Source organism: Onychomys torridus, chromosome 4 (genome assembly GCF_903995425.1).
Source record: "Onychomys torridus chromosome 4, mOncTor1.1, whole genome shotgun sequence".
Taxonomy (NCBI): Eukaryota; Metazoa; Chordata; class Mammalia; order Rodentia; family Cricetidae; genus Onychomys; species Onychomys torridus.
Window position 1 is genome coordinate 101,701,609 of NC_050446.1, and position 229,438 is coordinate 101,931,046.

Consider the following 229,438-nt stretch of genomic DNA (forward strand, 5'->3'; position numbering starts at 1 on the left):
CCCTGATTACAGGCTGTTGGTGGCTCCTTGCTGCCCACATGATGAAGCCCAGACACTCACTACCCTTGCAGTCTCTGCCCAGGCCTCCTGCGTAGGCAGGCAGTAGCTGGGGTCCTGGCATGGTTGGGGTCCTTCCCTGAGTTGCCTTCGTCCAGGGATGAGTCAGTGGTAAAGATGGACTGGTGAGATGCATGCCACTTCCAAGTGACAGATGAAAGGCTCTCATACATGGTCCTCTTCAGTTTCCTTAGCACTGGGTCCTTAAAGGCCACAGGCTAAAAATGAGAGCACCAGAGGAGAAACGGATCTGGTTCCTGGGCAACTGTTTGGATGCAGCCGGGACTGTGGGAGAGTATGGAATCACTTGACTTGGTTGCAGAGGTTTGGGGACTCTGTTACAGTTACTAGGGTACCCCAACTTATGGGAATCTTGGGTACCCAGAAGTGACTAATGGTAAAGAGCCTCAGTTTTCTCAAAGTGAAGTGAGATGGTAGCCCTTGTAGAATTATAGGAAAGATGGAACAAGGAGGGGCACTGGGCACCTGGCACTTAGCCAGCTGTTCTGCAGCTGGAAGCAAAGCAGCTGGACAAGGCTTTGAGGAGATGTGGCTGTTTCCATTTCCTCATGGAGGGTCCTGAGACTCCAGTTGCCACTGGATGAGGTAAAAATAGTGGACTGGGATGGGGCTTCTCGGCGGTATAGCTGTGACTCACCCACAATCCTGTAAGTAACGCCAGTAAACACATCAGTTCACCCAGCTGCACTTGGGCAGAATTCTTTCTTTGGACTATTGGTGCCCTTTCTAAGTCAGATGAACAGATAGATGTCTTTCTAAACCTATCCAGGAAGTCACAGGACAGCAGCCCTCTGCACTAAAGCTACTTGGTGTCAGCCCTAGGCTTTTGTGACAGCCATCCTTCCACACCCCCTCCCCCTCTCCCTTCCCCTCTGTTCCTAGACTCCTTTGCTTCTGTTTTGAGACAGGGTCTTGCTATGTAGCCTCAGACTTGCCATCCACCTGCCCCAGTCTTCTGAGTGTTGGGGATTACTGGCAAATGCCACTAGACCTGGGATGTGCCTGGATTTTGTGTGTGTATGTCTGCCCTATCCATTCGGGGCCCATCCTGGGCTCATCTGAAGCTGAGGTCTTTGCTGAATCTCTAGCCCTTGGGATCCTTCTCCTAGGATCTGTGGCCCAAGACCACATTCTGCATGGACTTCCATTGCTGTGTCTTTCTCAGCATTCTGCCTGTCTGTCCTTCTGCCTCTTCTATACCAGATACCATCAGCAGTCAGCATAGAGCCTTATTCAAAACAAGATCTACAAACAGTTCTTTTATCTGTAGATGAGACATGTCATGTTTGCTTTAGGCTGGGCCTTGCAGCCTGGGATGGGCCAAGGCTCTGAAGGTAGGAAAGACCCTGAGGGGACCCTGGCCCACTTCAGGAGACTCATACTTTTATCACTGCCTACGACACTCCTCCTCTCTCTCTCTCTCTCTCTCTCTCTCTCTCTCTCTCTCCCTCTCTCTCTCTCCCTCTCTCTCTGTCTCTCTGTCTCTCTCTCTTCTCTGAGGCCAAAGGACTGTAGCTAAGGCAAATTGCCAGTGAGTGAAACTCAGGTGAAGTCTGGTGGAGTCCGGATACCTTAGCTACACCCGGAGTCATTCTTAGCTGTTGTCTAAGGATTCTCTCGTCTTAGTTCCCTACTCCAGAACCCACCAGCTGTTTGTCAGCTGGGCGTAATGACAGGAAGCCACTAGACAGCTTGGGGTTCCTATGCCAGAACCCAGATGTAAGCCAGCCCTCCTATGGCCCCTTCCTTCTCTGCCCTCCCTGCCATAGCCTTCTCTAGAGAGTCTTCTTCCTGTGCATGGGCTAAGAGTGTGGCCTTTCCCCTTGTTGGCCTCTGTGAAGAAATGGATGCAGATGAGGGAGTAGAAGCCTCATAGGGAAACAGCCCTACCTATCACCGGGAGGCCTAGGTGGAGAGGTGGGGGAAGGTAGGAACTCAGCCAAGGTGATGAAGGGACACATTACCTGAGGTACCTGATCAGCTGAGGTTTGGAGTTTGCTAAAACGCAGAAGAGTTGAGCCAAGTTGGGCCAGGTCTGACATAGCCAGAGAAAAGGATCCTGCTGGCCCCTTGAGGCCACTGCTCTAGCTCCAGTGTGGAAAGAAGAGTCCAGCTAGACCATGAGGTGACCTCCCCCACTTCTGCTTCCTTCACCAATTTTCTGCCTCACAGGAGGGCTGGAGAGCAGGACAGAATGGGGGTCTGTGTATGGGTCAGTGGTTCATAGGGAGCCGCTGTTTCTCTAGGATGCAAAGAATCAGGTCAACCCCTCTCAAGCTAGCTGAGGATCCTCTGCAGTGTGGACGTGCAGGGATACACACCCCCACCTCACTTTGGTTCCTGGAAGCTACCCCAGGGGAACTCTGCCTCCTGGGGACCGCACCTTAAAGGCAGTCTGGAGAATTACCTTAGCCCTGTGGCTTCCTGTCTTCAATTTCTCCTGACCCACGGGATAGCTGCAGCCTGCAGGTAACCTGTGCCCATAGACCACACGCTGAGGCACCTTTCTAACCTGTGTGTATATACAGATACTGTTACGCTGCCGTGATGGTGACACACAGATGGCTTTCTGAATGATAGAGGGGGACACGCTTTCAGCCTTGACATTTCTCCAGTCCCACTGGCATCAAACACCCCAGCTCCCCACTGGCCATATGTTTATGATCATAGCCCCCTGTCCCGCTCAGCTCCAGGTGCTACCTTCCGGCCAACACACCATCAGTGTCTCCCTGTGTTGCTCATGTTTACAGGCCCCCGGGAGCAGACCCAGCTGCAGTCATAATTCAGAGAGCTCTCAGGTCCCTGGAAACTCAGCTGGCTTCTGTTTCCCACCATGACAGAAAAGGCTGAACCTCTGCTGAGCCTAGAACTTTCCCTGCCAGGGTCATCTCTTCCACTGAGATGGTTCCTAGGATAGATTCTCAGGACCAGGGATGCGGCTCAAACGCCTGAACCCTGTGAACTGCATAGAAGAGGCAGCGACAGCCTAGAAAACTACCTGCTCTCTACTTCCTATAGGTAAGGAGACTGACGTCACTGATGATCCATGGGAATGAAGACCAGCAGGTCAGCAACCTCTGTGGCCGCTTATGTACACATGATGCACACATATACACCCAGGCACACACACATAAACATATACTAAAATAAATAAATATTTTTAAAAAATTGTGTGCCAGATGTGATAGCACATGCCTATAATCCTAGCACTTGAGAGGTAGAGGCAAGAAGATCGGAAGTTCAAGGCTAGCTTTGGCTACATTGGAAGTTTAAGACTAGCCTGGGCTACATGAAACCATGTCTCAAAAATCAAAACAAAACAAAACAAATATATTGTGGTATAGAACACCTGCCATATAAACTACACATTGCAAGCTGCGGCTGTGACTCAATGGTAGAGCCTTTGTCTGAAATGCATGAGGCCCTGGCTGGGTTCAGTCCCCAGTCCTGCCAAACAACAAAAACAAAGACAAAAACGAAACACTGCAAACTTCAGTGACTTTCAAAATATCCAGAGTAACATTATCAGCACATGTGAAAGTCAGATATCCTCACCATCTCCCCTAAGAGCACTAGATGCCCTACTCCACTGTGACCTCACTTCAGTTGACCAACTGTGTGTGTGAAGATCCCGTTACTGGACAGTCAGGCTCCAGGGGGGCGTGACTCTGGGGACAGGCCTTCAACCCATCACAAACAGTAAATTTGTTAAAGAAGAGACTGCTCAAGCCCCTTAGGGCCAGGAGAGCGAGAGCAAGTGAGGCCCAGACGTTGCACACTGCGTTTATTCACACCGATCGACTTGGTTTGCCTTGATTGCAACTGCGTCCCCATCTCCCCTCTTGGAATAAGAAGTGTGCAACTTGTTTTTAATTTATACAAGCCCACAGTTGCGAGACTTAGGAGTTTTCAAGATGCTGGATAGTTTAAAGAGACTGAATTTTTTTTTTTTGATTTTTTTACTCATCTATTTATTTTACATCCCAGCCACAGCCTCCCCTCCATCCCCCTTCCCAGTCCCTTCCCCCATTCCCCCTTCTACCCCCTCATCCTCTTCTTTTCCAGAAGAGACTGAATTTTTAAAGTGTCTGAATGTTTTAAAGACTGTGGGATTTTTAAAGTTGGACTATGTTTCATATTATGATATTTACTTGAGATCTTGGGGATGAACAAAAAAAGAGAAATGTTTTGGTTTAATAATGATGTATTTGTATGTCAGGTTGCAAGGGGTTAATTGTGATGGAAATTAGAAAATGCCTCCATCAGATTGGCCTGTAGGCAAGTCTGTAGGGCATTCCTTGATTAATGGTTGATCCTAGCTCACAGTGGGTGGTGCAACCTCTGGGCAGGTAGTCTTGTGTTGTGTAAGAAAGTAAGATGAGCAAGCCATGGAGTGAGTAGCATTCCTCCATGGCCTCTGTTTCAGTTCCTGCCTTGAGTTCCTGTCCTGACTTCCCTTCATGACAGACTGTAACTATAATCACAGTTGATGCTTCAGCCCCGGCTGAAGAGAACTGCAGACTTTGTCAGAAACCACTGGCCTTGGTTTCTGTCAAGTTGGCAGTATCAATCATCACACATTCTTTTGATTGGTTGGTATCCCTGCCACTCTGGTCATTATGTATTTTGAAAATCTCATGATTACTTTTCTAGGATTGCCAGAACAAAGCACCATGAACCAAGTGGCTCACACTTGGGATGTTTCTTTCTCACAATTCTGGAAGTGGGAAGAGTGAGACTGTGTGTGGGGGGGGGGGAGGGGGGCATGTGGGTGGGGTTGGCTTCATGTGTAACCCCTTCTCTCTATCCACAGTTTCTCAAGGTCCATCCTTTGCCTGTATCTGTGTTCTTGTCTTTGCTCAGCAGGTTTCAGGGCCACCCAAACGATCTCACTGGAACTCAACTCAATCATTGTTTAACTTTTAATTGTGTGTGTGTGTGTGTGTGTGTGTGTGTGTGTGTGTGAGACTGTATGCATGCATGCATGCATGCCATGTGTGTATAGGTGTCAGATCCCCTGAACCTGGAGTTTCAGGCAGTTATAAGCTACCCAACAGGGGTGCTGGAGAGTGAACTGCAGTCCTCTGCAAGAGCAGCAAGCCTTCTTAACTGCTGAGCCATGGCTCTAGCTGAGTGGTTCTCAACCTGTGGGTCACGACCCTTTTGGCAAAACTCTATGGCCAAAAAATATTTACATCATGATTCATAAAAGTAGCAAAATTACAGTTGCGAAGTAGCCATGAAATAATTCTATGGTTGTGGGGGTGGGGAGAGTCGCCACAACATAAAGGGTCGCAAGCATTAGGAAGGTTGAGAACTACACTAGTCTAGCTCCTCAACTATCATTTACAAAACTTCACTCACATACATCCCTGCCACCAATAAGCTGATGAGAGGATACTCTGGTTCCCTTGCAATCAGAGAGAAGCACCGAATTCTACCCTTTCAGGTCGCATGAGTGAGAAGGAGGGAGAAAAGCGTGAGCTGGCTGGGGCTGCAGCTGTGGAGGCTATCAGTTGCCGCTGGGTGCTCCATTGGTCACCCCTGGAGCTGAGTGACGGCCCCTGTCACGTTAAAGATGTCTGACTCTGTGACCCACCACGTCACTGCTGGGTGTTCCCTTCAAGAAACCTTCCTACATCGGTCTCTCAGGAGAGCCTGCTGACGCTGTTCCTTGCGGTGTTACTGGAGGTGGAAAAGAGCTGACGTTCATCGAGGGGTCTGACCTCAGGGGGATGGAGAGGCATGAGCTATACAAGTGGGAGAAGCCATGAGCACAGTGACAGATGGGGACCTTAAAACAACAGTGCTGATAGACAGGGTCCTACGACACATCCACTGAGTAAACACGGGCACACATCTGCTGTATCTAAGGATGCATGTATCTTCAGGGGGGCGGGCAGAGGAAAAGCTAAATCACACTAGTGGCACGCTGTAAGGTCTGCAGTGTGGGTGGGTAGCAAACAGAGAGGCATCTGCCTTGCTCTAGCACAAGGAAGGCCACAGACATGTCCAGCGCCCCAAGGAGCAGTGAGGTGGGCAGCGGCTCAGCAGTCAGCATTCCAGTGGAACAGAGCATGCGTAGGCCCTGACTGTGCACTCCTGAGGCAGGGCTGGGCCTGGGAGGGCTTGGAAGATTCAGCTTTCTGCGTGCCTGTCTGCTGAAGTCTGGCTCCAGGCTGGGCCAGCCAGAGCTCTTGAGTCAATCAGCTCTGAAGTTCTGTCCCCAGTGAAGGGTAGGGGCCTTGGCCCCTGGAAGCAGGTCAAGGTTTGTGGAGGCTCAGAAATGTGTAGACGTGAGTGACTTCTTGGTCCATGGCCTTTGGCTGTCCAGCTCTGGCAGCAGTCCTGACATCTCCTCCTCCCTACACAGTCCTGTTGGAGGCCAGTGGCTGACCAGACTCTACAAAAGGCTGAGCTGGGGCAGGGAGGCAAGGGGACTGCTCCAGTGCCTTGGCAGCTTCCATCTGCTCTGCCTCCTAATTAGAGGGACATTGTGCAGTGCTGGCCAGAAGACTGGGTGTTGACCCAGGGTGTGCTGGCCTCCTGAGGGCTTCTAAACCAACCATGGCAGCTCCAGAGCTGTGTGAGGGGCTTTGGGCTCTAGGAGCCCCTTCTACATCGTGTGGCCTTGGGCAAGCTGCTGTCTTTCTCTTTACCAAAGCAGTGAGGTCAGGTTGGGCCTTGCTGGGGCATGGGTGTGGCCTTTGTAAATTTCAAAGCACACTGGCATGGGACATGGCAAGGACAGCCTACAGAAACGAGGTAATTGAAGTCACTTCATGCTAATGGAAAACAGAAGGTTCCACTTGGCCCTTTGCTTGGGACACAATGACTCAGGAAATCTGGGCTTCAAAATCATTTCACGGTGGCACATGCCTGTAATCCCAGCTCTGGAGAAGCAGAGGACCACATGTTTACATAGCAGACCCATTCTCAGCACCACAGAAATCAAAATGCACACATTTGGGGCCAGCCCATTGCATCTCTCTCTGTTCAGGACCTCCCTTAGTCCCCTAGAGTTACAGCATGACCTCTGAACTCAACTCCCTTGTTCAGCATTCAAGGCCTTCCAAGATCTGTCCTGAAACACTTGGCTTGACTTCTCAGATGCTACTGGAATGTACTTACCAAATTCTCTCCCCTTTCCCCACACTTCAGCCTTCTGCTGTCCTCATGGGACTTCATAAACTCACAACTGTTCCAGGTTACCCCATACCTAGGGGACAGATAGTTCTCTCAAGCTGACTCAGAAGAGTACCTCCCTCTTGTATCTAGAGATCAACAATCCCAGCCACATTGCTGTCATTTTTCCTGCTGTGTCCTTATGGAAGTCCCCAGCAATGGCCTAGGGGCTGCTGGTTGGGCAACCTAGGACTCCAGGTCACACCATCTTTGCTGCCAGAGACAGTAAGGGTGTGCAATGGTCTTAATAGGGCCACTGAGCTCAGGATGAAGGCTTGGAGATCTGTAGTCAGAGCCAGCCGGTGAGGGGACAGCTCACTAAACAGCTCCACTAAGACTGCTGCTCGTCCTTGGGAACTGCTTCCAGAAATCTTCTTAGTTCTAGGGCCATTCTCTTAGCTGGACTAGGATGATCCCCCGCCCCTCTGCTGCCCCACGCCATGCTGGCCAGTACACAGGCTGGGAGCCTGCAAAGACTCTGTTGCTTTTGAATGACCTCGTGAGAAGGCTGTCACTGTCTGATAACCTTAGGAAGCAAAGCAGCCATGAGTGGGGTAGCCTCTCTACAGACAACAGGCACAGTAGGAGGGCAGCATCACTGCGACTGGGCAGCCTTCTCTCGGCAAGGGCCAGCACTCAGTGCCCTTGCTTGGAAACACTCGAAGACACAGGCCAAGGCCCCTTGCCCAGGGTCATAAGGCTGGTCAGTAACAACCCTGGCCGGAATTCAAGATCTCAGGGCCCTGGGCAGATTCTGGAGGCTGGGGTTTTCCACTCTGTGGCCCTCTCAGAAAACATGCTTGGTGGGAACCCTGGCTATCTGTAGCCCTCCCAGGTAGCACAGGAGAAAGCTGAGTCCCAACCAGGCATGCTTCCTACCAGTATCTGGTGGGACGCAGGTTCTTGGGTCAGCACCATCCAGCTCTCCTTGTTCTGGGGCTCCATCCATGACACTACCACCACTCAGTGAGCACCCAGGAGACAGCCACTCCCATCCTTCCGGAATGGGAGCCCACTGCCATCCTTTATGTTTCCAGGTAGAGAAGGGGGAGGCTGAAAGGCGGTGATGTCTTCCAGTACTGGCTCTTAGTGGGACCCACAGAGGTAACCAGAGTTCATGTGTGCTCCATTGCTGTGGGCAGCCCTTTGGCCAGACCTTGTTTCCAGTTCTGATGAGAAGCCAGCAGCACTCCCCCACACACCAGTGACAAAGTCCTCATGTTCTCAGACTGCCTCCAGAATGTCACAGAGTGGCCTTGTCCAGCCTCAGAAACGGCTGAAGAAAACCACTCTACTTCCCTATCCTCAGGCATCCCTGCCCCAGCCTTCTCACTTCCCAGACCTCAGACCATTCTGGTTCCCCAGGGTGGGACTAGTCGCTGTTGGTCACAGTATGTAGTACCTCTTGCAGCCAAATGATAGGGCACTCATGAGCATCTGCGAACACGCCACAGCCCCAGGACATCTGGGCAAGCATAGGTATTTGTGCAGAAGTATTGCCAGCCTTTTAGGCTTCTTTAGAAGGTGGCTACCATATGTGCTTTGCAAATCTTTTTTCTTCTCTCTTTCCCTTCCTTCCTTCCTTCCTTCCTTTCTTTCTTTCTTTCTTTCTTTCTTTCTTTCTTTCTTTCTTTCTTTCTTTCTTTCTTTCAACAGGGTCTTTCTACATATGTAGCCCAGGTTGGTTTTGAACTCATGGTGATCTTCTTGCTTTAGCCTGAGTAGTTTAGTTCCCTCCCTGGCTCCTTCTGCTTTGGAGTAGGAGGTTCTAAATAAAAGTATCATTGTCACCTTGGATCCCAAAATAAAGATGACATCTATCAAGGTTGTAGCCAAACCTTCACCATGGGAACATGAAGCAGGAGAGAGAAGCCAGTGATATTGGGGGATCTTTTGTTATTGAAGCAAAACTTAGTTTATCCTGACTGATGCATTCTCACTTGCTGGTGTCTCTTCTGGAAAGGATATGAGGAAAGTGGGGAAGGAAGTCCTGCCCTTGTGTTCTGGAACTTTCTATTCAGTCAGCATCCCTTAGAGCAGGAACTTGCCCCTCTCAAGAACATCTGCCAGAGAGACCCACAGCCAAACATTGGGCAGAACTTGGAGAATCCTATAGAAGGGGGGGGATTGTAGGAGCCAGTGGGGTCAGGGCACCACAGGAAAGCCCACAGAACCCACTAACCAGGGCTTGTGGGGGCTCACAGAGACTGAACCGGCAATCAGAGAACCTGCATGGGACTGATCTAGGCCCTCTGCATACATGTTGCAGTTGTGTGACTTGGTCTTCTTGTGGGACTACTGGCAGTGGGGGCAGGAGCTGTCTTCCGACTCTGTTGTCTGCTTTTGGGACCCATTCCTCCCGCTGGATTGCCTCGCTCAGCCTTAATGGAAGAGGGGTGCAAAGTCTCGCTGCAGCTTGAGGTGCCAGGGCTGGCTGATAGCCATGGGACACCCACCCTTATCTGAAGAGAAACGGAGGAGGGGGAAGGGATGGGAGGAGGAGAGGAAACTTTGGCTGGGATGTAAAAACAAAAAACTAAGTAGGCAAAACCAAAAACCAAACAAACAAAAAGCAACTGCCCGCACCCCCTTCTCATTCCCTCTGTAGACAAAGACGCATCTCTGCCTGGGGCGGGGAGGGGGGCACCTCCCTTCAGTAGCAGTTCAGTGTTGCCTGTTCACCCCAACCCCTCCCTCCAGCTCAGACACTTTCCTAGAACATTTCCAAGCACATGGAGGTTGAGAGAAGGCTGAGGGGAGGGTACTGGTAGAGCCCTGGGCAGGCGAGAAGACCCCAAATTCCATCCCAGCACCACCAAACAGCGTGTTCAGCAGCAAATGTGGCTGGAGTTGGAGTTAATTACTAAAGTATTCCAAATCCACAATCCTGATAATGTGAAATGTGAGTGAGGACTGGGAGCCACAGGAACTTCCGGGCATGGCTGGCAGGGAGTGAGGAACCTGGATGGCCACTTTGAAAGTGGTTTGGCACATTCTCGAAAGCTAAGGATGTCCTTGCGTCCAGCCGTGGTTCTCTGGTATTGACCTGAAGGAGCAGAACGCTAGTGTCTGGGGACAAACCTGCCTGTGGACATTCAGAGCCGATGTCTCCGTGAATGACAGAACTTGGGTGCAAGCGGACGTCTTTAGCGGTGAGTGAACGTGGTGCACACAGACAGTGGGTAGTAGTCAGTACCGTCATGGCTCACCTCCACTGTCAGCTTGACTCAAGACTCGTCTAGGTGCGCCTGTGAGGGTGTTTGCAGAGAGGCTTGGCTGAAGAGGGAAGACCCTCCCTGAAGATGGGCGGCCCCATCCTGCGGCCTTGGGTCCCAGACTGAATAGAAAGGGAAGGACTGAGGAAGCATGTTGAGACCCAGTATTCATTTCTCTCTGCTCCCTAACTGGGTGCCATGTGACCGGCTACCTCACCCTCTCTCTGTACGTCTGTGTATGTGTGTCTGTCTGTGCACCTGTGTCTGTGTTGTTTGTATATATGTCTCTGTCTGTCTGTCTCTCTGAGTGTGTGTGTGTGGGGGGGTGTGCGAACACGCCACAGCCCCAGGACATCTGGGCAAGCTCTCTACTCTGTGCCACACCCCCAGCCAGTCATACAGGGAACTGAAGTGCATTTGACTAAATAAAAGAACCCAGTCTAGAAAGGCTGTACAGCCTAGGAGTCTAGCTCCAATATTCTGGAAAGAGCAGAACTATGGAGATGGTAGAAAGGTCAATGGCTTTGGGGCATTAGGCACAGGGAAGAGACAAGGGTATTTTAGGGCCATGAGATTACCTGCTGATGCTGTGGCAGTGGGTGTATGCCACTGTGTATTTGTCAAAATCCATAACACCAAGAGTGATGTGACACACTCTGGACTTGACTTGATGGTGACATGAATGTGGCTGTTGTGTTCCAGGGAAGCCTCACTCTGGTGGGATGCTTCCTGGAGAGGAAGATTGTCAGGGTAACAGGGGACACGTAGGAGCTCCTGCATCCTGCTCAGCTTTGCTTCAAACCTAAAACTGTCAGAGAATTAATGGTGCCGAGGAGATGTCTTAGGGGTAAAGTGTTTGCTGTACAGCTGGGGCTCCTGACCTTGTGTTTCCAGAACTCATGGAGACTGGGATGTGGCAGCAAGAATCTGTAATTGTAGCATTCCTATAATTACAGGGGGGGGTGGTGGAGCCAAGAGACCCTCCAGAGCCTTGTGGGCCAGCAACCTCAAGTACATGGTAGCCAACAGTGGCTGCAGGTGAGGCCCGACACCCAAAGTTGTGCTCTGACCTGGATCCAGCAATACACCACAGCATGTGTGAGCCCATGCTCACACACACGAACTAATAAACTAACTACATAAACTAGAAGATGCCTATCAAAAATAAGCAGAGGCAAATTCTGGAACTGCAATAAAATACTGGAGTGGAGTATCCCTTCAACAGGCTCAAGAGCAGCTCAGAGGCAGGCATGGTGGCTCACGCCTGGAGCTCTGGCACCCGGAAGGTGGAGGCAAGAGGGTCCGGAGTTTAAAACCAGCCTATGCAGCCTGGGGACATCCTACTTCAAACAACAACAGCAGCAGCAGCAGCAGCAGCAGCAACAACAACAACAACCCAAACAAATCAAAACTTTAATGGAAATTCTTCAAGTCAGACAGAAAGCCAGCCCCAGAAGCAAATGGACTGCACCAGAGATTTTAAGGGTGTGGACAGTTGGGAGACTTTTTTTTTAACTTAAAAAACCTTCACATTTTTGATTGTTAAATCAAGGCTATTAGAAATGTAGATGTAAGTATATGGTGGCACATGTACAAAGAGCAGAGGGGGCCGACACAGTTAGACTGTACTTACACACTCACAGGTCAGAGGGGGCTGACACAGACTGTACTTACACACTCACAGGTCAGAGGGGACCAACACAGACTGGAATTACACACTCATAGGTCGGGGGTACTGACACAGACTGTGCTTACACACTCACAGGTCAGAGGGGACCAACACAGACTGTATTTACACACTCACAGGTCAGAGGGGCCAACACAGACTGGACTTACACACTCACAGGTCAGAGGGCACCAACGCTGTAAAAGGCACCTCCACACTTGTGGCAGCAGCTGGCGCAGCTACTGGTTTTCTGTTGGTAATCGCACAACACAATGGGCTGGGTGGGTCATGAAGAGGGAAGGATTGCATGGTTCACTGTCCTGATGTTGAAGGCTAAGGGGCCACATCTAGTGATGGCTCCTGCTGGCAGTCCCCAAAGTGGCAGAGGACATCAGGTGGTGTGTGTGTGTGTGTGTGTGTGTGTGTGTGTGTGTGTGTGTGTGTGAGAGAGAGAGAGAGAGAGAGAGAGAGAGAGAGAGAGAGAGAGAGAGAGAGAGTTGGTCCCTGTCCTTGAAAAGCCAGCAGGATTCTGGGCCGTGGCTCTCAGTTGGTAGAGAGCTTGCCTGGCAGGCTTGAAGCCCCAACTTTAATCTCCACCCCTGCACAAGTCAGATGTGGTGCACACCTGCCATCCTAGCACTTGGAAGGTGGAGGCAGGAAGATCAGAAGTTCAAGGTCAACCTTGGCTACAGATTAAATTGGAGACTAGCCTGGACTACAGGAAACCCTATCTCAAGACCGACAGTCAGGCAAGAGGGGATTTCTGGTTTTGCCGCCCCTGGCACCAGGAGCTCGGAGTGAGCACACCATCGACACTAGACTTGAAACCGGGCCTTCTGTGTGTGCAACAGTCGCCTTGGATCTTCCTCGTTTCTGCTCGTCCTCTTGGAACAAAGCTAGAGGGTTCACAATTATCCCATCTACCTCTTCTGGAAAACTCTCCTGTCAATGCCCTTGCCTTGTTAGCTTGGAGAAAACATCCATAAGGTTAATGTATACTAATGTGCGAGCAACATTAACCCATAAACCTCTAAGAAACCACTCTGATGGAGGAAGAGAAACATCTGGAACGGGGTCGGGAGACAAGCAGGCAGGGTTCCACTCCCTGTACACATCACCCAACCTTCCTGGCCCCATTGCCTCTGTATAGCAAAGGCTGATGCTTGACTAGCCGGTGTCCTTCTGTCAGGCCTTGCCATCCCTCACACATCCTTCTAGTATATTCTAGCACACATTCTTGGGGCTGAGAAGTTACAGAGGCAGAAGAATGTGGATTCAGAGACTAGCTGGTCAACAAAGTGTGGTGGTAGAAGTGAGATGGGGTGATTTCCCTAGCCCTTCTGGGGCTCACCATAAAAAAAGACAAGCTGTTCTTTGGCCTGCAGCCACGAATCTGCCACTATGACTATCCCCTACCACAGGGGAAGGTCTCTAGGTTCCTTACTAGGTTCCCTGGGGTGGGGAGCACCGGTCTAGAATGTTGGGGTGCTTTGGGTTCTATCCCTGGGGGGTGGGAGGAGAGAAGGAGGGAGAGAGGGAGGGAGAGATAACGGCCCTACACTGCCAAGCCATGCTGAGGGTTCCAGGCCAGCCCTTGACAATTGTTGCTGGGCCCAAAGAAGACCTGAGTGCAGTGTGGTGGACACTTCCTATAGCTCACCATTACACGGGGCACAATCCCCCACCCCGGCTGCAGAAGCTCTGGGCTGTTTGTGCTCAGCGACAAACAGGAGCCTGGAGACAGAGAAAAGAGAGCTGCAACCCAGAGGCATCTCCAGCAAGCCAGATACCCTTCCACCTCCTCTCTCTGGGAAATTCAGCCAGTTTTCTTTCTAAAATGAAAGGAACAAAGGCCCCCCAACTCCGACGTCGCAGTACTTGTGCTAATAAAAGGAGGTTTAATGGCCGTTGCGGGGAGGTGGTTCTGGGAAAGAGACAGTTCTGACAGCTATGCTGACTGCCACGGGGGGGAGGGGACTGTAGGGATGGCCCAGGAGGCCTGCCTTCTTCCTGCCCTAGGATGCAGCCTGGCAGGGAAGAAGGCAGGAGTGCCTCAGAGGCTACCAGACCCTCACTGGTCTTACGGGCTTGGGGATGGGGGAGGGGTTGTACTAGTGGGTGGCGGTGAACACACATCAGACAGGGACCTGAGAGCCACAGGCCACATTCTCAGGGACCCTCAAGGACACAGCAGGCTCTTCTTACCCCAGAGCTCTGAGCCAAGAGCTTGGCCCTGCATTCCCGAAAGAGCCCATGTCCCTCTTCCCTGGTCTCTGGGCAGGTGCAGTCCTGAGACCAGCGGACCTGCAAAAGAGCTCCAGTCAGCTTTGGGTAGTCTCATACCCTGGTGAGGCCATATCTACTTTCTCAGCAGCCAATGAGTCCTAGACAGATGCTGGCACAGTTGGGAGCTGGCAGGTGGCTACCAGTCTCCCCTGGCCCTGCCAGCCAGAGCCCTTTCCAGCTCTAGAAAAACTCAAGGCCACACCTCTTTTGTCTCCCCAGTCTTTCCCTGGTGTGTCTTTCTGGACGGGTGAGCCCAAGCTAGTGAAGACCTGTTCCCAGACAGGGTAAGCCAAGTGTGAACAAAGATCAACCCCTGGTGGCTAGCATGTCACACAGGCGCAATAGACCTGTGAGGGAAGTGGGGGACTAAGGGGTGCGGTAGATCCAGAGATGGATGGGGCTTGCATTTATTGCTAATTCCACTCTTGAGGGAGGATGGACAGGAAGAGAAGAAAATGAGATGGAAAAGAAGACACAGCATAATTGAGAGACCCCACAGTCTGTGGCACTGGGCCTCAGCATCCAGGGGCCAGGGCAGGGTTCCCACAGTCTGTGGCACTGGGCCTCAGCATCCAGGGGCCAGGGCAGGGTTCCCACAGTCTGTGGCACTGGGCCTCAGCATCCAGGGGCCAGGGCAGGGTTCCCACAGTCTGTGGCACGGGTCCTTAGGGTCCAGGGAATGTCTGCATCGCAATTACAGTTCACAGTAGCAGCATAATGGACTGAGGGTGCTGACTGAATAGCGGGCAGCCTCCTGAGGTTCAAGGCCAGCCTTTGCAGCTGCCGTATTTTGTGCAGCAATGGCTAACCTTCACAATGGAACACTTACTGCATGCCAGCCCAGGGTACAGCCAAGGTGTCTTGAAAGCCTGACTCCTACATTCATTCCAATGTTCTCTCCTCTCCTTGGGGACCACTCAGCTGCATCCCCATTCCACGACCTGCCCTTTCCCGGTGTTCCTCACCTACCTTGACACTGCATGGAACAGAAGGAAGATGGAGGAGGTGTGGTAGAGTTCAGGATAAAAACTGCCTGGTGATGGGATTGGGCACCACACACGCACTTTTCCTTCTCTCTTGTTTGGGTGGAATGGCATTTCTAGAGGTTTCCTGAGTGAAGCAGAGCTGGAGGGAGGGAGGGAGGGTGCCCTGGTGCTTGAGAACCGGGGCCAGTTACCCACTGTGGTCTCAAGGAGCAGATCATTGACCTTTGGGAAGACCTGACCTCCTGCTGGCTGACCTCTCAGCTTCCAGCTGCTGGGCAGCTCCTCTGACCTGTGAACATGTCCCTCCTCTGACCTCCACAGTAACGCCCTGTCACTCAGAAGCCCCGGCAAAGCAGGCACAGGACACACTAACAAGCAAAGCAGCCACTGTTAACTGAAGCAAAGCACATGGAGGTCAGTTACTAGGAAGGCACTCAATTATTACCTATTTATTATTTATTTTGCTGCAAGGGAATCTAGTCCAGTGCCTGGCATAGGCTAAGCAAGCATTGTGCCGCCGACCCGTACTTCCAGAATTCACATTAAGTACACGGAGAGCAGGGGGAAGGGGGAGCCTCTCCTTGCTTGTGATGAACCTGGTTGCTGCGGCCACTGCCTCCCGCTTGGGAAGATTTTTATCCCAAAAACTATTACATTTCGAATGATTCCTAGATTTTGGATGCAGGGATGTCTCTAAACTGCAGGAGGGGACAGTGGGGGGCGCTACAAAGCTGCCTGGGGGCTTCTCTGGCTAAGTGCCACTGCTGGGCCGTGCTGGCCAGAGGCTCTGGGTCTCTGACATGGTGTAATGATCAGGGGACATTGGAGCCCATGAAGAAATGAAAAGGCCATGGGTCTAACTCCTGCTCCAGGGGAAGAAACGGAAGCTAAGTCCCCGCAGAGGCTGCTGACGTCTTCCCGAGTAGTGACATATGCTCTGAGTGTCCCCCTGGCTGCCTGGGACGCACAGCCAAGACCCCAGGCATCACCCTAGGACTGGGATGACACACCCCACAGGCACTCTGGCAGCTTCTCTGTCCACAAAAGGAGAACTGCTTCTGGAGGCTCTGTCACAGCGTGACCCATTTGGAAAGGATAGCCATAGGTACAAGCCTAAAGGACAAAGTCCTCTGCCTGCGGCGTGACAGATCTGAGGAAGAGTTGACAAACCCTTCCATGATGACTTGGGGGAGGGAAATGTCATCTCAGACAAGACATTGAACGGGGGGGGGGGGGGGAGGGAGGGAGGGAGAGAGAGAGAGAGAGAGAGAGAGAGAGAGAGAGAGAGAGCGCCTATTATCTTTATTTTAAAACACCAGTTGAAGAAGTTTCCTTTGGGGACAGGATTTTGTCTGGGGGAGGGAAGAGTGGTGAAGAGACACATTAATTCTGTCTGGAATACTTTAAGCCTTTAAAAAAAAATTAACAAAGACATGTTCTTGAGCAATTTAAAAAAACACCCTCTAAAACCTACTTTAAAAGATCTCCCTTGAGTCTAGCTGCAGCTTCAGCCCCCCCCTCTCCATGGCCACCCTGTCCAGAGGGTCAGGGCCCCAGAAGACGACCCTGGTGTGCAGTTGGAGGGGCCATTTCCAGGCCTAGGCCCAAAGGACAATTGCTTCCCCTGGGACTGGCTTGAAAGGTTTTCTTCTTCCCGCCCAGGAGCAGGGACATTGGGTCTGAGAACAGGAGAGGTGGAAGCCGGGCTTTCAATAATTCGAAAGTTACCAGGTGTGATGCTGGGGGATCGAGATGAAGTCTCCTTCACTACAGAGCTTACAGTGCAGAGGGATGGTGGACCAAAAGGGGACAGAAAATCGTGTGGGAACCTCCACCATGCAGACATTTGAAGTAATGAAATTAGGCCTTTGGTCTCTATGGGGGAGCTCACCCCAACCTGAGTGCTGGGTGTTGAAGGCAGGCTTTGAAGGATGGCTAGGGGTTTAACCAGAGGGACTAGTAAAGAGAAAACAATAACAAAACCAAAGGCATTTCCTGGAGCTGGATCAGAAAATGAGGCTGGGAAAGCAGATGGGTTCCCATTAATGTTCAGCCTTTGTGTCAGGCTATCAGTAAACAAACTGTCCAAGCCAAATGTGTAAACAGAAAATGTCTTATCATGCCATATAACAAACAGAGCCAGCATGCTTCTCGGGACGGTTAACTCACCAGCTCAATGGGAGGCCTGTCAAGAATGATTTCTTCCTTAAGCTTGTCTCCTCATGGTCACAAAATGGCTGCCCTATCACTCAACAACATGCCTTCACATATCCGAAGTCAGTAAAGGGGCATTTTCCTCAGGAAGTTCAGCAGACTTCCTCTGAGATGCCATTCTTTGGGGCTAGGTCACAGGACAATGCCTTAGCCTTGAAGGGCACTAGGGAAGCAAGCCGTTGGCATCTTCTCCGCTAGAAAGCAATAGGGTCAGCACTGTGATTTGGGTATGAAATGTCCTCTAGTAATTTCAGTGTGGAGGGCTGTGCCCCAGCCAGCAGAGCTGTTTGGAGGTGACTGGGTCATGGAGTTGCTAACCTTATCAACAGAAGAACCTATTGATGATTTCACAGCATAGTGCAAGGTTAGGAGGGAGGGCCTAGCTGGAGAAGGTGAGTCTCTAAGAGTATGCCTGTGAAGGACAATCTTTTTTCTTCTCTCTGTCTTTTGAGACAGGGTCTCATTGTGTACCCCTGACTGTCCTGGAATTTGCTATGCAAATGAGGCTGGCCTTGAACTCACAGAGATCCACCTGCCTCTGCCTCTGAGTGCTGGGATTACTGGTGTAGATTTTCATACCTGGCCTGGAGGGTAAATCCTGATTATTTACCTCATCCCCTGGCTGTCTCTTTCTGCTTGCTGGCCACCACACACTAAGTGGCTTTGCTGGGCCATGCCCTTCCACCACAGAATCATAGAGCTGCCTGACCACGCTGCCAGCCCTCAGAAACCAGGAGCCCAAACTGCCTTTTCTTCCTTTGAGTCTTTGGCTCAGGCGTCTTGTTACATGAGGAGAACTGACTGGAGCATCATGGTTACTCTTCTGTTGCTGTGACCAAATACCAGACAAGACGCAAGTAAAGAGAGGAAGGGTTCATTCCTACAGGGGAGGCATGGCTGTGGGAGAATGAGGCAGTGGACCACATTGCCTCCATAGTACGGGAAACAGAGAACAGACAGGAAGTGAGGTCATATAATAAGATCCCAAGACCTACCACCAGTAAGTCACTTCTTCCAGCAGGCTCCACTTCCTAAAGGCCCCACAACCTTCCAAAACAACGTCACATCAAGTGTTGAAACTTGTGAGCCTGTGGGGGACAGTTCACATTAAAACCACAGTATGCAGCCAGCAAACAGGAGAACACCCCATCTTGTTCAGGCACCGTGAGCTGGATCAGAGAGGAAACCCAAGCGCCCTGCCCTTTGGAGTTTTCAGGCTGGTCACATAGAGTTACTGTGTCATCTCCCACAGGGCCCACCAATGCCGGCTGGACTCTGAGTGTTTCCATTTGTAGGGAAGAAGATTGAGGCCCAGGATAGTGAGGTGGCTGTCCAGGGCTCAGGCTCCTGGTGGCTTCAGCCACAGGCTGAGCCATGGGCTTTTGTAAACTGCAGCTCCTCAGACATGTCAGACCAGAATTCCGAGTGACAAGCCCCAGAGAATGCTTCCAGCAACACAGTGTTTATGAAGGACAGAGCTGGGCTGGAACGGAGAGGGGCTGTGGATGCCTAAGGCTACACAGCTGGCAGAGGCAGGCAGGTGGAGTAAGAGCTCACTGGACCTGGCAGAAAGAAGTGGATGTTGGGTTCTAGGTTCCCCAGAAGCCTATGGCCAGAGACTGATTTGGACAGTGCAGAATCTGACCAACCTGGGTAGGTGTGACACTAACCGAGCCCTTGACTCTCCTGTGAGACAAGCTAGGTCAATCATTCACCTTGTTGCCTAAAGGTAGCCAGTCCCAGCTCAGGATAATTTCAGCAGTGTCCACTTGGCACAGGATAATTGTTTCTTCTGGTCCCTGCTCTGCCCCCAGCTCTCTGTTCCTACTTCTGTCCAGGATTCAGGCTGCTATGAGTTTCCAGGACAGGCAGCTCTCCACAGTCAGTGGGGAGAACATCCATATAGAGCAGTAGTTCTCAACCTATGGGTCGAGATCAATCTGTACATATCAGATATTTGCATTATGATTCACAATGGTAGCAAAATTACAGTTATGAAGTAGCAACAAAATAATTTTATGGTTGGAGGTTACCACAAGAGGAGCTATGTTAAAGGGTTGTAGCATTAGGAAGATTGAGAACCACTGATTTAGAAGGATCTCTAGGCAGAAGACCTGGCCCTGCTCCTACCCTGCTTTGTGACCTTGGGGTAAGTCACATCCTTCCCTGGACTGGAGCCTCTGTCTCTGTAAGTTCTGCTACCACCCTGCAGGTGAGGAGTCTGGCTATTTATTCATCTGAGAGTCAAATCTGCATCGAACACTAACTCTGTGCCAGCTTCTGGGCACCAGGGCCACCACAAAGGACAAACCCTGCAGCCATCCTGCTCTTGTTAGGAGACCCTGCCAAGAATGACATCATCAAGCATTCTGAGAGTCTTCTGGGTACATGGATGATAGGTAGATAGATCAATTTGAGAGATGGATACAAAGATGGATGGGTGATTGGCTTGATGGGTGAAAAGAAAGATGGGTAGAGGGATGTATGTATGTATGTATGTATGTATGTATGTATGGACAGATGGGTAGAAGGACACAGAGATGGGTGAGTGTATGTATGTATGTATGTACGTATGTGTAGAATGATATATGCATGTATGTATATATGGATGGATGGGTAGAGGGATGTATGTATGTATGGACAGATAGGTAGAGGGATACAGAGATGGATGAGAAGATGGATGGATGGATGGATGGATGGATAGATGGGTAAAGGGATGTATGTATGTATGTATGTATATATATACATACATACATACACACATACACATATATATGGATGGATAGAGGGATGTATGGATGGGTGGATGGGCAGATGGGTAGAGGGATACAGAGATGGGTGAGTGGATGGATGTATATTAGGTACTTTTGTTGTGGTGACAAAAAAACATAAGGATTTTTTTTCTAGGCTCACAGCTTATCTGGGATTCTTCACCACAGCAGGGAAGGCATGATAGCAGGAGTGGCTGGCAGCCATGATGGTTGGAGTATAAGACAGCTTATTCTTCTTTGAGGCTATTGAGGAAGCAGCAGGGAACTCAGACTGGCCCTGGGGCTAGTCTATAAACCAGAGACCCACTTCCTTCAGAGGCCTCACATCCTAATGGTGAGGTTGTAGGAACCAGCTGGGGACCATGTATTCAAACACATGAGCCTATGGGGACATTTTACATGTATACCAGTGAAGAGATGGATGAGAAGATGAATAGACAGGCTGGGATGCACAAATGGATGAAAGGAAAAAAGGTCGGGTGGATGGATGGATGGACACAGTGGGGAGGAACCTTTTTCCCATCACCTGTGTGGCTAAATCTCCCTCACAAAACAGAAAAAACCAATTAGTCACCTTGAAGGAGGGTGCAAAGGACAGTCCTGGGCTAGGGACCAGTGGTGTGCTGGAGGAGGCTTGGTGATGAGAGGGTCGGACACCAGGAAGGCTCCTCAATCTATTGATACTCAGTCTGTGTTAACACATCAGGTCCTGGTGCTGTGGAACCCTGAGGGTTCAGGGGATTGATATGGAGGGCCAGGTGCAGAGGCCAGCACAGAACAGAAGGAGGTACTCGGTAACAAGAGCGTCAGAGGAGTGAGGAACTTCTTGTTTGTGCAGGCCATCTCAAAGGCTCACCTCTGACAATCCTCCAGCCTGCTAGGATCTATGCCATTTGCAGTGGCAGGATGGGCCATTCAGCTTTGTGGGTTGGGGTCTCTGGTTCCATCCACAGACCTGGAAGTGAGGCTCCGTGGACAGCAGCAGTCTGCTGAAGGTTGGAACAACCAGCTGCAGTTGGCTCGTTCACCACACAGCTGCTAAGGGGCTAAGGACAAAGGCTGCCCCAGGAGTGGCAAGATCAAGGTACATAGCAGGCCTGCAACAGGCACGGGGCTGGGTGCAGACACCAATGGCTTCAAGCGGCAGGTTCTATTCCCAGGTATCCCTGAGTCACCGGCCTCCATCTTCCCCACTGTACTGGTGAGGAGAGCTTCCTTTCCCTCATTGTCCCACAAATCACCGCCCACCTTCCAGGTGCCTCCCACACTGTGTGATCATTACCTCTGCCTCCCTGGTGCACGCCACCACGTGTGCACAGGCTGATGCCAATGAGGCAGGCAGGAGCTGGTGGCAGTGCACCGGTGGACAGCTCCTCTCTCCTCCCAGACCGTCTACCAAGCCTTCTCCCAGGGTTCAGGGTACTCTCCTCCGTCTGGAGGGGAGACGTATTTTGTGGAGATGTCACAAAGCAGTGACAGGCTTGCAGAAGGTGGGGTTCCAAGTACCACAGAAGGCTCCAGGCTCCCAGCAAGGCCTCAGATGTTGTATGAGGTGTTAGAAGGCTCAGCTTGCTTTGCACCTGATCAGGCTCCTTCCCATTAACTATGTACCCACACCCTAATGAAACAGTCCCAAACCTACATCCCATTCTCCAGGTCCTGCTGGGTCTTGCACACACACACCCCTCCAGTATGAGGAGCCCTGGGAGCTGCAGGGGTTCCTTTTAGGGTACGAGCCTAAGTTTATTCCTAGACAGTACCACTCCCCTCGCCCCAGAGAGCACGGACCCATATCTGCAGAGGCCTGGGGTGCTGTCTTTAGCCACTCTATGGCCATAGATGACTCACTTCTCATTCCTGGGCCTATGCAGGTTGGATGCCCTTTGAGATTTTCGCTAATCCCAACACTGGAGAATGATACTTCCTTCTGTTTACAGTTGGGTGCTTTTGGTCAAGCTCTGGCCCTTCCTGAGCCTCAGTTACATTTTGTGTGAATGAACAGTGGCAGTTCATGAAGACACAAATCAATCAATTTTTCTTTCTTTTTTTTTTTAAATGGTACAGGAATCAAATCCAGGATCTCATATATACTAGGCGCTGCTGTACCTCTAGATTACAACCTCAGCTGCAGGACTGTTTCTTTTATGTATATGAATGAGTGTGTGTGTGTGTGTGTGTGTGTGTGTGTGTGTGTGTGTGTGTGTGTGCGTGCGCACACGCACACATGCACGCATATGTACCCATAGAAGCCAGAAGAGGGCCTTCAGTCTCTGGAGCTAGAGCTGCAGGCAGTGTGAGCCACCTCACAGGGGTGCTGGGAACTGAACTCTAATCCTCTGATAGAACAGTAAGTTGTTTCAACTGCCGAACCTTCTCTCCAGCTCCAGGGATTTGCTTTTGATGGATCCTAATGGTGTTAATCGTATCATTTGTAAGGTGTATCCACACTAGATTTCTCCTCAGAACCCTCCCAAGAGTCTTGCAAGCTGCTGTCACTTACACTCCTAGCTTATAGTTTGAGAACCAAAGGCCGGGGGTGGGTGCAGAGGCAGGCCTCACCTCCAGGTCCCTCACTAAAGGGCCTGATTCCCGGGGCTGGTGGGGGACAGAGCATGTGGCCTTCTTTCCCAGAGCGGGTGTATCAGGGAGGGCAGAGGAGTAGTGGCCCCTATTCAAGTGCTGACACTGGGAGCTGGGAATGCTCCTGACAGCTGTGTGGGTAATCAGCAGTCTCCATTACTGCTAATCGCATGTTTAGCTTGCTGACTGCTCTGTTTGCCTGGAGCCTCCCACGGGCCTAGAGCTGGAAGAGGCTTAGCTGCACAGGGCAAAGCCTCTGCAGCAGAGAGGCCTCCCTGCTTCCTCGGATGGCAAGCCAGAGGCTCTCCTCAGGACTCACGGCCTGGATGTGGGGCTAGGGTGAGGTACGTGTGTGTGGGGGGGGTGCTGCAATTCCTTGCTTCATCTCCCTGACCCCAGGGAGCTCCCCCTAGGCTCTGGGACTGGGGAAAGGGCCTCCCAACCAAGAGGATGTCACGGCTCAGGTAGCTTCCCCTTCCAGTATGGGCCTTGGAGAGCTGGCAGGCAGGGGGCCAACCCTCTTTTAGGGTTTTCTTCCACCTCAGCCTCCAGGCTACCATACCATGTCTCCTGCTTGAAAGGGTAGATCCCCAGTCCCTCCGTCATAGTCATTCCTGAGACTCCGCTTGCCAGGTTAGAAGAAAGGACAGCCCCCACTTTGGGGGGGGGGAGAGGTTTCTTCACTGGGTCACATGCACACCCTGCAGGCTCAAGGAGCTTCCTAAAAATGGCCTGCCAAGAGCCCTGTTCCGGAGAGAAGACCCTTGCGTCTGCATGAGCTCTGCCCTCGGTCAGAGCAGGTCTCATTGCACCACAGGGCCCCCAGCTGCATTCCTGTGCTCTGATGCTGCCTCAGGAGCCCATGGTCTCCTGGGTCACCCTGGCAGTGACTGCCAGCCTCCAGCAGGCAATAGGGTAACTGGGGCATGGGATGATGGTCTGCTCTAGGGAGGGACTAACCTGTGATTTCATTACCTGCCACATGAGGCTCACCTCCGGAATGTCCCCTCCTCTAGGACACAATAGTCTCTAATGGCCCCGAGGTGGGTGCTGCTACCATCCTGTGGCCCAAGATGCTGTCTTTAGAATGTGTTCGCCTGGCTTCTCATGACCGTGTGAACCGTGCGGTTTTTTCACTGTTCTTGGATGTGTTTGTCTTAATGACAAGCCCCTGCACTTGCAGAAGGCTTTGGCTGGCCCCAACTCTTCACCGTTCTAAGGAACGCTGCTATAAATGGCACTGCACGTATAGCCCGTTCCCCTCTGCAGTTCTGTCTCTGGGAGGAATTCCAAACAGTGCGATTATTAGGTTAAAGAGCACGGCATATTTATGGCCCTATATAGGATGGGGCAGCCTCCTCCTTAGCCCCTAGGCAGGGTCTGTGTCCCCGAGGTCTGTCTCTGGGTGAATTCCCACACAGATCTCTTGCATATAGTGTCTAAACCCAGCACCCTATTGGCTTTTTGAACAGGACCAGGGCAGGGCGAGGTGGGGGTGGGTGGGAGTGGATGAGCTTCGGGAACGGGCCAGGAGCCCGCCTGTCATCAGAGCTCTGTTTCCCTATGATATGTCTCAGGTCCTATGGCCACAGCCATTTCTGCAGTCTCAGAGAAGGGAGCAATGTTTCCCCTGTGTGTCCCAGGCCTCAATCTATCTTCCATGTCCTTCATCTAGACCCCCGGGGAAGGGCCCCGTCTGGGCTGTCACTCCCGCCCCTGTCCCTTGCCTTTGCCCCTTATGTCCTCACTTTCCTGAACGTCCTCTCCTCACCAGTGTGGAAAGGGGAGGGGTCCCCCATGGTCAACCTGTCCTGGGAAGACTTATTTTAGGTTATGCCCTACCTGCATTTTTCTGGGGACTTTACCTAAATGACCAATGAGTCGGGCACCATGGTAGGTAACTGCTGTGGCAGGAGGGACTTGGCCATCTGAGCCCTAACCCCAGTAAGTGTCAGGTAGCAGAAGTAGGAGCCCCCTTCCCTGGGTGTGGGTGCCCCCTTCCCTGGCCCCTTTGCCCTCTATGCCTCTAGTGGCAAGAAGTTCTGAGAATCCCAGGCAATTTAAAATTTAAAATCACAGAAGGAATTAGTCTGTCTAAAATCTCAGAGATGAGTTCGGCAAAGCTGCTAGATGACCGTGGCTGTGACATGACTGAGAAGATGGGAGACTTCGGGGGGCGTTCTTTAGGGGGGTGCCAGGACCTGTCCCAGTGAAGTCTCAGGAAGGCCACTGCCTTGCTAAAGCAAGCTTTGCGTTGGCAGACATGGTAGAATGGGTATGCTTTGCCAGATGCACGCCCGGCTCCCACGCTAGCCCTATCTGGAGCCCAGGCGGGGAGGGGCTCAGAAGGAGCCTGTGACTTCTGCCCTTGGCCTGCTGCGAGGACCTTTCAGGGCTGGGGAGGTGGGTGGCCTGTCTTCAGCTGCCTCCTCTCCTTCTGTAGAGTCTGTCTTCGCTACTTGGCTGATGAGGGAAACAATGGCTGTGGAGCATGTGGGTGCACATGAGGGGATCATGTGGGCTGTGTGACTGTCCTGGACAGGCAGGACTAAGAGAGAGGCAGACACAACCATTCTGTCTAAAACCTCAGAGATGAGTTCTTCTGAAAAGCTGCCAGGGTGGCTGTGGCATCTGTCACTGGAGTGTCAGGAGACTTGGGGGGCGTTCTTTGGGGGTGTCAGGACCAGTCCCAGTGAAGGCATCAGGAAGGCCTTGCTGAGGTGAGCTTTGTGCTAGCCCAGGTGTTGTCTATCACAGAGAACCACACAGCCAGACACACAAGAATTCAGTGCAGCGGGCAGGCAGATATTGCAACCAGTGCAGCAAACAGATGGAGAACCCAAACTCTGAGATGTCAGCTGACCTGCTTGGGTCATAGTCACATAGTGTTATAGCTCTTCATGGCATCAGTTCCTCCATGCCCACATGGGGGTCACATTGCTGTAGATGAAGCTGGGCAGGGCTATCAAAGCAAATGGGCTGGGGTCTATGTTGAGAATCAGCCAAGTCCCATCTCCCTCCTCCCTCCCTCCTAGGCATGGGAAGTTTCTGTCGGGCTGGAGAGATGGCTCAGAGGTTAAGAACACCAACTGCTCTTCCAAAGGTCCTGAATTCGATTCCCAGCACCCACATGGTGGCTCACAACCATCTGTAATGAGATCTGACACCCTCTTCTGTGTACATAATAAATAAATCTTTAAAAAAAGTCTCTATCAAACTAGATCAAGGAATGACTGGGTATAAAGAACCCTTCTGTGGACTCATAGTGCATGTGTTGTGAAAGAAATTAATACTCTTATTGTAAGCCACCAAGATTCAGGAGATGTTTGTTACCATGGCTTAGCTTAGTCTATACTGATGGATGCACTCCCAAGGCTGGCCAATAACCTAAACCTAAAACTTCAGAATAAGGAGTTCTCTGGCAGCTGGACTGTGATTGTAGGAGTACAGACACAGGCAAGTCATATTTCAGCAGAGAATTCCTGAACATTCATTCTATTTCCACTGAAAGATTGAATGGCTGAAAGCTCTTGCATGATTCTGTGAGCCATTGCCTCTTTCCTCATCCAAGATGGGGCCAGTGGGGGCTGTTTTCACCTCTGTTCTGCTACAGGGTGAAGGGGATAATATCTCATGTCACAGGTGAGGTGTGGGTCATGGATCATTGTGCTGACTAGTATTACGTCAGCTTGACACAAGCTAGAGTCACTGGAGAGGAGGGACCCTTCATAACATTGGACTGTAGGCAAGCCTGTAGAGCATTTTCTTAATAAGTGATTGATGGGGGAGGGCCCAGCCCATGGTGGGTGGTGTCATCCCTAGGCTGGTGGTCCTGGGTTCTATAAGAAAACAGGCTGAGCAAGCCATGATGAGCAAGCCAGCAAGCAGCACCCCTCCATGGCCTCTGCATCAGCTCCTGCCTCCAGGTTCCTGCCCTGTTTCCTGTCCTGACTTCCATCAATGATGAACAGTGATGTGGAAGCATAGGGCAGATAAACCCTTTCCTTCCCAAGTTGCTTTGCTCCTGGTGTCTCCTCACAGCAACAGTAACCCTAACAGCCATCAAAGGACAAGTGCTCACTTGCTCCCTGTGCTGGTAAGATGTAGCGCTTTTCTTCCCTCCCAATTACATCTTCCCATAGTAACTGTTCTCGTCACAAAGTGGCTGCTATGTTCCAAAGGTCTGCGTACCCCCAGAAGTCCCATGATACAGTCCAGCTCCTTGGGTGATAGTGTTAAGAGGTGGGACCAGGGTCTGCAGAAGTAACTCAGTGGTCGTAGTACTTGTCTGGCATGTGTGAGGCCTTGGGCTCAGTCTCTGCACTATGAGACCAAACAAGAAGCACCCCAAGAACCGTCTGTGAGTATGTGGTGTTCACGTACTGCTGTGCTCTTAGAAGAATGACATCACGCTGTACCCACTTCCCCTAACGTGTCTCTATTCACACAGTGCTTTATTTGTTTTAGACAGGGGCTTATACAGCTCAGACTCACTGGCTTCAAACTCACTATGTAGGCAAGGATGACTTTGAACTGCTGATCCTCTTGTCTCCTCCTTCTGGATGCTATGATGAGAGGTATGCACCACCACGCCTGATTTACACTGTGCTAGTGAATGAACCGGCAGCCTTGTGCATGTTAGGCAAGAACTCTACCAGCTGTCAATCATCAGTTTTTTGTTTTGTTTTGGTTTGTTTTTTTTTTTGAGACAGCCCTGGCTGGCACAGCACTTGTTACATAGCCCAGCCTGGCATAGGATTTACAGAGATACACCTGCTTTTGTCTCCTGAGTGCTAGGATTATGATGATGTACGTTGGCACACCTGGCCTAATTCTGTTTGTACCCAGCCTTGGGGAGAAGAGGTGAGGGAGGCAGGGGCCACGCAGAGCCCTTATGTTCCCAGACTCAGAGTTAAGACCGAAGTCCAGCGGGCATGATTGGGTCTCGCACTCAGGGAAGAAACTTCCAGCACACTATGAAACATCTAGCAGCCCTTCCAAGCAGCCGGTCCTAAGACCCCGTCTTAGATTTTTTTCTCGTTGCTGTGATAAAAATACCTGACAAAAGCACTTTAAGGAAGAAAGGGTTTATTTGGTTTATAATTTCAGGTCACAGTTCACAATGGCGGGAAGTCAAGGCAGGAACTTACAGCCGCTAGCTGGATTGCATCCACATTCAAGAACACAGAGAGGGCAATGCATTGATGATTGCATGCCAGTGCTTAGCGGGTTCTCTCCTTAGTAATTCCAGGGCCCAAACCATTCACTAGTACTGCCCACATTCAAATCGGGTCTTCCCACTTCAATTACCCAGTTAAGAAAATCCCTCACAGACCAAGCCAATCCAGGCAATTCCTCACTGAGACTGCTTTCCCAGGTGATTCTACACTGTTCCAAGTCAAAAGCAACCTTCACAGGAACCTAGGAGATAGCTCCAAGTGTCAGGGTGCTTGCCACCAAGCTTGAGGATATGATTTTGATCCACATGATAGAAGGGAGAACTGAGTCTTACAAAGTTGTTCTCTGTCCTCTCCCTCTGACACAAAAATAAAGGAATAAAAGTGTAATTACAAAGTAATAATAATAAAAAAATCAGATCCCCTTCTTAGCTGGGCTAAGGCAACTGTGTTTTTGGCTTCTGCAGACCTTGGGTGGAGTCTTCCCACAGGCTCTGGGAGAATAGCATGGACTGCATTCCTGCTTTCCACAGCAGAGCAGACCAGAGTGGAGTCCCCTGCAAGCTGTGTGTGGGGGGCAAAGAATGAGACCCAGACTCTTAGGATCCTCACCCAGGCTGCAGCAGCCCTAACAGGCATCTCTGCAGAAGGTGCAGCAAATGTTACCCAACAGAGAGAAATCAGTGACCCTAAGACGGAGAACCCAGGGCTGGGGAAGGCAGCTGGAGCAGGGACTGAGTTTTCAATTAACAGCCTCCAGGGCTAGAAGCAGCTGATTAATGGATCATCCGCGCGGGTGGCGTGACTGCCACCCCCCAGGGCTGGGATCTGGGGATACACAAGTTCTGGATTCCACTGGGATAAGGAATCTTCTGGCTTCTGAACCTGAGGGAACTGGAGAGCCCAGGAGTCGGCAGGAACATGGTGTGCAGGATGGAGGATAGGGGCAGGGTGAGCCAACTGTGCCCTTTTGGCAGAGCTCTCTGCTGGGGATGAGCTGGGGAGATGCTGGGACATCGCGTAGACAGTGATTTGTGTATCACTTACAACTTGCACCTAGTTCCCTGGTTGAAAATGGAAGGACAGAGGTGAGAGCAGGGACTTCGTGGGGACTTCAAAATTCAAATCTGCATCTCACTCCCACCTCCGTTTCTTCCTCTGCCAGGGAATGGAGAAAGGGACTGTCCTAGACAGCACGTTTGCCCAGCTATTCCCAAGCCACTCCAGGGGACAGAATGTGTGCAGGTAGTCACTGATGAAGGTATGGATTGAGAGCTCTCATTTGCTATCTGAGGCTCTCCCCCAGCCTCAGTTTCTATATCCATAAAATGGGTAGGAATGATGGCTCTGGGTTGGATGATATATAAGTTGTCTGAAGGGTATTATGGGGGGAGGAGGAAGAGGAGGAAGACAAAGGAAGAGGGGAAAATAAGAAATGAGGAAGAAAAGAAATGAGGAAGGAAAGATGGGGCATAGAAGGAGCCACCACCACCATCACACCTGTAGTCCCGGCACTAAGGAGCCGAGGCAAAAGGGCTGCCGTGAGTTAGAGACCAGGCTGGGCTGCATGGTGAGAATTTTAGACCAGCCTGGACTGTAGATGAGATGGTCTTAAAAAATGAAAAGAACAACAAGAAAAGAATGTTGCCCTGGGCGGAGGTCAAGAGCCACATCATTTGATACACCCCCATGAGCTGGCAGAGCTCTTGGAATGCTGAGTAAAGGTTCTGGGTTGTGCCCCTTGCCTTGGCAGATGGGCAAGGTCCACGGGCTGCTGGAGGTCTGTGCCTCTCCAGGCAGAGTGAGCTGGGCCCGCGAGGGTTTCTTGGGGTTTGCTGGGCTTCCAAAAGCCTTCTCCTGGCTCTCTGCAGCTTCAGGGGTCTATCCGTGCACAGACTTCCCCTCTGTGGCCATCTTGCAGCAGCCTGACAGAGTGATTTCTGCTGCCACTGTGGAATACCACAGGTGGAGTCATTTATAAAGACTAAAGGATTCTGGGGCTCACAGTTCTCGAGACTGGAGAATTCAAGACCAGTGGCCATCTCTGGTGAGGGCCTTCTCGCTGGTGCGGATTCTGCCATGTCCTAGCATCTCATCACAGGGTGAGGCAGAAATCCTGGTTCAGGTTCCTTTGCAAAGCCCCAGTCCCACTGGATAAAACCCCAGCCTTGAAGTCTCCTTAAGACTTAATTTTGTCCCAAATGCCCCACCTGAAATATCACATTTGGGCTGCTTTTCCACCTTGTTGATGTCTGTCAAGGGTTCCACTGCAAACCGAAGTGGTTTATTTTGTATGTGTTGGGCAGGGTGTTCACTGCTCTGCCCCCTTCCTGTTTCCTCACCCCCACCAGTCCAGCCATAAACTGTCAGCCTGCTACCTAAGAGGTCTGCTGTCTCCAAGTCCCATGGCACAAGAGTCCCCTGGGGCACAGCTGCACAAGCGGCTGTCTGTTCTCACCTCTTTTGTTAGTCTGTCCCCTGCAGCTCCTGCTAGCTCTGCAGATCAAACCTTTTCTTCCCCCCAGGTGATCTCATTTCTCCTGGAGTCTCAATGCTCTGGTCCAAAGCTCAAACCACTATTTCCTGCTCATTTTCCAAAGACACAGCCCTCTCACCCATTTTCTGTAGTCGGCACCCTGCTCTGCGTCCATCTGAGTCTTTAGAGGCCAAATGTTCCAGAAACAGCCTTTTAAATTCCCTTCTTGGTCTGTGCGTATTCCATGGGGGCTCTTCCCCCCTCAACCAAGCAAGATCCCACCTTTTCCCTAAAACCAACACTCCCAGACCTTCTTGCCCACTGTGGCTAAGCTCTGGGCTTCGTTGGGAGTGGCCTTGTGCCCACAGAGGAGTCTGATTAGAACTCAATTCTCAGGATCAGCAGGAGTCACAGATGCACCCGCTGCTACCCCACAGCCAGAGGTTCAGACACTGTGCTACTGGCCACTGGGATACTCAGTAACTCTACAGGGTCATAAGAACAGGAGACATCCTGAGTGTAAAATGAGCAGCCTCTGCCTCCCAAGTCCAAGGCCAAGCTAACAGGACATAGTTTGACTCTATTGCAAAAAACAAAAGCAATGATTGCAAATGATTCACTGGTGTCTTCCTGTCGTCGCCTGGTCAGTGCGGGAGTCCACAGGCTGCCTGTCTCTCTTCACAGTCAAAAGAGCCTTGGGATGGCTCCGGTCCCCCTGGTTGATCCAGGATAACCTACCTCTGGGTCTGCACTGTGCAGGTGTGAAGTTGCCATGCTGCTCCCACACTAGAGCATCCCCCACATCTGTTTTGTTGTCCTGTTCATACTGGTGGGATCTTGGAGGTGACTGGTTTGGAGACATTGTTCTCCCTTCCCTTGCCCTCTGGCATCCTGGAATTCGTATGAGGGTCATGTTAGCGGGAATGGGACGGAGGCCTGATGGAAAGGGGTGCACTCAAGACCTCACCAAGCCGGTCCAGAACCTGCCCTCAAGGTCCCACACTGCAGAAAGTGATTTTTCCCCTTGAGGGATCGGGTGACAAACACAGCCAATCAGAACAAGCAGAAGCTTGGGACCTCACAGGCATCTTGGAATGAGAGGGCTCCTTGTCGGGTGCATGTTGAAGGCTGTAGAAACAGTGGTGGCTACTTTTGCCACCCAGGGACAACCATCCTGAAATAGCTGACTTGCAGAGGAGTGGAGACGAAAACAAGCCTGACTTGCTGAGAACATCCTGCAGAGAAACAGTGCCAGCTCCCTCTGCAGTTCTGGTGTCTGGGTAGGCCTACCAGTTCCAGTTCCCTTTATGGGCCAACCCATTTGAACTGGACTTTTTGCTACTTAGAAAATCGAGATCTGAGAGGTCCCAGGGTGAATTTACAATAGTATTTGATCAGAGCGCGGAACACTCAACATCCGTTTCAGCTGGACACCCCTTGCCTCCAGTTCCGAGGAGCAGGCGCACAAAGGCCAACACCATCCTGATTCCAATGAAGCCTCCTGCCTCAGCCCTCACAGCGAGGAGCGGATATCCAGGCCGGCATCAGTCCCAGCTAACCCTTGTACCTAAGGTCTAATTGACTATCTAAGACAGTACTAGAACACATACCTCTCTTAGGAATCTGGAAAGCACTTTGCCTCCAGAGGGAAGGATGCTCAGGTGTGGAGAGGATAGAAGCCTGGGGAGCCAGAGGGAGCATACATCTCCCAGGCCTGGGGTGGAGGCCTCCTGAGGGACCGCTTTCTTCTTGCCCAGTGGAACTGAAACAAAGAAATCCATCCACAGTCTTTGTTTCCCTAGAGATAACTTGGTGATGTGTCGTAGAATATTATTTTAAGATGTGTTACATTTGTTTATGCTGTGGAACATTTGTTTGATGACGCAAAGCTGTTCTGCATCTGATTTAACTCTGTGAAGCTGTGTTACTGTCTGAAACATCTGATGGTCTAATAAAGAGCTGAATGGCCAATAGTGAGGCAGGAGAAAGGATAGGCGGGGCTGGCAGGCAGAGAGAATAAATAGAAGGAGAGATCTGGGAGGAAAGAAGAGCAAGAGAACAAGGAGAGGAGGGTGCTGGGGGCCAGCCACCCAGCCACCCAGCCACCCAGCCACCCAGCCACCCAGCCACCCAGCCACCCAGCCACCCAGCCACCCAGCCACCCAGCCAGCCTCCCAGCCACGGAGTAAGAGTGAAAGTAAGATACACAGAAGTAAGAAAAGGAAAAAGCCCAGAGGCAAAAGGTGGAAAGGATAAGTTAACAAAAGCTGGTTAGAAACAAGCCAAGCTAAGGCTGGGCATTTATAATTAAGAATAAGCCTCTGTCTGTGCTTTATTTGGAAGCTGGGTGGTGGACCCCCAAAAGAGCAAGAACAACCAACAACAGTGATGTCCTACCACCTGAGATCAAAGGAGGCTGAAATAAATCCCAAATCCCACAATACCACAGAGCACACTGCCTCTAATGGACTTTGCACATCTCATGTCACCAAAGCTTTGATCCTCAGGGCAGTACCATTGAGATGCAGAGGGACATTAAGAAGCAGGGTCTGGCCTCTTTGGGTCACTGAGGATGTGTCCTTGAAAGGAGGTGGGATTCTGGTTTCTCTCCTTTTCTCTTTTCCTCCCCCTGCCCGTGAAGGGGGGGGTGGCTTGGTGCTCCTACCTTGCAGACTTGGCTCCAGAGTCTCAAAGATGGAAAGTTTGTCCCATTAGCAACTGGGACCTTGAAAACCAAGGTCAAAGACCTTCTCCCTCCTCTAAGCTACCTCAGGGGTTTGTTATGACACAGAGAGAGGCCACATCGTCACCTGGCATTCCTGGGACCCTCATGCAAGGGTTCTATTCTCATCCTGGCCCCAGTGAGACATGGCAGAAAAGAAGTATCCAGAAGGAGGTAGTGTCTGCTAGCTGATGACTCAACCTGAGGCAGCCATCCTATAATCAAGAGGGAAATTGGTTTGAGCTGGTCCACTCGGGAGGGCAACATGGACCCCCTGCTGATGTCACTGCATCACTGAACCAGCCCTGGGCAGTCCTACCTCTGGACTGCCTGACACAGGAGACACATCTCCTTTCATGTTTAAACACCTTTGAGTTCGGCTTTCCTGCAGCAGGAAGCATTGTATCCAATCCCCCTGTTCTGCTCTGCTAAGCCCCTGCTCCAGTACACCAGCATGGACCAGCACCCCAACTCTGGGGAAAAGCAACACTCCAGCTCCCTTCACAAGCCCTCAGGAGCTCAGCCTCGTGTGTGGCTGGCTGTTCGTTACATAACCACTGCAGCCCTAGAGAAGCTGAAGGCTGTGTTCAAAACCCCAGGTTCCAGGGGCCTGGGGAAGCTGTTATGAAAACTGCCTAGACCAGTGGTTCTCAACTTTCCTAATGCCATGACCCTTTAATACAGTCCTTGTGTGGACCCCTAGCCCATAAAATTAGTTTTGTGGCTACTGTAATTTTGCTACTGTTATGAATCGTAATGTAAACATCTGTGTTTTCTGGTGGTCTTAGAAGACCCCTGTGAAAAATTCATTGTGACCCATAGGTTGAGAACTGCTGGTCTAGAGGAGGGTCATTCCCACACCCTCAGAGCCAGTACCCCCTCCTTGCCAATGCCCAGCCCAGCTTGCCTAGTGTTCTAACAATGTAGGCAAGGGAGGATGGAGGCAGGGCCTGGGCTGGGCCAGAAGGCCCTCATGAAGGGAGTAGGCTGTTCTGTGCTACTGTTCACATGCCCATTGTGGGGTAAGAGCAACATCTGATTATAGATATTTGCTTCTGAGCAAGTGCTCTCTTGTAATGCTCCAGGGCCCCAGGAGGGCCCTCTCCAGAGTTACTGTGTTTAAAACACATTGCTTTGATCCTGGGTGTTACTAAGGACAAAACCCAATCCAAAAGAACTCCCAGGACCCAAACAATCGAACCCACCCACTCTGCAAGCTTGTTGCTTTCTGGGAAAGGACTGGGGGTCAGAAGAAGGGCCTGGAAGGGAACACTAGGGGCCTGTGTCACTGGACTCCAAGGCCACCTTCCACAGTGCTAAGTGGAGGGTCCTGAGAGTCCCTAGGACTGTCTTTCCTGAGCTAAGCAGACAAGGAATGTCCTTTGTGTCTGTCCCACTTCCTCACCCAGAGCTCTTAACTCTCAGTGTCTCTCCCAGTGTTGAGTCCTCTGCCTGTGATCCATGTAGAACCCTGGACATGGTGACATGTGCTCATAATCCCAGTGAAGAAAAGCAGAGATCAGTGGGTAAGCTCCAGGCTAGAGCTCCTGTCTCAAAATACAAGGAGGGCCTCTCTAGAGGAGCAACACATGAGGTGGATGTTAGGATTCTGCTGTGCTCCAGCTGCATGACCTCACATGAGCATTTCAGGAGTTAAGCAAAGGGTCTTGTGTCTTATGTCATCAGTGTGTGCCGGTGACTCCTGTGCACGGTGTGGTCATGCAATCAGTGCATGCGTGGTGTAGCTACATAAGCCTGCCTGTGCATGTTCACCAGGAAGCCTTAAAAGGTCAGACGCATACCCCACCTTCTCTCTGTTCTGCTCTCTCTCTCCCCACCCCACCACTCTCTGCTCTCCGAATGTGCTCCTTCCCAGGCCTGGTTCTCTTGTACCCCCCTCCACCCCTATACCTCCTAATAAAGCTCTGAAACTGATGCTGGCTTCTGTCATGACCGTGACCTTTCTTCATAGTAACCAGCACCGTTTATCATTCATTTCAGTGGACTGCTAGCTTCCACACACACTGATACACATCCACACTTGCACTCACATATGCAGCTACATGAACATGCACAGAAAACACACACACACACACACACACACACACACACACACACACACACACCCTTTCCTTTCCTGCCCCAGCTTCTAAAGAACGAAGTGTGACCCGGAGAAAGTGGCCGGGGTGGTAGACACTATGAGCGTCTCTCGGCATTAATTCTCCCACCCTTTCCCACCAACACCCAAACTGCTGAACCTTTCATTCTCAGCTGTGGATTGCCACAGTGTTTAACAAGACCATCTGGAAGGTTCTGGAATGAAGGAAGGTGTCTACATCATAGAGGCCAAGCCCAAGCCCAAGCAATGGCTACCCCATCAGGGTGGCTGTCCTCAGAGCTCCTGGCATAGGAGCAGAGGAATAGGTCTCATTGTTAGTGAGGTGAAGGTAGGTATACTGATTCAAGACCAGACGGCTAATAAATCCACCCTCCCTCTGCCTCGTCTCAACCCTTGGTGGATCGGGTGGTCTGTGTACATGGGTGAGAGTAACTGTTCTTCTATCTGCTCACCTCTTCTAGAAACACCCAGAAGTCAGATGTGAATGTGTGCCCCTGGCGTCAGGACCTTTGGGGCAGTTCCTATGTCCAGAGAGGGGTTTCCTAAGTTCATTCATGGTTGGGTGACTCCTGTCAGGCCATCAGTCTGCACAGCACTTGGCCTGCAGGTCTCACCACACTGGTGTAGCTCTGGATCTGCTACAGACCGCTGACAGGAGCTTCAGCACCAAACCCTGGTTCATGTCTACAGTGTATGCATCTTTCTATGCCCAAATTAGAGCGCACAGCCATAGCCTCCATGGCCACCCAACCTATTCATTCCTTCTAAAGCAGCAGTGCAGCTGAGGCCAGAACAAGGACAGAATTCTGCTAGATACAGCCCTGGACCCTCTGCTGTTTCTGCCCGAGGAACTTTCCAGTCTGGAGCAGCTGCCTTGGGCTCCTCCTCCTCCTCCTCCTCAGCATGAGCTCTCTCTAAGAGGGTGAGGGGATACCAGCAAACAACCATAAAACTCACCTTTCTGTCTGGATGGTGACTCTGGTAGCCATCCAGATCTGCGCCTGGGGCAACTTTCTCCTTCTAAATAAAGGGGTTCCCTTTGCTTGCTTTTTTCTCATTGTTTTAGAGTCTTGGAGTCTTCTTGCTGTGGCTTGCACACTTTGATACAAAACAACAGTTAACATGGGAGCCAGGTACAACAACTCAATGGTAATCCTAGCACTGAGGAGGCAGAGACAGAGCCTTGAGGACAGCCTGAAAAAAAAAAAGGCACAAATGTACTAGAAGAACATCCATAACCTGGTAGAAGTGAGTGGACACGGACTTAGGCCTTGGAAAACACAAAGTGGCACACAGGAGGAGGCACAGTGGCTATGTCCTCAAGGACAGATGGCGGACAGACAGAGAAGCAGGAATGAGAGCCAGCTCTCGGGACCCAGCTGGGCTTCTATGTGGCTTTGCTTCTGTGGCATCCCAGGTTCTGAAACTGGAACCCAGTGAGCTGTCATGTGGGCTGGGGGTGGGGTGGGGCAGGGAACACCTTCCCCCCATTTATTCAATATTGTACCACCTTTTAAAGTTATTTTAAAATTATGTGTATGTGTGTGTGGGTAGGTGCCTGTGAGTACAGTCACCTGAGAAGACCAGAAGAGAGTGTTGGATCCCGTGGCGTTGGAGTTATGGGCAGCTGTGAGCCACCCGAGGTGGGTGCTGAGCACTGAACCCTGGTTCTCTGGAATTACTGAGTCACCTTTCCAGTCCTGTGTAGACCTTCCAGCTGCTGGTCTCTTTCTGGGCTGCTGGCGACGATGAAATGATGAAGGAACCCATATGGTTTTTGTTCCTTGAGTGCTCAGAGTTGACACAAAAGCCGGGAATTACCCAAATGGCCTCATGATGAAGACAGTGATCACAGCTGTGGTCTTTATATACTTTGCCTGTTGCTGCATCAAACACCTGACAGAAAGCAACTTAAGACTTAACAACCTAAGGTTTGTTTTGGCTCACATTTGGAGGGTACTGGGAAGGCATGGCACCAGGAGCATGAGGCAGCTGGCCACACCACACCCAGGAAACAGAGAATGGTGTTGGTGCTCGGCTCGGTTTCTCCTTTAAAAACGTTACCTCTGTTTATTTTGTGTGTGTATGTGGAGGTCAGAGGACAAGTGTGGGGAGCCGGATCTTGCCTTTCATGATGGGTCTGGCATTTGGTTCCCAGCACCCATGAGGGGCCACTGGGGGCTGTAACTCTGGCTCCAGGGGACACGATGCTCTCTCCCGGCATGCACATTATATATATAAAATTCGAAACAGGCTGACCTTGAACTCAAAAAGATCCACCTGCCTCTGCCTTCTGAGCACTGGGATGAGAGGTGTGTGCCACCTCGCCCCTCCCCATTTTTTTTAAGACTCCCCGTCCAGCCATGGGGTCCTCTGCACCCTACGCTTCCAGACTGGGAGGTCAAGACGGAGCCTAAGCACCTCCAGAACGTCCTCTTCCCCAGATGCTCTTAAACACTGGCATGGGCAGCTGGGATCACGTGGTACAGGCAGTGAGGCAAGCTGCGCGTGCCAGCCGTCGAGGGGATGGGGCTTCCGGCCCAGAGTGCCATGATTGGCAGTCCAGGCAGCTGCTGAGGCGCATGCGCGCGTCGGCCAGCCGGCTCTTCCGGCTTAGCTGGCCCAGGCACGCGGCTGTTTTGGCGGGAGTTGGCGGCCGCTGTGAGGTGAGCTTCGTGGGGCCTGTGTGCTGGGTTGGGTCAAGCCGGGCTGGGTGTGCGGGGCTCTGGGTCAGGCAGGGACTAACATCCCGCGTGGGGAGCTCGGGCGGGCGGGCGGGTGGTCCCGTTGCAGGGCCTGTCACACAGACCAAGCCTCACGGGCACGCGGCCTGGCTGGTGGCTCCCGGGAGGCCCATGTTGCCCTTTGCCTGGCTTCCGGCCCCTGAGACCAGCGGCAAGGATGGACTTCCGGTGCTGCCTCTGAAACAGGCCTTGGCCTCCATCTTGGGTTTGGAGGGGCTTCCTTGCAGGCTCCGTAGGGGTGATTTGCCCTTGGAGTTAAGTTCTGTGATGCTTAGTAGGGCAGGAATAGTCCACGATGTGGGGGCGGGTTTGCATTTTAGCCTTGGGTCAAGAGCGAGCCAGGCGCCAGGCGTCACCTGTGCAGGGCGGGTAGCAGGACGCAGCGAGTGAGGGGACAGTGGCCTCTGGGCTCCCTGCAGCGGAGGCCCTGTGGGGTATTTGCTCCGAGATGCCACATCTCAAGGTTATTTTTACAGCAGCAGCTGGAAACCCCCGCTCTTTATATAACGAGCTCTCTGCTTTTAAATGTTGGCCTTAACGCTTAACGTTTCAGCACGTCTTATAGCCGCCAGTGGGAAGGAATATGTGAACTGTGTTTGGTCCCGGTGAGGGGTGCTCATCTATGCAGACTGCCAGGCCCGCACTTAGGGAAGCTGGGTGCCAGACACATCTGTATCCTGGTGCTGGGGAAACTGAAGAGGGGGATGGAGAATTAGCCAGGCTGGGCAACCTAGCCATTAATGAAAGTGAGACGTGTCCCCAAACTGACGTGGATTGTGCGAGCTAAGTAGTTGGCTCGTGAGAACTGCTCCTTGCCTTGGGTTTTACTCTGTTCTTTAGGGCTAGCATCGGGGGCAGAATCTGAGGTTAGGAGTGGTCTGAGGCAGAGGAGTATCAGACAACTTCCTTGCAAACAAGGCAGGACCCATTACATTGCAGCCTTGATTTGGGGCCTCCCTGTGCTTAGGGTCTGAATGGGGCTGTGAGAACATTTTTCAAAATAGGGAATGTGTTTGAAGTGAGGTCTCCAGAGCCTGTGTGCACATGAATCAGGATCCGTTTACTTCTTGGCTCCCTGGTGCTAAAGAGCACCAAGGGGAGAGAAGGCGAACCCGAGGAATTCCTGGGAAGTACTAAGTCATAGGCATCTGGTTCTCCAGGTCCTCTCCATGCCCCTGAATTGCTGGGTCTACACATGAATATTTTGCAGCTCTTGCCCTCAGGACAACTTTCAGATGATACAGAGGAAGTGAAATGGGAACCCTGGAGGCCTTCATGAGGCTGCTTTTCTGGCAGCCTTGGGCCCTGGAACTCGCAGAAAAAAGTAATCTAGATGCATCATGACTTACAGCCCCAGCAGACTTCCTGGTCTCAAGAATCAATTAAGAAGGCACTTTCGGGCTGGCATGCAGCTAGTGTGATTGAGTGGAAAAAAGAATGTAAATAATTAGGCCAGTCTGCTCATCATGGACATGGTGGGAGATCAGGGTAGGGGGACCTTGGGCAGGAGTCCCTCTTCCATAGATGGATCATGATCTGGTCTTCTGTAAGAGAGCAGCTCAGCAGGACCCGGTGGGTGTGTGGAGAGAGTGTTGTTTCTTGTTGCTCCTCTTGCTGGTATAACCCAGTCCAACCAGGCTTTTCCTTCTGCACCGAGAGTCTTAAATTGCCATTACAGCCCCGGTTGGTGTTAGGAGACATTTGGATGTGTGGATGGAAGATAGTTACACTCCTTCAGGTCAGCCTCAGGGAGCCCCTGGTGTCGCTGCTGGTGTTGGGGACAGGGACTTGATGGGATTGAGCCTCCGTTTCCTATCAGTTGTCCTCATTGCTGCTGGCCTGGCTGTTGTCTGTCTTGGGGTGACTGTGGGTCACTTCACAAGCCCTTGGATTATGGATCAGATTCCATGTAGTTCCACCTTTTACTCTCTTTTAGGTCAGGTTTATGTGGAGAGAGGCAGAGTGCTTAGTTCACAGATCTCACAGGCTTCATGGATACCATGTTGAAATCCAACCCCCAAACCCAGCAGAGGAGTAACCACAATGATCAGGAGGTAGTGTGAGAATTCTCACACCCTTTGTCCTCCTACTTGCCCTCTTGGGACCTCCACTCCTGGTGTACCCCTCCCTCTGTCAATGACCCTGTGTCCCTCACCTCTCCTGTGGCCCTTTTCCAGACCAGCCTTTGGTCCTCAGGCTTTGGGATGAAGTTGGAGGCCATCACCCCATTCCTGGGGAAGTATCGCCCCTTTATGGGCCGCTGCTGCCAGACATGTACTCCTAAGAGCTGGGTAAGTGATGGTAGGGATGGGCTCTCCCTTGCAAAGCTTAGGCTAGCTTAGTTCTGGGAGTGAGGATACTGGGGAGCTGCCTCCTTCATGGCTTTCCAGGTTTGATCTTTCAACTGCACCATGCCTTTGCCCTTCAGAGGAATGGATGCACAGGGGTCTGTTGTTGGGATGTGGCTTAGGAGAATTGAGTAGGAAGCCTCAGGAGAGATAGGCTGGAATAAACCTGGGGCTGTACTAGTTCTGTTCAGTTTGGGGACACTGTCCACTCAGCCTTCATAGCACTCAGCATCTCTTACATGTCCATATTATGTGCTGCTGCCAAGAGGGCTCAGCATTCTAATGGGGATTCAGGTTACAGATTCTCTGCTCTTGACAAGTTAGAACCCCTACTCAGAGGGTTTTAGTGTGTTTATCTCTAATGGGCAACTCCAAACGGGGGGCAGTGGTTTCGTTTTAAGCATGAAGCTTTTTTCTTTCTGAGCCAACATTGCGATCTGGGGTCAGACATCTGGGAGATGTACTCTATACTTTCCTTCTGGTAGACTCAAAGGGCCATCAGGCAGAGGCTAGATGGGCAGGGTACAGACTTGGCTTGCGAAGGCCCCCGAGGACATGCTATCCCTTCCCTCTTGGGTAGGAGTCCCTCTTCCACAGAAGCATAATGGACCTGGGCTTCTGCAATGTGATCCTTGTGAAGGAAGAGAACACCAGGTAGCCAGAGCTAGGGGTGCAGGGTGGTGGGTTGCAAGGGCCCTTTGTGGTATCATTTTCTTTCTGCAATGGAAAAAAGAAGGGCCCCTGTCCTCTCCTGCAAAACCACAGCAAACTGAGGCAAGCTTTACTCTCCTCAAGTTTCCCCCCATGAGCATGTACGGGTTGCCCACTGGCTGTCAAACCACTGTGCCCCCTCAGTGGGGAGGAGGGGTGGGACTAGGGTCCAGATAAGCAAGTGGTCCTTTTTTTTTTTTTTTTCTCTGTGGTGGAGCATGGTCCTGGGGCATGAGCTGGGTGCAAACTCTTCCTGATGAATAGACCTCTGTAGACCCTGAGGAGGCCTCTCTGAACTGTCTTCCCCCAGGTTTCGGGGCTGGCTGGTTCGCAGGCTCTGCTATTTCCTGTGGTCCCTGGAGCAGCATATACCCACCAGCTCTGATGCATCCCAGAAGATCATGGAAAACACTGGGTGAGGAGGCAGGATCAGAGTCTGGCACTTGTAGGATACTTAAAAGGGTGACACAGGCTCTGGGTCCTGATGGCCAAGGCTGGCTGAGGCAAGGCTTCTGGAATGTTATCTATGCTTGGGCCCATATTGGACTCTTGGCTATGCACTGGGGAAGTGACTGGAGAGAGACCACTGGCATCTAGTCAAACACTGTTCTCCTAACCCCAACAGGGTGCAGAACCTCCTCGCAGGGAGGGTTCCAGGAGGGTCTGGAGAGGGCCAGGCACCTGACCTAGTGATGAAAGAGGTGCAGCGCATCCTGGGCCACATTCAGGCCACACTGTGCCCCTTCCTGCTCAGGTAACCACGGTGAGGGGCGTGTCCTCAGGTGGAGGCCTCTGCCCCTCTGGAGAGTGGATGTTAGCTGGGCTTGGAAAAGAACCAAATATTATTCTATAGTAGCTGGATGGTAGCCTACTATAGCCCCTCCCTGGGTTCATGCAGTACAGGTCTGCACATTTAGATGCCGGGGATTAAAGAGGTGGACAGTGATACAGCTGCTCAAAGAAAGGAACAAGGGTTGAGCCAGAATACCCAAGAAGAGGGTGAGTATTACAGTTAGAGCCAGAAGTGAAGAAAGCCAGCCCTGGAGGAGTAAAAGTGGAACACAGTTTCTTTAGAGGGGGGCCTGAGTCAGGGTCCTGAGCAGGAGGGGCCAGTGCACAGAAAATAGTGACATAGTTGGAAGCTGATGGGTGAAGCAGAGAGCAGCTTGAGAAGGATCTGAGGTAGAAGGAACCAGATCAGAGCCATCGAAGTAGTTCAGGCTGCTCTCAGGGCAGTAAAGCCAGTAGTAAAGTTTCAAGTGTGAAGCGGCAGCACGGTGAGCTGTGATCAAGAGCAGAGATGGCATCTGCAGAGCTGTTAGTGCCATTAGAGATGATTGACAGGCACTGAGAAGAGATTGAGAGCTTGAGGTGGTAATATTGGGACTCGTGAATAGATTGGGTGTTGGGAGGAAAAGAGAAAAATACAGGAAATCCCTGTTTCTGGCCTGGTATCTGGGGATGTATACAGAGAGGGACAGGCTTGGTCAGAAGGGAATTGGCTCTGGAAAGATGTTTGGATTGAGAGTTCCAGTAACTGACTTGAGGACTTGGTTGTCTGTAAGTCTGGGAGCTCAGAAGAAGGGACATAGATTTGCAGAGCTGTAGTATATATACAGTTTATGTTTAAAGCTAGGGGATGAGTTAGCTGCTGAAGGGGGCTTAGGGTTGTGTCAGGCTCAGCTGCTGGTGATCTTGACTAGTCCTCCATTGTGACAGTTCTTGACTCTGCTGAGGCTTTCAGGTCCTTGTCCTCATGGTGCCCTTGTGTTGGAGTCCCAAGCACAAGTCTAGCAGGTTGCCTGCTTCCTCTACGCACCTAAGTAGTTAGGTGGCCTTAGAGTACAGCGTTTATAGGTGTATGGTCTTCTCCAGTGTGCCCACATATTGCTGCTTCTTAGAATTGCCCCCATTTAACGCTTCCATTGGATGTGGATTTGCTGCTTGTCTACACGTTTTCCTCTACCTACTTTGGTAGCAAGATGGTCCCCTATTGGGCATCTGAGCAAATGTAGTGAGCTCTGCTCTCCTTGTATCATCTCCCTTTTCAATTTTTCCTGGTAGTTGGTAAATAGAAGCTGACTGGTTCTGTCTGGAAAGGGTCTGAGTCCTTTGGCCTCCCTTTAGATGAATAGAGGCAGACTGTCGGATGCGAGCCAGCTGCATCACGAGGCTGTGGCCGAGTCAGTGTCTCACAGGTGTAGGCTGTGGCATCAGGACCTTTGCAGCTGCAGCACCTTTAGCATTCATTGTGTGCTGTTAAGCAGGCTGTGACCTCTCCTGATCAGTGTGGGCAGTAATGTTGCTTGCCTTAGGGTAGTTCTGGGCAACCTTCTGGGGTACTGTAGGGCTGCACCTACCTCAAGCTGGCACTGCTTCTAAGGTTGTTCAGCTGGGCACTGCTGTGGTTCCTGAACCGCCTCTTCCTGAATGTGCAGCTTCACAAGGGGCAGATGAAGATGGTCCATAAAGCTGTCCAGGAGGTAAGTCAGACCATACTGGATAGGTTTGGATGGCCTGAGCAGAGGCAAACCCAGGCCCTATCAGCTGTTAGAAAAATCCACAGCTCTTAGCCTTGCTGCCATGCCTCATAGTCCTGCTCCTACAGGGTTTCCTGCCTTTCCCTCAGTTTCAACAACTGTTATGCCTTGCATTACCTTAAAAGTCGTGGGAAGGGCTGGGCTGTGGTGGTGCATGCCTTATTCCCAGCACTTGGGAGGCAGAGATGGGCGGATCTCAGTGAGTTTGAGGCCAGCCTGGTCTACAAATCGAATTCCAGGACAGCCAGGACTGTTACACAGAGAAACTCTGTCTTGAAAAACAAAAAATTTTAGGCAGGCTACTCTACCTTTGGGAAATGTGCAGGGGAACCCACTCCCCTCAGTGCTGCCCTGGGACTTGGAGGTGCTGGAGTTTGGCTGAGTTTTTATGGTGGGTACTTCCTTCTGGCTGTCTCTGGAGCAGGGCTCGCCGCTTGTTTTCCTTTCTACACACAAGTCACTCTTGGATGGGTTCCTGCTGCCTTTTGTACTGTTCTCCCAGGGCCTGGGTGTGGTCCGTGTGGCTTTGGACCCCCGCACCTGCTCTCCTGCTCTCAGGTATGACAGGAGGAAATCCCAGGCTGGAGCAGGGGGATGGAAGTTATTTTGCCTTTTTAGTCTGTTTTCAGCCATATGACAGGCCACACTTGTAGACTCGGATGGTTGGCTATGGGTCCCTGGGCCATGGCTGCTTCAAGTGTCTAGACAGACAGGCTTGGGAGAGGCAAGGCTCTTGCCAGGCCTCTGGGCCCAGTCTCTCCTCCAGAGCCCCTTCTCACTATGTTCTGTCCTGTACTCACAGAGCTCTACTGAGGAAACTTGGGGGACTTTTCCTGCCGCCCGAGGCCAACCTCTCCTTGGACAGCTCAGATGGCATCCTTGCGAGGGCTGTGGTCCGTGCAGTGAGTATTCCCAGTGGTTATGTATGGGTTGGGCCAAGTGTATAGGGGTCTGCCTCTGATCTAGCCACCCTTCCTCTCCCCTTCTAGGCTGTGGAGCAGCTGCTTGCCAGTGGGCAGCCTCTGCTCATCTTCCTTGAAGAGCCCCCTGGGTACCCAGGGCCCAGGCTTTCGGCCCTGGGCCAGGCTTGGTTAGGACTGGTGGTCCAAGTGGTCCAGGAGGGCATCATCCCAGATGCCACACTGGTACCAGTTGCCATTGCCTATGACCTGGTTCCAGATGCACCCTGTGACATAAACCACGTGAGACCCTCTTGTTCCTGGGGACCCCAAGTGGACACCACTTCTGGGTGGCACAATATGTTCTATGACTGGGCTCCTTTAGGACTGAAGTCAAATTGGGATATGAAGTGTGTGTAAAGGAACTGTCCCTACAGTCACCATCCTGCAGTATCACCCAAGGCCTTTGCCATCACCAGACCCTACAAGGGAGGTCATGGGTGAAAAGACAGCTTAGAGAAGACCAGTGAGCAGTGTGAAGGGCAAAATGGGTAGCAGCCCTGAGACTTGGCCAAGAATACATGTGTGTCCTCTCCTTTCCTGCAGGACTTGGCTCCCCTGGGGCTATGGACAGGAGCCTTGGCTGTCTTTCGGAAACTGTGTGACTGCTGGGGCTGCAGCCGTAGAGCCTGTGTCCGGGTGCACCTTGCCCAGCCATTTTCCCTCCAGGTATAAAAGCAGTTGGGAAAGGCTGGGAGAGTCTTTGTGGTGGTTTGTTTGGCCTTCAAAGCCATTGTAGGGATAGTATTTCCTGTCTTAGATGGTCTGTGTGCAGCTTTCCTGGGGGGCAAGAGCAGACCACACGTCTTTATCCTGGGCAGGAATACGCCATCAATGCTAGAAGCTGCTGGGGTAGCAGGCAGACCCTGGAACACTTGTTACAGCCCATCGTGCTAGGTGAATGGTAAGGAGCACACATGTTTGGGTCTCAGAAGGGAGGCAGGCGGCTCTTCAACTAGTGGCCCACAACATCAGCCCAGACACTCACTTCCCTACAGTCTAAACGCAGGGTGGCACATAGGCCTGGAAGGGGAGAGGGCTCCGAGTTCTCCCAGGACTTGGGGAAACAGCTATAGCTCTGGAAAGCTTTAGACTGACGTTTTAGTCTGGTTTCATTCTTTGATGTGTCTCTATCCCAGTAATGTTGTTCCAGACACTGAGAAGGAGCAGGAGTGGACCCCATCAACTGGCCTCCTCTTGACCCTCAAAGAGGAGGACCAGCTCCTGGTCAGAAGACTGAGCCGGCATGTCCTGAGTGGTGAGGGTGTGGTTTGAACAGTACTTCAAGTGGATTATATAGGGCCAGTTACCAGGACCCCATGGTTTTCAGCACCTGACCTCCCAACCTCCTTTGTGGCACACTTGGGACACCAGAAGAGTGGGGTATCCAGGGACATGGGGAGCAGATGAACTCAGTGTCTGAGCCAAAGGCAGCTGTGCAGGAGATCCTGTCAGGTCCAACCCAGCCCCGCTCAGATGCTCCTCAACCGGTGTCCTTAGCTGTAAGTGGGATGTGACTGTGGATAGCAGCATGTGCCTGCAGAGGCCCTCGCTTACGTGTCTGTTAATGCCTTCTCAAATGTCACTCTGTAGCACATGTTCACAGCACATGTAATAACTACTTCCCAGAACCTGCTCTCTCCTGCTGGGGTGGAGCTGGGGCTGTGTTGGCTGGGAGATCTGTCAAATGGCAGAGAAAGATTAGGCCTCTCTAGGCCCTGACAGCACCCTGCATCTCCACCTTCCCCTGCCCCCAGCCAGCGTGGCCAGCTCAGCAGTGATGAGCACAGCCATCATGGCAACACTCCTACTGTGGAAGCACCAAAAGGTGGGTGCTGTGTGTGTGGGGGGGGGGGGGCAGGGCAGGGCGGCGCTTGGCCCTCTGCTCAGGCCTGTTTTGCCGCAGGGTGTGGTCCTGTCACAGCTCCTGGGGGAGTTTTCCTGGCTGACGGAGGAGACTCTGCTGCGTGGCTTTGATGTGGGCTTCTCTGGGCAGCTGCGGTGCCTAGCCCAACATACACTGAGCCTGCTGAGGGCACACGTGGCTCTGCTGCGTGTCCACCAGGGGGACTTGGTGGTGGTGCCACGGCCTGGCCCAGGCCTCACTTATCTAGCACGTCTGAGTATGGAACTGCTGCCCACTTTCCTGAGTGAAGCTGTGGGTGGTGAGTCAGTGGGCTCTGCAGGGTTGGGATGAATGTGCAGGGGAGAAGGGAATGGTTCCCTCCTTAAGTAGGCCTCCTTCTCTGTCAGCCTGTGCAGTGCGGGGGTTGCTGGCCGGCAGAGTACCACTTGAGGGGCCCTGGGAGCTACAGGGCATAGAGCTGCTGAGTCAGAATGAACTGTACCGCCAGATTCTACTGTTGCTGCACCTGCTACCCCAAGACCTACTGCTGCCCCAGGTCAGACTCCCCAGTTCAGCAGGGCCCTGGGCCTTGTCATCATGACCTCCTGTGGCAGTGATCCTGGCCTCCAACTGCCTCTGGTCAGGAATCTGCAGCCTCCCCGGACCCCCACGGGGGCATGTTCTCTGAAGGGCACTGGTGCTTCTCTCTCTACAGCCCTGCCAGTCTTCCTACTGCTACTGCCAGGAAGTGCTGGACCGGCTCATCCAGTGTGGGCTCCTGGTTGCTGAGGAGGTATGCTCGCACCCTAAGTGCCAATGCCCTGGGCTGCTCTGGAAGCCTGTCTCCACTACCTTGGGCTTATGTGTGTCATGCCAGTTTGCATGTGTAGCTTTAAGGGTCTCTTCACACCTCCTGCCTCCACATTTCTTAGTGAGCTTGGGTACTTGACCCAGGTAGCTCTGGGCATCCTGTTGGGCTTCCTAGACCTACTTTTACCTGCTAGAGCCAGGACCAGGTTTGGGGGCTGTAGAGCTGATTCCTGCCCAGCCTTACCAAGGACCAATAACTCTCCCAACTCCTAGACCCCAGGCTCCCGGCCTGCCTGTGACACGGGAAGACAGCATCTGAGTGCAAAGCTGCTGTGGAAACCAAGTGGGGACTTCACTGACAGTGAGAGTGATGACTTTGAGGAGCCAGGGGGCCGGTGCTTCAGGGTGTGTTGGGAGAAGCTACCTTGGGAGGCAGTGGAGGTGGTAAGGTACCGGGAGCCTACCTTCCTCACTCTGGTCTCTCTCTCCAGCTTAGCCAGCAGTCTCGCTGCCCTGACTTCTTCCTCTTCCTCTGCCGCCTGCTCAGTCCGATACTCAAAGCCTTCGCACAGGCTGCCGCCTTCCTCCACTTGGGGCAGCTACCAGATTCAGGTGAGCCTTACCCTTTCCCCCTTGGCAGTAAGGAAGTACCCCCTTCAGGGTAAGGCTCAGCCCCACAGAGCTGGGGTCTAGCTCTAATCTCTCCTGCAGAGGTGGGCTACACAGAGCAGTTGTTCGAGTTTTTACAGGCCTGCGCCCAAGAAGAAGGGATCTTTGGTGAGTTCCAAGCCCCATCCCAGGCTCCCTGGAGGGGTAGGTTTGCTGGTGACTGCTGCCCCCTGCTGGGCAGAGGCTACATGACACCAGGGAAGAGAGCTAGCATACAGGGAGCTTCAGTTACATGCAAGCAAGCCCTAGTTGGTTCTCCTTTAAGAGGAAGAAAGCCCTGCCCAGTGGCTCCCTGGCTGGCCTCAGAGCTTTCACTGTCTTTCTCTTCCAGAGTGTGCAGACCTAAACCTTGCTATCAGTGCTATCTGGACGTTCAAAGACCTGGGGGTAAGAGAGGCATTATCACCAGCCTGTCCCTGACCTCACCTCCAGCCCCAAGGGCTGCTAGAACTTTACACTCAGGTGCTGAGGCATCAGCACTACATTTTGGGGGTGGGGGTGAGGCTTGCCTTTGGGGCAGTGTCCCCTCAGCAAGGGTGCTTACAGTCTGTCTTATGGTTCAGGTACTGCAGCAGGTGCCCAGCCCTGCAGGACCCCAGCTCTACCTGTCCCCTACATTTGCCAGCCAGGACAACCAGGACAAGCTGGAACAATTTATCCGACAGTTCATCTGCAGTTAGAACCAGAAAGTGTAACCTGGTGGGACTTGTCAGCCTAGAACTTAAGTGTGCCTCCTGATCAGGACACAGCTAACCTGGACTTAGAAAAGCCATGTTTACTCATCATTTGGTGTGATAAATAAAGACACTAGGTTAGTTTCCTCCCTAAGCCTGGAGTCTGTGTCCAATATCTACTCCCTCTTTACTCAGCCCTGTGAAAATGGCGCACCTTCGGGGGTGAGGAAGAGTGGGGGGTGGGGCTGAAAGACAGAAGCTGAGCTGCAACTCAGAGAAAATTTATTTCCAAGGCCTACCTAAGAGCACCTCAAGTGGGCAGGGCCAGCAGTGAGCTTTATGGGAGTGAAAGTCCCACCTTGTCTCAAGTCCAGTGCTTACAGGAATGCAATCACACCACCTTGTTGACGATGACACCAATTTCTTCAATCTCACACTGGACTTCATCACCCTTCTGTAACACAGCAGGCCACCAGGATGTCAGCGTTTGGCTCCTGAACAGTCTCCCTATTTCACTCCTGAAGGCTGCTCCAAACTTGCCAGGCCTCCCTCTCATTCTACCATTTCCTCTTTTAAATTACCTTACCTTGAGAAAGACAGGAGGCTTCCTGAACACACCAACACCTGGAGGAGTCCCAGTCAGGATGATGTCCCCCGGGTAAAGAGTGACAAACCTAGGGAAGCAGAGGGTCAGGTCAGACCATGGGCTGAGGGGCTCAGTGGCTCATTTTCCAGGTGTGCCTGTGCTGGGCTAGCTGGGTTAGGGTCCACCCACTTACCGGGAAACCCAGGCTATCAGGTCTTCAGTCTTGAACACCATCTGGTTGGTGTTGCTGCTCTGGACTTCCTCTCCATTCACTCGACAGCAGATCTTTAAATTGTGTGGATCTGGAATTCAAGATAATACTGTAGAGTTACCCACCCCTACACCCAGCCACAGAGGAAAGAGGAAACTGCAGGAACATGTCTGCCCACCTTGGCTTAGCACTTTACACTGGACTTCCTGTGAGGAGGGACATTCTAGACTCTGAACAGGGAGAAAAACAGCTGAGGAATTTGCCTTTAAAAAATGGGCACGCAGGTCAGGCAAGATGGCTCAGCAGGTAGAGGCACTTACTGCCAAGCCTGGGGGCCTGAGTTTGATCCCTGGGACCCACACGGTAGAAGAGAACCAACTCCCGAAAATCTGACCTCTATCCAAGTACCATGGCATGCACATATACATACACAAAAATAAATGTAATAAAGTGTTTTAAAAATAGTGCAGTCACGGTTATCAATTATACTATCTAATCTACATATTTAAAATATCTCACTTTTTTTTTTTTTTTTTTTTTTTTTGGGCCAGGGCTGAGGACCGAACCCAGGGCCTTGTGCTTGCTAGGCAAGCGCTCTACCACTGAGCTAAATCCCCAACCCAACAATAAAATAAAATAGAAAAAAAACAGGGGGCTGGAGAGATGGCTCAGAGGTTAAGAGCACTGGCTGTTCTTCCAGAACTCCTGAGTTCAGTTCCCAGCAACCACATGGTGGCTCACAACCATCTGTAATGAGATCTGATGTCCTCTTCTGGGGGGCAGGGGTACAAATAGACAACACTATACATAATCTTAAAAAAATAAAATAGCCAGGCCGTGGTGGTGCATGCCTATAATCCCAGCACTCGGGAGGCAGAGGCAGGTAGATCTCTGTGAGTTGGAGGCTAGCCTGGTCTACAGAGTTAGTCCAGGACAGGTTCCAAAGCTGTCTAGAAAAACCAAAAGAATAAATAAATAAAATAGAAAAAAAGGGCATCAATCCCCAGCAGAGGCTGGTAACTAGATCTAAAATGACTTAACATCTCCAAAGCAACAGGGATATCAGAGCAGCAGATAATGAGTCTACCCAAACTATCTTACACCCCCCTCAGAGCTGGAATACAGCTTCTGAGGCACTGCTGTGCTGAGGGGCTCACCAACACAGCCATGCCATCCCACATGGATGAGTGCACAGTGGGTGGGCAGGGTCCTATTGGTGCTCTCCCGTCTCCCTTAGAAAAAAACGAACAGGCTTCATCACAGTCATTCTCCACCACGTTCAAGAGCCAGCCTTGCTTCCTTCCAGATAGGGAAGCTGGAGAAAGCCCCCCACCAAGCACAGCGCTCTCTGCAGTTCATTTTGTGGATGTAATTTCACAGCAGCTGCAGCTGTGTTCCCTCTAAGGGGCTCTGGAAGAAGTTCCACATGTACTTTTAACTATAGTCCTTGCTGGAGCACTATGTCTCCTGACACTCGGGTATCACATGGGAGGGTACAAGTGGCAAAGACTAGCACCCTACCTGCTATGCTGTCCCTGGTAACCAAGGCAGGGCCTAGGGGGCAGAAAGTATCGAAGGTTTTTCCCAGTAACCACTGCTTTCCATTGCGTCTCATCTGCCAGTCCCGAGCACTCACATCATGAGCCACAGTGAAACCAGCCACATGAGCCATGGCATCTGTGGCCTGTTGGGGCAGGAAATTTGGCCAGACACGTTACATCACAGGTGACAATCCCTAGAACGAAGACTCTCAAAGCCATTATCATACACTAGCACCAGCGCTAGCCAAAGGCCGGGGAGTCAAAGTGCCAAACAGGTCCCGGGTTAAGACGGCTGGCGCCACTGGAGAGTGGTCAGTACCAGCAAGGGCAGGGTCGGGGCTGTCGCTCCCCCCTGGCCAGGAACTCCCTTCCACCTCACCTTGATGTGCTTGCCTTTCTTGCCAATGATCACGGCCAGTTCCACCTCCCAGTCCACCTCCTGCAAAGTGGGAGAGGACAGGGAGCTGCAGTGTTGTAAGGCAGGCCCCAGCTCGGGGACCGGGGTGAAGTGAATGCCATGTGGGTGTGAGCTGCTGACCCACAAGCTCTGGGCAGTGACAAGCAGCACCACTGGAGGTGACTAGGAGATCAACACATGTCTGGGGTTTAAAAGTCACCCTTGACACTTGCACTGAAGATGATGCCAAGTAGTAACAGCAACGTGTAACTCTACTGTGTGCCTGACACTATGTATGTGCTGTATGTGTTAACTTAATAAGCTGGAGATCCCAGAATAAATTATTCAAGGGGCTTAAATAAGCAATTCACAAGGAAGAAAGGCAAGTGGCTACAAAATGTGAACTAACGCCTCTCCCCAGTGAGCAAAATGCAACTGGAAAGAACTAGAATTTAGTCTTTCCAGCTGGTTTTAATGGTAATGGCAAGAAATGGCAGCAGTTAGCCTGAACCAGGTGCTAGTCTGAGCTACCGACGCACTAAAGAAGCAGGCTCCTAGGGAACAGCTGACCAGTGCAGGAGACAGCACAAAAGAGCCTCCAGTGAAGGCCACAGCGTAAGGACGTGCTAAGAGGGGGCGTGGAAAGCACCAGGACAGTCCGCTGGCCGAAGTGGGTTCATCCAAACTGAGTAAGAAGAAAAATGAATTCAAGGAAAACCAAAAGCACAAGGCGGGGCAGGGAGATGGCTCAGCAGGTTAGGGTGCTAGCCACGTGCGCCTGAAACCCAAGTTCAATCCCTGGGACACGAGTGAGAAGCTGGATGCAGCAGCACACATTTGTAATCCCAGCACTCCTACAGTGAGACAGGAGGCAGGGAGGAGAATCATCCAGAAGCTTAGGAGCCAGCTAGCCTGGTATGCAGCCTAGAAACAAGAGGGGAGAGCCAACAGTGTGAGCGGGAGCGGGCACGACAGTGAAGGAGAGGGAGAGAGAGGAGGGGAGGGGAGGGGAGAGAGAGAGGAAGAAGAGAGAAGGGGAGGGAGGGAGGGAGGGAGGGAGGGAGAGATCTACTGACTAGAGGCTGGACAGACTGCTCAGTTCTTTCAGGACCCAGCTTTGGATCCAGCACCCACATCAGGTGCACACAACTCTGTAACTCCAATTCCAGGGATTGCTACCTCCTCTTCTGGTCTCCACAGGCCAGCTATGGCTGAGAGAATAAATGCCCATCACAAAGAATGAGGCAAAACTGAGCACAGGCACCCTATGAGGAAACAGTTCTTCAGAAAGTGTCAGGAAAGGAAACGATGTGGCACCCTCAAATGTGTCAGGGAGAAGACTGGGATGAACAGATGTTCTTGGTGGAGTCCCGGACAAGGTGCATGTGTGGCAGAAATACAGCGGAAAGGTAACTGTGGGAAAGTGTGCGGCCAATCAGGAATACCAAAGCACAGGCAGCAGTGTACTGGTGGCTTTACCTAGATTATTAATATACTTTCACTGTAGAAAATGACTTTTGGAATTGGGAAAAGATGTAAGTTAATTCCTCCTATCACCCACACTGGGCTGTGTTAGTACAGTACAGTCCTCTCTAGCTTCTGTGTAGTGCACTATTGACTAACGCTGCGACCCTTTAATATAGTTTCTCATGTTATGATGACCCTCAACCATAAAATTACCACGTTGCTACTTCATAACTGCAATTTTGCTACTGTTACAAATCGTAACGTGGATATCTGATATGTGATCCCTGTGAAAGAGTCATTTGACCCCAGAAGGGTCACAACCCACAGGTTGAGAACCATCGCTCTAGGGGCCTGGCCCTTATGCTAGACCACAGACACCTGGGTGGTGGGAAGCACTGACCTCGCTCTCTGGTGGGAGGATGATCTCATCATAAGGCCCGACAATAGAACTGGAGAACTTGCTGAAGATGATGGGCTCCTTGGGCACCCGCACATTCTGTTCTTTGCAGTGGTCTGCATAATTCATGCCCACACATACCACCTTGTCTGGCCGGGTGACAGGGGCCAGGAAGGTCACCTGCGACCGAGGGAGGATTGGCAGCTGGGCAGCCAGGGCTCTGTGGAGACCAAGCAGGAGAAGGGCTAGCAGGGAACAGATTGGGAATCCCAGGGCAGCTGGGAAGGGACCACAGCAGTTATGACTTGCTTTTTGCAATTTCTTGATGGTGGCACTCATCAAGTGTTTATTTCCTGAGTAATTCTTGTTCATTTAGCAGTATATGAAAGGTACAAGTAGGGTTAAGTGGAAAGGTCTCTCTCACCCCTTCTGGTCACTCATGTCCCTCTCTGGAGACAACGCTTGTGTGTCCTGGATAGCTTGTACCAGCTGCAGTGGAACACCCTTCTCATTTCATCATTTTGTGTATGAACGATAGAGTTCAATATGCATTTTAACAATTCACCATGTATCTGGTGTTCCCCTAGAACAGGGTTCCTCCTCTTATGGCTGCTCTCCTACACTGCTGACACACGCTTGGTTCCTAATTTTTAAGAAAAGGAAGGAAGCGGTTTCTCATTTTTAAGAAAATGACCATTTGGGACCACAGTGACCCCGACACTGGGCTGTCAAACATTTCTATTTCTGCCACTCTACTGGGTAAAAACACCTTCTTAAAGTACTTTTAATCTACTGTTCTTGGAGTTGGGCAGTGGTGGCACACACCTTTAATCCCAGCACTCGGGAGGCAGAGCCAGGAGGATCTCTGTGAGTTTGAGGCCATTCCAGTAAAGGCTCCAAAACTAGAGAAACCCTGTCTTGAAAAACCAAAACAAAAAACAAAACAACAACAACAAAAATTACTGTTCTTTGACTCTTAGACCAATTCCATAGCTGGTTTCAGGGCCACTCCCAGTTAATCTAGCACAGACTTGGAATCTCTGTCCTCGGAGGGTCTGAATCACACCCGAATCTTCCCAAGAAGCCTTTCTTGGGACCTTGTTGGCAGGCCCCTCCAGTGGGAGGAACATGGGCTCTCAGGAAGGCAGATAATGAGGTAAGGTCCTAGCTCCACAACCAAATGAATTCATCATCCTCCCTGAGCCTCAGTTTCCCTCTCTGTAAATTGAGGGTGTTGTTATACAAGACTTTTAAGGCTTCTGCTGGGTATGGTCATATAAACCTGTAATTCAGTCCTAGCATTCAAGAGGCTGAGGCAGGAGGTTCTCTTGTTCAAAGCCTGCCCAGGCAACATAGCAAGACCCTGTTAGCTTTTGACTAAAAGAACAAGTTAAAAAGAAAACAGTGGGTTTTCTCTGCTCCTTTGCAAAGGAGGCACCTGCCGAATCTGACTCTCAGGGCAGGAGAGAGATGGGAGGAGGGAGAGGGACCAGGTCAAGACGGCCTGCTGACTTACCTTCTTGCCACTGAGAGGGTAGTCTCTCCCTGCTCCAAGAACTGCATCATTGTCTTGGGGAGTGTGGGGTCAAAAGTGTTTAGGTCTACAACTCCCCCACCAATCCCTGACTCCAGGCCCAGGTGGGGCTCCTCCAGGTGGGGTGTGTGGAACTGTATCAGTCTCATGTCTCTAGAGGGTTGACAAGGCCTCTTCTGAACTTGTAGCAGAGCTGAGAACAACCTCCTCCTACCAGAGCTCAGCATCAAAGCCTGAAAGGAAAGAGCCAGCCCCAGGAGACAGATCTTTAGCCCCAGCATGAAGATCCCTAGTTCTTTTGCCCATCAACCATTCCCAGCTTGCCACTTGGGAGGTGCTCACATAGGTCATCTTATACTGTTACTTCAAAAAGTCAGACTACAGATGACCCTGCCAGGCTTTAAGCTAGCCCCAGGGATCCCAGCCTCTCCTCAACCAGTGTTTCCTGAGAGGTCCTACTGCTGGCAAGTGGGGGACACAGCAGGCCAACTCGGGCCTGCCATCTTGCATGCTGGGGAGACAGATATCCACGACTGATGTATGCAAGCCTGATATTGAGATAATGCTGTGAAGATGGCCAGGCCGCCCCCTATACCTAGCTTTGAGAGGAAGCCCTCCAACTGAGGGCTAAAATGCACAGGACTAGGAATCAGCCCCAAACTGGGCAAATAGCTACTCCTAGAAATGGCTTCACAGCTGTTTCATGCAACTTTTAAAAGTACTAACTCGATCCTGTTGCCCCCTGACTTAAACACTTTCCACTGCTCATGTGCTCAAGCTAGAACCCCTGCCAGTTTGCTCTAGCCTAGGAGCCCTCCACCTCCTCCAATAGGCACCCATTTTCTACTGCTGGAGCATAGGGAGACTTGGAGTTACCTAGAGGCTGGAGACCTGGTCTTTCCACATTGTTCAGCTATCTCCCTGGGTTCAACAGCTATGTCTGTTTCTTTCACTACTGGGCCTAAGTGCTGCTGCTGCTGCTGCTGCTGCTGTATGTGGAGCACAAGCTTGCACTGATCTGTTCAATGAAGATGCAGGGGGCTTGACTTTTCACTTCCTGGAAGAACCTAGTGATCATCAACTTTGGGAAGTGGCTGGCCATGCCTTCCTTCCTCAGATCAGATCTCTTGGAAAATATCAAGGTTCAGAGTTTATTTTGAGTTCTAAGCTCAACCTAAAGATAAGTCTCATTCTTTTGTTTCTATGATAGGGGCGCTGGGCCAGAAGGGCATATGCTAAATTGACCTCTACCTCAGCTAAACCACACTCCATCCCCACCCATTCTTACTTTTGTCTTAATCTAGGTCTGGTCTTCATTCCTCATCACACAGCCCTTCCCCTTCAGGGTATCCTGCTTTTAAAACCAGCATGGGGCTAGGAAGCCACCCTGGCTGGTAAGTGCTTCCCTTGAACGCATGAGTTACATCTCCAGAATCCATGTGAAAAAGTTTGTAGACAGTGGTCCATGCTTGTAATTCCAGTACTGGGGAGGTGGAGACAGGTAGATTCCTGGGCTCGATAGCCAGCCAGTCTAGCCTCACTGTTGAGTTCTAGGCCAATGCAAAATCCTGTCTCAAAAACTAAGGTGATGGCACCTGAGGAACACTCAAGGCCTAGGTGTGCACGCCCTGTCCTTATGTGAACAAATGTAGTAGCCACTCTTGAAATCCTGGGCTCATGGTCCTCACCTGGTCAAGTCAACCTACCCTGCTTGGGATCACCACAATGCCAGCTGGCAAGTCTGGCCAGAAAACCAAAGGCTTTCCATTTTATCCTCTGTTGTCTTATACAAGCACCACCATGCCACAATCCAAGGCTGTCCCAGCACATGTGGTCAGTCACATGACACACTAAAATGACAGTAACTGTCCTGAGGAAAGGAAAGCCAAGTGTTCCACCTGTGATGTCTGATTTAACTCTCTTGACTGTGGCTGACAGGTACTGCCAGGCAATTTTACAGATGAACAAGCCAAGACTTAGATAGGGTAAAGGGTTTGCCTATGGTCCAAGGGTCATATAACTAAAAGAAAGCGCGAGTGTTTGACTCGATTTCTAGATGCTATTGAAGCAAGGTACTTCCCAAGCAAGACAATCAGGTTTCAATCTTTGCCTAGTTCCCTCAGGCCCTAACTGCTACCAGCCTATGGTTATCATTCATGCCTCTGGGCGGACAGTGACTGTGACCTTAGAGATAAGGCTGGGCGGCTGCTCTCTGATAACCCCAAACTTCACTGACTGCGCTAGTCCCTGGTGACAGCGCGCTCAGGTTCATTCCATCTTTGTAACAATCCCCAGAAGGCAGCACTAAGGTAGTCACCCAGGTGGCGCTGGTGTTTTTGTAATAATCACTATGCCTCACAGCACAAGGGTCCCTTAGCAAACAGCACAGGAATGGACAGCTTGAAGAAGCACAGGGCCCCTGTGTGCGACCCTGTCAATCTCCACTCTCCAGGAACCGAGGTCAGCTGCTTGGTTTCCCAACGCCCGGTCCACCTCCCTCCCGCGCTGGTCTAGCCTCAGCTTACCTGGCTGCTGCAGCCGGACCCGCCCGGCGCCTTACGCTGTCAGCTGACACCTGCGAGGCCGCAGGTAGAGAAACCACAGACAGTCACAGTCGCAAGTACCCAGAGGTTCTTCTCCAGGGGAAACAGAGACCGCGGTCGCAGCACGATGACGTCACGGAGCCACCGCCAATAGGAGGACTCCAGCTTCCCCCGGAAGATCCCAGCTCCGGCGGCTAGGTACTTCTTGTAGCCACCGGGCACCAGGCGGGCGTCTAGTGTATGCGTTTCAGGAGATCCTCGCTGGCTCCGGGGTGACCCTGGGCTTAGCCAGACCCGGAGAGAGCGCATCCTAGCTTTGAGCTTCTGCCTGCAGTCCAGGCCCTGCTTCTGGGCCAGGCACCTCAGAGTTGTACAAAAAGCACCCTGGTGAACGGTAACCAGTATCTGCCGTTGACATCAAGGAGAAGGACGGCTGTATTTGTTGTATTCGTGAGAAAAGCCTGAAGGCTAGGAGTGGTTTTGCCCATGATGACCCTCGTGCCGTTGCAGCAGTCCAACCACTTCACTGTCCTGGCAGATGTGAAGATACTCTGTAGAAAGACACGTGTCCTCTTCAGCTATTGGGCTCTTCCCCAGGAATCTTGGGCTGGGGGAAGGAAAAGGCTGAAGCCCGTGCCAGCCAGAGGAGGAGTCTGTCTCCCAGGAAGAGATCACACAGTTCTATCAGTCTGGCAGCTGGTCAGTCAGACTACCCTGTAGTAGAGACTGGGACTGAGGTAAAGGTGGATTAAAGGCAGTGGTGGGCAGGACCATACCCTGACCAGGACTGCCTAGGTACGCATACCACTTGCCTTCTGTTCAAGAACCTAAACCTCACAGGGAGTCACTGGACCTTTTATTTGTTCTCCCTCCCAGTGTGGCCACTTTGGAGGAGCCTAACTCTGCATTTCACTGTTACTTGTTTCTTGCTTTTTCTTTTTTCTTTTTTTCGAGACAGGGTTTCTCTGTGTAGTTTTGCGCCTTTCCTGGAACTCACTTGGTAGCCCAGGCTGGCCTCGAACTCACAGAGATCCACCTGGCTCTGCCTCCTGAGTGCTGGGATTAAAGGCTTTTTTTTTCTTTTTAGATTTATTTATTTATACATCCAGTGTTCTGTCTGCATGTGTCCTTGCAGGCCAGAAGAGGGCACCAGATCTTATTACAGATGGTTGTGAGCCACCATGTGGTTGCTGGGATTTGAACTCAGGACCTCTGGAAGAGCAGTCTGTGCTCTTAACCACTGAGCCATCTCTCCAGCCCCTCCCCCCTTTTAAAAAATAATTTATTTTACATGTATTGGTGTTTTGCCCACATGTATGTCTGTGGTGAGGGTGCCAGATCCCCTGGAACTGGAGTTATAACTGTGAGCTTCCATGTGGGTGCTGGGGATTGAACCCGGGTCTGGAAGAGCAGCCGGTACTCTTGATGCTGAGCCATCTCTTCAGCTCCACTTGTTTCTTTAATTGACACAGACAGGGCAGATGGTGGACAGCTCTAGCTTGTTAGGCATGCCAGGGCTCAGGCTCCGGCCTTACCAACTCCGGCACCAAGTTCACCTACTCTCGGCAGCACCTCTATCTTCCCATGCCCTGTTTTAGGAAAAAGAAGAGGGTGGGGTAGGCACGATGTGCGAGTGAGGCATAATCTCAAGTCCCTTGAGCAGGCATTTAGATGGAAATGTTCTCACAACCACACCCCAAGTCCTCTGGCATATGAAGACATAAAGAGGCCCTGGAAAGAGGTTCCTCAATTAATTAAGGTCCAAATAGATCATCAGAGGCTTTAGTTGTCCCAGGAAGAAGTACTATGGGCCTTGTTTCAGTTACGTATCTTTAAAACACTTTTTCCACTGAGGCATTTTATTTATATGAAAGTTGTACACCCAAAGAATAGAGCCTGAGGGTTTTCCCTCCCGTGCGATTTCTTGTCTTGCTTCTCCACAGTCCATGGCGCTGGCTGAGGTTGTCAGTGCAACGGAGCCAAACTGACAGGATGCGAGCAGGTTCTTCTGCCATGTTCTAGGTCTTTGAGCTGCGCATCAAGTCTGGGACTGACTACTCCATGTTTGTTTAGCTTGCTTGTGAGGCTGATAACATTCTTCCTGGCTCTGTGATCATCAACAATTCCAAATTCTCGGGTATAACCAGGCTCCATCCTCACAGTTAGAAACGGGACAATAACGGGAGCATGCTGACAAGGGACCGGCATTGGTTTCTCTCTTCAGCTTGTTGGTCCTCTTTGTTATGCCCAGATCACAGGGCCCCCCAAAAGACCACCATGGAGACCAAATCCCAAATGTAAAAGCGAAGAGCCTTTATTTCAAGCTCAGAGCTTTGTCTCTCTGTCTGTCTAACAAAGCTGTGAGAGCAGAGAGCCCCAAGCCCGGGCAAGGTAGGTTTTTTTTTGGGGGGGTGTTAATCATAGCAGAGGTTGGGGTGAGGGGATTTCCAGGGTTCAGGACCCTGATTGGTTGACATTTATCTAGGGGTATAGGGATATACTGGGAATGTTTGGAATGACAGGTATTTCCCCTTAGATTCAGGCCCTCCCTGGATGAGGTCAGCTTATGGCGTTTCCTGGTGTTGCCTGCCAGTAAGCCTATCATAGAAGCTGTGTCTGGGCTTCTAAGTGTGTCATGGCAGCTGTGTGGTCAAGCTGTTCCCTCCCCCCCCACATCTCCCTCTTGAATGTATCATCCAGGACACTCATGTGTACTGTTGTGGTGGTATGGAAGAATGACAGAAAGGGAAGAGGAGGAGGTGGGCAGAGAGATGGTTTACTGGTTAAGAGCAACTCTGCTCTTTCAGCAGACCTGGGTTTGAGTTCCCACACCCACATGGGATCTCACAGCCACCTGTAACTCTGGTTCTTGGAAATATGATGCCTTCTCTGGCCTCTCCAGGTACCAAGCGTGCATGTAGTATATAGACATACAGGCAGACAAAACACCTATAATAGGTTTTCAGCAACGAGATAATAGGTTTTTCCGCTGACACAGTGAGCAGATAAAGCCAAATTGAAAAAGTAAAAGAACAGGTTTATTTGATCAAAGCAAATCCCGGGTGAGTCCTCCAGTCCCAGAGATACGGGCCCTGAGAAGTCACATGCCTGAACTAAAGCAGGGAGCTTATATACGCTGTAGGCGAGGGGGTGATGACGTGTCCTCCACAAGCTGGGTTTGTGCCCAAGTATGGTCAAAAGCTTCAGGGGAAGAGCTGCCACAGCCATCAAGAATGAGGGACTGGGCTTTCTGGTGCCTTTGTTGGAGATTCTCTGAGAGGGTGGGGTTTGGAGAGAGAGGAATGGGGCCTTCTGGATCAAGCAGGAGTGAGCTGGAGGAACAACCTACACATGTAAAATAAAATAAAAAATTGCAAAGAGAGACTGGGAGGGACTAGGTCATCGAATTTCCTAGCTACTTTCCTTGCTGCTCCAACAAATGAGCTGACATAACTCAAGGCAGGAGGGGACATTTTAGATCACCATCTGCGGACACCCCTCATCGTGGCAGGGACAGTGTGCTGGCAGAAACTTGGGAAAGCTGGTCACACTGTGCCAGCAATCAAGCAGAGAGATGAAGGCTGTCCTCACCTTGCTTCCTCCTTTGTTATGTAGTCCAGGGCCTTAGGCCTTGACGTGGCATCACCCACAGTTAGAGTGGGTCTAATCACCCTGATTAACTAACTTGATCTTGATAATCAGACACACAAGCCAGAAGTTTGTCTTTTTAGTGACCCTAGAGCCTGTCAAATTGACTATCAAGATTTACCACCCAGGCCTTATCTAAACACACACGGAGCCATTGGAAGGAACTCAGCTGAGGTGTCTCAGGCAGGCTTGCATTTGAGAAATCTGAATCAAGGAAGGTTGTCTGGGCAAGAGTAAAGCAGGTAAGAGAAATGGGGCCATGCTGTGTGGTGGGGACAGCAAGTGTCCAGGAATGTCCAGGAGGAAGAGCTGGCAGTCCTCAATGACAAGAAGTCGGCCTGAGAGGGAAGACATTGTCATTCAGATCCCTGGGTTTTAGCTGCTGGAGCCTCTGCCATCTGTGGAGACGCAGCTTCTGTGGGGGATGGGGTTGGGGAGAGGATGATGAGCCCAATTTTAGATAGGCTGTACATCATATACCTGAGGGACACTCAAAGACACTTCAGGATTGTGGTCCAAGACAGGAATCTAGAACGAGGCATTTCAGCCTGGCTTAAAGAAGCTAAGCCTAGTTATAAACAGAACCTGTGGAGGTGGTTGAGATTGCCTGTGTGAACAGAACCGCATACAAACCTCATACAAAGTCTTGGCCCAAAAGACTCTGAAAATACAAACTGTGGAATAGAAGGAAACATTTGCAAATCAAATATCAGACAAAAGGCTTATCTCCTGACTATACAAAGACCTCTGAAAGGTCTGTGAGTGAGAAAAGTCCAATTGAACAGATTATTGGACGAAAGACTTCTACAGATAACTTCACAAAAGAGGACACACAGAAAATTATGACAGAAAAGATATCGAAACACGCTGACCATCATGAAAATGTGAAGTACAGTCACAGTATGACACCATGCACCTACTAAAATGACCCAAACTCCTTTTCAAGTGTCCACAGGATTTGGAAGGACTGGGACCTTCATGCACTGCTGATGACATTATAAACGCATACAAGGACTCTGTTTGTCTGTCTGAGATAAGCTCTCGCCATGTAATCCTGGCTGTCCTCGAGCTCACAGAGACTCGATTCCCTGAGACCCCCAGTGCTGGCATTAAAGGCATGCACCAGCACACCTTGCTCCATAGAAAGACTCTTGAAAAACATACGCCACCCCACCACATGATCTTGTCGTTTCTCTCCTGCGTACTGATAATATGGGATTTCACCTTTGCTCTGTGCTTCTAGAAACAGGAACACTAACCCAGGGCTGGAGAAATAGCTCAGCAATGAAGAACTCTCTGATCTTGCAAGATTAGAGTTCAGGTTTCAACACCTGCATGGGCTGGTTCACCACTGCCTGCAACCCTAGCTCCAGGATATCTAATGCCTTCTGCTGGCCTCCATAGGCACCAGCACATAAGTGCACATATACATACAAAAAGCCCTCTCCATTTTCTGTATTCCATAAAGCAGCTTACTAGAAAGAGTCATCATGTGGGAGCCTGTCCCTACCTTTTTTCCCCAGGGTACTCTTGAGTGAAGGATACGAGACTTAGAAATATAGAGGGGAGAGAGAGACAGAAACACAGGACAGCCCCAGGAGGGCCTGGATCCTAATCCATGGGCCCTTCTGTCTCTTCTAAAGGCTTTCTAAAGGAATGCCAAGGGGTGGAGCAAAAGACCTCCCCTAGCACAGCCAAGTGCAGACCCTTCCAAACACCTAATAACCACGCACGTGGTCAATCCATCTCCTTATGCAGCCCTGCTGGGTAAAGCAAACTCAGATCTCACTAGGAAACCTCTGTGGGCTCCCACACCATCATACTTGAATAAGATTCCCCATGCTCTTGTTTACCTGGGACAAGGGTAGACACAGGCCTTCCAAATTCCCATTGCTGCCTCATGGGTCCCTACTGTCTGTCAGAGCGAAATGCCTGGTAAGCCTTGGGCTAGGGCCTCTTCTTCCCCAAACCGGCACACAGTCCTCAGAAGGGAGGCCCTGTGCTCCCCCTTCTGTTCCTAGCCCTGTACACCATTTGTGTCCTTACAGTAAGTCAGTACTGTGCTTCCCTCAACTCTGTGAGCTACTCAAGCAAACTGATCAAATCTGAGGAGAAAATCCTTTGGTCCTTTGGTCAGATGTGTAAGTAAAATCAGCTTGGGCTCATGATTAGCATGCAAAGTTAAGAAGGACTTCTTGAGAACTGAGACCCCCCAACCTCTAGGGTCTGGTGCAATCTTCAGATTGTGTCCGGTGTGTGAGAAGATCCTCAACAGACCAGAAGTGATCTGTGTTGTGTAGCAGGAGAAACTGAATCAGAGTTTCTTTTCTCATGATAACATCAGTCCCCAGAATAGGTTGTTGCCAAAAATATTTCATGAGGTCATAACAGCTTGTGTATAAAATCAATGTGGGAAGGAGAGAAGTAAACAGCATCACATCCAAATAAAACATAAACTGCAAACAATCCAGCCTCTACCTTCCAGCTGCTGGGATCATAGGTGTACATCACCACACCTGGTTTATGTTGTGCTGGGGGTTGAACTCAGGCCTTTGTGCACATTAGGCAAGCACTCTACCAACTGAGCTACATCTCAAGCCCAGAGATACTATTTTCTTTTAATACATGAATGAAGCAATGCGCCAGCAAGGGACCTGGAGTAATGAACTCTGCAGTGGAGATGCCTCCTGCTCAACCAACATCTTGATGCTTTCCCACATATACAGGGAGAAAACCCGCCTCCCCCAGAGAGGCTCAAGACCACTCCCCACAGGGTACTTAAACTGCCCCCTTAGAAAACAGACACATGCTTTTTTGGTCTCTCTTCCCTGTCTCCTCTCTGGGGGTCTGGAAGAATCATCCGAGAGTGTTTTACCCGTTAAATCTGGGCTTTTCTTAATTCGGTTTTATTTGGTCTGATCTTGATTGCTGCATTGGTGGAGAGGCTTATGGGGTGCAGAAACTTTTCAAGACCAGCCCCCTTCCCTCTGAACCACATTTGCTTGACTCAGGAGAAACTTCTCAGGGCTGGGAAAGTTTGTCAACAAAGCAGGGTACTCCAGGGCTTCAAAACTCAGTTGGCTGTCAGGAACTAAATGATGATCTGCTCTTCAGGGGCCTTATTTTTAGTTTCTGGATGTTTTACTGTATTTGGTGATTTTTCAAAACTGGGAAAAAGTGGTGCCTCATGAGTGAGCTGTGTACTGGAGAGGAAGAGCAGGGAGGAGGGCCGGACTGGGCTTCCAGGGGAGGGTGCTGAGGCAGCTAAACCCAGCTGTAGAAGCAGCCCACCAGTGGGCTTTCAGACTTGATTCTGCACAACTTCATAGCTAGTCCTATGACCTGAAAACTTCCGGGCCGGAGCAGCTGAGCCTCACCCTGGAACTCTGCCCGGGGCTCCCTGGGCCCGGTGCACAGTGCCCACCCCCCCCCCCCGCCCCAGTCCCACCTCCAAGCTTCAGGGGTGCAGCATTCACACCTCGGGGGTGTGTCCAGGCCACGCTGGCAGTCCTAGGCCCCTCCTACTTGTAAGGCATCCCATCAGCAGAATAGCTGGTCTGATCCTCCCCCTCTTGAGTTGGGCTGCAGGAGTCTGGAAAGCACATTGACCTTGACATTAGCAGTTGAAAATTTTCCAGCTAAGAGCTGAACGTCCAGTTCCAAGAGGCTGTGTCGCAGGGTGGGTATTGGGAATACTTTCAGGGGCTTTAATAAGTGGGAAGTGCAGACACTGAGAACAAGCACTTAAGGTACAGTTTGAACTTCACCTCAAAGGGTTCGGCGCCCCCTTTCCTTCCTTTCCTCCGCTCCCCCGGGTTCAGTACCTCTTCCGTCATTGGATCCGTTCCCACTGGTGGGAGGATCGGACGGCGACCCGCTCCGGCAACAGCTTCCTTTCCCAGCATTCCAGCTAAGGGTTACCTGGGTCTCAGCTGCGGTAACCGCTTCAAGAGCTCATCCCTCAACTAATCACAATGACCCAGGAAAGAATGCGCTGATTGGCGAAGGCCTGACCCCATTCTCCCCTGGAATGTGTCCTACAGCAGAAGGGATTCCCCTGTGCGCTAAGCTTGTGTGTGTGTGTGTGTGTGTGTGTGTGTGTGTGTGTGTGTGTGTGTGTGTGTAACTCACTGTGTGTGTGTGTGTGTGTGTGTGTGTGTGTGTGTGTGTGTGTAACTCACTCTGTAGCCCAGGCTGGCCTTGAACTCACAGAGATCCGCCTGCCGAAGGCCTGACCCCATTCTCCCCTGGAATGTGTCCTACAGCAGAAGGGATTCCCCTGTGCGCTAAGCTTGTGTGTGTGTGTGTGTGTGTGTGTGTGTGTGTGTGTGTAACTCACTCTGTAGCCCAGGCTGGCCTTGAACTCACAGAGATCCGCCTGCCGAAGGCCTGACCCCATTCTCCCCTGGAATGTGTCCTACAGCAGAAGGGATTCCCCTGTGCGCTAAGCTTGTGTGTGTGTGTGTGTGTGTGTGTGTGTGTAACTCACTCTGTAGCCCAGGCTGGCCTTGAACTCACAGAGATCCGCCTGCCTCTGCCTCCTGAGTGCTGGGATTAGAGGCGTTCACCCGACAAGTTTTTTAATTTTAATTTTTATTTTTTCATGTACAGGAAACTGGATCTGTCAAACAAGTCAGTGTTCAGGTCCCAGAAACTGGAAAAGTGAAGTGAGAACCCAGGGCTTTCAGCTCTCAAGGTTCACATGCCTTACTCCTGCCCCATTGCACACAGCTGCTGTGACTGTAATTAAATAAATCTTCATTCAGACCAACGCTCTGACTGAGGCAAGTTATACAGTTTTAGAAACCTAAGTTCTGAGCTTCACAAGCATGTGAAAAATTTAAATTCCTTTTTTCTTACAGTATTGCTTCAGTGAAACTCCCGGATTACCTGAGAGAGCATGACCTGGTGCTTGTCACAGAGATGCTCTGCCTGAGGGGAGGGGACAGTCAGAACTTGGTGCTGTTCCTTTTCCCTTTTCCTAGGACTTAGTTGGCCCATCAGGAAACACACATTTCCTATTATTTCTGACTTTTAGAGCTGGGTATGCTCAACAGTGGACTTATAAAACTGTAACAAGTCTCCGTTACAAGATGCTCGTTCTTGGTGGAAGACAAGGACCATTAACAGTAGACAGACTGTGGATAGTGTGTTCAGTGTCATTTAGATGTGTTCCCCCGCCCCCTTTTTTTAAGCTGAGGATCGAACCCAGGGCCTTGTATTGGCTAGGCAAGCGCTCTACCTCTGAGCTAAATCCCCAACCCAGATGTGTCCTTTTTTTAAACATGAAGGTGTTTGTTTTATAAATGTCCCAAGCATGAAGTTCTGGCAGAATTGTCACTAGAGAGTGTGCTCTGATGGTAGAGAGGCGTACGAATTAGAAACAGATAGGACATGAAGTTCCTGGGACATTGCAGCTGAGCAGAGTGATGTCTAAGACCTGTGAGGAGGAGGTGGCTTTTTTTTTTTTTTTTTTTTTTTTTTTTTTTGCCAGAGCTGAGGATTGAACCCAGGGCCTTGCGCTTGCTAGGCAAGCACTCTACCACTGAGCTAAATCCCCAACCCCAGCAGTAGCTATTATGACTATGGAATTGTCAAGTCAATGTTTATAAGTTAGTTTTGAATATCTAGTTTTGTTGGAAATTAGGAAGAGAGAGAATCAAGCACAATCTCTAGGTGACTTGATTAAATGTCACACTGACTGCAAGTGTTTCCCAAGAATGACAGAATACCTGAGGACAACTTTGGAGATCTACTTCATTTTTTGAGACAGAGTCTCGCACTGAACCTGGATCTCACTGATTGGCCAGTGAGCTCTTACTATCCTCCTGCACTGGGGTCACATGTGTGTGCACCATGACACTTTTTATGTAGGTGTTGGGATCCAAACCCAGGTCTTCATGTTTCCACAGCAAGCTCTTTACCTCTGGAACCATCTTCCTGGTGCCTGCTCTAGTTTAGACGCGGCTTTTCAGGAAGGCAGGACTCCTTGGATCCTCCCTCACACTCGTGATCCCCCAACCTGTGGCCCAGGTACCATCCCCATCACCAGAACCAGCCTTGCACTTCTTTCCTGCCTTCTGGTGTCTCTGTGAGCCCTGAGTTTCCTGGTGGCAGAGAGTGCAGTGCATTCACCCTGGTTTCCTCAGGCTGTGGCCTCGTGTGTGGATGGGGTCGGGAAACTAGCTCAGTGTCTCCCTTAATTTAGGTTTGGGAACGGCAGCTTGACAGGGCAGGGAAGGAGGAACCGGGTAGGAAGGAAGTAGAAGCCAGGCAGAGCAGACCAGCAGTGGTGAGACTCTCACAAAGAGCAAGTGGCCCTGCTGCTGCGTAGCCTCTGAGGGTGGCCAGGGCGACCTAAGTTTGAAGGACAAAGGCTGGTGCTGATATCTCTGAAGTTTCCAGGTCACCGAACAAAGATCAGACTCAAGAGTCCTGAGATCGCACAAAGGGGGAGGGTACGGATGTTCTGAAGTTCAGTCCCATGAGAAACTGCCTTTCAGCTCCTCCACACCCCTTCCCAGGGTCCCTGCAGACCTGCCTCCTGAAGCTCACAGGGGCCCAGCTGTCAGCCATGAGGGAGGTTCTTGAGATTTTTGTCCCCCAAGGTAAGAAAAAGCCAAGTGGTTATGTGTGGGTGGGGTTCTCTGTGTCCTGGTTAATAAAATAGGATACAGCTACGCGTCCCCTTCCCCCACACCCAGATTGGTTTACTCTGGGTGCATTTATGGAATTATTTCTTGATACACTCCATGAGTGGCGCTTTTTATTTTTTAGGCCCCAAGAAGGATGAAGTAGAAATAGGAAAATGTCTTTGGTCCTTTGAAGGAAATGACAATTTTCCTTCCAAGTCTTCCCCTGGGACCTTGAGTCAGAGCCGATGGTGCCGACTCCCCCTGGTGGTCAGTAGGGGACACAACACTAGGAAGTGCAACCAGATAGCAGGGTGTGTGAACAATTGCAAGGAGAAGCCTCTAAAAGGCTGACTGGCCATTTCTTTTGGAAGCTGTGTGGCTGAGTGCCATGAGGGCGGGATGAGGTGGGACCTCACTAACCCAACAGTGTGTTATTAAGGTCATGAGAGGTCTAGAGGTGACAGGCCAGGTCCCTGACGACCAGAGTTTGCTCTGGGTCCTCTTTCTGTTGGGGTCAGATGGTGAGGTGGGTGGTACAAGGGACGGGACATGTGGATATTAGATCACTGGCTATGGCCTTACTGGTGTAGACTTTCCCACCTTAGCAGGCTGGTCCCCAAAGCTGGGGTGACCAGAGAAACTGGAGACCATCAAAATGTCCTTTATCTGATGACTTATCAGTGTGAGTTGTGCTATTGAGCAGGAAGGATTTTGTCTTCCTGTCTGAGACAGGTCTCATTGAATAGCCCAGGCTGACCTGGAAGTCAGTGTAGCCCAGGCTGTCCACAAACTTGTGGATTAATCCTCTTGCCTCAGCATCCCAGGGGCTGAGATTACATGTACTAACTAGCACACCCAGAAGGAGGTGCTTAGAGCAATTGGTTCCTCTGGGGAGTGTGTCCTTCAGAGACAAAAAAGATCCCATGGGAGCAGGAGGACACTGCTCATGACAGAGGGCAGAGGCAGAGAGGAACCACGTCTCATGGAAGCAGCCTTTGGAGCCCCTGTATTCCAGTTTACAGAGAGGCTGTAACCTACTGTCAGATTGAACATCCTTGTGCTCATGTAAGCCTGAATCTGCAGGGCAGCACAGTCTCTGTCTCTGTGTGTCTCTGTGTCTGTCTCTAATTCTCTGTCTCTATGTCTCTGTGTCTCTCTGTCTCTGTCTCTCTCTCTCTCTTCCTGTGCCTGTTTCACAAGGGAGGAAAGGGAAGCCCTAAGATTGTGTGACTTGTCTGGGTCGTACAGTTGACTCACTCTATAGCCATTGTTCCCAATGAATGTCATGGGCTGCTACTGGCTGCCTTGTGTGGTTAAGGATGGCTCAGGACCCTCCGGGATTATCTTACAGTCCTCATCTTGTTCTGTCCCCATTCACCAGTCTGCTGTCCAGTGGGGCCACTTGCAAGGTACTATACCCCCCCCCCCCCATCACCTCCCTGCTCCAAGCATCTGTCTGTTCAGCCACAATCAACCACCTGGTCACCATCATCCTCCAAACACTCCCGGGCAGGAGTGAGTCCTCTCTCTGCTGTGCTACACACAAATATACAAAGTCTCATGTAGCCCAGGCTGGGCTCAAACTGACCATGCAGCTGACCCTTGATCCTTCTGCCTCTACCTCCTGAGGGCTGGGATTACAAGCACGTGATACCAAGCCCAATTTACGTGGTGTTAGGGATCAAATTCAGGGCTCTATGAATGCCAGGTAAGTGCGCTACAGTCCAAGCTACACCGCCATCTCTTTCCTGCTTCTTATCCACAGGACCTGCCTTCCCTTGCCAAAGGACACCCAGAAGTAACTTTCTGGAGTTGGGAAGAAAAATGATCTGGAGATGAAATATAAATGACATTGCAGAAAGCCGCTGTGTCCCACAGTCTTGTGTGTTCCTGGCTCCAGCGCTGGAGCAGATATCCATCAGAGGTCCCCAGGGCCCTCGGTGTATGCCTTTTCCCTCTCATGATGTCACACTGGGAGTCTGAGGGTTTCTGGATATTTCCTCCTCAAAGCCATCTGTCAGCGTTCACCATCAAGCTACTGGGCAGGAACTGTAGTTATCATCAGCAGGGAGGGACTGACTGACTGACAGTTCAGATAAACCCAAAGAGAGTTCCTCTCCTTTATCAAGTTTATTTTATTAAAATATATAGAACTGGATATTGGTGGGCGCTGAGACATGAACCACTCTCCCAGGCTGCACCCAAGGGAGACACTTCTGCCATGCAGACATGCGGCCAGTCTATGTCCCTGCCAGGAGGGCAGACCCCTCCTAGTTGGGCGTGCAGCCAGAGGTTAGGGGGTGGGGTCAGAGTGGTAACCTTCTCCTGTGGCCTTGGCTTCTCACAAGCACAGGAACCCCATTGGGAAGGGCCAGGCTGGGGTAGGGGAGGTCCCTGAGCCAGGGAAAGCTGATGGTCTCTAGATGGGGTAATGGGAGCCCCCAGTCAGGATGGAGATGGGGTCAGTGCAGCCCTGAGATGGGGGTCCACCTGTGTATGGGGACCACTGTCACCTTGCCTTTCCTCTAAGGACCTCCCTTATCCTGGGGCTGGCCTTCTGGGGGAACACCCATGGACTCTCAGAGCTGGGCCTGAGCAGGGACTGGGCTACAGCTGATGGAATGTATTTTGTGGGAATGTTCCATTGGGGAACATGGTCCCTTTATGGGGGAGGCCTGGGCAGGCAGGAACAGCTCTCTCTCCTCCTGAGGGTCTGTTGACCTGCTTCCTGGTCACAGGTCCCCATCCCTTATGGCTAGCTTCAGCTTAGAGCTGATGGGGGCTCCCATTCCCGGGGTGCAGCCCAGGCAAGCACGGTCCTCAGGTTTGTGCTTTAGAATGTTGGCGAGCTGGGCTGGGAAAGAGTTGTGAGGCCCCAAGGCTCTGAGGCAGAGGATTGATTCTGAGCATCTTTCTCAGGCCACGGAGTCAGGGCTGCGGGGACCCAGGCCTTCCCCAACCTGCTTCCCCTTGTGGGCATGGCCTGAGCTGCTAGGTGTTTGTGCTTTTTGTGTGGGTTGGGATGAGCCTGTTCAAGGGCCACCACAGAGCTGTGGCCGGTCCACTGTGCCAAGGAACCGGGTGGCAAGTGGACAGGGAAGAGGAGGGGGTGCCCCCTACCAGGCCTTTCCCATTACAGTCCAGCTCCCCAGTTATCAGTCCCTGAGACAGCTGACCTCCCCCTAGAACCAAAGAGGACCTTGGAGAGGCCTGCCTGGTGCTGGGAGTTGGGAGACCTCTGCTCACCACATTCCCATTGGCCAGTTGATGGTCAGGTCCATCACCCAGTAGTGTGGACAAATTGTTCCCCCAGCTTCTCCAAAAAAAATCTTGATCCTGCCGTGCTCTTAAAGGACATAGCCCAGTGGTCCCTCACGATCTATGCTCACCCCACAATAGGTGGCCTGGCACTGCGGTTCTGGGACCCCAGACAAGCATAGCATGAAGCTGCAGGCTCAGCTTCTGTCATTATTTCTACCCTACTCAGACTTCTTCCCTCCTGGCCCCTGTAGGGTTTCTGGGAACTTCTTAGGGACATGGGTCCATGGGCAGTGAGTAGCCTGGTCTCCCAAGTGGTAGGAAGAACACAAAGGACTTTTGCTTTGTAGACCAGGCACTCTTGGGCTCTGAGCTCCTTCTGGGTAACATCCAGGGCTGGCCACCCAGGAGGCAGCCTCATCTATTGACCTGGGAATAGCTGAGGGAGCCTTCTGGCTACCACCTCCTCTGCCAAGCCAGAGGAGCCGTGTGTGTGTGTGTGTGTGTGTGTGTGTGTGTGTGTGTGTGTGTGTGATGGAGAGAGAAACTGTGTCTGTGTGTCTGTCTTGGGAGTAAACTGCTCAGTTTTTGCAAATATATTAGAAACATGTTTCTCATAGAGGCTGCTCATATGAGGCAGGATTGAGGCTTCTCCAGGCTGAGAAGCAATGACCACCCAGGGTCCCCTCCCGTATGTCCTAGATGACGTTTTCAAACAGCTGCATGGAGCTCATGATGTTCTCATCCTGTGTGAAGAAAGGAGAGGCTGGTCAGGATCTGGGGCAGGGCAGTGGTATTCCCTAATCCTGGCTGACTGCAGATTCCTGACGGGGACTATGTTTCACTGGGTAGATGGAGAACTGAGGAGCAGAGAAGTGGGGAGCAGCTGGTCCCAGAGTCCAAGTGGCAAGGTGTAGCCTGTCATCCCTAAGGATGGATAGTAGGGTCTGGTCATCACTGATGCACAAAACCCTCCTGGCTCCAAATCAGATCAGGGACCAGGAGCGATCAAGGGGCAGGAGGCAGTGGTATGTGCTTCCTGTCCCCAAGGACTCAGAGGAGGGTCAGCAGAGCCAAGAAAGCCCTAGGTACCTTTCCCTTAGTGTGATTCTGTCTGGGGGACGGGCACTGGGCTAACCACCCTCCTGCTGACCCCACATTTGCTCTGATTGCAGATACCATGAGAAGAGCTGAGAGAGGGTCTGGGGGCCAGGACTGGGTAAAGGAGGGGACAGCGAGGAGATGGACTCAGGAAGGATGGAAGTTTCCCAGTAAGTGGGGCCTGAGGACAGCTAATGGCATCCTCCATGCATCCTGGCAGGAACAGAATCCTATGTGTGAGAATGGAGGGAGGGGAAGAGAGAGAAACACACACACACACACACACACACACACACACAGAGAGAGAGAGAGAGAGAGAGAGAGAGAGAGAGAGAGAGAGAGACAGAGACAGAGAGGGACAGAGACAGAGAGACAGAGACAGAGAGACAGAGACAGAGAGAGAGACAGACAGACACAGACACAGAAGAGACACAGACAGGACGGCCACAGAAGACTCCAAGCCTAGCATCTGATGCCACCTACCTTCTGACAGGTCTCCAGAAACTCATCAATGGTCACCACTCCATCCTGGTTTCTGTCCATTTTCTGCAAACCAAGCCATGTCCAAGGTGAGCCTATCTACCTTAGGACCTTCCCCTAGTCCAGCCTGAGCATACTGCGGGGATGGGGTGAAGGCCTTCCTCCAATTCTACTGGCCCCTCTAGTTCCCACCCTTTCCGGCCAACCTTACTCTTGGTGACTCCTCAGGTGGCTTGCTTAGCTCACCTTAGCTTAGCTTCCCAGCATTCCCTCTGTGCCTATCTAATCCCTCAACTTTGGAACAGAAACCAGCACTTCAGAGGCACTGGATGACCCCAATCAAATGGAAACCATTGGTTCCTTCAGCCCGTTCAGAATGGAGGCAACTTCAGTAGGGTGGGAGGAGAGGAGCTTGCTCCAAATATGTCCCAAAAGGCACTGAAACACTGGACCCCATGGGTACCAGCTGCCTCTGCACCTAGGAGCTCAGAGTACCTCATTTTCCAGAGGAAGTTCACTGGAGGAAGGCCTGGGCTTCATTCACTCCCCAAGGGACCCTGACCATCATCAGCCCAGCCCCATCTCTTCACTGGCTTTGGTTGAAGGCTCAACCAGGGTAAGAGGCTCACTAGGGTCCACCCCGCCCCATCAAAGGTCAGGGCTCACACACCTGGAAGAACCTCTCCACATGCTCCAGGGGTGCGTCTTCCCGAAGGATGGGGTAGGTGTGGCGGCCCATCATGTCGTAGATTGATTTCATGATGGCCAGCATCTCCTGGAGGACAGAGGGCTGCATGAGCTACTTCTGCTGCAGGGATGCCTGGGGGTCTTGAGGGTTACCTCCAAGGGCCAAGCTACCACCAGGGCAGTGGAGAGTGCATTTGAGGTGCCTGGGAGCTACAGAGAGTGGGCTGGTTCCTCCTATCCAGAGATTCCCAGGAGAAACTGGAGATAGATTTTTTTTTATGCACCTGTCTCCAAAACTGTTTGGGCCAAACCAGACTGTGGGACTGGGTGGCAAGGTGGCAAGGCAGGGCTGAGAATTACCAGGCTAGTGGTGTCAGGGGAGGAGATCGGGACAGGCAGATCTGCCCACCCAGTACCTCTTTGGTGATGTAACCATCCTTGTTAATGTCATAGAGGTTGAAGGCCCATTTGAGCTTCTCATGGACTGTCCCTCGGAGCAGGATGGAGAGCCCGACCACAAAGTCCTGTAGAGGAGAGGGAGGGTGAGGAGCAGCAGCCACGGCTGGGGTTCCCTTTCCAGCTCACCCTGTGGCTCCCACTGAAAGTCGCCTTCCTTCAAATGAGGGGCTTCCACAGTCGAGTGGCAGATGTGTCCCTTCAGGTGGTCAGCATGTGAGTGTGTGTGTGCACATGTGTGAGGCTGTGTGTGAGCATATGCATAACTGTGTGAGTCTGTGCGCACACTTGCATGGTAGTCAATATTGAGTCAAGCAGAGATTCAGCTGTTGGTTTGGTGGCTTGTGCTCATTTCATGTATTTCTGCTGTCTGGGATGCTCCTTCAACACAGGGGAGTGTTCTCCTTTAGTCCTCCAACACTTTTAGCTTAACAAGCTGAGAGCACAGTGTTCAGAGTCACTCTGGTTGGCTACTGTCACCTGTGGGATATGACAGATAACATGACAAGACGCGACTGTTCACAAAGTTGCTGGATTCCAGCTGGAAGGCCTGAGAAGCAAGCCCTCTTCCCCTCCCCACCATGGGGTCCTCTTTGGCTGTTCTGAAAGGAAGGGGATGTCCTGGGGAACTGCCAATGAAGGCTGCAGAGGGACAGGGTGGAGCCTCAAAGGACTCGGCCCCTACTCCCAGGTTAGACTCTGGCCACAAAGAAGCCCGTACGATAAGGAGAGACCAAGGGAAACAGAATAGCCATTTGTAAGAAACAGAACATTCCAGAAGGAATACAAAAAATAAGGAAAACAAGGAGATGCAGAGGTTAGAAACCTGGCATGCCTTACAATAAAAATAGAACACTGTTTATAAAAGAAGACAGAGGAATAATCCAAGACCAGAAAGAGCTTGCTGGTTGATAGGGATCAAAAACGGGTTAAGTGGGGAGCAAGCACACACACACACACACACACACACACACGCACGCACACACACACACACACACACACACACACAGAGAGAGAGAGAGAGAGAGAGAGAGAGAGAGAGAGAGAGAGAGATCGATCCCAGGGGATAGTGAGTACCAGGACAGAAACTCCAAGCAGAACCAGAGAAAATGCAGCAAAGTGAGTCAGAGAAATCGGGAAAGATTTCCCAGAAGGCAAAACTAAGTTCCCAGGCCCCACCCCCACCCTGCGACTGGCACAGTGGGAGACCAGCTATAGCTGAACCCAGGGCACAGGAGTTCCTGGGGAGGCTTAGCAAAACTGGCTGCCAAGAGAGGCTTTCCAAAGAGAAACACAAAGCCAACTGAGAGAAACCAATCAATATCAATCATCCATCCATCCATCCATCATCCATCCCTGTCAATAAGGTCCCACACACCTGATCAGAGTCTTCTGGTGGCTTGTTGAACAGTAGCCCTGGGGGAATGATGCCTGAGAAACCCTCTCCCTGGAGTCTATCCGTGCAGCAGGCGAAAGAGAGGAAGGGAAAAAGGTATTTCCGGGGAATACCCAGTGGCTATAAAGCCCCTTCCCGCACTCTCTTTCCAAGGAGCTGCTGGGAGATGCACCCTTGAAAGGAGAGCAAAGCCTGGGAGAAGTTAAGGGAGTCTGCAGTCCAGGGGACTTGACCTGGGGAGGGGACAGAGGAAGCAGGTCCAAGGCAGGTCTGATGGAGCTGGCGAGCTCTCATGGAGTCAGATGACAACCTTAATCCTGCAGTCAGTTGTCAAGAAGGAGAGGGAAAAGTGTGTGCTCAGGGAGGCTTAAGACACCAAATCTAAACAGGACAGACCTGAGGAGTCATGGAAACATGTTAAAAGGACTTGGGGCCTAAAGCTTTGGTGTAGGGGTCACCCTGTTTTCCCGAAGTCTGCACTATCAGTCTACTGGTCTTGTAAATCATGGGGGAAAGACTCACAGGAGAAACAAGGTGGTATTTCTTACACTCTTACACTCTTGGGAAAGTGTCGGTGTGGTTTACCCAAGCAAGGAAGATTCAAAGTCATCCCTGAAGCCTTGACAATCCACCCCCACATTGCCCACTCCACAGGCTTCCCTCTAGGAGGCTGAGGGGTGTGGGGTCTAGCTTGGGTGCGATCGTTCTCAAGTAAACCACGAGGGGGCGCAAGCACCCTCCTATCTTCTAGAAACCTTGCATTTAGCCACACAGCCCGCAGCTAACAGGACTGACCGACTGTCCCTGCAAGGCCACCGGAGGGTCTCATTTGTCAAGCAGCATAATTTCACATGTGAACACCACCGGTCTTAACTCCAGGCTCCAAGGTGTAAGCTCCAAAGAGGCATGCAGGATATTCAGGTTTCCAAGTCAAGATCCCAAAGATGACATAAAGAAGTTGCTAAGAAACCTGAGATGACAGTTCACACCATATTAGGGAGGCCAACTTGGTCAGTAACATGGAAGCCATGATAGGGTGGGGGGTACAGTACAAAGAAGTGGCCACACCTCCGGACATGCGATGGCTCCACTTTCCAACCGAGTCGCTTGTCCAATGCCGTTTCCAAGCTGGGTACCCGGGAGGCACCCACAGTTACTGAAGTGTTTGGAAAGCTCTGTACTTCTCTGGTAAGATAAACCAGCTGAATTAGAAAGGGCCTTCGTGGCATGGACTGGTCAGGCACACCCACGTTCAGCACTGTCCACAGCAGGTGGAAGGCGGGAGGGACCTGGGACCACATCCGTGTGGCTCTGCTGGGGCTTGCTAGTTTTATTGCCTTAGTTGCTCTCCTTCATTGTGTCAAGGGGTGAGAAGTTGTAATTTCTTTTTTCTTTTTTGGCAGAAGGAAGGTTCTGAGATGTTGAGTTGGGCTAGGTATCTTCCAGAGCACCGTCCACCTGAACTGATCATTCTAGACTCCTGGGATCCTGGCCCGGGGCACACCGAGGATGGAGCAGGGGAAGTATGTGCCCCCCTTCCTGTAGAAAGCTTCCCAGAGCAGAATGCCACAACCAGGAAGTTCCTCAGGGGACTGAAACCAAAGGGATTCATTTCACACACAGAGAAGCGTGTGGAAGACTCTGGAAGGAATCAGTGCTGAATGACCTGAGAAGGTGCCAGAGGTCCCATCTCAGCCACTGGCACGCCCTGCTTCCCAGACACATCACTTGCCCCGAGATCCCTCTCTATATCATTTAGGAAGGGTCCACAGGGAGAGGAAGTGATGGTCACAGGAGGGGGTAGGCACCATGACCTTCCTGGTCCATGGACACACAAAGGGGTCCTGAAGCTGACTGAAGGGCTTGTTGACGGATAGGTAAAGCTCTCCCACATGGTCGTGGCTGGGTACCTCTCATTGGATTCCTTTCCATGCTTCTCCAAGAGGCTCTGTGGTCTCAAGGAGGAACCCCAGGAACTGGCCACAGGGGAAGCCTGGGGAGGCCACACAGTTCCCGGCTAGCTCCCTGTTCTCATTGTATTTTCTTTGCGCAATGACTTTGGTGTCTCAGGTGTTAATGAAAATAAGTGGTAACTATACCGTGTGTATACAGAGGGAATGGCCCTGCTGGTGGGGGTGGGGGCTGAGCCCAGGCTCCCAGACCCATCCAGTGTATCACTGTGGCTGGTGCTGTGTAAAAATAACCCAGTGGCATTATTGACGAGTTATTATTACCCCAGCCTGGCTGTCCATGGCCTTTCGGAACTGTGTACTTGGTAGACCGCTTTCCTGCTGGCCGTCCTTGGCCTTGGAAGCCAAGCTGAGGCACTTATCGATCAGGCTAGCTCTCAGTGAGGTCCTCTCTGAAGAGGTTTCAGCTTTTCTCCTGCAGCTATTTTTAGGGACCTGGGCTCCACAGATGGGCCCTGTCTCAAATGACTGCATGTGGCTAGCCCTGGGAGGAACCCTGCTGTGGGCCACAGGAATATATCATAAGAACTCAGCTGGTTATGGCAAAGTCACTACCTGGAGGGATCAGGGAATTCCTCCAGAGGAAGCCAAATTCCAAGGAGCTTTCAGTGTTACTTGGCTTGTTATATATCAGCTGTCTTCTGTTATGAAAATCATGTGTGCCTTCATAGTTTTCCCAATTGACTTTTCCCTAAGAAGGACTAACAGTGTGGACTGATCACTCTCTGGACATATGCATTCCAGGTATTTGGAGAACAGCCTCAGAAAAGGCTTTCTCTGGAATCAGATATCTCCCTTAGCCACTTTCAAGGACTAGCAGTAATAATAGTCCACATGCTAGTCTCCTGATTTAAGGTAAATTCCACAAGGAGACACCGCCTAGGTCAGGTGGACGTTAAGTAATAGCTTTACACAATTTAGCTCGGACCCTCCTTTCTTACAGCCTTACTAACTTTATAGACCTCTAACTCCTTACCTAACCACTTCTAGGAATATTTAGATAACTTTCTGTGCTGACAGCTATGCTCAGTCAGAACCCCAGTTCAAACCTGCCTATAATTATCATCATTTGCAGCATCCGGCCAGGTCCATCCCCAGATGGAGGAAAGTTCCTTATCAGAGGGATATCTGTACTCTCTAAGAACAGACTTAAGCATTCAGACTCCCTGTTTGAGAAGGCCTGGTGGATGTGCCAATTAAGCTTAACTTCCTCCTTTCCCAAACCTTACCTCTAGTTCCAGATTTCCCTTTAACTATCACCAGAGGCATCTAGCTGTACACAGGTTGCCTAGCAACCGAGCACACTTTCCCCCACCCTGCAGAAAAATGGCAGATAGCTTGGACAGATAGGAGCCACAGGAAAAAGTTGACCTAGCAACTTACAGAGTCTTAACATTTTCTACCAATCATGTTTAAGATTATAGTTGTGCACATAAGATCCCTTCTCTTAGATATACCCGAATTTAGCCTTTAGTTAATTCATTTCCCCATTGGTCACTTCCCTTTGGGGTTGCAAAAGATAATTAACGGTTATATGTGATTCTTATCACCCCTCCATTTGACCCTGGAAGCCTGGCTTTGCACTGTCAAGGGTTTACTGCTTGTAAGTGTATATATACCAGGACTCCCAGGGCAAGGCAGGACAGAGAAGAGAAAAGAGAATGGAAGAACTAGATGGGTAAGAACTGGAGAGGAACAAACTGAGATGGGGAAGAACTAGATTGAAGGGCTAGAAGAGAGTACTAGAGGAACGAGATGGAAGATGAGGAAGAGCCAGCTGGGGAAGTACTAGCTGGGTAAGAACAAGCTGAAAAGGAGCTAGATGAGGCAGAATTAAGACGAGAGAATTAAGATAGAACTTAGAGGGAGAGGTAGATAAACAGAGAGAAACCAGGCAAGAAAGGAGCTAGGCAAAAACAAGAATAGAACTGAAGCTGTGTATATAGGATGTTATGCCAGAGGAATTAAAGCAAGTGGACTATAGAGCTCCGTGTGCTGAGATTCTATTTCCCGAAAACAGTCCTTGCCATTAGTAGTTCTCTCTCCTGAGCCCCTGGGATGTAGAATATTAAGGCTGGTCCTGCTAATATTATACAAAAGAGCCCATGATACCCCTGCTCATGGGGAGCCCAGGCTGTCTGGAGCGATGTGGGTGGGGGGTTCTGCCTTCTCCTTCCCCACTCTGAGCAACACTGGCCATCACTCATGGTGACTTGCTGGGATGACAACCTGGAGGCCTCAGGCCCACCCAACATGTTCTGAGTGTTTCTGACCTGCTTGCTTAGTAATAAGGTCAGGGAACAATGACTTGAAACCCCACTATTCAACTTTGAGCCATTTGAGACCCAGGCTGTGTTCCCGGCACTCTGGAGGCTAAGGCAGGAGGATTATGAGTTTGAGGCCAGCCTGGATTATACAGTGAGACCTGGTTTCAGAGAAGCAAAAACAAGGGCTGGTGAGCTGTTAAAGGCACTTGCCACCAAGCCTGACAACCTGAGTTCGATCCCCAGGACCCAAACGGTGGACAAAAATTGACTCTTGTGAGTTGCCTATGACCTCCACACACTTGCTGTGGTGTGTGCCCCTCCCAAATACATGATAAATAAGTTTTTAAAAATCCCTGACCTCTTTTAAAAGTGTAGATTTGCGTTTGGTCACTGCTAGCTGAGGGTGTACTGGCAGCTTCCCTGGCTGGCTAACTAAGTTGGATGCAAACTCCCAGAATGGAAGAGAAAGCTAGCCAACTGTCATTGGTCTACTTGTGTCCTGAGTGACATGTGGAAGGCTCTGCCCAGGATCGAGTCTGACTCATTCAACAGCCCTAAGAAGTTGGTACTGGGGCTAGGGGACCACTCTGAAGACCACGAGGGCAGGACGCAGGGTCAGCGGGGACCTACCTCAAAGTGGATGGCCCCGTTCCCATCCGCATCGAAGGCGTTGAAGAGGAAGTGTGCGTAGGTGGTGGCGTCTGAGGGGAGAAAGGGCAAGACTAGAGTTGGGTTATCTGGAAGTCTGTTCCAGACTCACACAGTCCTGCCTGGAGCTCATGCCCAGTGGGGTTTCCTCTCTGATAGATCAGAAGCAGCATCAGGCCCTCCAAAGACGAAGGGTTGGCTAAGAAGGTGGGAATGGTCCTAAGGCCCCCTCCCCAGAAAGGGGGCATAGTCAGGGCTTGGAAGCAGCCGGGGAGGCCTGGCCTTGGACTTACCTCCCTGCGGGAAGAACTGGGAATAAATGAGTTTGAAGGTGTCTTCATCCACCAGACCTGTGGGACATTCCTGCAGGGAGAAGTCACATCTCTCAGTGGCCTTGGCCACTTCTGGCTCCATGCCTGACTCCACAGGGCTGACCTCTCTCCACCCTCTGGAAGGATGAGGTGCCCACTACCTGAGGCACAGTTGTGCCCCTTTGAGCCCTGGGCTAGCAAAGCCTTTTTGTAGGGCAGGCAGAAGGCAGGGTAGACGGGGTTGCGGAGGCTGCTCCCTTCATGCCAGTGCTGTCCCGACTGGTACAGAACAGCATGGTGGTTTTCACAATATCCATGCTGAACCCCCGCCCCCCAGATAGCTCTTCCATTACATACGAGCCCTGCAAAGACTCCATTTCCTGAGTAGGAAACAGGAAGGTGGGGCAGGATCTCTCTAGAGGCTCTAATAGGGACAGGGGACACGGGGCACTCACGTTCTTGAAGCCTCGGTAAAGGGACTGCAGCTCCTTCTTGGTGAACTTGGTTAGGGCCTGCAGCTGGTCCAAGCCCTCTGGCTGGTGGCGCACTGTGGACAACTCCAGTTCACTGTCACTGCTGTCTGGAGGAGGACATAGACCCAGCAGGGAGAGAGACATGTGGTGTGGGCAGGAACCAGGACACAGGCAGAAAGAGAGGGTGGGGGACTCCTTGTGTGACTCCCCCGTACCGCCATGCTGGCTGTGCATGGCACAGATGGAGGGTTATGACGGAAGGGGACCTTAGGAGATGTGCCTTTTGGCTGTTCTAAGTCTCTATCCCTCCATGGTGTAGGTCCTTCTCTATCCCTGAGCATACCCACTCCTCAGCCACATGGGGAAGGGGAGTGGGAGGGAGACTATCTCTTCCATGTAGCCCTCCTTGATCTCACCAGAAATGGAGTCTTGGTCCACCCCAGCCTGATGAGCTTGCTGGGTAAGGGCAGGGTCATTATTTCCATTTCTATTATTCCCATTTCTGTTCAAACAAACGAACAAAGCAACACACCAGAATGTGTGCCAGGGCTGCCTTGAGGGTAGAATGAGACCTCTGGTGACATTTCCTAATGATCAGACCCTCCCCCATACATTTTCTTGGGAGTGGCATGCGTCTTGCTCACAATACACAGTAAAAGCTCTGGACAAGAGCCCACCCCTTGTGGTAACAAGTTCTCAAAATGCTTGTCTTCCACCGACACAGGTGTAGAAGATCCTTTGTACTACAATCGTGTCTCTACCAACAAGGTAGGTCAGAAACTGTACATACAGCCTGCCTGGAGGGCCTTGGGGCGGCCTGCACACATGGGGTGGCCTGCACACTCAGGGCAGCCTGAACACTCCAGCCTGCACACATGGGGCAGCCTGCACACTCAGGGCGGCCTGCACACATGGGGTAGCCTGGCCTCAGAAGCACCTGCTGTTTCCCTGGCCAGCCACCTACCCTGGTCCTAGGTGAAGACATTACCTCTTCCTTCTCTTACGTTTCTGTGCTTCTGCTTCATCGAGAGCCATGCTTCTCAACCTTCCTAACGCTTTGACCCTTTAACACAGCTCCTCATGAGGTGCTGACCCCCAACCACATGATTTTGTTGCTACTTTATAACTGTAATTTTGCTACTATTATGAATCATAATGTACACAAAAAAACATGCTCAACTATGTTCATAGCAGCATTATTTGTAATATCCAGAACCTGGAAACAACCTAGATGCCCATCAACTGAAGAATGGATTAAGAAAATGTGGTACATATACACAATGGAGTACTACTTAGCAGAGAAAAACAACGACAGCATGAAATTTGCAGACAAATGGATGGAACTAGAAAAAATCATCCTGAGCGAGGTAACCCAAACCCAGAAGGACAAACATGGTATGCACTCAGTCATAAGTGGATTCTAGATAGAAAGCAAAGAACAATCAGACTGCAACCCACAGAACCATGGAGGCTATATATATGGCATGGGGGACCTTAGGATGACTGTTGCTTATAATAAGAGTTGGTTTTACTCAATTACTGAGCAACCCTCAATGAAACATTTCACTATTAAGATGAATCATAATGTAAATATCTGTTTTTGGATGGTCTAAGGTGACCCCTGTGAAAGGGTTGTTCCATCCCCCCCAAAGGGGCCATGATCCACGGGTTGAGAACCACTGATTTAGAGGCTACATCCAAAGGCAAATTCCCCAAAGTGCTTCCCAGCCCATCTACCTGCCTGCTTCCCTGTTGTAGAGTATTATTTGAAGGTGTGTTACTTTTGTTTATGTTGCATTTGTTTAACTCTGTGAAGCTGTGTGACTGTGCCTGTCTAACACACCTGATGATCTAATAAAGAGCTGAACGGCCAATTGTGAGGCAGGAGAAAGGACAGGTGGGGCTGGCAGGCAGACGGCATAAATAGAAGGAGAGATCCGGGAAGAGGGATTGAGAAGGAGGAGCCAGAGAGGGAGGAGGATTCCAGGGGCCAGCCACCCAGCTACACAGCCAGCAATGGCGTGAGAGTAAGATTTAGAGAAGTGAGAGAACAGGGTAAGCCCAGAGGCAAAAGACAGATGGGGTAAGTTAAGTTAAGGGAAGCTGGCTAGAAACAAGGCAAGCTAAGGCTGGGCAGTGTTCATAAGTAAGAATTCATCTCCGTGAGATTTTTTATGAAAGCTGGTGGCAGGCCCCCCAAATGAGTAACAACAACAACAACAACAACAACAACAACACTTCCCATCCTGCTCCATGATGTGGCACCCCATCCCTAGTTAAGGTGACCCCTTCCACGTGGGCAGTGGGTCCCAGTCCTCAAGCCCAGGCATTCCTTCTAGGTGTCTTCTCCATGTCTTTCCCCTTCTCTCTGGTCATTCCCATCTTCATATGGATCTATTGGGCTTTTAAAATTTTTGTGATACTGAACTTGAATGCAGCATGAACATTGAATGGGTGAGCATTCTACCACTAATCTGTACTCAAGCCCTGGACACCTGGTAAATCTGGCTACCTGTCAAATGAAGCCCTGACAAGCCACATGTGAGCCTGCAATGCCACTTCCGTTGGTGTCCCAAGAGGATTTGTCACCAGATAGGGCCACTTGTACAAGGATGCTCACAGCAACAGTGAGCTTTTTGTTTGTTTTACTTTTTAAAAATCAGGTGGGGAGCTAGAGACATCTTTGTCTCTCATAGCAGGATGGGCAGACAGATGTGGAGGACACACCCCAGGGAGGAGCCTTCAGTGTGAGTTGCCCAGAGCAGCATGGATGCCGGAAGGAAGGGCTCGCCTTCATGAGGAAGGAGACTTTTTAGACTAGATTATAAAAATGCCCAGGAACATGCTTTCTACAGAAACGATATCCTGAGTGCAGAGGCACAGGCCGGGGCTAGAATAGAATAGGGGAGAATGGCTAAGGAACTCAGAAATTCCGTGAGGAGAAGATTATTTCATCCCAAAGACAGAACAACACAGACTATATTAAATCACTTAAACATAGCTGTTAAATATCTGAAGCAAAGTAAATAAGTAAATAAAAAAAATCAGAACCACAGGAAGGAACAGATACAGCACAACCATAACTGAAGATATAAACATTCTTTTTCAGCAACTGGCGCAAGTAGATATAAAAGATTCAGAAGCCACTATCAACCAATTTCATCTAATTAATATTTATAAAACACTATATAGAGATTGTAAAACATACATCCTTTAGAAAAGCCTACCCTGTGGTTGCCAGGATATACCAGATGCTGGTACATAAAATGAATCTGACCATAGCAGTAATAAGTTAAAATCCAGATAAATGTTTAGAAAAACCTTAAGTGTTTGAAAATGAAACAATACACTTGTAATGAGCCCACAGGTTGGAGAAGGTAAAGTTTGAACTGAGTGATAGTGAAGACATGGGCTGTCAAGATCTTCTGAGTGTGGATTAAGTTGTGTCCAGAGAGAATATCATAGCCTTTAAATTCTTCTCTCAGGCCAGGCATGGTGGCACACGCCTTTAATCCCAGTACTTGGGAGGCAGAGGCAGGCAGATCTCTGTGAGGTCGAGGCCAGCCTCGTCTACAAAGTGAGTTTGAGGACAGCCAGGACTATACAGAGAAACCCTGTCTTGAAAAATCAAGAAGAAAGGAGGAGGAGGAGGAGGAGAAAGAAGGAGGAGGAGGAAGATAGGTACTCAGGCACAGTGGCTCATGACTGTAATCCCAGCATTCATGAGACTGAGGCAGGAGGATTGCTATGAGAGTTCCAGGCCATTCTAGGTTACAGAGTAAAACTATCTCAGAAAAAGGAGGAAGAGTGGGGGGAGGGGGAGGAGGAGAAGAAGAAAAAGAAGAAGAAGGAGAAGAAAGGAGTTCAAGGCTATCTTGGTCTACAAAGTTATTTCCAGGACAGCCAAGACTACACAGAAAATCCTGCCTAAACAAATAACTAAACAAACAAACAAACAAACAAAACAATCAATCAAACAACAACCAAAAGAAGGAGGAGGAGAAGAAGAAGAGGAGGAGGAGGAGAAGGAGAAAGAGAGGAAAAGGAGGAGAAGGAGAGGAGAAGGACAAGGAGGGAGGAGAGAAGAGGGAGAAGGACAGAAGGAGGAGGAAGAGGAAAGAGAAGAGGAGAGGAGGGAGGAGGGGAGAGGAGGAGGAAGGAGGAGGAGAAGGAGAGGAAAGGAGGCAGAGGAGGCAGAAGGAGAGGAGAAGAGGAGAGGAAGGGATGGAGGAGAGGGCGAGGAGGTAAAAGAAGGAAGCAGGAGGAGAAGGAGGAGGAAGGGAGGAGAAGGAGAGAGAAGGAAGGAGGAGGAGGAGGAGAGGAAGAAGAGGAGGAGAGGAGGGGAGAGGAGGAGGAGAGAGAGAGGAGGAGAGGAGGAGGAGGAGGATGGAGGAGGAGGAGGAGGGAGGAGGAGAAGGAGAAGGAGGAGAGGAGAGGAAGAGAGGAGGAGAAGGAGGGAGGAGGAAGGCAGGAAGAAGAGGAGGAGAGAGGAGGAGGCAAAAAGGGGAAAAAAACAGGGGGGAGAGGAACGGAGGAAGAGGAGAGGAGGAGAGGAGGAGGAGGAGAAGGAGGAGGAGGAAGGAGGAGGGGAGGAGAGGAGGAGGAGGAGAAGGAGGAGGAGGAGAAGGAGGAGGAGGAGGAGAGGAGGAGGAGAGAGAGGAGGAGGAGGAGAAAGGGGAGAAGAAGGAGGAGGAGGAGAAAGGAGGAGAGGAGGAGGAGGAGGGAGAGGAGGAGGGAGAGGAGGAGAGGAAGGAGGAGAAGGAGGAGAGGAGGAGGGGAGGAGGAGAGAGAGGAGGAGGAGAGGAGGAGGAGAGGAGGAGGAGGAGAGGAAGGAGGAAGGAGAGGGAAGAGGAGAAGGAGGAGGAGGAGGGAGAAGGAGGACAGGAGGGAGAGGAGGAGGAGGAGGAGAGGAGGAGGAGGAGAGAGAGGAGAGGAGGAGAAGGAGGAGAGGAGGAGAAGGAGGAGAGGGAGGAGGAGGAGGAGAGGAGGAGGAGGAGGAGAGTTGGATGAAAAGCAGTGATGCAGACTCTTACACCAAAGCCCTTTAGGAGCTCAGTTGGTAAACATGCTGTGAAAGCATGAGGACCCGAGCTCCTTCTCAAGGTAAAAACAGATGTGTGGGGGGTCCCTGGGTACAGGCACTTGCAATACAAACCTGACGACCTAAATTTGGCTCCTGGGAACCCACATATAAAGTCAGATGTGGTATAACGATCTTCTGTAATTTAGCGCTCCTATGGTGAGGGGGGTGGAGACAGAACTGCCCGGAATCCACGACCCTGTGTACTGTCCTGAAGTACACAGAGCACAGGAAAACAGAGTGGAAGGTGAGAACTGACTCCCACCGATTGTCCTCTGACTTCTCTACATGCACCATGGCATGGGTACCCACAAGAACACACACACACACACACACACACACACACACACACACACACACCCCAAAATAATTTAGAAATTCAAGGTAAACAGAAGAAAGGCCATTAACAAAAGTACAGTAGCACTTGAGCTGAGCCAGGCCTGGTGACTCACAGCCTGTAATCCTAGCACACTCAGGAGCCTGTTGCAGGGGGATAGTAGTCCCCAGTTCAAAGCCAGACTAGGCTACAGTTCCAGACCCCATTTCAAAACAAACAATAACAACAAAAACAGCAACAAGTGATAATGATAGAGAAAACTGAGAGCAGAGCTCTAGAAACAATGAAACAAATGAATACGGAGAAAAACCAATAAAGCCATTAAGAAATCCATTAGGAAATTATAGGCTGGGCAAACATATTTCTAGTGCAGATACTGATGAGGGCTCATCTCCAGAACATGTAACGAACTTCTGTAAGCCAACAATAATATAACTAATAACTCCACCTTCCCTGAAAGATCTATAAATGGTCAGTACAGGAAGAGCTACCCTCAACACCAACCCGTCAGTCAAAGAAATGCAATGATCCAAAGTCAATGGCGATTCGTCCAGTCATCTGTCATGCCCAGGAGATGGATGCAGTGAATGTTGTGAGGGTGTGAATCTCCTGGGAGCTTGGGTACTGTTATGGCAAGTATATAAAATGGTATACGCAATGGGCCACTGCTTGGCAGTTTCTTAGGAAACACTTATAAAACTTATAGCCATAATCACATGGGGTAAATGGGCATTCACAAAGTCTACAGGAAGACTTGTGCAAGGCTATTCAAAGAAGCCTTATTCTTATTAATGTTTTCAGCAACAAAACTGAAAGCCACCCAGTCAATAAAAGCATGGATATGTGGCCCATTCATTATAAAAGAACAATATTCTTTATTAAAAACAAACAGGGATCCATTCGTCCATAGCAACACAAAGCCATCTCAAATGTTAAACTGAGGCAGCCTTTTCTCAACTCCACATTTAGTAACATGACCCAGTATGGGCTGTGAGCTCCAGTTTAAGACAATTTACTCTAGACCAGTGGTTCTCAACCTGTGGGTCAGATATCCTGTATTCAGATATTCATATTACAATTCATAACGGTAATAAAATTATAAAGTAGCTACAAAACAATTTTATGGTGGGAGGGGGTCACCACAATATGAGGAACTGTGTTAAAGGGTCGCAGCATCAGGAAGGTTGAGAACCATTGTTTTAGGACTAAGGAAGAGTAAACACACATGTTCGTGGGCAAAGCCTAAAACTAAGTCTGTGAAGACCAAACAGGTCTGGGACTATCTGCCATGTGCCTGTGCGTGTGTGTACCCACAGAGGCCAGAAAAGGGCCCAGATGTCCTGGGGCTGAAGTCACAGGTAGCCGTGAGAGGCAGGGACAGGGAGGAGAGAGAGAAGAGGTTGAAAGGGAGCACTTTTTTAAAATGACAAAGCCAGGCATGGTGATGTGTGGGAGAGTGTGCAGACTGAGGCTGAAGGGTTGTGAAGGCCAACCAGGGAGACAAAGAGAGTCTGGGGCTAGCTCGGGCTACTCGGTGAGACTGTGTCTAGAGAAACCAGCAGCAGGGGACAAAGTGTCCCTGATCCTGTAGGGGACAAAGTGTCCCTGACCCTGCCACTTTAAAAGCCAAGCAAACAGTTAGTTCTCAAAGGACCACCAGTGGTCCTCACACCACCCATCAACACGGTACTCTCGGTCTCCAAACTTTGTAAGAGTGACATTAAGAGGGAAGTCAGCTGCCATTTCACTCTGGAAGACAGATGCAGGATCATGATCCAAATGTTAGCCAGCTGTGCTCTGCTGTGGTTTATTTTAAGTGTATGATGACTGAGATCTGGGGATTCTAAGAAGGGAAATTTTATGAAAATCTTGCTGATAACCAAATGTGGTGATATACACTTGTGATCTCAGCGCTTGGGAGGCAGAGACTGGAGGATCAGGAGCTCAAGGCCAGCCTTGGCTACATAGCAAGTCAAGGCTAACCTGAGTTCTGTCAGCCCATGTCAAGAGAACTGAGGAGGATGAAGAGGAAGAGAAGGAGCAGGAAGAAGATGGGGGAGGAGGAGGAGATGAATTCATGAAACGTCAATAGCAGCTCTCTGCACCAGTGATAGCCACCTCGAAAACCCACTAAAAATAACGGGTAACACTACATGAGCAGTACAACCCAAAGACACTGAAGCAGTAAGGGAGACTTAAGGGACCCCAACAGACAGATAAGCATCCATGCTGCATAGGGCCATGCGATAGTAACATAATATTATAAAGATGGATAATATTACAAACACACCATTTCTCCTTAAAGTCATATATATGCATATTCAATGAATTCCAATAAAAAATTCCAGGGTGTGTGTGTGGGAGTCTGGGGAGATGGCTCAGTTTGTAAAGTGACTGCTTTGTTCCCAGTACCCGCATAAAGAGACGGTCAGACAGCTCATGCTTGTAATCCCAGTGCTGGGAGGTGGAGACAATGGGATTCCTGGGACCCCCTGTCCAGCCAGTCTAACCTATTTGGCTGATTAGAAACCCTATCTCAAAAACAAGGCTGACCCCTGAGGAATAACATCTGAGGTTGACCTCTGGTTTCCACGTACGTGTACACACACACACACACACACACACACACACACACACACACACACAGAGAGAGAGAGAGAGAGAGAGAGAGAGAGAGAGAGAGAGAGAGAGAGAGAGAGAGAGAGAGAGAGACCCTCATGCCCTGGTTGACTCCTTCCCTTCTCTTCAAGATCCCAACCACCATTTTCTAGTTAGGCTTCTCTGCCTTTGACCACGCAGCTTCGTCTTCTTAGGATGCTAGAGGAAGCTTCTGGAAACACATTTGCTCCTAACCTGCCTCAAGCCTACTACAAAATCAATTGATGTCCCCTACCAGCGCCACCCCCCCCCCCAGCTCAGATTTTACTTCTGACATCTCTCTCCCCTCTCTTTCTCCACTCAGCTATACTTTCCCACGTCCATAAAACCTACCAGGCATCCGACCCGCACTGGGTCTCTGCTCATATGCCTGTCACCTTCTCAGAGGGGACAACCCCACTGCTATCTACCCCCATCCTGGTCTTACACCTTGGGTTGGCTGTGACTGGCTGGCATATGCCCATTTCTGCTTTCTGTGTATGGACTGAATGTTCCACCCAAGCCCTAATGCTCTATGTGGCCAGATTTGGAGACAGGGTATCCTGGACATCATTGCTGTGATTTGGATGAGTGCCCCCCAAATGTTGGGTCACAACAAGAAATGTCAAGAAAGAAGCAGTTCCCAGCCACTAGATGAGCCAGGGTAGGGGAAGAGGAGCCTGGAGGTTAGGGCTACTCAAAAGGACAAGCAGATAGCTATATGGGTTTTATGTCGTTCAAACTCCAGTGTCTCCCCCACTGCCCATCAGTGCATCCACTGATGACCAGAGCCCCGGGACAGCCTCAATCTCTACCTCTGGCCAGCAGGCTTCAGTAAACCTCAAGGACCTTCCTGTGTCTGTTCCAGCACTGGGGCTCATGCTATTGTGCTGAGCTTTATGGCTAGGGGACTGAATTCAGGGTCTCATGTTTTCAGGTCAAATACTTCACCATTTCCCTAGTCCTGAAGCTTTTCTTCATGTTTTAAAAGTCCGGAGTCCCATGGCATCGGGACCTAATCGGCATCTGAAATATTGCAGACTGGGCTTTTTTGAGAGTTTGTTTGAAGGTTCTAGAGATGAACACTATTTGTGTGCCCTTGGCTAAAGATTACTCCTCCTCTATTTGGTCTGAGGCTGTCCTCTTAGGCCAAGCACACAGAGAGACACAGAGAATTGGGAGGGAGGGAGAGAGGGAGGGAGGGGACACCTGCCTAGCCAGCCAGGTCAGTCTAACCAATGCTGGTAATCCATAGGGTAGCAGATGTTGCGGCCAAATCACCCTCATATTCAAGCTGGGCTTTCTTACCAGTGCATAAACAGCACAGAGCAGGGGCCTGCCATGCACTCCACATGTCTCCCCTGTGCATGACCCACTTGTAGGGGCTTGAGAAACATGGCTTAGATCTTGGATTCACTAAGGGGACCTACGCAGAGCCTGGGGAAAGGGGTCTTCTTAGTCTACTCCAGTAGTTGAAGCCAACACAGCTTCCTTGTTGCTGACACCCCTGAGCAGCTGCCCTGAAGGCCTCCTGCATCTTGCCACAGTGTGAAAGGAGGCAGAAACAAGAGTAGACTGCCCCCTTGAACCTCCTCTTGAGTTGGCTGAGGACCCCAAAGTTCTTTCTTTTAGAAGACTCCAGAAAGCAATGCGGTACTCACTGGCTCTAGGCCCTGTGAGCTCAACCTTCCCAATACTCTGTCCCCAACTCCCCCCAAGTGTGGCTGAGGTCAGCCCCTCAGGGTGCAGCAGCACACTCATGTATCCCACAGTCACCATTGTGTCACATTGCCTGGCCAGGGACAGGCAGAAGCGGCCCAGTGAACAGACAAGCCCCCTCAAGTCACCAGGGACACCTGCCATAGTTAAGATTGAATCTGGCCCTTGAAACACATCTCTGTGGTCATCGAGGGGAGAGCTGGGCTCTCTTCTGGGCTCACTCACACGAGACTGTTGGATGCAAAGTTTAATTCCACTTATTTTGGGATGTCCCAGGACCACTAAAGTCCTTAATATGGTCCCACACCAGTGACTTTACATCAGCCCAACCAACCCACGGGCCACATGAGTTTGAGGATAACCATGAATGTAGTCCAATACAAAAATTGTAAACTGACTTAAACCATGAGATTTTTGAAGTTTTTAAATTTTTTCTTATTGTAACTCAACATTATGTTATAATGTCAAAATGCTAGACACACCTGTGACCTAGACCCTGTGATCCCACAGAAGAGTCCCAGTGATATCTGTGGAGAGAGCAGAAGCCACAGGGCAAGACTTCCACTTTAGTCTGAGTTGTCTCTTTTACCTGTAAAGGAATTCTGGACCTTAAGGAAGATTTGTGAGTTTGTTAGCGTCCCATCACTGTAACAAGATACCTGAAGTAAACAGATTACAGGAAGAAAAGTTTGTTTCCATCAGGGTTTTGGATAGTCCAGTCCATGATCTCCAGGTCCTTTTGTTTTGGAGTAATGTCCACCTAGCACATCACCACAAGAGTACAGGGCTCCAAAAGCCTGTTCATCTCACAGGGGCTGGGATATGAATAGAGAAAAAGAATCTGGGCTCTCAAGGAGGCTGGGGAGATAGCTCAGCCAACAAAGTACTTGCCATGCAGACATGAGGACCTGCATTCAATTCCCAATGCCCCAGTAAAAAATACTGGGTATGGTGGTTTGCTTGTAATTCAGGTCCTGGGGAAGCTGAGACAAGATCTCAAGGAATTCACTGGCTGGCTAGCCCTGCTGAATTGACAAGCTCCAAGTTCAGTGAGTGACTCGGTCTCCCAAGGGTGAACAGCTCCTGAGTAATGACATTCACACACAGTCCCCTTATGGGCTCCCAATGACCCAGCTTCCTCCCACTAGGCTCCATCTCTTGATAGTTCCAAAACTTCCCAAGAGAACCACAGGTTGCTGCCACATGCCTGGCCTCAGCAGCTCTACTCAATAGTGGAGGAGGATTCCACAGACCCTTTTTTAATGTGTCCAGAACCACGAGGATGACATTGCCAAGTGTGGCTGCCCACTTTGGGTAGAGCCTGGTCCCTGAAACCTGCAGCAGCTTTCCTTTGCTGTGTGTGTTTTTTGGAGCATAAAATATTTTTGGTCTTTCCGTTGCACAAGTTGGAAGCTTAGCTGGGTGGGGTCTCTGAAGGCACTCCCTCTTTATTCCATTTTGAAACAAACCTTTATTTTCTCGTCTCTTTCAGTACAAGCCTTGACTCCAACATTAAATTTCCTGCTGCTCTTTTTCACTTTAAACTGTACGTTTTGTATTTCTTTTTGCCTTGCTTGCTCTTTTTCACTGTAGACCTCTGTAACAGTGATTACTAATAACCACGAGACAGAGTCGACATTAGGCTGTACTGAAATCTCCTCTGCCAGGGAAATCAGTAACAGACTCAGGAGGATTTTTTTTTTGTTGTTGTTGTTTATTTTTTTCAAGATGGGGTTCTCTTTGTATCCCTGACTGTCCTGGAACTTGCTCTGTAGACCAGGCTGGCCTCGAACTCAGAGATCCACCTGCTCAGGCAGATTTTTAGGACAAAGGCAGAAATCAGCCACATTCTTTGCCAGAATATCACAAGGATAGTTTCTAGCCCAGTTGCTAATATTGTTCCCCTCTGAAACCTCTTGAGCTGGGCCTCCATAGTCCACATTGTAATGCCTTCCATGCTCCTACTAAGACTTCCCATTAAGCCCTGCTTATACCACACAACAGCTTTCTTAGTCCAAAGTCCCCAAGTCTTCCACATGCTTCCAAAAGACAGCATGGTCAGGTCCGTCACAGCAACGGCCCACTTCCTAGTACCAACTGCTGTCTTAGTCAGCTTCCCATTGCCGTGATAAGGCACCATGACCAAGGCAACATATGGAAGAAAGAGTTTATTGAGGGCTTATGGTATCTAAGGTTAGAGTCCGTAATGGTGGACCCAGGGCATGGTGTCAGGAACAGCTAAGAGCTTACATCTTGATCCAAAAGTTAGAGGCAGGAGAGAGGGTGATGGTGGTGCAAGTGTTTGGAAACCTCAAAGCCCCCAGTGACACGCCTCTTCCAATAAGGCCACACCTCCTAATCCTTCCCAAACGGTCCCACCAACTGGGGACCAAGCATTCAAACATATGAGCCTCTGGGGACCATTGTCATTTAAACCACCACAACACCCACACATATAAAAGAAAACTTAAAACAAAAAAATTAGGAGTACTCAAGACTGGATATTTGATGAAGAGATCTAGTTGGCTCCCAGTTCTGGTAACTGAAGGATCTAAATGGGATGGCTCCTGGTGAAGGCTTCCTGGATGCATCATGATATGGTGGAAGCCAGAGAGGTTAGAATCAGATTGTTTATGCTTGTTTCTATTTTTTTTTTTTTTTTTTTGGAACTAACCAGGATCCCATCAAAACTGCATTAATCATTTTCAGGCTTCTGGTGGTGAAATTTAATGTCCACAGTAAGAAAGTAGGAACTGAATCCAACCTTGGTATTCTGAGGGGAGATTTTTAGGTGGTGATTGGGATTAGATAAGGTGGTCAGAATGGAACCCTCCTAATGTGTAGTGGGTAGCCATTCCAGCCTTGGCCTGGAAGTTCCAACCTCCATTGAGGCTTCGGTAATGGTCACGCCCACAAGGTGGGGCTGAGGGAGGAAGCTGAAGACGCAGGATCGCAGGATCCAGAGGAGAGGCTTCTCTTGGTTCCAGGACCCTGGACGCTGGAGATAGACCAAGCAGAGTTCTCCAGAGAACACCGCCAGATTGCGCCATACCTTTCCCAGACCCTGCAACCTATCCCTTCATTTGTAAGTTACCCCACAAAATAAACCTCCCTTTTAACTATGTGGAGTGGCCTTAATAATTTCACCAATACTAATGGAATCTTGGTGGCTTTGTAAGGAGGCTAAAAGAGAAACACAGGTAAGTTCCTTGACTCTCTCCATATAATGCCTTGCTCTGCCCAGAGAATGTTCCCAGCAAGAACCCATTACTAGACAGACCTGAACCTGGAAAGCTCAGAACAGCGGATAAAGCCAGGCTTCTGTCTTCATAACTTCTCTGGCCTGTGGAGCTGTGCTATTGGTGACATACTAAACAAATCCAATCTACACCTGCTGTTTGCCAGGTGGTTCTGGGCCTGCTGAGGCTCTTAGTGGAGAGCCCACAGTTGAGTGTGGACAGGAACATAGGAACTTTGAAGGTAGTGCCCTTTTAACATAATCCCCGGGGTCATGTGAGGGAAAGGTCAGAGACATTCCCAGGGGAGCTTTGGCCCTCTCTGATGCCCTCTCTACAGACGAGCTGGCTCACATTGGAGCATTTCACTGCTGCTCAGAGAGCAGTGGCCAGCGTTCTTTCTAGAACCACATTTCATCTTATACCCTGCTGCCATCTGGCCAGAGGGTCTGTCCTGTGAGGGTATGCAGTGGCCTTACTCTACAGGAAGCCAGTATCACTGCCAAATATTGGGGAGGAAAATGGAGGGGGCCAGCTGCTAGTCTAGAACTTAGGAGATCTAAACTGATGCTAAGCCCTGGGCCACGGAGGTGGACAAGGGGCAGGGAGTGAGGCTCTGTGAAGTTTGTACCCAAACCCCTAGGCTTAAGGCCCTGGGGACCCTGGCTCTGAGTTCCCACCTCCACCCTTTCAAAACTTTTTAAAGCTCATCCCAGCCCACTGAACCACACAGGCAAAGAATCTGCTGTGATTCCCATTTCAAAGACCAGCAAACTGAGCCTTGAGGCTAAAGGCACAGTCACACAGCGAGCTAATGAGCCAAGTGGTTAAGAAGGGCCTGGAGCCTAGAGAAATACCCAGCCCAACCAGTGCTGTGGGGTGAGGATGAGGAGGGAGAGTTGGGGGGGGGTGAGAAGTGTGCTCTGGACACTCAGGGTTAGTCCAGCATCTTCCCCTCTCTTGGGTTCATACCTGACAGGAGTGGGTGTGTGCATACTAGGCCATGGCAGTGTCCACTGAGAGTCCTGTTTCTCTGGGACCCAGCAGGCTCCAGGTGCTGGGGAGACACCTCCCCTTCCCCTTCCCGGGAGGAGTCTCTCTCTCTCTCCTCAGGGCTTCTGCCCTTTTGTTGGCTTGGTCACAGAGGTCTCATTTTATCTCCAAGCCTTAATTGTTGGCTAGAATACCCCTCATGCCCCAGCAAGAACACACGCCTGCCAGCTGGGAGGCTCTAATGCCCAAAACATTTCCAGGAGCTCACAACTGACCCAAGTGGTAGGTCCCAGGTGGAGTTCCAGCTCTAAGAAACAGACTGCTGGAACTCCTCAAATCACAGACTGGACAGGCCACACCCCTCTTCAGTCAGGGATCTCCAGTGAGGTGCTGAGGCTGTGCTAACTCCACACCAGGGTGCCTCTTCTCCTGGACAGGTCTGGTCAGTAGGTGACATCCACTGAGAGTCAAGAGTTCTCTGGCTAGGTCAACTGGCAACAGGCCGGTCAGGACTGAGAGGCAAAGGAGGCGGGGCTGAGCATCTGAGGGACAATGGGAGGTGCTCCAGCTGGTGAGGGGGTGTCATCCACAGATGACAGAGAGCCTCTGATGTACATGGGACCCCCCATAACCACCTTGTCAGCAGCGTCTGACCTCCCTGCCTCCTCCTGCTCTGAGCACTGTTTCCTCTAATCTGTCACTGGCAGCATCAGCTCAGCCCTGGGACCTGGTTCCTTATTGCCCCGCATCCTCAGTGATGCCCTAGTCTCACACTGTCCTCACCACGTGCTGAGAGCAAACCTCCCTTCAGGCCACACTGCAGATGGCTGCAACCTCCACTTCCTTCATCATTCCACGTGGGTCTTTCCCACCAGACCCTTGTGCTAGGCGGAATAATGGCCCCCTAAATAGGCCCAAGATTAATGCCTGGAACCCGTGGGTTTATCTGGTCACCCGGCAGAAGGGGATTCCAGCTGCAGATGAAGTTAACTAAGGTTGCTGCTCCGCTGACCTTAAGACCGGGATGCACCCTGGATCATGCAGGTGGCTCAGAATAAAGTGGAAGGGAAGTTGGGAAGAGAGGCTGAGACAGAAGGCTCGGTCTGATGTTGCCGAGATGGAGGAAGAGGCCATGAACCAATGAGACACCCCAAGAAACAGGTAAAGGCAAGGAAGTATTTGTACTTGTATTTGTAAAAGTACACCTTTACCTGGTCACTCTGGAGGAGAGAGGGATCAGAGATTTAGGTAGAAGGATGGAGGGGAGAGAAACAGAAACACAGGACAGCCTCGGGAGGGCCTGGGTCCTTATCCACTGGCCCAGAACTTTATTTTAAAAGGGCTTTTTATACCAATGCCAAGGGCTGAGGCAAAAGACCTCCTCCTGCTAGATACAGCCAGGTGCAGACCCTTCCAAACACCTGGTACCCAGGCCCATGGTCCAGTCATCCTCTTATGCAGCCCTGCTGCTAAAGCAAGCTCAGATCTCACTAGGAAACCTCTGTGGGCTCCCACAAGTATTATTCCCAAGAGTCCTCAGGAGGAGAGGCCTGTTTTACCCATGTTGTCTTAGCAGGGAGACTTGCAAGGCTTACAGAACTGTAGAGCAATAACCTTGTGAGGGTTCCAGGTATTTACGATTAAAAAAAAAAAAAACAACAACAACAAAAAAAAAACATGCTTTTTTCTCCAAACTTACCAGGTCTGGTTGGAAACACAGAGCATTCCCACAAACCTGCAGCTTTCTCCCTGTATTCCAATCCCCATAGCCCAAGGGCAGTCCTACCTTCCATTCCTTGACCATCTCTTCTCATAGCAAGCTCTAGAACATAGTTCGAGTCTACCCATTTCCCCTAGTCTCATTGGCCCCCTCCAGGACGGCCACAAATGCCTCCAGGAGGACCCAGTGTACAATTGGAGTCCCAATCCTCCTCCTGTCTGCTCCTGACAGGGAAGCCAGGATTCTCCCTAAAGTTCCAGGCATCTGCCTATACCTGGAAATGTCCTTGACTCTGGATGGATGTCAATGTCCCCACAGAAGACCATGCCCACCCGGAGCTGTGTCTTCAAACTGGGGCACGTTACAGTGATCTCTGGAGATGGATAGGAGACAAGCTGCTGGGTCCCACTTCCAGACACCATAGATCTAGGGAAGACCTCAAGATACAAGGGTGTCTGTGCTGTGTCTGTGTGTTTTACTGGAGATTGAACACAGGCCTTGCACACACGAGTCAAACACACTCTCCTACTGAGCTATATATCCTCAGGCTGTTTTAACTTTATTTTGTGGTAGGTCTCATCAAGTTGCCCAGTCTGCCTTTCAACTGATTCTGTAGCCTCGGCAGTCCTCGATGCGCCTGCCTTTGCCTCCTCAGAAGCTGAGATACAGGCCTGATCTACCAGGCCTGGCTGGATGCTCATTTCTAACGAGTCCTGGGGAATGTTCCTGCTGCTGGCATGGGGACACACTGAGAAGCCCTGAGTGCTTGCTTATCCTTGAAGGTCTTACATCTGTGTGTTTGGCCCTGCCTGCCCCTGGGTGTCCAGAGTTGTAGTTTCATGCAGAGATTCCAGACTTCTCTGAGAATAAAAGGCCAATATCCCTAAAAGGGAACAACATGCCTAGAGGCCTCAGGCATTTAATGCCTGGGGTGGGCATAGTAAGTGTGCTTTTTGAGGTCCCCTCGGACAGTACAATGAATGAGAACCAAGGTCCCATCCAGGCATGGTGGTCAATACACCTGTAATCCCAGCACTACATGGGAGAGGGCAGGGAGATCACAAGTTTGGGGTCTGTCTGGGCTACTTAGACGAACACTATCTAACACCTCTCCCTCAAACACCAACAAATGCCCTATATAACCCGACCAGGCCCCCTACACCATGTCCCTTGCTCTCCTTCCTGTCACACCTATCCCCATTGACACTGAATACACACCATCTTGTAGCCTCTGTCCACTCAGCGGCAGACCCCACTCCTGGCAATCAAGGCCCCTTCATGCACAATCTTATCAGTATCTCTCCCAAGACCCAGCCTTAGCCTGGGGGGTGGGGCAGCTGGAGCTGGAGGTAGATAGAAGGCCCCAGTTTTCTCTCCTTGTTGAAAAGATTCCCTCACAGATTCAGAGAATCCTCACCAAGCTGCTGTCTAGTACCAGGCATGGTACAGGGCACAAGAACTCTAGTAGGCAGCACATAGCCACGCCCCCACACTGCCAGCACCTGGCTGAGACAAATCATAAACTAACAAAGGAACCCAGACATCCAGCACCTTATGGTGAGTGTGGGGCTGCAGAGAGACCCAGGTGAATGGGAGCTGAGGCTTCTGCAGGGAAATGGCAAAGAAGAAAGTCACATTACCTCAGAGATGGCAGAGCTGCAGCAACTGGACCTGGGCACACTCCCACTGATCCTCAAGCAAGGGTCAGTGAAGAGTCTGGGGCAAGACTTGGGACTCCCTGTGGAACCAGATGTCAGCCAGCCAGCCAGGGAAAGCTACCACCACCCCTGCCATGTTGCTTTAACTGCAGGGGGCTTTATGGACTTGCCAGGCCCAGAACCCACATGCCAGGCACCAGTTAGAACAAACACTAGTCTCTCGGCCCAATCCCTGCTGGGTCCCAATGCCAGATAGGGTCCCCTTCATAAGCCTCTGAAAAGCTCCAGGCTCTTCAGTCCCCTAAGTCCCAGAGGACTCATAATTCTGGTTTCTTACAAGTGAAAACCACGGAGGCTCAGAGAAGACAAGAGAGATGGCCAGTTGCACATGCGCACATGTGGCGGGGCCAAGGCCCAGGAACAGCAGCCACTTTTCACCCCAGCAGCATACAGAACAACTCATACCCAGTGGGATGGCTGGACTCAGGCTCCTCATAGCATGCCCAACAGTCCCTCGGCCGCTGCTGGCCACTAGGCGCTTCAGGCCCTTAGCTGGCACCAACTCCTCATCAACACAGAACATCTAGAACTTACCACTCCCCCGCTCTGACCCAAGAAGGGGGGAGGGGAAAGCTGTCTACACAGGAGAAATGTGTTCAAGCCTGAATCATTTCTGTTATTTCTAGTAACCATCCCTTGCTGGTTACTGGTGATAGTAATGGTTCCGAGCGAGCAGGGCACTGACCTTAAAGCCTGTCATAGCACTGGGGTGCAGGAGTTAAATCATCAGCCCCTATTTATAGATGGTGCAGCGGAAACTCCACATGGTTAAGAGGCTTTGCAGTTTGTAAGGATGACAGGATCCCCTCTCAGGCCTCACTGGCTTAAGCTGTGTGCTCCCTCACCTGCATCAAGACTCCAGAACTCCCAAAGGCCCTAGTGGGCTGGAAAGGGGGAAATTCTGAACTGGAAGGAGGCTGGTTAGCAGATCAGATCATACGCTGTCTTAGGAATCCTGTTCACCTCAGAAAGATAGTCCTCCTCCTGAGAACTCACAAAGTGAGTCCTTAGACTGTCCCAGACCTTGGCAGGCGTCACTTGTAGTGCTATGGAAATGAGGCTGACTGGCGCTTCTGGACATGGGCAGGAGTGAGGGTCCAGGAGGGCCTGGGGAACAAGGATTTGCAATGGAATGGTAATGGCTTCCCTGGGCATCACCCTCCTTACATACTCCAGGCTTCCAATGGGAGATGTACAGAAGAAGGTGGGTACAGGAAGTCTTCTGGGGGTATGTGAATCCCTCCCAATACCTGCTCCAACCCCAAGCACCCTCACATTGTTCCCCACCAAGTTCATTGCCACAGTGCATCTCCAGCCAGACAAGGCCTGGCTTGGGTAACTTTTCTGCCCACTAAGAGCCTAAGGTGGTGGTGATCTAAGCAAGCTTTTTCTCTCTAGTCTTCATTCAGAGTTAGAAAAGAGGCATGAGGGATCTCACGACATCTGTGGGGAGTGTATGGTAATAGGTTTCAAGGAAAGAGCCAACCCTGGCCTCAGGAGCAGAGTAAGGGATGGCCTTGCATCCTGGCTTGCCCTTTCTGACCCTCATGAACCCTTTGCAGGGGTTGGGACCCATCCCTATGTGTAAGAGGATGTTGGACAGCCCAGAGGCAGGAGCATCCTCCTTCCCACAGACTCTGGGTTCCATTCCCAAGAACTGGGGCCTGGCAAGGTCGTTATAATGCTGAAGCAGGCAGGATGCCCATCCTCCCTTGAAGCAGCTAAGGAACCTAGATGACCCGAAGCCAGCCCCTTTCTCTCAGTTCCGAGAAGCAGGGCTGTACCTGAACATTTGGAACAGCTGGGGAAGTTCTCGCTCTGGTGTTTCCTTCTCTTAGCCCAATTATGCGTCTGGAGGAGACCCCTCCTTCTAACCTGCCCAGAAGTGGGAGGGCCCTGTGGCTGGTATTCATTTCCAAGGATATTTGTCAGGGGTCCCAAAGAGATGGATAAGATTGGTTTAAGGGCAGTCTGTTAATATTTTATTAGGACAGAAATGTGGCTGCGGATTTGGTTACTGATCTCAGGGACAGGAGCTTTGCATGAGAACAGGGAACTGGACACCAGATGGAGGGCGAAAGCGACAGTCCCACCATTGGCAAAGGTCTTAAACCATTAGCCAATTACTAGCACTTCGGGTTGTGGGTCTTTCCTGGCACCTTCACACTGGGTCACCTTGTCCCCCAGGCGGCCCAAGCCAGAGGCAGCTCGAACTCGCAGGCCTGGGTCAGCTAGGAATGCTCGTTCAAGATGTCACCCTGCCCATCTCTCCCATCTTTGCCAACGCTGCAGTCGGGTTTGGTCTGTTCAGTCCCAGCTCTCTCTGCCCTCCTAGTCCCAGCCCCAGCCCTCTGCAGCCGGGAGGGGGCGGCGTCTAAACTGATGCAGCTATCCTTCCACCGACCCCTGGCCTCCCAGGGAAGAGCCACAGAGGGGCGGACGGCCACACGTTACCTTCCATGGACATGGGTTCCAAGATGCCGAACTGCTTGAGGACGGCAATGAACAGCAGCACCACCACAGCCATGGCGCACAGCTCCATACCCTGGATGCCCATGGTGAGCGTGGCTGGGACCAGGGCGCACCCCTAGGCCGTGCGCTGCCTGCAGGCGCCCGGGCCGGAGCCTCCCGCCCGGCTTCAGAGGCGGCGGCTCACATGCCCCGGACAGGCGGAGCTACGGGTGTTGGTGGGGCCAGGACCCCGCCGAAGAGAAGGCGACAGTGAGAAGAACTGGCCGTGATGCTGGAGCCCAGGCGCAACTTTCCAAATCAGCTACCAAACTTCGAGGCACAGCAGCGGTTGCAGTGTGGGGCGCAGCTCCCGGCACCGGTGTGAGCCAGCAACGCCCCCATGCCCTGCACGGGGCACCACGACTCTGCCGCCCCCTGTCCTGCCCCGAGGGCTCGGGGCCACACCGGCGAGGGTCCAGGGCGCTCCCGGCCGCCCCAGGCTCCATCGCGGCTCCCCGAACGCTCATTGGCCTAGGCGCAGCGACCACTCCGGGACTTGTCCCTTGCGGCCCCTCCTTGCCAGCCCGGGAAGAGGTGGGAGGGATGAGGCCCCGCCTTGCATGGTCCAGCTCCAGACTAAGCCTGGCGCGTTGCCACCGCTGCCCCGCCAGCTCTGGGGAGGCCGCGCGGTCTGCGGTTTCCCCACCCGCTGGAGGGAGCCTGGTGCCCAGGAGGAGGGGCGCGGCGGCCACACTCCCTGCAAGAGAGTCAGTGGGAGGGGTGCAGAGGATCCGGGAAGCTCTGTTTCTCCGGGCTGTTTCCTGCAACTCTCAGCCCACAGCCTGAGATTCAACTTGATCCCTCTTTGAAGATGGAGAAGTTGGTATCAAGAGTTCTCCAGTTCTGGAAACCTGCTTGCACTCCCGAGGCTTTATGAGGAAGCTTCGCCTTTGGCACTGAAGCCTACTTAACTGAGTTCAAGTTCTGACTGCTGTATGTCCTTGGTCGTGTCCCGGACTTGCAGCCTTCTCCATAGAAGGCCGATTTGCCTTTCTGGCTGTCGGGAAGATCTAAGCTGTTGTTGAGAGCTGTGCTAATTAGTTTGTGGATGGCTTTCTTTCCTTGGGGCACTCAGTAGGGCCAAGAAAGGAGGAGGAGAGGGTGGGGAGTGGCAGGGCGGAGCCGCAGATGATCCAGACTGCGAAGCTCCTGCAGATGCTAGGCGCCCAGGGCAGACTGCTGCTCTCCAGCTGGTGCAGCGCACCGCGGGAGCCCTCGCCAGACCCAGAGGGACTGGGAGGGAAGCGCTGCCGCCGCCAATACCAACCCTTTCTTGCTATTTTAGCAGGAGAAATTGAGCGCGGCTTCACGCCTAACAGCCTAAGAAGGCTGTTCCCTCTTTCAGCCCGAACAACCTCAGCTTGCCTTTAGGAGTTCACCAACTACTCGCCCACTCATTCAAAGAGCATCAAGGCGTCCTTGAGTCTCAGGCACAGCTCTACACTCAGGTGTATGGAGACCCCACCCCCACCCCACCTGCGCCGGAGCTCATCTATCTGGGGGCATACCTTTGGATATAGTTAAAGGGTTCCTGAGGCGGGCATTTCTCATCTCCCGTTTTACACACAAGGACAGTGAGGCCCAGGGGATGAATTAATGGGGCACAGGTGCAATGCTAGCCCGTTACATTCTGGAACAGCGCTTCACTGATGGGGGGCCGCACAGCCTCTGGCCTCACTATTTTCACCTTCTTGGCTAAAAGCCAGAATCTGGGCACTTTTAAGGAGCTGTAAGCACGAGGCTTTAGTTCAACGGCAGTTTCCACTGACCAAGGCCGGAGGGCTAGGCAGAGAGGCCAAGATCACTGGACAGCTCTGCTGGAGAACTCCACATACTGAAAACGTTTAAAAGGCTAGAAGGTCAAAGGTCTCCTGTGACCTATAAATTATACACTCAAGCACCAAGAAATACCCAGCCTAGGTCCCAGTTAGTGTCCATATAGAATAAAAGTCCTGATGGGCATCCCAATAGTTATAACCTCTGTAAGGCTCAGTTTCCCCACTGATAAAATGGAGATGGTGACTAGCCTTTCCCGGGGCTCGTAAAGGATCCAGTGAGACTATGGGTGGCACTTGAGTGGGCTCTGACCCTCCCCACCCCCATGTGCAGGAAGACAGCTGTACCAGGTGAGGCAGAGAACCCAGTATGCATAAGAAAACATCCCTGGGAACTTCTGCGGCTGGCACCCACTGCTGCCTCCTTGCCTCAGTTTCCCTTTGCTCCTGAGTGTTTTTGGATGTCAGTGGAAGCACGGAGCTATAAGCAAGTCATCGATCCCCTGACAGTGCGGCGTAAAATATTAACGACGGCTAAATGGATCACAGGCCCAAGAGCACAGTGGCCCCGCAGTCTGAACAGCCTGGGCTGCAGGCCTAATGCATGGAAGTTGACTCCTCTGCTCACTGGGCCCTTTCAGCCCCAGGGCTAACCAGGTCCACTGATGCTAGGCGAGGATTCTCTCACGTCCTTCCTCCCCAGACTAAGCAGGGAGCCCCCAAAGTCCTCTCTTAGCCAGGAAATGTTGGGCTATACCCTCTTGGTGGCCACGCCCCCAGGGGGCTGTCTGCTTTGCCTAGCTTTCATTCCTCCAGTGTTCCCTCTCATGTGGCCACATTCTGGGAAGCAGCAGCAGCTTGCTTGACCTTTGCAGGAAAGGACAGGAGGGCTAGGGTGGTACTTGAGGGAAAATCCCTGTAGGGGAAGACAAACAGGAAGATGTAGAGGAGCTGCCCATGCTTCCTGGAGTGCTCCAGGGGAGGAGCTCATTTGCAGGTCTCAGGATGCCTGGGGCACTCAGGGGTATCTGGAAGCCCAGTCTAGGGAGTTACCAGACAAAGCAGGTTGGGTCCAGAAAGCTTGCCCTTGAAGTCATAGTGTCCTTTGGCCTAGAGTCTTGAAGCTGCTTCTCGGTGCTGTCTCCAGGAGGCCCACCAAGATTACACCAGCCCTGCGTGGTGGCCTCCCCTGGACTGCCTTTGCTGCATTTCTGGCCTGTCTTTGCCTCCTATATCCATTTGTCTCTTACTTCTCACATAGCTCTGCTGTTAGTTCTTCAAGGCCGGCGACCTGGGAGTTTGACTGACATGGTGTACTATTTCCTGCTCCAGCACCAAGCTAGCCCAGACTCCAGAGATTCTGACTATGCAGTCTCGGGGACCCACTCCCTGGGAACAGCTCAGCAAGCTGTACTGTCCAGCTCTGGGGAACAGGCCTCCTTTGGTTCTAGTGCGGTCTACTGGGCAGGACAGGATCCTTCAATGAATTGCTCTTCTCATGCTTCATAGAAACTAACAAGCTGCCAGGAGTGAGTGGAATCCCACAAAGAAAAGGTACCTCACACTTCTGGGTGTCTCACACTCAGCACCCCCAAAGCTGACCTCTCCACCTCCTCCAGCATGTGCTACCTCCCAGTCTTCCCCCCTATCCCGCCCTTCTTCCCATCTACCTCCATGGCACTTCTGAACTCTGGCACCATGCCTCCATCCCTCTCTGCTTGAGCATCAGGAGTTCAAGCCACACCCCATCCCTCCCTTCTGGACTCCCAACATAGAGCCCTCAACCCCCTCCCTGGCCCCGACTGCTCCATTCAGCCACCATCTCAAGATGAACATGGGATTCTGTCCGTCTGCCTGTGGCTCTGCCTCAACCCAGGCCGTGTTTGGCTGCTCACCATCCTCATCCAGACTTGGTAACTGCACCCTGATCATTTTTTCTGGGCTCTTTGCTCCTGAAGCCACAGGACAGTGGCTTTGGAGATCTGAATGGAACTGGCAAGCAGCCCTGGCTCCTCTGTTCTGCTCTGCGATGCCTTCAACTACTACAGTGGTCAGCTCAGGTTAGGGGTTAGAAGGGACCAGGACCATGAGAGCCCTACAGGAGACTTATGGAGTCAGTGGGCACTCTGAGGTGGGCAACAGGGAGCCTGAGAATGCTGTCCCCACAGGAGATAAGAGGGAAGAGGAGACCAGCTGTAGTTACTACGTGCCTGGATCCAGCTGTGCCTCACGGCGCTTCTAAACAGCTATCTTCCAGTTATATGAGCCAGCAAATCCCCTGGTTATTGTTTAAGCCAACAGCTTGAGATGGGTTGCTATTTCTTGTAACCAAGAGAGTCCTAATTAATACATTATTTATTAGTTATGAAGACTAGACTCCCTAAAAGGGGCTAGCAAGAATACAGAACTGGAGGTCTAGGGCTCAGAGAGAAAAATGCTCATACTCGCCTGGCCGCCTCCTCTGTTTTTATTTATTTAGTCAGGGCCTTCCATGCATAGGATGGTGCTGTCCACACTCAGGGTACATCTCCCCTCCTCAGTTAAATCTCTGGAGACACACAAAGGCACATTCACAGGTGTGTCTCCCAGGTGATTCCCAATCCAGCCCTGTTGACAATGAACATGAACCAGTACAGTAGGTGAATCTCCCTCTGAGATTTCCCACTAGCTGGACCCTCACATGTTGAAGAAGGGCCTCAGACATGCAGATCAATCAGGACGAGATCCAGGGGAAGAAAGACAGAGCCACATGGCAGAAAGGATCTCACTAGACAGCTGCATGGGGCAGGGCCCCAGTCACCTGGGATGCTCACTTGAGTGTTCAGATAGAAAAGCCAATGTGTGTGTGTGTGTGTGTGTGTGTGTGTGTGTGTGTGTGTGTGTATGTGTGTGTGTGAAGTGAATCTATGTGTGAGGTTGATGTTAGGTGCCTTCATCCAATGCTCTCCATAGTATTTTTGAGACAGGGCATATCCCTAAACCTGGCGTTGACTATTTCAGCTAGATTGGCTGTCCAGCAAGCCTCTGGGATCCACCTGTCTCTCTCCATAATGTTGGGGTGGTTGTCAGCTTTTATGTGGCTGTTGGGGATCCAAACTTAACTCATCATGCTACCACAGCAACAACTTTGCCCAGCAAACTATCTCCCCAGCAGCCCCCAAATTCATCAGTCTTTATAGGGGAATAATTTAATGCTAGGCCTCTGTAACAAATCACAATGTTCAGCAAGCAACAGAAGATCTTTAGATAAGAGAATGAAAAGGTTGCTGGTCATAATGTTGACTCAGAACCTAGAGATGTGCCAGATGTTGGAGCTAAGCAGAAAAGGATTCAAAGTAGCAGATTAATATGTTTTTAGTGAGAGCAAATCAGAGCTCTGAAGAACAAACTGAGGTGTGTCTCTGTTTCTGCTATGATGTGAATGTTCCCTAGAGGCTCATGTGGCAAAGGCTTGTTCTCCAGCTCACAGTGCTATTAAATGGTGGAGAGCTGGGGACATAGCTCAATGGTAGAGCACTTGCCTAACATGTGATGTAGTGGGTAGCTGTTCTAGCTATGACCTTGAAGTACATGCCCCTGAGGTGTGGCCTCTCAGAGACCCTTAAGACCTGGGATGCATGTACTCAGGCTCTCTTCCCTCCCTCATGGTTTTGGATGTTGGGACAGATCTCAGGCAGAAGAACAGTATGGGACCATGTCTCACCTTTCCAGGACCTTGTGACAAATTCCTCTATTCTGTCTTGTGAGTTTTCTTTCCCAAATAAATTCCTTTGCCCTTAAAGAAGACTGGATTTCTCCCTTTATGTGGGAGACCCTGGGTGTTCAATTTCTAATACTCCCCATTCCCCACATACACCAAGTAGTGAAATCTTTAGGAAGTGGGGCTTAGTAGAAGAAGTTAAGTCACTGGGGGACGGTCATGTCCCTATTTGGAGCCTGACACACCCTCTTCCTTTTGTTTCTTGGCTCTCACGAGGCCTCCTCTGCCACAGACTCTGGCCATGACATACAGTGCCATCACAAACCCAAAATGACAAGGCCTAGTGACCATGGACTCAAATCTCCAAAACCATGAGCCAAATAAACCTTTTTCCTCATTAAGTCACTACAAGTGTGTTGTTACAGTAATGGAAAGCTGATTGACATTTTGTCACTGTCTCTGAGCATATTGTTCAAAAAGCTGAGAATTAAAACCAAAAAGAACCCAGAAAACACACATGACCTGGAGCAGGAGATGATCTCATAGCTGGGCATAGGTCTAGATCACTACTCAACAAAGAATTATAATACATGCCAGGAAACAAGAGAGCATAAACACGTGACATGGCAGTAAAGGAGGAAGAGAGGGATACCTAAGACATAAAACAAATAGACAATTTTCAGTTATTGGTCCAACCATTTGAGGGATTACATTAAATATAAATGGACTAAAATGAATAGAAGAAAAGTACAAATGAATGTAAGACAAAGTTTGTTTTTTTTTTTACATGATTTTTGTTTGTTTGTTTTTGTTTTTTGAGACAGGGTTTCTCTGTGTAGCTTTGCACCTTTCCTGGAACTCGCTTTGTAGACCAGGCTGGCCTTGAACTCACAAAGATCTGCCTGCCTCTGCCTCCCGAGTGCTGGGATTATAGGCGTGTGACACCACTGCACCGAAGACAGTTTTTAAAGCCTAAAAAATATATAGTTGGAGTCTTAGAAGAAAAGGACAAAGAAAACTCCTAGAAAAATAATATAAAAAATAATAACTGAATTTGAAGAAATTTCCAGTGACAGCTGAAAGATATCAAACAGATTCAATAAGCTGAACAAATCCCAATTGAGAAAAAGATGAAGAAAAACCACAATTAGGCACAGAAAAATAAGAAGAAACCAGACTACAATAGATTAACATTTTTAAAAATCTCAAGGAAGGAAAATTAATGGTCAACTTAGAATATCTTCCAAGAGGAAGAGGATTTCAAACATGATGGTACATGCCTGTAATCCTATCGCTCAGGAGTTTAAGGTCAGCCTCAGCTATATGAGAGACCCTTTATCAAAAGGAGAAACAGGAGGGGGAATGATAGCCATTTCCTCATTCCAGCATGTGTCCAAGGATTTCTATTCCAGGGGTAGACAGGGCCAAAAGTCCCAGTCTCCTTCGGCATTTCCTCAAGATTGGGAAGGAAGAAATCCTTAAATGAGGAATAAAATAGGAACAGGTGTAGAGACCCACAGAGGTTTCCTAGTGAGAACTTGCTCAGGGTCTGAGAATTTGAGCTTGCTTTACCCAGCAGGGCTGCATAAGGGGATGATTTGACCACGGGTTTGGTTACCAGGTGTTTGGAAGGGTCTACACTTGGCTGTGCGGTATGCTTTGATCTATCAAGGGGGAGGTCTTTTGCTCTGCCCTTGACATTGTTATCAAAAGCCCTTTGGAAGAGACAGAAGGGGCCTTTGGATTTTGATTCAGGTCCTCCCGAAGCTGTCCAGTGTTTCTGACTTTCTCCTCTCCACAGGAACCCTTTAAGAGGTGGGGGCTGGTCTCCCACAAACAGGAATACCCACATAGATAAGAGACATGGGCTCTTAGAGGCCTTAACTCCATAGAAGCTGTTGTCTTCCTTTGTCAACAATGTACACACCTTGTCCTATGGGAAGAACCTGCCAGGTAGCAAGATAATATTGCATGTCTCCAGGGACAAGCTGGCCATTGGTCTATAGATTAGGTGGGAAAACCCTCTTAGTTCATGAGGAAACTCTTCTAAAGTCATGGTTAGAATTTTATTTTATTTTGGTTTTGCTTCAGATAGTAAGAGATGAGTGCTCCCTAAGTGATTCTGGTCTTCATGCTTCTCATGGCCAAGAAAGACCTGAGAGAAAGTCCTTGTGGGAGGACTGAATGACTTGGCCTTGTAGGCATATCCCCAAATATCACTGTGCTTCTAGGGCCATCACTGACAGCTTAAAGGAAAATCCTCTCATTGTCCAGTGTGCTAGTTAACATTAACTATTAACTTGACACAGCCTAGCATCACCTGAGAAGGTAATCGCAACAGGTGATGGGGGTTTCCTTGATGGTTAATTGATGTAGGAGCTGTACAAGACAGACATAAGAATGAACTTGTGAGCATTTCTCCGTGGTTCCTGCCCTGACTTCCCTCAATGATGGACTGTGACCTGGAAGTGTAAGATGAAGTAACCCTTTCCCCTGGAGTTGATTATAAGTCAGAGTGTTTTTAATCATAGCAACAGAAAGGAAATGAGAACACCCAGTGTCCTCTCTGACTGCCCTTTGGGCAGTCAGAGAGGATTGCTTTACATGTCTCCATCCCCAGCAATACACATCCAGCCTCCATCTGTCTTCATGAGAGCCTAGCATTACTGGACAGGCGATAGGAGGAGTGCCATGAAGTCCGTTTGTCCTCCCGGACTCTGCGATGGAAACCCTCCCATCCTCTCTCACTTGAAGGACTTCTCATGTAGGACAATGAAGCAGCTCCAACATGACGGGGGTCTTCTCACCAACTTCACTTTGAACCCGAGTTTGTACAGTGCTCACCATGCTGGTCTGTGAATTTCCTTTGGTAACTTGCTCTTCCTTGAGTGAACTTGGCTTTCCCATTTCTCTGCTGGTTATAGATAATGATCAGTCAGGAGAGCAGAGCCATGGTGACCTAGGCTAAGCTCCTCATCTCCTTCGGCCCCAGCCTCCTCATCTTCAAGGTTGGGGAAGCCCTCCTTAGTCCTTTCCACAAGCACCCCTGCCTTGAGAGCAGGTCCGTAGAGCAGCAGGCTCCTGCTAACCAGTGCAGTGTTATTTTAACCCCCTTGAATCCGGGCCAGAGGCCTGGATGCCCAGGAAGTTAGAAGTTCACTGGCTGGCTCAGAGTTAGCTTGTTGCTTCTGGCATTCATCCCAGTCACACATTGCCATCAATCCTCACGATGATGACATCGACACAAAGTGCTCTCAAGTCCCAGCCTTGTGCTGATCTGTGAAGATGTCCAGGACCTAAGCGTTTCTTGGTTGGAACTGAAGCCGAGGGCCCAAGGGTGTCTTGGGGAATTTCCATCCTGGATGCTTGGTGCCAGCATCTCCACCCCCACGGTGTCTTCTGACAGCTCAGTGAGGTATGCCTAGCACAGATGACCTGCATCAGCTCGAGACAGCAAGCAACTTGGCGATCTTATATAGCTCTTATACAGGGAGAGGATGCCAGAGAGCGCACTGGGGGTGAGCAAGCCTTAGGTATGGGTACCATCCCTGGCCCCCAATGAGCTGAGAGGCCTCAGCCTGTGTCCGATCCTCTCTGAACTCAGGGTAGTGTGGAAGATAGACAATAGCAATAGTGGTGACAGTTCCAGTTTTTGATTGCCTACTAATTATATGTCCCAGGCACAGTCCCCAGAATGCAATGCAATATATCAGATACCAGCCACGACCTTATTCATACTTGTTCTAGGACTTGCCCTAAACTGTTCCCAGAAGCATCAGGTTTGGACCATCATGCTCAGAGAGGTGCCTTAAAAATACCCAGCACACCCCCTCCCTTAGAGGGCATGGGAGCTGCCAATGGGACTTGAAAGGCCACCAGGAAAGTAGAGAGGCAACAGTTGGTGAAGCCCAGAGAGGAGGTGGTTTTAGATTCTTCTCTCAGTCTAGAAAGACGTAAGGTTCCAGAATCTTACATCTAAGCACATGCATGTATTCCTTTAACCGATATTTGCTGGGCTTCTTCCTAGTGTCTACCAGACACAGCACTGAGGTGGCAGATCCGGCCCCAGTCTCAGAGGAATGGCTCTGCTCCAGAGGAGACTGACCTTAACCAGTCATATCTGGACAGAGAAGGTAGAAGCTGCTGTCCCAAACTGGGGGCTAGAGGGGGTTCATGGAGGGAGCTGGGAAGTTTCCATGCTCAGGATTGAGGGTCGGGGTGGCATGAGGAGGAGCCCAGGAGCACAGGACAGGGACAATGAGAGCAGGAGCAGCTGGGGACTGAAGGTCTCTACTGAAGTCACAAGTGGAGAGGAGACAAAGGCAGGAATCGCATCCAGAGGTCCGGATGGCTTTGTCCCCAGGCCGCGGAGCGTTCATACGGTCTAGGCATTTCTTTCCTTTCCTTCCTTCCTTCCTTCCTTCCTTCCTTCCTTCCTTCCTTCCTTCCTCCCTCCCTCCCTCCCTCCCTTCCTTCCTTCCTTCATCTTTCCTTCCTTCCTTCCTTCCTTTCCTTCCTTCCTTCCTTCCTTCCTTCCTTCCTTCTTCCTTCTTCCTCTCTCTCTCTCTCTCTCTCTCTCTCTCTCCTCCTTTCCTCCTTTCCTTTATTTTTTTCCCCTCACCCCCCACCTGCCACTGAGACAGGGTTTCTTTGTGTAGCCTTGGCTGTCCTGAAACGTGCTCTGTAGACCAGGCTGGCCTCAAATTCATGATAGACCCACCTGCCTCTGGCTCTGAGTGCTGGGATTAAAGGTGTCAGCCACCACTGACCTGCTTTAAGTATTTCTTTTTTCTTTTCTTTTTTTTTTTTTTTAAGATTTATTTATTATGTATACAGTGTTCTGTCTGCACACCAGAAGAGGGCACAGATCTCATTACAGATGGTTGTGAGCCACCATGTGGGTGCTGGGAATTGAACTCAGGACCTCTGGAAGAGCAGCCAGGGCTCTTAACCTCTGAGCCATCTCTCCAGCCCAGTATTTCTTTTTAACAATCGCTCTGATGGCAGTGTGACCAGAGAGGCAGCATCTGCTGTGACTGCCACTTGACTTTCAAAGGCCAGATAGGACAAATGAGCTCCAGCCTGGGCTGTGAGGTCACAGAGCAGCATAGAAGGGACAAGAAAGAGTCCAAGTCTCTCCACTTCTTAACCAACCCTGTCCCGCAGCTGCTCTCCAGTTTGACTTGGACATTTAAACAGTATCTGTAGGCAGGGATGGGCAGTCATGCCTGTAATCCCAGCACCCACAAGGCAGAGACAGGATGATTGCCATAGTTTGAGGCAATGCTGCACTGTAACATGAAACTCTAATCTAGAAAGAGACAAAAATAACAAGGCCACGGCTGTGGCTCAGCTGTAGAGTGTCTGCCACGCATGCATGAAGCCACATGGTTTCTAAAATATCACCTTATAAACTGAGTGTGGTTGCATACACCTGGAATCTCAGACTCAAGGGGTCAGGGCAGGAGGATCAGAAATTCAAGGTCAGGCTAGATAGATGGCTCATCTGTGGGAAAAAAAAATCTAGCTCTTCCTGCAGAAGACCTGGGTTTGAGTCCTTAGCACTCATATGTCAACCTACAGCCATCTGTAACTCCAGGCCCAGGAGAGCCAATGCCCTGTTCTGGCCTCTGCAATGCTACACACAAGTGGTGTACAGGCATAGATGTAGGCAAAATACTCATACACATAAAATAGCCTCAAAATCTTTAAATAAAAAGTAAGTTCAATATTATCCTTGGCTACATAGCAAGATGGCATTAGCTTGGGCTCCACAACATATTGTCTAACCCCACCCACTCAGTATAAGAGACACCAACTTGAGGCATGGGGAGAGAGAGCCTGTGCCATCCATCATATTCATGTCCCACAGTGAGGGTGAAGGGCTTCTAACTGCCAGGTGCTGTCCCCCAGAGTTTGGTGACAAGCACACAGTGATGTCCTGGGATTTTCCTGAGTTAGGTCCTCCATCTCTTCTCACCCCTCACATGCTGAATAAACACATGCTCTGGAGTTCAGTTTGTAAATCATGCATGAGAAGTTGAGTCTGCCCAGCTGCCCCCAGCAGCTGGAAGCAGGTTGAGGCAGGCTGATTCTCTGTCTCTCTCTCTCTCTGTCTCTCTGTCTCTCTGTCTCTCTGTCTCTGTCTCTGTCTCTGTCTCTCTCTCTCTCTCTCTCTCTCTCTCTCTCTCTCTCTCTCTCAAGCCAGAAGATGATCAGGAATGTAATTGTGACTATAATTCCCATTTTGCAGATGAGATTAAGGTTCAGAAGTGCAGTAAGAAAATCTTTCAAACACACAAAGAACCTACAAAAGCTTATAATTCAGAGCAGAGTGCTTCAGGGTGGGGGCTTCATGTTTTATCTCTCTTGTAGAAAATGGGGACTCCATCTACCTCTATTTGTCCCTCTGCATCCATCGAGAACTGCCAGATCTATTTGACCACAGTGGCCTCCTCATACAACCCAGCAGCAGTACTCTGGGGCACAAGGCAGAGAGATACTGTTCTACCATGTATGTTTTTAGGGGATATGTCACATGTCTCAGAGTGACCCCATGGAAACAGCCAGGCTTTAGTACCTGACAGCCCTTAGCTGTAGACTCTCTCCCTGCAGGAGCTGGGGAAATCTCAGTTTCCATCTGTCTGTGGCCTCATCTGTAAAACTCACCTTCTTTGGAAAGAAATTGAGAAAGAGGATATTGACCTCCATAAGCTCATGTGCACACATGTACCTGCCCACCTGCACATTCTGTAGACATGCATACTAGTACATATACATACATACATACACATAACACACACACACACACACACACACACACACACACACACACACTATATTTTTCTTACTAAATTTCTGGGACAGTTAAATGAAACACATTCCTGTTTTTTCTGATTTCCCTCACCTGTTTTCTTTTAGACAAAGGTTGAAACTGCTTGTCTCTCTCAGCGACTTTATTTATTTAATTTTAAAGATTTGCTTATTTTCATTTTATGAGTTGTGGTGAGATATTTAATTACACTTTGTAAAGATATGTCACTGTGATTGGTTTAATGAAAACTAAATGGCCAATAGCTAGGATGCTCAGGGCAGAAAGAATGCTGGGAAGAAGAAAGCAGAGTCTCCAGCCAGATGGAGAGGAAGCAGGCCATGCGGAGGACAGGTAAACACCATGAGCCACATGGCAGCAAGTAGATGAATAGAAATGGGTTAAGTTATAAGAACTAGTTAGGAACAAGCCTAAGCTATCAGCCAAGCTTTCATAATTAATAATAAGTCTCCATGTCAGTTATTCGGGAGCTAGCTGGTGAGACAGAAAAATTCACCTACAATAAGTGTTTGCCTGATATATGTATGTGCACTACATGTATGCCTGGTGACTGTGGAAGCCGTAAAAAGGTGACAGATCCCCTGGAACTAAATGTACAGACAGTTGTGAGCTGCCATGTGGGTGCTGGGAATCAAACCCAGGTCCTTTGCAAGAGCAGCCAGTATTCTTAACCACTGAGCCACTTCTCCAGCCCTGACCTTCAAGCTCTTCATGTGTATCTGTTGCTATTGTGGCCTTGAGACAAGATCCCACTGTGTAGCACAGGTGGACTTTGAATCTGCTGTGTAACTTGTTTTGACCCTGAACTGGTTAATTATTCTGTCTCAGCCTCCTGAGTGCTGGGATTACCAATATGGGCTACCGTGCCTGGATCTTAAATTCTTTTTTATATTTTTGCCTTTATCTTTTAGTACAGAACTTGATAGAATTTCTAGACTATCACAGTCAAGTCCATTAATTTACTTTGCATGGTGATAATTCTGCATTTTAGCTCATCTATGAAATGTTCTATATTTCAACAACCAGACTGTCACTTCCAATACTGCAAGGTTTTTGTTATGTGTATAATGTGCTTCTAGGTCTCTAAGGACATTCATATTTATTTCACTCTATAGTCTTTGTATTTATTCTACATTCTTTTGTCTCCGTGACTGCCTCTATGTGTGCCATGTCTTTATTTGGCTAAACCTAAATAGTATTGTTGTTTTAAGACGGGTTGCCTAGCTCAGACTTACTTGGCACCCACAATGTAGCCCAGGGTAGCCCTGAATTCATGACAATCCTCCTGCCTTAGCCTCCCAAATGTTGGACTTACAGGTGTGGCTTTAAAGATTTTTGATACGTTTTTTTCCTTGGGTGTTGGTGGCTCCTGGATAAGTCCAGGTGTAAAAACGTCCAGTGGCAGAAAATGCAAATCAAACTTACTTTGTGATTCCATCTTACACCTATTAGAATGGTTAAGATAAAAAACACAAGTGACAGCTCATGCTAGAGAGGATGTGGAGCAAGCGGAACACTCCTCCACTGCTGGTGGGCGTGCAAACTTGTACAACCTCTTTGGAAATCAATATGGCAGTTTCTCAGAAAATGGGGAATCCACCTAACTCAAAATCCAGCTATACCATTCCTGAGCATACACACAGAGGATGCTTCATCCTATCATAAGGACACTTGCTCAGCTATGTTCACAGCAGATTTTTTCCACTCTGAGACAGGGTTTCTCTGTGTAGCTTTTGTATCACTCCTGGAACTCACTCTGCAGCCCAGGCTGGCCTCAAACTCACAGAAATCCGCCTGGCTCTGCAGGAGTGCTGGGATTAAAGCCATGCGCCACCACCGCCTGGCTCATAGCAGCTTTACTCATAAAAGCCAGAAACTGGAAACAATCTAGACATCCCTCAGCTGAAGAATGGATGAAGAAAATGTGGTACATTTACACAAGGGAGTACTACTCAGTTATTATAAACAATAACATTGTGAAATTTGCAGGCAGATGGGTGGAACTTGAAAAACAATCATTCTGAGTGAGATAACCCAGATCCAGGGAGACAAACATTGTATGTAGTCACTTATAATACATGATATTAGTTGTAAAGTAAAAGATAATTGTGCTATGGCCCACAGACCCAGGGAAGGTAAGTAACAAGGAGTGACTAAGGGGGTTTGCAAGGATCTCCCTGGGAAGGGGAAATAGAAAAGATTTTGTGGGTGAACTGGGGGGTGGGGTTGAGAACAGGAGGGATCAGGTAGTGAGGGAAGGAGAAAATACCAGGAGAAATGGCTGGAATGGGGGGTATTCCAGAGGCAAGAGGGACACCTAGTGCAATGGAAGCTCCATGGGATCTACAAGAGTAACCCTAGCAAAGACTCCTAGTGATGGGAACCCGGAGCCTGAACCGGCCATCTTCTGTAACCAGGCAAGGCCTCAAGTGGAAGATTGGGACACCAACCCAGTCACAAAACCTTCAACCTACAGCTTGTCCTGCCTGCAGAATGTTCTGAGACAGGAACCTGGCAGAACTCACATCAAAGAGACCAGACAGACTTCATCCAGCAACTGATGGGAACAGACATGGAGTCCCACACACAAATGTTAGTCAGAGCTCAGGGAGTCCTGCAGAGGATGGAGAGGAAGGATTGGAGGAACCAGAGGGGACAGGGACACCATGAGAAAGAACATGGTCCGCAGAATCACTGACTGGGACTCATGGGGGGCCTTCAAGGTTCTGACCTAGGTCCTCTGCATATATGTTATGCTAAGTAGCTTGGTGCTCTTGTGGGATTCCTAACAGTGGGGGTGGGGGCTGTCTCTGATTAATTTGCCCGCTTATGGGGCCCTTTCCTTATACTGGGCTGCCTTTTACAGTCTTGATGTGATGCTATGTGCCTGGTAATATTGTAGTACATTATGCTATGTTCGGTTGATGCCCCTGGGAGGCCTGCTCTTTTCTGGGGGAGGTGGGATGAGGGTAAAGAGAGGTGTGGATCTAGGGGAGAGGGGGGAGGCATGGGAGAGGGATTGGGGGGAAGGCAGAGGGGAAAAACTGCAGTTGGGATGTAATATATGAGAGAAGAATAACAAAATGCCCTGTGGTTCTAAGCTGGCAGAGGGTGGGGGCAGGGTTAGATGGGTGAATGGGTGGGACGTGCTGCATGCCCATGGCTTACCTTCTGGGACCTACAAAGATGGAGGGGGGGGCTCCCACCCACATCCTGACCTTCTGAATCTCTGTCCCTCCTGCTGTCCGTTGTCACCTGCCCACGTTCAATGGCTGCAGCTTTTTCTGGGCACCTTAGATCTGGGTGTCCTGTTCACCAGTCAGAGTGACCCCGTTATCATTTCACTCTGTGGATCTTCTTTTCCATTCTGGCCACAGGGTGGGGGTGGGGCACCACCTCCTCACCCCATCAGTTGTTTAGTCTGTCTTTCCTAGGAGTTGGGAGGTACCCCTGACATTTCCTCCACCTTTCTCCAACTCCCTCACCTAGTCCTTGCCCCTTCTCTGGGTGGACATGCAATATAGTCTCAGCAAGTTGACTCACTGATCTGTGTGTGTGTGTGTGTGTGTGTGTGTGTGTGTGGTGTCCCAAGCAGAGAAGATGTGACTCCACAGGGCCTTGTTGTCCAGTTTGTCCATTTGTGGAACTGATATACCAAATAATGGTTCTCACCAGAGGCCACTCACATCACATGCCAACCCTAAGCCTGTTCATGCAATCTGGTGTTGGCTTTAGGAAACCCCAACTAACCCTTGAATTCCTGACTACCTGAGCTCTGAGAATATGTCCTTTCCCATCAGAACAGCTGGATTAGGGGTCACTTCTTGAGCTTGCTCAAAGGGGTTTACTAGACTTAGACTCTAAATCAAGCCATGGAGGGAAGGGGACTGATGTCACCCAAAACTGAGCCCTAACCATCACCTCTCATACACTGACTTCTTGCTTGTTAGCTTCACCCTTCCTCAGTGGAATCTTCTACCTGTCTGGAACTTGGGCTACCAGGTATTACCAGGCCTGCATGTTGCACCCTCTTAGCCCACATTGGGCCTACTGTTGTTAAAAAGTTTAAGATGGAGGGAAGGGGCCTGGAGAAACGGTCAAGAGCACTGGTTGAGCTTGTAGAGGACCTGAGTTCTGTTCCCAGCACATGCCTGGTGTCTCACAACCATCTGTAACTCCAGTTCTTGGGGATCCAACACCCTCTTCTGGCCTTTGCAAGCACTGCAGTGCACATGGTACACAGATGAACATGAAGGCAAAAGACACACATACATAGAATAAAAATAAATCTTAAAAAAAAAAGTCTAGGAAGGGACCTCATGGTCCCAGCCCAGCCCAACAGGGGCAGTGGAGTTTCTGCCATGATGGACAGCCCTTCACAGGGACTAGGGGTCATCACAGTGTGTGATCCTCAGTGTTGGCCTCAGCTAGGCCTGGCCCCTTGGCTATGAAGATTTCACACCTCCCAGGAGCTCTGTATGGGGCACAAGAGAATCTTCCATGCCCCCCTCCCCTGCTGGCTGTCTGGACAAGGAAGCAGAGCTCAGAATGGAGCTGTAGATGACCTCTGGTTACCCTGCATCAGGGGCAGGATTAGGGCGCCATGCCATTCCCAGGCCCTTACCCCACATGGAGATGGGGATAGCCCTTGGAAGGCACTGGAGAGCATCACCCACCAGGAGAGTGTTAACATGTACAGCTGTGATGTCAACCCCACTCACCCCCAGGTGTGGCAGGTGTGTCATTGGCTGGAGGCCTGTCTCAGTGCCTATTCAGCACTGGCTTCCCTTGCCACCCTAAGGTGCTCCATGGCTTCTCCCTACCTACAACTATTCACAGTGCCCTGGGTGCCTCAGCTAGAACTTCCTGTTGCTGGCTCCTCTGGCTTTGGCCCTGGAGCTCAATTATACTCAATTCTCCTCTTGGCTTCAGCACAGTGCAGGGACAACATCAGACCCCACCAGGTCCCAGACCTTGCCCCAGTGTGGCCACAGCCAGGGTCAGGTCTGTAGCAGCAGAGAAGTGAGAGCCTGCAGGGAAGATGGGAGAGAAGCAGGGTGGGGACAAAGGCCCTGAGTTGGCATTTTCAAGTTGGCGTTTGGAGACAATTAGGAGCTGAATTATTAAAGCCGCTCGAGGGAAGAAGCTGTTTTTAAGAAAGCATGAGTAAGCAGGGCCATCTCACAGCTGCGCACAGGATCGAAGGCGATCAATTGCCATAATGGCTGTAAATATTTACTCGGTAAAATGTGTGAGCCACCCACATGCTCTACACAGGGGTCTGTATCCAACCGCCATCAGGCTTACCAGAGATGCCCAGTTCCAGTTGCTCCCCTCTCCCCAGCTTGGCAGCCAGACCAGTGCTGTGTGAGACCTGTGAGGAGGGTCCCTGTGATCCAAGCTCCCTAAGGACTCAGGTGTGGGGTCAGGCACAACTTGTCTGGAGGAACCTGATTACAGGTGGATGGATGGATGGGCAGATGGATGGGTAGGCGAGTGCATGGATGGATGGATGGATGGATGGATGGATGGATGGATGGATGGATGCATGGATGGATGCTATTTATTTCCCTTGGCCATAGTCCTCACCTATAAAATGGGCTGGTGATGCCCACCTCAGTGCTTGTGAGTAAACCTGGACATGCAGTAATGTAAGCCATGCTGGCCTGTGGGCTGGCAGGGCCACAGATGGACAGAGATACCTGGCACTCTGGTCTTATCCCAGGTCCTGGGCTTAATTAAAACAGAATCTACTTACATCTCTGTAGAGGGGTTCTCTGACTCGGAGCCCCTAGGTATGAGTCGACATGTGTGAGCTGCTCTGAGGCTCAGCCTTGACCCGGGAGCCATGGCGTTGACTGGATGCCTATTGTGAGCAGATCCAGTTATTAGTTTTTATTGTTAACACGGCACAGTCACCTGATAAGAGGCAACCTCAGCTGAAGAACTGTTTTCATCAGAGAGGCTTGTAGCTGTGTCTGAGAAAGACTGCCTTGATCGATAATGATGTGGGAGGCCCCAACCCACTGTGGGCAGCACCATCCCTAGGCAGGTGGGCCTGGGCTGTGGGAGGCAGCTGGTAACCCAGTGAGCTAACCAGAGTTCCTCCACAGCTCCTGCTTGAGTTCCTGACCTGACTTCCTTCGATGAGAGATTGTGGCCTGGAAGTGTAAGCCAAATAAACCCTTTCCTCGGGGGAAGGCTAGTTAGAATGTTTTGTCACAGGAACAGAAAAGCAAACTCAGACACGTGCCAAGTACCCTGGCTGACTGTGATATCTTAATCCTCCCAGCAGCCAGGGAGTTCGCGCCTTCACGGCCCTCCATCCTAAAGACGAGGAAACAGAGGCTGAGGGGTGAAACCACTCACTCCGGGTCACCTGGACACAGTTCTCGGTCGCTCCAATCCTCTCTAGGAACCCTTGGGCTAACCCCAGGACCATCCACTCCCTACTCTCCAATCCTCCTCTCATCTCCCCTTTCTTTTCCTCTCGGAGGTAACCCTTCTCTAGTCCACATGCCGGAGGGTCCATCTAAAGATTGGGCAGAAAGGGAGCCTGACCTCCATTTGTGCCTGCAAGGTGCTGCCCCACAGCCACCCCTCACTCCTGGTGCTAAGGAGCCTATACAGGCCAGGTTGGTCCTGTGTCGGGCAGCAGATCTCCAAGAACCCTTCCATCATGGGTTGGCAGTGTCGTAACAGCACCTGGTCACAGGCACACGTATCACCAAACCTGTGAAAGTGATGAGTGTGAACATGAGTGTGTGTGTGTGTATGTGTTCTAGTGCACTTGCACATATCACAGCTCCCCCACCCCCACTGCTAGGTCTGCCCACAATGCCTTCCAGTCTCCCCACAGATTCGTCTCAACCAGTTTCCTTGTGAGATCTGTGTTTAGAAATAGCTCAGCCACCCAGTGTACACCCACCTCCCCCACCAAGTGCTAGGACGGAAGCCCTAGCTTTTTACCTGTACCCCTTGGATTTCACAAGCTGCGACCCTGAGGCTGAGATAGCCGTGTAGAGGAAAGAGCATTGTCCTGGGTGTTCCTGTGTATATACACAACCCCAGGCCTCTCACTCTCAGAGTGCCGCAGGGCTGAGACAAATGTCTGAGGAGTTGGGAAGGATGGATGGAGTTGGCTGTCACTGGGCATTTCCCCAATATCAACGAAGCTTGCAAAGGGGAATATATAGGGATGTGAGCTCCCCACAGAGGGCCAAGGGATAAACTGTACCTAAGTCAACACCTCTGCCTTCCTCTGCCAAGGGGGTACAAAGGATGGGGGCTCTGTACAGTACAGCTGGCGACAAATTCCCCAATCACAGTAGGTTTCCACATTATTTGGGGTGAGAAAGTAGCCTGTCTGGTGAAAACTAGAACAAGAAAGGCTTCCCTGGCCCCTTTGTCCTTCTCAACCAGCCTTAAGGTAGATGCCACACAAATATGTGGTGGATGGGTGGGCAGATTGATGGATGAGTGGATACGTGGATAGGCAAATGTATGGAGAGATAGATGGGTGGAGGCATGGTTGCAAAGATAGACAAGCAGGTGGATGGACGGATGGACAGATGGATGAGTGAATGGATTGATCAATAATTTCCTCTCTAAGCCTTAAGCTCTCCCCATGGAAGGTGGTGGTAATGGTGGCTGGTGGCATGGGTGTGGGCACCAGTGTCTTCTTGGCCCAGAGCAAGCACTCAGCTCAGTCTTCCCAGCTTGGTCAGCCCCTCTCTCCAGCCAGGAGAGGTGTTTTGGAGCCAGGAATCTTCCTAGGCTCCAGCTCTGTGTTGGGGGCAGAAGACAATGGCTTCTTGGGTCCCTAACTCACCCCTTGGCCTGAGATCCTCCCATGCTCTTAGAGAGTCTGTAGCTGCTATTGGCTGGTGCCCTGATTCCTGAAAATTCCTGTCACTGGGCCCTTCTTGAAAGTGAGAGGCTGTGTGGCATGTTCATGGGCTTTTGTCCCCGCTGAACCTACCAGTACATCTACAGCTACCTTCTGTCCATTCTGGATGAGTTCCTGTCGATCCCTGCCCACGTCCCATGATTCTGGTCACTGCTTAGGCCTGGGTTCTCACTCTGCCTTTTTTGGGGTGGGGTGGGGGGTGGCGCGTGTGCTGACCATGGGGGAGGGGCTATGACTGTCACCAGCCTAGAAATGCCTTGAGCTCTGCAGAGGCTTGCCTTGTCTTCTGTTGCGCCTGGCCAGGAAGCCTCCTTCATCTTGCCCCAGCTGTTGCCTGTCAGAGTCAAATCCTGGGGCTTTCTTCAATCTCCTGAACCAGCCTTAGCCAGGCAAGGGGCTTGAGCTGTGGTCTCTGGGCCTTCAGAAAGCCCTTCATCATTTCCTTCCATGCTAGAAAAGCCTTAAAAGTGCCTCCTTTGTCTGAGACATGAAGTCATTAAAGCTATTTTTTTTTTTAACCTGGTGTGTGTTGCATGCCAGCACTCGGGAGGCAGAGGCAAGTGGATCTCTGTGAGTTCGAGGCCAGCCTGGTCTATATAGTGAGTTCCAGGACAGGCAGAGATACATAATAGAGAGATACTGTCTCAAAACAAATTAAAACAAAAAATAAAACCCCAGTTACTCACTGCCTTCCACATTATTTCCAAAGAGGGTAAGAGCCTTGGGAAGGGAACACATGTAGTTCACTACTGAAGGACAGTCTTTGCTCCTCTCTCCCATTTCACTTCAGAGACCCCTTGGTATAAGGGCTGGAGGTCAGAAGCCCTGGTCTTTGCCTCCAGGGGAGGATTTGAGGGTGTAGATTTTCCTGTGCCCTCTCCCTGATACCCTCCATTCCCTCTCTCACCTGAGCCTGCCCACTTATTCACACTGGAATGGGAAGGACCACAAAAGGAGGCTTTGAAGGCAACATCCTAGGACCCACCCACCCACTGAAGCCTCTGGAGTGTCGCAGGATGAGGCCACTGCCATTCCAGGGAACAGAGTCCTAGCCACTAGAGCAGAGATTTCATGGATCACTAGGGGTGGGTGGATGACCAACTGGAGGAGGCACTTGGTCTGTTCTTGGCTCAGCTCAGGGAATTGGGAGCCAGGATGCAGCCTGAAAGAGAGCTAGAAGCCCAGAAATGCCGGATCCCGGGCCTTTAATCCTCTAAGGTGTGAAGTGGATGTGTCAGAAGAAATTAACAGCCTCTGTAAGACCTGTCTTAGGTTAAACCTGCCCGCTGCCTCGGCCTCTGCTGCCCCCTGGTGGACAGATGGAGGAATGCCTATTCAGTGAGCTCCTTTGGCCGGAGTTGTATGTGGTCGGGGGAAGGAGGCTGGAGAGAGGCTGGAGATGAGATTGACAGGGGGCTTGGAAGGGCTTGGGAGCACTTTCCTGAGAGGTGTCCAGGCTAACTGGATCCAGGCTCCCCTTTCCATGAGCATCTGCCTAGAACAGTAATTGCAGCCACGTCTCTGCCACAGTGCTCCTGCCTTTTCCCAGAGCAGCCCCAGACATGTTCTTTTCCATTCTGGAACAATTGAAAGTTGTTCCTGTCTCCCTTTCCTATTATATAAAAGAATCCTCAAAGCTTTCCACCTTGGAGGCAGAGACCTGGGCCACTTAGACCCATACCCGCCACGAAGGAGTCAGGCTGGGAAAGTGGTGATGCCCGACTCATCTTTGTAGAGGATCCCCGCCCATCTCCTCAGTCTGCTCCAGCACGCCCTTCCCACTCTTCCCATTTGTCTGGACACATAGAGGGTGTAAACAGTGTGGGCAGGGGTTGGAGCAGGAAGGATCCCTAATCATTGCAGCCTTATCAGCCTGAAAACCACCTTTCTCTGAAGAAAGATGGCTGCTCTGCTCACGGCGGGCTTTAGGCTCCACCTCACTAGAAAGAGCCTGGGAGAGAGTTCTAGCAGGGCACAGAGCGATGACAGAACACAGGAGCTTCCAGAACTCAGACAGCAGCGGCCAGGGGCGGGCCTGCCAAGAGGTGAGAGGTCAGCCTTCCAGTGAGGGTCTGGAAGCTACAGCACACCCAGGAAACCCTCCCCCCCCACACACACACACACACACACACACACACACACGCCTTGTGCCCGGGTAAGCGGAATGGGGAGAAGTCACAACTGGTTGACTTTGGAAAGTCATCCTTCATATTCCCGGTCGCAGACAAGGGAATTAACTTGACTGACATACAGAAAGGAAGAAACCTCAGCTCAGGGACACAAAGTCAGGTCCTGGCACTGCCTGCCCAGCTACTGCTGTGGTCCTTTACAGATGCTGGTGGGGTCCCAAAGAGCATGCTAGTGTGTCCATGCGATGGATGAGTCAGCTGAGGGGCCTGCTCAGTGTCCAGCATCGGTACAGAACAGAGCCAGTCCAGGAGCCCGCCCAACGACAAGGTACAGGCAGAAAGCCATCCACGGAGGGGCACCTTTCACACACCTGACACAACCATCTCAATGACCTCAGTCTTATATCCAGGTCATCCTTCAGATGAAGAAACTGATGTGAGAGGCTGCAGCTCGGCCTGGCAGATGGGCTTTGTTCCCAAACCATGGAAATAAAGGCTAAGCTGATCTGCCAGAGCAGCACCCAGCCTGCCTTCAGCATCACCTGACTTGCCAGGGAGAGCTGAGTGATGCTGTGACTGGTACACAGATGGGCATGTCTAAGAAGCCCCCTCTTTTCTCTGACAGAGAAGGTGCCCTCATGGATGGCCCCTCACTGCCTCAGGCCTTCTGTTTCCCATCACATGTGTGTAATTGAGCCGTCTTGCTTGGGCTCTGTGTGTTTGAAGCTCTCCCACCGCCCTGGGTTTCTTACTGATTTGAATCCGCTTTGTCATCCGGCTGGCAGCCTCATTTAGGAGTTCAATGGAACCTGGGTATATGCTTGTGTCTATTTGTAGGAGAATATTTTTAGTACATCAAAATGGTACTTGGATAAATCAAGCCAGATGGACTTGGTGACAGGGGCAGGGATGGTCTCTGCTGCTTTAAGCTGGCAGCCCTCCTGGCCTCTGCCCTGCACCCACCTTGTCTTGAGGGGCTCTGGGATGTGAGGGGGCTTTCACAGTGTTAATCTCTCACTCTCTGGGCTCTTTATGTCTTACTTTTTGTGAATTGGAGCTTTCCAAAGGACAACATAAGAGGTGTGGCTTTATAGGTCACACTAAGGGACTGGGGAGGCAGCCTTGCTCTGGGACCTCCTTACAGTCTAGAAGAGTGTCTTGGGAAAGGATGGGCTGTTTTCTCCCCCACCTTCAGTGACCTGAGTGGGTCCCCTGGAATGTGAGATCAGGGTGAGGGGGTCTGACCCACACCTGGAGTAGGCTCAAGGCAGTGGCTGTGGCTACCCTGGCTTTTGTGGGTATGACCTGGATACCTTCCACCACTCTAGAGCCAGAGGGCATGTGCTACAGAGCCCTTGTGTACCTAGGGGAAGAAAGCCGCGATCCCTCTTCCAAGTTTTTCCCACTCCTCTAAACATGGCCTGGAGAGGGAGCAGCTCAGCGCCTGGCAGGCAGGACCTCAGGGAACCACAGTCGCCTCTAGAGACAGATGGATGGCATTGGTCTGAGATCAAATTCTGTCTACACAGCTTCAGTTCTGTTCTCATGCCTGGCTCCTTTCTTGCCTGATTTCTCTCTACATTTACCTGCTGTTCCCTCTAAGTTCTATTTTAATTCTACCCCATCTAGGTTCTCATCCTCTAGTTCTTTCCCATCTAGCTCCTCTCTCTCTCTCATCTTGTTCTTCCCCAGCTGGCTCTTCCCGTCTTCCATCTTGTTCCTCTAGTCTCTCTTCCAGCCCTTCACTGTTCTTCCCCATGTTCCTCTCCAGTTCTTACCCATCTAGTTCTTCCATTCTCTTTTCTCTTCTCGTTCATTCCCCCCAAATCTCTGAGGTTTACAGTTATATACCCATGCACTGGCAATGCTCTGGTTTAAACATGGGCACCAGGCTTGAATTCCCTAAGGGTCAAGAGGAGGTGGCAATGAGATTCACACAAGAGAGCAGTAACTGCCAGCCATCATCTGCAACCCAAAAGGGAAGTGACTAATGGGGAAATGAATCAACTGAGGCTAAATTCAGTTAGTATCTGAGCATGGGATTTTATGTGCTCAGCTATATTCTTAGACATGGTTAAAGTGTTAGGAGTCTCTCAGTGACGAGTGAAATAAAACTGCCTTATTGTTAGGCAGTGGTGGCACACGCCTTTAATCCCAGCACTCGGGAGGCAGAGTTTGAGGCCAGCCTGGTCTACAGAGTGAGATCCAGGACAGGCACCAAAACAACAAGGAGAAAACCCTGTCTCGAATCCCCCCACCCCCAAACAAACAAACAAATAACTGCCTTATTTTGCTTTGGCCCCTTATCTGTCCAAGCGATCTTGGCTACTGCTTTCTGGCACTCGGTGGCTGGGCAGCCTGAGTCAGCTTGATGTACCTGTAAGTAGAACCCTTCGGTTCTGAGTTAATAGTTAAAGGTAGATCTAAAATTAGAGATAAGACTTTGGAAAGGGAGAAAGTTAAGATTAATTAGCACATCCGCCAGGCCTTCTCAAACAGGTAGTCTGGATGCTTAAGTCTGTTCTTAGTACAGAGGTGTCTCTGATAAGATGCTTTCGTCCATCTGGGATGGTCCTGGCCGGATGCTGCCAATGATGATAACGACAAAAAGGCCTGAAATTCGGGATCCTGGCTGCGTTACTGCACAGAGGCTATCTAAATGTTCCGTTAGTAGAGGGGAAGTGGTGCCCAATGGATGATGGAAAAGCTACACTAGCACTTGAGAAACTCATAGCAGGAAACGGCTGATAATCAAAAGCCAAATATCACCAAGACTCTGTGAGCCTCAGCTTGACCTCTGGAAGGCCCTTGGCTTCTTAGCTTGTCATAATCAGCTGAAATCTTACTTCATACATTTTTGTGGCTCGCAGCATATAAGACTTTGCACTCTCACTAAGAAAAGAGGGAAGGACAGACAGACAGACTTCTAGAGGAGCGAACAAGAGAGTACCCAGGAAGCCTTCTGGTGTATTGAAATGTACAAAACCACCAGTTACCAGGCCATATAGATGCTTGTCTATTGGCAAGGAAGCTGATCACCTCCTTCTCCCATAGGGCTGCCATTATTGTATGCATTCTGGACACACACACACACACACACACACACACACACACACACACACACACGTATGTCAGATGAGGGATCAACCAAGTGTAGTCAGGAAAGAGCTCAAAGTCCCTAGACAGCAGGAGCATGGAGGTCCTGAAGCAGGGTCACGGCCAGTGTCTTGGTGGCTTCCATTGTATCCCTCAGTCCTGGTCCTGCTCCCTGGAGTCTCTCCTGGGACTAGTCTGGTCTTGTCATCTTTAATTCCACCCTCTTCTCAACAAACCTTCTGGAGAGGAAAAGCCACCAGATGACAAGACATCAAAAGATTCCCTTTCTTCTGAGAAATCTAGAAGGCATGGCAACCCTGGGCTCCTAGGTCTGCCTCCCAGCTCCACTGAGCTGCCTACACTGGCCCGGACTCTGACCTCCCTCTGGACACCTTGATGGTGGCAGACTTCTGTTCTTTCACTTCTCATTGTTCTGGTGTTCTAAGCCATCACATTGTTCCATAGATTGGGAGATGGGTAAAGCTATTACATTTCCTGCCTTTGTTCTTAAAATGTTCTTTGTGAGCAGGGGTGGGGGTAGGTATCTCTATAGGTAAAGGCCTTGCCACATGAGTCTGGCCTCCTGAGTTCTATCCCTGGGACCCAGGTAAAGGTGGAAGGTGGGAGCTGACTCCCACAGAGTTGTCCTCTGATCCTTATGCACAAGCCGCAAGACTGTGTGTGCACACGACACAATAAAATGCTATTTGTTAACCTGACAGCTCTTGGGTGTGCCTGGCTCTCATGTAGGTGCCCGGACTGGGTAGGAGAGAAAACAGGGTCCACCCCAGAGAGTGGGGTCGACTGCTCCTGTCTGGCTGCTCGCTGCTAGCATATCACCCCTCTGGGTCACTGACATCTCCCTGAAGCAGAAGGCTGCTTTGTGTGTCACTTGCCTAGGAGGGCTCATCTTCGTTTGAGGGATTTAATAATAAGTCTCCTTGGGGAATCACGTGACAACTTTAGCCTAGGTCCTTTTCTTTCAATAATGGGATAGGACAAAACAGTCTAGGAGGGTCCTGAGCTTCAAGGTCTGAAGCTCTCAATATTTCATTTCTCAGGTCCCCATCCACAGGATTCCCTCCCCTCCTGGGTCTGGAAGTGCCCACTGCCAGCCAGCAGGCCCTGCCAAGCCTGGATGAGAAGCAACATAGCGGTGCCCTACTCTGAAACCTCCCCCACCCCCAGGCCGGATCTAGGACATAGGCTGGACGGAACCCCTTGCCTCCTGCCAAGGCTTCCAGATGAGTGGGCTTTTGAGGGGTTGAAGAAGGCTGTCATTGATAGATAGCTTCTCTACACAGTCTTACACACTGGCTCCCTTTCTTCTCTCTCTCTCTCCTCTGCATGACAGGTCCATATTGTCTCTGATGGGAGGGGAGTCCTCAGGGAGGAAGGGAGCCGAGGAGCACTCAGGGTAGGGGAGCCTTCTTGTGCAAGGCAGGGAAGGTTCTCTAGAGCAGTTAGGCAGGCTTGGGTTTGTACCCACTAGGAAGATAAGAGTCATCCCCAGCCAGCCCATCTCTCTCCAGACTTATGAGTCAGAGAGCCTTGGCTTGGCCCTCTGAGGGGCAGGGGTCGCCATGGGGACATCCAAAGCTCAGAGACTGATCCTGCTTCCAAGCCCTGAGTCCTTTTATCCCTGCCCCCAGAGGAGAGGCCACAGTCCCCAGCCCCCCAAATGGCATCTTCCAGCACCTGGTATCCCTGTCCCAACAAGGCAGCCCTCACCTCGAGCCAGGTTCCCGGAGATGAAGCGGAAGAAGAAGCTGATGAGGTCACCCAGGTGCTTCTTACAGCCATGCTGACACTCCTGCAGTCTCGGGGAGCAGCCCTCACCACACCCTGACATGGCGCTGCCCAGGTCCTGTTTCTCGGCTTGCCTCTCCCAACTCTCCGCTCAGCACCCTTCTTTTGGGAGAAGCCCCCCCCACACACACACACACTTCTAGCTTGTATCTCTTTCGGTCTTTCAGTGTCTCTCTTGGTTTTAGCCTATCTCTCACTGTCTCTTGCTCTCAGGAAAGCGCCCTAGACTAGCAGCCTTTCAGCGCTCTCCCAAGATCCGCTGTGTCTCCCCGAGCCTGAGCCTGCGTGGTACCCGAGCTTATCCCCTCAGTCCCCAGGACCCCGGAGCTCACTATTCTCCAAATGAGAGTGTCAGCAGCTGCAGAAAGCCTGGATGGGGGTGGGCATCTGCTCTGGCACCTTAGGAGGAGGCGGCACCCAGTGTGACTCGCAGCTCAGGGTGCGAACCTCACAGGCCCAGGGTTTTTCTGCAGCCTGCTCCCACCCTGCCCCAGCCTTTGGCCTTCTCTTTACCCCTGGCTTCTACTTATTACCCAGGCTCCCATCCTACATGAGTGTCTGAGAGGAAGACAATGGAGAGAGGAAGTGGTCTCTCTAATGAGGACAGGGGACAATGGAGAACATGGCTGGAGCAGGAACTTCTGACTCCCTTTACTGAACACCTAGTGAATGCCAGACAGCTTGCTGAGGTCCCCTGACTACCAAGGGGGCACCCAGTCATCCAAATGGCCCTGTGAGCTCTGTGTGATCAAGAGTGAGAATTGTATGTGCCTTCTCCCAGCTTTTGCTTATAGACACCAGGGTCTGTCAGAAGGAGAAATATGCCCAGGAAGAAACTGCTCTTCTAGGGCTGGGGATGTAGTGCAGTCAGGAGAATGCTGGACTGGCATGCATGAAGCCCTGGGTTCAGTCCCCAGCACTGGAAAAAAATAGATGTGGTGGCTCACACCTTTAATCTCATCACTCTGGGATTGGAGATCAGAGGATCAGAAGTTCAAGGTCATCCCTGACTACACCCCAAGTTTGTGGCCAATACCGAATAGCTGAGATCCTACCTCAAAGCAGAACAGAAAAACAACAGCACCATTCTTCCATGTTCCTTGCGGTCTGTGTGGCTTAGTTCTGGCCAATGAATGCAAACGGTCTTCTAGAACTTTCTGTGCGTGTGTTACTTTACTGACACAAGCAGCACCACTGTCTCCTTCCACGTGACGATTCCTTCCTTTTGCCTGGAATTATGTCATAATTGCGACTAAGCAGGAAAGGGCTGACGAACCAAGCTTGCCAACTTTCGTTACTTCCTAACTCAAAGGGAGCCGCTGTTCCTCAGGGCTTCTGTTATATACAGATGTAGGCGAGTCAAGTTGCCTCCAGGAAAGTGAAAGGTGAACTGTTGTGTGTTGCACACTCCACCAGGCAAAAAAAGTGCAGTATTTGGTGACACTTGTTGTGTACCTAGCCATGTATGCTGCTCTGAGCTGTTGACTGAGCACACACCAAGGCTTCGCAGCAGGCCCAGCAGGCAGTTCTAGCCTTGGGTGTATTGACCCAGCATATTCAGTAACTGCAAAAACTGTGTCTAAGGCAAGTTGTGACACCCTCAGGGGCCATGCAGGTCCCAACAGGAGAATGGCATGCACTCAGTTTCCCAGAAAAACATGTTTCTTTGGCAATATTTTTTTTTCCCCTTTGCATACAGCTAGTTGCTGGCTACCGGGCTGTTGTAGAGATGTATTGAAGACTGTAGGTTCCAGGGTGCTATGCGCTCTGGCTAACCGCCAGGAACCTCTAGCCCCAGGCCTAGTGGATTGTGTGTATGTATCTCTTTATCACCACATGTACTGATGTGGTGAGGTCCAAGCCAGGGCAGAATATGTAGGGGGTGGAGCTAACAGGTAGGCAGGCAACTCAGCCCCTGCTGCTTTGCAGACTTCGCATAGGAGTCTCTTAGACTGTGTAAGGAGGGAAATCACATGTGATTGACAGGCAGAGGGGCAGGAAAGATGACACCCAAGCAGTGAAGCCCCTCAGGGCAAGGGCAGTGGAAAGGGACAAAAAGTGGGTAGGGAGAATGTTGCGCACAGCTGCTTCACATGCGCTGCATGCACTGCCTGGAAGGAGAAGTGGCCTGGGAGAGTGTTTCCCATTGATCATGGCCTGTGGTTAACCATGGGGTCAAGTGTCAGGGAAGGCAAGGGGCATGGTCGGAGAAGGGCCCATTTGGGGGATGAATCCTTTCTAAATGCTCTTGAGAGGGTGCCAGGGCTTGGCAGGTGCCTGACAGCCTAGGAGCCAGGTGGTCTCTCCTTTTAGCCACTTCAACACCTGCACATAAACAAAGTACCATTTATCCAGTTCGACTTACATTACTCAGCATTCAAGAGGAAGAGCCGCCTCTTCCTGGCAGCCGTGGTGGCTGCAGCTGCTGTCATGTACCCAGTCAGCCAGCAGGTGGCAGCCAAGCTCAGTTGCATCTCTCAATTGTAGACAAGGGGCCACTCTTAAGCCTTGCCTAGCCTCTGGTTGCAGACCCTCCAGCACTCACTCCCACTGCTTTACATACCATACACAGAGATCACATGCATCACTGTCATTGGCCAAGGGGTTTGTCCCATGTTCTGCCATTCTTCTCTGCTATCCATTCCTGACACAGCTGGAATAACAGAGGTGCCTACTAAAGACTGGGAATGGCTGGAAGCAGCTGCAAGATTCAGGCACGGTGGTACACGGGACATGGCACGAAACACGATCTACCTCTCTGTCCAGAAGGTGGCAAAGGGACCAGGTGAAGCCAGGAGGTGGTCCTTCAATCACCCGGCCCACTCAATACCTCCCCTGTCTCCAGCACTTTGTGTTCCGGGTGAGAGAATTTAGATTCCGGAGGAAGAAGCCCCAAAGGGAGCTACCCATGGGGCTGTTGCCCCAGAGGCCGAGATGGTACCTGGCTCCTTTGGGATACTCTTATCAGTTAGAGTGTATGGGCCAGGTACACAGAGTAGCAAGGAGGATAGTGTCTCAGCTCAGTGGCTTCTCTGGGAATCCTAATAACACTCATCGACGGGGATCACAGTAGCTCCAAAGCTGGTGTAGTCTTCTAAGGAGTGAAGGCTTGGTTTGCTCTGTTGAGAACTCTGGGACTCTGGAGTGGATTAAAGATGGGCACTCGGTGCTGCTGCTCAAGGTGCAGGGAGTCCATCTGTCCTCTCTTGAATCTGAGCTGACCCTGTGACTTGAATGGCTGATGAGCCTGTGGGCCCATCCAGGGAGGGGTAGGAGCACATCCTCAGTCCCGTGAATGGCGGTGTTGTGCGGCTGGCCCGGGAAGCAAGCCCTGCTCAGCACGGAAGGCATTTCCCCGGCGGCCTCTGGGCCTGAGCTTTCATCACACACTGGTTCCCTGCTCCTCCAGAGCTGCTGTGACCTTCCCCAGAGCCAGGGGCTCTGCCTTCTGCTTAACTCAGGCTGCCAGGACCCCAGGCCATTCTGGGAAGGAGTTTATTCTAAGTCAGATGGTTGAAGAAACCCAAATCTCACAGGCCTCCTAGGGAGGCAGACTTGAGAAGCAGGTCTGTCCAGTGGGTGGCATCAGCTACACCTGAAACCATGCCTCAGAAGGCATTCGGCCAGGAAGGGCCACCCAAACAGAGCAGGCCAGAGTCACAGCTCTGGCACACTGAGGAGATGTCCCTGGGCTCTGGAGCGAGGATGGGTGCTTCTGGGTGGGGAGGTCAAGCTGCCTGCCCTCCCCCAACCTCTGGGCCCATGCATCTTAGAGACCACTGACTGCTGCTGTCCCCTCCTAACGCTATCTTGGGCAGTCCCCACAGGGCACAGCCACATCTGGACCAGTCCTTGTACCACCCACCACGTTGAGGTCCCTGAGTCTTGCCCATTCTGTGTTTAGGTCCCAACTCAACTCAAATCTTGGCGACGCTGTGCTGGGCCTTGACCTCTACTCTCTCGGTAATCCCAGATATCTGTTCTTCTGATCCTACTGCTGAATGGAAAAAAACCGAAAACAAGGACAGCGTCTGGGCCACTGGGCTGCCACAGGCACCTAATGCTCAGGATAGCGTGGCAGGCCTCCTGGACACGTGACGGAGATGCCCTGAATGCCGCTTATTGTTCCGTGCAGCCGAGAAGCCGACTCATCAACCAGAGCATGGCATTTCACATGCACGTAAAACCTCCAGTGTGGACACACCAATGGCGTCCTCCTTAAGGGATGCAGATGGATGTGTTCAGATGAGTAACTGAGACTCCCCCAAGGAAGGCAGGGCATACGGGGTCTGATTCCTCCGTTCTGTGGTATCCCTGTTCCAATCTCTGGAGAACCCGATGAGCCGTTTTATCTCTTTTAGTACCTGTGGACTCTTAGTAAAATGAAGCAAGAGGTGGGCTGCAGGACCTGCTTCCTGTGGCTTGCTTCCCATCCATCATATCTCCTCTCAGCGCCTAGAAACTTCTGATAAACATGTCCATCCATGCAAACATAGTCTGGGCTGGACTGGTCCATGCTGTTCTGGCCCTACCCTCTACTGAGTACCTTTGAAAGGAGTGGCTGGGAAAAGGTCCTGTCCTTTAAGAAGCCACCCTGAGCCGGGCGGTGGCACACACCTGTAATCCCAGCACTCAGGAGGCAGAGCCAGGTGGATCTCTGTGAGTTCAAGGCCAGCCTGGTCTACAGAGCGAGATCCAGGACAGGCACCAAAACTACACAGAGAAACCCTGTCTGGGAAAAAAAAAAAAAAAAAAGAAAAGAAAAAAAAAAGCCACCCTGAATGGGGTAGAGCCCTTGGAGTGGCTGTTCCCATCCTGTGGTGACAGTGAACACACCCTGCTTGCCTTCTGACTCTCCACACTGCTGATCATACATTGACATCACAGATGGTGTGTGCACATCTGGATGGTGTGCCGCCCCATCTAGAACCACTTCTGCCCAGTAACAGGCCTGCGGGTCAGAGTGAGCATATCTTGAAGGAAAATAGAGGGCTCCAGCCAGCCCTTGATTCTAGCTGTCACTCAGGATGACAGATGTCAGAGGGGACAGAAAGATGAGCCCTCTAGGGTAGAGCTGAGTCGCTTGGGCACACTCGGCGCCCACACAAGAGTGCTCCTTTTGTTCTTGGCGGGCCATGGGAAACACTTCAGCACAGTGCAATTCCCACAGCACTGTGAGGGTAGACTCAACACATTCTACTGCCTGTAGGTCCACAAAACAGCTAAGGGGGGGCATGACGTCTCCCCACATGTTCTAGTGCTTCTGTGGGGAAGGTTCAGGGACAAATGTCAGCTGAGAGTGACAGAGAAGCACACAAAGGCTCTTGTGGAATGGAATAGAGCAAAGAGCAACTCTTTGGGGTGGGCTTTGCAGATAAAGATGGAGTCTTGGGACGCAGCAGCCCTGTTCCCCCATGCATATGCATGCGCAGGCCACTGTGCTTGCTACCTCCCTTCTACTTACTCATGGGCACCATCCAGCCTGGGAGGCTAGGAACACTGACTGTGCCCATTGTCTGACAAAGAGACCGAGGCTCCCTGGAAACCACACAGCAGGAGAGTTGAGTTGTTTAAGAAAATGTAAAGTGGGTCTCCTGGCCAAGCATGCACCTCGTCCCAGTGACAGACTCTCACACATGCATCTGTGCCATCAAAAACGTATGTGGTATGAGGAGGGACCTTGCAAGTGATCCTGGCATGCTGGTATGGGGCTGCACTTCCACATGCGTGGTGCATGTACACGTTTGTGTATGTACACTCATGTGTGCAAAGGTGTGAGTATATATGTATAAGAGACTGCAGAGGCTCTGTGAGGTTGTCTCTGCATTTTCTGTGCTGTGCTTATTCACGGCCATTTGGGGTATTGCACAGCACAGTTCTTGTTGCCAACCCCATCCCCATACCATGAACACCCCAGAATGCCAGTCTCAGTTTCTGGGTACATGGTGCAAGAATCAGGAGCAACTAGAAAAAGTTATTTTACAACTCTGCCCCTGTGGGTGGGTCCAGAGCCACCCACAGATAGAGAACTTAGAAAGGATGTGTGACATGTGCAAGCCAGCTCCACAGGTGAGAGCTGGGTGAGGCAGAGCCTGGCTTCATAGCCTCCAGCCTGCCTCCATATCACAGCCACTCTGTGGAAAACCTGTGTATGATCCCAGCCCTCAGTCTCCATGTGCTGTGGTTCCACACTACAGTCCTGCACTAGACCTCAGTTCTGTGTGGAACAAGGTGTCGATGAGAAGAGGATTTGAATAAACAGAGACACTATTTCCCAACAGAGGTGGAGGCAGTATGGCCCAAGGTGGCCTCTGCAGCCTCAGGAAGGATGGAACTCAGAGCGATCTATATACGCTCTCTCTAAACCTGGCACGCTTGTCCTACCTGAGCCTTGTGGAGCAGCGCTGGACAGGATCCACTTGATTAAGCAGCAACGCATCAGGGCCTGGCGGGTGAACCGTGGCCTCTGCCACGTGATGCCTTCCTTTTTGCTCAGCGGTATGCGCCCAGGGTCTCCAAGGAGGCTGCCATCTGTCGCCTTCATTGCTTCCTGCAGAGGGAATAGACATGGAGGGGTTAATACAGGCTCACGGGGTGGGGGGGAACCTCCAGAAGATCCTCTGATATCCTGGGTGAGGCCAGTCCTAACCCCATCTGGAGCTGGATCTACAGGGCTACAGCAGTGTTGGTTAGAGGGATGGAGGGCAGTGGGGGGGGGGGGGGAGAGAGAGAGAGAGAGAGAGAGAGAGAGAGAGAGAGAGAGAGAGAGAGAGAGCTCTGTTGCCCACCATTGCTCCATGGTTTCTTTCCATTCTGCGCTCAGGCTCTGGCATAGGGTGGGTCCCCAGAAGAAGGTTCCAGAGAAGTGAGCCCAGACTTGTTCATCTTAAGCTCGCCCCTCCACAAGCTAGGCTGCCAGAGCTGACTAGTTCCTTAGAGAAGAGAGCAGGTTCACACAGGAGACACAGTGAGGTCGGCGCGCACTCCCGTTCTCCTAGCAAAGGGCCTTTCTGGGCCTGAGTTTTCACCTGGAAGTGAGCTGAGGGTAGATAAAAATCTGTGTGCCCACCTGGAACACCCATCAAGCTCAATGACCTAAAGAAGCATGCCTGTGGCCGTCTGGCCAGCCAATTAGAGGGGTCTGGGGGTTGTTGAGAGATAGTGGGAACTACATTTGAGTAGGTGTGAATCAGGAAAGGTCAGCCTGGAGCCACTGTGGAGGATTCAGAGCAGAGACATTTGCTTGCCTACAGCAATGCTGCCCCTCAATCCTGGCTGTCCAACTGTCTGTCATCATCAGTCCCTAGGGGTGGCAGGGTGGCTCCTGGCTGGGCAGGCTGCAGCCAGCCACGACAGCCCCTCTGGGTATGTTTGCTTTGTCTATGCCCTGCCCCCTGCAATGGACAGGTATGGTCTTGGCTCACAGTAGGCACCCCATCCTACCCTCAGCGATACCCCACATTCCTCCCCTTCTCCAAGCTCACTCGGCAGTGAGGAACATTGGTGTGGGGGGGAAGGGGGTGCCAGGGATGTGCAAGGAAGCATCTCCCTACACATATTGTGCTTACACACTCTCATATTCACACACATGTGTATGTACTCATGCACGCATGCACAGACCCACGCACAGGCACGTGCTCTCACACACCATGCCCCGGCTGGGTCAGAGGCACCTTCTACATTATTAAATATCTCATTCAGGAGAGAAATGGCCTCGATGAATAAAATCTGTATGTTGGTCAAGGAGCGGGGGCAGGGTGGGTCAGGCAGCTGGTGTTTCATTATTTCATGAATTCATTGCTGAAGACTCTGCACTGGGGAGGGGAAAAGAAACCGAGATCCTTAAAACCGCTAACAGGGTTACTCTTCCTCGTTATAAGCCCCACCCCCACTCATCCCTACCCCCACCTGAAGTGCTGGCACCTGTAGATTTTTTTTTTTTTTTTTCTGAGACATGGTTTCTCTGTGTAGCTTTGTGCCTTTCCTAGAACTTGCTTTGTAGACCAGGCTGGCCTCGAACTCACAGAGATCCACCTGCCTCTGCCTCCCGAGTGCTGGGATTAAAGGTGTGCACCACCACCGTCCAGCTAGCTGTAGATTTTTGTCTCAAATCCTAGATAGGTGTGGTGGACCCTGGGATCTCCCTCTCAGGGCAGCCTGAGACCCCTCAGTGCATGCTGGGCTGAGACCCCCACAGGGCAGGCTGAGACCACTTGGTGCATGCTGGGCTGAGCTCAGGTCATCATGTTGTCACAACCCAGACAGGTGGCTCATGCCACATTTTTACAGGCAAGAAAACTAATCCACAAGGAGTTTGGGGACATACCACACTGTAACATGGCATTCTGACTCCAAAGTTTGGGTAGTCTTGGCCACAGGCTTCCAAAGGTTCATGGGACTAAGTCCCTGGAGAGATTTCAAAAGGTGGGGGTTGGGCTCTCCAAGCTCCCCAACCAGATCTATAGTCTCCAAAAACAACTGTTCATGAATGCCCTGGGCTAGGGGGGTCATGGTGCCATTTTTCTCTCTGGCAGAGAGTCAGAGTGATGTCTGGACACCTGGACTGGATTCCTCTATCTGGATGGGTGGCCAGAATTCTTTCTTTGAGCCTCTCTGCACAAGGGCTGTGACAGTTTCCCTTCTTGAGGTAGCAGAGATCTCTGAAGAGAAGGAAGAGCAGAGGAATGGAGCCAGCCTGTCCATACCCCCCCACAGAGAAGTCAAGCCTGTGGCCTGGACCCAGCACACTGTGAGGGAGCCAGGAGCAGGGAGGGGTGAGCACGGGTCATTCTCATGAATATTTGACACTTGTCTGTCTGGGAGAGGGTCTGATTGAGCTGCCCAGGAATGTTAAATAGCTCTTCTGACACCCTCTTCTTGCCTCCCAGGCTCAGAGGCATTGAGGGGAGGGAGGTGACCCCACTGCCCTCTCACCCTTCTGGGCTTCTGTGAGGGGAGGGGACAGAGTGAGGGCTGCTGGGTCAGTGAGGACAGTGGGACAGAAGTGAACCATCTGTTTGCCCCCGCTTGGTGTCCCTGATGGCTTCCTGTCATTCTGCAAATCAAACTGTGCCATGTCCCTGCCCTCAGCTCACTCTGCTCCTCACAGACTGCCTCTCTCCACAGCTCTGCCTGGGCATCTGTGGATTCCTGCACTGGACACTTGTCCCCTGGATGCTCAAGGCCACACTCAGGGGTCAGACCCCCGGAGCACTGTTCTAACTAGGTCACCTCTACCTCAGTCTGTTGCTACATCTCCCTGCAGCAACAGAATACATATGGACTATAGCGTATTATTCTGCTTTCTCAAGTCACTCCAGAAAGGTCAGCTCTGAGACTACTCCTGTGTGTGTGTGTGTGTGTGTGTGTGTGTGTGTGTGTGTGTGTGCACACGTGCACACATGTGTTTACACCTGTGTAAACTGCTCTTTCTGTCATAGGGTCTGGTACCTGGAGCCCCTCACTTTACAAACCCCACAGTAAAAGGACAATCCATCCAGAAGAAAAATGCACAGACATGTCACCAAAGGGAACAGAGATGGCACATAGCCCCTGGGGAATGCCATCTTCTGCCAACAGGAAAATGCACATCGAAAGCTACCAGGAGAGCCAGCAGGATGGCTCAGTGGCTCCACCACTTACAGCACAAGCCCGACCACCTGAGTTCGATTTCTACAACCCACACCAAGGTGGAAGGAGAAAACAGACTCCACAAATTGTCCTCTAACACCTACTTACACACACACACACACACACACACACACACACACACACACACACACACGAAAGAGAGAGACACAAATACACATATTAAAAACAATCATGCCTGAAATAAAAAAAAAAATAGTGACCACAGCAAAAGCCGTGCAGATGGGGACCCTGGGCCACTGCTGCCTGGCCACTGGGAGATCAGCGTGCTCAGCCACTCTGGAGAACAGCTTGAAGGTCCTTGGCAAATGGAGCAAACACTTAGCCTGGCAATTACACACTTGGGTGTTTGTCCCAGGTGGTTGAAAATTTATGTTCAAACAAAAACTTCTAACTGAATATTCATGGTAGTTTTATTTGTAAGAGTCCCCAAATTGGAAGCAGCCAGATGTCCCTCAGTGGAGGACCGATGAAACCAAGGTGCTACAGTTGTCCCAGAAATTTCAAACCATGGGGAGAGAGGACCTGGACACTCATCACAACTCGGATGAAGACTCAGAATTAAGCTAAACAAAAAAAGCCGATCCTGAAAGGTCACATGCCATGTGACTCTATTTACATAGCATTCTGAAGTGACAGTCTGTTAGCAATGGAGAGCAGATTAAAAGGCCAAGAATCGGGTGGGGGAGGGGCAGAGGGAGAAGAAAAGTGTGGTTACAAAAAGGTAAACCAGAAGGACCTCGGGGACAGAGCTCCCTTGTTGCATATGTTGTGTACCTTGATGGATACATGAACTACAGTTGATAACGTTCTAACAGCCCCCCCCCCCCCACACACACACCACAAAGGCAAGCGCACTGCCTCATGGGTGCAAAGAGCAGTGAGAGGTTTTCTAAAAGCGAGCAGGATGCACTGGATGCTGGTGCAGAGGCTTTGGGCAGGTGAGGGGATCGGGACAGGCTGGAGTTATTTCAGGCAGTGAGTGCAGAGGGAAGAGGCCCATGGCCAGTCAGCTGGAGACTGACTGTGCGTCGCCCCCCCCTACCCGTCCTCATGTCCTCACTGGGTGATCCTAGATCCTAGACCAAGTACCCTAAGCCTCAGTTTCTTCATCTGCAGGTGGGGATCCTGGTATGCCTTCTCAGGGGAAATATAGGTGAGGTTATGCACACAAACAAGCCTCCCCACCCCACCATGGCAATTATCACTGTCTTTCTGGGTCCGAGTTAGGGGCTGTGTTGCCTGTGCAAGGCAGCAAGAGCAACCCCTCAAACCTAAACTCGGGAACATTGTGCCTGGAGAGCTAAGTGACCATGCCCACTTGGTCTCAGGAGGGGTCTGCTGCCTGGGGACTACATCGATTGCCTGCTCATTTTTATTAAAGACCAAACAACCCAAACCCCAAACCTCTACTCTGTAAATCAGAAGTGCAGCTAAGGGTTGGAGTACTCATCCCACCAGAAAGAAATTCCTGGGCCTTGATAGGGGATGGGTGCTCCAGGTTTTCAACTCCCTTCCTTTCCATGAAGACTGTCCTGAGGCCAGGGTCTGAGACAGGTGTGGGGTAACCTGCACCCCTCCTTTTAGAGGGACCACCTAGAAGCATGTTGGCTCATCCAGCACTCACTGGTTGTTTGTTCTATTTCCATCGAATGGGACAGATGGCAGCAGGCAGTGGTGGGTGTTGTGTCATGCAGGCCCCCAGGGACTGGGAAGCTCTGAGAGCCTAAGTTCTCCACCCACTCCTGGGCACAGACAGATGCGAGCCAGGTAGTTCATCCTGGCAGGGGAGGCTGAGACAGTCACATGTCCCTGTAGGTGGGCACGTGCACATACATACTGGGATGTATATACCTGCACATGTGCACATATGTGTATGCACAGATCCCTGGGCCTTAGATTCAAGGTGTTACAGCAGCAGAGGACAGAACTGGGCTGTCCTGGTTTTGTGTCTGGTACCTGCTAACTTGCCAGGACAAGAGCTCCCCTGTCCTTGACAATGAGAACACTCCATTAACTTGGGTTCACTTAAGCTGCTCATAGGTTACCCTCTCTGTCAGGATGCCTTCTTAGGTTATACTTCAGCAACCAGATATGCAAAGTCCAGGCTAAATGTGTTAGTAAAAGATTTTATCCTTCTAGGAGGTGGGTGATATGAGAACCATGGCACAGAGGGGCTAAGTAGCTTGTCTGTGATCACACAGCTGATATATGAAGGAGCTAGAGCTGATCCTAGACCCATCTGATACAGAGCCAGGGCTCACAGACCACAGGGGCAGCCCTGAGCCCTCACTAAGCCACTTCCTCTGCAGCCAGGACTCTCCAGTACCAAATGATGAGGATAGGTGCTGACTGGCTAGTGGCTTTTCTATATACCTATGGGGCATTGGAGAGAGTTGCAGTATGGTATTCCCAGTTGCCCATAGGACAACAAAAGGGCCTGAGCCCATCTGGGACCCAGGCAGTGGCTATGGGCATAGCCTAGTCCCCAGCGGGAAGTCGGAGGCCCAGAGAAGGGCAAGTTTGCTTCAGTGGCATGGGGACAGAGCCCTAGCTAGAATTGAGTTGCCTGGGACCACTACCCTGAGAGCCTGTCTGGAGAGAGGCTTTTACCACAAGGCCTGGCATGGGCATGACACCGGGGGAAAGGATCTCCTCTTTGTCCTAGAAGTCACCCATATGCTAGAGGCAGGGAAAGGCAGGGGTGACAGGGCTGGAGATGATGCCTTCTGTCTAGTGCCTTATGGAGTGTGTGCGGAGCACAAGCCTGATGGAAGGGCAGCTGGGCAGAGTGCTGTGACAGGCCAGGGTGGGAGAGCTGAGGGACAGGCCCCTCTCAGCCGTCCCCGGCCTTGCCAGCTCCCCCCGCCCCTCCACTCCAGTTCTGGCACTGTCACATGGCTGCTCTGTGGTGTTCAGGGATGTGGGCTGATCACAGCTGACAGATGCACCTGTTCCAGGGGGAAACATCAGTCATCTGGGGCTGGGAGCTGGGGGAGCACTCTGAGTCACCCACACTGTGCACACTTCCCGATGAGGCAGGGATGGTCAAGGCAGAAGCTCTTCCCCTCCTCCTCCTCCTCCGCCTTGAAAGCCCTCACAGAAGCCATATCTGGGAGTCTGCAACTGCACCTGAGAATCCCAGTGAGGACCAGGGGCCCGAGGGAGGAGAGGGTGCCCCTAAAGCCAGCCTGAGTTAGCTATACAGCTCTCCACTTTTAAGAAAGATGAGGATAAGGAATGGGGACTGTGCTGAGGTGAGCTAAATTGCTCAAATGCTTAATCTGGTGTGGATGAAGCCCTGGTTTTTAGCCCCTGCATGAACTGGGTATAGTGGCGCACATCTGTAATCCCACTGCTCAGGAGGTAGAGGCAGGGGCTCAGGAGTTCAAGGTCATCCTCTGGTACATAGCAAAGTCCACTTGGGCTATAAGAAACAGAAAAGAAAGGAGGAGGGAGGGGAGCTTGGGTTCTTTCATTCACACATCTGGATCCACCGTCCTGAAAGGGGAAGGAGGAGGGGATAACACAGACCGTGGGTCATGGCTAGGGCAGAGTCCCACTGATGTCACTAAGTAGCAGGCTAAGGGTACAAACAGGTCACAAACTCTAGAGTCACCCCTCATTGGCTGCTTGGATAAAGGCGTGCCCCTCTCCCCTGGAGTCTGTTCCTGCCTCCCACCCCCACCCAGTGATTGGGGCTTGTGCCGTGGCAGACAGAGTTCGAATCCAGTTCCAACATGAATTGCAGTCTAGGACCTGCCTCTGTTCCTCCCCTGTAAGAACAATACCAAAAACTACTCATTGGGCTGCCTGAGGACATTTGCTTAGAGGGAAGGGCAGCCCTTCAGGGCTACTTCCTCCCTACCCTGTCTGGGTTCCCAGTGATTGCCTTTTCAAACAGGACAAGTCAAAGCCCATCTTGCAAGATGCTGGAGAGGCTCCCAGGGCCAAACGGATGGATCCATGAGGACGGACACCTTGCCACCTCAGAACCTGGCTGCTGTTGGCTCACTCCGCCTGACTCAGGGTTTGGCTCAGGAGGCTTGGCATTGCAGTCAGTGCCCACTCTGAGCTTTGGTAGCATTAGAATGAAGGTGGTAGTACCCGATCTGCAGGGCCATGAGCGCCAATAAAGAAACGGCTGGGATGTACGGGGAGAAGGCAGGGGCAGAACTTGAGAGCTATTGGCTTTGACATGTGGGACCAACTCTAAGTCTATGCTCATTGGTGTGACTTCTGTCTCTAGGGACGAAGCTTGTCTCATAATCTCCTGCTGGTAAGGGACAGTAGGGACTTCACCCAGCACCACCATCTCTGTGGACCAGGTTACACATTGGAATCCAGAGCCAGGCATTAGATGATGAGCTACATGGGTTCCCAGGAGCCAATTTTGGGCATAGTACAGGTCACAATGGCCAAGAGAATGGCGAGATGGACTGTGGGACTCTGACTACTCACTCTGGTAGGGTTAATGGTAGTTAAGATCCCAGGGAGACATCTGGAAATTAAGAGCCACCAGAGAGGGGTAAGGAAAGGGGGCTGCCCCCTGCTGGCAGACAGAGCCAGCTGTGTACACATCTATGTACACAAGGCTGTAGAAATCCCTGTATCTGTGACATACCGAGTCCCACTGCCAGGCGCTGGGGGCGGGTAGCAGTCACAGGGTAGATGTGACTGTGCTTACATGCCTGTGAGGTCTGCGCTCACACCAATGTATGTGGATACACACAGCCCATGCTGCATGCAGTACGCTTGTGATCTGAGTGTGCACGTGAGTCTGGGACAGAGGGCTGTTTAAGCCTCTCCCCTGCCAGCCCAGAGGTTGTTAGGGACACCTGTGACAAGAGAGAAAGTACCTTTCAAGGTACCCTGCTCTGGTGCTCAAAAGGCTTTGTTTCATCTGCTGAATTCTTCTGGGTATCCTAGGCAATGGACCAGACGGGACAGGGACAGTATCTTGGACTCTGAGGTAGTACTGCCTGAAACCAGTCCCCACCCCTCTCTGGGCTGCTTGTCCTCATGGGGAGTGGAGGGCAGGAAGCCATTCTCTTGGGAGAAGAGACTGCCAGATGCCAGGCCAATGTCTATTCTTTTAATAAGACCTTGATTTCCTTATTTGGGGTGTTCAACTGGACCTGGATCTGGTCCTTCCTCCTCCTAAGCAAGACTATCCTGAACTTGTGGGTAGCATCCTGGGCTCCAGGCCAGACTCTCTGGGGGTCAACACTAAGCTGGGGCACAGCTGATTTTTCTTGGCTCCCTCCGCCCCTCACCTCACAACTATTTCATGAACTCTTTGTCTGGTGCCTCTTTGCCTCCCCTCTCTCTCCATCTCCCAACAGTCCCGTGGAGGTGGAGCTGCTTGTGGCCTTATTAGGGGGTCTCATGCTGCTTTAAGAAGGGGGTCTTCATTCACTAACTGAAGGATAATGAAGTCCTTGAAAGCTGTGCTCATTGGCTAGCCTGCTTACTCCCCCCTCCCCCCCCCACCCAAGCAAGACAACACTCTCCATGCTCCTCTGTCTTGTTAAGGACTACAAGGCTAGGTTCAGGGTCAGCGACCCTGGCTCCTCCTCCAGGGACCTACTTGAACAGGACCAGCTACGGAGGAGCTCACCTCAGGCTTCTTTTCTGCCTAAATCATCCAGAGCTTCTTGCATCCAAAAGAGCCACAGGACTCCAGCCTCCCAGCCAGGATGCCCCCAACCATTACTTTCCCGTATTGGGGTCAGCAGGAACAGGGATCAAAGGAATAGGCGCTAGGAACGGTAAAGACACTCCCTAGTCAAGAGCAACACCCAAGCACCAGATTGCCCCAAGTCCAGGCAAGCCCCCAGCCCCCAGCGCCTACCTTGGCCCTCTGCATCTCCGCTGCTGAAGGGGACTGTCACCAGCCTTCCCGCTTTGCAGCCCGAACAAGTCAGACTGCCTGGTCGTGCTGGCAGCTGCCTCATGTTTGCTTGGACCCAGACGCAACTGTCACTGGAGGTTTCTCCCCCCCCCACCCCGCCCACTCCTACCACCCTCCTTATTTCTCTCCCGGGTCTTAGCTCCACCTCTCTGCCTCTTCTCTCCTCCCTCTTCTCTCCACTTCCTCCCTCCCTCCCCCTGTCCCTCCATCCCCCAGTTTCTCTTTCTCCAGGGCTCGGAAGCCTGGCCTCTCAGCCTCTCAGTGCCCCTGTCTAGAGCTCACTCAGGGGCTGTTCCTGGTTCTCATCTCTCTCTAATACATGGTCTGTTCCCATCCTTCTTAGTCACAGGGAAAGCAGGGAGGTTACCCCTTCACCAGTCTCTGCCCAGGACAAAGAGGGGAGCCCTTGGGATTACATCACTAAAGTGACTCCCGGGGTCCTTCCACTTCTAACGGATCTCTCCCATCCGTAGTCACCTCTGTGTAATCATCCCTCATAGGCCTTGCGGTATGGAAGCCTTCCTAGCCGGAGCAAACACTTCACACTTCTCCAGTTTTATGGTCCTCTGGCTCTGAGGCTGGGACCAAATTCAGGGATTCTGGGCAGCCACAGGACCTCCCCTAGATCTCTTGGGGTAGGATCTGGGGATGGAAGAAGGGATCAAGGGTCCTGTGCAACCCCGGGAAGGTTGCTCCTTGCTGCCCTACAGGAGACAAGCTCTTGAGCATTTTCTCATCTCAGAGGGAATCCACCAGGAGCCAGGTGCCCAAACCTGCGCCAAGTTTCCCTTTTTGGCGCCCTGAGGAGCCTGCCTGTGCCAGTGGTTCCCATGGAAACAGAGCCTGAGCCAGCCCCTCCTTCCCAGAAAGCCCAAGAGCACTAGCTTGCCCTCCCTACCCTGTCCCACCCCCTTTTTATTGAGTCAGCCAATTAGCTGCAGCTGTCAGACCCTGGGGGCAAAAACCCTGAGGCTGCTGATCCCCAGAGGCAGGAAGCCGGTCCCCAGTGGGGAGATGACAGCTCTGTCATCTGTGCATCTGGACTTCAGTCTGGGTAAAGGACGCAGCAGACTGGGGGCTCTCTGGGAACGGGGATGGCAAGGACTGGAGGCTTCCAGGTCAGGGTCAGTCTTCCCAGCTGTCTTCCTGGCATTAGGCAAGTTTCCCTGAGGAAGGGCAGATTGAGGTCTTGGAGTCACAAGTAGGCTCCTGAGAGAAGAGTCATTATCTCAGTCTATACTCATTTACCATCATTGGGAACACTCAGAAAAGCCGAGTCTTCGCCTGCCTGACAAACCAGCCATCCAGGCAACTGTCCCTTTCACTCAGAGCCAGTTCTGGGGAAATTTCTACCCACCAATTATATATGTCCAAGAGTCAGGGATCAACTTAGACACTGCTTATTGCTCAGCCCAGGCCTTGCTCCTGGCACGCTGAGGAGGCAGGGTCTTCTGACAGCCCAAGTCTGGACCTCCTTCTGGAGAGCCACAAGTCTCTGCTTGGTACCCTTGGCAAAATTCCACTCCTCTGAGATGCATTCCTTGGGAGTGACAGGCTGTGGCAGAGCAAGCCTAGAACAGAGTCCTCCCCTCCTGGGCCTACCAGGGAGCCAGCAACCTCCTCCTACAGTCGCTACCCAGCAGGTGCCCCTCATAAAACACAGGCATGAGGCGTCTGTGCCCTGCCAGGAGCCTGGAGTCACTTGAGCCTTTTCTTCCTTGGGCTCTCTCAAGGACTTAATCAGTGCCCCAGACATTTCCAAGGCCCTTCCAGGGTCTCTGGAAGATGGAGGAATGAAAAAGAGCCAAAGCAGGCCTCCTCAAGTGGACCGCAGCCCTGCTCTGCCATGTGGGCACCAGCCGACTTCCCCGAAGAGATTCTTTGGAGGTCTGTTGGACCCCAAATTGGTTTAGGATGCCAAAGGAGGCCCAGTGTGGTTTGGTAATAGTTAGGCTGATGGATTTTAGCAGTGGCTTCTTCAGGTGGGCCCAGAGGTGGGGAGGGGTGCAGTTTGCAGGAGGAAGAGGGAGGGATGATTCCAAGTTTCAGGAGGCTGTTTTCTTCTTTGTATTACAACCCTTGAGGACACAGCCATGGGCCACTTCAGCCAGCCGGGGCCTTTCCTCCTATCCAGGAGAGAGGTTCACACAGCTATAATCAAGCACCTTGGCCGGATCCACTTTCGACCCATCCTCAGTTCTTGCTCATGACCTCTCCATACCAGGCTCAGGTTTAACTCCTTCCTCCCTGGGCTCCTCAGACTTAGCTCTGAGGAGCACCTAGCTTCACATCTTTCCCTCAGGACCCTTCTGTGTCTGGGCCTGAGGGTCTGGGAGAGCAGAGAGGGTAGGGACATCTCTCAGGGTTCACACCTCCCCAGCCCTTATTTGTGAGAGGCCCCCACTGGGCAGAGGTGGGTCTAGTCTCACAAGACCTCCAAAAGTGTCTGTTGCCCTAGAAAAGCCTTCCTCGGATGCTGCAGATCTCTGAAGCGGACCCAGCCTGCAACAGCAAACACCTGGAGTCACTTCCACTGTCTTCCTATCCTCGAAATCTCTCTCTCCACAAGCCACAGGGAAACCCGACAGGCCCAGGACACTTCCTAGGAGGGGAACAGAAGCAGTTCTGGGTCACTTTAGGCCACACAGCACAGCTGGGTCTCTCCTTTGGCTCACTCACTCACACCTGCCCTGAAGTGAAGGTCACTGGGGTCAAACTGAGCTTCCACAGGCAGGAGGCCTGCTCCCAGGGAGGGTGGGTGGTCAGCCTCCAGCTCATCTTCTTTCTGTCGTGGGCAGCTCCAAGGGTCCTCGGGGCCTAGAGTTCTAGCTCCTAGTTGGCTTTCTGTCGCTGTGATAAACAACCACAACCACAGGCAACTTGTGGGAGGAATGGGTTTATTTCTGCTTACAGTTCCTCACAAAGGGAAGTCAGGGCAGGAGCTGAAGCGGAAACTAAGGAAGAGCACTGCTTACTGGCTTGCTCAGCCTGCTTTCTTCTACAAGCCACACCCACCTGTCCAGGGCTGGCACTGCCCCCAGTGTGCTGGGCCCTCTCACATCCATCACGAATCAAGAAAATGCCCTACAGACTCACACCCAGCCATTGCTGGCAACCTTCCTTCCGTCCACGTCGCATCTTCCCTGTTATGTGGTCGGGGGATCATGGCTAACAAGGAGTGTCCAACATCCAGGGGTAGATGCACCTGCTTTTGCCTGAAGCCTGTTCCTTTGCCAGGCCTGGAACAGGCCAACCAATGTGGTCCCATGCCAACTCTCACAGGAGCCTTCATTTGGACCAGTAGCTCTCCCCTCAGCTCTGCCATTTACACAGCCAACAGTGACCCTATGGAGGAGAGAAGGAAGCATCTGTTCCTTACATTCCCCACACTTCAGGAACCCCATGAACACCACTTGCTCTCTTTTTTGAAGGGGTCAGGAAGGGAGCATGGGCCACAGTACACATGTGGTGGGCAAAGGACAACTTGTAGGAATTGGCTCTTCAACTACGTGGGTCCTAGAGAGCAAATTCAAGTCACGAGGCTTGGCAGCAAGCTCCCTTATCCAGTGAGCCACCTTGCCAACCCTCTTGGTCTTGTCAACGCTGCTTCCCATTGGTGAAATTATTAAGGCCACTCCACGTAGTTAAAAGGGAGGTTTATTTAGTGGCATAACTTACAAATGAGGGGATAGGTTGCAGGGTCTGGGAAAGGTATGGTGCAGTCTGGTGGTGTTCTCTGGAGAACTCTGCTTGGTCTACCTCCAGCGTCCAGGGTCCTGGAACCAAGAGAGCCCCGGCATCTGGAACTTGGGTCTTCAACATCCTCTCTCAGCCCTGCCTTGTAGGCGTGACCACATGACCATTACCGAAGCCTCAATGGGGGTTGGAACTTCCAGGTCAAAGCTAGAATGGCTACCCACTACATCCCCCACCTTTGTCTAAATAAGAAGGTTCTAACCTAATACAAGACTATACAAAAAGGGATGGTTATCAAATATTGTCCAGGAGCAATGAGGGATAATGACCTAGATAAGATGGAACTACAATCAATGCAAACAATATCAAGCAAGAAACACATACTAAAATCCAGGGAAGTCTAGAGCGTGGGTAAATGGCATGTTACAAAGATCATTCCAAAAGGTGTCCTATCCTAAAAAACCAGAATCTAATACTTAGTATGTTTTATCTAAGATATTATATACATATACTAAGTTGTAACTATAACTGCTAGTCTTCAACCTCATCAAAGACCTGAGAAGGAATATAATAATACCTGAGAAATGGGAGAAGGATGCAAGCAACTTTTGGGAATCTTGCAAGAGTAGACAGAGACAACTGGCAGCCTGGACAGTCACCTAATGTTTCTCAGCATTGTTGGTGTGTTCAAATTGGCTACAGGCCTAGAGTATCTGACAGACCATTTTCAGAAGCAGGAATTCTGAAAGACCATCTTACCTTGTCTTGGCAGAGAACAGTGGTCGCTTTCCTTGTGTCCCGCTTGTCCAGAAAGGACAGCATTTGTACTGTCAGCAGTTGAGGCAAGGGCAGTTCTTTGCCCAGTAAGCCATTTTATGCCAAGAAGACAAACTTCCAAATGGAAATGTCTTAGGTGCCCAATGTGTTGGCAAGAGTTTCCACCTAAAACCTGAGGAAAAAGATTCTAAAATGGAGCTAAAAACAGCTTCCTAGTTGTCTCTCTCAAGCTAGCGGCAGCCTGCCAGTTTGAGCTACTATGGCGGGTTCCTGGCGTGTGCGTCTGACCTGCAGTGTGGCGGGAATGAGGAGTCTACAAGCGGCACTTTACTCTGCTGCGTGGTAGATTTAGCCTTTGCTAGTTTAAAAAAAAAAAAAAAAAAAAAAAAAGGTTTCTGGCTATGCGCTGCTTTGATAGAACTGCTTCTGATAGTTGATGGTACACGTGGCTCCAGACCCAGAGCTGGTGGTAAACTGTACCACCGCCATGTTGGGAAGCTGAGGTGGGCGGAGCCAGCAGCCACAGCACTGGTTCAGTCTTAGAAATGCTGCAGTTTAAAGCAATTGATTCACAATAAGACAAATTCAGATGGAACAAGACTTTAAATGCTTTACAATGTGTGTAAAAATGTACATAGGCTTGAAAGAGAAAAAAAAGGAATATATACAGTTATATAAAAAATAGTTTTTAAAAATAAAGTCTTTAAAGAGACAGTAAAGGTAATATAAAAATAAGTCACGTAAAGATGGATATTACACAGAGAATCTGGTTTGTGTTGTCTTTGGGATTTTTAACTACAGAAAAAGATTTGACCGTAAAAGCTGTTGAGTTAAACAAATATGTAAATTTTAAAGGTACCTTGACTTCAAAATTTGGATATAAGGATATGTTGCTTTGGAAAAGAGTCTCTGCTTTTGTTTCCACAGAAAGCCAGAGGCTGTGGATTTGTTCCAGATTAAGATACATCAGGTTTGATCAGCCAAGACCCCATAAATGGTCTCCAATGACACCATGGCCCAGATGATCCAACATCCAAAACAGTTTCAAGGCAACTGGCTCAAATGATACACTCTCATGGACTACTCCATAATCCTAAAATTTTCTTTATGTCCCCATAAGATACAGCACACCCCTCCAGCAGGAAGTAGTAAGAAAAACTATGCCCAAATTCCCAAGTATATCAAGCTGGCTTTGGAGATGGAATTGGCTCACTCCTTCTCTAAACCTAGGCATTTTGCTAAAATAAAAGGTTAAGAGATTCTTGTGTCCCAAGTCAGAAGAGCCCTCTGGTATGGGGCAGAGAAAAAACAATATTTTTATTTAAATCGGGTTGATTATAAATGTGATCTCTTTCTAAAGAAGAAAAGGGGATATGATATAGATATAATAGGATGAAAGGTTAGATTAATGAACTTTATTTTTTTTTTTGTTTTGTTGGTTTTTTTTTTGTTTTGTTTTGTTTTGTTTTTTGAGACAGGGTAGCTTTGCGCCTTTCCTGGGACTTACTTGGTAGACCAGGCTGGCTTCAAACTCACAGAGATCCACCTGGCTCTGCCTCCCAAGTGCTGGGATTAAAGGCATGTGCCACCACCGCCTGGCATGAACTTACTTTTAAAGAGCATGAACTTGTTTAAAATGTTTTACATTGGTATAGATTTTAGTCTATTGATACAAACTTAAAGTTAATTTTGTTATACTGTGTGTATATTTCTACTCTTAAGGTATTATGTTTGTACAGCTCATTTAAAATTGTAATGGATAATTAAAAAATAGATTAATAATTAGTTATCTATGATAATCATACTTGTAGCCATGTTAGTTCAGTCTTCTAGGTATACATAGATGTATTTCAGATAGACAGGTAATCTTCAAACACTTCAAAGGCCTACAGAATATGGCATTTAAAATATTTTTAAAATTTAGACTTTCTGGACAGTGAGACATGTCTGCTCCTGGCAGCACCGGATTTACTTCAGAGAGGAGGATGGGCATTGAAGACACTTCATATGGAGTTTATCTTCACCTTGGCAAAAATAGCCATTTGGGCAAGAAACTGTTCTTGCCTGCACTGCTTGATCAACTGGACATGCAGCACCCATAGGAAGGTGACCATTAAACTTTGCTTGGTGAAATGGTGCTTCAGGTTCCTGCATCGCAGAGGAAACTGCCAGACATTCTACAGGACACTGAGAGAAGTGACCGAGAGACTCTAGCCCTGTGGGCTAAAAACAGATGCCCCAACTTTACAAAGGAACATTAGGTGACTGTCTAGGCTGCCAGTTGTCTCTGTCTACCCTGCAAGACTCCTGAAAGTTGCTTGCATCCTTTTCCCATTTCTCAGGTAATATTATATCCTTCTGAGGTCTTTGATGTAGTTGAAGACTAAATAGGTATAATTTTCCTTAGTTATGATAAAAGATAAGTTAGAAATAAAACCTAGACCCATGAATATAGGATAGATAGAATATTTTGTTTAATTTTGCCAAAACAAATAGACTAGATATTGTAACTGTAATTCTTGCTTGATAATTGTTTTGTTATATGTAATTTTACTATGTAAAAGTTAAAACCGTCCTTTAAAAAAAAAAAAAAAAAACGAAAAGGGGAAGTGCTGTGGATATCGCTCTGTATAAATAAAATGCTGATTGGCCAGTAGCCAGGGACAAGAGAGAAGAGCATTCTGGGAGGTGGAAGGCTGGGGCAGAGAGCTGCCAGCCTCCGCCATGACAAGCGAGATGTAAGGTACTGGTAAGCCACAAGCCACGTGGCAACTTATAGACTAAGAGAAATGGGTTAATTTAAGATATAAGAACTAGATAGCAAGAAGCCTGCCATGGCCATACAGTTTGTAAGCAATATAAGTTTCTGTGTGTTTACTTGGTTGGGTCTGAGCAGCTGTGGATCTGGCAGGTGAGAAAGATATGTCCTGATTAGGGGCCAAAAAGGACTGAGGAAGCTACAGCTTCCTTCTGGCTTTAGTGAAGAGAAGGCATCTCACCTCACCCTCGGCCTTAGCTAACCTACCTCAAGTCTCCACCGGCCCTGAGTCCTTGGTACCCTCAATGCAGATGAGGGCTTGGCTGCCTCGACCCTAAATTCCCTATCACCCAGAGATTAGGACTGGGATTGGTCTTGCTCCCCATCACCACACCTCTGTCTTCACCCAGGTCTACAACTTCATTATTGTCTGTAAGACTGAAGAGTGTGAAATGCTCCACATGGCATATCTGAGATATTCAGGGAAGGACTAGTTGCCAGGAAAAAAGGCTTTGTTCCGTCAGGCTGGTTGCCAGCCTCCTCGCTCAGTACATGGCCTGAAGAGGTAAGGAAATGGTTTTGGCCCTTGGACAATGGGAAGAGTGACATTGTCTATGATCAACCCTGATCAGGACCTCAGGTTGGACCCAGGGAATTCCAAAGGGCACTGGAGTGTCACCAGCCTTGGTAGATTCCTCTGGCCCACACCCAGTCTCTGTGCTGTCCTTTTCTAAACCAAGTACAAAAGGCATGCCTCTCTCTAGACTAATACACAGCACCTAGCTCAGTGTTTGTTTGTTCACGCTGCTCCAGTCCCAGCCATGTGGCCCTTGCTTTGTACCCCCTGAGCTGCCCAGAGCTGGTTCACCTACGGCCTCAGATGCCCTAACCCACATGGTGCTTCTTTGGCAGTATCTGCCACAGGGACCTGTGCTGAGTAACCAGGTGGAGATCTAGCGGAGCTTGCAGGGCCCTCAATCTGTCATCCCTCCTGCCACAGGGACATCAAGGACATCTGACTCAAACCTCCCCAGAGTTAGGGCCTCCCTCCCATGTTCCCACAGGAGATGGAGACCTGCAGAGAATTCAGTAGGACATGTCCAGGGTCAGAACCAGGGGAACTGAATCTAACTCAGATGACCTTGAAGCTGTCAGGTAATTTCCTGGGCCTTCATTAGGCTCAACAACAGATAACAACTTGACCTCTGAGGAGGCTGTAGTAACAACAGGAACTGCCGCTGTGTGTGTGTGTGTGTGTGTGTGTGTGTGTGTGTGAGAGAGAGAGAGAGAGAGAGAGAGAGAGAGAGAGAGAGAGTGTTGGTTGGTTCAGCTTCTATATGGAGCAGCTCCAGCCAGGTACCACCCAGCATTTTAAACCAGAAAAACAGGCATCTGTTTTTTTCTACAGCTATTTCTGTTTCTTACCGCCAGCACCCTGGTCCCTGATGACCAGTGCTTACAGCAATAGCCTCTGAACTACTTCTCCAAACAGTGTCCAAGAGGCCGTGACGAGGTTTCTGGGTGCTAAGCTCGAGGGATAATTCCCAGTTAGACAACACTTACTAAAGAGAATGTGTGATGTATGTGCCTTTTCAGTGTTTGAAATGATATGTCTTTAAGCTGCAGGGAGCAAATGGGCCAGTAAAGAACCACAGAACTGGAATGGAGATGTGGCTCATTTGATAGAATGATTGCTTAAAGCTCACAAAGTCCTGGGTTCAAATCCCAGTATCACATAAAGCCAGGCATGGTGGGAAAGCGGGGGGGGGTTATTTCCATCCTAGGATGTGTTCTAATTTCAGAAGATGCTGAGCAAAGCTTTAAGTAACATCTGGTTAAAAGCCACGCCCATCAAGAATGGGGTGCTTGGGAAGTCTTCCATGCCCATCAAAAGAGGGGGCCTGGCAAACCCTCCACATTGTGGTGGTGGTGGTGAAGAGTTGGCACAGACCCACTCTTTAGGAACTCTGAGTTATTTGTTCCCTGTTGGCTGAGTCCTCAGCTGCTGCCAGATGTACACAACACCCTCATGGAAGATAATACTATCCAAGACCTCCAATTATTATCGGACAGATTTTCAGATACCAGAGTGCTACTATTCAACCAACCCTATAGAAGAGGCAAGATGAAACTAAGAAAAAGAAGGAGCACACTGGCCACCAGGGGCGGTCACCAGGGGCTGCCATCTACACGAAAGACTCAGTTTAAAATAAATTTGCTTAACGTGCTCAGATGTATAATAGATCAGATAAGCAACCCTGACACAACTGGAAATGATGTTTAATTGCTTTTATTTCATTTGTTTAAATCCCATCTGTTATATCTAAAAAAATACAGGGTGTCAATTCCTCACCCCCAAGTAACAAGTAACAACCAAAAAACAAACAAACAACAAAACAAAAATCTTCCAACCTCTGGGAAAAGCCAAAAAAAGAAAAAACAAAAAACCACAAAAACAAAACAAAAAAACCCACCGAAAAACCAACCAAACAAAAATCCTTGTTTGAGAGTATGCACATCGGGTACCACCGTCCTAAGTCCTAGCAGCAGAATTGCTGCTGGTTCCAAGGATGCAATTCCACATCAACATGCTCAGAAACACAGCAGACCACTACAAAGGCCAGACCCTGGCTCTGCCCCGAGCCAAGCTCTCAACTCCTGAGCAGCACTTGCTCACACCAAGCCCTGTCAAGGGTTTCCACCCATCACATTTGACATCCACAACCCTACATACAGGCTCTAAGGAGCCTCTCCACTTCATCAGAAAAAGAAATTGCGGCTTAGGGGACCTATCTCACATGTTGGAGGTGCCCCAGCTAGCAGCAGTAGAAGCAGGCTATGAATCACATGATTAGGCAGGCTCTGCTCCCCACACTGAATTGCTGCCCAGACCCAGGATGCCTGCAGTCAGAGAGGCCTTGGGGTTCTTCCCACAGACACCCATTAAACACAACTGTATACCGAACCTCAGCCTTGGAGACCCAGCCTCAGGGACCCAGAAGCAAAGCTTAGGGAAGTGAGAACACGGTAATGGAACAGACACTTGACCGTACTGTGGCTCTTTTCTTTGTCCTTTCTGGACCCAGTGTCCAGCACATAGGGACCATGCAGAGACAAGTGAGGGGTGATCCCAGGCCATATGTGCAGGATGGAAAGGGGAGTGCAAAACCCTGTTCTCACCACCAGATCCTTCCTGGGGAAGACAGTGGGGACCACCCATGCGACCGTCTGTGAGGCAAAGGGGGAGCCCCAGTGTGGTCCACATCCCTGGTCCTCTCTTAGGAGCCAGTGCTCCGAGAGAAGCCAGGGCCAGCTCTGCTATTTCTAACCTGGGATGCAGACAGGACAGTTCAGCCCTTAGACAGGCCTGTCTTACCCCCACTGGAAACAGGAGATCCAGACTAGAGCCTGCAGAAGGCTCAGGGGTTATAACCTCCACCATGACAGCTGCTGCCTACTTGGTTAGGTGTCCAGCAAGCAGGCCCTGGGAGCCAGCAAGATGGCAGTGAGAACATGGGAAAGAGGGGCAATGCGGAGGTGCAGGGCATCCATGGAGAGAGCAAGCAAAGGGCTGGGGAGGGGACAGGAAGGAGGTTGGGGCAGGTGGGGGGAATCGGACTCAGACAAGGGGAAAGGGACTTGGACAGGAAGCAGGGAGAAAAAGATGGGGTAAATGGAGGGGTCTGGGTCCCACCTGAGGGCTGGAGAGGAGCTCCCACGGGTGGAGAAGAGGCCCTTCCTGTTTCTGGGATACCACAGCAAGGAGGACAAGGGCTAGAGACCCAGAAGGACCCAGTGGCTCTGTAGTGCAGTAAGGGCGGAGTATGATTTGGGTCATGAGGAAAAGCGAGCAGAGGTGGGGCCAGGTAAGCTGGAGGGGGTGGGGGCAGGCCAGCACTGGAGGTCAGCCTGGCTCTGGGAAAGTTATTCCAGAAGTCTTCTGGTTCAGGCTGAGACACAGAAGCAGGGCAGGAAGCCCCGGGATCATCTTGCCCTGTTATAAACTAAAAAGAAAGCCGGTGAAGGTGGTGGGAAAGGGATGTGTCCCATTCACCCTGACCCATCTGGTCAACCTCCTACCCTCCTTCATGCTGAAAACCTCAGATCTGAGCCCCTCAGCGCAGGCACTGAGGGATTATGGGGCGCAGAACTCACCAGTGGGTCCTACAGCTTCAGGGAGGTGACCCTGGGGATGTGGAAAAGCTGTGTCTCCTCAGAGCTGGTGGAGCTGTGACATTGCAGGAATAAAGTGAGTCCCCAGTGCAGACCCTCTGTCCTGACCCAGGGACAACCGGAGCTCTGATGGCCCTGCCCCAGGAACCCTCCAGAGAATGATTAGTCCCATGAAGCTTTCCCCCGGCTTCAGATGCGGCAGGCTTATGCGGGAACTTTTGGGCCCCAACACTCCTTAGAGCTGGGCCAGAAGCTCTCTCTGCCTGAGAGGATTCCAGACAGGGTGTGGCCCAATGGCTGTAAAGAATTCCTGGTTCTGGCAGACCCTTACCTGAGGCGTTTCCGGATGGGACGGAAGTATTTGGAAGTCTTGACTGCGAAGATGATGCTGGGGATGAGGAAGAAGGTGCACCACCCCAAGCAGAACCAGAAGGCATTCTGGATGGGAGCCGTGAGGTCAGCTCACCAAGCTGGGCAGCAGTGCCTTCCCACCAGCCCTGTGCCCAGAGGCTCTGCACCGACTCCACACGCCTGGTCTCATGCCCTCCTACAGCCCCTGTCCATTGGGTTCTGTATGCATGATAGGCTGGGGACACTCACCCAGGGGTCAGCCATCATGTCACATAGGATCACATGACCATTGTCCAGGGCTCCAGAGAGGGGCTGGCAGGTGGCGATGTGCTGTGTCACCTGTGGTGCCAACATGAGACGGATATATGTGAAGACATATCCTAAGGATGAGGCTAAGAGGCACACAGAGAAGCCCAGAGACATAGCTGGGGTCCACCTCACACTTGGACATAGAGTGGCAGGTGCTTGCACAGACAGAATGGTCATGGGCCCACAGGAAGGATAGGACACTGAACTTCCTGCTCAGCGTAGCTCTGGCCCCTTGCATGTACTCACTAGCCCATATGTAAGTCCCAATGTGTCCCTCATTATGGTGTTAAGTCATTATTCCTGGAGAGGCAACATGTGTGCACACCCACTCCTGCCCTCAAATGCATGTACCCTCAAATGCACGTACCCACACATACACAGGTACTCAAGGGTAAACCAAACCCCTAGGAAGCCCAGACCGTTCCCAGAAGCTATAGCCCACAGGATGTGCAGGTGGGCTTTGATGGCTGGCCTTAGACAAGCAGGGTAAAGGACCTATCCATGGAAAGACATGGGGCAAGGAGTAGATGTTCTAGAATGTTCACTTTGTGAACAAGAGTGCAGATGGCAGGTTTGGGAGTTTGGATCCAATCCCAAAGGCCTAGGGTACCCCTACAGGGCTCCACAGCTGGTCCACTGGGGTGGGTATACTTTGACGCCAGGTGGGGTTCTGAGGCCTCACTTACCTCTTCTCTCACCCACGCCACATACTGAGAGAAGTAGCCCAGTTCCCTGGTCAGGAAACACTCAGAGGCCTACAGGAAAGAGAGAAGCCCAGGGTTGGCAGGGTCCTGCCTACTCACTCCTCTCCATGTCTGACATCATCAGGATGAGCCTGGCTCTCATGGGATCCACAGTGAGAGATGAGCTGGAGGGAAAGCCTGGGGTAGACACTCCATGTTTGGCTCAAAGACAGCACCCTGCCCCCAACTCACATTCCTTATGATGAGGTTGGTCTGGGCAGGCAGCTCTCCTTTTAGATGAGAGACAGTAGCGAGGACCTCTGAGGTATCCACCTGCAGGAGACAATAGCCCAAATCAGCTATCCATCTGTCTGCTCACCTACCAGTCCATCCATTCATCCTACAATTATACCACACATCACCTTAGTGGATGAAGGGCAGGCTCTAGGACCCAGAAGCCAAAAGAAGAGGTCCTCAATCATCTGACCCCTTTCCCCTTCCCCCTATCCCCCTCCAATGGGACAAGACGGAACAGAGATCTCAAGGCAGCCAGCTGTCCTGTTTTCCTCTACTGCCCACCTGTTCTGACCCGACCTCCCACTCCCATTAACCACCTGCAGATTTGGGGCAGAGGACGCCAGGGCCCTGACACTGAGGTTGAGCTTGGCCTGTGGAGGAATCAGGGTTATTACAGGCAAGAATTCAGAGGCAGGAAATGGAGAATGTGGTTGGCCCCTCCCTCCTTTCACTGCCCTCTCTCCAACCCTCCTCTCTCTCATGCCCCAGACTCCCTCCAAACTTACCACAAGACTCTGCTGGGGGACAACCTTCTCCTGGTAGAGACTGCGGAGCTCTCTGGCCTCCTCCTGTAGTTGCTGCCTCAGTACAGAGTCATTCTGAGGGCAGACAAGAGGGTTAGTTCCCATCCCAACAGGAAGCGCAGCCCTCCAAGGGAGCTGAAAAGTGCTGGGCTCAGAGAGAAAATCCTCAAGCTCAGATTTTTCCCTGTTCTAGGTCTGCCCCGAGCTGGATGCTCCTAAATGTGCCACAGCACCGTGTGAGCTCAAGCTGGGCAATGCTCTCTGCTCTATCCAGAGCCAAGGTGGCTGTGGAGTCTGAGCTGTCTTAAAGAGAACTTCAGAAACTGGAGATATCTGTAAATACAGAGAGTGGCTTCCTGTGCAGAGTGCACACATCCATTGGGGGTCCCCACAGCACCTGTCCTGGTAGAGCCTGAAGCTGGCCCTGCTGTGTAAGGGTAGGCTAGAAACTTCATCTGATCAGAGATTGGGACAGTCTGCAGATGCGAGGACAGAGGCCCAGAGATTCAGAATGGCCTGCCCAAGGCCACACAGCGAGTTGGCAGCAGTGTCTGAATGAGAACGGAAGCTGCAGGCCCCTCAGGTCCAATGGCAGGGTAGAAAGCCTCGGCACCCTCGGCTGGGGCCCTCAGTCTCCAGCCTCTGTCCCCACCCTCTCTTCAATCCCAGCATTCCTGGTCCCTCCTGCCCAGATCTTCTTGATGGCTGTCTGGCTAAAGGGTCTCTGCTCCCTTCTCACTTGAGCCTGGGCCAGCCCTTCCAGCTCCTGTGCCAGCTGCTCCATGTCAGTCTTCACTACAGGCTTCTGGATCTGAGGGGAAGACAGGCGACATCAAGAAGGCTGAACTCAGATGTCCTCAGATACCCTCAGCCACTGAATTCCCAGACTCATCAAATGTGCCCTGCATCAACTAAGTCCGTTCATTTCCACCCTGCCCCCCCCCCCATCTCCAGCTCTATTATCTCAGAGAAAGTCTCATATAGTGTAGGCTGAACCCAAGCTTGCACATCCTCTGCCTTCTACCTCTCAAGTGCTGGGATTCAGGCGTGTGTTACCATATCAGGCTTCAGGTAGTACTGGGGATTGAACCCAGAGCTTTGTGCATGCTAGGCAAGCGCTCTACCAACTGAGCCATGTTCCCAGCCCCAGCTAAGTCTATTGTGACGTGAGTCCTAGTGAGTTTGAACTGAAGCTGTGAAGTATTTCAGAGTTTCCAATGGACTAGAAAAAAAATAAAAACCAAGATGTCCTCTAGAGTGATTTGAAGAAAAGCCAGTGTCCAGCTGGAGAGATGGCTCAGCAGTTAAAAGCACTGGTTGCTCTTCCGGACAACCCGAGTTGGGAGTTGGATTTCCAGCTCCCACTTGGTGGCTTACAACCATCTAACACTCTAGTCCCATGGTATCAGCTGCCCTCCTTTTGGCCTCCACAGGCACTGCATGCATGTGGTGCACAGACATACATGTAGGCAAAACACCCACATAATGTGAGGAAAAGAATAAAACTCAGTATCACACCACTACCCTCAGCAGCAGTGGGTTCAGGACCATGAACAGCAACACATACTCTTGCTTAAGGGACCTGGGGACATGTACTAGTTCCTTAACCGGAAGAAGTCCCAGGAGTGGAGAGACTGTACACCGACCTGTACAAGGAAGTCTCTGTAGTGGATTTTCTCCAGCCCGCTACCCTGCAAAGCCTCCAGGTCCCGGTGGGCAGCGGGGCTCAACAGGTCTAGACCCTTTATATCCAACTTGAAGTTCTGCAGCTCCTGCTGAAACTTGTTGGTGTACTGGAGGAGAAGACAGGATGAGGCACACTGCTGAGCCTGGTCGCTTGGCTTGGAGCCATCACCTGGTTCTCCAGGTGGCCACACCCTCACAGGCTCCCAAGAGACCTCTACTCAGAGTCCCAGCCTGCTTCCAGGGACCATGTGACTACTGGGCTGTGACACAGACTTTCCCTGGCCACCTGATACAAAAACAGCTTTCTGGCCCTTCTTCCTCACATCCTCTGTATCAGGTCTTCACAGCACCTCATGCTAAAATCCCTTATTCCTGGGCTTGTTAATAACGTCAGCTCAATAGTCCTGGGGACTTTGGCTCTTCTGCTGTAAAGCCCTCATCTGCAGCAGAGCCTGTCCAGTGTTAGGGGAGTCCAGTTTGTAGACTTGTCAGTGAGTGAGTGAATGGGTGAACAAATGGGTGAAGAATGAACGACACGTCCACATTTCCAAGAAAGACACCCAGCATTTGCCTTTCCGGTGGCCGTGACATCCAGCTTCAATATCAGAGAAGGCAGCCCATCTCTGGCCATCTCTTCCCATTCTACTAGGCAACCTTCCTCCAAGGAGAGGGGTCCCCAATTCCCTTAGTAGCGGCATCGCAGGCATCACTGACAGGGATCGGACATGAAGCAGTAGACAGTCTGGTGCCCTGGGTGGCACATTTTACCTTTCTGATCTATGCGTATTGACTTTTTGGTGTGTCTTCTGAGAAGTTTTCTTGTTTTTTTTTCAAAGTCACCATGCAACCTCAAAGAACTGCCTGGTCCCTCAGAACCAGAAGCCTCATTGGTCCATACTCTTCTGTAAGATGGACCCCCTCCTCTCTGGGGCTGAGACCACTTAAGGCTGAGATGGCTTCCAGCCACCAGGGCTGGAGATCCCCTGTGCCCAGGCTGCAGAGCCTCCAGCTGTGGGGCCACTGTTAAAGATGCTGGAGGGAAAGGTACTGCCATTAGGCAAACATCCCTGGCCATGGCTTAAAATCTCATGTCAGGACTGATCTGGTTTGGTTGTGACAGCCCATGACTTGGGATGGAGACGAATCCAACAGGTTTCTTAGGAGGATCAAAATGAGCTGGGTGTGTGTGGGCAGCAAGGGTGCTAGCTGGGGTCGGGGAGGGAGGAGTGTTTCCTAGAATGTGCTTAGAGAAATGACTCCTCAGGGACCTCTCCCCTCACCTTTCCTAGGGATGGAGAGAGGGAAAGGGTGTGTTTCATACACTGCTAGGACCACATTCTAAGACGTTCACCCTTTCCTGGTCCTGAAGCTTTCTGTTGTCAGTACTGATGAGTGCCTCTGTTCTCCACCACCTGCACGCTGCCTTTCCACTCACTTCTGCACCAAAGTCCATTCTAACTCCCTGTACCACTTCTGGCAAATGGGCCACCAGAGTCCCAGGAGGACTGACAGCCTGATACTCCAGGGTCAGGCTGGGGGTGGGTGGATAGAATCTGCCATGGCCAACCACTGGTTCTGAGGTGCAGCCAAGACCCCAGAGAGCTTTCCATCAGTGTTGCTCAGCTGGCTCACTCCCATTTCACTCCCAGCTAGAACATGCCACTCAGGAACTGTCCTCGTCAGGACACACACACCCTATTCTTACTGCCCCTGTCCTCTCCTCCCATAACCTGTGCTGTATTAAGCTTTCCCTGGAGCACATGCTCAGAGGCGTTCATGGCAGCCAGCTACTCACACACCCACTCACAGCCCTGGAATCTTCCATAGATCAAGCCCTGGACAGGCCCTGAGTTGGTTGATAAGACCTCTGGCTTGAGGTCCCTTGATAAGAGATATTTTTTTGGAGTTCAGAGATAATGCCCCAGAAGAACAGAAGAAACGGATGCGCAGGAGTGGGGGGGGGGGGATCTTAACAGCCTTCTAGAACATTCTATCACCTGTTTGATATCCAAGTGCTTATCCAAGTCATAGGAGTCATTGAGCTGTAGAACATTCCAGAGTACTGCCCCTGCCTTACACTGTCTGGGGAAGGAAGATACACATCAATAGAGAGCCCCTGGGGTGGCAGGTGGGGCTGGCATCTCTCTAGAGGATACCCACTTTTGCCTCTCCCTTTTATTCCCTCACTCCAGCCCCAGTCCCAGGCCTCCCACTAACCGGTAGGCCTGTTGGATGCTGATGTTCTTCCTCAGGCCAAGAAGGTAGGACAGGTTCATGGATGGGGGCAAGTTCCCCGGGGTGTCTGCAAACTGCAGGTGGGCAGGAAGAAATGGAGCATAGAGAGGTGAGGGGCAAAGCTGCCCTAAAGCTGGGTGCCACCCCTCCCCCTCCCCCGTTACCCCCTCTAATTCCAGTGACTCCAGGCCCCGACTCCTCATGGGGACTTTGCCGGTGAATCTCTGGCCGTGGTGCAAACAGGACTTTCAGTACCTCTCCTTCCCAGACTCAGTTAGGAGAGGGTGTGGGTGTCACCGTCTGGAGTCCTTGATGGGACCCGGGGAGCACCTCAGGGGCTCGGGGCTCATGGGTGTCTCTCTATCTGCCCCCCTCTCCCTTGCATCTCATCCGCCTCCCCCCCTGTCCCTATCTCCTGTTTGCGCCTCTGGCTCCCATTTCCTCCTGACTCAGTGTCTTGGCCCAAGCTCCCGTCAGCTCCCTCTGAGCTGGATCAGGCCCAGGCCCACCTCGTACAGCTCTCCACTCTCCCAGCTCCGGCACACCAGTGTCTGCACATTGCCACCCACCAGGAAAGTGGCAAAGACGAGGAGGATGAGGGGGGCTGCGAAGAGGAAGCTGAAGGCCACACCTCTGGAGGTGAAAGACATGGGTGAAGGCATGTGGAAGCTGACTGCCCTGGACCAGGCTTGTCCCCACCCACATCCTGGGACCAGCATAGGCCATGAGTTGGCAACAAGGTTTGCCTCCTGGGCAAAGAAGGCTAATTCCGGCACTCCTGGCAGCTCCTTGGCACCCTCACCCCACCCCCATCCAATTGCTGGGTCCTGCTGCCCTGGAAGTCTAGAGGAAGGGACACCTGCTTGTTCAAAGAGCCATTTCTGGACTTACGGGCCATGGAAGTGATCTGCTCCAGTGTTCAACCTTTCTAAGTCGTCATTGGCATAGTGAGACATGATTCATCTACATAGATAACACTTCAAAGAGACTGCACGGTAAGGTCCCTTCCACCAGGGCCACTGACTTACAGAACCTCTTTGTGAATGGGCACAGCTCCATGCCAGGCCGTGAGGCTTGGAGAGTGACATGTGGGGTGGATTTCAGTTCCTCACTATTCCTTTTGACCAGGCACCTTGTGTGATTGACAGCCTGGCCAACTGTATGTGGCAGCCTTGGCCTTAATGCCCATCCAGTTTAAGGGTGACAAGCAGGTAGTGCCTTTGATGTTGCTTCCTGATGACGGCTTTGGGACTGCCTAGAAGCCGAGTTAGGGATTCTGGAGCTGTGTTTGGGCTTGCTGGGCAAACTATAGTTACAACTGCTGTGGCTATCCTGCTTTAGCCCAACCCCCTTAGATAGGGGAGGACACTGAAGCCCAGGGAGATCCTTGCTTTACCCAGAGTCACCCAAGGAGTGGGGACCAGGTCAGCACCAAGGTTCATTTCCCTGACTTGTGAGACTCCACTGTACTAGGAGGAATCCGGCAGTCAGCAGTGAGAAGACCCCCCCACTCCCACCCCCTCTCCCCGCCCCCTCCCCCGCCCCTTCTTACGCCATGAGGAGACGGGCTCCAGCCTCGCCTTTGGTTTCTGAGTGGCTGGGGTCCTCCCTGGCGAACAACCCCCAGATGCCTAGGCTGAGGCCCAGCAGGTTACAGACCACTACAAGCAGGATGGCAGAGCACAGCAGGCACCCCAAAATCCACCTGCCACACAGAGAGAGTATGGGACTTACTGAGAAGGAAGGCAGCTGGCACCAGAGGGCTGGCTGGGGACTTAACTTAGGCTTCTAGGTCCCAGACTGGGTCTTCAGAAGTAGGGGTGCAAACATTTCCTGAGGTCTTATAGCTTTTACAGGGTCCCCAGGCTCAGGTCTCGGGGTACACAGCCAGGTGGGACATGGAAGCCATAGGAGTTAGGGTTCTGGGCTTAAAAGAAGGCAGTGGTATTGTCAGGCCGGAAGCAGACAGGGATAGGGTGGAGGATCAATGGTACTCACCTGTATTTCTCATACTGTTGTACCTCCTGTAAGTAGGGGCGGCTGCGCTGTTCCAGCCGCTCCAGTGCCTGGCTCCAGCGCAAAGCTGCCTCGGAACCTGGGAATCCTTGGGCCAGCATCCTCACACCTTCAGGCTGCTCAGCCAGTGCCTTTTTCAGATCTGCCCAAAGCTACAGGGTCTCAGAGGATACAGAGGACACCCAGGAGCCAGGGCCAAACCTCTGGGAGCCATAGAGAGCCCACCAGGCAGAGAAGACAGCCATCCCCGCCACTCTGCCCAGCTCCTCTCCCAGCAAGCCTCCCTGGAAGGGGTATGGTGGGGGTGGCGTGCCAGGAAGGCAGCCAGGCCCCTGAGCAGGGCCTCACCTTTGAGCACACTGGCCATCTCCACTGCAATCAGGAGCGGGAGACTATTGAAGGTGGCATTCTCCTGTGGGACCAAGCAAGGCTGTGACTGTGGCCACCTGGAATCCCACCTTAGGGTCTCCACGTGAGAGGCCCAGAGGGAGGGTGCTGCTATTCCATGCTCCCAGCCAAGGAAGTGATCCTCTTGTTCCTGCAAACATGGCTTCTCCCGCCTAACTCAGCTCTTCCACACATGTCGCTGACGAAGCCCTACAACCTCTTCTACTCAGTCACCTCCTAGACAGCGGTGGCTTTCTTCCTCTTGCCTGTCCCCACCCACCCCATCCTAACAACCAGCTCTACTCCTTCGGTCCAGCCCCAATCTTCCATTTCCTTTAGTTCTGGCTTCCTTCTTCCCAGCCTCTCAGCATAGCTGACTCACTGATTCCCCAACTCCAGACTCTGGGTCACAGGCTCTGACTCACGTGGCACCACCCCCACTTTGGCTGTCTCCACCCAGAGAGCAGGCCTGCATTTCGGGGTGCAGTCAAAGCACCTGCTCCCTTGTGGCCTGAAGACCCCATCCCTGATGAGAGCCCAACTCCTCTTTCTGAGCTGCAGACCTGCCTCTCCCAGGAGACTGCAGTGGAGATAGGCACCATAAGCCTTTAGCCCAGGTAGCTGCAGAGTGAGGGAGGACTCAGTCCTGGATTTAGCTGGGCTCTTTGATTTTTTCAAAACAGAGTTTCTCTGTGCAGCTCTGGCTGTCCTGGAACTCACCCTGTAGACCAGGCTGGCCTCGAACTCAGAGATCCACCTGCCTCTGCCCCCTGAGTGCTGGGATTAAAGGCGTGTGCCACCACCACCGCCTGGCTTAACCAGGTTCTTGTTCCAGAGTGAAACTGATGCTTTTTCCTTGTCAGTTCCCAGGCAGGTGGAGCAAAAGACCAGGTGACCAAGACTCACCTCCTGGACCATGCTGGAGAAGTTGGCCTCTGGGACACCCTTCAGGCGATGCAGGACATCGTCCACAGGGGGCACCTGAAACGGAGGGTGTCTATGCTATAGGAGGAAGGAGGTGCCTCTGAACTAATATCCTCATATGTAGAATGGGGACCACAGAGCACCCCCATCACCCTGAGGGACAGTGAGAGCCTAAGAAGTTAATACACATGAAGCTCGGGGCTATGTGTGCGGCTCATGGAGAGCTTTGGCTCACTCTAAGAACAAAGGGTCATTAACCCTGGGTGCTCTGGAAAGGAAGGCACAGCCCAAGGAAGGTGTTCTCTGAAAGTTGGCCTCATGAAAGCCACCTGACCAATAAGATGCCAGAGGATTTCAAAGGTGCAGGCTAGACCAGCCCTTCCAAGTCCCAGTAGGCTTGTTCAGGGCCTGCACCTGGCTGAAGTCAGCATCCAGCTGCAGAGCACTGGCCCGGTTCAGGGCCCCCCTGCAGTCCCCGTGGCACCAGCCCTCCTGAAGCAGGGTGAGCAGGCGTTCCCGGTGTGCTTGCACAGGCGGTGCCAGGTCCTGCTGACCCTCCTGCAGCTCCACTGAGGTGGTGTTCAGGGCTCGAAGGTGGTCTATGGAGACCTGCAGGGCTAAGAGAGTCACATGTAGCCTGAGGGTTTCCTCATTTCCTGGCATCTTCAGCACCCTAGCAAAAGGAGACACCATATTCCCTCTTCCCGGCTAGAGGGGCATAAACTATCTATAGCCACAGTGGAAACTGCCACTGGGCACATGCGCCCAGGAAGTAGGCAGGGATGCCACACACGGGATCCCAGCATAATGGGAAGAAAGGCTTGGGTGGGGCTGGGGCAGTATGTGAAATCCAGGGGTGGGGGATGGGAGAATTGGCTCCCGGAGGACACCTGCCGGACCCACCCACATACAGGGCACTGGTCCAACTCACCCTGGCCCAGGCTGTGCACTGATGCTAGTACCGGGTACAATGTGCTCTTGAGCTGGTTATGAATTATGTTCCCAAGTTCCTCACCGGCACCTGGACAACACAGGACAGTTGACAGGGATGGTCCCCCAGGAGCTGAGGACATCCCCATCGCCTCCCATGAGCCCTGGGCTCTGCAGGGTGGTGTGGGTGGGTCTCCTTGTCCTGCAGTCGTATGGCTGCTGCACAGGGAGATCCCTTTTGGTGAGGTGGTATCCTGGTGAAGTCCAGGTTAAGGGAGCTGAGATGGTTTCCCAAGGCAGGCCAGGGCACAGGGATCTGGAGCTGGTCAACCGTCACCCTCACCATCCAGCTCCTTTGAGACTTGCTCCTGGGGCACAGAAAACTGCTCAGCCACCGCCTGAAGCTCCTAGGCAAACATGGAGGGGGGGGGTGCAGGGGTAAGCCATCTTTCCTGTCCTTCAGCCCCATCCTTCAGTTAGGTATTTCAGGGACTTTCCATCAGGTGGCACACAGGAAGGAACACCCTCTCTGCTTTGCAGGTTTATGGGACACAGAGATGCGGTTCTCTCTGTGTCTGTCTTGAAGCAGGGTACTCACACACAGATGCAGGAATTGTATAGTACTTACTTCAGGAACATCGGACACCAGCCCTCTTAGGCTGAGCAGGGTCTCAGGGACAGCTTCCACGCTGGGGCCTGTCTGACGGTGTGTGTACTGGTTAGTAGCAAAAGCACAGACCATACCGATCCTGAGGGCCGGAGGCAAGGAGAAAAGGGTTTGCAGGGTGCCCAGGAGCACAGGGCCACCAGCCTGTCCTCCCCCCTGACCTAGGCAGCCTCTCACAGAAGCATGAGGGTAGTCAACAGCAGGAAGGTCATGAGGGTGCCACGTTCACAGGCCATGGCCTTGTGCTCTGTCTTCACTCTGCCCCCACAGCGTCGGCGGCATCGGCAGCAACAGAAGCAGAGCCCAGTGGTGGGCACCAATAGGAGGTAGAGGCCAGCAATCACAGCACAGACCACGTAGCCTGCCTCATACCGAACCACCTGGGCAAGGCAATGAGGCATGAGGGGGCAGCCCTGCCTTTCCTCTACTCCAGTGCAAGACAGAGGTGGAGAGAATGCCTGGGTGCCTCTGCTTGCACCCTGGTGAACCCTGGCAGGATGCAGGAGGTCAGCGGTGCCCTTGCCCATTGCCATGGTACAGATGAGGCAATCCAGGTCTAGGGGCATTGGGGATCACTGCAAACCCCACCACCATGAGTAAAAAGAAGATGTGGGGCTTGAACCCAGGCAGGAAAAGGATGGCAAACACTCAGCAAGGTGGGCTGAACTGAGCAGGTGCGGCCCTTCTGCTCACCCTTAACTCCCTCCCCCAGTACCTGGGGCTCAGCCCTCACCTCATCCCTCTTCACGGAGGATGGATCATTCAGCAGGGCCTTTATCAACTCTAGGGAAAGGAAGCAAGCTGAGGGTTGGGGACAGCCACCGCCTTGTCCCTGTGTCAAGACTCTCCCTACCGCCAGGCTAAGGGAGGTTCTTAGAAGGCAGTGTCATGTGGCTGTGACACCTTGCCAGGCCTCATCACGCTGCCAGAGAGGAGAGGCAGCTGGTAGAAGGCCTGCAAGCAGACCTTCTGGACCCTTCTGGTAGGACCTGCAGCTGGCCTGGTAGTCCTTTCCCTCCTCCTGCCTCTTGTGGCCCCTCCTGACCCGGCACCATGACCCTGGGACAATGAGCCAGATTTAACATTATGTTCTAGCCCCAGCCCAAGGTCAAACAAGAAGGCTGGGGAGCTGCTCGTGGAATCCCAGAACTTACGGAAGAAGAAGGCTGTGTAGTGCCAGAAACCTCACCCTGTCAAGTGCTTGTGGACAGGATGTGCACAGATGCTAGCTGGGGGGCCAGTGCCTGCGGAGGTCCGCTGGGGGAGGGGACACTCACCCGACGGGAAGGGGTTGAGCTGAACTACCGACAGGAATCGTCTCACGGTGCCGTAGAGGGAGTCCAGGGGCCCCGGGGCACGGACACGAGAGGTCAGCAATCGCGTCCTGGCTACCGGATGGAATGCCAGATGCTCTGCCCGCGACAAGGACCCGCAGTCGGCTGCTACAGCTCCGGGCAGGCTCAGGGCCAGTCCCAGGCCCAGGCCCAGCAAGGGTACCACGAGGCCGGGCGAGCGCATCATGAGTTCGGGCGGGTGGGCAGCACAGGCTCGGGCGGCGGACAGTGCGGGCCAGCACCGGGCAGGCCGTGCATCCTTCTGCAGCCTTCTTCCCTCGGTCCCCGTGGCTCTACAAACCGGCCCGACAGGTTTGGGCTCAGGAGTTACCAGGTCGCCCGCCGGGAGCGTAGGAAGGGCAGGGGCGGAGGCCGGATAGGGGGCTGGGCCAGGCCCAGCCGCCCTTTGGCGATCTCAGTGAAGCCTGTGCCTCTCTCCCCTCCTCACATGCTGGGCAAAGACAGCCTGGAGCCCGTCCAGGGGTACCCCAGAGTCTCTGGATTATCTAGGGTAGCCCAGTTTCAAACAGTTTTCCACACTCAAACCCCAGCAGCCCAACCTAAGGGCAGGTTAAACATGGCCACTGAATGGTTAAACCCTTAGGACCCCAAAGAAGGGGTCTTAAGACCAGGGCCACAAACCAGGAACTAGCCTGGCTCCTCCTGCTTCCTCTGGAGCCTGTGTTTACTCCAGGAGTGACCTCTGCCAGGCCGATCTGGAGCAGGCACTGTCCTTAGGGAGAGAAGAGGGTTACCCCTTTGGTCCAGCCATGCCCATCTGGTCATCAGCGGCAAGAACTGATAGAAGCTATGCTCGGAGATGTGTCTCCGAAGGGCTGTGATTTGTGAAGGACTGAACACTCAGGACCCTGTAACTGAGCAGGTGATGGAGAAATGCTCCTGATGCATGGAAGACACTTCTAGAAGCATTCGAGGAACTGGGGAGAGAAACACCCTCCAGAACACCCTGGGCGGTCATCACAGTGAACTGAAAATACCCCTTTGGTCTAGATAGACCCTCATGTGCACTAATAAGCACAAACAGTTATCACAGAACAGTTTGTGGTGTGAAGACACACGAAACAATGATCCTTTCCAGTAGAATCATGGGCTATATCTATAAAATATATATGTTATATAATATACACACATAAATATATTTAACTAACTTTAAAAATTACTCCATCTCTCTCTGTGTATGAGTGGAGGAGGAGTGCCATGGTGCGTGAGTGTGGAGGTTAGGGGACAATTTTACCAAGGTTTCTCGCAGTTTCTGCTATTATGATTTCTCTGGGCTAAGCACCCTAGGGCTTCTGGGTAGTTCAGTCTCACCCTCCCATCTTAGGAGTGTTGGGATTGCAGATTCTTGCCATCACATCTGGCTTTCAATTGTTTTATTATGTTTATTTATTCTTTCTCTCTCTCTCTGTGTGTGTATGTGTCTCTGTCTCTGTCTGTCTGTCTGTCTGTCTGTCTCTCTCTCTCTCTGTGTGTGTAGTTAAAGGACAACTTGCAGAAGTTGGTTCTTTCCTTCCATTATTTGAGTCCTAGGGATCAAACTCAGGTCATCGGGGTTGGCACCACCACCAGTGGTGCATTACCCTCTCTGGGTTATAAGAGCTAGTTGGAAACAAGCCTAAGCTGTCAGCCAAGCTTTCATAATTAATAATGATTAATTATTGGGGAGCTGATGGTCTAATTAAAAATATGTCTACATATGGTAAAAAAGGGAAACCCCTGAAAGTTAAGGCTAGGGTAGGGTTTTGTTTTTTTCTTTCCAGGAAAATAAAAGCATCCAACTAAGGAATCCGGAGACCACTGGATAAATGAGCCATCTGAAGAAGAAGGAGGAATCATCCAGAGAAAATGTCCCAAGAAAAAGAGTAAATTGGCCTAGTGGTATAGCACACTTGCAATGGGATGAAATCTCACAAATCTTACCAAATGTTTGTTTATAATGTTCTCTACATACATATGAGGCAAATAGTCTTCTTGTAGTCCCAATTAAATTAAAAATTAAAGCTGGCTTTGGAGTTGAAGCATGGCTCTCTCCTCTAAATCCATGCTTGTTAAAGGAAAATCCAAAATCTTGTCTCATGTTAGAAGAGCCACCTGGTATAGGACAGAAGAAAAACCAAAATTAGGGACCATTTTACTGCCACTAATTTCATAATCCTTTGGTTTTATATTGACTCTTTAAAACTTTTCTTTTTCTTTTTTTTTTTTTTCTTTTTTTTTTTTTTTTGAGCTGGGGATCAAACCCAGGGCCTTGCGCTTGCTAGGCGAGCACTCTACGACTGAGCTAAATCCCCAACCCTAAAACTTTTCTTAAGATATCAATGTTATCTCAAAATTTGTAAGATTAAGATAGGTACATACATTTAAAATTTATGTTGTAATATTAATGGTCATATAGAGTATAACTAATTCTAGATTTAGGCTTCATCTAGCTTTCTGTATGTGATTTCAGGCTTGTGTCTGAAGCAGGTATTAGGAATTAAGCCTGTGTATCCTGGGTGTATTTAATAGATTACAGTCCTTTAACCTCTCTGAGATCTGTTGTATATGACATTTAAAATATTTAAGTTTTCTTCAGTAAACCATGAACATTCCTAACAGCTACCTTTGAAGTCTCCAAAAAGATGATGGGGCCCCACAATGATGATTCCATCTGGATTGTGATAATGCTACTAAGATGACAAACACCATCCAAAGATCAGCTCTGGACTACAAGCTGCTCAGGAAGATTTCAAGGCAGTTAGTTAAGATGGTCCAGCCTCATAGACTACTCCAGCCAGGACTTCAGATCAACCTTGTGTTATTCCATCAAACCAAGACTAGACAACAATTAGCTCCCCCAGGACTTGACTATTATCTTAGCTTTTTTCAGGGTCCCCTAAAGATGCTGTCACTCCCATACAACAGGAAGTAATTCTAAGAACATGACACCCACATTCCCAAGAGGTGGGGTGAGTGGTTTTTGGTCATTGGATGGATGTTTGTCATCACTTAGGGGAGTTGGTCACAAGTTTTTATTGGTCATGGTCAGGGAGGATACTAAGCAAAAGAAGTTAGATTCAGGGGGTCTCATTCTGGAAAGAAAAGGGAGAATATAGAAAGGATGAAAGGGTAGATTATTGCATCTACTTTCAAACTAAAAAGCAACCACTAGTCTCAAATATTTTACATCACCATGGATTTTTGTATATTAATACAAATTTAAGGTTATTTTTGTTATACAGTATATATGTTTCTATTCTTATTTAAGATATTGTACCTATGCAGCTCATATAAAATGTAATGTGAAGTTTTAGTCCTTGAAAGCTATTTAGGATAATAATGAAATATAGGGTTGGGTGGTGGTGGTGCATGCCTTCAATCCCAGCAATCGGGAGGCAGAGCTAGGTGGATCTCTGTGAGTTCGAGGCCAGCCTGGCCTACAGAGTGAGATCCAAGACAGGCACCAAAACTACACAGAGAAATCCTGTCTTGAGAAAGAAAGAAAGAAAGGAAGAAAGAAAGAAAGGAAGGAAGGAAGAAAGGAAGGAAGGAAGGAAGGAAGGAAGGAAGGAAGGAATATAGGTTAGTAGTTAGTCATCTATAACAACCAAAATTATAGTCATGTTGGGTGTGTTTTCAAGGTCATACAGAGATATATTTTAGATAGATAGGTGATCTTCAAACACTTCAAAGACCTACAGAATATGGCATTTAAAATGTTTTATTAACCTAAGGCTTTTCATGACAGTGAAACAAGTTTGCTCTTGACAGCACAAATTTACTTCAAAAAAGGATGATGGGCACTGAAGAACCTCCATATGGAGTTTGCTTTCTTTGTGGCAAAAGCTAGCCACCAGGCAGAGAAACAGCCCTTGCCTTGACTGCTGACACATGCTATCCAAACTGGACAAACAGGACCCACACAAAGAAGTGACTACTGAACTTTGCCAAGACAAAGTAGAACAGTCCTTCAAAATTCTTGCTTTATAGAAAAGTCTGACAGATATTCTAGGCCTGTTGGTCAAAGATGGATGCCCCAATGCTACTGAAGAACCTTGAGTGACTGTCCAAGCAGCCAGCTATTTCTATCATTTCTATAGTTTAGGAATTTGTTTGCTCTGCACTTCCTGTTTACTCAAATAATATTTTATCCTTCTTGGGTTTCTGATGGAGACTGAATACTAGATAATTATAGGTTCACAGTTTTCCTTGTTACCAGATTCAGAAAGAAACTTACAAAAGAGATTGTAAAGTTTATAGGTTGAGAGACATAAAAGCTTAAATTGTTTATCTAAAAAATGTTTTGAGGTCTAAAAAAGTAGTTTTAAGACGGTAATACAAATTATAATAAAGAGTGGTTTAGGTACAAAACTTTAATTCATCAAGATAAGATAGAAAATAAGCAAATGGACAGGACATTGTAAATGTAATTCTTACTTGATAATTGTTCTTATTGTATATAGTTTCATTTGTTAAAGTTAATACCTTTCCTTTCTATTTAGATAACACCTGATAATTTTTCTTATTGTATATAGTTTTACTATGTTAGAGTTAAAACCTTTCCTTTGTATTTAGACAAAAAGGTTGAAACATTGTGGAATAGTCTTTTTGTACCCTGTGAACGTGTCACTCTGATTGGTTTAATAAAAAGTTGAATGGGCAACAGCGAGGCAAAATTTTCAGGGCAGAGAGGACTCTGGGAAGAAGAACCTAGAGAAGCCAGGAGATGCAGAGTAAGCAGGATGGGCAATATGGAGATGAGGTAATAAAGCCATGAGGCAAAAAGTAAATGATTAGAAATGGGTCAATTTAAGTTATAAGAGCTAGTTAGAAACAAGCGTAAGCTATTGGCTGAGCTTTCATAATTAATAATATGTCTCCATGTCATTGTTGGAGAGCCAATGGTCCCGATGAAAATATCTGCCTACAGTCACCCCCACAGTTCTCAGATTGGGGGACAAGAGGGCACAGGCATGGACAAAATGGTACACTTAATAATGGGGTGCAGACTGAAAAGGGACCTCATTAAAGGGTGATTCAGAGATGAAGATCAAGGCTGTGGTGAGGAGTGGGTTGTGGTACCCCAGTATCCAGGCAGTGTACCAGACCAGCATGTCCTCTGGAGCCCAGCCCTGGTATGTGGAGGAGACATCTGACTAATTTGGCCCCGACTGTGCTGAAAAGCTAAATGTAGGCTTCTCCCACCGGCTTGCCCACTGTCCTCTGTGCTAACCCACATCTCCTTCTTCCTTGTCCTTCTCCCTTGTCCCAGGCTGTTAGAAAGATTCCGGAGCTATCACAACCTCACTCTAGCCCCATACCAACAGCATGGAAATAGCTTTTCACCAAACCTAATATAATCTACTATTGGGCAAACAGAAGCTGCCATTGACGATTTTAAAAAGTGTGTGTGTGTGTGTGTGTGTGTGTGTGTGTGTGTGTGTGTGTACTAATTTGGATGAACTAGTGATGTAGGAGTTTATGCCCCAGCTCTGGGGTTGTGGGGAAGAGCAGGGAAGACTGAACTCTTTGAGGACTTGCGAAACAAGCAGATCTTTTTCTACCCACTTACTCTTTCTCTCTCCTTAATTATCATAATTAAGACAATCACTGCCTGCCACCATTGTTTTCATAAATGTCTGTAATAAAAATGCAGCACTTTGAAGGTGAGATTTCCCCAGGAAAAACAAAACATACAGGCCTCTTCCTCAGCCTGGGGGCAGGAAGGCTGCTAAAGATAATGCACTTATTTGGCAGGTAGAGAAATTGAGGCAGGTAAGGGACTTTCCTGAGTCAGTCCCCAGATGAGGAGCCAATGCCACAACCAAGCCAGATCTTAGTGGAACAATCTATCATCAGGCTGACTTAGCCCTACTTCCTCCACCCAGCATACACGGATGGGATAGCTGGGGCGCACATGTCAAGGAGATGAGGTTCTGAGCATTTAAGGTAGTCTATGGCTGGGAAAAAATCTAGTACAAAGCCATCTTATTTTATTTTTGTTTTTTTGAGACAGGGTTTCTCTCTGTAGCCCTGGCTGTCCTGGAACTCGATTTGTAGACCAGGCTGGCCTTGAATTCAGAGATTCACCTGCCTCTGCCTCCTGAGTGCTGGGATTAAAAGTGAGCACAACCCTTACCCAGCTACAGCCCATTTTAAAAGACTTTTCTTCTTCTTCTTCTTCTTCTTCTTCTTCTTCTTCTTCTTCTTCTTCTTCTTCTTCTTCTTCTTCTTCTTCTTTCCCCTCCTCCTCCTCCTCCTCCTCCTCCTCCTCCTTCTCCTCCTCCTTCTTTTTGAGAGAGGGTCTCACTGTATAGCCCTGGCAGGCCAGGAACTCTCTATGTAGACTACGCTGGCCTTGAACTCACAGAGATTTATCTGCCTCTACCTCCCAAGTGCAGGTACATACCGTCACACCTGCCTAAGATTTATTTTTATTATTTTTAATTATATATGTGGGGGCCGTGTATAAGCACATGAGTAGACCACAGAGGCCTCAGATCCTCTGGAGCTGGAGTTACAGGTGGTTGTGAGCCTCCTGGTATGGTACTAGGAGCTGAATTCAAGTCCTCTGCAAGAGCAGAACATGTTGTTAACTGAGAAGCCATCTCTCTACCTCCCTAATTTTTAAAGATTATATTTATTTGGTGCAGGGTGTGTGTGTGTGTGTGTGTGTGTGTGTGTGTGTGTATCAATGTAAACACATTTTACAATTTTCAGAAGACAAATTTTAAGAGTTGGTTCTTTTCTACCAAGTGGATCTCCTAGGGATCTAACTCAGGTCATCCCGGTTGGTGGCAAGTGCCTTTACCTGCTGGGCCTCTTTTATAATGAAGTGTTGAATGTTTCATGTAGTTTGCTGAATACTGAAAGTGGAAAACAGGATGGCTGTACAGGTACCCTTACGCATTGTCTTGGCATTAAAAACTTCTGTCTAACCATTTTTGAACAAAGGACTGTCTTATCTTTGTATAGAATGTGAACTGGGAATAGACGGAAAAGTCAGCTGTGGTGAATGTCTACACAGACAATTCCAACACATGGGAGGCTGGGGTAGAAGGATGGTACATTAGAGGGCAGCCTGGGATGCACTCCGGTGGGGGGCGGGGAGCTGGATATAGACATACATCTGTGCCATTTCAGCTACTAGGAATTCTGGAGCAGGAGGATCACCTGAGCCCCGGAGTTTGAGATCAGCCTGGGTATAATAGTAAGATCCCTTCCAAACAAACAAACATAATTTAAAAATAATAAATAAATCAAACAGATGGACAAGCCCCAGACTAAAGTTCTGTAAGAGAGCCTACGAGGAAGAGGCCAAGTTTGGGGGTTGGGGTTGGGGTGAGGGGGGGTGGGGATAAGGGGGGGGGGGTGGAGCAGGGATGAAGGAGGCTCTTCCATAAGCAGCTATCCCTGGGAATGTCTTCCTATTGCCATCAGGCGGTAAGGAGAAAGAGACCCGAAGAGAGGCCACTGGGCTCAGGAAAGTGCTTTGGAGTCCCTGACTACAGACTAGGCATGGCTTCAGTGCAGCTACTGAGCATGTGCTGGAAGGTGTTGGATATGCAGGGGCCGTAGCAGCTTCGAGTGGCCGGAGTAGGGAGCCAGGGCCCAGGCAGGTAGAGATGGCTGAGCTTCAGTTACTCATGGCAGGGTAAGCTTCTAGAAGCAGCAACTGAATATTAAACAGATCCTCTCAGATGGCTGTGGAGGCCTCAGGCCAGCTGAAACTTCAGTTCTGCAGCACAAGCTCACTGGGTAGGCTCTGTACTCTCTGCATGGCCACTCGAGCCCCCGGGATACGAAAGTCGGGCACCATGTTCTAAAAACCATGTCAGAGGGGAGAACAGCAACTTCTGGCCTGAGCAAGATCTCCTCAGGGCTGTTGGCCTGGGCACACATACTTCTGGTCACTCAGCCTCCTCTGTTGCCTCTGTTCTCAGTCATGAGAGGGCTTAGGCCACATTTTATACCAGTATCAGGCCCTCCTCCTTTCATGGCCCTGCAGCCAGGGCCTCTGTGGAAGAAGACAGAAATGGAAGTCCGTTCTGGAGAGCCTTGAAGTTGAGGGCCATATGCTGTCCAGTAGCACTCCAGGAGCTCCTTTGTGAATCCAAGAGAGGTAATGAATACCTGTTGGAGATGAGCCACGGGGCCCATTCCAACTTTGTCTTAGTTAATTTGGAGCTGCCATTACAAATTACCTGAAGCTGAATAATTTATAAAGAAAAGAGGTTTACTCCACTTACAGTTCTGGAAGTCCATGAGCCTGGTGCTAACATCTGCTTGGCTCTAGTAAGGACCTCTCGACACTGGCACCACAATGGTGGAAGCTCATGCATAAGAGATCTCACAGAGAGACAGGAAATGAGAGACTCGTGAGAGATACTAGGCATTCTTTTATAAAAACCCACTCTTGAAAGAACTAGCTCCATGAGATCAGCCTTAATTCATCCAAGGATGTCAATGCTTGAATCTGAAATGTAACCAACTGGCTTGTGCTTGAAACCTGAGAAGCATGCTTCTCAGGTGATGCTGTTTTGAGAAGTTGCTCAACCTCTGAGGTAGGGCCTAGCTGGTGGGATGTTGATGCCTGGTTCCTTCCTATCCTGCTTCCTGGCCCATGACATTGTGAACAGCCTTCACCACATGCTCACCCACCATGAGTGGAGCTCCCCTGCCATGATGGGCTGAAACCCTCTGAAACTGAGCTGAAGGAGCGCTCATCAAACATGGTCCCATAGAAGGTCTGCATGTCACAGCCATCGCTCTACAGCTGTGGCACTTCATAACAGAGACGGCTTTCTCCCAAGTGTTAGACCTCACATTTGGGTTGACTTTATGTCTTCAGCAGAGACACATTTCCAGAGGATGCTGTGAGCTGAGACTGTATAAAGCTGGGCCTTCCTGCTCAGGGAGAAGTCATCCAAGTCAAGTGGCCTGATGGTGAATTCTGGGGCCAAGTGTCTTGGACCAGTTGTTGTGTAAATGTACCAGCCTGAGTCTAAAGATGGATCCCAGGGAGCAATAAAGAGAGGAGAAACATATACTTTAGAAGAGTTGACCAAGAGGGTAAAGGCAAGCACAGCCTCTGACATGTGATCAGAGGATACCTTTTATGGGGCAGACATGATCCAAGGGGAGAGGAGTACTGAGCTCCAGGCTCAGAAAAGTACATGGATGACCCTGGGTATCATACTTTCTAAAAGTTCTTTGCAGAAGTATTGGAGGAGACAGTGCTTGACACACTACAATCACAGAGCAGCTTAGACCAGCCTGGGGCTATGCCCATGTTTTCCTGGGTTGGGGTGTCTGGGTGTGCCTTTGGCAGTGGTCATAGATCAGGCTTCCAGAGCCTGTGACCAAACAAACAAGACAGATCTATCAGTTGCCTCTCTCATCTGGTTATCCTTCAGCCATTTGTTTGATCCCAAAGCTTTTTCTGAAGTGAAGGGAAATAATGAACGAACTATTAGAAAAAGCTACTGTCAGGGAAGCAGTGGGTCTCTGTGGCTCAGGTCCCTCCACAGAGAACATGCATGGTGACTCCTCTCCCCAGCCTCCGTCATGGGAACCTTGTCACCCATGAGGAAGGGTAATAATTTATACATTTTCACAGTCAGGCAAGGGCTCTCACTCATATTTAAGTGGAAGTTTTTTTATAAAGCATTTAAAACCACAGAAGGCATGTACGGTAATTGGATTTACTTATGTGTTATCTGTATTCTCTTATACAGAGCTTTTCCATTTCTTGGTATTCTTAATAATTTTGATTGTGTCTGATGAGAATTTAGATGGCTTTTGTAAGATGAAAGTTTTGGCTCTTGTAGAGGAATTCTTATGAAGTCTATGGGAATTTTATATATTTAAAGAGGAAAAACCTGAGGCTGATATTTTGAATACCTCATAATTACTGTTCTGAATAGATATTTATAAAATCTATATTTCTTTAATTATGTGTTTATAAAATTAGAATTTGAATAAATAAACTTTAATGTGGAGTTTTGAACTAATGTAACTTAATTTTTTTCTTTGCAAAACAGCCTGGAAATGTGCCAGTATATAAAAATTTTAATATCCATTTTTTCTTTTCTTTTTTAAAGATTTATTTGTTATGTACACAGTGTTCTACCTGCATGTATGCATGCAGGCCAGAAGAAGGCACCAGATCTCACTATAGGTGGTTGTGAGCCACCATGTGGATGCTGGGAATTGAACTCAGGACCTCTGGAAGAGGAGCCAGTGGTCTTAACCTCTGAGCCATCTCTCCAGCCCCCCCATTTTCTCTTTTAAAAAAGTTGTTTCTATGTAGTGATCACAATAATGCTAAAGGAAGGGTGGTGGTCCCAATGACTGAGTCACTTCCCTGTGGGCTCCACCTCGTAAGGATTCTGCTAACCCATCGTCACCATACTGAGAACAGTCAATATTCCTGGAACCGCAGCAATATCTTCTCTAATCACCATTTTCTGTCACCACAAGTGCAAGGCCACATATCTGTCCGGGCTCATGTGTTGTGTAACAGTTTCCTCCAAGAGTGAGATATTCCATCTTGCAGGGAAGCTCCTTATACAGGAAGGTAAACAATTCAAAACAGCTTCAGGAAGTCCTTGAAGCTGACCAGATTCACTAGGCCCCTCCTAGCCAGAGAAAGCAATAAGAGCTGAGAGTCCCTCTCAGAAGAGCAAAGCTGAGCTGCAAAAAAGACTCTTAGACAAGCCAAGCTGCAAAGAAGAGTCTGACACCAGACCAGCTGCCTGGAAGAAACAAAAATCAGCCAAACTGCCTGAAGAGGTGTCGATCAACTGAGTCACTTGGAAAGGACACCCTCCAACCTGTTGAGCTGCCTTCTGGCTATGCCCTGAGCTCCAGGTTCCCATCTCTGTGAGCTGTCACTCATGCTGGGGCGGCCCTTGGTGAAGCAGCTGTCTTTGAGTCATTTCTGTTCCTGTAAGTGACCCCTCACCCATATTCCTAATAAAACTCACTTTTCACCAAGTTGGACTTTGGTGGTATGAATACTTGGTCTGCTGTGGGCTCTATATCGGGTGAGTAGACAAGTGTGTTGTATCTTCCCAGTAAAAGTTTTGTCATGCAACATCATGGCAGCAGCATCTCTCACACTCTCAGGAGCACGGTCAACACCAAGTGTCCTTTGACCATGTTCAAAACCAAGAGGTGTGATATTATAGCTAGCAAGGGTCACACTCTCTTCCCTTGATGTGTTTGGGGAAGGCACCAGATTAAGGGCAGAGATTCCTCTTTTGGGGTGGGGCTGGCAGAAGGGTTTATCTGTAGAAAAACCCACCCAAATAGAGTTAGGGGAGTAGGCTGGGTGCAGCCAGCTGGGATGAAAAGAAAGAAAGAGAGAAAAAAACATCAGCTGAGACCCTCAAGTCCCTCAAGAAATTCCTGGTGGTGCCATCTGCTCTGCCTCAGAGCCTGTCTCCACTCAACACCTAGAAATCATTTTTTTAAAAAACTGGCTAATTACACAAAACCAAGTAGGGGACAGTGCAGAGCTGGATGACAGAACAAGTCTCAAAGAATCTTGACCAGCTGGAAGGATGGGTCCAAACGCAGCAGTGCACGGAGGCCTGGGAAACAGAAAGACCAAACCACAGATTCCTAGATCCTAGATTATGTGTGTGCGGAGGCAGAGTCCGTAATGGCTTGGCTGATCACAAGGTCAATAATGAGGTGAGACATCTAAGGCGGCTCTGTAATACAAGTCAGCTGAGAAGTCACAGGTCAGGCCATAGAGGCAGGGCTGCTTTCTGGTGCAGTTCAACCCTAGCACTCTCCACAGCTAGCCATGACCAGATGTGGCAGGGAACAGGCTGGTCTCCAGGCGGGACCAAAAGGCACTAAGCCAGGAGAGGCTGCCTGGGCTACCTGGGAGTCAGGGTATGGACGGGAAGGTGGGGGAAAGACCACCCTGTCTTCTTCTGGTCTTCTACACTGGATGCAGTCAAAAGGCCTGACCATAGCCCTGTTCTCTCACTCAGTACTCACATCCACATTTTGCCCCTTTATATACATACACTGAGCCTGGATCACAACCACAGCCAAGGAAGATAGGCCTGACTCCCAGCAACCCTTCTCTTCCCATGCAGCTTGCGCCCTAGGCAGGCTGAGAGGAGTCTGGAAGTGTTGGGTCCACTGCCACCCCTGCCACCAGACTGTCACAGAGAGCCAGGGGCACCTGACATCGACTGCAGCAGATACCCCAGAAGCATGTGCACAGTGCTGTCACCCAGGAAGCAAGGCATTTTCTGTGGAAAGGAACCGGCCTGTTGCTCTTCTGAGCCTCTTCAGGAGAAGGCCTTCCCTCTCTGCCAAGAGGGCTTGTTTTCCACCTTAGTTCATGACATAACCTCAAAAGGGAGGCTTCCAGGCTGCAGAGACTGCTCAGTCAGTACGGGGTTTGCTTTCTATGCACAAGGACATGAGTTTAATCCCCAGAACCCAGTAAAAAGCTGGGCAGGGTGGTGCTTGCTCATAATCCTAGCACCCGATAGGCAGAGATGGACTGATCCCTTGAGCTTGTTGGCCAGCCAGCCTGGCTTGATTGATTGGGTTCTAGGTCAGTGAGGGACCCTGATTCATAAAATAAAATAAAATGCAAAGAAAGTGGACAGCAGCTGAGGAATGACACCCAGGGCTGTCTTCTGGCCTCCATACCATGAACTTACATACATGACCCATGACACTGCCCCTCCCCCCCACATGAATGAGGATCTCCTTGGACAGGTGTGCTTATATGATGCAGAATTACTGTGCATTAAAACACAAGCATCTCAAAAACCATAAAGTGTGGGCACATTCCCTTGCAAGTGACAATGAAGTGTATGAATTAAACAGCTGTCTATGCCCCAAAACACGAGTGACATAAAACTAGGAGAGGTTTCAGGGTCACATGCCCTTACCTAAAGAAATGCCGGCTGATACAGCTGGGCATTGTGATGTACACTTGTAATCCTAACATAGAGGCAGAAAAATCAGAGGTTCAAGGTCATCCTGAGCTACATTGTGAGTTGGGGGCGAGCCTGAGCTACATAAAACCCCATCTCAAAAAAAACAAAACAAAGGAATTCTATGCTGTTGAGACCACAGACAGTGGCAAATGTCCTCATTCTCATAGGGTCACCTGTCTTTCCTGGTAACATGAAAGTTCCCCACATCCTTAACTGGAAGGCATTGGGTTCTAGGTCAGTGAGGGACCCTGTTTCATAAAATAAAATAATAAATAAATAAATAAATAAATAAATAAATAAAAGGCAAAGAAAGTGGATAGCACCTGAGGGATGATAACCAGGACTGTCTTCTGGCCTCCATACCATGAACACCTGCCCCCAATGAGGATCTCCTTTGGGACAGGTGTGCTTATCTAATACAGAATTACTGTGCACTGAAACATAAGCATGTTTCGGGGTGGGGGCCATGAAGGAGCAGGCCCCTGCTTGCTCAGCCAGAAAGAAAGGATGGGGCAAGAGCACAGAGAAAGCCTGGCTGCCAAGGAAGGATTGGGGTATCTACCAGGTTTCCCATCAGAACCTCCTGCAGATGTCTGGGTCACCCGAAAGTCCTCAAACAAGACTCTCTAGGGTTGGGATCCAGGGTTTGGGGGGTTCTAGTGTGAGAAAATGACTGAGATCTAGGGCACCACAGGCCCTTGTCCCAGAGTAACCCTTAACTGAGGGGACAAGGCAACCGTACTTCCCACCCTTTTGAGGTTTCTGTACAGGGTATGGAAGGGATATCAAGACTCCATTCCTGCTGTGGCTATCTGTACCCCACCCTCCCTATCTACCACAAGCAGGCAGTGACCTTAAGAATAAGGCACCAGAGCACCAGGTTTCAGGCTGGGTACCTACAAGTGTAGGGGTATGTAGAAGAGAGAGCAAGTAGAGTGTGGGCTGTAGGAGGGCACTACTGTTCTTAGAGAGGGTGTGGCACAGTGGGATAGCAGGGAATGCTGGCTGTGGGTGGCCCCAGAAGCACCAGGACTGCCTTCTTCCATTCCAATCTGGCCTGGGTAGTCTTCTGTGGCAGCCTCTTGACTTCGAACTTCTCAGCCCAGAGAACTGTGAGGAATACATTTCTGTGTCTAACTTGTGGTTGCTTCATGGCGAAAAACTGGCCAGGCATTCTGCAGCCATGTCCACATTGAGGCTAGGAAGGGCTGATCTCCCTCCTGATTGTGGGAACTTTCTCTCAACAGCCTACTGAGAAGTTGTCTTCAAATCTTGAACTTTTATCTCTTTGGTCAGAACTTGCTCTTAAGGCTGCCTAGAGTTCCAGGTGTCTGGGAACACAGTATAACAGCTGTATCCAGCTGTAGCTCAGGGAGGGGTAGGGGTCATCAACACAGGTGGGGGAACGATGATACTATCTGTGGTGCTTTGACTAGGAATGGCCCCCATAGGCTCATGTGACTGCATGCTTGGCCCATCGGGAGTGGCGCTGGTAGGAGGTGTGGCCTTGTCGGAGTAGAGTAGTCTTGCTGGAGCAAGTGCATCATTATTGTGGGGGAGGGTTTGGAGGTCTCAGAAGCTCAAGTCAGTTCACTTCCTAGGAGTTCCCCTCTTTTTTATTTTTTAAATAAATCTATATATAGTTTTATTAAGACAAAAACTGACAGTATGGTATGAAGCTTACCTTTAAACAAAATTTTCACACATACATCTAACACATGCTTTAAAGATTTTACAATGTAGTTCTAGACAATACTAAAAATTGATGGAGCTCATGTTTCAAGACAGTATTTTGGACATAGTTAATCTGAAGATGTGTATTCGAAATGAGCCACTAGCCCAATATGAAAGTGAATTTCCTGAGACCAGGGCTTGTGAAGTCATTCAGCCCTTGAACTGACGCACTGGGATTTGTGCTGTCAGGAACTGAACCTGCCACAAGCAGTTTCAGGGTTCAAAGCTGAAGAAAACAAGAACAAAACAAACAAACAAAACAAACAAACAAACCAACCAGGCGCTCAGAGTTTCCACCGTAAGAGCACAGGTCCTCCGCTCCCGTCTCCCATACAGGCCCCCCTGCAGTACCCGAGCCAGTGGCTTGGATGGACAAACTGATATTTACAACTTCGTACTTGGAGGAGCTTCCTTCTTGAGCACCATGCCTGCCTTCATGCTGTGATGTGTCCCCTCAAGACGATGACAGATTAAACCTCTGAAACTGTAAGCGGGCTCCAATGAAATGTTTTCCTTTGTAAGAGTGATCGTCACGTCACGGTGTCGCTTCACAGCAATAGAAACCCTAAGACATTACCCAATCCGTGTCATGTCCAATTTCTCATTCATATGTCACTCCATGGATGCTTGTGTGTCGTGCAGCATGTGAACATCATCCATGCGACTGTACACAGGAGAAGCCCAGAGTCCCCAATGGCTCCCTTGAAAACCCTTTTGATTATTATTTTGTTAAGCCCTGTTAAACTTAAAGTCTCTGATGGGGGTCCTTCATCTCCCCTTAAAGGTTCCACTTTTTAATTTATCTTAATATTAAAGATACTTATTTTGATTTTATGTGTATGGGTGTTTTTGCCTGCATGGATGTCTGTGTATACATATGTGCCTGATGTCTGTGGAGGCCAGAAGATGGTGTGGGTCTCCTGGAACTGGAGTTATAGACAGTTGTAAACTGTCATGTGAGTGCTGGGTGAGTCTTCTGGAAGATCAGCCAGTGCCTTTAACCACTGACCCATCCCTCCAGTTCCCGACTTTTTCCCCTTTGAGACAGGAGCTCATGTATTCCAGACTGACCTCGAACTTACTATGTAGCAGAGGATGAAATTGGATTTCTGCCGCTCCTGCCTCCACCTTTTTTATTTAAGAATTTTTTTATTCATTTTACATACCAACTACAGACCCCCCTCCCCTCATCCCTCCTCTTGCCCCCCCTCCAGCCTTCCTCTCTATCCCCTCCTCCAAAAGGGTAAGGGCTCCCATGGGGAGCCTGCCTCCACCTCTAGAGTACTGGCATTCCAGGCATGTGCCACCTTGTCCAGTTTTTGATGTGCTGGGGGTCAAATCTAGCGCTTCATGAACGCTGGGCAAACACTTAAGGAACTGAGCCTGAAGTCCCGCCCCTCACTACCATCCCAACTAGGTTCCAAAGCCTGGGCTCTGGAGAGAAGCAATCAAATGGCAGTGGTGTGCTGAGTCTTCTTCCTGCCTTAGACCCTGGCATTGAAAACTCAAACTGGTGAAAGCACAAGGGGGTTTTGTTTTGTGGTAGAATTGACACTTCCACATGCCTGGCTGGCCTTTGCTTGTCACTCTGGGAGTTGGGTGTGGTGCACTTGAAAACACTCTGTGTCCAAGGCAGGCTTATTCACCTCATACCTCTGCCACCATCAACCACAAGACCCTCAGTTTCCCAAGAGCAAAACGGAAACCTGACCTGATGATGGCTGAGGTCTGGCCCCTGGCTTTACAGAGCTATTGCTGATTTCCCTGGCTGAGAGTTGCCTTTGTAGGGAGGGTGAATTCCACCCAGAAAGCATGGCTCTCCCGGATGAGGCATGGCTGAGGAAGGCTGGGACAGGCTCTTTGTTCTCACAGCTGGATATTTCTGACCCCATAGGCACAGGACAGGAAACCAAGAGACTGACTTCAAGGTCAAATCTTTGGGTGGGAGGGGGGCGGAGCTGTGGCATGACTGGCTGCAAGCTGGCAGAAGAGATGGCATCTGGATGTCCAGGAATGCACTTTGGTGAAGAAGGTAAGGTCCCAAATGAAGATGGACCCTTGATGTGGGGGTGTCAGTGGACAGAACCTAGAAAGGAAGAGCCATGAGCTGGGCTCAGTCAGGAGTGGGCTGGGAATATAGTGGCCAGACACACACATCACTTCCAAGTCGTTGTGAAGCGATGGGGTGGCAAGTGCAGGAATGGACAGAAATCTGGCTAAATGAGGTGGCAGCTGCCTGACACAGCAGGAACCAGATAAGCAGGCAAGTACAGATACCAGAGCTCCAGCACAGACAAGCCTCAGCAGGTAGCACGCAGCCTGGAGAGGCAAGGCAGCAATGCAGCAATGCAGAGGCTGAGCAGCAGGAAGAAGGTCTTGGCCCTGGGGACTGCTGGGAAGCTGGGGCAGCATGAACTGGGCAGGAGTTCTGGAGGTAGAAGCTTCCAGAGTCAGCTCAAGGATCCAGGTTCAACCCAGTCAGGGTCCCTGGGTGGGTGTCATAGTCCCCAAGCCACCCTGTTTGTTCATAGTGGCCTTGGCTTTGAGTGAGTGAATGAGGTCCCTGGGGTCCCCTTTAGTACCTTTCCTAGCAAAAGGAATTCTCCAGGCCAAGAAGCATCTGATACATTATGGGACACCCCCAAGTTCCGCACTGCAGTGGGCCTAGAGCAATCATCTGCCTGTTCTGCGGTCAAGGTACGCATGTGATGTCTGCGTCATTATGAAGAATGGTCTGCTGCCCTGTGATGCCATTTCTACTCCAGGACTACTCCATGTCCTCTGCCCTAGCCAGGCATAGTGGTACAGATCTGTTGTCCCTGCACCAAGGGAGGCTGAGGCAGGTGGATTATGAGTTCATCCTGAGCTACAGAGTGAGACCCTGTCTGTGCTGGCTAGTTTTATGTCAACTTGACACAAGCTAAAGTCATCTGAGAGGAGGGGGCTTCAGTTGACAAAATGCTCCATAAGATTGGACTGTAGGCAAACCTGTGGACCATTTTCTTAATTAGTAATTGATGTGGAAGGACCCAGCCCATTGTGGGTGGGGCCATTCTTGGACTGCTGGTCTTGGATGCTATTAGAAAGCAGGCTGAGCAAGCCATGGGGAGCAAGCCTGTATAAGCAGCACTTCTCCATGGTCTATGACATCAGCTCCTGCCTCATTTGAATTCTTGCTTTGGCTTCCCTCAATGGATTATGACTCTGGATATGTAAGCCAAATAAATCTTTTCCTCTCCAAGTTGCTTTTTGGTCATGGTGTTTCATTATAGCAATAGTAACTCTAAGATATTGTCTCAAAACACATCAAGAGACCACTGGTAGAGTGCTTGCCCAGTACCCAGAAGACTTTGGGCTCTACACACAGAATCACAAAAAATTAATTTGTTAATTAATTTTTTTAAAAAAAAATGTCTGGGCTGGCAAGGTGGCTCAGTGGGTAAAAGCCCTGGGTGACCTGAATTAGAAATATGGAGTACATATAAATCCAGATGTGGTGATACATACCTGTAATCCCAGCACTCCTATGGCAAGATTGGAGATGAAGCTAGGCCCCTAGCCTGGGGAAAGCAACATGGTAGAAGTAAGAGAGACTCTCCCTCAACAAGACAGAAGGAGAGAACAAACTCCCAAAAGTTGTCCTTTGACCCACGTGCATACCTACACATCATATACACAAGTACCACCATCATTAACAACAATAATAAAAAATTGTAAATAATAATTTAAAAATATCTTCCAAACATTTGATGAGCACTCTAGTCAATCCCCAAGCCCCATTTCATTCTCCTCTCCCATGTGCTGGGAAGGTGAGCATTGTGGTCTTCCCTATGGCCTTTCAACCTCTGGGTTAAGACTGTGGGGCTAGTGCTGGAGAACAGTCTATTGATGGAAATCAAGAGTGCACTATTTGGCTAACACATAGCAAAGCAGGCATGAAGTCCATATTATTCTGTTGTTGTAATGAAATACCTGAAGCTGGGTTCTTAATAAAATAAAAAGGTTGTTTAGTTCACAGTTTTAGAGGCTAAAAAATCTAAATAGCACAGCCCTGACTCTGGTGAGGACGCTTTGGCTGATAGAATCATGGGAGAGATGCTTGTGAGCATGACCACATAGTGGGTAAGATAGGAAACCAGAACCTCCCACTGGGCCCCACCCCTTGAAAATTTCGCTGCCTCACTAGAAATCAAACTTTCAGGTACATGGAGTTTTGGAATATGAACCACATCCAGACAAGAGTAAGGGGCCACAGCTCCCTAGTCCTGCAGTGGGGTCCCTAAAGCTGCATGTTTTTATAGGATAGCAATGTCTCTGTCAACTGGATCCCTGGGTCTCAGCAGGATTACCCATGTACACCAAACACCCCTAATCCCTGGGAAAGATGGTGGAGCATGCCATCCACATAGTATGCCGCTTTGACAGAGGAGTCACCTCAAGGACAACTTAAAGAACAGCAGGTCTGAGTAGGGCATGATTAGCTCTGTGTTCCTCAAGATGGCAGATTAGAAACTCTGGAGAGGAGATGCTTTCTTTATACCAGGAAGAACAGAACACATTTTAAGGAGGAGGAGTCACAGCTGAGAGGAGTTTAATCATGGTCATCTTCCTTTAGCTGTCCCCCCCTTCACTAACCTTGTCCTTTCCACAACTGCCTCACTTTGTTCAATATTATACAAAACATGTTACTGGGGGATTTATTAAGGCAACTCCATGTAGTTAAAAAGGAGGTTTATTTTGGGGTAACTTACAGCCAGTAAAGGGGTTGGTTACAGGATCTGGGGGAGGTGAAGTGCAGTCCAGCGGTGTTCTCTGGCGAACTCTGCTCGGTCTATCATCCAGCATCCATGGTCACAAGGAACCAAGAGGGCTGGCACAGTCTTAAGGGCTCGTCTCAGCCCCGCCTGAGAGGCAGGTCATAGGTAGGCATGGCAGTTACCAGAAGTCTCACTAAAAGTGGTACTTCCAGGTAAAAGCTGGAACAGCTACCCACTACAACATGTCCTTAAAAAAAATATTTATCTTTGTGTATGTGCCTGAGTGTATGTGTGTGCACCAAATACATGCAGGTTCCCTCAAAAGCCAGAAGAGGGTGTCAGATCCTCTGGAACTGGAGTTACAGGCATTTGTGAGACTGCCTCCATCACCGCCATGTGGGTGCTGGGAACTGAACCCAGGTTCTGTGCAGGAGGAGTAAGTTCTCCTAACTGCTGAGTCACCTCTCTGTCACCACACATCAGTATTGTTGGTTCTTTATTTCCTTTTAAAGGCTTGTGTCATGAAAAAGACTTATATTACATTTGCATGCTTTATTACTATTAACTTGCCTTCTATTAATCTAATTCTCAAGATAGGACAGCAGAGGAGAAAGCTGTGTCTCCCCTCCATTCACCAGCCACTGACACTGACCCAAGAGAAATGCAAATCTGGCTGATTAAGGCCTAGAGTTAACTATCTCTTGAAACATCCCCGCAGACCCCCAGCCTCCTGCACTCATTGGTGGGAGGCATTCTAGGCTTCTTCATAGGCTGGCCGACCTCTCAGTTTGCCATCAATAGTAGCTAGGCTGAGGCTGTCCCTGTCCCCAATACACCTTAGTCCTTCAAGTCTCTTTTCCTCTGCAAGTATATGCTGTCCCTGACCTGAATGCTCTCCCACCAGCTAAACCTCTAATCTAAACCCTGGATGGGGGCCCCAGGGTGCTGGAATACCTATCTGCTTGGATGTACCTATCTTCTTGTGATGTAATTGTGTTCCAGTCCATAGTTCCACTTGAAGGTGATTCTCTTTAAGAAATTTTCTTTTTAAAATGTTCTGTTAGCATTTATTAGTTATAAGTTATAATGGATCTCACTGTGATAATTTCCATACATGCATATGTTTTACTTATCATATTCACACCTCACTATATCCTTCCCTACAGATCTTTTCCTCTTCCCAGCCAGTTCCCTCTACATTCATGTCTTATTTTTTGTTAACTAATGAATTTCAATAGAGTTCTTTACAGGAGCATGGGTGAGAGACTCTTCACAGGAGCATGAGTGAGACTTCACAGGAGCATGGGTGTGAGACTTCACAGGAGCATGGGTGTGAGACTTCACAGGAGCATGGGTGTGAGATTCTTCACAGGAGCATGGGTGAGAGATTCTTCACAGGAGCATGGGTGTGAGACTTCACAGGAGCATGGGTGTGAGACTTCACAGGAGCATGGGTGAGAGATTCTTCACAGGAGCATGGGTGAGAGATTCTTCACAGGAGCATGGGTGTGAGACTTCACAGGAGCATGGGTGAGAGACTTCACAGGAGCATGGGTGAGAGATTCTTCACAGGAGCATGGGTGAGAGATTCTTCACAGGAGCATGGGTGAGAGATTCTTCACAGGAGCATGGGTGAGAGACTTCACAGGAACATGGGTGAGAGATTCTTCACAGGAGCATGGGTGAGAGATTCTTCACAGGAGCATGGGTGAGATTCTTCACAGGAGCATGGGTGAGATTCTTCACAGGAGCATGGGTGTGAGACTTCACAGGAGCATGGGTGAGAGATTCTTCACAGGAGCATGGGTGTGATACTTCACAGGAGCATGGGTGAGAGATTCTTCACAGGAGCATGGGTGAGATTCTTCACAGGAGCATGGGTGTGAGATTCTTCACAGGAGCATGGGTAAGAGATTCTTCACAGGAGCATGGGTGAGATTCTTCACAGGAGCATGGGTGTGAGACTTCACAGGAGCATGGGTGTGAGACTTCACAGGAGCATGGGTGAGAGATTCTTCACAGGAGCATGGGTGAGATTCTTCACAGGAGCATGGGTGAGAGATTCTTCACAGGAGCATGGGTGAGATTCTTCACAGGAGCATGGGTGTGAGATTCTTCACAGGAGCATGGGTGAGAGATTCTTCACAGGAGCATGGGTGAGAGACTTCACAGGAACATGAGTAGGAGGCTCTTCACAGGAGCATGGGTAAGAGACTCTTCACAGGAACATGGGCAACCTATCAATAGCTACACCACTGAAGTGGGTGTGTCTCTGAGCAGTATGTTAATCTCCAAAAACACTCAGAGCAGGCTGGGCAGGAACATCTGGAGGGTGTGTGTAATGGTTAGCTTTTGTTCTTGCAAAGGACATCTGAGATAAGTCAACTTCTAAAGATAAAAGGGTTGTTTTGGCTCACAGTTTTGGAGGCTTCAGACTGGTCTGTTGGTTATGTTTCTTTTTAGCCTGTGTTAAGGGAGTCATTACATCATTGTGGGAGTGAAAGACAGAGGAGGCTGCTCACCTCATGGTAGCCAGGAAGCAAAGAAAGAGGGGAAGGGGGCAATATCACATTATCTCCCTTGAGGACATGATCCCAGTGGCTTAACTCCCTTTTCCTAGGTCTCATAACCTGAAGGTTCCCCCTCAAACAATACTGCTGTGGATGATTGATTGATAAATAAAACGCTGATTGGCTAGTATCCAGACAGGAAGTGGGACAAAGAGAGAGGAGAGGTCTGGGAAGTGGAAGGCTAAGGCAGAGAGATGCTAGCTGCCACCATGAGAAGATGTTAAGATACTGGTGAGCCATGAGCCACGTGGCAACTTATAGATTAATAGAAATGGGTTCATTTAAGATATAAGAACAGCTAGCTAGAAGCCTGAGCCATTAGGCCAAACAGTTTAAATAATGTAAGTATCTGTGTGTTTATTTTATAAGTGGGCTGCGGGACTGCGGGGGCTTGGCGGGACCCGGAGAGAAACTCTCTGGTTATACAATACTGTAGGCTAGAGCCCAAGCCTTAAGCATTTGGCCTTTGGTGGACATTCAAGATCCAAAATGTAACAGTATATTTCCAAGCACGAGGTCTCAGACTTCACCTTCACAAACTGCCAATTGTCTCATGTGCAGGCTGAGAGTGATTTCCTCAGCTCCTTTCCCAGGGCTGCTCCCAAGAGCTCCCTCTACCTCCCTGACAAGTAGTGGAGGGAGTAGGGCCATCTTTCCACTCTAGGCTGGATCTGCCTCCCAACTTTAGGTGTGGAAACCTATAGAAACAAATTTACTGATGTGATACTGTGGAAACTGGTGGTCATGGGCTGGTTACTGGTCCTGCCAGGCTCAGAATGTGGGCTGTGGGAGCAAGAAACAACAGCATGCAGGTGTCAGCTAGGAACAGCCTGCTCTGAGCTGTGTATGGAGGAGGAAACCAATACAGTTAAGGTGTGTGTGTGTGTGTGTGTGTTTGTGTGTGTGTGTGTACACAAAGCTAAAACAAAGAGCTATAAATTGTAGTCTTATAAGAACCCCTGGTCAAAGTGGGGAGGGGACCCAAAGCCAAGAATGTGACTGGAAGTCATGCCTTGTGAAAGGGCATTTTTAAAAAATGAGTAGTCTATCAGAGAACAGGACATCCTACACAATGAGGCAAGTGAGGATTAGAGAGCTAAAAATAACTCCAGGTTATTTTTGCCAAGAATCAGCAAGCAATTCCAAACACACACCTTCTACCCACGGTGCAGCCACCCCAGGCTGCAAGTACAGGAGAACAAGGGATGCTGCTGCCATCCTTCAAATACAAATGATGAGCAGCCTGCAGCAGCAGTTGGCCATAGGACTAGGGTGCAGAGCTACGCTAAGTATGCACAAGAAGAGAACCATAGTCTGTTTTTAGGGTTGATTTCTTTGTTTCCCTTTATTTTGAGATCATAATATAATAACATCTTTTCTCTCTTCTTCTTCCTTCCACATCCTCTCATATACCCCTCCTGGACCTCTTTAAAATTCATGGCCTTTCCCCCCATTAATTGTTATTGCATGCACATATATGTATATGTATATATTCATAAATACAACCTGCTCAGTCTGTATAATACTCCTTGTATATATGTTTTCAGGGCTGACCATTGGTATTGGATAGCCAATTGGTGTGCTCTTCCTTGGGGGAGACTATTTCTCCCACTCTCTTCATTCCTTAGTTGCATACAATTCTTTGTGCAGGACTGAGGCCTCTTGGGTTTTTCCCATCCACTTTGGCATATCTATTGTTGACCTTGTTCAGCACATGTTTAGGCAGTCATGTTGGTGAGACATTGAAAAACGGTCTCATGTTGCTCTGGCTGGCCTTGAAGGTCTGGCTCACCAGTTAGCATGCACCTGGGTGCACAGGACTGCTGAACTGGGGACCTTCTCAAGAGTTATAAGGGAACGGAACACAAACACTGATGGCAATTGTGTATCACCTTGTCTTCCCAGCCAGTAAGCAGAAGCATCTCAGATCTTCCTCCCCTGATTGTGGTCCTGTCAGTCATGACCAGCTGCCCTGACATTAGACACAGAGAACGCTGGCTATCTGTTTCTTTGCCTCAACATTGAAATATCAATAGTCCCTACATATTTATTTGTTTGCTTATTTATTCTTCTCCCATGCAATACGTTCCAACCACAGTTTCACAGCCTCTCTTCACTCCTGCCAGTCCGTCCCTACCTGTCTTCTCCACCAGATCCACTGCTCCTCCATTTCCTGTTAGAAAAGACCAGGCCTCCCAGGGATATCAACAGAACATGGCATAACAAGATGCAGTAAGACTAGGCACAAACTGTCATATCAAGGCTGGGCCTGGCAACCCAGTAGGAAGAAAAGGGTCCCAAGAGCAGGTAAAAGAGTCAGAGACACCCCCTCTCCCATTGTTAGGAGTTCCACAAACACTCCAAGCTAAACAACCACAGCATGTATGCAGAGAGTCTAGCACAGATCCATGTAGGCTCCATGATTGTCGCTTCAGTCTTGGTGAGCCCCTATATGGGCCCTGCTTAGTTGATTCTGTGGTGTAGTGGGTAGCTGTTCCAGCTTTGACCTGGAAATACCACCCACTTTGAGGCTTCGGTAACTGTCACACCTACAAGGAGGAGCTGAGAGAGGACCCCTGAAGACCCGAGATCCAGATGGGGGAGCTCCCTTGGTTCCTGGATGTTGGATGCTGGAGGCAGACTGAGCAGAGTTCTCCAGAGAACACTTTCAGACTGCACTATACCTTTCCCAGACCCTGTAACCTATCCTTTCACTTGTAAGTTACCCCACAAAAAAACCTCCCTTTTAGCTATGTGGAGTTGCCTAAATAATTTCACCAACACTGTGGGCTGTGTTCTCCTGGTGTCTTTGACACATCTGGTTCCTACAATCCTTCCTCTGCCCCTTCTGCAGGGTTCCTGAAGCTCTACCTAATTGTTGGCTGTGGGTCTCTGCATCTACCCCTGAGGAAGCCTCTGTGATGATTGATGATGACTAATTGACTCCCTACATCTTAAAGCTATCAGATGTGTTCAGCAATCACAGCTGTGCATGGGACATGGCATGTGTTTAACAAAGCCAGCAATTACCCATGGGGCCCAGAGCTCTGCAGTACAGCTAGTAGGCAAGCTATGGAAGTGTGCCTTTGAGCACAGAGATATGCAAGTTTGTTTAAAATGTATTTACTCTTTCATAAGTTCTTCTTAAAAAATATTATTATATGATTCATTCATTTGATGGGGGCATGCCACACTGCACACACACGGAAGTGAGGAAAACTTGCAGAGGTTGATTCTTTCCTTCTACCATATGGGTTCTGGGGATCAAACTCATCATAAGACTTGGAAGCAAGTGCCTTTACCTGCTGAGCCAACTCACCTTTCCCAAGGCACAGTCCAAGTTGGCCTCGAACTTATGATCCTCTGGCCTCCACCTCTTTAGGCTATTTTATTGGTGTGAGTCACCACAACTGGCTTCTCTCTCTCTCTCTCTCTCCACACACACACACACACACACACACACACACACACACACACACACACACACACACAGGTGGCCCCTCTGCTTTTCCAAACTCTTCCACAGGGGACTGTGCCGCACATGTGCCACCTGACAAGACAAAGGTCATGCCACCGCAGTATCTGAATTTTGCTATTGTTCAGTCCTCAACGGGATCCTTGGGTTCCTGTGACAGAGCCACAGATACCTCCTAGACAAATGGATAAGGCATTTTTCCCTGAGCCTGGTGGGTTAAATAGGAAATCAGGGTGAATAATGTGGTCTACTCAAAAGTGACTGACGACATTGTAAACAGCTGCACAGAGGCAAGACTCTCCATGTAGCTGCCTCAGTAGTCTGATTGACTGAGCGACACTGCCACCTGGTGACAGTTATGAGAACTACATGGAAATCCTCAGGCATAGGCATCCTAAGCAGGAAAACCAAAGCAGAGCCCCCGGACAGCAGGGTAGGAGCCCATTAGTGTGCTAGCCGCTCCAGTTACCCCAAAGTTAAACTAATCTAGGGCCTCTACTAGGCTATTAACATTCCCATATTATTGTTCGAATCAGAGCCCCAGTTTAGCACACTCTGGCCTCAAACTCACAAGGCTGCCTGAGCATCCAGAGAAGATAACAGGGTACACACCACCAGACCCTGGCTTCTTAATTACTTTTTGAAGCACTTTAGAAATCTTGGTCTCTCTTTCCCAGACAGCCCTTCCCTAAGAAGCAACTGCCTTTCTACTTTCTGTTATTATCCATCACTTTGGCCTCCATTAGAGGGTCCCATGAAAGGAGTCATATAGCATTGTGCTGTGGGTTCTGGCTCTTTCCACTAGGCAAGATGTTTGTGACATTCATTTGTGTATTAACAGCTCATTCTTTTATTGTTGACTAATGGCCCATTGCATGCAAACACTGTAATTTGTTTTTTCTGTTATACTGCTGATGGACATTTGGGCTGTTTCCTGTTTGGGCTGCTGTAATGGTGAGCTAATGACCCATTTATAGAAATCTTTTTGTAAATGTGTTTTTATTTCTCTTGGGCATGCACCCACCTGTCAGTGTGGGGTTGAATTCATGTATCAGACTTGGTGGTAGACACCTTTATTCATGAAGCCATTTCACTGGCCCTCCATATTGTTGTTGTAATTGAATTTGTTGTTTGTTTTGTTTTTTTGTAATTGAATGATGGGAGATAATATCCCAATACAGACATAGTGGGTCTTCTATCTGTGGCCCCATTTTCTGAAATTTTAAATTGTGGTGATATATTGTATACCCTAATGAAGCTTGCATCAAACAATAATAAAGCTTACATCAAATACCATTTGAAAATATTAAATGAAAAATCCCAGAAATAATTAATTCCTGTGTTTCCCGTTGTGCATTGATCTGAGTGGCATAATGAATGATAAACTGTCATGCCCCTCTGCTCCATCCTCCCCAAGAGAAACATGGATCATCTCTTTTGTCCAATGTATCCACACTACTTCTCTTTAGTCACTTAGCCACCGTGTTATTGGATTGACTGCCAGGATATCACAGTGCTTGCATTTAAGCAGCCCTTACTTTTACTCAATAATGGCTCTAGGGCACAAGATCAATGATTCACATATGCTAAAGAAAAGCTATAAGAATAAAGTACGGGTTGGGGATTTAGCTCAATCCTCAGCTCCACATTAAAAAAAAAAAGAATAAAGTACATAAGATATGGTACTACATGAGGTTTCATGTGCCATTGAGAACATCATGGAACACAGCCTCATAGATGAGGGCAGCTGTCTGTGGTGATATTTTGTTTGTGCTCTAACAAATAAAGCTTGCCTGGAGATCAGAGTGCGGAGCTAGCCACTAGTTAACCATAGGGGCCAGGCACACACCTTTAATTCCAGCACTTGGGAGGAGGAAGCAGGAAGATCAGGAGTTCAAGGTCACTCTAGGTTATGTGAGATTTAGCCAGTCTAAAAAAGAAACAGAACCAGATGGTGGAGGCTCACACCTTTAATCTCAGAACTAGGGAGGATCATGTCTTTGATCCCAGCACATGGGAAGCTCATGCCTTTAATCCCAGCACTAGGGAGGTGGAGACAGTAATATAAGGAAGGAGGAGACAGGAGCCCCCCTATTCAGTCTGAGGATTCAGTAGAGGTAAGAACTCTCTCTACTGGCTGGCTCCTTTACTTCTCTGATCTTTCAGCATTTACCCAGATATCTGACTCCAGGTTTTTATTATTAAGACCAATTAGGATTCACGCTACAGCTATATTTGAGAACACATCAAGAGTATGTCTACCAAACTCCCACAGATGAATAAAAATGAAATTTTAAAACGGATAAAAACCTAGAGGCACTTTGGATGTAGCTCTACAGCAGAGTGCATGCTTAGCCTTCAAGAGGCCCTAGGCTCTATCCCCACCAGTCCCTGCCAACATTTCAGATATCCTACTTAAAAAGCTTTTATTCTTATTTGTAATGTATATATCTGAGAATGGATTTGCACATGAGTTCAATGCAGAGACCAAAGAGGGTGTCACATCCCCTGGATCTGGAGTTATAGGTGGTTGTGAACCACCCACATAACTGCTGGGTACTGAACTAGTGTCCCTCTCAAAAGCAGCATGTTCTCTTAACACTGACCATCTCTCTAGCTTCCTTGAGGGTTGGGATCTGGGAGCGGATGAAGGAAAGGGACATGGGAAGAGTTGGAGGGAGGAAAGGGGAGAGGGGGAATGATGTAATTAGATTTTAATTACAGTTTTTAAAATGTAAATGCAGGGCTGGAGAGATGGCTCAAGAGTCAAGGGCACTGGCTGCCCCTCCAGAGGACCAGGGTTTGATTCCCAACACCCATATGCAGCCAATGACTGCAGCAGCTAATGACTGCCTGTGACTAAAGTTCTAGAGAATCTGATACCCTCTTCTGGCATCCATGGACACTGTACACACATGGTGCATAGACATACATGCAGGCCAAATATCTATACACCTAAAGTAAAATGAATCTCAAGAATGCTTACTGTGAATGTAATTTCACTTTTTAAGTGTGTGTGTTTATGGGTGAGTGTTGGTGTATACAAGCCATGGTATGCACAAGGACATCAAAGGACTAGTTTTTGGAAGCCCAATCTTGCCTTCCACCATGTTGAAGCATGGTTTCTCTTGTTTCTGCTGTTACATGGCTTACCTCAGGTCAGCTGACTCTTGAGCTCTTGGTGCATTCTCCTGTCTCCATTTCTAAGTAGGAATGCTAGGGTTACATATGTGCACCTCTTTTTGACATAAAGACTAGCCAGCACAGTGACCTTTCAAAGTCATATCCACAGTGACCCACTCTGTCAGGTACTGCCTCCCAGTCTCTATCACTCCCGACAACACATTTAACTGTGCATTCATCAGTGAATGTTGCATCCATTGATATAGCCATCAGCATCCTCATGAGCCAAGCACTTCCCCCAAAGTCTAACCTCTGAACATTACATTAAAGACCCAGTCTTCCACACAAACTTTTTGGAGGTACACTTGAGACTCTAATTACAGCAAGCAGAAATACCATTTTAGGCTGAAAGAGGCTACAGAGGCAGAGCAAATCAATGCAGTATTGTCATTACTGGTTGGAAACAGGACAGGAGAACTGCAAATGGCATTTTGGGACAACTATGGATAAGTTAATGCTGTGTGACAGAGAGTATGCTTACAGTGACATTCGATTTCTTGGGTTGAGTTAGGGTGTGGTGGTTAGACATGCAGATGCAGTTAAATGGAAAGGAACAAGAAAACGCCACAGAGGTTGCACAGAAGTTAACAACAGAATCACCATATGATCCAGCATTCCCACTTTCTGGTATTGCCATGGTTTGGTTAAGTATCTGCCCCAAACTGCTGTGGTAAAGGACTGGATCCTAGTCTTTGTCTGGAGGGGGCAGAACCTTGAAGAAATGTTGTCTGGTGGAAGATCTTCTGGCTAATGGGGGTGTGCCCTTGAAAGGGTGACAGGGACTCCAGGCTCTTCCCCTCTTCCAGTCTTACCTGAAGTAAACTGACTTCTTCCAACATGTGCTCCCTCCAAACTGTGTTCCCTCACAATGGGACAACCAAATTGGTTGGAGTCTCTAAAACTTAGACCTTTTTTCTTATCTTAGGTGTTGTTATAGCCTTGTTGGAAGCAATATCTCAGAGGTATTCCTATCTCCATATCCACAACACTATTATTCAAATAATAGAGATGGAAGCAACTTAAATGTCTAATAATTAATGGGTAATGACAAAGGAGGATGTACACTCAGAGGAATATTATTCAGCTTTAAAAATTTGGGAACAGATGAGACAGCACAATGGGTAATAAAGGAAGAAATGAAGGAGAGAAGGAGATGGAGGGAGGGATGGAGAGAGGATGGAGACAGGGAGGGTGGAATGGAGTGGGGGAGGACACAGGAACAGGACAAGTAGGGGAGGAGGAGGGAGAAGCAGGAACAGCTACCCTACCACACAGCACACAGTCACAGTGGTGGATGAAAGAGGCATTAACTTTCTCCAAGCTCACTGAACAAGTGGATGAATTTTATTGTATGTAAAATAAATACTGATAAAGTTGACTTTCTAAAAACCCCAAAAATTAATTTTCAAGGCCTAATAAAGTTGACAAAACTTTGTAAACAGAATCAAGAGAAAGACTATAAAGAAGCAATCTCAAAAGGAAAAGGACACAATTACAAACCAAACATAAGAAATAGAAATATGACTAGTCCTAAAGTTAATCAACAAATCTATAAACACATCAATCCCAATTTAGCAGGAGAACACAGACATTCAAGGCATGTCTTTTCCCATCTTTTCCAGAGATGGGAAAATCGTGACATTGGGTAAATCCCAGAAATGCTTGGATTCTTTAACATTAAAATAAATCAATACAGTTTGTTACATTAGTAATAAAGAGCTTGGGACTGGAGAGATGGGTCAGCAGTTGAGTGTGTACTGCTCTTGTAGAGGAAGCTGAGCTCAGCTCCTGGCAGCTGCGCTGTACAACTCATAACTGCCTCTAACTCCAGGTTCAGGTGATCTGATGTGTCTGACCTCTGCGGCACCTACAGGTATGTAGGCATACCCTCTGTACACACATGCAATCACATAAATAAACAATTAAATGCTTTAAAAATAAAAACATACTTACTACAAAAGACACACACACACACACATATATATATATATATATATATATATATATATATATATATATATACATATATATTTACTACTGCTCAAGAAAACTTAGTTTAAAAAGAAAATACAAAGAATCTCTCCATTTTATTGATAGTCATTTTTATTGAGCTATACCATCACAAAGAATCAGGATGGACAGATCATATAAGTGACTATACCAATAATAATCAATAATTATATAGCACTTGACAGTTTACAAATCACCTTTGCACCCACTCTCTACCTGGTTCTAGTCACTCCAAAGAGGTATGACATTTTGAAAATACATATATAAAGAAACATTTCAAACATAAAGTGACTTGTCTCAAATATCAATTATCATCTTAATGTTGTTGGTTCTCTATAATACTATATATCAAATTTAAATGAACTAATAGCCAGATATAAGCAATACATAATTGGGAAAAAATCCAACTGAAAAATGTAAATTCAACTTGTCAGTGGTTCTTACCCATTCTTGAAGTAATAATAAAATATAGAAATAATATCTTGGAGGTACAAATAAAAATATTAACACTACACTTTGTACTTATAGTTGTAGCTATCTTTCCTTCCCAAGTTTGCAATGCACAAATTAAACACTGCTGTTTCACTGAACAAAGCTGGAGGAGTCAGTGTGTCGTTTCCACCCAGGAGGCTCTGCAGAACCAGTTCTAACTAGCTATTCTGCACTACTCCTTTATACAGGCTGTCACCAGGTGTAGTCCAGATTAAGGTGGATCCTCCCACCTCAAAGATCCATATTAGAAGTGGGTCTTCCCACTTCAAATGATTTAGTTAAGAAAAAAGCCCATCTCAGGTTTGCCCAGTCATTTAGGTTGTAGGTAATTACAGACGTATTCTAGTTGACAACCAAGAACAGCTATCACAACTCCCCAATGTGACTCCATCTGAAGATTGGCTTTTAGGAGGTAATTAAGGCTCAAAGAAGTCATAGGAGTAAGGCCTTAATCCAACAGGACTGCTGGCCTTAGAAAAGCAAAGGAGAGCTCTCTTTCTCTCTCCCTATATAGAGGTAAGGCCATATGAAGACCATCTTCAAATAAGGAGGAGCACTCTCATCAGGAACTGAACCTTGATGGACCTTGATTTTGGACTTCTAGCCTCCAGAACTGTGAGAAATACATTTCTTTTGTTAGAGCCACTGAGTCAGTGTATTTTGCTATGGCATCCTGAGCAACTAAGGTTGTGGTACCAACAAATGGAGTTTTGCTATAGCAAACATTAAACATGCCTAAGCACCTTTGCAACTGGATAGTGGGGAAAGGCCAGAAGAGTTCTGAGGTACATACAGAATGTGGTGATATTTTATTTGTGCTTTAATAAATAAAGTTTGCCTGGAGATCAGAGGAAAAAGCCAGCCACAACACAGAAGTCAGGCAATGTTAGCACACGCCTTTAATCCTATCGCTTGGTCGGCAGGATCTCTGTGTGTTCAAGGCCACACTGAAAAAAGAGCCAGGTGTGGTGGTACATATCTTAATACAACACTAGTTAACCATGAAGGTCTGAAGGTCTGTACAGACAGACAGGACGTGACAGAACTGGGCTGGAAGAGGAAGTGATGTAGCTGAACAGAAAGAGCAAATCAGATGGCAGAACAGCAAGGCATATCAGCATGGGTAGACAGGAAGTAACTCACATTTGGAAGCTGCTGAGTTGGTGAGGTAAGGTTGGCTGTGGTTTTCCCTGATCTCTCTCAGGCTTTAAGCCCTATATCTGGTTCCATGTTGTTTATTTAATAAGATCATTTAGAAATTCATCTACAGAGGAACGTGCTCTTGGAACTAGAGATGACCTTTTTATGATGTTAGACTTGTCTGATGAACACACTAGTGTTTTGTGGAAGGAAGACCTTGAGAGTGATGGAACTGACTATATAGCAGCAACTTTTAAATAAAGTACTGAAAGGGAGTAGTGGAGTCTCACTGCTTATAGTTAAGATGTGCGATGAGACAGATGAACTAATGTACTGGAATGTTAATTGAGAAGGAACAAGAATCTAAAGATATGGGGAAATCCTACTCATATGGGAAAACCCAAGAAAGTCTGCTAGGAAGAAAGGGCTAACGCTGTGTCTGTACAGCTATTTGATAAGATGGTGGGTACAGCTCCTGGGCTAATAAAAGGATGGGCATAGCTCATGGGTGAATTCAACTAGTTCATCTTGGTTTCAACAGGCAAGATGGCCTTCAACATAAACCTGACAGCTGAGACTGCCCTGCAGAGCCCTGGGGATGGGACTATCTGGCAGAGCCATAGAGGAAGGATTGTCACACTAACAGGTTCATCAGCTGTGAATCAAGCCAAAATGGACTATTTTCATCTATTATAATCTAGTGGAATTTGCTGGGTTTTGAGCTTGCTTGGCATCCATCACCCATTCCTTCATTGGCATTTCTATCCTTTGGTGTAGGAATGTCTGCCTTGTGCCTGTCCTACAATAGTATTTTAGAAGCACATAACTTAGTTTCACAGGTGCATAGCTTAGGATGGATAATCAAATATCTCAGTCATATTTGATTCAGGTGATAGACCAAACTTTGGGCTTTAGACTTTATAGCTGGGGCTGGAATTTCAGACTTTGGAAATGGCTGGAGCAAAATGTATGTATTTCATGCATGGACATGAATTAGGTGGGAAGGGACAGGGATGGCATGACAAGGAATACATTTGTGGTGACTCACGCCTTTAATCCCAAGAAGTGAGCCTTTAATCCCAGGGAGTGATGGCAGAAAGCAGAAAGATATATAAGGCGTGAAGACCAGAAACTAGAAGCATTTGGCTGGTTAAGCTGTTAGGCTTTGAGCAGCACAGTTCAGCTGAGATTCATTCCAGATGAGGACACAGAAGCTTCCAGACTGAGGAAACAAGACCAGCTGAGGAACTGGCGAGGTGAGGAAGCTGTGGCTTGTTCTGCTTCTCTGATCTTCCAGCATTCACCCCAATAACTGGCCTCAGGTTTGATTTTATTAATAAGACCCTTTAAGATTCCTGCTACATGAGGTTACAAGAGTAGGGTCCTAATCTAATGGGACTGATAACATAATGAGAGAAGTATCTCTCTCACCCTGTACATTCGCTAACAAAAGTCTACAAAGACATATCAAGAAGACAATCACAGCCAGGCAGTGGTGGCAATGCCTTTAATCCCAGCACTCAGGAGGCAGAGGCAGGCAGATCTCTGTGAGTCCAAGGCCAGCCTAGTCTGCAAAGCAAATTCCAGGGCAGTCAGAGTTACACAGAGAAACCCTGTCTCAAAAAACAAAAACAAAACCAAAAAAGAAAAAGAAAAACAAAAACAAAAAACCAACCAACCAACCAACCAACCAACCAACCAAACAGACAAACAAACAAAAAACAAGAGAGAGAGTCAGAATTCATCAAGAAGACATGATGGTACAGGTCTATAATACCAGCATGTGGGAGGGGATGCAGGAGGATGGGAACCATCTTCAGCTACATAGAGAATGTGAAGCCAGCCTGGACTACATGCAACATAAGATCCTTAGAAAACCAAAAAGGAAAGACAGCTGCCTGTGAGTCAGAAGTCTGGCACGAGATGGAGTCAGATGGCATCCTAATCTTAGACTCCTCACACTCCAGAACTCTGGGAGACACTTTCCTTGGACCACCTAATCTATGAGATTTTGTTTCAGCAGATCAAGAAGACTAGCACAAAAAAAAAAATGGATTTAAAAAGTGAGCAGTCTCAGGAACTTGTGAGGCTACAACCAGAGCTAACTGTTCTGTCATCCAAATCCAGAAATGGAGTCCAGGTAGGATAGTGGGCTAAAACTGTTATTTTGAAGAAATGGCACCAGGCTGGAAAATCCCCACATCGGGCAAAGTTTCTAAACCTATGGATTAAAGCAGCCCAACAACTACAAAACAGTAATCCACACCGAGACACAGCACAGCAAAACCTGAAGGTAAAATAGCCACATTCGAATGATGTTTCCAATACTAACTTTCACATTTTCAATTTAAAACGTGCATGTCCAAAGTCACCTGCCACTAGTCCAAGAGTATAATGGAGAAGGGCAAGCACATCAGCCTTCTCAAGGCTCCCACAATCAATGCAATGTCAGTGCAAATCTACAATTACATTTTCTATGGCACTAAAAATGCAAGGTACAAGCTACTTACGTTTGAGGTAAATCTTTGTTTTTGTTTTAAAATTTTGAGACATGGTTTGCTCTGTGTAGCTTTGCGACTTTCCTGGAACCCTCACTTTGTAGACCAGGCTGGCCTTGAACTCACAGAGATCCACCTGCCTCTGCCTCCCAAGTGCTGGGATTAAAGGCGTGTGCCACCGTCACCTGGCCTTGAGGTAAATCTTTATAAATGAATATTCTCAGGTAACTCAGATAGTTTAGAACACACTGAACATATCAAAGGTCTCTTTTGTAAACTAACTAAGCTGTAAGTTTTCAGCCTTGGGATTAAAACAATTCCAAGTATACATCTTAAAAGCTAGGCAGAAAGATAAAAAGCACAGAAGCAGGCCTCCATGCTAATATTCCTCAGCTTTAGGGGAAAGTTGCCCTCACATGAGCTTTGAACACAGCAGCCATCAGATCTACTATTTTCTTCTGGTTGTCAACACTAAGTTACTGCACCCATCACCCCTCAACTCTTTCCCCTGACCTTTCCATCTACTTCCGTGTTCTTGTGCTTAAGGCTGAAGGACAACTGTTCTACCATTCCGGATCCTAGGCACTCATTGTGAATTTTCAGTTTTTTATTTCTATTCCTAAAATGACCACGTGTTTCCTTAGAACTTATTTCCTCAGCGTTCAGAGACTATCTAGCACAAGTAAGATGTCTTCTTTCCACAACGCTATACCCTACTCTCAAGCATGTGGCAATTCACACAGGCATTAGGATGTTAGAAGAGAATTTCCTTTTGGTGTCTTCCATCCAGGAATTATTTTTAAAATGTAAACCTTGGGGCTGGAGAGATGACTCAGCAGTTAAGAGCACCAGCTGCTTTTCCAGAGGACCCAGGTTCAACCCCCAGCACCTACATGGCGGCTCACCACTGGCTGTAACTCCTGTTCCAGGGGATCCAATGCCCTCACACAGACCTACATGTGGGCAAAACACCAATGTATATAAAATACAAATAAATTATTAAAAAAGAGTAACTTTAAAAAAATGTAACACCTCCTTTCATAGCCTAAGTGAATTATGTCTCACATCAGCAGATGCCTCCATAACTTATAAGGTAATCATTTTAAATTTCTTTGTAGCCCTCATAATATATGGTAAATGCTTAAAAAAAAAATTCACTTTGAATGTAATACACTTATCCAGTATGGGTTCTCTTTTGTTGGCCAAAGCCTGCGTGCTCACCGAAGGCTTGTCCATATGCCTTGTGTTTCCCTCCAGCATGAGTTTTCTGATGTTGAGAAAGAGATGAATTCTGCCTAAAAGCTTTGCCACATTCTTTACACTTATAGGGTTTTTCTCCAGTGTGAGTTTTCTGGTGTTTCGTAAGAGATGAGCTCTGGATGAAAGCTTTTTCACAGTCTTTACATTTGTAAGGCTTCTCTCCAGTGTGTGTTCTCTGATGACGAATAAGGGCCGAGCGGTCACTGAAGGCTTTGGTGCAGTCACTGCACGTATAGGGCTTCTCCCCAGTGTGAGTTCTTTGATGCTGAGTCAAGGCTGAACAGTACCCACCAGACTCATTGTACCCACAGACTCACTGTACCCACAGACTCATTGTACCCACAGACTCATTGTACCCACAGACTCATTGTACTCACAGACTCATTGTACCCACAGACTCATTGTACCCACAGACTCATTGTACCCACAGACTCATTGTACCACAGACTCACTGTACCCACAGACTCACTGTACCCACAGACTCACTGTACCCACAGACTCATTGTACTCACTCATTGTACCCACAGACTCACTTGTACCCACAGACTCATTGTACCCACAGACTCATTGTACTCAGACTCATTGTACCCACAGACTCATTGTACCCACAGACTCATTGTACCCACAGACTCATTGTACCCACAGACTCATTGTACCCACAGACTCATTGTACCCACAGACTCATTGTACCCACAGACTCACTGTACCCACAGACTCACTGGACCCTCCACCAGACTCATTGTACCCACAGACACATTGTACCACAGACTCATTGTACCCACAGACTCATTGTACCCACAGACTCATTGTACTCACTCATTGTACCCACAGACTCATTGTACCCACAGACTCATTGTACCCACAGACTCATTGTACCCACAGACTCATTGTACCCACAGACTCATTGTACCCACAGACTCATTGTACCCACAGACTCATTGTACCCACAGACTCACTGTACCCACAGACTCACTGAACCCACAGACTCACTATATCCACTGACTCACTGTACCCACAGACTCATTGTACTCACTCATTGTACCCACAGACTCATTGTACCCACAGACTCACTGTACCCACAGACTCATTGTACCCACAGACTCATTGTACTCACAGACTCATTGTACCCACAGACTCACTGTACCCACAGACTCATTGTACCCACACTCATTGTACCCATAGACTCATTGTACTCACTCATTGTACCCCCACAGACTCATTGTACCCACACTCATTGTACTCAAACTCATTGTACTCACAGACTCATTGTACCCACAGAATCATTGTACCCACAGACTCATTATACCCACAGACTCATTGCACCCACACTCATTGTACCCACAGACTCATTGTACTCACTCATTGTACTCACAGAATCATTGTACTCACAGACTCATTGTACCCACAGACTCATTGTACTCAGACTCATTGTACCCACAGACTCATTGTACCCACAGACTCACTGTACCCACAGACTCACTGTACCCACAGACTCATTGTACCCACAGACTCATTGTACCCACAGACTCATTGTACCCACAGACTCATTGTACCCACAGACTCATTGTACCCAGACTCATTGTACCCACAGACTCATTGTACCCAGACTCATTGTACCCACAGACTCATTGTACCCACAGACTCATTGTACCCACAGACTCATTGTACCCACAGACTCACTGTACCCACAGACTCATTGTACCCACAGACTCATTGTACCCACAGACTCATTGTACTCACAGACTCATTGTACCCACAGACTCATTGTACCCACAGACTCATTGTACCCACAGACTCATTGTACCCACAGACTCATTGTACCCACAGACTCATTGTACCCACAGACTCACTGTACCCACAGACTCATTGTACCCACAGACTCATTGTACTCACTCATTGTACCCACAGACTCATTGTACCCACAGACTCATTGTACTCACTCATTGTACCCACAGACTCATTGTACCCACAGACTCATTGTACCCACAGACTCATTGTACCCAGACTCATTGTACCCACAGACTCATTGTACCCACAGACTCATTGTACCCAGACTCATTGTACCCACAGACTCATTGTACCCAGACTCATTGTACCCACAGACTCATTGTACCCACAGACTCATTGTACTCAGACTCATTTGTACCCATAGACTCATTGTACTCACTCATTGTACTCACAGACTCATTGTACCCACAGACTCATTGTACCCACAGACTCATTGTACTCAGACTCATTGTACCCACAGACTCATTGTACCCACAGACTCACTGTACCCACAGACTCACTGTACCCACAGACTCATTGTACCCACAGACTCACTTTACCCACAGACTCACTACCCACAGACTCATTGTACCCACAGATCATGTACCCACAGACTCATTTGTACCCAGACTCATTGTACCCACAGACTCATTGTACACAGACTCATTGTACCACAGACTCACTGTACCCACAGACTCATTGTACCCACAGACTCATTGTACCCACTCATTGTACTCACAGACTCATTGTACTCACAGACTCATTGTACCCAGACTCATTGTACCCACAGACTCATTGTACTCAGACTCATTTGTACCCACAGACTCATTGTACCCACAGACTCATTGTACCCAGACTCATTGTACCCACAGACTCATTGTACCCACAGACTCATTGTACCCAGACTCATTGTACCCACAGACTCATTGTACCCAGACTCATTGTACCCACAGACTCATTGTACCCCTCAGATCATGTACCACCACTCAGTACTCACTCATTGACCCACAGACTCATTGTACTCACAGACTCATTGTACCACAGACTCATTGTACCCACAGACTCATTGTACCCACAGACTCATTGTATCCACAGACTCATTGTACCCACACTCATTGTACTCAGACTCACTGTACCCACTCTCATTGTATTTACAGACTCATTGTACCCAGACTCATTGTACCCACAGACTCACTGTACCCACAGACTCATTGTACCCACAGACTCATTGTACCCACAGACTCATTGTACCCACAGACTCATTGTACCCACAGACTCATTGTACCCACAGACTCATTGTACACCACAGACTCATTGTACCCACAGACTCATTATACCCACACTCATTGTACTCAGACTCATTGTACTCACAGACTCACTGTACTCACAGACTCATTGTACCTAGTCTCATTGTACCCACAGACTCATTGCACCCACACTCATTGTACCCACAGACTCATTGTACTCACAGACTCATTGTACCTTGACTCATGTACCCACAGACTCATTGTACTCAGACTCATTGTACCCACAGACTCATTGTACCCACAGACTCATTGTACCCACACTCATTGTACCCACAGACTCATTGTACTCACAGACTCATTGTACCCCAGACTCATTGTACCCACAGACTCATTGTACCCACAGACTCATTGTACTCACAGACTCATTGTACCACAGACTCACTGTACCCACAGACTCACTGTACCCAAAGACTCATTGTACCCACAGACTCATTGTACTCAGACTCATTGTACCCACAGACTCATTGTAGCCACAAGACTCATTGTACCCACAGACTCATTGTACCCACAGACTCATTGTACCCACAGACTCATTGTACCCACAGACTCATTGTACCCACAGACTCATTGTACCCACAGACTCATTGTACTCACAGACTCATTGTACCACAGACTCACTGTACCCACAGACTCACTGTACCCACAGACTCATTGTACCCACAGACTCATTGTACCCAGACTCATTGTACCCACAGACTCATTGTACCCACAGACTCACTGTACCCACAGACTCACTGTACCCACAGACTCATTGTACCCACAGACTCATTGTACCCAGAGTCATTGTACCCACAGACTCATTGTACCCACAGACTCATTGTACCCAACTCATGGTCACACAGACTTCATTGTTACCCAGACTCATTTATACCCACAGACTCAGTTGTACCCACTCAGTTGTACCCACAGACCTCACATGTACCCACCAGACTCCACTGTACCCAACAGACTCATGTACCCAACAGACTCATTGTACCCACAGACTCATTGTACCACAGACTCACTGTACCCACAGACTCATTGTACCCACAGACTCATTGTACCCACAGACTCATTGTACCACAGGACTCATTGTACCCACAGACTCACTTGTACCCACAGACTCATTGTACTCACTCATTGTACCCACAGACTCATTGTACCCACAGACTCATTGTACCCACAGACTCATTGTACCCACAGACTCATTGTACCCACAGACTCATTGTACCCACAGACTCATTGTACCCACACTCATTGTACTCAAACTCATTGTACTCACAGACTCATTGTACCCACAGACTCATTGTACCCACAGACTCATTGTACCCACAGACTCATTGTACCCACAGAGCCCTTGACTGCATACCTGAAGAGAGACCATCTTTAGCTTTCCTTCTTGGTCTAATCTTTTTCCATGCTCTTATGTCTTAATTGTGACTAAAAACTAATTTTTCAAAATCAATCCTCTTACAAACACACACACATACACACACACACACACACACACACACACACACACACACTCACACACCTTTGTTGTCACTGTTTCAAAATAAGACACAAATTCTAGAAGCTAGTATTCAATGTTGTATGGCTCCACCATTCAAATTATTATAAAGCTTAGTAGTTAAAAAACACATGATAATCTCTGATTGCTTACTATCATCCCCATCAGAAAAAATACAAAGAACCAGACAGAATTACATTTTTTGAAAGAAAAAGAGCAGTGTGTGCAGAGCAGGTCACAGTTCCATTTGCTCAGATTGGTTCCCAACATGTCAGGGTAGCTGTGTCAAAATCCTGATGTACTGATAAGAGTTCAAGAGGCAAGTTTCATTGCTAAAAATAACTGTAAATCCTCCCAGGCTTCTAAGTGCTATCATGTGGATACAGTTTGAATGTGGCCCCAAAGGTTCATGTGCTAACTTGATAACTAGTGTAGCAGTGTTGGGTGGTAAAACTTTTAAGTGAGGACTAGTGGTATGTATTAGATCAGGGGACAATGGTTTGGGAAGGGTGTTTTGAGGAGTGAATTAATTCTTGCAGGAATGGGCTGTTATAAAATGAGACTACCCTATACACCTGGTCCCTTCTGCACATGACTACTTTCCTTTCTGTTTTTCTGCCACACTGTCATGTAGACAAGGAAGCTCTGACCAGAGCCGTTAAGATGTGTCACAAAGCTCTTCATTTTCCAGAACTGTTGAAAGGAATTCCTTTTCTTACAAAGTACCTATCCTTGAACATTTTGCTATACCAACACAAAATAGGCTAATAAAGATGGTATTTAATATTCAGCCATGTCTCTAAATGTTATAAATTGCATATCATACTCTGCAAAGTGCCTGAAATCTTAAAGGACAAATAGGTAGAAGATCAAAAGCAAATAGATGTCAAGCTAAGGGAAATGAAGAACTGAAGCTCTGAGTATCTGTAGAGAGCCCATGATTAATGGAGGATACTAAGAGACATGCCTGCCTTCTGTTAAGGATTCAAGAGAAGTAAACATGTCTAGGCAGGAAACTATAAAGACGTTGGAAGAATGTAGAAAAACATAGCATTGGAAAAGTTAGCAACTCATTGAAGAACCCAGCAAAACAATGCTTCTTCAATTATACAAGGATACGGCCAAAGAAATATAAATTTGCTAGTAATTTATTGTGATAATCCATCTTGACAGAAGTAACATGACATCATTGAAAAATACCATAGTTAATCAATAACATTCATTTGCTTAGCATATAGTGGGTGCTGTTTAAACACTTTCTATCCTTCTTGAACCTAACTAACCACAGTGAGTGAAGAGCTGTCATTTTATAGCTGGAACACTTGACTGACAATGGGGGTAACCCACTCTTTAGAGATCACAGAAATACTAATTACCTAAGATCAGCTTTGAACCCAGACAACTGGTTTCAAAGTCTGTACCCTGAACCACAATGCCATGCTACCTCTGTTTGGATAGGGAAAACACAGAAACCATCCAATAATCAGTGGACTAAGACATAAAAAAATCATTATACTGTAAATATAAAACAGCATGTGAAAAATGACAGTCAAGTAATGTAGGAGGCACAGAGGTCTCTGCCCTCACAGATATGCATTAGGGAAACCAGGAATATTAAACATAGATGGTTGTCTCTTCAAAGGGAAAGATGTATTTTGCCTGTTTTTTTGCCCAGAAGGCTGGGAGCAGAGATAGTTAACAGCCTGATGGCCTTTGCATTACTTGTGTGGCATTTCCATGGGTAGAGGCAATCCCAATAGGCTTCTCCACAAACATTTACATGACAATCTGAGTTATATGCCCACTGTCTCCAAGAGTCACTCACCTGGACTGGCTGCTTTTGAGGTATTCCTCCCTAGTTCTTCCCTGTGCTCCAAATGAGAGATCACATCAGGTTTGGAAATTGAAAGCCCTGTTCACGAGGAAAGGAAAGGGGTCTGGTAAAGAATGCCCTGATGGCTCCCTGGTCTTAAGGAAAGATGTGGGAAATGGGGAAGAAGGAGAGAAGAAAGGGAGCAGGGAGGGGTCAGCTTTGGATTTCTTCAACAGTGCTTAGAAGAAGGTAGAAATGTTGATATGGGGTTTGGCCTAGTCAGGGTTACTATTGCTGTGATGAAACACCATAACCAAAGCACTTGGGGAAGAAAGAGTTTATCTGGCTTATGTTTCCACATCACTATTAATTACCTAAGGAAGTCAGGACAGGAACTCAAACAGGACAGGAACCTGGAGGCAGGAACTGACACAGAGGACATGGAAGGGTGCTGCTTACTGGCTTGTTCCTCATGGCTTGCTCAGCCTGCTCTCTTATAGAACCCAGGACCACCAGCCCAAAGATGGCCCCACCCACAGTGGACTGGGTCCTCCTTCATTAATCACTAATTAAGGAAATGCCCTACAGCCAGATCTTATGGGGGGCATTTTTTCAATTGAGGTTCCCTCCTTTCAGATGACTCTAGCTTATATCGAGTTTACATAAGACTAGCCAGCAGAGAGTTTGAGTTCAGAACCATTAAATCACTCATTTTTAACCTCACAATAAAAATAAATACCTATTCTCTTAAGAGTTATCTTCACCAGAGCTTTGTCTTGATATCCTTGCCTAGGGAGTAGAAAAGGGTACTTACTATAGAATATAATATATAGGCTATAATAATTTTAGAAGTAGTCTAAGTAGAACCAGAAACAAAAAGCAGGGGCTCTGTCAGGACTTACAAAGACTAAGAATCTTTGGAACTAAGAGCCTCAGAGCAGTAAGGTATTGAGCTAGGTAACTCACAGGGAGAGGGGCACCATCCTTACCCAGCAAAACCAGATTCTTGAGTTTCTTAGGCACATCTCCCTGAGAAGGGCTCAGCTTTCCCCACTGGGTGAGAGCCTCAGCCATATTCTTGATTGGCAAGTCCTGAAAAGCCAAGTACATCAATGCTTACTAATGGCCTCCAGCCAGAGACTCCCCCACCTCCAGAAAGAACCACTGATAGTGGAGGAGAATGACAGGAAGGGTAGACAAAATGACTCTCATGTCCCTTTTAACATTAAGACTCTGGCATATTTGTGTTCCACAGGTTTGGTTTTTGTCTTTTTGCTGTGGGATGTTCTGTATGTCAAATGTGTTGCTCCGATTGGTTAAAATAAATAAAGTGCTGATTGGCCAGTAGCCAGGCAGGAAGGATAGGGTAGGCGGGACAAGGAAGAGGAGAAGGCTGGGAACAGGAAGGCGGAGGAGAGAGATACTGCCAGCCGTGGCCACGACAAGATGTAAAGTACTGGTAAGCCACGAGCCACGTGGCAAAGTATAGATGAATAGAAATGGGTTAATTTAAGATAGAAGAAGTAGATAACAAGAAGCCTGCCATGGCCATACAGTTTGTAAACAATATAAGTCTCTGTGTGCTTTCTTGGTTGGGTCTGAGCGACGTGGGACTGGCGGGTGAGAGAGATTTGTCCTGACTGTGGGCCAGACAGGAAAACTCTAACTACATCTTTTTGCATCAGAATTCCTGTTACCCATATGCAGCACCTTCAAATTCGAAACCTGAAGGCAAGGAGAGTCTAGTTTCTATATTATTGAATTAAAGAACTGTGGAGCTGCTTACTATTTATTCAGGGGGAGGGCCAAAAAGTATCACACTTTCTTTGCAGTATGGTTTTTAAAACACAGGGAGTTCATAAAAGAGAAAGTGCTTCTCTCTTTAGTTTTTCTTTCCCAGTCCATTATATGTTAAAAATCAACATGCTTGCCAGGCAGTGGTAGCGTACGCCTTTAATCCTATCACTAGGGAGGCAGAAGTAGGTTAATTTCTATGAGTTCGAGGCCAGCCTGGTCTACAGAGGTGTTCTAGGTCAGTTCCAGGGCTTTACAGAGAAACTCTGTCTCAAAAAATCCTATAATAATAAATAGATGAACAAACATGTTTGCTGCATGTGCCACAGAATATGGATTTACTCAACTCATATAATCATGAAGTTCCCCCAATGCCCCTGTCCTTTTCCACAAAGCACTGATAAGCAGGGCCTGGCCCCACACTGACTCTTCTTCCTAGACTCATCCTTCTAAGTCCCCGGGTGGTGGCTGCCATTCAGCTGTTGGAAATGTGTGTCACATAGCCTTGTGCAGCTCAATGTATGCTGCTGCCTATTCCCGAGGGCTTCCCCTGCTCACACCAGATCTCACCTGACCACTACTCACACCAGATCTCACTTAGTTTTTCCTCCGCAGACAGCTTGCCTCTTGGGTTGCAGCATCATGCTCATTCTCTGCCCTTAAGTCACATGCAAAGAAAGGACTTTAGGATTCATGTCTGATTGTCTTGTTGCTCTTTTTAAATGTTATGTATGAGTATTTTGATGACATGTATATATGTGCCCAGTGCCTGAGGAGGCCAGTAAAGGATGTCAGATCTAGAACTGGAGTTATAGACAAAGATGTGGACTGCCATGTGGATGCTGGGAACCAAACCCAGGTCCCCTGCAAGAACAGCAAGTACTGTTAACCACTAAGCCTCTCTCCAGCCCTCTGAACTGAAGTTTTATGGCATCTACCATCATCGGCAACTATATACCTGGTTTAATGTTTCCCAGAAGCTGGGTATGATGTGGACAAGCTCTGCCAGCACCTATACAAAAGGACTGCCAGTCTTCCAGATTCTACAGAGATATCCTTATTATTTCTTTCCAATCAGTTATGACACGTTTTATATTGCTGGGACTCTGAAAATGTTCACATGGCCTATGCAGCTTTGGAGTAAGGCACAGTATAGATTTCCCCCCCTGTGATCTGGCTATATAACACATCCTCTTTAGTCATTAACTCATCCCACAATGACACACACTCCTTGATCTCTCCAATCACTTATAGACATCTTTCCTCCAAACAAGCTGTTCTCTCTTGGAATATCCCTGTATTCTGCTTTCCAATTACCAACTACCTTCCTTAGTTTTTCAAAATGAACTTTTATCTTAAACCCCTTTCAAACAGTCTAGTTGATAGATATCCTCCAGGGTCATTAATAACTTGTCAGAGACCATCATTCTTGCATTTAAAATCATATTTATAAATGTGTTCCTTTGTAGAGACCCACAGGGATTTCCTAGTGAGAACTTACTCAGGGTCCGAGAGTCTGAGCCTGCTTTACCCAGCAGGGCTGCGTAAGGGATGATTTGACTATGGGTGTGGTTACCAGGTGTTTGGAAGGGTCTACACTTGGCGGCGTGGTGTGCTTTGATCTAGCAAGGGGGAGCCCCTCCCCCCACCCCTTGGCATTGTTATAAAAAAAGCCCTTTTGAAGAGACTCACGGGGCTGTTGGATTTTGATCCAGTTCCTCCTGAAGCTATCCTGTGTTTCTGTCTTTCTCCTCTCCGCTATCTTTCTACCTCAAAGCTGCTTATCTCTCTCTCCTCTCATCCTTTAAAAGGTGGGAGCTGGCCTCCCACATTCCTTCATGCTGTTTATTTTATGTATCTATAGTCTCCTGCTTCAGTAAACACCATGAGACAGGGTGTGTGGCTGTTAGTACTTTGCATCTCACACAGCCATTTACAGTAGTGAGTGGCAAACATGCACAGTAAAGTGGATGGCCAAGAAGCAATACTGGGAAGCAAAGTTCTAAGTGAGGAATATTTCCAGTAAGGGTCATTACTCAGTCTCCAGGCTGCCCCCAGTGGTCTAGCAAATTGGGCAGAGCAAGTTTTAAGAAGAGAAGAAAACATATGCACGCTGAGAAAAGAACATACAGACTTACCTGATTCCCAAGAGTCGGGAACACATTGGTTATGCCATTTTCTTTTGGTTTTCCAGCACTGGGAGAAGGTGAGTCCTCAGAAAGGGAGCCTAGAAGTGGAGACCAGGAGCCATGGCAATTAGTCCAGCCCCCAGGCACTAGCTACCTTGCCTAAAGTTAATACAGGGAACAATCCCACAACACCCCCGAAAGAAGACAGCTAATATGGATTTCTATCTCAGGTTCCTCCTGTACACCCTTGCACTTACTACAGTAGAACTGTCCTATGAGAATCTGAATACATTATACAAATATATAGTTCTCTTCCATCTGCTCAGTCAAAATAATAAAGAGCTCTGTGCATAGACCTGTGCCTCACTTAATGATTCATCTCTGTTGTTCTCCAGGCTCAAGGGATGAATGAAGACGGAATTAGTTTTATTCTTTTTGACCACTCACTGGCTTTTCAGATGCAATTTGTGTGGAAACATCTAAAACTTTTAAAATCCAAAAAACAATTCAAACCCCAAACCCAAACAAAAAGAATTCTAAATAAAACCTGAGAGTTTTCAAATCCCCGCTTTTCCTATCTGCCAAAATGGGTCTCTTTCCTTACAGAGTTCCCGTGACGACAAAAGCAAGCCGGCGTCAGAAGCCGAACTGTCGAAGTGGTGGGTTTTAGGGAGGGCTGGCTGCCCGTCATCGAGCCGACCAATGGACTACGTAGCTGGCTCTCCCTCAGAACCCCAAAGTAGGACCAGAAACGGGAAGCCACGGGCTCCTTCCGCTTTACTCCAGCAGGCGCTGGACGGGGCTCCACCGAGGCTGTCTAACCGCCCGCGCCCTGCCGCCCGCCGGGGAAGGGCGTGAGTACGCCGCTAAGGTGCAACTAGAGGCAGGGCGCACCCGGATCCTTCAGCGTGCTCCGCAAACTCGGAGAGGACCGCTCTCGGCCTCCATGCCAAGCTGTCCTCTCACCGCCTGCAAAGGTATCTGAGACCCCTTGTCTGAGCCGCGCCAGCTGGCTGCCCAACTGAACTACAACTCCCAGAATTCCTCTGCACATAGCACCTCGACTCCGCACGCCACTTCCCAGAGGACCTCGCGGGGGCGCCTTCTTCTCCTCCTGCACGAGCGCTAAACCTTCTCAATTTCGCAGGGTTCATGCACGTGTCTCTGCATTGCTTCCAGTCAGTCCCTCGACGCAGGCGTTGTGCTCTCAGCGCACCAAACCGCGTGCCGCGGGACCCTCGTTCTGGGTGTCTGTATCCTGGAGGATCGAGCCCCTTACCCGTGCAGGCTGCCCGTTTTTCGGCTTTAAGGGGAAATGCCTGGATGCATCCCCTACCGGGCTGTTTGCCTGGACCAAACTTTCACTTTTTTTTCTTTTTTTTTTTTTAAATTTTAAAAACACTTTTATGCCGGGCGGTGGTGGCACACGCCCCAGCACTCGGGAGGCAGAGGCAGGCGGTTCTCTGTGAGTTCGAGGCCAGCCTGGTTTCCAAAGCGAGTTCCAGGAAAGGCGCAAAGCTACACAGAGAAACCCTGTCTCGAAAAACAAAACAAAACAAAACAAACAAACAAACAAAACCAGCACATTTATTTATTCATTATTTATTTGGAGGTATGATACAAAGTGCGTGTGGCGGTCAAAAGACAACTTGCCGGACTAGGTTGTCCTTCCACTGTATATGAGTCCAGCTTGGTGGCTGGCACTTTTATCTACTGGGCCAAAGCTTGTAACTGGGAATATTTGTGAAATGACTAAGGTCCCAACTTTATTTTGTGTCTGCCTAGACACTTCTCAGCCTCTCACCAACAGCCACATCCACCTGGGTGATCCTTTTAGGACTGTCCATGACCTGGACCATGGCCCAGATGTATTTGTAGTGTCTGGAAGATACTGCTGAACTCTACAAAAAAGCAGATATTACTAGGCCCGGATTCCCTCAGTAATGTAATATTAACATCTCTCTCTGCCAGCACTGATGTTGTGGTTTTGTCTTTAAAAACACTATAACACTGAGCTTGGACACCAGGAGACTTCAGAGGCACAAGCTCACTCTTTGTCTGGCCATTATAAAAGGACTCAAAACTTTTTTTGAAGATGTATTATGAATACAGTGTTCTGCCTGCATGTATGCCTCCTGGCCAGAAGAGGGCATCAGATCTCATTATAGATGGTTCTGAGCCACCCTGTTGTTGCTGGGAATTGGAACTCCAGACCTTTAGAAGAGCAGCCAGTGCTCTTAACCACTGAGCCACCTTCAGCCCAGAACTCAAAACTTTTAATTGGCTTAATTAGTGTGGTTGTCAATGATTAGCTCACATGGATCATTTCAGTTGCCCTTGCTTGAAAAAACTAGTAATTTGGGGATAAGTGGTTGTGTGTGTGTGTCTGTGTGCAGACTTATTTGGAAAGCAGGCAAATAGGAAAGTGTAAGCTATGGCCAGCGAAGACCATCTTATCTGGGGATTGCAAGGCTTGTGTATGGAGACTTATGTATGGAGCAGACGAGAGGCACCAAAGCAGTGATACATTTGGGGAGGTCTACTTCTCCACTCCCCAAATGAATGACTACTAAAACGAAGTCAAAGCAAGTGGAGCCAGACAGGGCTTGTTTAGGTTGTCTCGGTGACAGGGCTGCTGTAACAGGGACAGAGGTTTACCTCGGTTTACGTGATGTAATTAGAGATGCTCTGCCCGGCTGTTCTGAGTAAGGAAATGTGGATTTTCAACGCTACAAATGACCTCAACTCAGAAATGGCTAGGTTCCAACAAGTGTTACTGAACTGTACTACTATTAACCACATTGGAATGGCCAAGGGAACACTTCCTTGATGGATCTTACCCTGGCTCCTGCTTTTCAGTCCCTACCCCTTGAACAGTCATCTCTGCCTTTGTCAATGCGACAGTTAACATTACATTTAAGACTTACTATGCTTGAGAGACCAAGAAGAAAAAACATTCCTCCAACATTTTAAGCCCCTAACTTATACAGGCTGTACCCTAGCAGCCCACTTCTTCCCAGACATTGAAAACTCTTCTTAAATTGACTGATCTTGTAAAATTTGCTGTTCTAGCAAGATAGTAGGTCATAAGAATAACTGCTGTTTCTGCTTTTGTAATCAAACTTGCTTACTCTATTTAAAAAGATTACTAGGTCAACTGCAAGACATTTATGTTAAAAACTAGACTCTGCCTACATGTAGACAAAATATATACCATCTTGTGAGTTTTGCTTTTATATGCCCTGGGCTGTTATAGGTAGGTACTGCATCTTGGGAATGCTCTCAGGTGCAGTCCTGGCCCCACATGGACTCCAGTATCTTAAATCAAAAGCCCCTCCTCATTAAAGTTTATTTATTGTCATGGTAAATCTCTGAGCAACTCCAGACCCTTAACATCACCACATTCAAGATGTTTCCTTGATCCAGACCATGGCCCATTTTTATAACCAAAACAACTGTGTTCCACCAAAACAGATGTTACCAGGTTCCCCTGACCTATACCTGACAATGGTATTTTTATGGTTTTTGCCCACATTGTATACCAGAACTTCAGTGCCGAGAGTTCTTTGGGGACAAGAGCCTCCTCTTGGTCACTGCTGATAAAGGACTGAAATTAGGGTTTATATGCATGGTAGTCTGCTACTTTCTCCCCTGAACTATAACAATATATAACTATATATAACTATATAAAACTATGTATAACAATATATAACTATATATACATATAAAACTATAACATATTTAACTATATATAAATCTACATATATAACTATATATGTATATATATATAAAATGATATATAACAATATATAACTGTAACAATATACCTACAAGAGCTCTAGGACTCTGTAGATGATGAATCTTCAGCTAGTGTATTCTCACCTATCTTCCTACAGGAAACTAGCCAATTTGATAGCCAGTTCATATTTACAGAGGACAAAATTTGATCTATCCACGTATCTGGGAACAAACCATAATGTCAAATGTCATCTCTTCAATATAATGGCCAAATCTTAGATCTAATGCTTCTTAGATCAAAACTCCCTTTTCTCATTACTTCTCCCCTTCTCAGTGGGCCGAGAACAAAATGCTTCTTCGGAGTTCCAAGTGTCCTCCATGCTGGCTGGACTACGAACACGTTGTCAGGGTTCATGCGCACAGACGCGGCAAACCAATGAGAAAGAGTGGATGTGTTACCAGTTCGGGGAAAATATCAGTAAACCAGGCCTGACCACTTACCCCCCCCCAAAAAAAAGAAAAAGTAAGAAAAATAAAAAGAAAAGAAAGTCAGATGTAAAAAAAGAAAAGAAAGTCAGATGTAAAAGCTGCTTTTGGGTATGGGAGGTAGTAGCTGTAGGCTATAAAGGGGAAAGAACAAAGGAAAAACTGAGGGGTCTGCACAGCTAGTGACCATAGGTTGCATTGGCCAATAGCCTGGGCTGATGGCAGGTCTTACAATCACCAGAGATTGCTGTTGCTTCTGGGAGTGCAGAGCAACTTTACAAAAGGAAGCTATGGATTGACCTCCCCACCGTTTCCAGTCACTTTCCCCAAAAGTCCATCAGGATTCTGGATTTGCCCCAATCTGATCTCATTGATAATGACAGCGTCTTAAACAAATACAATACTCAATACACAATTTGTTTGAACAAGGAAAGACTCAGAACTCTTAGATGTGTCAAAGACATGTGTGTCAATAGTCCCCTTTAGTTTTTACTTGACATTATGAAACATTACATATTATCTTACACACAGTTCCTGTGGAATTTTTAAGCTGCTTATAAATTATATAAAATACACACATACAATGTATTCCCTGACACTTTTCTGCTTTAAGAGAGATCAAAATGAATTTATGCTTAGTTGCATGGGAGAGGACTATGTGGCAATTCTGCTTCCTCTCAGTTCCACTCTGATCAACTGGAATACACAAGCCCTTTTCCAGGCCTTACCTTGCAAAAATGGAATACAGACTCCCAAAGTCGGTTGCCTCATACCTGACCTTTAATACAATAAAAATACAGTTTCACTTAGGCAATAGAAGCATTTGGGTACTCAGGTGTTGCTTTTATCTAAGTTGTTCTATTTACCAAGTCAATAAAGATTCGGGAGTCAGATATTGGGGTGAAAACCTGCCAGGTCAGAGAAGCAACCAGCTGAACTTTCTTTTTTGCCGGAGACCCAGCAGGATAACTTCTCTCCATACCATCCAAACCCAAAAAGAACTGCGAATCTCTAAGTCCATCCGACTTCCTGTGTGCATCTCAATCCATCTTCCCAGGTCCTCCATATGCTCTATGGCTAATTCTTGTCAGCTAGTACCTGGCTCTGCCTCTTGCTCCAAGGTTAACTTTATTAACACAGTCTCAAAGTTTCACAGTGTGATCAAATATCCTGCAACACCCAGGATCTGAAGTTTGGTGATGGGGAAGTGTATTAAAGAAGATTTTAAGTATCTAGAGCTCTTTTATTAAATAGAGAGCTATTTTAGATCTGGAATAACGGGCAGAAAGGGGTCATGTGGCTTTCACATAGACTAAGCTAAGTGATGTGTAAAATGTGGTGGCTTCTAGTGTCTTCCAAATATCAAGGTGCCTGCTTGTGTCCCTAGCCTTCAGGTGTGGATTCTGACTCTAGAAGTGACTGGAATGGCACCTAGATGATAAAATATCCTTTAGCTTTCCCTTCCTTATTCATAATATGTGGGTCCCACGTGGTACAGATTGAATGGACAGAATGATACACACCAGATGAGAGACACAGGTCTTTGTTTATCTAGGCTTCTTTGTCACTGTACCACAGCTTAGTATAGACCTCTTGAGCAGTGAAGAAAGAAGAAATAGAACTTGGAAGTGACGACTAGGATGCTGTAGGCTGACTAGGATGCTATAAGCTGACTAGGATGCTGTAGGCTGACTAGGATGCTGTAGGCTGGATTGTGAAAACTCAGAAAGGGGGTGGACCCAAACAGGGTTTGAAAACGTTTGGTATTCATTAGATAAACATTTACTGAGCAACCTAATGTTTGCAAGGCACTGTGTAAGATTCAGAGATCTATTAAATTACACCTCCAAGTGCTTACAATCCAGTTGAGAAGATAATTCAGGTATATAAATTATAAGACAAAAGTTAAGAGCGTGCTTAATAGAAACGCTGAAGGCAGACCCATACTAAAGACCTGGTTTCACCTTGTGTTGCCTAGGGTATGTTACTAATCTGTCTAAACTTCAGTGTGCTCATCTGTGAAATTCAGATAGCAAAAGGATCTGTTTCACAGCACGAAGACCAGCCGATCTTGTCCTTGAGTGGAATGTGGTGGTTTGAATGAGAGTCGCCCCCAGATTATTTGAAGGTTTGGTCCCCAGTTGGTGGAACTGTTTGGGAAGGATTAGGGGGTGTGGCTTTGTTAGAGGAGGTGTGTCACTGGGGGTGGGCTTTGAAGTTTCAAAAGCCCATGCCAAGACCAGTGTGTCTGTCTGTCTATCCTTATCTCTTGGCCTACTGCTTGTGGATCAGATGTGAGCTCTCAGCTGTTGCTCCAGCACCATGCCTACCTATCTGTTGCCATGTGCCTTGCCATGATGGTCACAGACTCACCCTCTGGAACTGTAAGCAAGCCCCTAGTTAAAAGCTTTCTTTTATAAGTTGCCCTGGTTATCATGTCTCTACACAGCAATGGAAAAGTAACTAAGAAACCTGGCTTCACCTTGTGTCACCCAGAGTATATCACTTAATCTCTCTGAACTTCAGTGTGCTCATCTGAAAGAGCAAGCAAAAGCCCTGCTTCACAAACCTAGAGGTCAGTCAATCCAGCCCTCCAGAACCCTCTGCTGAGTGTTGGCCCAGATAAGTGCCTAGAAAGGGCTACCACTACTACTAGTCCAAGGAGGGCTAAATGAGGGCACAAAAAAACAAGGTCTGCGTTCCAAAAAGCTTCAGGACTAAAAGCTATAGAAACTTCTGGAGAAAATGGTCTTCTCCCACAATTGTGACATTCCCTCTCATAATAGCCTGCAGCTATTTCAAGTGCAGTGACAAGGGGCCTATGCTCTCCTAAGGTTATGTCTGCAGAGTCCCCTCCCCACCTAGGGCCTATGTTCTCCTAAGGTTATGTCTGCAGAGTCCCCTCCTCTTCCTAGGGCCTATATTCTCCTAAGGTTATGTCTGCAGAGTCCCCTCCCCCCCTAGGGCCTATGTTCTCCTAAGGTTATGTCTGCAGAGTCCCCTCCTCTTCCTAGGGCCTATGCTCTCCTAAGGTTATGTCTGCAGAGTCCCCTCCCCCACTAGGGCCTATGTTCTCCTAAGGTATGTCTGCAGAGTCCCCTCCTCCTCCTGGGGCCTATGTTCTCCTAAGGTTATGTCTGCAGAGTCCTCTCCTAGGGCCTATGTTCTCCTAAGGTATGTCTGCAGAGTCCCCTCCTCTTCCTAGGACCTATATTCTCCTAAGGTTATGTCTGCAGATTCCCCTCCCCCCCTAGGGCCTATGTTCTCCTAAGGTTATGTCTGCAGAGTCCCCTCCTCTTCCTAGGGCCTATGCTCTCCTAAGGTTATGTCTGCAGAGTCCCCTCCCCCACTAGGGCCTATGTTCTCCTAAGGTATGTCTGCAGAGTCCCCTCCTCCTCCTGGGGCCTATGTTCTCCTAAGGTTATGTCTGCAGAGTCCTCTCCTAGGGCCTATGTTCTCCTAAGGTATGTCTGCAGAGTCCCCTCCTCCTCCTGGGGCCTATGTTCTCCTAAGGTATGTCTGCAGAGTCCCCTCCTCCTCCTGGGGCCTATGTTCTCCTAAGGTTATGTCTGCAGAGTCCCCTCCTCTTCCTAGGGCCTATGTTCTCCTAAGGTATGTCTGCAGAGTCCCCTCCTCCTCCTGGGGCCTATGTTCTCCTAAGGTTATGTCTGCAGAGTCCCCTCCTAACATCTGTCCTGCTGTCTGACAATCTCTCCCAACTTCCTTTTGCAGTGCTGGGGATTGAACAGCAGGCCTCATACTTACTAGGTGCTATTCTATCACTGAGCTACACCCAGCCTCTGTCCAAAATTTTGAATCTGGAGATTCACGTTTTAGTTTCTGCACTCCACATTAGTTCTGTAGCACAGTAGGTATGCTGTTTACTCAGACACTGTGGAGCAGAAGTGGGACAGATGAGGGCAGCCAGAGGAGGCAGAATGAGCAAATGCTGGGTTTGTAGATGACAAGGAGACCTTCCAAGTTAGAGGAAGGCCCTTTGTGTAGCCCCTGCGTCTCCCCCGGTCAGTCTGTCCCTTGTTTGGCATAACGCCTCTGATGCTGAATAACTGAGGACTTGAAGCTGAACTCTTTTCCACACACACTACACTCAAAGGGTTTCTCCCCTGTATGAACTCTCTGATGCTGTGTGAGCCGGCACCTCTGGCTGAAGGCTTTCCCACACTCGCTGCACTCATATGGCTTGTCTCCAGTGTGTATCTTCTGGTGCTGTGTGAGAGAAGAGCGGTCAAAGAAAGCTTTGCCACACTCGTTGCACTGATGGTGTGGTTCCCCAGCATGTGCTTTCTGGTGTCTGTTTAGGGAGGAGACACCATAGAACGCTTTCCCACACTCACTGCATTCATAGGGCTTCCTGCCGGTGTGGATCAGCTGGTGACGACTGAGGATGCTTTTCTGGCTAAAGGCTTTCCCACACTGCTGACATTCATAGGGACTCTCCCCAGTATGAATTCTCTGGTGGCGAGTAAGGGATGATCGGTCAAAGAAGGCCTTGCCACACTCATTGCATTTAAAAGGCTTCTCTCCTGTGTGAATCCGCTGGTGCACGGTTAGGGATGATCGGTCAAAGAAGGCTTTGCCACACGCACTGCACTCATACGGGCTCTCTCCTGTGTGGGCCATCAGATGTCTGCTGAGACTGCTCCTGTGACTGAAGGCCTTCCCACACTCAGGACAGTCATGGGGCTTCTCGCCGGTGTGAGTCCTCTGGTGGCGGAGGAGGGATGAACGGTCAGAGAAGGTCTTCCCACAGTCCCTGCACTCCTGGTCATGGTGCTTGCCGAGGGTTTTCTTGGATGGGGCTGACCTTCGCTGCAAGCTTTTGTCCGAGGGAAAGGGTTTCTTGCCAGTCTCTGCTTTAGGACTTCCCTTTTCTGCTTCCACCCCACCTGCTAGGGCTCGAACTTCAAGTTTAGGGCAGAGAGGACTTGACCTTCTATGGCTTTCTCTCAGTGTTCCTTCTGAAGCAGCTAGGATCTCAGGCTTAGTCTCCCAGTCTGCAGCAAAGAGAAAACTCAGATGCAGTTTCTTCTCTGGACTGGGGGACAATGACAGAGGGGGAAAGATGCTAGGGCAGATGTAAAGGTAACACTTGGTCACAGCACAGCTCACTTCCCAGATGCCCTTACATCCCGGGGAAGCCTAAGGCTTGGGAGTAAAGGAGGAGGCAGGGAAGGGCTGTTACAACAGACCTCTCCGAACACAGCAGAACAGCTCTGGGAGTGGGGCCAATAGCTTAGTGAGGGTGGGCTGAGCAGAGAGACCAAGAAAAATAAAAGAGGTGTACACAGGCAAGGTGACAATTCTGAGAAACAAGCTGATGAGTGCAGATAACTAATATGTTGATTATAAAAGGGGGAACCAGAGAACTGAGGAGTAACAGGAAGCCAACAGCAAACAGACAACTGGAATTTGAGAAAAGGGTGACCCCCCAACATTCCTCCATACCCAAATAACAAACAAACCAAACTCTGCCCATCCTGTTCAGATCTGGTTACCTAGAGAGACACTCTCTGGCCATTCTTTCTCCTCAGATCCATGACGACCCTGTGTCCATGGCCCATCCTTTCTCTTCAACTGAAGAATCACGTCAGGTCGAGGCACGGGAAGCCCTGCTCATGGAGGGAACATAAGGCAGGTGGTTGCTGTGATGAAAATTCTAAAACTTCATCCTGGCATCTAAGTCTAGATTCTTCCATAAATGCGGAATGCAGACCCAAGACGCCTCTGAGGGAAGGTCAGGACTGAGGCTGTTGAAAGGAACCAATGCCAGGCACCAGGACAAAAGCCACCTTGATTCATAGGCAGTCCATGGAAGCTCTCCATCTGGACACTGGCAGGATAGAGGCTCTTGGCTCCATAGGTGAGTATAAGAAAAAAAAAAAAAAGGATCATCTTGACTGTGCAAAGCATAAAGCGGGAACTCAATTTTGTTTGTTTGCTCATATTTAGTTTATTGCTTTCATGGAAACAAGTTGGTTGTATTCACTGAAAGAAAATCAGAGTTATCTTCAAGTAAAAAGGAAAATCACCTTTCATGCTTCCTACTAAGATTTCTTTCTTTTTCTTCATTTTGATGCTGAAAGTCCTTATATGTGATGCTGTTAAAGACTGGACAGTGGGGGGCTGGTGAGATGTCTTAGTGGGTACACCAAGCCTGCTGAACTGGGTCACTCCCTAGACCCCACATGTTAAAGGAGAGAACCCACTCCCTCAAGTTGTCCTGTCATCTCCACACACATGCTCTGGCACATATATGCCCCAAGTAAATAAAGAAGAAATGTAATGAAATGTTATAAGAACTTTAAAAAACTGAATAAGGAAATACTGCTGACTTGTAAACTAAAGTTCTTTTCATGTAGTAAATTTAAAACTTTAATTTTATTTAAATTTTTCTACAATGTTTTAATGGCTATATGATAGTACATTGTATGGATAAATACTTTAGGAAATACCTACCGGAAGACATTTTACTATTTTTAATGTTTTGCTATTAATACACAATAGTACAGGAACTGTCCCCTGGTGTGCTGTATGAATTGGCAATCCTATGACATTCTTTGGATCAATTTCTAGAAGTAATCATATCCATAGCCATATGAACAAAATTAGATCCCATTCCTGGAAACACCTGAGCTCTAAGTTCCCCATGCACAGGGTTCCACCTTGGGAGATAAGGGAGACAGGTATGTTCTTCCTGGGCCTGAGAAGCATCAGTCTGGTGTGTACTGGTTCTCTTTTTGGCAGACTGACCACACCCATCCCTTCCTGTGGCTTCTGGTCTCTGACCTAAGGAATTCCATACTTCTATGTAAGCCCCTGACAAAAAGTCAGGATCTTCCTTGATGCCATCCAAACAATGTGTTCTGTTTGGGATATGACTTCACCTGATTAAGCAAATTCGGAAGGTGATGACCTCTACATGCCTGTGTGCATGCGTGCATGCGTGCGTGCGTGCGTGCGTGCGTGCGTGCGTGTGTCCATATATTAAACTGAAGACCTTGCACATGCTAGGAAGCACTCTACCACTTAGCTACATCCTCAGCCCAATACTGGCTTTTTGATATACATCTGCAACATGAATGTGACTGTTATCTGCTTTTGCATCTGTATATTCCTGCTTCCAGAGTGGCCAAGACTACAGATACTCACCACTGTGCTTGGCTTCAGCCTCTTATTCTGGAAGCTTCTAGGAGTTCTTTATTACCTGTAGGGACTTCACTTTACTTCAGTAACAGTTGATGTTAACAACAGCTCTTAATTTCTCCCTTGTCACATAAATATAATTACAAAGTGCCTTTTTTAGTATCTAAGATTGTCATTAAGACAAATATTCAAAATCAAGCACGTCTCTGATGACCTCTCTCCTTTTCACGGGGGTACTTCTTTGTTCTCCCCTGGCTTCCATGAAGTGATAGGCATCTCCTCTCACCAAGATGGCTGGCTCCTTGTCTACCAGATGGAACTGAGGACATTACCTGCTGGCATGCCAGGAGAAAACTTGGACATATTAACTCTTGCTTGCTGCCTCTGGACAGCCAGGTCCATCCTCTGCCCTATCCTCTAGACTGCCTTCTGTTTTGTGGAAACAAGCTGCTGAACAAAGTAGGCCTGTGGTTGTCCAGTGCTGTTAACACCAGGGCAGCCCACCTGTCCAGGGCTGGGGTCGCCAGCTACGCACTTAAAGCCACCTTCTCTGACGCTTTAGTCTGTCAGGTGGCTTTGAACTCAGGTGTCAGAGAGGTAGCAATCTCCAGCCCATGTGACCCACACTGGTTTGGGGACAAGCTCTGACTCCTCACAGGGAGCCTCCTTACCCAGTGAGATGATGCTTTCATAGTTTTCCAGCATCACTGCCTTGTAGAGTGCCCTCTGCACAGGGACCAGTTGCCTCCACTCTTCATCTGTGAAAGTCACGGCCACATCTTCAAATGTCACCGACGTCTGAAAACACAACCGCACCCCCTTAGGGCCCTTTTCTTTCTTGTCTGTTTTGTTTTTCTTGAGACGGGGTCTAACTCTGGGTGCTCTATAGCATGGACCCCAAACTCCAGCCTAACCCAACACTCTTTGGTGTGCGGGGGTTGACTCTCAGTCCATAACTGGCTGCACCAAAGGGACAATCAGGACGGAACCACTGATTCCAGAGTCCTCCAGGCAGGCCTGTTCTGTCAGCTTGTGAGCCACAAGCTCACGGTGCTGAAGGTCATCTTACTTTGGAGCCCCTCATTGGCCAAAGGGCGGAGGGTTATAAAGGAAGATACTCAGGATAAAGGGGAAAAAGTGACTACATTTTGGCATCAAATAAGAGTAGTTCAGAAATAAAAATGTCCACCTCACCTGGCATCTGGTAGGTGGAGACACGGCGGCCATTCCCTCCTATGCTGTCCTGGTAGGGAAGAACAGAGGACTAGTGAGGGAAAAGTGGGGGGGGGGGAGAGAAGGCATGAGAACGAGCAGTCCTGGGGTCTTCTGGCCGACGTGGCAAGGACCCCCCCCACCCCATATACCAGTGAGCAATGTAGCCACCTTCATTCCAATACTTTACAAAGAGCAAAAGAAAACAAGGCCAAGGGCACTCTCTGCTCTTTCCAGAGTTAGAACAAAAGCCATGGATCTGGAAACCACAGCAGTGTCTGCTGTACCATTATCTTCAGGGCAGAGTTCTGTTCCCAGGAGTCAGAACACCGTAAGATTCATACGATATTTATATATTCACATTTAATGTTGCCCTGAATGTTTAATGAGCTAAAACCATAAGCAACTTTACAAAGGACTATATGGATAAGACAAATAAACCTGTAACCTCTTTAGAGGAGTAGCATTCCATTTACAGCTCTTGCTAATGAGGCATCCATCTTTGATACTATAAGACTCTTCACCTCATTTCTAGAACCACACTGATCATATCGCAACCAGGCAATCAGTGAGTAAACCATTAGTAACTAGCAATTAGTGAGAAATTAATTGGCCTACTAGAGATGTCCTTGTTTGCTTTCTCTTGCTCTGAGGAGACACTGACCAAAAGCAACTCAGGGAGGAGAGGGTTTATATATGGCCCACAGGTTACAGTCCATTCCCGAGGGAAGCCTAGGCAGGAACCTGGAGGCAGACACTGAAGCAGAGACCACGGAGGAACACTGCTTACTGGCTCGCTCGGCTACTTTCTTATACAGCCCCAGGCCTACTTTCCCAGAGATGGCATTATCCACAATGACTAGGCCTGCCTATATCATTGTAATTGAGAAAATGGCCCATCCTCCTCCTGGTGGTGGTGGTGGTAGTGACAGTGCATGCTTTTGATCCCAGCACTTGGGAGGCAGAGGCAGGGAGATCTCTCTGAGTTCCCAGAGTTTGAGGCCAGCCTGGGCTACAGAGTGAGTTCCAGGACAGCCAGAGCTACAGAGAGAAACCCTGTCTTGAGAAAAAAAAGAAAGAAAATACCCCACACAAACATGCTCACAAGCCCATCTGATGGAGGCAACTCAATGGAGATTTCCCAAGTATGTCTAAGTTTGTATCCTGTTAATAAAAACTATGACAGAAATGATCTGGTATGAAAAGATGACATCCTTCGTAGTGACCATGAATTTTAAAGTGTTGGGACAACATGCAGGTGATGAGTCAGAAAGGCATCAAGAGGTACTGGAGTAGCCTCAGGGACCAGGGGGCAGGTACCAGGAGACAGAACCAATGGACGTGGCTCACACTAGTGGTGACATGCTGGTGCTCACACTGATTCAAGCTGAAAGGAAGGAGCTCTAGTTCCCAACTGCAGCTTTACTTCCCCTTGGATTTCCATTAGACTTATCCTCTTCGACCTCCCTTCTTGTAAGTTAGCTAAATGCATCTCACGTGCTCACAGTCCAGAGTCTAACTAGAGCCTGGTGGGTATGGTAGTGCAAATACTTGCAATCTTAGCATTCAGGAGGAAGGACTGCTGCATACTGAGTTCAAGACCAGCCTGAGCTACCTAGAAAACACCACATCAATTCTTTCCCCTATAAAAGGAGTTTAATTAAAAATAACAGTGAAAGCAAACATTAGGGGAACTCCTGGTGGGGTGGGGACATAGTATGCACGCTTCTGGGAAGGAAGAGAAAATGTGTATCCGTGGCTCATTGACCACTTTATTGCAGCCAAAGGAATACAGCACCACTCCCTGTGATGTATTCATCTACCTACTTAATCGGCATTTATTTAGTACCAACTACACCAAGCACAAGCCCTGCAAGACATTTTCCCTGACCTCCATGAGCAACAGCTTTATACGCAGAACAAAGAAACATTTACTGTAGGATGGTATGCCCAGGGAGGGAGGACTGAGGGAGAAACGCTGCAGCTTTCTTGGCACAACTGAGAAGTATACACTGCTGAAATTCATAATAACACGATGCATAAAGATCGAACTATTCCCCAATTTTAGGACCAACCACCGACACCACCACCAACCATCATATGTCTAGAAGTCCATGTGATGACTCACTCCATCGAATTGTTTGCAGTTTACCTTTTCCCTAGTTTTTGTTTTTACATTTATTGCATTTGAGATACGGTCTTATTTTATAGCCTACCCTGGTTGAAAAAGCTAGCAGATCTCCTGCCTCAGCCTTCCAAGTGCAGGCATTACAGATATATGTCACCATACTTGTTTTCCATGAAACTTCAGTCATGCATATAAAGCTTCCCAAAATGTTGGGATGTGTTGCGGGATTTTCTATTTTAGTCTAAAGATCTGCTTAACTTTGTGGCTGTCCTTTGATGAAAGTAAATTATAACATAGAAGTAAAAGCTTCAAGGCAGACTTTTTCAAATTCTGCCTCAGCCTTTTACAAAGCCTGAATGCCCTATAGTCCCTCTCCTGTTGATGTGTGTGGATGGGATTAAATTATCCTTATTAAAAGCACTTAGCAAGAGCCTCAGGAGAGCAAGTGATTAGCAATACTAGTTAGGGTATTTTAATAGTGCTCCATTGTGTGTCTAGCCTCTAGGCAATAAATTATTTAATCAAGTTTCCTGTTGTAGATGCTTAATAGGGTTCACATTTTAGTTGCATTGTTTAAAGATGAAACGGGATGATATATGTAATGTGCTTAAGAAGTTGGCTGGCAGAGAACCTTCAATAAAGATGTGTTGGCAATGGTTAACTAAAAGCTCTGTAACTATTCACTTTTATTTCTAGAATAAATCCCTAGAAGAGAATTGGCCAGTCTGAGAATGTCTGTGTTTGCAAGCCCTTGCTGTTCATCGCAATGCTCTTTCTAAAGTACATGTCTAATGAGGACACAACCATGCTCAACACCCCCATCCCCAACTCCTACTGATGTAGTTTAACCTCTGTGGTTTCTCCAGGCTCGTCTTTTCTCCAGTATTGCTCCTGACTAAGACGTCCTCTTAGCCAGTTTCAGTAGTAATAATCCTTTATGTGATCAGGATCTGCCTCTTGTTTTTACTCAAGGTTTTCCATGTCTGTAATGTTGCTCCTTCCTCACAGCAAAACCCTAGATCC

At 49.4% G+C, this 229,438-nt stretch overlaps 5 protein-coding genes and 1 long non-coding RNA gene across 13 annotated transcripts; 1 reads left to right on the forward strand and 5 right to left on the reverse strand.

The window, feature by feature from the left end:
- The first annotated feature begins 38,118 nt into the window (after positions 1–38,118).
- On the forward strand, positions 38,119–48,926 carry Gpat2 (glycerol-3-phosphate acyltransferase 2, mitochondrial). Of its 4 annotated transcripts, XM_036185803.1 has the most exons (22): positions 38,119–38,141; positions 40,133–40,273; positions 40,397–40,510; positions 41,148–41,221; positions 41,589–41,693; positions 41,904–42,032; positions 43,662–43,761; positions 44,243–44,376; positions 44,621–44,720; positions 44,808–45,020; positions 45,324–45,446; positions 45,599–45,681; positions 45,917–46,035; positions 46,535–46,605; positions 46,684–46,942; positions 47,031–47,179; positions 47,339–47,416; positions 47,707–47,838; positions 47,925–48,045; positions 48,145–48,210; positions 48,434–48,489; positions 48,666–48,926. In XM_036185803.1, exons 2-22 carry the CDS (start codon positions 40,211–40,213, stop codon positions 48,780–48,782), a joined length of 2,406 nt encoding a protein of 801 aa, XP_036041696.1. In that variant the 5' UTR covers positions 38,119–38,141; positions 40,133–40,210; the 3' UTR covers positions 48,783–48,926. The 4 variants fall into 4 exon arrangements, with proteins under 4 accessions (XP_036041696.1, XP_036041697.1, XP_036041698.1 ...); XM_036185804.1 differs by lacking the exon at positions 38,119–38,141 and having other exon boundaries at positions 40,211–40,273; positions 46,702–46,942; positions 48,666–48,912; XM_036185805.1 differs by lacking the exons at positions 38,119–38,141; positions 44,808–45,020 and having other exon boundaries at positions 40,211–40,273; positions 48,666–48,912.
- Positions 48,927–49,041: 115 nt separating this feature from the next.
- On the reverse strand, positions 49,042–57,592 carry Fahd2a (fumarylacetoacetate hydrolase domain containing 2A). Its single transcript, XM_036186287.1, has 8 exons — positions 57,435–57,592; positions 54,892–55,142; positions 53,379–53,595; positions 51,494–51,553; positions 51,095–51,257; positions 49,556–49,664; positions 49,363–49,450; positions 49,042–49,230 (listed from the first exon to the last, which is right to left on the reverse strand). The coding sequence occupies exons 2-8, from the start codon at positions 55,134–55,136 to the stop codon at positions 49,168–49,170; spliced, it is 945 nt and encodes a 314-aa protein (XP_036042180.1). The 5' UTR covers positions 55,137–55,142; positions 57,435–57,592; the 3' UTR covers positions 49,042–49,167.
- A 12,258-nt stretch (positions 57,593–69,850) lies between these two features.
- On the reverse strand, positions 69,851–143,621 carry Kcnip3 (potassium voltage-gated channel interacting protein 3). 2 transcript variants are annotated; one of them, XM_036185466.1, is made up of 9 exons: positions 143,486–143,621; positions 134,368–134,533; positions 80,765–80,885; positions 80,292–80,361; positions 79,981–80,051; positions 73,678–73,785; positions 73,245–73,349; positions 72,578–72,640; positions 69,851–71,739 (listed from the first exon to the last, which is right to left on the reverse strand). In XM_036185466.1, exons 1-9 carry the CDS (start codon positions 143,586–143,588, stop codon positions 71,692–71,694), a joined length of 855 nt encoding a protein of 284 aa, XP_036041359.1. In that variant the 5' UTR covers positions 143,589–143,621; the 3' UTR covers positions 69,851–71,691. The 2 variants fall into 2 exon arrangements, with proteins under 2 accessions (XP_036041359.1, XP_036041360.1); XM_036185467.1 differs by having other exon boundaries at positions 80,765–80,889; positions 143,486–143,563.
- A 9,609-nt stretch (positions 143,622–153,230) lies between these two features.
- Prom2 (prominin 2) lies at positions 153,231–168,390 on the reverse strand. Its single transcript, XM_036183181.1, has 24 exons — positions 167,236–168,390; positions 166,692–166,741; positions 166,136–166,338; positions 165,920–166,040; positions 165,635–165,698; positions 165,293–165,382; positions 164,776–164,978; positions 164,344–164,418; positions 163,399–163,462; positions 163,033–163,192; positions 162,587–162,739; positions 161,544–161,667; positions 161,017–161,108; positions 160,797–160,881; positions 158,760–158,906; positions 157,853–157,924; positions 157,096–157,188; positions 156,907–156,960; positions 156,545–156,625; positions 156,296–156,364; positions 155,550–155,639; positions 155,281–155,387; positions 154,932–155,004; positions 153,231–154,780 (listed from the first exon to the last, which is right to left on the reverse strand). The coding sequence occupies exons 1-23, from the start codon at positions 167,477–167,479 to the stop codon at positions 154,941–154,943; spliced, it is 2,505 nt and encodes an 834-aa protein (XP_036039074.1). The 5' UTR covers positions 167,480–168,390; the 3' UTR covers positions 153,231–154,780; positions 154,932–154,940.
- A 41,416-nt stretch (positions 168,391–209,806) lies between these two features.
- LOC118583132 lies at positions 209,807–214,604 on the reverse strand. Of its 4 annotated transcripts, XR_004944823.1 has the most exons (5): positions 214,292–214,604; positions 213,697–213,785; positions 212,129–212,216; positions 210,754–210,856; positions 209,807–209,863 (listed from the first exon to the last, which is right to left on the reverse strand). It is a non-coding gene; the product is annotated as an uncharacterized LOC118583132 (long non-coding RNA). The 4 variants fall into 4 exon arrangements; XR_004944822.1 differs by lacking the exon at positions 212,129–212,216; XR_004944825.1 differs by lacking the exon at positions 212,129–212,216 and having other exon boundaries at positions 214,235–214,293.
- A 5,726-nt stretch (positions 214,605–220,330) lies between these two features.
- On the reverse strand, positions 220,331–226,302 carry Znf2 (zinc finger protein 2). Its single transcript, XM_036186403.1, has 4 exons — positions 226,270–226,302; positions 225,747–225,873; positions 223,428–223,541; positions 220,331–222,926 (listed from the first exon to the last, which is right to left on the reverse strand). The coding sequence occupies exons 1-4, from the start codon at positions 226,300–226,302 to the stop codon at positions 221,935–221,937; spliced, it is 1,266 nt and encodes a 421-aa protein (XP_036042296.1). The 3' UTR covers positions 220,331–221,934.
- Between the last annotated feature and the right edge of the window lie 3,136 nt (positions 226,303–229,438).

Excerpts from the sequence above, each read along its gene's own strand:
- Gpat2 (XM_036185803.1), top strand. The coding sequence starts at position 40,211 with ATGGATACCATGTTGAAATCCAACCCCCAAACCCAGCAGAGGAGTAAC. Across the intron at positions 44,721-44,807 it reads CGAGGGCTGTGGTCCGTGCA|GCTGTGGAGCAGCTGCTTGC; the intron begins GTGAGTATTCCC and ends CTCCCCTTCTAG. Across the intron at positions 46,943-47,030 it reads CCTGAGTGAAGCTGTGGGTG|CCTGTGCAGTGCGGGGGTTG; the intron begins GTGAGTCAGTGG and ends CTTCTCTGTCAG.
- Fahd2a (XM_036186287.1), bottom strand. The coding sequence starts at position 55,136 with ATGCTGAGCTCTGGTAGGAGGAGGTTGTTCTCAGCTCTGCTACAAGTT. Across the intron at positions 49,451-49,555 it reads CTGATAGCCTGGGTTTCCCG|GTTTGTCACTCTTTACCCGG; the intron begins GTAAGTGGGTGG and ends CTGCTTCCCTAG. Across the intron at positions 49,231-49,362 it reads AGCCTCCTGTCTTTCTCAAG|AAGGGTGATGAAGTCCAGTG; the intron begins GTAAGGTAATTT and ends GCTGTGTTACAG.
- Kcnip3 (XM_036185466.1), bottom strand. The coding sequence starts at position 143,588 with ATGAGGCAGCTGCCAGCACGACCAGGCAGTCTGACTTGTTCGGGCTGC. Across the intron at positions 80,886-134,367 it reads CGCTGCTCCACAAGGCTCAG|CAGTGACAGTGAACTGGAGT; the intron begins GTAGGACAAGCG and ends TCCTCCAGACAG. Across the intron at positions 72,641-73,244 it reads ATGTGGAGAGGTTCTTCCAG|AAAATGGACAGAAACCAGGA; the intron begins GTGTGTGAGCCC and ends CTTGGTTTGCAG.
- Prom2 (XM_036183181.1), bottom strand. The coding sequence starts at position 167,479 with ATGATGCGCTCGCCCGGCCTCGTGGTACCCTTGCTGGGCCTGGGCCTG. Across the intron at positions 160,882-161,016 it reads AGCATCCAACAGGCCTACCG|ACAGTGTAAGGCAGGGGCAG; the intron begins GTTAGTGGGAGG and ends TTCCTTCCCCAG. Across the intron at positions 157,189-157,852 it reads AAGGGCTGGCCCAGGCTCAA|AATGACTCTGTACTGAGGCA; the intron begins GTGAGAAGGGAG and ends GTCTGCCCTCAG.
- Znf2 (XM_036186403.1), bottom strand. The coding sequence starts at position 226,302 with ATGGCCGCCGTGTCTCCACCTACCAGATGCCAG. Across the intron at positions 225,874-226,269 it reads CTCCACCTACCAGATGCCAG|ACGTCGGTGACATTTGAAGA; the intron begins GTGAGGTGGACA and ends TTGTGTTTTCAG. Across the intron at positions 222,927-223,427 it reads GCCAGAGAGTGTCTCTCTAG|ACTGGGAGACTAAGCCTGAG; the intron begins GTAACCAGATCT and ends TCTTTGCTGCAG.